General features: G+C 35.4%; 2 protein-coding genes across 6 annotated transcripts; both read right to left on the reverse strand.

The window, feature by feature from the left end:
• Nucleotides 1–47,480: 47,480 nt before the first annotated feature.
• On the reverse strand, nucleotides 47,481–70,165 carry LOC150100064 (solute carrier family 52, riboflavin transporter, member 3-B-like). Of its 4 annotated transcripts, none has more exons than XM_090402926.1 (6): nucleotides 70,031–70,165; nucleotides 64,300–64,584; nucleotides 63,679–64,164; nucleotides 49,605–49,811; nucleotides 48,432–48,662; nucleotides 47,481–48,064 (listed from the first exon to the last, which is right to left on the reverse strand). In XM_090402926.1, exons 2-6 carry the CDS (start codon nucleotides 64,543–64,545, stop codon nucleotides 47,861–47,863), a joined length of 1,374 nt encoding a protein of 457 aa, XP_090259052.1. In that variant the 5' UTR covers nucleotides 64,546–64,584; nucleotides 70,031–70,165; the 3' UTR covers nucleotides 47,481–47,860. The 4 variants fall into 4 exon arrangements, with proteins under 4 accessions (XP_090259052.1, XP_090259051.1, XP_090259055.1 ...); XM_090402925.1 differs by lacking the exon at nucleotides 70,031–70,165 and adding an exon at nucleotides 68,381–68,447; XM_090402929.1 differs by lacking the exon at nucleotides 70,031–70,165 and adding an exon at nucleotides 68,381–68,434 and having other exon boundaries at nucleotides 64,300–64,608.
• Nucleotides 70,166–78,927: 8,762 nt separating this feature from the next.
• Nucleotides 78,928–167,959, reverse strand: LOC150100065 (alkaline phosphatase, tissue-nonspecific isozyme-like). 2 transcript variants are annotated; one of them, XM_090402946.1, is made up of 9 exons: nucleotides 167,844–167,959; nucleotides 107,294–107,517; nucleotides 99,405–99,585; nucleotides 93,226–93,389; nucleotides 88,996–89,182; nucleotides 88,521–88,664; nucleotides 85,883–86,074; nucleotides 85,632–85,739; nucleotides 78,928–80,462 (listed from the first exon to the last, which is right to left on the reverse strand). In XM_090402946.1, exons 2-9 carry the CDS (start codon nucleotides 107,405–107,407, stop codon nucleotides 80,203–80,205), a joined length of 1,350 nt encoding a protein of 449 aa, XP_090259072.1. In that variant the 5' UTR covers nucleotides 107,408–107,517; nucleotides 167,844–167,959; the 3' UTR covers nucleotides 78,928–80,202. The 2 variants fall into 2 exon arrangements, with proteins under 2 accessions (XP_090259072.1, XP_090259071.1); XM_090402945.1 differs by lacking the exon at nucleotides 167,844–167,959 and adding an exon at nucleotides 133,947–134,466.
• Nucleotides 167,960–233,986: the final 66,027 nt, after the last annotated feature.

Here is a 233,986-nt window from a genome sequence, read left to right on the forward strand (position 1 = left end):
TATCATCATGTGTTTCAAGAGCATTACACAAAAAAAGCAATGTTCCTAATTATCACACTAGTATTTAGATATATGTACTTGTGTATGTGATCTTCGACTGTGCATGTGTGTGTGGTATTCGATTTTGCAGTGTTACTGTTTTTTTCTTCCTGTCGTGTTATTTTTTTTTTTTTTCAGGAGAAGAAAAAGCTAAAAATGTCCTTAGTGATTATAATTGTGATAATAAACTAATTTAAGTGAAGTAATTAGAAATTAACTTATAACTCTTTCTTCTGCACGCCTATCGGCATGAAAGTTGCCACGAGACCTAAGTACTACTTCCATGAAGCTACTACGTAATACTTAACAGGTTTTATTCCTGTCACCGTGTATTGGCTTGCTTTCTAGACATTTTTTTCCAGCTTGTTATACAACTGGCTTTGGAGCAGGTAGATAAGTTTATTTCTCTCTCTCTAGGAAAGAATCTAATTTTGAACCCTCTAACTCAGTAAAATCGACCGTGGCACACGCGCCACTGTGTACAAATAATACTAGTTAGGATTGTGAATAATGCCTTCCGTCTAGCACCGACTGCTGTGCGCAGACTTTAAAATAAGATCGAAGATAAGAATCTCTAGAAGCCATGGGATGAAGACAATTAAGTAGCTTCGCTTAAAAGAAGAGAGTGTGAGGAATCGTTTTAGGGAGAGAGTGTTAGAGAGGATTTCGGATGGACTGGAAAGGGTACAAGATTGGTGGAAACATAATTCAAAAGTAATCCTGAGCTGTGCAATCGAGGTGCTTGGTGAGACATCTGGAAAGATTAGAGAACAGAAGGGCGGTTGGTGGTGGAATAATAATGTACAAGTGGCAGTGACAGCTAAGAGGAAGGCAAAGCAGAAGTGGGATGAGTCAAGAGTGGAAGAGGACAGAGAGGTGTACAGAGAGAGAAAGCAAGAAGCCAAGAGAGTTGTGGCACAGGCGAAGGCCATGGCATATCAAGATCTGTATGATCAATTAGAAACAAAGGAAGGACAGAGAAAAATTTACCAACTAGCGAAATATAGAAATAAAGCAGCAAAGTACATCTCACATGTGAGGCAGATCAAAGACGCTGAAGGAAGAGTATTATAGAGGGGTGTGGACATAAAAAACAGATGGAGAATATACTTTGAGGGACTTTTGAATGAGAAAAATGCAAAGACTCACAGAGAAGATGGGCAGCTTTCTGAGGGGATGGTGCAGAACATTAGTAGAGTAGAAGTGACGGAGGCCATGAAGAGGATGAGGAATGGAAAATGAGCTCCCGACAGAATTCCACTGGAGGCATGGAAGGCACTGGGGAAAGAGGGAATTGACCTGCTGTGGGACCTGTTCATGAAAGTTTGCCAACAGGAAAATATACCCGAGGAATGGAGGGAGAGTACTCTTGTCCCCATCTACAAGGGTAAAGAGGATGCACAAGACTGTAAAAATTACAGAGGAATAAAGTTGATGTCCCACACAATGAAAATCCTAGAAAGGGTTCTTGATGGAAGATTGAGGAAGGAGGTGAAGATTGCAAAGGAACAATTTGGCTTCATGCCTGATAGATCAACAACAGATGCTATCTTTGGGTTACGGCAGATGATGGAAAAGTTTCGAAAGAAACAACGGGAGCTACATCTGGCATTTATTGATCTGGAGAAAGCATATGATAGAGTGCCAAGGCAAGAAGTCTGGAGGTGTCTGAGGGAGAAGGTTCCGAGAAATATGTCATGTTGGTGCGGGAGATGTAGAGAAATGTGAAGACAAGTGTTCGGACCTGTCTGGGATAGACAGAAAGTTTTCAAGTAACAGTTGGCTTGCATCAAGTGTCAGCATTAAGTCCGTTTCTGTTTAATATTGTGATGGAGGTGGTGACAGAGAAGGTGAGAGAAGATGCGCCTTGGACAATGTTGTATGCAGATGACATCTTGCTGTGTGCAGATTCAAGAGAAGAAGCGGGAACTAAACTAGAAAGATGGAGAAAAGTACTAGAAGAGAGAGGTATGAGACTGAGTAGAAGTAAGACAGAGTATATGTGTTGCACAGTGGGCGGCGGACAGGAGACAGATCTGGAGCTTGAAGGAAATGTCATCAGGAAGGTGAGGGACTTTAGATACTTAGGGTCAACAGTGGAAGAAGATGGAGGAGCTGAGAAGGAAGTGGGATGCAGGATACAAGCGGGTTGGAGGAACTGGAGGGAGATGACTGGAGTGTTATGCGATAAGAGGGTGCTGATCAATCTGAAAGGAAAAATCTATAGGACAGTAGTGAGGCCAGCTATAACGTATGCTATAGAAACTGTGGCCCTCAGGAAAAATAACATCAGCAGGATGGAAGTAGCAGAGATGAGAATGCCTAGGTGGATGTGCGGTGTGACCAGAAAGGATCGTCTGAGAAATGACTATGTCAGGGGAACAGTGAAAGTTACGAACTTAGGAGCGAAAATACAGCAGGCAAGGTTGAGATGGTTTGGTCATGTGATGCGGAGGGAGGACGAATATGTGGGAAGAAGGGTCATGCAGATGGATGTGCAAGGAAGGAGGAAGCGTAGGCGGCCAAAGAAGAGATGGAGGGAGCTGGTAGAAGAGGACTTGAGGATGAAGAACTTGGATGTGGTGACAGCCCAAGACAGGAGGGTGTGGAGGAGACTCATCATCAACAGTGACCCCACTTAAGTGGGAGAAGCTGCAGAAGAAGAAGAAGTCTAGCACACGCAAAAATGCACTAAACTGTACCTTTGAACAAAAGTGGTACACAGCTACCTACCGATTTTCGACAAGTTTGGAATGAAATAACGCCACCTATCCGTTTACGAAACGAAAAGGATTCGAATATTTATTTATCTATTTGTGTGTGTGCGTGCATGCATGCATGTGTGTACACCAGTTATAAACTAATGGCAACATGGTTTTGTCAAGAGAAACCATTCAGTACCATTCTCTGCTTTCTGTTCCATAACCATTTTTCTAACCACTTCAGTGCCTACATTATAGTGCAGTCTACTATGAAAGTTTCTAAAGAATCTAACAAGGCATACAGCACTTCAGAAACGGGATTCTTTCTTTAACTTGCAGGAACTTCGCTAGTAATCACAAAGATTACTAGCGAAGGTAGTAATCTTTGTGATTACTAGCTTTTATTTGTGGAATAATTATAATTATAATTATAATTATTCCTTATACAAAATAATAGGTGTCATTTAGAGTATTCATGTTTGGCGTCCCTAACTTAGAAAGGATGTAGAAGGTTGAAGAATGTATGTACAGAGGAACGGAACACACACACACACACACACACACACACACACACACACACACACACACACACACACACACACACACACACACACACACACACACACACACACACACACACACACACTCGCGCAAAGGTTGGTCGATTGGTAGTCTCTGCTACTAATGGCTCGCGCAAAAAGTTAAGCAAGTTTGAGGGCGGTTAATAGTTGGAAGGGTGTCAATCGTTCGATGCTGTTGGCACACTCTCCCTCGATGAGTCTTTGGACTCCCTGGAGGTATTAAATAATAAATAATATATACAGTATATGTTATTTATAGTATGTTTGTTTATTTATTTTCATTCATGATATTTCGTTGAACCCCTAGCGACATCTCTTGGAACCACGGTCGAGAAACCCTGTCCTAGAGAAAAGACGAATGAAAAAAATCTGTAAAGCTATTAAGAAGTTCAACAAGCTAAATTTTATTTAGCTTGTTGAACATTTTCATATTGTAGGATATTTTCATATTTTCTGGAGAATTGCTTACTAGAGGACATGATTTTAAACTAATAATGAGTTGTTATAGGTTAGATTTAAGAATTATTTCGGTGAAAGAGCACTCAACTACGAGAATAAACAACTTCTGGAAAGTGTTATGGTAGTAGATATGACAAATTTAAAGACGCTCTAGACAGGTATTTGGAAAGTATAATTTAGTGTTAATTGATATTCCTTCCAGTTTGTGCTTAGGTACAAAAGTTTTGTTGGAAATGGTTTTGTGTCACACACACACACACACACACACACACACACACACACACACACACACACACACACACACACACACACACACACACACACACACACACACACACACACACATTAAAATGTTCAGGATTTAAAAAGGCTGTAATACTTCTAAGAGAGCTATTTTCAGAATTCCTTAGTTTACATAAACATTAAATACTTAACAGATTCTTTGAGAATGAGAACTTATACGTCAGCGTGTTTAAGAGAACTGATCAGTTATAAATCGCTTCCCAAGCCGGAAACCATATATCATTGTATTATTATTATTATTAATTGTCTTTTTTGCAGCGACATCTTTTATGAAGTATTGATTACAACAACAACAAAGTGAATTAAAAACTATTATTATTATTATTATTACGCGACATTGCCTATGTATTCATGTAAAATATCAATAAAAGACAAAACTGAGAAGTTAATGAAAAATATTCTAGTATTACTAGATGAAATACATTATTTCTTTTGCAGACAATCTGATTAGCATATCTAATATGATAAAGTGAAAAAAAAAATGCAACTATGATAATCTAAAAACGAATCTGCTGCTATATAATTCGCTCAGAAATGCAACAGTTGCCAATTTATACTTGTTGTATGTTTAATATGTAGAATTTGTCCACTTTTTTTTTGTCTTGTCTGCATCATACTTTATTCTTTAACCCAAAATCAAAATATTATTTTCTCCCCTCTTTACTTCTACATTTCAAAAGAAATGAAACACAAAACAAGAATAGCAAAGAACGTTGTTGTTATTGTGTGTGTGTGTGTGTGTGTGTGTGTGTGTGTGTGTGTGTGTGTGTGTGTGTGTGTGTGTGTGTGTGTACGCGCTGATTTTTTTAAATTATGGAATTGTATAGCTGATTACAAAATAAATTTGAGAACAACAAATTGTAAGAAAATGAAGACAAAAAACACTGACCATTTCTATGAATATATTCAACTTAATTCAGAAATTAATCCCCCCCCCCCTACATACTAGAAATTCATATCTGCACCCTAGCATTGCACAGAACACGAAATTCACCAAGATTGATAGAAGTGTATATTTACTTATTGGCTTTTCTCCCTCTTGAGCCTCTATCACTCAGTCAGTTTTGACGAATACTTTTTTGTTGAAAGACTTATGTTCGAATCCTATTAGTATATCCTAATAATATATTAAAATATCCTATTTCTTAAAATTATTATATAAAGTCACTGCTTCTAGAATCTTTTCTGAAACCCTTGTCACATATTTTAACCCTAATCTTAAAAAAAATATAAATAAATAAATTAAAAAAAAGAACATCGTAGATGCTGGTTCAGTCAAATCTAGAGAACTCAGATTATTGAATTCATTAATTCTTTATAAAGTCTTCCATTCAACTCAGATTCATCTAATACTAACTTCCTACCAAACTGCGTATTCTGGTGTTTGTCCTCATTTAAATTTTAAACTCACTTCACTTTCCACTCTTCAAATGTTTTAAGATTATCCTGCAAAGAAGTGAAGTCACTAGAATAATTAATTACTCTTCATCAGAAAAGAAAGAAATTTTTCCTTGTAAGATTTAAATATAAAACCAACAACAAGAACCTAATACCGCCTCGTTTAACCTGTATTCTTGGGTTTAGAAAAGCACCTTTCTAAATGCTACCTCCTGTCGTAATATCTGTTCGCCAATTTCCTATCAGTCTTAACCTGCCGATCACCAGCATCCATTTGGCACATTTCAATCATCAAGTTCTTATGCTTATCGTTTGCAACGTCTTCCTGATATCTAAATAAATCACGTCATTACATCATCTACAATATGTGGGTGGGATAAGTGTTAAATAATCTGAGAACCTTGCTCTAGAAACCAACCATGGAACTTTTTTTCCAGTCACGATGTCCTTTGGTTAGAAAGACCTGAGTTGGAATCGATTCCAATTAGGATGCGAAAAACCTTTATCAGGGCTTTTCAACTGAAGGTGAGTTAGCCGGGTTGGAAGGGTTTTTCATCCCGTAAAACAGGCAAACCGGCCAAAAGAACGCACACAATTTACAGACATAATATACTGCTTCATAGCCTTAGTTGCTTCGACCGAAATTCATAAACAACAACCTGGCGATGAAATTCATCTATCACCGAACGACATTCACAAATACCCATATTCATAGTAGGACTGGAATCCAAAGCTTGTTGCTTGTTGGAAAGCGAATACGCTAACCCTTCGACCAACCAGGCTGGCTAATATTCACTATTATTCCGTGTATTATTCACAATTTGCTATTTTTAATTGCACTGGATGGAGTTTAATTCCTTATTACAACACACACACACACACACACACACACACACACACACACACACACACACACACACACACACACACACACACACACACACACACACACACACACACACACACACAAAGAGAGAGAGAATAAGTGACTACAATTGTTTAGTAGATATATAAAATATCTACTATCAATATCTAAAATAATAGGATTTTTAAAGCGTTAGTTCATCTAACAAACTTTTACTCTTGACTTATATGCTTGTATTATAAAACAACTCCTAATTGCGGAAAAGTTTTTATACTCACAGTGATAGTCTTGGGTGAGCTATCTCTGACTGGCTACCGGTGGAGATTGAACTGCCCACTCAGTCTCCAAATTTGGAGACTGAATGGGCAGTCTCCAAAGTATTTGGATACCTTACGTGTTATGCAGATTTCGGATCCTATCACATGCAAAAATTCAAGTATTTGCGTAAGTCTGGTAATAAAAGGTGGGATGTGCTGTATGTTTTGCACTATACTCGATGTCAAGAATTCAGTTGTACGTGGCTTCTTGACATCGAATATAGTGACAGATTTCCAATGTGGGATGGTAGTTGGTTGTCATATCAGTGGTCTTTCTGTCCTTGACATTGCTACCGGTCTCAGTATACCGAAATTCACCATTGCTTATGTCATTCATGGAAAGTTGATGGTGCTACCACAGAGAAAAATGCCCTGGGAGGTCATGGCACTCACTGACCGAGATCGACGAGTTCTGTCTCGAAATGTCGATCATTCTCGTCATCAGCGGTGGACCTCGCAGTCAACCTCGAAAATTCTGCAGGGACATCTATCAGCACAACAGCTATCCACAGAGAGTTGCATGCCTTAGGTTACCACGGCAGAGCTTCTGCGAACAAGCCACATCACTCCCCCCCCCCCTCAACGCAATGCCAAACGACCATTTGGACTGGTGTTTTTCGCACCATTCTTGGACCGACGTGGAGCGACGAATCAATCTTCCAGATGTTTCACTCTGATGGTCGTGTTTGGATCTGAAGATTACCCGAAGTAGCTTTACGCGAGGAATTGAAGAATATTCCTGTTGCGACATATCAGAAATTGGCTGAAAGCATGCCCCGACGGTAGTTGCTGTCATTCAGGCCAAAGGTGGTCCCACTCGATACTAAAAATGTAATTAAAATGCATTTTTTTAATCACAGCTTGGTGACCAAATACTTTTGTTAACATAGTGTATGTGTTTTACATAACCTCGTGGTAACGTTAGAACTGCAGAAGAAAGACCATTATATCTTCAACACAGATTTCAGTCACCAACTAGGAAGAACTTTTTCTAGGTCATACTCCCCCCTCCCCCAACTTATTTCAGAATTAGTCACTTTTTTCGGCACTCAAGCAGAATGTTTCTCCTGTATTTCTAATCAGACAACCCAGGAAAATTGTCCGTCGAACTCACAATAGTGAGTTGCACGGACGATTAGTTAGGAACCTGACATGGCTGCAGTTCTCTGCCATAATTTCTCATCATCGTTGGTAAAATGAACTGAACTACCGATGATGACGGTCGGTGGTGACCAGCTATGATTTCCAAAAGTTAGGCCTGAGTTCGGCCTATTTCTTTTTGGAGAATGGGAAAGCATCAGAGGATTTATTTTATTTTTAAGCCATCAGCTATTACGTCAGTAAAGATAATCAATATTACATCATTCGATAAATCTTGTCTTACCTAATGTCAAGACATTAGGTAAGACAAGTTTTTGTCTTACCTAAAATCAAGTGGGATTTCCAGTTATACACATTACTACACCTGTTGTTACTTAATCTGTGGATATGACAATGCGGTATTAATATCTATCCAGTGCATTAAAAATATAGCAAATTGTAATGTATAAATCCATACCAGACAACTTTTGAGAGTTTGATGTCTTTATTGAGGCTTCAAAATGCCGATAGAGAGATAAGTGCAGTAAGAGTCAATAATGAAACAACTGACTTAGTTCAACTAGGAAGTACGAAACTAGCTTCCGTATAATTTTATAAAACAGGATATAGGAATACTGTCTATTCCAACAAGTAATTAAAAAAATTGGAATAATAATTATGCTTCAATATCTTGACAAAAAGAACAAAACATACATCCTTGTCGTGTATAAACAATATCACATATCAATACCATGACATATACTGCAAAGTATTAAATCACGCAAAGTAATAAGCAGTCAGTCCTACATTAGTATGTACTTACCTATTTTGGATCTTATTACTTTGTGCGAAATTTCATTATTGCAGATATTTATATATTTTAACATAATAAATATAATAGAGGAAAATGTAACTTTTTTTTTTTTTTTGTCAACAAATTATAGCCAAAGTTAGATACTATGAAATTATGGATTTCTTATTAGTTATACATTTTAAATACTGTTTGTGTTGCAGGTTAAATGTATATCGTATACTCAGTTTTAACATTATTCCATTGGCGCTTATCGACAAAGTATTCTATCAGTAGTTGTCGGCGTTGTAATGAAAGAATTATCAAGAAAGCGGAAGTATGCCAACTTCCGTTTTCGTGATTCGCATTCGCAGCTATGTTATCTAAATTTTGGAATGTCCAGATAAATTATATATACTGTATATTGCTCAAGAATTGTACAAAAAACAAATCGAGAATGTTAGTTTTTTATTATGTAATGCTTTAAAAAGGTTTTATATTTGAAAATACAATTAGTGTAATATATATTTTAAAATATGTAAAGTAATACAGTATTAGAATTATGGCTGCATTCTTATGTGTTTAATTACTTCGTATCGTTCTTAAATTTTATTTTACTTAAATCAAAAAATAATATTAAAATAATAATAAATATTATTATAATCAACATCATATTCAGAAAAAAAATCATTCGGCAGTGTTTGTCAACAAGTATTTATCTTTTACATGAATGCGTTAGTTAAACTAACTTCTATTTTTACAAAAGTAAATGTAAACGTTCTTAATTATGATTTATTACATAAGTTTTGTCACACACACACACACACACACACACACACTGCTTTATGTTACACGAGTGTCACGTATGTGTACAGTATTCTCAAGAGAAATTGCGTGAATATTTTGCACTTTTCTAACTGTGCTCATGTTACAAGTTTAATGCGTTTTTCGATAATGAGGTCTGTAGAATTGTGCTATTCATTGTAAAGTTCACCTTCGGAAATACAGGACTGAAGTTGCATTCATTTATAGTGCTAGTTCCCTTCCTGCTGCAGTTACTACAATGTCGAGGTAAAACATTCCAATCTCCATATCCCAGAGGATGTTTACGTATAGTGGGCGTTCCAGATAAACTGTTAAGCGCTACCATGAATACTGTGGCGCACTTTAAGACGGATGCAAAACAGCGGATGCGTATTTTTCGTGTTAAATTTGTTAGGACTCTAGTACCATAACACATGGCGGTATAATCTGCAATTAGTAGTTCAAAGTCGGGCAATTTCCTGATTAAATAGCTATTCTTTCATTGACTTTCATTATGGAATTATGGCCCTATTAATAAAAAGATTTTTTTATTTTATTTTTAATATGTAAACTTTTAAGTCAAACTTTTTTAGATATTTATGGTTGGTAATTTTAATTAATTTTAGTTACTGTTTAATAATTTCATTATTATTATTATTTTAAGTATTTCATTTTCGGTATGCTATTTATGCTTTAACCTGGAGATTATATATATCGTTTATAAATCGATTATATATATAATTTTCCTTATTATAAATCGTTATTTATTTAAATGATTTTTTTTACAATTAATAACGAGTTTAATTTATTGTTTATCATATATAAAACCCTGTTTTATCATAAAACAATAGAACGTGATTAATCGATTGCTATCGACATGTTGTTTTAATCGCATCATCGTATAAAAAGTGTGTGTGTGTATATTATATATATATATATATATATATATATATATATATATTATAAAATTTTTATATACTATAAATTTTTATATACTATAAAAATTATATATATATATATATATATATATAAACTTGGTTATTTTACTCCTAATCCCAAGCAAGCAAACAGTTGTTTGCGCCTGAACGTAGTTCAAGTCTAAAGGTGGTGCAACACCAGGGAAACTCATTGTAAAGGTGGATAAAGCTCTGATCACTATTCTTAGTATTTCCCATAATGTAAAACACATCTCACTATAAGATGTATACTGTTATACATTATGGGTAGGAGGGGTCACTATCTAGACCGGTTTCAACCTTTTTTGAGGTCAACACAGTGAGTAGCTAGACCTTGAAATACCTTGGTCTAGCTACTCACTGAGGAGACTACTCAAAAAGGTTGAAACCGGTCTAGGTAGTGACCCCCCTACCCATAATGTATAACAGTATACATCTTATAGTGAGATATGTTTTACATTATGGGAAATACTAAGGTATTTCAGGGTCTAGCTACTCACTGAGGAGACCTCAAAAAAGGTTGAAACCGGTTCCGGTAGTGACCCCCCCCCTCCCACCCATAATGTATAACAGTATACATCTTCTAGTGAGATGTGTTTTACATTATGGGAAATACTAAGAATAGTGATCAGAGCTTTATCCACCGTTACAACGAGTTGCCCTGGTGTTGCACTATCTTTTAGACTTGAACTACGTTCAGGCGCAAACTTAACTGTTTTGCTTACTTGGGAGAAGGAGTAATAAAACCAAGTTTATAAAATTACTTGGTATCCTTAATATATTATCCCCAAGGTAAAAAATTTTTCACACACACACACACATATATATATATATATATATAAATTAATCCAATATCACTTGACCAGTCAAAAATAGTATGAGCATATTTCAGTCAGCAGTTTACAGTAAACTAGGAGCTTGCGTGGGTGTGAATCGTACACAAGTATTTTAAGGATAGAGTTGGTAGCTAAGCTATAAGTATTTTAAGTTAAAAAAAGCAAACACTTAAGTATATGAACATACTCTGCTTATTTATAATGCTATCCATTACAAGAGGAATTACAAACTGGAATTTTTCCGTGAGAATAAGGTTAAAGTCAAGAACACAAAGTGTTCTCTATGATTGAGAAGCTTGTATGTGGAGTACTCATATCAACTGTTGACGTCACTTAAAGCGTTTGCTTCTTGCGATAAACGCCCATAAAAAATACTTAATACGTTCTCTAGTATTAGGTGTAATGTTTCGGTCATTCAGCTTTTGCTTGAGCCTTGAATCTATGTAAGTCCGTCCAAATATTTATACGCCACTGTATTTACCTTTTTGTTTAGTTACTAATTATAAACTGTTTTTTTTTTTTTTAATACACACGAAGTCGAAGCGATTAAACCCTTTAAACACCAGCATCTAGTTACTATAACACGTTTAAATACGAAACTAACAAAACAATGTTCATGTTTGTTTTGTTTTGTGTTAAATAAAATGATCGCATGCATAGCCAATTCGAAAATAAGATGCGATTGTCTTTAGCTTCGATTTCGATCTAACATAAAATAAATGTGTGGATATCACTAATTCCGTATTTTGGCATTAAATGTTTATTCTTCAGTTTTGTTTTACGTAATTCGTTTAAATAATTTTTAATAAATATGCATGTTAAAATATCTGGTATAAATTATCATTTCTGACTAACGGCATTATTATCAGAAATTATAATCGTCTGCAGCTTAAAAGTTGAGCTATTAAGGTAGTATCGTACTGGTAGCATCGATGAGATGATTTTTTCCTGAATTAAAGGCCAAGCGGAAACTAGGAATTTATCACATGTTTGTTTAATCCATTGTTATTCACGTACTATCACTGTATATAGGATTACGTATTTTCAAATCTCAACCGGTGTAAAAAATATGCCACTCATCATCATCATCAAACTATGCCATTCATCATATTTGACGAAAGAATGTGCAAATATTAATTTAATTAAACTCGTATAAAATGTAAAATTTCTAATTTTTAGAGACTCGTCCTTAAATGATGTTACACACTATTGTGTGACTTCTGAGAAAGGGGAAGAAATATGCGGAACTCATTTGGGATCATTTTGGTGGGGATAACTTTATTTAAGTTAATTGGACATCTGGAATATATGCTGTTAAACCATATTAAAAATTAATGATATATTTATTCATTTATATTTTTTTACAAAAAAAAGAAGGAAAAATAAATTAATTATAAAGCAATTTTTCTTGCTTTTTGTTCAGCAAACGTTCTCAAATTTCATCACATTTTACATTTCTTGCTTCGAAGAGCGATTGTAGACAGTTAGTTAGTCGAATGGGTGTAAGACTGGTCTTGCAGGGGGGGGGGGATATCTAGAAGGCAGTCGAGTCACAAAATCGAAGCATTTCCTTAGTAAACTTCGAAATTTTCAGATTAATAACACTCCATTTTAGCATAGGTACAACACGTTCATGTCCAAAAATTCGAGTTTTTACATTAAAAAAAAAAACTTACTTTACCTTTATCTCAGTAATTTATTAGTGCACCTTTTGGCGACTCGTATAAAGAAATAAGCTTTGTATTACTGCAACCTCAGTATTTACATCTAGGTCTACCTACTCACTGACGAGACATCAAAAAAGGTCGAAACCGGTCTGGGTAGTGACTTCTCCCATAATGTATAACAGTATACATCTCCTAGGAGTTGTGTTTTACATTATGGGAAAATACTAAGGACAGTGATCAGAACTTACTCCACCTTTACTACGAGTTGCCCCAGCATATACCACTTGTTGGCTTACGTTTGGACTCGCCGAACTTTTATAGTTTTCTGTATTCGGCATGAAACTCTTAGATAGTTTTTCTAGCTTTGAGTTTCTTATTTGAGTTTCTTAAGAAATAACGTTGGATTCAATATCCACTTAATTTGAATAAAAAAACTTACTGTCCAGTAACCAGTCTTATTATAAACTTAATTTTGGTAATAATAGGATGGTGAGTCCTATCGTCAGTGCATGTGTTCTCTAGTCGTGTTGTCTGTTTTTTTTTTTTTTGGGGGGGGGGGAGATAAAGTGGAGAATAGTCAAAGTTTTTAGGAGGAATAATCCTGGCAGAGCTGCATGAGGCCAGCTAGTTTATTGCCCTTCATTTGAAAAGAATATGAAAGGTTCTCGTGGTTCTGAACCCGATCCGAATTTTCTAATTGAAGTTCCTGGTTTCTGACGACTGTAGTAGAGGTGTCTCCAATCAAAATATGTTGCATATTTTTATATGGCCATTAAAATTAGAGTAGGCTAAAATCGGAGTTCGAGAACGTCTTCCAATGATTACAGCTACCACACACAATGAGAAATACATAATGAGATGCTACATTGATTTGTAGTCCAGAAGTATAGTGTATGAATCCACAAGATTCCCATTTCTTATTTTTCTGGAATAGATAGACGCTTCTCAAAAGCGGATGCAAAATATGGATTTAAAATAGCAAGGGAAAATGGAGAAATATTTCTAGAAGGACGCCATTTCTGTTATTGTCTTTAACTAATCTATCCGCTGTCAGGGAAAAAAAAAAATGATATAAGTACATTTGATCAGCAACAATCGTAGGCAAAGAAGCATTATTTTTCTCAAGTGCTATGAGAAAAATTTAATGCAGTTTTTCTGCATTAAACATTTCTCGAACAAGCACACACTACCAAAAACACGGTACTCTTCACTGTATTTAGCCATGAGACTTTTACCTATTCTCATGAATAAAGTCACACTTGAAGGATCGATGATTTGCATCGGCGCAAACAGGCCACGGACAAATGCCATTTCGGAGCGAGCGAGCGCGCGCACACACACACACACCTGAGTTATTTTCAGACCTTCGTCGACTTGTTTTGGTAAAAATATGGAAGTACTGATATAAAGTCTTTTGAAAATGACCGTATCTCTGCGGTAAATATGCTGATAATTTTCTTTTTTCAAAATATAGTTTGCCAACACAGTGCACACACAACTTATCATCACAGCTTTAGTTGCCTCGTTTTGTACTGATCAGCGTTTCTACGCTCTTCGAGAATGTGATGTCACTACATGAACATGTAAGTGTTGCTCACTTTATCAAATATCATAATTCTCAACAATACCAAAAACACAAACATTCAGATAATTTATCGTCTTTTAAGAGATGTCAACAGAAGAGTGCATGTTTACTAATATCCTTTTCACCACATGTTCGGCTAAGTCGGTATCCTAGTTGGTATACATGGATGTGTACTTCAGCATTTTCATTGAAATAGCACTAATGATTTATTACAACAACTTAAGAGTACACAAAAGTTATTTTTATAATAAAAAAACATTAATAGCATACTCTTTTATTTTTATTTTGCTATTAAACTTTTCATTCTTCAAAACTTTGGGCCTAGTTAGCTAACAGTCGACCTGGAATTCGACATCAATCTTTAAGTTGACACCTCCCTTTCTCAGAAACCGCGACTAAAAACGCGGATTAATGTGACCCCTTTTTTTTTTTTTTTTTTTTCATCATTGGCAGAGGAGAGGCGTTTAATCAACGCTTACAACCATCCACTTCTCAGATATTTTAAAGGAAGTGGTAATAAATGAGGCATTCGTCATCATTTGACGAACTCTACTCTTTGTTTTTGTAGCGTGCGGGGTTTGTATTACTACTTTATTAATTCAATGCTGGTAGTGGCGCTTCGCTCAACATGAAGTGTTAGTTCATGCTGTTTGTTTAAATTGTCCTGCGATTGCAGCCAAGCGTCGGGTGTGTTCTCTTTGATGATTACGATGACACGAGTATATATTCGGGCTATTAAATCCGTTAATGACCTAATGAAACAATGAAATGCATTTGTTATGTCAGAAAGGATTACTTTTAAACTTATCCTCAATGGCAAAGCAAATGCTTGCGTGTAATAGTGTTTCAAAATTATGATGAAACGAATCAAAGAGAGAGAGAGAGAGAGATAAGATTCGAAGAATCGTTTATATTGTCTAGTAACTTAACCGCAGACGTTTTATGGACTTGGAGACGCAGAGCTTATCACAAGAACTAAATAAGACATCTGTCGACAGCTACAATGGGAAAACTATTGTATGAGATTATTGTGATTTGATAAAAGATCCAGCGAAAAGAAGGTCATATTATTATTATTTGACACCTCCAGGGAGTCCAAAGACTCATCGAGGGAGAATGTGGTAACAGCATCGAACGATTGGTTCCCTTCCAACTACTAACCGCGCTCAAATTTACTTAACTGAGCCATTAGTAGCAGAGGCTCTACCAATCGACCAATGTTTCACGGATATATCAACAAGACTATTCGCAAACATCGTGCCTGTTTAATTTAATTTTACCATGTTTAACTTTTATTTTAAATTGTAAGCCACTTCTTCGCATCTTCGACGAATGTCGTGAAATGGCTTGACAGCAGCAACAAAGTTCTCCGTCAATTAAGTATTGATGGAATATATCCAGATGAATGGGTAATACATCATCGTGACACACACACAGAGAGAGACAGAGAGAGAGAGAGAGAGAGAGAGAGAGAAGAAGAAGAAGAAGGGCAACATGGTAATATATATACAGAAAGAAAGTTGCATAATATTAATTAAGTTTTAGAACAGCATTTAAATTTTACATTTTATACACGAGCCTGGATCTTTGAACATAAATATACTAAAAACTATTACATAAAATCAATAATTTATACAATTATTTTGAACAGATATCCCTCCTTTCTGTATAAAAATAAATATTCTTTGATCAGCATTTTCTATTTGTTTGGGTTGTTTCACTTCTTATTGATAAAGGTAGTGTGTTGAATTGACTGAAAATAAGTGTTATTATGGCCGATTTGTTAACGTATCCGCTCTCCAGCTAAGAGGCTGCGGGTTCGAATCCCTCGTAGACATGAATGTTTGTGATTGTCTTCCACGTTCATACATTCATTCACCCAAGTATCGATACACTCTCCCAATATGGACTGGTCCCAAAACCTCCCTCAATGGGAAAGGCCTTCACCCTGCAGTGGGTAGAAAAATAGGCTGTTCATCATCATCATCAAGATTCTTAATCGCAAATCTAAATTAAAACTTTATAAAACAATTATGAGACCCGTAACAACATATGGATGTGAAACGTGGCCATTAACACAAAAAGATATAGATAGATTGAGAATTTTTGAAATGTTAAGGAAGATATATGGACCAATAAAAGAAGAAAATGGGATATGGAGAATTAGAAGAAATAATGAATTTGAACAACTAACTAATGGTGAAAATATAGTAAATATATAAAGTCACAAAGAATAGCGTGGTTTGAGCATACAGAAAGAATGGAAAAAGATAGAGGAGTTAAAAAAAAATTGAATGGAAATCATTAGGACAAAGAAAGAAAGAAAGGCAGACCCAAGAAAAAGATGGATTGATGACGTACAATAAGATCTTACAACTATAAAAGTTAAGAATTGAAAGAATATTGCACAAAAAAAGAAAAGTATGGCTAAAAATTGTTTTGCAAGCTAAAATTCATAAAGAATTGTAAAGCTAGAAGAAGAAAAGAAATGTGATGAATATTTTTGGCGCTAAATAAGTATAATGTTTGTGTATTGCTTCGTTCTCTATACAAACATAAAATCGACCTCGAGAACACTTGGTTGTAGTTATTATTATTATTATTATTAGTAGTAGTAGTAGTAGTTAATTTGGTTCATGCGTTGCTTGCCACCTTTGATGGACAGTTCTCCTTGGACTACTGATAATAATAATAATAATAATAATAATAATAATAATAATAATAATAATAATAATAACTTACTTTACTGATTACCAGTATATTTTAACAACTAATGTTTATTTAAACATTAACAAGCATGACAGTATGCAAAATTGTTTAAATTAAAATGGGAATTCTCGAGATACTAAAGTATACTGATGTTCCAGACACTGCCGTCCAAAAATTCCACTAAAAATCTACTAAACATTGAGGTTTTAAAAATGTGTTTTTATTTGCACTTTGTTATAGACTTTAGGATAAATTTAATTATCTACAAAGGCTGACTTAATATGTACTAGATGAGATTTTGAAGTTTGAAACTTTCTACATATTAGGGAAGACAGAGATAATACCAAAATATCTTTTTGATGTTAGCTTTATTCAATGTTATCTGCATTCCAAGACACGTATAGTTTTCTTGGATGTTCTACTGATATGGATCAAAGTGTGGAAATGGAACTTTGCACTTTGTGACCTTGTAGATTGCTAATGTGCATGTTTTGTCCCATAACTTTTAACTATTCTATCTTGATTCCATTTAGATAAACTAAAATTTATTTTATGTGTAGTCAGGTTTAGAATTTGTGGGTATTTTCAAATGATAATCAAGGAATGCGAAGAACCTTTTTATTCTGTTTTTTTTCTTTATTATTATTATTATTATTAATAAAAATTCGTAATTTTTTCTCCAACTATTTTTAAATGATCATATGACTTTGACTCCCAAATTAATAAGTACGCCACTAAGGAGTGAAAACCTACTAAAAAAAAAAATAAATAAAGTAATTAAGTTTAGCCTAGATTTTCATTGCAGTCTGAATGCAGCTTTATAGCCAGGCCTATCATGCAATATCTGATTCAACTCTTGCTGCAACTGCCAGGTGTTTTAATGCCAGACTGAGTAAGAACACATTTTTAAATTGATTAGTTGATTGATTCGTTTAAACTCAGCATGAATAATAAACGATGTATTTAAATTTAAATATATTATTATTCATTCCATTTTATGTATTCAGTAACAACAGAAAGAAAATGGAAAAGAAAGATAAAATAAAATAAAAATTATTTTAAAAAAAATGATGAAAGAAAAGTGTATTGTGGCGAAGTAGTTCGGTCATAATGGTTCCCTCCTGGCTGGCGACACCTCCATTTTCTTTTTGAAATGCGTGCGCATCTCTGAACAGCTGCTGTATTGTTATGTAGTGCGCATGAGTGGACACTTCATTTTCACTGATGTGGAAAAAAAAAAAATAATAAAATAAAATAAAAAAATAATAAAAAGACAGGTGTAAACGCAGGCAAACATTTTGCTTAAACGCAATCAAATGCATGTAATAAAAAATAATTCTAGAAAGTCAATGAAGACCAAAGAATATAAATAATACAATAAGATAAATATAAAACCGAAGAAAATGAATAAAACAACCTACTATAATAACGTCCTTCTAATGCGTATCATAGAAAACTATTAAAAAAAAAAAGATAATTACAAAATTGGGAAGTAAACAATGCTAATTTGGCAATAGTACTACCTATAGGTTTATACATTTTTAATTATGATTATTTTTAAAAGTTTTATATATATTTTTTATTTTACTTTTACATAATCAGGAAATCCGGTTCTAGAGATCCAACTGAATTTTTTTTTTCAAGCTGCTTCAAGCCTCAAGTAAGCTGGACGGTGGTCTCACACCACCCTACTTATTGATTGTAGTATTGATTCGAAATACGCCGCTATACTTGAAGTATTTTATTTTACTGTTGATTTAGAAGGTTGTAATTTAAAGGTTAAATTTATAATTTAAGAGTACGCATGATTTTTGATCCAAATATCGCGTATATGATCATGTTCTTTGTACTGTGTGAAATACTGGTTGTTTTCAAATACATTATAATCAAAATAAGAACGAAAGTACCTGCTGTCGATGATAGTTTTTCCCCTTTTTTCTTTATGAAATGCCAGACAACCACTGCGCAACAGGAAGGCATATATTTCAATTGCAATTCTTTCGTCTCGTGCTAATTAATCTAGACGAAATTTTTAATTCAATCGCGAACCTTTTTTTGAAATTGAAATTTAGTTCTCTTAAAGCAGTTAATGGTTGCATTATTGTAGAGTACATTGATTATAAAAATAACGAATTAGTTTGATACACTAATTTTTGTGTTGATCTGTTAGCTACATTGAGAGATTCCAAACATGTCGGCATTTTTATTTTTATTTTTTGTTTTACTTCTCTCATCCCACGAAGGGTTGGGAACCTACAGTACATCTCATCCCACCTGTTAGATTGTGAGCGGATAAGTTAACTGTGCCGCAAACCAGGCCAGCATTTGTGTTGTCGAAAGATGAAATAAATTTTACAAGAAACTGAAGAAAAAAAAAATAGTTGTACATAAGTATATATAGTAGGGTATGAATAAAATATATAACTTGGTGCCTGTGTATCCTTACGACATCGTTTCTGGTTCAAGTGCTAGAAAGACAGAAATAAAATGCTGTTTTTAGTTTAATTCAGTTAACTAGACTAGATTAACTTTTTTAGACTTTTTTTTTTTTTTTTTTAGCCGGCTTCGAGTTAGTCGATCTTTGGTGCAGTCACGTAGATTTCTTTACACCGAAATTGTAGAATTTTTAACTCTACAACTTAGAAAAATTGTAGAAATCACATTATTTCAGACAACAGTACGAGTTAAGGTATGCTTATGATCAAGAGATTACGTCAGTTGCCTCCCCCCCCCGTGTCTTGAAAATTATAGCTAGCTAGGCGCTCAGTTATCGGTGACTGCCGTGAGTGGATGCAGTCTGTCCACTGATTTCCAAAAGTTAGCGCTGAAGAAGAGTTCTTTTTTATTCCATAAAAGAACTTTCTTTTATTGATCAAATACTTTCGAGAATTTATTTATTTATTTACATTGCCAGTTATGTATTACTGCTTATGTGTATATTTATAGGTTGCTATTTATATATTCTGCACTTCTATTTTTTTTCTAGATATAAATTTTCTATCTTGCTCTTGTTACTACCCTTTATGGTAGTTCTGCGTATAGCAACGATAAAGTATATTGAAGTAGTGGAGAAACGTGAAAATTATGAAGGCAATGTCGTGTACTGCAGTCTTATATTGACCTCTATTTTATTTATTAATAAATAATATATAGTTTTAATTTTAATAACAAGAATACCAAACAAGATATTTAATTGCGAAATTACGACGATTGTATAATAATTATCGAGTCATATTTCTTTATAATAATACCAATTCTTTATTTGTTTAGATACAAAATAATAAATAAAAAATCACGTTTGTCCAGTTAGAAATTATTCTTGGGGATAAACTCCAATCAATAAACACCATGAAATACTCTTTTTTAAATTAACAGTTGCTAATGCATACACATTCCTTTAAACATTAGTCAAAATGACTTCACCAGCACTATTATTATTTTTTTTTAAATATTTAAATTTAAAATATAATTTTTTTAAAATTATTATTATTATTATTAAAATATTATTTTTTTTTTAAAGAAGCGACTTCAATCTCACGAAAAGAAATATGAGGTTGAAGCAAAATTAAAAAAAAAAGGTAAAGAAAAAAACACATAGGATATGACATCAAAAGGTTATCTGTGCCGTGTGGAAATATATTATGCAACAAGATTGAAAGAATGTAGCTATCAACCCGACCCAGAAAACGAAGATTGGATCAAGTGTGTTCAAAGAATTAGCTTAATAACACAGCGACTGACTGACGCCGGTGAGTTTGTTGAAGTCTTAGTGAGCTATTTAAAATGGAAAAATCTGTTATTGTAGACAGAGGATTTCAAAAATAGTGGTTTGTATTGAAAAAAAATCAATTTTTGTGTGTGTGCACACACACACACACACACACACACACACACACACACACACATACACACACACACACACACACACACATATATATATATACACACACACACACACACACACACACTGTATATATATATACAGTATATACAGGGTGTTCGGGATAAATTTGACATATTTATAATTAATTATATTTTTCCGTAAGTTACATGTATTAACACACACTTCTCTTCATTTAAAAGTTTGGACCCTTCTTCATTCATATACAAGATGTCAGAAAGGATGGATAGCTGGAACCCACCTGAATCATGGAAGAGAATAACTTGTATCATGATGATTCGTGCCCGCCATCAAAATAAGGATATTACGACTGCTGCCCAATGCTCCCTGAATACAGTAAAAACAATCAGACATGAACTAGAGACTTGCAATGGTGACTACGAGGATGTAGCAAGAAGAAAGATCCCTAGCAGACGATCTGATTGCGTTCGTACAGCAGAATTCCTCGCAAATCTGCAGGAACAGGTGTTGAAGAACCCTGGCATTGGAATTCGGGCTTTGTTCGTGGAGTTGCTAACTGTAGTCAAGCCCTGGATAACAAGGGTAGCCAATGGTAGGCCGTATGTATGGCAGCAGGATTCGGCCCCTTGCCACACCTCTGGGAAAAGTCAAAAATGGTTGTCTGAAAATTTCTACGACTTCACCAGTCCAAATGTTTGGCCTCCAAACTCCCCAGACCTTAACCCCATGGATTATTTTGTATGGGGCGCAGTTGAAAAAGACACCAATCGCACTTCCAGTAATACAAAAGCCCAGTTAATGGATAAAATTAAAACAGTTTTTGCGGCCCTTCCCAGGGAGACTGTAGCATCAGCTTGTTCGAGGTTCCGAAGCAGAATTGAAGCTGTGATCGATGCTAATGGTGGTTATTTTGAGTAAATCTTGTTGATAGTATTGTAATTAACTCTGCCTGTAATGTTTTTTTGTCAATTCATTAAATTTAATAGATACAAAGAAGATTTTCTTTTTCCTTACGAAACTGTCAAATTTATCCCGAACACCCTGTATATGGACAGATGTCAGTCAAAGAGATAATACTAAAAAAAAAAAATTGTTTAATGTAAAAATCATATGCAAATCAAATGAGCAGTTTTAAGTAATTAATCATACATTTGAACTTCATCGAAGATTCAACGACCCAAAACAATAATGATGTGAACTCACCTCACTTCATAGCTTATTCAGCCACCCGAAAATTACGATTGAAGGTAATTCCGGGGTGTTCACACAGACACGAGTAACCGGAAGAGAAGATCAAAGTACATTGGCAGCGAAAAGGGCAAACTTCATTTCTGTACACGTATGTAATAAGACAAAAAAAAAAAAAAAATGAAGTTGTTTCACTTATATTGTATTTTGCTGACTCAGCTTGTCCATAAGCGGAAAAAGTCAAGTGGGTGAAAAAAAATGTACACTCAGGTAACAGATATTCTTATTTCCTGAATATCTTCTTAACCTGTCAAAATCTCTTTCCTTTCTCCACACCCAATGCTCCCACCCTCCTTCCTCCTCTCTCTCTCTCTCTCTCTCTCTCTCTCTCTGGATAAGAACCTTTTCAGGTACATTTCAGAACAATGCATAAATATTAGAATTTATTTGTCCTTTCTAAAGGTATTTCAAATGTTTACTAAAATTCAAGGATTTCAGTTTTATTTAAAAGTGAGAAAAAAATTCATGGCTAAATGACAAGGGTTTCCCTGGATTTTTAAGTACTGTATTAGCTTAGGATTGCTTGAATTTTGATCTCTTTTAAATTGGTAAACGTACCTTGTCTTACTTTGGGATTGGCCAGAAAAACTTCAAAATTTTTTTACAGATTATAGGCCTGATAAATAGAACGTTCAATCCAAATATTATACAAAAAAAAGAAACAAGCTTGAAAATATACAATACTTTAGCAGTGCTCACATTATTATATGGCAGTGAAATTTGGGCAATAAACAAAGAATAAAAACAAGTGAAATGAATTCATGAGAAGAACTGCAAAATACACATTATTAGACCAAAAAATGAACGAAGATATTTTAAAAGAACTAAAAACAAAATCGATAGAAGAAAAACTAAACAGTTATGAACAAAATTGGATACAAGATGTAAACCGAATGGCCAACACCCGATATCCTAAACAAATAATAAAATAATTAGAAAGAGAAAGCCGGGTAGACTTCAAAAGAGGATATTAGATGGATAATGAGACTGTAACAAAACCAATATGGTCTACATCCGTAATTAGAGTTATGATGATGATCATGATGATCCTGATCATGATACATATCCATGAAGTTCGAGGACTCATACAGAGAACTCGGCCTCGACCATAGATGGCAACACTATCGGCAAGATTTTTTTTTTTCTAAGTTGGTACATCTGTCATAAGCATTCATGTGAAATTGCAAGTTATTCTATCACAAGTAGTTTGTTTTATACAGCTACGTGAAGCAAAAATGTTGTCTGTATCCCTTGAAATGGATAAAACTGAGTATCGTGCGGTCATAAAATTCTTTGTAAAAGAAGGTTTAACGCCAAAAGAAATTCATTCGAAGTTCATAAAAGTTTATGAACACTCTTCTCCTTCGTTTTCGACAATTAAGAAATGGCTGCTGAGCTTAAACGTGGCCGTACCAGCCTTGAAGATGATCCACGTGAAGGCCGTCCAAAAAAAAGTGTAACATCACCAGAAATCATTGATCAAGTGCACGATATGGTAGTGGATGACTGGCGAGTCAAAAAGTGCATGAAATTGCTGAGACTATAGGCATTTCAAAAGAACGTGTAGGATATATTTTGCATGAAGAATTGCAAATGAAAAAGCTTTGCGCAAGATGGGTGCCGCGCTTGCTCACAGCAGATCCAAAACGCACTCGCATGAAAATATCTGAACAGCGCTTGGAGTGTTTTAACAAGAATAAAACTGATTTTGTGCATCGATTTATTACTGCGAATGAGACTTGAATTCACCATTATACACCAGAATCCAAACAGCAGTCGAAACAGTGGACAGAAGCCGGTTGTTCAGCGCTAAAGAAGACAAAGCCGGTTCCATCAGAGGAAAGATCATGGCATCGATGTTTTGGGATGCTAAAGGCATTTTGTTTATTAATTATCTTGAAAAGGGTAAAACAATACTCGGGGAATATTATTCCGATATTTTAACCAGACTAGACGAAAAATTCATGAGAAAAGACCTGATTTACAGAAGAAAAAAATCATCTTTCATCAGGACAATGCACCTACCCACAAGGTGTTTTGGCAATGGTAAAATTAAGGGATCTGCACTATGAACTGTTGGAACATCCCCCTATTGCTCAGATTTGGCTTTTTCTGCTTCTGTCTCTTCCCAAAACTAAAACTTTTCCTCTCTGGTCAGCATTTTTCTTCGAATCAAGAGGTGATTGCAGCTGTAGAGGGATATTTCTTACTGAGAAACACTACAAGGACTGGAGTATCGCTGGAATAAATGTATTAGTCTTAAGGGAGATTATGTCGAAAAATAAAAATAATTTTGAAATTATAAATTGGTTTTTTTCATTGTTAGGCCGAGAACTTTTCAGACCATCCTCGTATACAACAACGTTTTTTCAGTTGGAGACAAACGTATTGGCTTTCCCTTAACTGGCATTTCAAGCACTCTTTATAATTTGGTCCTGAAGAGGACCAGATACGTCAATTAAGTCAAAGTCAATTTTTTTTTCTACTTGGAAGTTTTTATTTTATCTGTTCCAGTTTATGATTACACCTCTATATCTGATATTTGTTAATACACGCGTGTCAGTTATTATACCATGAAAAAAAAATATAATTAAAACTTTGACACGATGTCATACAACTTAAATCCACTTTCTAGATATATCAAAGCGGTTTTAGACTTTAAAATCTTCCTGTAGAACTTAACCAATCTGACCCTTGCGATTCCGTATAAGTTCGTTACTTTCATATACTGTACATGCAAAACAAACACGTTCGATAAAGGTCGGCGAAGTGTTTCTAGAATATCCTCTACCCCTTCATCGTGATGTCTCCTTTTGCGATTTATTTTCAGTTCTCCGAACGACTGCTTCTAAATGGTCTACACAGTGAGGTAATTTATCGACTTTCAGACAGGTTGATAAATGCGGTATTTTAATACTGAGTCACTGTTGTCATGAGAACAAAGCTTCTGGCCGTCATCGACAGTATCGAGTTGCGAAACACCGGTTTGGTGGCCCCAAGGTAGCATTTTATTGCTAATAGCAAAATTCTGCTTCTTTTCTTAATGATTAATGTTTTACGCCCTTCTGATAGATTGATGATAAAATACTTCCGAAACCTTAATGCCTGTTCATTACATTTAGACAACTGATGGCTTCGAAAACATAATACATACTGTTAAGGGGCATTTGAACCAGGCCCAACCTTTGATCAAGGATAGTTTTGATGTTTCTGGATTTTTTTTGGGGGGGGGGGGACAATTTATAAAATATATGTAGTTTAGTAACTACATGTTCCTAGAGCGAAAACTAGTCCTTTCCTAATTTATTATTATTGTTAACCTTCCATCGGGGGTCATAAATCACTCAAGAGAGGCTGAATTCTACATGAAAGCTGTTCATTTTTAATCTGCATTAAAAAAAAAAAAACAGTAATAGGAAATAGTAACAATAATTATCCGTGGTCCTTAAAGTACTTGCATGGCCAGGAATCCTTGGCTTATGAACATTACCTTATTAGGATAAAGTGGTTAGCCTTATGCCTATTCAAAGATATGTCTATAAAATCACGTACTTTCTGCTGGCCGGTTTTCATGTTGAAAAACCGAATTTCCGGAAAGAAAAACCTTTCTACCTTCGTATGAGACTGGCTAACTCACCTTCAGACGAAAATCCTAGATGGAATTCGAACTTAGTTCTTTTCCAGTAAAAGGCATTGTCAATACCAACTGTCACAGTTCATACAATAATAATTACAAATTGTAATTTACAATACCATTCAACAAGATAGAAATTACTTATGTTAAGCACACCTTTAATTTGTAACTACATTGCTACCAATTGTTATGAATGTGCTGATCTATTATTATCAACAGTATGCTACACCCTCTGTCCAAAAAGAAACAACTTTTCGAAAAAGAAGAAACTAGTGGCGCCACCTGTTGTATTTTGCTCTCGAAAGCGGCAATCCTCATTAGTGTTGTGTCAACTGTTTATGATATCTGTTTCATTAAAAGCTGAGTTACAGTGCCAAGAGTGACAGTATGTTTTGACGAACAGTCGGAAAATGATAAAATTAGTTTAATCCTTTATCCAAGTGTGAGCAAACAAAGTTTGCGCCTGAAAGTATCTTCAGGACTGGGGTAAGGTGGTACAACACCGGGTAACTCGTTGCAAAGGTGTAGCAAGATAACATCACTCCTATCTCAGTATCTCCCATAATGCAAAAGACTGTGGATATGTATAATGTTATGCATTAAGGGAAGGGCCACTACCCAGACTAGTTTCGACCTTTATTGAGGTCTCTTCAGTGGGAGCCAGGCCCAAGTGGAGATACCAGGCAGAAGTATTAGCAAGGTCATCTCTGCCTATAGGAGTTGCCAAACGGTGTGCCACCTTTTTATTAAATTACTCTGGATTTAGAAAAAGATGTTGAAAGCATTATGGGAGATACTAAGATAGGAGTGATGTTAGCTTGCTCCACCTTTGCAACGAGTTGCTCGGTGTTGAACCACCTTACCCCAGTTCTGAAGATACTTTCAGGCGCAAACTTTGTTTGCTCACACTTGGATAAAAGATTAAACTAAATTTATTATAGTCTAACCAAGCGAAAAATAAACTTTCAACAGGCGGAAAATGATTTTCAAACAGAGAGCTGCGATTGACTTTTGTGTTAAATTTGGTAAGAGTGTTACCGAAACGCATCAAATGCTTCAAAAAGCATGGTTGATGGAAGCTTATCCCGTACTCAAGTTTACGAGTGGTTTAAGCGATTTCAAAGTAGTCGTGAGATGCTTGTGAACGACGAAAAGCCGAGGCGTCCAAAAACTGGACTGAGCGAAGTTAACATCCAAAATGTGCGTGATTTCATCAAAGAAAACCCGAAATCGTCCGTGAGATTGATTGAAGATGAATTGGAGATTCCAAAATCAACTGTGCACAACATTTTGACCGAGAGTTTAGGCCTTCGTAAATTGAATTCGCGATTTGTTCCCCACAAGTTGACCGACGACCAAAAAATGTATCGAATTAAACACTGCAAGGAGCTCATTAAAACCGCTCGTAATGACTCAAACTTCCTTGAAACGATCGTGACTGGTAACGAAACGTATTGTTTTGAGTATGAGCCCGAAACAAAGCGCCAGAGTGCTGAGTGGAGACCACCAGAAGAGGGGCATCCGAAAAAAAGTCGCTTGAAGAAGTCAAAAGTAAAGACAATGCTGATTTGTTTCAACGATTCCAAGGGCATTATCCACAACGAATTCGTTCCATCTGGTCAAACGGTCAATGGTGAGTTTTATCTCAAAGTTTTGAAGCGATTGATAGCGAGAATTCGTCGCATACGGCATGAATATTGTGATGCAGGCAGTTGGTCACTTTTGCACGATAATGCACCATCTCATCGTTCGAACATTGTGAGACAGGTTTTGAGCAAAAACCAAGTTTGTGTGTTGGATCACTCGCCGAATTCACCTGATTCAGCACCCTGTGACTTCTTTCTCTTCCCCCGACTTCATTGCCGATGAAAGGAAAGCGATACGACACCATTGAAAACGTTCAAGCGGCAGTAACCACGACCCTCAACAGTATCTAAAAAACCAATATAAAAAACTCATTTAACGAATTAATTGACCGTGCTAAACGCTGTATCGAAGCTGAGGGAGAGTATATTGATTGAAATAAATGATTTGAATAATTATAATTGGCTTGTGTTTTATTTTCTATCAAAAGTTCGGTTTTGTTTGGACAGAGGGTGTATTTATTAATTATATATTCCACTTTCCGGTTATGCAGTTGATATTATTTAAGCTATTCTTCACCCATAACATTAATCTGCTCATAATTCGTTCGGAAAACTCATTCTCAATACCCACAACGTGTTGAAGGCTATTTCCACCATAATTGTAAAGGAAAATATTAAGGAAAAATTATTGTTTGTGTAGATTTTGACTTTCTGGCGTATTATTGAATTTTTTTGTTGTTTCTTCATGAAACACTCTCTCTCTCTCTGGCCTTATACCATGCACCACTGTCCTGCCATACAACTTCATGGATCTGGAGTCAGCATTGGAATTCACCAAAACAGCGCTCTAAAAGTAAAAGTAGAAATAATCGACACCTTTCCTGGGTGTGCAATATATGCACTCATTACAACTCAGACAGGAAAGAAAATATATATCATTAACATATACATCCCACAAAATGAACAGCTTGCAGTGCAGGTACTAAAGTTTGTGTGAAACCACTTCAGCAAGGTCAATGACCACATCATACTGGCAGGGGATTTCAACTGCCCTCTGGATCCTGCAATGGACAGACAGCAATGCCAAGAACATCGACACTCACTAGCTCAGCTTCTCCAGGATGTAATAAATGACTACGAGCTGACTGACACCTTCAGACACTTGCACCCACATGGGAAAGTGTTCTCCTGGAGAGCCAATGGTGGGCCTACCAGTGTCCTATACCAGGCACGGCTCTACAGATACTACACATCGATGCACACAGTACCCTACATCAGGAGAGTCACATACCATCCATCTCATGCATCAGACCATGATTCCATTCTTCTTAGCATTTGCATTGCTGGACATACCAGACACAAAGGAGGAGCATACTGGATATTTAACAACAGCCTACTAAAGGATACAGAATATCTCAGAACCTCCAAAATCTATATCGAAACTCTCATCAGAGATATATCTACTTCCCAATCAATTTTCGAGTGGTGGTCACTTTTTAAATCCAAAGTTAGAGTATTTACCCCAAAATATAGTCACCAAAGAAATTTGAATAAGCATTCAGTCCTTAAAAATCTGCAACAACAACAATTGCATCATCCAGAATCTGAGGAATACCAGTCCCTAGAAGTCACCATACGCTCGCACCTAGAGCACTCTGCAAGAGGAACACTAATAAGAGCACGACGCAAACACATTAACTTCGCAGATGCCCCCACAAAGTATTTCTTCTCACTAGAAAAACGCCAACAAGAGTGCACTACTATATCTGCTATTAAAACAGATAGTGGAAACATCATAGAAAATCATGACGAAATCCTCTTATATACCTTGCAGTACTACAAATATTTATACCAGGCCAACTCAACATTTATGGAGGCCACGAGTATAATTCTATCCGATGTGAAAAGACTCTCACCAACAACAAAGTGTAACACAGAACTCCCCATCACGTTACACGATCTGACAACTGCCTGCACCTCCTTACCTAAAGATAAATCTCCTGGCATAGACGGGCTCACCACTGAATTTTATCAGTCCTTCTGGGAACAGCTTGGACCTATCCTCTACAGAGTATTTGTCGAAGCGAATACCAATGGCTTCCCACTCAATATGACAACATCAGTTATTAAACTCATTCCAAAGAAAGGAGACTTGACGAAATTAGGAAACTGGAGACCCATCTCTATCACAAACACCGACTGTAAAATTATATCAAAAGCCATTGCCAACAAACTTAAACCCGCTCTGAGCGAAATAATAAATAGGCATCAGAGCTATTCCATCCCTGGAAGATCTATCCACGAAAACTTACACCTCATAAGGGATCTCATAAACATAGCGAACAACAGTGAAACAATGGGTCTTGTAACACTAGACCAAGAAAAAGCTTTCGATCGCGTTAATCACCTATACCGCTTCAGCTGCTTGAAAGCATTTGGCTTTGGCTCAGGCATCATTCATTCTATTAAGATGTTGTATGCCAAGGCACAGTTTTGCATGAAAATAAACAACAGGCTTACCATAACTGTACCATACAGCAGAGGTATTAAACAAGGCTGTCCACTCTCCGGTCCTCTTTACACAATTGCCATTGAACCCTTTTTGTGTAGACTCAGCATGCTGCTTAGGGCATCCCGCCCTAAACTTCCCTACTAAATCATAACCCTGACAGCATATGCTGATGATGTTACAATCATAGCCCGCAAAGAAGAGGACTTCCATAACATGCAAATTGCATACCAACAATATCAGGCAGCTTCAGGAACCAAACTAAACACACAAAAAACCACAGGACTGTGCTGTGGCAAATGGACAAACCGAACGGATTCCCCAACGTTTGGTACCTGGTCCGCAGAGGGAAACAAATACCTGGGGATTTACCTAGGAAACACGCCCTCTTATGTGGATAAGAACTGGGAAACACTAAACAAACGTTTCAAGCAAATACTAGGAAAGTGGGCAGCAATACGAGCCTCTGTCTCCACAAGAGGGAGAACAATAATCGTTAACCAAATAGCCACCAATGTCCTTTAGCATACACTAAAGATTCTCATGCCACCAGTGCAATTCATCAAACAAATAAAGTCAACCATATATCGATTCATATGGAACAAAACAAACTGGCTTTCATTTTGTCCCCCATCTCTCAAAGATGGGGGACAAAATTTGACCTTGACAATAGGATAACAAAGATCTGCACTCAATTTCTCATTAATACCCTACAACAGGAAATATCACACAAATGCACCACTGAATATATTTTCACTTCTGCCACTAGAGGATTCTCTCTCTCTCTCTCTCTCTCTCTCTCTCTCTCTCTCTCTCTCCACCACAACCTTAAGAATGACAACAGCTCAAGTGCCAGTAAATTTAACAAACTTTTACAAAGGTGCCTTTCGACGATGGAAGAAGCTAAACCACTAGCACACAGTGAAGACAGCATCCCTACCTGAAATCCTCATGGAACCAATCTTCAACAACACGATGGTAAGAAGCCCGATCACTCAGAAAGAGATTTTCTTTCCTCCATGGAGTTGGAGGAAAGAAAATCTGGAGCTGGAGGAAAGAATGTCACCCAAGATCCTCATGCTTCGCCTCACGGTGAAGCGTGAGGATCTTGGGTGACATTCTTTCTCCAAGCCTCACCTGGCGTTTTCCAAAATCGCTCGAAAACTTGGAATATGGGAATCAGTCTGAGCAGATACACACTGTAAAGGCCGCTATGCCTGATAGCATAACAGAAGTAGGACTTAGCCCTCCCAACTCAGAGGATCTGGCGCCTATCTTTCTGATAAAAACCAATAACTCATGGGAGAAACTTACACCCAGCAACACCAACAAAATCTACAGCACTCTAACACAACAGTCGAACCATAGCACTTTACTGGAAAATCCTGCATCATCTGATCAAGCACTATTTCAATGGGACCTACCATATCGCACAAGAGCCATCAAACCTGACGCAGATATTCAGTGGAGAATGTGGCACAATATATTACCCACTCCTACTATATTACGAAAATTTAACTCAAACGTCTCAGATAACTGCCTGTTCTGCTACCAATTAGGAACAGTCCGGCATATTTACGTAGAATGCCCAGTCAACACTAAATTAATCAGTTTGTCTCGGAGACGGCAGCTCTCACCTGTGGTAGTCTTCATACAGAAGAGGAGTATTTCAATCTCGTCCATGCGGAGTCAAATAACCATTCATTCTGGAATTACCTCTTCATCACCGCGAAAGCGGAAATATACAACTTCTACCTCAGACATACAAGACCAGACAGCACAGCAACTTCACAGACAGAGGCAACTGACCAACTCATCGCAGCCATCAAACAAAAGGTGAGAAGTCGGATCCTACACGAACATCACCACCATAGGCAAAACAACACCTTAGATCTTTTCCACCAAGACTGGAATCCACGGAATCAACTCCTGGCTGAGCATGGCGACTGCATCATAATCCACTTTCCAACATAGAAGTGACATCATCCCCCCCCAAGAAAGGGGGGGGAAGAAGGGTTGTTGTGCTAAACAGTGAGAAAATTAATCGGCTGGCACTCCCATGTAAATAGATAATATTGTGCTATAGTAACTCTTATGTTCTTCCACATTTATGTTCTTATACAGTATCATGTTAAAATAACTCTCAATGGCTTTAATCTTAAAAAAAAAAAATGTAATTGGCCTTATAAGTGCCTTCGATGTAACATACCTCAACAAGAGTATGAGCATGCATGTAACCTCTCTGCCTGACTGCAGAGAACCAAAACCCAATTAATCCTGTATATAAGATTGTTATGTTCACAATAAAATTAAAAAAAAAATATATATATATATATATATATATATCTTTTTATATATACAGTGCTTCTTCTGTTATGAAGATGGTCACATTAGAAAACAATGTCCCTATATTACTAACAGTTCATCAACAAACATCCCAGCCCAGAATAGCAAACCAGTTGAACAGAATAACATCGTACATGAAGAAAATCAAAGCATAGGAAAAAGTAAACCAAACATTCTCTCCCCATCACGAACTTCAGAGGAAAGAAAATCCCAAACTGGAAAAGACAGCGTTCATGTCGCTCTTGAACGCCTGCCAAGTAATGAGATCCAAGGCTTTGATAACGAAGTCTAACAGCACGAAAACACGGATCCTCCCAACAGAGATGACAAGGACAAACTAATTAAAAGCAAATCCCCAGACTCAGTAACCAGAATCACCAACCTAGCCTCCCACTAATTCAAAACCTCACCCTATAGAAGAAACTACTCAAAATGGCCTTTCATCACCTGCAGCCAGCCAAGGAGAAACAGAGTTCCCAGACGATGAGGAAACTGTATTTCCACATGACGACCTAGAAGAAGAGGAAACTGAGGGCGAACTTCCCCACACTGAGGGTTTCCTAACCATGAAGCAGCTGTCATCCTTCATACAGAAAGTGCGAGGCTTTCCTCACAAACTAACTATAGCCCTTAAATACACCCACAAGAATCCCGGAACTAATATCTCAACTTCAGGACCTACACTCGAAACTGAAATGTAAAAAAAGCAGAGCAGAGGTTAACAGGAGTAAGCGAATCTACAACCTAATTAATGGGCTACAAATACAGTACCAGGACCAATATTAGATTAAACTTACAATCAAACTTTCATAAATCATAATGTCTATAAGCCTTTTCTCTCTCAATGCAAGAGGATGTGCTTCTGCTCTACGCAACAGAATAGTCCTTGACCAGGTACAAAAATATCATATAAACCTAATACTTCTGCAAGAAACAAACATCAACTCCTCATCCAATTTATCCAGACGATGTGCAGAGTGGCCTTATGACTTACAACATTCTGCAACCCAACAACATCATGGAGCAGGAGTTAGCTTAGGTGTACATCATAGATCTCCCTACAAACTAAAAGTGATTGCTGATATACCAGGATATGCCTTGTATGCTCACATAATAGCACCCAACCATAATACTCTGCATGTGTTCAACATCTATATACCACAGCAGGATGCTCTGGCATCACAAATCCTGGATTTCGTTCAAAATCATCTTTCTAGTATAGACCAAGAACATTTCATAATAGCTGGAGACTTTAATTGCACTCTTGACCAAGGAAAAGACAGACGTCAGTGTGCTGAACATCGTAGCAAATTAATAAACAAACTTCAAACACTGGTAAACGATAATGAACTCATCGGCATCAACATCCTGATAAGAAATCCTACACATGGAGGTCAACAATCACAGCGACAAAGAGGCCACGATACCAAGCACGACTGGACAGATACTACATTTCCAAACACACCTTGCCTCTAGTTAGAAACATCTCACACATCCCTTCCTACATTTCAGATCATTGCTTCGTCAAGCTGCAACTTTCATTATCTTTGGAAGCATCCAATTCAGGAAGTGCCTATTGGATCTTCAACAATACTCTCCTGAAAGATCCAGCTTATATAATAAGCACTCAGGCTTTAATAACCAACCTCACTAACTCGAAAGTGGATACAGAATCAATGAAAACATGGTGGCCCCACTTAAAATCACGAATAAAATCCTTTACGCAGATCTACAGTCACCAGAAAAATCAACAGAGGAACATTAGAATCCGACAGCTTGAAGAATAGCTCAAGTATCTCTCAGAAGAAAGCTCTGAACATCATTCTGCCTTCCAGGCCATGCAAAGACAGGCGGAATTATCGGCAAAAGGTGCCCTACTTAGATCGCGGCATACACAAATAAATCTTTCAGACGCCCCCACAAAATATTTTTTCTCTTTGGAAAAAAAATGCCAGGCAGCAAACTCCATCTCTGCTATCAGACTTCAAGATGACAGCATCACAGAAGATCCAAGTTAAAATCACCTCTGAAATCCTACAATACTACAAGAATGCATACAGCACTGCAGGAACATCCCATCATGCCATTCACGAAATACTGAAAGAAACAAAAAAAAATCTCTGCAACAGATTGGAACCACTTAGAAAACAAAATCACGCTAGATGAACTGAAAACCGCATGCACATCTTTGCCAAAGAACAAATCTCCTGGCCTTGATGGTCTCACGTCAGAGTTTTTCCAAGTCTTCTGGAATCAACTCGGACCACGTTCTCCTCAAAACACTGCAAGAAGCCTACATCAATGGCCTCCAACAATCCGTCACGACCTCAGTAGCACGATTGATACTAAAGAAGGGAGACGACACGGATATCCTAGGCTGGCGTCCAATCTCCCTAATTAATACCGATTGGAAAATCATTTCCAAAGTTATAGCAAACCGAATAAAGCCAACACTGCCTGAAGTTATTGGCCAACATCAAACGTACTCTGTCCCAGGAAGATCAATACATGATAACCTCCATTTAATAAGAGATCTCATCCACATCGCAAACAGCCAACATGAAAACCTAGCACTCGTCAGCCTTGATCAGGAGAAGGCTTTCGACAGGGTAGAGCACGAGTACCTTTATGAAGTTCTAAAGGCATTTGGCTATGGTCCTCTCATTATTGAAACAGTGCAATTGCTTTACAGAGATGCACACTTCTGTTTAAAAATCAACAACAGGCTCACTCGCACTTTGTCATACTCTCGAGGGATCAAGCAAGGATGTCTTCTCTCCGGTCAATTATACACACTGGACATAGAACCCTTCTTAAAAAGAGTACACGACACCATCATCTCCAAACGAACCAGCATAATAGAGCCACATCAAAAAATTACCCTATCAGCCTATGCCGATGACGTCACTGTAATAGTCCGAAATGAAGAAGAAATGACTGTAACCGAGGAAGCACGCAGACTATATGCACAAGCCTCAGGGGCCAAATTAAATTCTGCAAAAACCATGGGCTTGTGGTCAGGCAGATGGAAGTCTAGAAATGATTCTCCGATCGAATGTACCTGGTTAAGCGAAGGACAAAGATACTTAGGTGTGCACCTTGGCAACACCAAAATATATAACACACTGAACTGGACACAGCTGCACAACCGTTTTAAACAGGTGCTAGGTAAATGGAACAGCGTTCGTTCCATGTCTTCACTTAGAGGAAGAGTACTAATAGTTAACCAGATGGCTGCGAGTGTCTTATGGCATACCCTCAAAGTACTCACACCTCCTGAAGAATTTCTCCACCACATTCAAAGGGAAATCAAACGTTTCCTTTGGAACAAAACTCACTGGACAACATACCCTTAACTCTGCAAGCCACTCAGCAAGAGAGGTCAAGGCCTGATTTCCCTTGAAAACAAGATTAGATCCTTCAGGATAATCCTCCTCCTAAAAACACTTCAGTGCAATCACACTTATGTAACCACCTTCGATTACATCACGAAATCATCCACCAGAGGACTTACACTTTCCACAATCCTTCGAATGGCCAGTCCTGCACCATCTCCTCCTAAACTATCTCATTTTTACAAAGATGCTCTACAGCGATGGAAAAAAAAAGGACTTCATCACACACAGGATCAACAGAGTCAGCTGTACTTACAGAACCACTATTTTCGAACAGAAACATAACAAGTCTCACAACTGGCCAGCCCTTTCTTTTCCCTATATGTAACTGGGCAGGAATAAGAGTCATAGGGGGACCTCCTAACCCAGACCCTAAAGTGGAAAGCATTCAAAAGCCTACCAATGAAGAACCCAAAAACTGAAAACCAATATCAACAGCTGCAAGCCTCCATTATAAAAGCCTATCCAGATATCGCTACACCTCAGGAAATCCGTATTCCTTGTAGAAACTACTCAGGGCCGATATTTCATCTTGTACAATCTGAAGCCTCACTTCCAATTCTTCCCTCCAACTACAAGAAAATATACCACTTCCTCATGTCAGTGTCTCCATCCTCGCCCTTCTTATATTCATCCTTAACCCTCTCATCTACAAGGCTGCATATGCCACTCAGTTTTCAGTGGGATCTGCCATATAAATCGAAGTGTGCCAAACCAAATTCTGACATACAGTGGAGACTATGGCATGACATCTTGCCAACTCCTAAGCTCTACAAATTTCAGATAAGAGAAACGGATCTGTGCCTGAAATGTGACGTTTCAGGTACCTTGGAACACACATATCTAACCTGTCCCGCAAACAAAGTGATAATCACCTATGACCTGAATACTGCCTCGAGCACCTGTAACTACGCACACAGTCAAGAAGACTACTGGAATTTAGTCCACACAGAAGAAAACAGACACAGAACATGCAATTTCCTCTTCATCTGCGCTAAGGACGTCATCTGCAGCTTCTACCTAAAACAGACAAGAAATAACCAGCACCCATCCATCACTGAAACTGCACAAACCCTCATGTACATCCTCCGTCGGAAACTAAAAAGCAGGCTTTTATTGGAACTTGAGTACTTCAAAGAAATACGAACTGTCGCGAAATTCATAGAGGAGTGGAATCCAACTGGTACCCTCTTCTGGATTGACGACGACAATACGCTTCATCTGAAAGATAACTCAGACTGAAACTGAACTGTAAATTTTGAATTCATTTATTGCATTCTCTGTTGTATACCCGAAAGGAAAATGTTTCTTTCTCTGTAATATATATACTTATAATATGTACTTATATACCTATTGTCTAATGTATATTTTAACAAGTTAAATAAAATAAAAAAAATAAAAAATAAAAAAATAAAAAAATTCTCTCTCTCTCTCTCTCTTTTTATTGCGAAAAGGAAATGTTAATCAGGAAAAACTCACCATATTTGTATATATACTGAAGCACGATCCTGTCTGACTTGTTCAGTTTTCCTGCAATTGAACTCCATTTCTGTTTGCTTCCTTCGTTTATGTAAATGCTTCTGAATTGCGTAGCTATTTTCATTCATTCACCATTTATGGAAATATTGACTATTTATAGAAATAATATCGGAGGTGATATCTTTTGAAGTGTATTCCTAGAATAGGTGCCCTCATAGATAATTCCCTGATTATAATTCCCTTTCGACTGTCCCTAAATAGCAAGCGTAGCTTCCTCTTCAAACATAGTTTACAAGAATTTGTTAACAATTCGTGCAGTTGCCTTTAATCTCCAATTACCAACTCATCATATCGCCCACAACATTTTTTAAATAATATCACGTTTATCCAGACAAGGCGATAGCGAATTTCTTTATATTCCGTGTTTCTTAAAACAATAGAGAAGTAACAAAAAAAAATCTTTATCGTGATAAATAATTCGGGTCAAAAACTAGCCAACAATCTGTCAAAGATAAATTGCGTAATTTAGTAATCATAAGGACTGTTGGATTATTCTGTTTCTGTGGGAATATCAATGTTATAGTAAAGTAAATTGGCGATAAGCTTGATGCAGTGATTATGATGACTGCAGAGTTCATGTATGGTAATCAGATAACACAAACGCAAGAATTATGACGCAAACAATGACATCACTGAAAAAAAAAAACGACTACTGCCAAATTGAATTAAGCAACTGCTATCACGTGGCTTTACCTGTACATTGCTTGTCACTCGAGTCTTTTGAAATAATGTTTAATAAAACCGTTGTTTTAAAATGTATGCCAACTGCGTCTATTAACACTCCTTTCGATGTAGTTGTTAGTTGTCATAATAAAGGCGAATGGCACTGGAGAGATTCCAGGGTGACAGTTATGCAACATTGCTGTTTGCACCACTTAGTACGAAAAGTTTAGAAAACATAAAATAAAGCTGTTTTGAACTAATTTAACACCCCGCAACTTTCACTAAAGTTAATGTTGCTGACATGTAAGTCCTAAGTGCAGTATAAGTAATATGTATCAAATTATACTTTTTGCATAAATACTGTGAAATAATTATTCCTACAGATCGAAGGGAAGCACAGTAAAAATAACTGCCTGCGCTGCAGAAAATCAGGATAAAAAAAATTTATGTACTTGAAAAAATTATGTAGTTTAATAAAAACAAAGTAGAAACCGATCTATCTATATTTTTTATATCAGTTAAAAAAAGTATATATATTATATATAAGTTAGCATCTTTGAGGGATTCAGAATTGAGTGTATTTTTATTATACAGTAATTTTTTTTCGTTATTTTTTTTTCCATAAGTCAAATTTCTCATTCATTTAATATTATTACGTTATGGACACATCCTAAATACATTTTTATGTAACGGAAGTTGAACTTTTCTCTTTAATTCAAAAGGAAAAATATATATATATATATATATATATATATTTTTTTTTTTTTAATCTACATTTTAATTTTCATATCCGTATTCATAATGTATAAATTAGTGTAACTGTAATTATCAATCGATACACGAAACTGCGTATTAATTTATCCTTTCATAACTTAAATCAAACTTAGCAAAATACATAAAGTACTCATATAATATTATTAATGATAAAGTATAGAATAACATGTTATTTTGTTTATTTTCTATTCACTATTTACTACAAAATCAACACTTCATAGCTGGACATTATATTTTATTATATTATATTCAAATAAAATCATTGCAGAGGTCACTCAAATCACAGTGAGATACAAAGTTACTATGTCGTTTGCTAATGTCATCTACAGTGTGAAGATTTAAAATTCATTTTATACTTTCGTATTCATATTTCGATTCACATACGGCCAGGAATATAGCATCGTTGCCATGACAATAAAGGCTTTGTAACGTTGCTGCTTGAAAATGGAAATTTTATTTATTTATGACAGTTTTTAATCTCGTTCCTATCTGTGCCTCAAACTTTGAAAGCGTTCTGTTGCAATCGATATTACAGTTTATACGGTAGGTCAAAGTAACATAATCCATAATTCTTTTTATTATTATTATATTATTCCATGTTGTATGCTTTTAATTACTAGTTAATATTTATTAACTAGTAATTAAAATTATATTTCGTTGATTATGATATAATCAGTAATTATTGAGTCGGAATATTATTATTTTATCTTAAATCGTTTTAATTTGTGATATTGGCTACATTTTCCTCCAGTTTCCCGGTATTCGAATGCCTATTACGTCTTTTGCATTAATTAATAGAAATGGCTATATGGATTATATTATATAATAAGTAAGGAAATTACTGCAGAGAATCATAAAAAATAAAAAAATCATAAAAGCATAAAAAAAATACATGTCGCAATGCTGTTTTAGAAATGCTGCCAAATCAACTCAGCCGTAAGCTAGTATTATGAACGTCAGTATTATGAACTGAATTGCCTGTCTTGCGAGATGAAAAACCAGAGTTTCGGCAAGGAAAAACCTTACCATCTCTTTATAAGACCCACTCAGAGAATTATCTTCTGTTGTAAATTATATCCTAGATGGGATTCGAACCACGTCTTTTCAACTAAAGGGCATCGCCAATACTACATTTATAATAATACCATACCTTATCACAATAATCGAATCTGAATATGTACGTGTATTATGAAAAAATAAAAAAATAAATAAATAAATTGTCATTATTTTACAAATGCATGATTGAAGCCAAAGTAGGAACGACTGGAAAAATTTTAATAACGATCTTAAGTGCCGAATTTCAGTTAATACCATTTCGAATTATTTTGCTAATAATTATATAATAAAATAATAAAACTAAATAATAAATAATAAAACTAAATGATCCGATTAAAACCAAAATTGAACTATACGCATCATACGCATGGATATTTGTTATGTATCCCAAATATATTTTATTAAATTTCATGCATCCATGAATTTTCGTATTGGGATGGCTTGACAAATTTTGGCGCCTAATCAAAATACCAAATTTTAGTAAAATCCGGCCAGCCAGAATTCCGGAATAACTTGCATACTAACGGACATCCAAAACGAATCTAACGAATAACCTAAGGAATTATTCCTTCTATTCATACGGTAAAACCTGTAGTGTTAAAAAAAAAAAAAAAAAAAAAAAACTTAAAGATCCTCTACAGTGCCCTAAACATTGATCTCCACCATCCTTCAATGGAATAATAACAACTAGTCACCTTGTGTGCTCCGACAACATATATTTGTTTTTGTTTTTTGGTTTTTTGCAATAAATACCTTAGTTCTTTTTCTTCTCTTTTCAAAACACTGAACACAACAGTCAATACCAGATTTCTGTTCTTGGATTTGCACTGACCCTAGTCATTTATGGCACAAACATCACTTCTGTAGCATCCTCAGCCTTCAGTTTGGTATACGTTTTCATTAAGATGTTACTTTTCACCTATTAACTATGTACAAATCTGAAATCCTTTCTCCCAACCTTAGAACACGACTCTCACATTTAGGGTGGTGCACCTAAAACCTCTGTAAATTTTTTGTTGCTGTTCAGAACAGAGCAGTTCGAGGATTGACAGCTCCTCGCAGTCTCAGCATCACCTATTTTTCTGCATTTTTCTTTTCGACAAATATTTCCAAAACGTGTCCCCCTTTGTGTCGATACATACTTAACAATCGTTTTTATTCGGATATTATTGGTGGTGCCTTTGTAATGATACTATTGCATTGCCAGATTAATTCGATTTATAATATCTTCGAAAACAAATGTAATTACTGTATATCGATGGAGACTTTTTATCGAAAAACTAATTCTCAAATGACTCCAGTGGTATTCCGAAATCATGGTATATTTAATCGGTCATGATATCATTAGATATAGAGGAACTAAAGATAATCAAGGATATGGACAACTCAGACAGCAATATCTAATCACAATAGATATTTGTTAACATCTTCATTGCCAAACACGCGATATCGCGCGATGCGAGCTCTCACCAAACAGTCGATCACGCGTTATCGCGTGGGCGTCATTAACTAAATAAAAAAAATAAAAAAAAAGTTGGCCACCACACGAAATTCCAATTTTCAGCTTGGCAATGAACGATATCGCGCGATCACGCGATGCGAGTTCTCACCAAACGGTCGATCACGCGTTATCGCGTGGGCGTCGTTAACTAAATAAAAAAAATTAAAAAAAAGTTGGCCACCACACGAAATTCCAATTTTCAGCTTGGCAATGAACGATATCGCGCGATCACGCGATGCGAGCTCTCACCAAACAGTCGATCACGCGTTATCGCGTGGGCGTCGTTAACTAAATAAAAAAAAATAAAAAAAAAAGTTGGCCACCACACGAAATTCCAATTTTCAGCTTGGCAATGAACGATATCGCGCGATCACGCGATGCGAGTTCTCACCAAACGGTCGATCACGCGTTATCGCGTGGACGTCGCTAACTGAATAAAAAAAAAGTTGGCCACCACACGAAATTCCAATTTTCAGCTTGACAATGATAACAAAAATAAAACAATCATAAGTAGAGTGATGCTAGGCCAATATTTTGTATTTTATGGAAATATTAAAAAAAAACCCTCCTCAAATTGATAACGTCTCTTTCCGTTTATCATGATGTTTTGATAACAGTTTGAAGTTATTAAAACCAAAAGAAGAATATTTAGCATCATTTTGTTCTGCTTTTAATTATTACTTAAGCGTCCGATCCGGTCCCCTAATAATAGCTCAAATGCCGCCCGAGGTAAGAAGTAGAATGTGATTCCCCAGGCGAAAAGCTTCTCTGAAGCTCTCTGCCTTCCCCAACACTTCTGTCTTTCTTTCGGTTGAGATTCTTTTTTTTTTTTTTTTTTGATTTCTCATCGGTGACCGAATTTTTTCAGGTCACTAATGATACACAAGTCATTTGGAAGTACTTTTAAACTGTGACGACTATTAAGGTACTGCGAACTTGACACCCTTAAGGCCAAGCGATTACTTTGGTTACGTGACCCTAAGACCTGTACTGATAAGAGTAATAAAGGAGAGTATTTACGAGAATTTTTATGCGTCAAAATTATCTTTATAAAATTACTTTATGGTATGCACAAATGTACACATACTGTAAGCTCAATATACCCGCAGCCATAACTGAACGCGATGATATGTTAGCCCCGTCGATGAGTCCTTGACTCTCTGATGATGATGATAATGATGATGATGATGATGATGATGATGATTGTGCCCTTTAGCCATTTGAGACATTCAAATGACTAAAGGGTTTTCTATAGGATTAATTCAGAGGATATTTTTGAGATCAGGACTGGTGGTGGGAGAACTAGGGGACACCTATGGAAGCTGGGCAAGAGTGTGGTTAGCAGGGGTGTTAGAGCTGGGTTCTTTACTTTTAGAGTGGTAAATGAGTGGAATAAGCTGCCAGAGTTTGTTGTGGGTGCTATGACGGTGAGTGAGTGAAAGGCAAGGTATGATAGATACTGTGAGAATGTCGTATAGTTGTGTGGACATGATGTTTAGAGTCTCCCTCACAGGGCCGACTCTACCGACGGTGCAAGACGTGCATTTGCACGGGGCAACAAGTTTTTTGAGGGCGGCAAAGTTGGCATAAACTATACGAAAAATATGGGAGAAGGGGCGGCAAAATATGCTACTGCACTGGGCGACAAAATTCCTAGTAGCGGCCCTGCTCCCTCGATGAGTCCAAGGACTCCCTGGAGTCACCCGTAATAATAATAATAATAATAATAACTATTGGGAAAACGAATCAACTTATGTACTCAATAGTCTACGTCGTAACATCTGAATTAGGATATAAGATTAGTGAACTCAAAAGCAGTAAGGCTCAGGAACCAAAATGGAAGCATCGACTGAAGAATAAATTTCTTAAACTCAGAGCAGACGTGAGCAAGTTGAAAAACCTTAAGGAAAAGAAGCTGAAAAACACAAAAATCCGAAATAACCTCATAAAGAGATATAATAGTGGAACACGACCTATTGATGAAGTATTAGAGGAAGTGAAGCAAAAAATAGTTGCAGTTGCAGCTAAAATAAGAAGATACAGTGCACGAATTGAACAGTACAAGCAAAATTCGATGTTTCGCGCAAATCAGCACCAGTTTTTCAAGAAAATTCATTGCTGCAGGAATGATAACCTTAAAGAAGATATAAATATAAATACTAGAGACAAAGAAAATACACTAAAGTTTTGGAAAAACCTATGGGACAACCCTAAGAGTCGCAATAACAAGGCAAAATGGATTGAACAAATTACGAACGACTCTCAAGAACGAAAAATGGACCAACTGAAAATAACAACTGAAATGATTCAAAAGCAAGCTAAAAAAATAAAAAAATTGGCCAATAACCGGGAAGGATGAATTACATGGCTACTGGTTGAAATATCTAACAGGCTTACATGAAAGACTTGCTAACCAATTTTATGATGTTTTAGAAGGAAAAATCAAAGAAGAGTGGCTCACAGCAGGGAAAACGTTTTTGATCATAAAGGATAAAGAAAAAGGTCCAAACCCAGAAAACTTCTGACCAATAACTTGCCTGCCAACAACTTTTAAGCCTACTCACAGGCATACTAGCTGATAAAATATACAGCTATTCAAATAAGCAAATTCTCTTCTCCCAATTGAACAAAAAGGTAACAGCAAAAATTCAAGAGGCACAAAAGACCAATTGCTGATTGATAAAATGATTCTTAAAAATTGCAAACGTAGAAAAACCAACCTTCATATGGCTTGGATAGATTATAAAAAAGCGTTTGATTCGGTGCCTCATAGGTGGATTTTAAAATGCACAGAACTATTTGGTATTAGCGAAAACGTGCAAATTTTTTTCCACCCAGCATGAAAAACTGGAAAACAACGTTGCTTATAAATAGAGAAGAAATTGGAGAGGTAAACATAAAAAGGGACATCTTTCAAGGAGACTCATTATCTCCTCTATTGTTTATATTGTCGTAGATCCCCTTAACTAGAATTTTAAATAAAACTGCTCATGGTTATCAAACTGCACAAAAGAGTGCAAAGATATCTCACCTTTTATACATGGACGATCTGAAGTTGTATGCAAAATCAAAGAATGAACTCGGATCGTTGCTTAACACTGTGCACATATTCAGTCAAGATATATCAATGGATTTTGGCTTAGACAAATGTGCAATTGCTGGAATAACAAGAGGAAAGTTTGAAGATATGAACGAAATCGAGCTGCTCAATGGTGAAATAATCAAGCCAATAAAATTCGAAGACTGCTACAAATATTTGGGAATTTTAGAAGCATCACAAATTCTGCACAATAAGATCAAAGAAAGAACTAGAGCAGAATACATAAGACGATTAAGAAAACTCCTTAAGTCAATGCTTAATGCTGGAAATTTGACAAAAGCAATTAATTCCTGGGCCATACCTGTTCTGAGATATTCAGCAAGCATTGTTGAATGGACCCAGCTAGAGATGGAAGATTTAGATCGAAGAACTCAAAAATTAATGACAATGCACCATGCCCTAAATCCTCGCAGTGACATTGATAGGCTATATCTATCACGCAAAAAAGGAGGTAGAGGATTATTACAAGTGAAGCAAGTTATTGAAGAAGAAAAACGAAATTTGAATGATTATCTGCAGCAACCAACAGAAAAATTTCTAATTGAGGTAAGGAAAGAGGATTTATTTAAACCCATGGAGACAAAATTTGAAAACAAAACCAACCAAGTAAGAGTGAAAACTGAAAGATGGAAAAATATTGCATGGAAAATACCTTCCCAGCATAGAGGACAGCACTGACAGCAACTTGACCTGGCAATGGTTGAGAAATGGAGCACTAACGAAAGAAACAGAATCGGTAATTTTTGCAGCACAAGAACATGCCATTAAAACCAACGTTATGAACGCAAAAATACAAAAAAATCAAGACAGCAAATGTAGATTGTGCAAAGAAAAGTAAGAAACAGTAGACCACATTATAAGTGGATGCAGCAAAATCGTGCAAATTGAGTACCGTAAAAGGTTATCATCCGTAAAAGGCATAATAACATAGCTAAGATACTCCACTGGCATTTATGTAAAAAGTATGGGTTTGAAGTATCTAAAGACTATTGGAAGCATAAAGTTCGCCAGAAAGTGGTTGAGAATGAAAAAGCTAAAATACTCTGGGATTTCAAAATCCAGACTGACAAAAGCTTGGAATGTAATACACCCAATATCACAGTGATTGAAAAAAAGTGAAAACAAGGGTGTTAAGTTTATCGAAATATCAGTACCAGGAGATAGTCGGATTGAAGACAAAGAAAATGAAAAAATTACAAAATATCGCGATTTGCAAATCGAAGTTGAAAGAATCAGGCAAAAGAAAACGAAAGTTGTTCCCATAATAATAGGTGCTTTAGGCGCCATCCCTAAAACATTGGGAAAACATCTAGAAGCACTCGCGTTAGATGGATTAAAAATTGGGCAGCTGCAAAAGACCGCTTTGTTCGGCACAGCTTTCATTTTCAGAAAGTATTTCCACAACTCATAGGCCCTTGGGTAGGGCTCGAATTAGTGGAATATAACCAGCCTTTTCTTAAGACTGAGGAAGCAAATCAAGCTTTGATGAATATTATATATATATATATATAGGGTGTTCGGGATAAATTTGACATATTTATAATTAATTATATTTTTCCGTAAGTTACATGTATTAACACACACTTCTCTTCATTTAAAAGTTTGGACCCTTCTTCATTCACATACAAGATGTCAGAAAGGATGGATAGCTGGAACCCACCTGAATCATGGAAGAAAATAACTTGTATCATGATGATTCGTGCCCGCCATCAAAATAAGGATATTACGACTCTGCCCAATGCTCCCTGAATACAGTAAAAACAATCAGGCATGAACTAGAGACTTGCAATGGTGACTACGAGGATGTAGCAAGAAGAAAGATCCCTAGCAGACGATCTGATTGCGTTCGTACAGCAGAATTCCTCGCAAATCTGCAGGAACAGGTGTTGAAGAACCCTGGCATTGGAATTCGGGCTTTGTTCGTGGAGTTGCTAACTGTAGTCAAGCCCTGGATAACAAGGGTAGCCAATGGTAGGCCGTATGTATGGCAGCAGGATTCGGCCCCTTGCCACACCTCTGGGAAAAGTCAAAAATGGTTGTCTGAAAATTTCTACGACTTCACCAGTCCAAATGTTTGGCCTCCAAACTCCCCAGACCTTACCCCCATGGATTATTTTGTATGGGGCGCAGTTGAAAAAGACACCAATCGCACTTCCAGTAATACAAAAGCCCAGTTAATGGATAAAATTAAAACAGTTTTTGCGGCCCTTCCCAGGGAGACTGTAGCATCAGCTTGTTCGAGGTTCCGAAGCAGAATTGAAGCTGTGATCGATGCTAATGGTGGTTATTTTGAGTAAATCTTGTTGATAGTATTGTAATTAACTCTGCCTGTAATGTTTTTTTGTCAATTCATTAAATTTAATAGATACAAAGAAGATTTTCTTTTTCCTTACGAAACTGTCAAATTTATCCCGAACACCCTGTATATATATATATATATATATATATAATATTCATCAAAACACACACACACACACACACACACACACTTATTTATTATTATTATTATTATTGTTATTTTACATAGTCTGGAAACCTTGATCAAGAAACTAAACATGGAATTTTTTTTTCAAGCCACCTCAGACCTCCAATAAGTGGCCGGTGGTCTCCACCGGACGATAAAATTCCTCTCCCATCTAAAGACAACCACAAACATCCATGCCCACGGCAGGATTCGAACCGCGACCTGTTGGTTGGAAAGCAGACACGCTAACTACTCGGCGAATCAGGCCGACACATTACTTGTCGTTAAATTTTGAAAATCAAAACTCGTTTAAAATCAATTACTATGATCATTACTGTTATTAGGATTAGAACGGTTTAACACAAATATTTTATTAGTAATTGTAGTTGTTGCTTTAACTGCATTACGAAAGATAAAACATCGAAAAAAATGTCCGCCATTATGATACGTGTAATGATGATTCAACAGCCGCTGAGACCCGTGGGACCATCTTATGATTCAGATATAATATCAAATACTAAATTAAGCAAGCTCTTTTGATTCTTTAAAAATAAGATTTATTTAGGGAGCAATAAAAAAAAAGGAACTAAATTCAATTGCCTGCGTTTTTTTTTTTAAAAAACTTATTCTATTTGCATATGTTATTATTATTATTATTATTATTATTATTATTATTATTATTATTATTATTATTATTTCACAAGGACACAGATTACAAGACTGTACATTTACGTTTTAATACACTTTTGATTACAAGAATCCCTGTTAACAAATCTCTTCACATTCAGGTCAGAAGATTTTAATTTGTATTTTTGTCCCAAATCCCAAAGTAACATTCACTTTTAGGAAAAGCCTTACGTCTTGACTCTGTAAAATCTTACTTTAATTAATTAATTCTTTGAGAGCATTCAGATGTTTTCCATTGTCTCGCGATGCCATCTTTGTTTTCTTTCTTTTTTTTTTTTTCACGGATAAACTGTTTATTCTTTATCATCCAGTAGTTCATTTCCTATCACAGCTCTTCGTGTGAGGCGACCACACATGTGTTCCTGATAATTATCTCATTCGTGTGAAACTGCACTAAGTCGATATTTATCCAGAGCAGGGATCGTAGGCATGAAATATATGGGCATAATTCACCGAAAAGAACATTGTCACAGCTCCAATGATGGATCCTATTTGAGTGACGACACCACACCAAAAGAGCGCTTTCTGGCCCCCTTCTCTCCTAAGTATCGTTGCAAGCGATGCTTTAGCATAAGTTATTAGTCCGACGAAAGCCACCCAGGCTATCACCTGTGAGGGAAAAATAAATAAATAAAAGGTCAATGCACGGTATATTTCAATAGTAGAAGCATAATAGAATATATATTTAAATTTTATGCGACTGATGTAAAATTACGTCTACTGCTGCCATCTTGTGACAACAAAATTATTCCTAACACGAGATACAAATTAATAATTAATGGCAAAGACATGTTTAGAAAATATTACTACACGTTTTTTTTAATTTTTTACTTTCTTGTTAAATATCAGATTTTAAAATAGTAATTTTATCGAGTGATGTTTATATATGACACAAAATGCAGCTGTATTCCTTCTCCCCTTTCCATCATCTCTTGTCAGCAACAGCATTAACAGATAACTTTCGATGTATACTCACCACGAGAACAGCTCCCCACGTGTCACGAGCAAGGGGTGGATCTGGGCTCATTATCGCAGTCGTTAAAATATAAGCTGCCCATCCGGCGCCGGCAAAGGTGAATCCCAAAATAGTAGACACTTTTTCGGCAGACACAAACATTGCAATAAAACACGCTATGGGGTTAGCCATCGTAGATAAGGTGGTGGCGAAATGATAGGCTGTGTTTCCGTAAGGCAGAGCAGAGTACGTCTGAGGAATAAAAACATGAGAACATTTGTAATCCAGAAAATAGAAATTCTAATATATATATATATATATATATATTTTTTTTTAATAAATAAAATATTCGAGTATTTAGTTAATACACCGGGTTTTTTTAATATTTTACGTTAATGTACGTTTTTTCCTTTAAGTAATGATATCGTTTTTGAGTACATTAATTAATTTAAAAAATTTCAAGTAGTTCTTATAATCCTACGATTAATTTTTTCATGACATTCCTATCAATCAAGTTATCGTAAATATGAGTAATTTAAGCGCAGACAGGAAAACCTTTTTTTTTTACATTAATCCCCCCCCCCCCCTCAAAAACAGGGTATCATCAGAACTTTTAGGAACAGAGTAACAGAGGAAAGCTTCGAAATATGAAGTTATATTTAAAAATATAGGTATCATTGCCTCTGGTTGTTATGGACTATGACTGCAGTATCATGGATGAAGAACATTGCACCTGATTATATAATTTTACAGATTATAGCTTCTTCAAGGAACAGAAAAAGCAATCACATATGTGTATCCTGTGCGCTGAACGTTAATAAATCTTGAATGATGGATAAAAAATAAGTTAAATTCTGAATTATTCATTGCAGGAGTAAAAACTCCTGTTTCTTACTTGAAGAAGTACTTAATTACCTGAGTGTGTGTGTGGGGGGGGGGGGGGGGGAATTAAGTACAGAATTCTGAACCAACGTGGTGGATAATCTGTTATCTTATGGGGAAATACTCTTCTCTAAGAATATAGGGATACTGCTGACGTCTCATCTTTCCTCAAGATTTATAAATTGCTCATCCCACCTCCATCCCTCACACACACACACACACACACACACACACACACACACACACACACACACACACACCACTGTGCGACGTAGGTGCGAATTCAAATTGCGTAGTAATAATAATACTCACCTGTATAGACGGCAATACACCATTGCTGAGAGTGCATGCGAAGGCTTGAACTATCAGCAGGACGACGATGGGACAAGAAAATTTGGCGTTCTGGTTCGCAAGGGAATACGAATAGCGCCACATTCCTGCGGGGTGTTTGTCAGGTGGGGGTGTTGTTGGATCAGCACGATGACTTTTGTCATTCAGTTTAGAAATTTCCGTAAGCTTCTGCAAGAGGGAAAAAAAGACGAAACGTTATATATATATATATATATATATATATATGTGTGTGTGTGTGTGTGTGTGTGCAACACACACACACACATAAAATGCAAACACAAATCATACAGGAGAATTCCTACTTGGTAACTGAAAACAAAGTGGATCTCCCCCCCCCCCCCCCATGAAAGAATAGTTTCTGAGCTATAGAAGGACTCGTGTCTGTCTGAAATAAAATAATATCATTCGATTGCTTAGAATGACTTGGAAATTTCCATATCTATATTCAGTAAAAAATCTGCCGGGGAAAAAAAAAAAAAAAGAGGACTGTACAACTAAAGATAATCCAAGCTGAATATCTACAAAAAAAAAAAAAAAAAAAAAATCCGAGTCATTGCCGCAGCATATTAGAATGCCGAACACTCGGGAGCTCGCAGCGGTAATTTTGCAGCGTAGATCGCAGTATATCTGAGAGATACATTCATTACTAGTATGTGCTAAAATGCAAGAAAACATAAAGAAAAACACTGCAAATATAATACATGATGGTACAAATTAAGTGAATATTGAATCCAACATTACTTCATATCCGAATATAGAAACTACAAGAGTTTCATGCCGAATATATAGAAACTAAAAGTTTCGGCGGATGCAAGCATAAGCAGCCTTCTGGGCAACTCGTAGTAAAGGTGGATCAAGTTCCAGATCACTTTTCTTAGTATTTTCCATAAATATAAAGCACATCTTCTAGAGGACACGTATGATAAAAATAAACCTTTGGCTCTCTATTTCAGTAATACATGATGGTTTATTTATTTTCAGTTACAATCTAGAAATTATTGATAGAAAGAAATATGAAGAATAAAAATTTTCGTTACAAAATAACGCAAACATCGATAATGAAAGAAAATAAAACTAAACAAATGCATTTAACAAAATGCATTTGTTTAACAAAATAAAATGTAATTAATCAGAATCTTCAATAGTTGGATTTACAAAACTGTCATAACAGTCATCGCAAACAATATTGCTAGGCTGAAAGCATAAATACTTTTTATAATGCTTGCAAAAATATTTTGATAAGAGACTCGTTTTGGATGCACAGCACATAAAACATCTTTTTCTTTTTCTGTTTGTCGAGGGAGCCGTATCTATGTCGTCATTAGAATTTTCTTCAAATTGTGTCTGAAATTGATGAAGTTTCAGGTGTAAAGGCCTATTCACACCTGTAGAGATTTCTGAACGCCTTTTTATTTGTTCTGACTAACCGCATTACGAGATTTCTGATAAATATTCTGCGCCGTATTTTTACATTGTTGTCCAGCATATGAATAATCTGAGCATTTATTCCTACAATATTCAAAATTGTGTAGAATATAACCATAGGCCATCTTCTGGTGTTCATGGCTACATTATATGCAGCAATCATTTTGTCCACAATGCCAACTCCTGTCTTAGTTTGATTGTAATATTCTATTATATCAGGCTTTTGGGAATCTAAAATCACGGTGTTATCAAAGTGCATACTTGAAACTAAAATTACGTTTTTCCCCTTTTTTTGGTATATGAAATACAAGTGTGTGCAATCTGCATTAAAAGCAAATATGTTGGATTTTTTGGACCTATTTTTAAGGAGACACCAATTCAGGTGGTAGTTGGGAGGTTTATTCTTACGAACGGTACCTACATATGAAAGTCGCTTCTTTTTCAAGTCAGGATAAGATTTATATCAGTGAACCAATTATCGGCTGTGATGTTACGTCCTGAAGAGTAAGTGGGTTCTGCAAGTCTCTTGATTACATCTACTGGTTTATTACTAATCAAGTAAGGCCCTTTGGGCTGCTTACCTGCATATATTTCAAGATTTCCTGTGTAAAATAATTTCGAATCGACTATAGCAAAATTTTTATTCGGTATTTACAGTTCTTTATTGGAATATATTGTCTAAACTCACTTTTGCCTCTAAACCTAGGTAACGTTTCGTCTATTGTTACATTCTGTCCCATAGAGTAGCATAATTTACAATTTTCTACAAATAGTGAGAAAATGTCTCTCACAGCTGCTAATTTGTCAATTTTCAGGCGTTCTAAGCGGGTAAGTTTATCATCAAACCTGATACAATTGTGAATAAATCTAAATCTCCATAAAGACATCGTAATGCAATCCCACTACAGATGGTAGTGGGATTGCACTTTTTAGTGCAATCCCACTACCATCTGTAGCCCATAAATCCTGCAAATTTAGCCGATCATTGCGATGTAAACCAGCTAGATATAAGAGGCCTAAAAATGTTTTGAATTCTGTTCTGTCTATTCGTTTAGCATCTCTTTCTCGTGAATACCGGTTCGAAATAGAATCGATGTATTTATTTGTATATAATAAGATTAGATCTAAAATATCACCTGTCATAAAGCAATTCCAAGTTTCAAGTTCTTGAAATATACTTCGCATTTTTTGCGTTTGGCCGAACTAATGGAAGCTGACGCAAAATATTCTGCGGCTGTCTTCTAATTTGTTTTCTTATTGGATTTTCCTCCATTTTGATGCTTTATCCTTTCCAAGAAAATACTCTTCATTCGTGTTTAATTCATCTTCACTTTCTTCACTAGAAATATCTTGTTCTGTATCCGAATCTTCTGAACGAACTTTCGCATAATCATCATCTTCTAAATCACTTTTACTTCCGCGTTCGAATCTGTCATTCTCATCATCGGACTCCAGTAACATTCGCCGAATCTCTTCAACGTCTGATGGATTATCCAATTGATATACACGTATTTTCCCAGCCATTTTCAGCGGTAAATAAAACAACTAAACCAATGCTATACTGACGTCGGAGCTCGCGGTATCTCTCAGATACAATTTACTGTCAAAACCTTTACAAAAAAACGTGTTCAGCCAAACTGATAGCAAATAAAAAAAAAATAATAATAAAAACAGTGTGGAATATCACTCGTAACATCACGCGCAGCTAGTCATGACCTTTAACCTATACAATAAAATATCTATGTCAATTAGCAAGTATCTGCCGGGACCTCCGCAGGTCAAATATCACAAATCTTTGCATAACACGTGTTAACATGTTCATTGCCAATCAAGCGATATCGCGTGACGCGAGTGCTCACCAAACGGCCGATCACGCGTTATCGCGTGGACGTCGCTAACTAAATGCAAAAATAAAAAAAATTTGGCCACCACACGAAATTCCAATTTTCAGCTTGGCAATGGAAGTGTTAAACCAAGCCGACAGCAACAAAAGTGCGAAATAGCACTCGTAATATACTCACGCGCAGCTACTCATGACCTTCAACCTATACAATAGATAGGTTGAAGGTCATGAGTAGAATATTCATGTTAACAATTAGCATGTATCTGTCAGATCAGATGCGAGCGCACATGAGCTATATAGTACGAAAATGAATTTTGAAAATATAATTATATATTTATATAATTTATAGGAATTATACATTTCTTATGCGTTCATCATAAGGAAATTCGTTGAACTCAAGTTTAAAAAAAATAAAAAGAAGTAAAGAACATTTACATCGTTCTTATTGGCTTATATTGGCCAAATTGGAATCTGCGTTCTCGAAATGTGTCAACGAGGTCTCAAACAACAGCATTTCTGCGATATTGTTCGGTTTGTGACGCGATCTGTTAACACTATGAGATCCTTCTCCATAGAATTTGTTTTCGTTTTATCCACATAAAAAAGTGCGAATAATTAAATAACAATTACGAAACATATGCATTTTTTTAAATTATTCAAATAAAAAAATATAATATTCATATAGCCGAAGCAATAATAGGCCTTAAAATATAAAAATCTTGAAGATCATCATCCCAGTTGGAGATTAAGAAAAATTCTCAGATGCTGGGAGAATGATGAGAATTATCTGGAACATAAAATATATATTAAAATTAGAAAAGTTTTAATGCTTTCAAAGGAACATGAAAACGAAATTTTAAACCGCATGTAATGGGACGCCGATAGAGCCTATACAAAATGAATGAATAAGTGGGGAATGGAAATGAGTGATTGAAATTATAGTGCTGGAAATAAAGAAAAAAAATTCGACTTGGGACAATTTTAAGGGTTCTAAATATTGGTAACATGTCTAAGGGTGTCGCCTTCCACAGTATGTGCACTACTCTTTTTGTCTTTACCTTTTTAGCGCCATTGTGACAAGATCAAAGAGATGCAGTGTCACTTGCGGTTAAAAACAAACCTCTCTCTCCAAAAATCCAAACTGCATTTAAAGAAAACTAAAAAAAATTAAAACTTTTCTTCTACATGCACTTCTTCAAATATTCGAGGCATAAATACCAGCCTAACTGATGCACATTATCGCCAGCAGATATCAAAATCCAGTGTCCTCTTTTTTTTTTTTGACTGAATATCAAATTAGTGCCAAAACCACCGTCCATCAACTGTCCAAACATCTACATTCTGTACGATTTCTTTTGCTACAAGGGTGATATCTGTGCTTCTGTGCTATCAGATATTCCTTGACAGAGAATGCCTAAACTTAAATTTCCTCTTTTTGACATTTCCTATCTTCAGATTTCGTCGCCTCGTTAAGTATCATTCGTTTGTTTTTTCTGTATTGCTCCCGCAATTCTGAAAATCATTCTGACGTTTTTGACTTCTTATCCTCGACGTGTGATTTCCCACAATCCAACTGTCCCAGTAGTAAAGTCATTTTCATTAGTAACTTTAACGTCCACAATTCCAACTGTATACCTTTTTATTCCATGTTGAGGTATTTGCTATAAAGATCTATTCTATAAGGATCTATTCATAACCAGTTATCTTTTAGGGGAGTGATCTCTGTTCTTGGTAATTCAAATCATATTGTTGAAGTACCAAAAGTTATGAATTTATGACAGAGCATCCGCTAGAGATGACACGGGGGGGGGGGAGATCTCACGGACTTTTCCTTCTCCTTTCCACTCTCCAGATCAGGATACTACTTGTGATCTTGCTACATAAATTATTCACTTTACATTGAGGGGGGGGGCTCATTCCCCACTCTGCTCAAAATTCCCGCCTGGTAGCAGCCATAGTTTTCCAAGAAGTAGCGAAAAAAAACATCATATCTTAAATGGCTCGAGTCAAAAACTCCAGTTTTATTCACAGTTTACATTGATGCCCACAATGGAAAACAGTCAATAACAGGACTAAGTCTGACTTTGAAACAGCTCACTCAGAAAACTAAATCTTCCTACATCAGTAGTAGTCGTGCTTTCTGGGACTGTCAGGCTGTTGTGCGCAATTTTTCTCTCTCTCTCTAACCCTCTCCCCCCCCACCTCAACCCACGATGGCAGTATTAACATCGTATAAGCTGACCCCTTGGCATCGTTATTCTCATCCACAGCTGATCTCCTCGCCTACATCACTCTTCTCAGAACACGTGCTGTGAAAAGGCTTGGAGAAGTTAAGCGGTTGCACTTGGCATTTCCAAGGCGGATTTGGCGAGGATCTCTTAGCAGATTGTCATCTTATGGCTTTCGATACTCCTTTGTAATTGCACTGTTAGTTTTCTTTCGAGTCGTTCACTGCATGTAACGTTGGCGAGTGTTCTCTCTTCAGATTTTCTGCAAATGCAAATATTCCTCAGGATTCTGGTATTTCACCCACCATCTTCCTCATATACCGTAAACGAACTCTTCTTACGGACCCGAAACCCTATCCACAGTTTTGTCGATAATAGCAGTGTCTATTCCTCTTACTCATACTACAACTCCTTTTAATGCTCAAATATCTCCAACTTGAAGGTCATCTACAATCAGTGCCTTAAATTCTGATCTGTATACCATCCTTCAGTGGGTGCTGACAATCTAGTCAAAACAGAACTCATCTCTTCTCCCCCTTATAATGCCTAATTGCAGTCAAGACCAGATCTCTTCTCAGACTGACTCTTCCTGTCCCTTCGTGGCATAATCACATCGCTTTTACAGCATCCTCACTTTTCAAGAGCCTTGGCATCCTTTTTCGCTCAAGACATTTCTTATCATCTGTCCAAATACTAACTATAAATCCCAAATCTGCCCAACAGCGGAATATTGTCCTCGCATTTAGGGTGATGTACCTGAGACTTCTCTAAAAATTCTTGATGTCGTCCAGAAGAAGGCAATTTGACTAATTTACGAATCCGATCCTCTCTCTCTCACACTCTCTTTAACCACTGTCTCGAAGATGGTCATTCTGCTTTGTGTCTATTCTGAAGATATTTCTATGTGCGCTATTCAACAGAACTGCCATCCATCATATCTTTCCATTTCTGTTGAAGTTATAACAACACAAGCACCAGCTACCCAACGTCTTTGCAGCTGAATTGTTGACTCACCAAGCCTACTACTCCATTCATCTTTCATTCCATCAATGCCCCAATATAAGGTCCCTAGTGCAACCAAGAAATACACAGGAAACTAACACTAAGACAACAGAGAATGCTCTGAAAGGTGAACAGACATTTTAACCATCTTATGTGAAAATAATCAACTGAGTGCACAATTGGAGGTTTTCAGGTTAGCCTTAGGATACTAGGCAAAAATACTGCACAGTGTATGGAAGGATAACCGCTCATAAGCCAAACACCAATCATGGCAAATACAATATAACCGTCTGTGATAGAATAGACGAATATGACTGTGGTGGATACCCGGATAATGTGTTATGCCTCATCCAAAGTGCGGTTTGGTGGGTTAGGTCTGAAGATGTCTCTCCTGACACGGACTTGCATCTTTCCTTCTTCTAATGCCTGCAAAGACGCTAATAGCTGTGCAACACTTGTGGATGATGCAGTGGCAGTTTAACGAAGCATACCTATGTCTCCTTGAGCACTACAGTGCGCAGTGTGAGTATCGCAGATGTCATTGCCACAATGGTCGTGCTGAAGAAAGAATGGTCCCAAATACTGACTCGTATTGCAAACCGGTGCAGAGTATAAGGTGGAAGGTGTTTTTAGGATCAAAGAAACGGCTTGTAAAATATTGAAGGCGTGTGCGACGTCGATTCCTCTGAACTATAGTGCTGTAACAATGCATGGTATATTTTATTCCTCCGAAACATTTCCATCAACACAATTGTCGTGAATGCTATTTGGTCATTGCAACTAGTTTAAAGGAAAAAACGTGAGAATCGAAGAACATGATCATTTAGTCACTAGATGGCAGCACGAAACAGTCTTCTCTGAATCCCCCCGAAACTTATATTGTACTTCAGTCTTGGAATAATTGTGTTTAGAATAATGACGAGGCTAATCGCACGCTTTTAGCGATAAGCCGTTTGAACTCTTTACTCGATAAAAGGGATAATCCTAATGTTCGAAGTGCAAGAGATAGCATGTTTTGTTTTAAATCATAGTTAATCTTATTTTATATAAAGGTTTAATTGTATCTGCAATAATTAAAGAAAGAGAGAGAGAGAGAGAATACAGCCTGGCATAATGCACGGAATTGGACCCCAAGTCTTTTTAACCAAATGTTGTGACCGAGCTGCGGAGGCTGCTCTCTCTCTCTCTCTCTCTCTCTCACACACACACACACACACACACACACACACACACACACACACACACACACACACACACACACACACACACACACACACACGGAGCAGAGGTTAACGACAAATCCAACGTGACGAAAAGAAAATGGTTCATGCTGAGTAATCGTTATAGTGGAGCTTAAACTGCAAAAACGAAAATGAGTACGAATCTTGCTTCAGTTTTTTTTTTTTTTTTTTAATCGGATTGGACAATCCTGGGTCTGGTGACATCCCAGTGAATGCTATGAACAGGGCTGCAACAACCTGCATTGGCGTGCAGTACCATCGACAGGGTGTAGCATAGAGGCAGCCTGCTGCTTAATAAGGGTGCTCGTTCAGCCATATTGTGGTAGGCGCCGTCGCTACGCTAACAATTCCTGTTAGCATAGCAAATGCAGAAAGAAGAAAACTGATTAAAAACTGATTTAAACTGATTAAAAATTATTTGCGAGCAGCAATAACCCAAGAAAGATTGGTTGGTCTAGCAACTATATCGATAGAGGCGGACATAGCTTATAATTTAAATTTAGCAGAGCTTATAATTTTATAGTGCGATTTCCCCGTAGAACAAACATTTAATTAATATTATTATGTAATTGTTTCGCGTTAATGTTTTTCTTGTAAGAAAAACAAAATAGCAATTGGAGATTTTCTTATATTTTCGTCTTATAATCCATCAGGAGTGATATTTAATTGTTTGTCTCAGGGCGACGGCCCTGTTGGCGTGTACCTCAGAACATAACCAACTTAGCTAATTAAAACTGTTAACAATAGTGAAGGCAACACGCGAGTTTGCCTTTGAAAATTCATTTCGAGTTTGCCTTTGAAAATTCATTTCGAGTTAGTCCTTGAATTATCGCTCATGACATACGTCCGAATCCTAAAAACGCTTTGTACTTGTATCGCACAGCACTTTTGTAAGTTTTCTAGCAGGTATTCAGTTTGATTTTCGGTACGTTTTATTTCATTTGTCCTATAAAGCACAAAGTGAACTTGTATTTCACAATAACTTGTATTTATATGCTGTTATAGCAGCATATAAGCTGCTGTAATGATTAGAATAGAATTCAGTATTTGTTTTTTAGAAAGATTTTAACGATTTTTAACTTTTAAAGTCTGTTGCGATGTGGCGTTTATAATCTGCAGAATTAATTCTTCTTCTTCTTCTTTTTCTGTTTTTTTTTTTTTTTAAAGAAAATGCTTTGACCTCTTTTTCATCCCCATCGTTCTCGATACACCTTCTAGTCACCGTAAATGTTTTTTCAGACTATATCCCCTCTTCCTGCATTGCCCTTCCTCGGTAAAATGTGACATCATGTAAGGTAGCCTCTCATTTCAAAGTATCGAGTGATTTAAAAGCAGGTTAATCGAATTCATTATGATATGTATAACCGAATCGTATGTAGTTATAGATCGTGATAAACAACAACAACAAAAAAAAAGCGCCTCTAAGAAAAAACCCCATCGCTGGAAGCTCCAGTGGATCCAATGAAGTTGGCAGGAGGCAAATTCTTTCTTGTAGCAACGTTCAACCCATGCTTGAAAACATCATATGATGTAAGAAAAAGAATCGAGTTTCAGAGAACACGAATGAGGTCTGCATGGCCATCCCACCATTTTCTTTATATCATACTTAGAACCGGTTCTTAATCGTCGTCTACTATTTATCTGTTCTGTTCACTTGACTAGTAGGTTGTTTTTGTAATCCTGTTCGTTACAAAGGAATTTTTGTAGCACAGTGTACACCAGGGATATGCGAACACAGATTAGATAAACTTAGAATCGGAGCTTCGTGGCGCAATCTGTAATGACGATGTCCTTTATTCGAAAAGAACCGGTTCGAATCCCGTTCAAGACATGATGAAGTATTGTAAGACTTTTCAAGAGAAGGGAAGTTAACGATTTCATACAGGAGTGGCGGTGTTTTTTTTTTTTTCATCGCAGAAGCTTAATTTTTATCCCGCAAAACAGAGAAATCAGTTCCAATAATACACGCAACTGACAAACAGCAAATTATGTAGCATTAATTAGGCTTCTATGAAGCCGATTTGGTTGGCTGTAACAGGTCATAGGCGTACAGCTGAGATTTTTAATCTGAGAACTTCCTCTAGACGCCAAGCCATTTCAGGCCTCCAGTAACGGTATGAGAATTTCATGTACATCTATGCTATAGTGGGATTTGAATCCCCCCACAGCCTGTTGATTTTTGTTATTGTTAGCGTACAGGAGTATCCAGGATATCAATATTGGCATTTGGATTCGATATAAGGTATTTGTCAAAAATCAGAAGCCTGTTAGTTGCAAATTGGAGGCCCATTGCATACGCATCTACTGAGTCCGCTAAGACATTAACTTGTGATATCATACTGTACACGAACATAATGAAGGTGAATGTGTTGATCGAATTATTATTATTATTACGATACAGAAAAATATAAATATTGTTCTGGCCAAAATATTTGGATCGTCGGAAGCCGTTTAAAGAAGTAATATGAATTTCTTTGAACCTGACAGTCTTATTATCATCCAATCTACTTTTAGCTATGTGTGGAAATTCAACTGAACCCCTCTTATAAATATTCAGATTAAAGTTTATTCTCCAGAAAGATCTACGGAAATGGCGATTTGTATTGAAGAGCATGGTTTAAATGTAAAATAAATAAAAAAATTCTCTTTGTACAAATAAATTTAGTCATGTGAAACACGTACAAGTTATATTCATGATGAGAATTTTTTTTTTTTTTGATATACTTGGTGAAAAATATTTTAAAGTAAATACGAGGGATAAGTTATCACCATTCGTGACTCGTGACCAAGGATTCAAAACATGGTTATTGTTAATATGTGCATGTTGATGAAGACAAATTCAGTCGGATTTGGCTAAAAAAATGAAGGATGTTTAAACAAGGGTCGAAGACATGTCTACAAGCGACAATTCAACCAGTTTGGACCTTAACCGTTTTTAACTCTGTTTAGGGTATTCCAAGATAATCAAACTAAAATGCTTAAAAAAAAGCAGTCCAAGTATTCAGGAAATGGGAGGTCAGCTTCGATTTAGAAGCAGCTACTTGGCTGAGGTTTAATTATTGTGAATTCAAATTATCCTCTGAAGGCAAGCAGCATAATAGCAGTAACAACAATACCACTAATTATTTAAAATGTCAATAAAATAGCTGCTTTCCATTTTCGTAAACCTTTTGCTTCCGATATTTAGCTATTTTTTACGGGCGATTTGTTTTATGAGATTTTTTTTTATTAAAAAGATTTAGTTCTTATTTCTTTATAAAAGTCGGATAAGTTCATTATTTTTAGTTACCCAAGGGCAGTTTATTTATTTATTTATATATTCTTTCCCTCTCTGTTCCTCGTCTGTTTGCAAGCTTGTGAAAAGTTTGGTATTTCGGAAGAAATTTGTAATGAGGACGAGATTACTCTTTGGTTATCAGTGACGTAACTCTGAAGGATGCATGCCATGCTTCACGTAAGTGGATGGACTAATTGGGTAAGGTCTAAGTAGAAATAAAGAACAAAAAAATGAGCTTTTGAGATTTCTTTGGTCATGTTGAGATTCTTGCGAGTTCCATTATAAAGACCACAGTGTTCTAAGAAAAGATTTTATGAGTTTACTGGTTTCGTGTACCTTTACGTACACTTTTTCTGGAGATTTTGTTAGATATCAGTTAAACGACAATGGACTTTTATTGTATCCAAGCTGGAATGGAATCAACTGAACTTCTCAAAAATGGACGCATGATGACATAAGTGCGAACAATGGCTAGACTTGATACAAACGATGTCTTGGTCTTTATTGCATCGAGGAAGTGTTGTCAGAAAAGTCAAGCTTCCTTGAATTTTCTGACAAAGCAGTTATAATCTACATACGGCTTTTCTGTTTTCTGCCATACTTTCCACATTGGCGTGTCCAAAGAAATTGGACACGCCAGTTTCTTTGGACCTTCTTGTTTATCCTACATAACATATGCCGCATGAACAGTGGATTTAATAGACATATGATATATTTTTTAAGAGGGTGCATCAAGTAGTTTAGCAGGAAGTAAAAATCTTAGATTTTGCATAGTGGGATGAAAGCTATTTTTATGTCATATCGTTGAAGTATTTCAGAAAGTTTATCCGTTACATGTTGGATATAAGGAAGGGTCTCATCTGTGTATTCGTAATTATTTGTTGTTGTGTGTGTGTGTGTGGGGGGGGGGGTTGATGATAGGATCTTGTTTATCGTCGTGTACCTATTCAATTTAAAAATAGGGTGCCGCTGAGATATTCAAGTTCTTGATTCTTCTCTGTGTGTTGCTAGAGATGTTTTTATGCTCTGTCTCTCTTAGCGTTTTAATTATTTCTGTTTTTTTTTTTTTTTTTTTTTTTTTTAACGGGGTGGCGGTGGTGAGACGAAGCATGGAGATATTTCCAGTGTAGGTAGGTTTTGGGATACTGAATTTGTGCTTTTCGGAGACCTCCAAGAGTATGCTAAAAATTGTAGAGTCCTGTCGTTTTGCAAGTTCGAGTGAAATGTATGCGTGAATGCAGGCCATTCAAGGGTGGGTGAATTCTTTCAGCTGTTCACTGAACTTGGCTAGATGAATATATCATCCGTATAACGTAACCTAATTTTACGTTTATGAAGTAGTTTTTATGACTTTTTTTTTTTTTTTTTTTCACATGATTTCGTAAATGAATTGTCCGGAAGTGAAGAGATAAATGAGCCCATCGCAAGATCTTGTTTTTGTTCATAGTAATTTTCTTTGAACTGGAAGAACGTGTTTATTGTGCAATGGTCGAACAGCTGGCGGTGTCCCGTAGAAAAGGATTTTGAAGCAGTTCTAAAGTTTCTTCTCTAGGGGCATTTATGCAAATCTGTACAAATCTGGAAAGATTCGCATATCCGTACGTGCCACTCCCGATTGTCTAAATTGTGAATGTGAAAACGAAGAGAAAACACTAATCCGGATTAGCATATCATATAACCAACCTGTAGTATGGCAGAAAACAGAAATGGTACTTAGACCACAACTGTTTTGTCAGAAAATTCAGCGAAGCTTGGGAAGTACTATGCGAAACACTTACTCAGTGTAATAAAAACCAGGATATTGTCTTACTCTGTAGACCTTACACCAAATCTGGCCATCGTTCATCGAGACTCTCACGCGCACTGGCCTGGATATGATGTTTTGAAATGCGATAGTTCCAGTAAAGGTCTCATCTGTAAAACTATCCTGAAGAAGTGTAAAAAATAAGAAAAGGTACACGAAACTAGTACAGAAGTGCGAAACTAATAAAGAGTTATTAAAAGTTATCTTAGAATTGTATGGTCTTTAACTGGAACTCGCAAGAGAAGGACAAAAATGCTGCCGCCTGTGGAGGGATGAATGTATCTAACTAATCGCGCATTACGCTAACTAATCCTGCAAGACCGGCTAACTTGGCTATAGCTGAGGAAGATCCTTAAGCTCCTCATGTCACCAACGGGAATCGAACCTAGAACACTCCTTCTCTAGGCATATGGTTGCAAAGCGCATAGTCACTAGGCTAACCGCGCGGCGCTACAAAATAAGCAAATTAAATTTATTGCCGAGGATACTACAACCCTGTTTGGCAGAGTGGACTTTAATTCATTGTCAATTTGCTTGCCATCGTGCAGTGTATTCTTATTGGTATGATGGGACGATCTACCGTATCTCGTCAAAGGAATTACTACAGAAGAGCAAATGTTAAAATTTTATTGATTGATTGATCTGGTTGCATGAAATAAATTCTACTTCAATTTTTTTTTTCTTTGACTGTCAACTTATCTCCTGCAGGTTACTTTATTGATAGTATAAGATAGTAGCTTATCTTATCGATAATTAATGCTTGCCAAGATCCCCTGCCAGTGAGTAGTCAGAAAAGTATTGATTAATGTATTTGTTAACAGTTGTTGTCCATAAACTCGTTTTCCTTATTTTAGTAACAGTAAATTATTTCATCATTAATCTTCGCTAAATGTTTAAGTCCAAGAGAATAACTAACTTAAAGTATGGCTAATTTGTTCTTGGGCTTGCACGAGAGATAATATCATAGTGAATTTTAGTTTTTCGTTAGAAATACACCTTCTGCGAAAAGAGTTGGATCTTGTAAGGTTTTTCGGCAAAAGTAATCGCAGATTAGTTAAAAGCTCAAATGAAAGCATACACGGAAGATTCACAATCTTACCCCCCCCCCCCCTCTCTCTGGATTAACAGCAGAACGTGCATATTGCACTGAGCATCAAGGGGAAAGCATGAATACATCCTTTCTTCTTATTAAATAAACGATAAATGCAAGCTTACCGTTCGTCCGTCCTCAACTTCAGACCTGACCTGTGGCAACACGTTTAACAGTACGAACGCTATCCAACTGAGCACCATCATAACACAAAGGAAACCGAAGAAACCTTCTATAGGAAATCTAGGATCCGGTGTAACTAACTGACTCGTAGAGTTCTGATCGTTTGTGCTGCGATTTGTGCTAATGTTCCTGCACTCGGGACTTCCTCCTACCCCTTGGATTATTGCCATGATGCTCGGAAGCAAGCCGCTCATACCTTCTCCTATCAGGTACGAGATAACATACTTTTCTTTGAAGTTCGCCATGAAAGGAAGATACAAAACCGAAGTAGTGCAGTCCACAAAAGCGAGACTGAAGGTAAGGCTCAACAGGGCTGTGCTGTGCTCGTGTCCCATTATCCAGGAGGTCTGATCCCAGAACAGAGTCAGCAGAAGCGTGGATACGGTGCCAACAGCAAGAGTCAAGTGGATCGTTGGTCGTTCCAGCACCTACCAAACAAATGGACAGAATACGTTATCACAAGGTGTATATTCATATGTAGCTTAGACCAATTAAGTAAACTGCATTGAAAGGATCGCATTATTGCCGATCTACAGCGAGAAGGGAATAAAAATACCACTTACCTTCTGAGACCACACCCATCTTAAAACACTGTATATCACTGGGCCGATGTTCGCTACCTGGCTGATGACCACGATGTACGATGCCAAATTCCACCCTTCTGGTAGTTCCTGCACGAGAATGGGCAGTTCTACCCACAGGCCATTTAATTCAATCCAAGAACTAATTCCTAAGAAGATTATCAAAACGTCAACAAGCACATTACGGTTCAAGGCCTTTATTTTGGAGTTTTGCTTCGTCGTTTCCATCGTAGATCACTGCACGTCTTGTGAAAGATGTAAACCAGCCTACGATTAAAGAGAAAAGAAAGCCTGAATCGTCACATAAAGAATCACACAGACACATTGGAAATGGTTCTCAGATAACCAAATGAATACGAGTATTATTCGATAAGCAGCAAATATCACAGATGCTATAAGATAAGATATAAAGCTTTACTGATAAGACTGCTCGGTTGGCATCGGCAACTGGTTAACTTTTATAAAAAAAAACATTTCACGTTATTTATTCCAAATTGAGCACTGAATATTGGGTTGTTTACTCCAGAAGAGTTCTTGAAATTCGTTTTTTTTTTTAAATTTTTTACTTTCGCCTTTTTTACTAATTTTCGCAAGACAATGAATATTCATCAGTAAATATATGCGCAATAATGCAAGAAATTCAAAAGTGGTCGTATGTGCTCCGATCTGTCAGCAGTTCACGATGCAATCTGCTTTATATAAATATGAGTAAGCACTTGATCGTAAACTGTACCTAAAGGAAATAACTCTGTTTATTATTTTATGGAACTAAAAACAACAACAACAACAACAACAACAACAACAAAAAACCCTTTCTATTGAAGTCTAAGACCGCCTTCGTTAAAGTTGAAAAAGACTTAGAAACAGCCTCTTGTTTTTAGTTTAATATTTCATAGACCGGATTCGAAGAGCTGATGAACATGTAAGAATGAGTTACACGTTCTCTACAGCTGGGTTTGGCCATGGGATGCATAAAAAAAATATTTTTTTATTGATTTTCTTTAGAAATTCTTGGGGATTGACAACAGCGATTCACAGTAGAAACTGTTATCTGATGGCCTTTTTTCGTATTCGAGAGAGAGCCATAATATGGCGTAAAGTATTCTTTCTGTTAGTTAGAATTTGTAGTAGCAGCAGCCAACAGCTCCTGAAATGACAAACCTGAGAATTTATGGGAAGTCGGAGTAAAGGGAGTTGATGGGTTTATTAGTTTTGGGAAGTTAAGTAATAAAAGTAATGTAAATAGTAGATAAGAAGGGGAGCTTACCTGTAGTCTCTTTACTGTCGACACTTTTTTTTTCTTTTTTTTTTTTTTCGTTTTGTTTTGAGACATCAGCAGGCAGTCTGTAGATAAGATACTTAGACGCGTATTGTATCAAAGACATAATAGGCACTTACTCGAGTAGGTCAGATAAAAATGAACGGAGTCAAGATTAAAAACTCACGAATGCTTTTGAAACATCAAATCGCTAAACGAAAACAACGAATGAAAATTTCAAACAAAGAATAAGTTCAAAGATTAAAACTAATGCAGCAGTAAGATATGCTTACTTAATATTAGAAATCAGTTGTAAAAAAAAAAAGCAACACGCAATTTTAAACAAAAAAAGAAGTTGAAAAACTTATCAGTAGTTTAGGTAGTAAAATGGATGGATACTTCGAGGAATCTTGGAAATAAAAGGGATAGGATCATCGTCTTTTTATCTTGAAAATCTTGTCTGTGCATTATTTTGTTTGAGTTTTCCGTCGAAAAATTCGCTAGGTTTGTATTAATTAAAAACGGTTTAGCATGACGACGGCACTTTAGCTCGTTGTTCGTTATCGTGAGTGCTGTTATCACATACTGAGATCACTCCTGATCGGACATTAATCGCGAAACTTGTGAACTCGAGCTGTATGATTCACCTACTTTTTTTTTTTTGGTTTGTTTTCCACTACTTTTTTTTTTCTTACGAAAAAAAAAAAAAGTTTGACCGAGGAAGAAAGTTTGAATAGGAGAGATTTTTAAGAATATGCATGTATCTATATGGTTTCTTTTATAGCTGTGAATTAACAGAAATGCGGGATCCTTTGCGATTTGAATGTTTTATGTATTTTTTTTTTTTTTTCAAATTAAAATACACTACATTGCAAAAATTATTCAGACATTCCCATTTTTCTTGCTTAAGAGTTATTAACATTTCTGTAATATTGATTCCTTGTAACTAGTTTGGCAAGGGATAAAGGCAAAGAAATGCAAACTGAATGAAAATCGTTAAAATCTTTTAAAATCTGTAATTATGTGCAGAGCTGCAAATGGAAGCGTAATAGAAAGTTAACTGACGTAGCAAATTTCTATTCTAGCAAATTTAGCACAATCAGGACATTTGAGATCAGAGATTAATGTCTCTAAAAGATAGAAACATGATGATAATGAAAAGGAAGTTACAAGACAGTCAGGAAGACTATATAAGCTGACTCAAAGGGGACAAGAGAGAGAGAGAGAGAGAGAGAGATGAGTATCAATAATGTGTAATGTCATACTACAAGGACTATGGCGACATGATTTGAGACAAGGGGGGAGGGGAGGAATGCAAGGGTTGTATTGAATAGCACAGAGTCCCAATCTGAATCTTCCAGAATATCTTTAGGAAGAGTTAGAAGTTCGTGAAGATGAGACCAATACGTCCAACTTCAGTACACGAACTGATTCAATTTTTTCCAGAAATGGGACAATTTGTCCAGAAATTGCGACTATAAATGGATAAAAGGTCTATGGTTGTGAAGTTTATCAAACAGTCACGCTGCCATATATGCTTTTCCAATATAATGTATATTAATAATTAAACCATGTTAAGTATTACGACTTCTTCATTTATATGAATAGTGATAAAGGTGCGATCATGGACAATTATTGATGACGTCAGCGATCATCGCCACGAAGGCATTCTCCTTGGCTTTGAAAATAGGCAGACTGATACAATATTTTAATCTCATTTCGCCCTTTAATGTGTCAGGCCTATCACTACCAAGTAACTTTGCTTCGTATTAATTATATTAATACGTTTAATTTATACAATACACTACAATTAAATACAGTTAATACAATTAATTAATCTAATTAATTGTATACGGACCAGCAGGAGAAAAAAAGAAAGAAAAACTTTCAAATATTCCTTCTCTACGATACTGTACAGCAATGTCCCAGGATTATAGGGATCAACATAGGAAGCTCATGAATGCAGAAAAGAGTACAATCCCAGCGGCTGCAATAACAGCCCCAAGCTTTAATGAATCATTAACGCGCTTCTAGAAATTGCTAAGCATACTTACCTAGAATTTCCTGCACACTTTACAGGAATATTATCATATATAATATGAGGTACAGTATATTTAAAAGATCGCCACCAATGTAAAAAAAAAAAAAATAATAATAATAATAAAAATAAATAAATAAAATGAAAAAAAAAAAAAACAACCCTAACCTGGTAGCTTTGAAAATGCAGTTTTTCTTATAAGCAAATATACATCATCCTATCTTAATTTTATATATACATATATAGCAAAAATTTTCCTAATGATTTTATGCGAAATTGTTGTAATATTTATTCCCTTTAAAAATTATGTCGGAAAAACACGGTGGCATATAACTGTAGTGATGTAGTGAAGCAGACAAATTCAGTTTTTGTAACGAAAATAAAGAAAGTTAAAAAAGAGTAATATTATATATGCATATCAATAGATGTCGCTACCATCACGCCATTGTCATCGTAATGTACGTACATATTTTGAAATATCTGCTATAGGAGAGATAACCTATAGCAGATTTACTATTTTTGTGCTGTTCGTAATAATTTTTAATATTTTTTTTTATTGAACCGACCGAATTGATTTATTATTACGAGTATTATTTTTAGTCTATTGGAACGTGACGCCAATTTGCGTATCCTAAATATGCCAACACTGTAGCATAATTATATATTTTTAAACACGTAAATTCGTAACTTGCTTTAGCGTTCTATGGCAGCATTAACACTTTTAAATTGTGAAACAGACGAATAATGCTACTAAACTAAACACTTACTAAAAGTTTTTATCTTGCAAGACGAATTCAGCATTCACAGTTTTTCCCGTAATCGAGTGAAAATTAGCAGTCTTGCTGTGTACAGGTTTGTGATTACCCAACTGTTATCCCGTAGCTGTATAAGGAACTTGATCGCTGCCGGTATTGTAATCACTTGTCGTTCCGGGTTCCGGGATGTTATTATTATTATTTTATTTTATTTTATTTTTTTGTTAAGTTATATGAAAACAGAATACTCAGTTCTCTTCGTTTTATTACGTATTTTGAAATTTAATCCTGGTCTTGAGTTTCGGCAAAACACAATTATTTTAAGATAAAATATTTTTATTAATTCATGCATTTTAAATGTCGAAATATTAACATCCTGAATAGATCTGTGTTTCCTGACCATAAGACTGACAAATGATAAGAAATTTCAGCTCATTGTTATTAATTTGGAACTAATAATTCATCGCGATAGAAGAATTTATGATAAAAACAATGGCATAGATTGAATAGCAGAATATGCTATCATATCGCGTAACAGGCTTTCATTTTCTCGTTATGGCAAGTATTTGTTCTGACTCATCTATTTCGCGATATTTCTGCCCAATACATTCTCAAGGAGACCAATGGATCCCTGCATTTGAAAATGTTTCTTAAGTTCACTGTAATAACAAAACAGCAATGTTGGCGATTTCTTTCTGCCTGGCAGTAGCTTTTTTTTCTTTCTTTTTTCTTTTTTACTGCTGGAAACGTAATATCTTTTGTGTGGGTGGGTGTGAGAATGCGCGAGCATTCTCACGTAGTTCAATATGATAATAGACAGTGCGTCAATGTGATTTTGAATAGGGTATGATAGTTGGCACGGAATGTGTTTATGTAATTATCGGGGAGGCATCCTTCCCTTCTTTCATGGGTTTTCACTTTTCACACACACACAAAGTGCATGTGGATAGTAACAACACTGGTTAAGCAACTATTAAATATTCAAAAAATGGTCTTACGGCCGGAGATAATTCGTTAATGTCAGAGGCTTTAAAGAAAGATTTTAAAGAGAATGGACCTCGACCATCCAAATTGCAGAGCAGTACAACAGTGGTCTGTCAAGTATCATATCAGCCAATCCGGGATCTTATGTCTAAACTTCAAGGTCAGGATATGCGATAGTAGCATGAGTCAGTTGGAAAAATAAAACAAATTAAGTTTAACGTTTACTGAGGAGGGAAAATTAGCCTGAAAATGAACTCCACTTACAGAGGAGGTCTTTCCAACTACTAACCTCATTTCGTATCGTGGGTTCTTACCAGAAATTATGGTTTTACCTCTGCAAAGCAAACAAACTAGCCGGTGAACACACACACACACACACACTAGTAGTTCGTGTCTCTAGTTTTCATATTACTGAAAAAATTGCAGCAGTTACTCCAGTTAAGTAGAGGATTCAATACAACGATAATCGTCAAAATTGTTGGAGGATTAGGACAAGAATAATATTGTCGTCCTAATCACTGAGATCATCCATTTCATTATCATGGAAGACCATATTCTTTCCTTAGAAGGTACGTCTCCTGATGTAGATTGGAGCTTTCCGGTGCGTAAAGAACCTCTCTGTTCACAAAATGGCACAAAAACCGAGAACAATCAACATAAATTACTATTATTACTTACCTTAAAAACTTCTTTTTAGTTTAAAACTGCAATGATTGTTTTCCTTTTAATAATAACAACCTGCGCACTTAAATGAGCACTGTGTATTGTTGATAATGCGCTTAGAGCAATCAGAATATGCTTAGCATGGATCCGTTCAAACAATGTTTTGACACCGTTATTCACAAAATCAATTTTATTGTTTGCCAAGTTGTATTAGCGATAGTTGTGCGTATTGTGTAGCCTGAACAAGCACTCCATTAGGAATTTGAAAAATATTTACAAGAATGAAACGGTCAAGGTACATCCACTCAATGAATACAAGGACGCTGTAGCACGCGAAATAATAGAGACATTTTCCACTAGATAACGAACTTTATCTTTATGGGATTCCACGATTTGTGTACCTGAACGTTAACACAAATAATGAAGAACGTGTGTGTCATAGGGTTATGACGCTGATTTTAGTTACGGATATAAGTATACAATACGAAAAAGTGACTATATGCGTACTTGAGTGAAAGATTATAAGAATACAGAAAGAAATTACGGCGAGAACATGCAACTTAAAGATTTACCGGGGAAAAAAAAAACGGATAAAATTGCATAATATTCACTTATAAAAATAATTTAAGGCTTAATATCGAGGGTTTCTTCTAGTTTAAGCAGAGCGACCTGTTTTATATGGGAGTTTATTAGTTGTGCTCGTGTGGCTTCTCTTGCTTCGGAGATATATTTGCGTGATGGACTTAAGATTACATCTGATACATGAAATCCTACAGTCCTTGTTTGCTCAGCAAGCTCTGCAAGACGCCGAAATCAAAACTCGAAGTGTTCCACAAAAGTTTTATTTTATTTTATTTCTTTCTTATTATTATAATGGGAAAGCTTTACAAAGATAGCTTTATAGTAAACCTTTTCCAGCTTTTTAATCGACTATGAAATTAAAAGAGCCTCCGTAGCTCAGTCGGTATAGACGAAGCCTTTCGGTCGGAAAGACCTGGGTTCGATTCCCGTCCATGACGTGAGGAACCTTTATCTGGTCTCTTTCAACTAAAGGTGAGTTAGCCAATCTCATACGGAAGGTAGAGAGTTTTTCCACCTGGAAACTCGGGTTTTTCGTCCCCCCCCCCCAGAGCAGGCAAACCTGTCTGGGGGGGGGGTTATTCTCGATACGGTAACGATTTCGAATCTTAATAGGCCATGCCTAATACGAACGTAACAGGCCACTAGGCCTAATATACGTAAGAGGAGAAAGGAGGATGAAATTAAAAAATCATAGTTGATTAAAAAAGATAGTTGTTTAAAAATAATGGTAGCTGATTTGTGAGACTCTGCTCCACAAGTAAACTATGAATTAAGAACGACTGTCTCAGGAATTATTGTTTGTTTAAAAAAAAAAAAATGTAAATGATGTTTTGAACTGCAATGGCATATTATTGATCCAACTCACTACCCGTACAGTCACGCAAATTATGTGATTATAATATGATTATATTAAGTGATCCGCGGAGAAGATAGACGTCCACACTTTGAAAATCTATTCTGTTAACTGAAACTGATAAACATCCACCATTACTGTTAATTTTTCTATCTCTTAATATACTGCTGAACCTCCAGTGATATTTCAGACTCTACTCACTACCCGTAATGTCACATGAAATCACATCATGGGGGGTTTGTTGTTATAATTGAATGTAAATTGCTGGCCTGGTTGGAGGGGTGGTTAGCATATCCGCCCTCGAACCAACAGGTCGCGGGTTCGAATCCTCCCTTAGGCATTGGTGTTTGTTATTCTCGTTAGGTGGGAGATGAATTTCATCGCCCGGTGTGACACCACCTCCCTGCTTATTGGAGGCCTGAAGTGGCTTGAAAAAGTTTCATGTTTAGTCTCTAAAACAGTTTTCGGACTACATAAATAAAAAATAATAATAAATTCATAAAAAATGGAAAAAAATCTTAGTCAGCCAACAGTGCAAATGTAATATAGGTTTACATTAATAGCCTTTGATGGATCGGATCCACATAAAAAATATTTTGTTCAACTCTCTTCGTTGTAGTTTAATGGAATAATCTTGCAGGAGGATAGCGTAGGCCAGGCATGGCGAACTCATGGTACGCATACACTTTTTTTTGGGCACGCGGAATTCACAACGTCCTCCCAAAAATTTCAAACTTCGAAACAACGTCATCCCAGGAATTTACTTTAGTCGCGACATGCGACCGTAATGACGTCACACCATTCAGTAAATTCATGCGGTGATTTGAAGTCGGAGTGGTGAGACGTACTGACGGAATTGTGATTAAATCTGTAATTACATTTTTTAAATAAAGGATTTTATTTTAATTCCTTTATTAAAGTATCTTCGAAATGTCTTTTACTTATTTTTATTTATTTTTAAATCTTTTGTCAAGTAAACAGTGTATGAGAAAAATAAGGATAAAATGTGCAAAATTCCGACGGGCACGTGAGAGTAGATTTTTAAAAGTTCAGCCAATTTTGGCACGCACCCTTAAAAAGATTCATTACCTCTGTCCTAAACCAAACACAGACAAGACCACAGATTCCAATTCCAATAAATATTAATTTAAAAAAAAAAATCTATCCGTCGCTGTTTTTGGTAAGAAATACAGCTACTTAAAAATAATTTGAAGGATTTCTATTACAACTACTACATGACGTACTGCAATAGCATATGCTGTGTATTTTTTATCTTCAGGCTGTTTCGCATTTTTTGTAACTTGATAAACTGTTTCAGGTTATTGTATCGTGATGGGAGCATTCAGTTATTCTTGGTTTATTTTGCATTAGAATTAGGGAAAATGCGTCTTGTTAGGTATTATTCTGATGTCTGACTGGTAAATGATCAACAGAGGCAGCAAAAGCTGTTTTCCTGTTGTCGTCGGAAATGATTTGCTTTGATTATCTCTATTACTATTTGAGGAGAAGGGACTGATCCAGAAGATCCGCTTTCTCTTTGATGAAGAAAACTTTCTGAAACGTGGGACCACAATAACATCATCCAAAGAGAAAGCTGACCTTTTGAATTCGTCCTGAAACATTCAGAGATAATCAAAGCAAATCACCGCCGGCGATAGCAGGAATAGCTCACTGGATGCCTCCTTTGCGTGGGCTGGTGTTTTCCCCCTGAGCCATTTAGATATAACTTTTACCTCGGATGTTTTGGCACGCTTCATGGAGATCCAGGGCATGGACAATAGCTAGGCATTTCGAGCACGACCATCAATATCCTTAATTTTTGCTAGAATAAGGATTTTAAGATGAACTCCGTGAATTCAACCATAAATTCATCAATTAGAATCCATGGAACAAAATTACAAAATTCATCCGATTTGTTACCAAAGGACAAGAGAGGGATAATGACTAATTGAGAAAGTTCTGTAAAAATATAAAAATAAAACGTGTACAAGGGTGTGATCTAAGTTACCAAGAAGAGAGCTACCAACTGCAGTATATTTAAAATGAAAGCCGATTAAAAAAAATCCAAGGTCTGTTGGATGATGGCGGGGAATATATGGACAATATGCTTTAACAAGTATCTCTGTGGAATAAGAGGTAGGATTCTTCTTCTTATTATTATTATTATTTTGTTGTTTTTTGTTTCTTTTAACATGCGCCTCGAAGATTCATTAAGTCTTAAAGTCACATGCAGTTTTATATATTAGAATATCTCTGCAAAAACCGGAGATAAACACGATGAAAAAAATTCACTGAATTTTTTTCATCGTGTTCATAGTGAATTTTTCAAGTGAACTGGAAAATGTTGGACCAGAGACTCCCAAACGAGATAAAAATGAAATGATTTCGTTAAGTTGTAATAAAAAATTAGGGGGAATTGAAGAAATAGTTAAGGGAAAATATTTTGACATTAATTTAAATCGGGGCACTATGAGGAGAAAAATTACGTGCAAAAACAAAATTAAGAAACTGCCAAAGGAAGTAGATTTTCTACGACTTCAAATTATGTTAAAGAAGTGTATTGAAAAAGCACAAAAAGTGATACCACAACTCATGAAATATTTTTGTAGAAAATTTCAGTAAATGCAATATACAGGCGAAATCTTCTTTCAGAAACAAAAGAAAAATAGAAAAGCGCTACAGATTAAAAAAAAAAGTAGACAAGATTTATGCATGAAGCAAGTGGTACAGTCTACTGGGTCAAAATAAGAAGAAATATATCAACTGACTTAATATGAAAAATAGCTTACAAAATTTCAACACAACACATTTTAAAATCACATCTTAAATACATTAATGTTGCCTCACATATCCTGCAGAAGAGCAGAGAAATGGTATCAAAATATGAAAACAGATAAAGTAGTGGAAGGCTGATCCTAAAAACCGAAGATTTTTGGAAAGAAGGGCTATCGACTTTTTGTGCATTAGTGGAAAGAATTGTACGGTATCTTAAAAAGTAGAGAACAATAATCAATTAATAAAAAACGTCCAAAATTCTTCTATTTTTTCACCGGAGACAGGAAGGAAATAAAAAAAAAATATGGCTTCGTATATGTTCCGTTCGATTTTTATAAAATAATGACCCAGAATAGTAATCTACAGAATCCAACTTACGAAGAAAATAATAGAAGAGAACAAGCCAGATAGAATAGGTTACTCCTCAATCAACCGTACTCATATCAGCGCAAAGAATATAGAGGTAATTGCTGTTGCGTTTCCTCTTTATAGACTTTAAAAAATTGATATAAAACCTAATGCATTCTAAAAGCACTAGGTCCAGCGAAATGTTGAACCAGAATTTATTTGCATTAATAAAATATATCAACCATGTAGGACTCAGATAAACCGACTTTTTGGTTGATTTTTTTTCTTTTTTTTGCCGGCCTCGTTGATCTAGTGGTTAATATACTCGCTCTCGAAACAATAGGCTGCAGTTCAACTTCTTCAGTGGGCATGGATGTTTGTAAATGTCTTTAGGTTGGAGATGAATTTCATAGTCCGATGAGATCACTGCTCCGCCTACTGGAGGCCTGAAGTGTCTTGAAAACTGTTATCTGTGTTCTCCTTGAGGCCATACATAAAACCCACAGCATGCTGGTGTGCTATAGGTTTGCAGCCTTTCGTGGATGGGAGAAGAATAAAATAAACATAGAAAGAGGAGTCCGTTCATTTGGGTGGAATATCACCGAGTTTCGATGGCGAAATGCTATAAATTCTATTTTTTAAAAAGTCGTATGAGAGGGCTTGAGATGTCTCAAGACATAACACGACATTGACTTAGTCAAGTAATCCGAGGAAGGGGAATCTGTTAGTGTTTCTTCAAGAGATAAAGTTTGAATGCGTTCGCAGAAAACGGCATGAGGAAAACTGTTCCGAAGGACATATATGGAGCTGAGCCACCAGCTACCCTTGTTCGTATACGATTAAAGGGAAATGGAGGAACAAGACAGCAATTCACTTAATCTCTCTCTCTCTCTCTCTCTCTGCCTGTCTCTCCCTCCAGAAGAGAGTGCTGTTAAGCGAACAGTTCTCTTCTAGATATAATTAGCATTTTGAGGCAGAATTTGGTGCGCCATCCCAGATGAGAGTACAATATTCTAATGTTTGGACGAATTTGTGATTTATAGTGTTAGGAGTTGAGCAGAAGAGAAGTAATGTTTAGAAGAATAAGAAAGGATATCCACAAAACACATCTTCACTAAATTATCTTCACCCCCACTTGAGTGGCTAGAAGATGTGTATTATGTATATATAAGGCACTGGCTATAGAGCTTGAAGATTGAGCATTTACAATAATGCTCAGATGACTTATGGTTTTGTAAATGAAGAAACGGTATGGAGTATACTGTTATCAGTATACTCCATTGTTATCCATGAATAGGACTAGACGTTAATGAGAGATTCATTGATGTATAGGAGAGGATCATTGCGAAGACTGAACGTCATTGAGACTTACTGGTGTATATAAGAAGCTCAGAGCTTTGGAACTTCGGCACTGGTGGAAAAACCAGACGAGAGAGAGAGAGAGAGAGAGAGAGAGAGAGAGAGAGAGAGAGAGAGAGAGAGAGAGAGAGAGAGAGAGAGAGAAATCTGCCCAAGCTGGCGAAAGCGAAAGGGTAGGAGGGAAATCATAAAGTGGAAGCTCGGTAAGGAGGTCTCGATGCAAGATTTGGTCCAGTGTGTTGGAAATATCAAGACCACGAATTTCTCCACATTTGGCCATAATCTGTGTGTGCTTGTGAAGTGGATTAAGGTTAGCGAGGATGTTTGCTGTAGAATGAGAATGGCTGCATTCATATGGTGATCTCTGATTAACTAAAGGATGTCTAGGTAGTGAAGAAGGTGGTTTTTGTGACCTTCCCCATAAATTTCAAAAGCACTGAGGTGAAATCAATTGGATGATCGTTTGATGGGTGACGTTTATCTCAATTTTTTAGAACAGGGTGGTAAAAGCTTGCCTCCATGCCGTTGGATAAGCGTAAGATGAATAAGACATCTTGTAAACACAAGACAGGACATGATACCATCTGGATCAGAGAATTGATGGGCATCAAAGCTATTGAGTGTTTTCCTTCTGAAGAAATCACAGGAGACATGGCATTGTTTGTGGAATAGAAGGGAGATTTGTCTTGGTCGTCTAAACAAGAGAAGATTGGTGTCAAGAGGTCCGGTTTATCTTTAGTTGCCATTATTCCATCAGAATGAATAAAGAGAGAGAGAGAGAGTGTGTGTCAGAAATATAGTAGGGTAGGTTTGTCTAACACATCTTGGAAAGGGACCAGGCTTCGACTTCTTTTTGAACAGGAAGTTGTATTGATGCATTTGTCTCCTAGATTGCTTTAGATTCGCTGATTTTTTTTTTTTTTTTTCTCAGTTGTTAAGAGATATGCCGTGCTTCGCTTCGATTGCTTTGTTGGAAAAGCGAGGCTTGGATAAGGCTCAGGGAATTTTATTTGAATAGGGAATAAAGACAATCATCCCATCAAGAATAATTTCGATTATGAGATAGAGTAAGTGGATGAAAAAGGGCATAACAATACCGAAGTTCATCAAATTGTAATTACCATAGGTTTCATATAATTTATATACGATCTCAGGAACTCCAAAACTTGCTTTATCAAATTATTAACAAAAATCGCTTACTCTACAGCCAGGCAAAAGGATGAAAGTAAATAAATGAAAAATAAAGTTTTGTCCAAACCCCCAAAACTGAAACACTAAACCCTATTACAAAACCGGAACTACACCACTTGGACAGACTCATAACTGAGAAGAAAAATAGGCTGTCGTATATAAAGTCAAACCATAATTATTGATCAAAATATACTGTAGATATCAACACAAGAACTAAATTATTTAATAACAGTATTCTTCATTTGTTAACGTATTGATCGGAGATATAGTGCAGACATACCACCACCAATTTCAGAAAACCCAGCACGCAGCAGAACGCCAGTTATTTAAAAAGTGAACAGATCAAAAAACGATTGGTTTGAGTGAAGGATGCAATTGAAAGAAATTGAAAGTAACAGATAGACAGGCTCGCACGTAGATGGACAGATTGGTTTTCATCATCATCATCTTCCTATCTTGTATTAGGCCTCGGGGCCTGTTACGGTCTCCCCACGGGTTTGTATTCAAGGATTTGTTTGGTGATTCTACTATTGTCATTCTTCCAATGTGCTGTTTCCATTTCCATCTATATTTGTGGATATATTCTATTATTGGTTGTTCATTCATTTCTTTCATGATTTCCTCTCTTTTTTTTTAATTTTTCCAAAAAAGGAAAAAATTTCACTTTTTCCTTTTTTAATCGTCCATGCTTCACTTCCATAAGTCAGCACTTGCTAATGTTTTATAAGCTCTAATCTGAGTATATCTTTGTACCTTCGAAGGTTTAAAAACTTTATTTATAATATTTAAGGCTCTATTGGAATTTGTAATTTTCATTTCTATGTCTTTTTCTTCTCTGTAGGTTAGGTGATATCCAAAGTATTTGAAAGAGTTGACTTGTTAAATAATTGTATTGTCTAAACAGATTGTACTCTTCTTATTGGTTCTCTTCCCTTAAAGGCAAGTTACGGTTTTCAAGTCCTTTGCCTTGGTTTTCAAGAGAGGTAAAAGATTAATAGGGGACTACCAACCCGATGGTGGATCCCCTCAACGGCCAACGATTATGGGGGAATGACTGAGAATCCAATGCAGCATTTGAAATTTGGTGACTGTTAGTGGGAAGAAATCTGCGAAATGAAATCACGTGTCAAAGTAATATTTATGATTTAGTTGATTTGGTTCAAAGTAATTTTAAAATAATTTAAAAAGGAAAACTCTTGTGACGTTATTGATATTCTTCGTGGCTGTTGTTTAATCTCTGAAGTCGACGAAGTTTTACTTTAGGAAAAGAGAACCTGCAATAGTTTTGTTTGTTTTGTTTTTAGCGATGTTTAGACTTTTTTTTTTTTTTTTTGACTTTATAATTCTTTTCTCCCATTACTTCTTTCAGTTGTTTTTATGTTTCTTAGTGTTAATAATTTATGGCCCATTCTCTTCTTCCCCAAATATTAGTAATGAAAGCCAATGTCTTCCAGGAGCAGCCAATAACAGTTAATAACGATAGGATCACATGGAATCTTTGCGTTTGAAGACGTCATTTATTTTTGGAGACAACATATGCTAAACTGTAATGATGAATTAAATTTCATAAACAGAATATTATCAAACGTTATGTTTACTAAATTAACTCATTAGTAGCTAGTAGTTCATTTAATGAATAAACAATGAATAAAAATACAATCTGAAGAAACTTTTGTCGGGAGATGGCGCTGTAGAACTACAGTAAGCGATGTGATATGACGTTCATTTATAAAATTCACTTTAAAAAAAGTTTGACGTGTTCAAAAGTGTAAATAATACTCATGGAAATACAACAGAGACAAACTTCAAAAAAAAAAAGTAATTTTTTTAATATAACAGTGATGTACAAAAAATAACTTTTTTTTTTTTATTATTGAATTAAGTACCTGGCCGTGTTTAAATGGGCAATAAGATTGTCTTACGCGAATGTTGTTTCTGCAGTGATAAAAACAGTTATGGTTTTAAAAAGAAAGTGAAAACCAAACAAGAGATCGTCCTGTTTGGGCAATCCCTCGTTTGGTTGCAATAGTTTTATCATTAAATAACGGACGATGGTTACTACAGGTTAAATAATCTTTTTGCAACAGATTTACAACATATAATGGACGTTGAGGCTGGTCAGGTTAGTGACACTAGGCCAGCGCTTCCCAAACTGTGGGCCGCGGCCCTCTTGGGGGCCGTAAGTTTTGTTGAGGGGGACCGTGAAATAATGAAAACAAATTTAAAATGTTTTAAGACGCAGTAGATTTTTTTTAATCTTAAAAGAAACGTATTTAATTTTTATTATTTATTTTTTGTTCTGTTTTATATTTTAATATGGAAAAAAAGCACACATTGGTGTTGGTTAACAAATTTTGCTTCTTGCGTATTTCGGCGATTAATCAATATTAGTAATATATGCTTATTCATATAAGTTTTGTTTCAAAGGTATTGATAAGCAACACAGAAAACATTATAAACCAAAATCTTGGATATAAATTATATTGAATATAAATACAATAAATATTATAATAATATGTCTGTATTACGATTTTTTTTCGATGGGGGCCGTGAAATATTTTAATTTTTCCAAAGGGGGCCTTGGCATCCATAAGTTTGGGAAGCACTGCACTAGGCGGCCAGAAGGCGCAGTGCAGTGAAATGTAATTGGCAAACTAGCAACAAGTGCGTATTAACTAAGAAGAAAGAAAAGGTAACAACTTAATATATATTTCTAACCACGCTAGATTTTAATTTACGTTTCAGCAACACTAACGTTAATTACGTTTAAAATTTCTGTATTCAAAATAGCTCATTTCGCTGGAAAACACTAGTAATTAAAAAATAACCTTTTGTATAAGATTGGTGGAAAGAACGATTGTGCATATCAGTCTTTTGGCATCAGTGCAAAAAGCTGCATGCTGACAGGAACTGTACAGCACTTCAATATTTCACTCTCCGTGCAAATGAAACGACATTGGTGGACATCATTTGTTTTAACACTCTGCATTTAACAAAGTTTACATTTTTTTTTTTTTTTACATGATCTGGACCGTTCAGATTTCTCTTTAGAATTATGTACACCTTATAGTTGATGAACTCACACTATCGCTGCTCTCCATGCCATTGCACCGAATAAAGTCAACGGAAAGAAACTCGCTAATGCAGAGGCGCCATTGCAATGCTGAGTATTCGGGCCTATGCAAGCAGCGTATCCCATAACGTAAGGAATGTAGGTCTGGTCGTGCACACCACTGTACAGATGTGCCATTGGTCCTACGGCAAATACAGCGACGTCTTCTCCGCCGTGTGTTTCGTCTTCAAGGGGTGCGGTTGTTTCTTGAGTGTAGTTGACGCCAGCTAAGGGGAAAAAAAGAAGAAAAAAAAAGAAATAAGACATAAGAAAAATAATAGTGTACTATATTTTACTTATAACCTATATTATACTGGAACATCGTATAAACACATGGTAATGTGCAGATTTTTGTTGAATTTCTCACAGCTAAGACACGGAGCGCTGTTTTGCTTGCCAATAACCCAAACCAAACGATTTGTTTGTGAGAGTTTTCTTTTGTTATTGTTCATATATTATCATAATTTATTTAAACCAATTATTATTTACTCAAAATTATTTATTAGTAAACATATTATTGTTATTTTTCTTTTGCGGGATACACGTATTAACCAGTGGTGAAAAAAAAAAAAAAAAAAAAAAAAAAGCCGTATTTCACACAAAAACTTTCATTAATACAGCTTGTGTACAAATTCCAATCATAACGTATGAGAGGAGAATCAACCTCTTAAAGGCTATCATTTTTAAACAAATATTTCATGATCTAAACATGAAATATTTGCACACAATCAACTGTTAATTTATCTTGCATAAGAAAAACATTTTTTAACTATCAAAGTATAATAAGAATGAAATCTTTTATAACCTTTTATAAAACATTTGATTGGCTACTGGTTTTACCATACGATTGGCTGCTACCAGAAAGGAGAAGGGTAAAGATGGCGCATGCGCTTATTTTATTTTCAAACTTGGGCCGATTTGTAATAGAGGAGTTGAAACAGTAATTCCATGCACTGCCGACTAGACTGATTTTTGTTGGGTCACCGTATGAGTTTGTCGCTTAATATGTTTCAAAAAAAAAATTTTTTTTTTTTTTTGAAAAAATAAAAAAGTAAACAAGAAGAACAAGGGGCTCGCAAATTTGAGGAAAATTTAACAAAGGGCTCGCGCGAGCCCCTTATAGCTCACCACTGCGTATAACCTTGTGGCAACGTTTCTCATTCTATAATGCTAGGCCGCTACAAAAGAAACACTGTTGTAGGTTCCATTCATCATCTTCAGCCGGTTTCTGAATTAGTCCGTCTGTAACACAAGCAAATAGGTTCTCTCCATCCCAGAAATGAGTGGTAATCTCGCATCCCAAAAAACTAGACTACAGAACGCACTGCATACAATAACGGCAGTTTGCTATACTCTTTCCGCAGTCTTGAAATCGTCGGGAGTCCTAAACTCAGCTACTGCTGCTGATGACTAAGGGTGGAAATTCGGTCAGCATTACTGCTGACCGAATTTCGAAAGGTGGTTTGCCTATTCCCTTTGAGGAATAAAAATTCTCGAGAGCATTTCTCCTCAAAATAAAGTGGAATAGAGAAATTTAGAAGACTTTTTTGAATGTATTAGGCTTACGAATGGCTGAAAAACCAGTAGTGCAGCTTTTGCGACTCTGGATAGAATTCCTGTTGCAGGGACCAAATATGACTTAATAGTTCGAAACTCCGATAAATACAGTGAAAGGAGATAAAAATCATCTCTAAAATTTAGCAAGAAAATCGAGAAGCTGTCAGATTGATATGTTTACCACACCTAGTTCCTTTCTGACTTCTCAGACAAAAACGCACATATTCATGTTCATATTTTTAGTGTGTAGTGGGAAAAGAATTTGGAAGTGGAAAACGACATGGAATTGCTCCATAAAACTACATCGTCATCAAAGTTCGATATGTACCCTCAAAAGGTGCACAAAATACTGCGGTACTACCATCATTACTTCCTCCAGTATTGTCAGACTTCAGTAGGATTCCAGTACTGTCATATCTAATATTTTGGTCTTCTAAGGCAGCATTTCCCAAACTGTGGGCTGCGGCTCCCTTGGGGGCCGTACGTTTTGTTGAAGGGGAGGGGCCGTGAAATAATAAAAACAAATTTAAAATGTTTTAAGACTAAGTAGATTTTTTTTAATCTTAAAAGAAACGTATTTAATTTTTATTATTATTTCTTTTTTGTTCTTTTTTATATTTTAATGGAAAAAAATCACACATTGGTGTTGTTTCACAAATTTGCTTCTTGCGTATTTCTGGGATTAATGAATATTAGTAAATATGCTTATTCATATAAGTTTCATTTCAAAGGTATTGATAAGAAACACAAAAAAGATTACAAACCAAAATCTTGAATATAAATACAATAAATATTATAATAATACATGTCTATATTACGATTTTTTTTTCGATGGGGCCGTGAAATATTTTAATTTTTCCAAAGGGGGCCTTGGCATCCATAAGTTTGGGAAGCACTTCTAAGGCACTTCCTACTGCATCAATCCACAGATCTTGGTCTTCCTCTGAATCTTTTTTTCGTGTCATTACACACCCACCTCTTATGCTAACCTTACCGTTTCCATTCTATTTAAGTGACCTAAGACATTCCCGAATGCTAAGAATATTAAGTTTCTTCATAATATGTTCTTTGTTAATATGGTTTTGTCTTTCATGCAGAATCATATTTATCATCTTATTTTCTCTCAGGAAGCTTGTATCATCAAATATTTCTTCCCAACTCTCAGCTCCATTAGTTAAAATTAAGTGGAGCACCCCATCCCTGTCTTGTATACTGCTAATTTAACATTGCGGCTAACTTTTCCTTATTCCATAAACATTTTTCAGTTAGCCCCACTATATCAGTGTTGGTTTATTGTCTGTTTTCTACATTTAATTTGCGATCTCATTAGAAACCATGTCCAAAATATTTCAATTTGGTGTATAGATTGTACGGAAAGCAGTTGATTTCCATGTTCGTACTTATTTTTCGTAGTTTTTTTTTTTTTTTTTTTGTGTGTGTGTGTGTGTGTGTGTGTGTGTGTGTGTGTGTGTGTGTGTGTGTGTCTTTTAACTACTAACTTTCATAACAAACTTGTCGCAGTAGTTTTTCAATTTAGTTAAAGAGTGCTGAAGACTTGTAGTGGATTTATTTAGGAGTATAACATCAACTGCATAAAGCGATGAGTCGAAATAATATCCCTGATTTTGATATATCAGAAACTTTCCTTCATAACGGGATCCACATAGAGGATGAATAACAGTGGAGACAGCGCACTCTTGTCTCGCACCTGATTCAACATCAAACCATCTTCCCATATCTCCTTCAATTCTAACTTCCGTTAACAACTCAAATATAATCGACTAGGTATTACTTGATACAGTATAATACCCCATTGTCACCATACAACTGTATCGTTTTGAAAAGCTTTTCTCTTCGTCTCATGTCATATGCATTTTCCAAATCTACAAAACTGATCAAATCCTTGTTATATTCCCACGATTTCTCAACTGTTGCCATAAATAGAAAAGCTGATCTTGACAACTTTATTGGTCTGGATCCAGCTTGTTCTTCCCGAATTTCTATTGTGCCATTTTCTTAGCCTCTTCTCAAGTGTGGTTACATAAATCTTATTTGGAAATCAGAAAATTCCTCTGCAATTCTCACATTATTTTCTCTCCTCCCCTTCTCATAGTTAGCTACTATGAGAGCTGTATTCCAACCAACTGAAGTTGACCAGGTCTTCTGAATTATGCAGGGCAGCCACTGGAAAAAACTCCACGAACAGTGGTCGAATAGCGCTCATCCCAGCTGCACTATAACGTTTCAGATTTCTGGTGATTTTTTCTAACTCAATTAAGATATGCTCCTCCTCTTGAATATTTTCTGTTACAGTTCTATCATTCGCAGTGAACAGTCTTTCAAATCAATTCCTCCAAACATCCAGAATCTTCCGTTTTTTTTTGTCACTTATCAGTTCCAATTCTGCAGTATACACTTCGCGTCGTTTCTAATCTTTTTACGGTTTTAATCTATATTATATTTAAACAGTGAGTGGACTACACTTCATATAACCCAGTAATTCTGCACCAGTGACCAAACATGGTACTTGTTAAATGAATAAACGTCGGTCTCATATGGAGATGGCGAAGTTTTCTCTCTAGGAAACATGGGTTTTTCCATCACGCAAAAAACTGGCCAAGAGAACAGACGCAATTAACAAACATAATACATTGGTCTCACAGACTTCGCTGCTTTAGGTGTAACTGAAAAACAACCCAATAGAAATCAAATAAGCAAGCAGATGGTCCCGTATTTGGCGATGAAATACATCCTCCACATAAACATCCACGCCACAGCGGGATTCGAAGCTACAGCCTACCGTCGGAGGCTGGTGTCGCTATCCACTCGGCAAGAAAAATTTTCATTTATATATATATTTAATAAGACACTTTGATTATTTCATTGTCGGACCTTCTATTCAATATCTTAGAAAGGAGCTTGATATAACCGGATCTGATGTTTTGAAAATTAATTTTTGAGTAATTCACGTAGGAATAATAATTCAATTTTTTCGTTACGTTACAGATGATGCACTTTGACCGATTGCACATGTCCGAAACAAGCTTACGAATCTTTTGGTAAGCGAAGCAAAATATCGACCCATAGAATATTTTGGAGTCACGGTAACGACTCTTAAGACAGCAATCAATGAGAAACTGATTCTATAAATTTGAAGACTTGCTGCTTTTTTTTTTTTTTGTTCTTTTGAGACAGTTTATCAGCCTCTTACAAAAATGAAGGTGAGAATTGGAAAGGGCATAGGGTCCTTCGCAGACACATAGAGATGACGTTCAGCTACTTTTGGCAGGAATAGTTTTTTTTTTCTCTTAAGTGGTTTATATTCCTCCAGACAAAATTTGTTTAAAATTTTAACACCCAATTTTAACTTGTGTTAAAATCGTGTGCAAATAGTGCTAAATTTGCATCGATCAACTGATTTAGGCAATTTATTCCTTACTGTTTCACACATTTCATCTAGAAAAACAAGTGATATATTTAAAATAACATCCGATATGTAAAAAGTGAGCCGAATACTGAGAAAGTACGAAGTTGGTCGCATTTACTGGCTAGCATTGTTTTAAATGTTTAGAACGTAAATGTCCCTCTGAAACACGAGCGGTACCATATCAATACAAACAACAGTACTGCTAATAAAAAATTAAAAAAAATAATGTTTGCAAAGTAGTCGCTAATAAAATTTGGCCACTTCTAGCTCTTAGCTCACTTTTTTTTTTCTCCCACATATGAGATGTTTTTTTATGAAATAAAATTTGACTCGAGCAAGATTGAACAACACTGAACAATAAAATTTATTGTCGTCAATTTGCTCACTGTCCAATCGGGACCTTAATACTTACTAATTTCCTGTTCTGTGTGATTGACCCTTTTGCCAGTGTATCCAGGGCCGTTTGCATATCCCAGAGTGGTGTAAGTGAGGTTGTCCTTGTCGGAGACACCTGCTATACCTGTGAAATACAAAAATCGCTATAAGACACCACTCAGAGACAAAGAATAACGAAATCTTGCCGTTAAAATAATGACCTTACAAAAAGACTATTTTTTCCTCTGAAAAATGTAAAATTTATGAGAAAAAATTCACAATATTTACCTAATATGTTATTTCCTCGCTTAGGATAACCAGACATTGTAAAAGCGTGGGAGTGGTCCGCCGTTACGACAATTAAAGTGTCCTTTTCGTCGGTTAGGGTCAGTGCTTCGTTCACAGCTTGATCCATCTCAACTGCTTCTTCCAGGGCTCGCAAAGCTTTCGTAGCATGGTGACCGTGATCAATGCGACCACCTTGAAAGGGAATACAAGGAATCCAATTTGAATGAGTTTCAAATATAAAATTTTGCTAATATCAAAAGTGAATAATACGATAAAAATAAACCAGAGGGAAATTTCAAAACATATTCATTTATTGGCAGCGGCCATTTAATGACTAGATTAAATTACCACATATTTCTAACGTTTCGGGGAAAAAAAAAAAAAAAAACAGCGCTTTTAAAAGCCCCTGTCTTCTCCCTTTCTTTCTCTCAATGGCGTTGTATATACAGAGGACAAGTTAAAGAAAGGGAAGTTTAACATCAATACAAAGTTACTATCTGACAGGCGATACCTTTTTTCTTAATACTTTCAGTCATTGTTTATGTCCTTTTTAATAAAATGCTTATAACAGTTGATATTATTTGCTGAAACTGTTCTCTTCGCTGTTGATATATTTTTAAAAACTTTTGCACAAACCTTCTTACCAAAATCTCCAGTCAGAATTAATCTAAGCAAGTGAATCCTATCGATCCAATACCGCTACGTGCTCTCTAATGCAAGCAGTCTCCTTACTTTATTATTAAACCCCATAGTGCAGTATTTCTAAACAAAAATATGAGAAGAAAATGAAAACTTTATTTTACGCTTCCACATTTTATTTTGATCTATTGAAGTAAATATTAATTGACGACAGCATTCTACTTCGAACAGAGAGCGGCTAACCCTAAAAGATTTCGTGGAACACGAAAACAAAATGAAGAAGAAGAAATTTAAAATGATTGAGGAAGTGTGGAAAAAAACACTATCTTCATCGTCTTGGCGGAAGCAACCAAGGCAATGAAGATAATGTATTAATGTATTGTGTCTTTTAATTGCGCGTGTGTTTCTAGGTCGGTTTGTCTGTTTTGTGGATAAAAAGCAAGCAAGCATTCCCGTGAGGAGAACCATCCGCCTCTTTATGAAACCGATTAATATATATATATATATATATAAGCGAAGTAAACGGATCTACTAAAACATCACTGCATTCACACTTGAAAAACGTTCCCAGATTTCAAAATATTCGAATACTGATATTCAAGTTAAGGATTAAAAAAAAAAAGAAGAAAAAAAAAGATAGTGTATCGAAAGATCAACAACGAACATTAAAAGACTAATTTTTCTTTTACATCGGCGTTTCCGGTGCGAAATAACATATACCTATCCAGTTTTCCCATTTCTTTCCATAATAGATCGTCCAGCACTTAAGTGACACCTGGCGGTAATTTTAATCCTTATTGTTTTAATGTTCATTCTACCAACTTTAAATACCGAAGTCAGAAGCCTTTTATTTTCACGTATAGCGTTATATGTTCTTAATTTTTAGTTCTTCTAGAATCTAGATGTTAATAATATAAGTCACCATCATGAGGAGAATTTTATTAGCCTTTTAAATTAGATATCACTTCTAATTATATTCAAAAATTCTTAATGCACTGGATTCTTATAGGATATGTGATTCTATTTTATTTAATAAAAGGCATTAGGGGATTATTTTCTTATTTAAAAAAAAAATGGTTTCTGGTTTATGTTAGCTTTTCAAAGATAGCAATAAACCATTATTATATCATCCTAGCGGTATTTTAAAACAACTTCTAGCAGTGCGGTCAGTACACATGGGAAATGCATGTCGATTTAAAACAATAAATAAAATAAAATAAAAACTGGATGAGCAGGAATACCACGTCGGACTCACACTATTAATAACTGCTAACTTTATCGCGATATTAATTCTTTTTTTTTTGTTGTTGTTGTTTTTTGTTTTTACAACCAAACGGAGGGAATGCCATTTCTCACTAATATTTATAATTCTCTAAAGTTCTTGACTTATCTTGTATTTCTTGAAAAATCTCTTAAGTACTGCCACTTTTCCTATCCTAATTTAAGATGCTATACTTAGCGTACTGATAAAAGTCCACGAATTAGTTCATTCGATTCCCCACTTCTCCCTTACTTCATTTCTAAAATACTGTTTTGGGATTCGCAAAAATCATTTGGTTTTTACGTATTCAGCTTCAAATAACTCGAAATCAGCGTATCACTAAGGTGGCGTGTTCCGTCAGTACCCTATTCAGATACTTTGTCAGAGTTCAGTGCACATTTGTAAACATTACGGCTCCAATCTTTCGTCGCACACCTTACGGCCGAACAAGACAACTTTATTCGGAGAAGTGTTCGGAGATAAAATAGAAATACTTTATTAGTGACAGATCGGTAAATAAACATTCACTTAAAATATCTGCGGAGCCGATAGCAAGGGGGGGAAGTATTCGGACCGCTTACTGTCAGAACCGTATGAAACGTGAACGCGATGAAAAGCACATCGCCAGACAGGCGACGGTCATACTTTTTTTTTTCTGTTCAATCTAAACACACAGTAATGAAATTTTTATTTATTTATTTTTTTAAAGTAAAGGTTTGATACTGAGGAAATAGTTACCTTCTACTAGGAGGAAAAACCCTTTTTCTTCTTTCTGCAGAATTTTGATAGCTGTGGTGACCATTTCGGGTAAGGAAGGAGGTCTCTCGTCGGTTTTATTGGTCCTGTCTACTACATACGGAATGTGGTCCATGTCAAACACTCCTGAAAATGAACGAAGAAATTCAAATTAACAATCGGGAATATACTTACTCGAAGGTAGGACTGCAAAACATGGCGAAAATAAAATAGGCGCCATCTATTGGTCATGTAGTGAACTATTATACATTTTTTATTTATATCTAAGTATCTACTTCTACGAGAGTCTCTACAATCGGAGATTGACTTGTCCTCTTTGGATCGAATCGCATTTATCTTGATCCTCTAGAATCGATCATTCGTTACGTAGAACAAAGTGTGTTAAACAATAAATTATGGTAAATGCAGTGTGCAAGCAGTATTAATCTGTTACTGGTCGACCCTGCAGGGTTCTTACCAAGCAAGTAGTCTACGCTAGCGACGTCGACGTCGGCCAGTTCTTTGGCTGTTGACACATTTCTGGCGTTGAAACCCGAAGCTGTGCGATTTGATACCCATTCGTCTATTAAGTTCCTGCCATCTTTTCGATATCCACCTTTCACCTGGTTTGATAAGAAGTTTCGCCTTCCTCCGCCCATAATCACCTGCAAAAAAAAAGAAAAATAAAGTTATCAAATGTCTTTTGACGTACACAATCATAAAGCAAATAATTTTGATTTTATAGTCAAATAACACTTCAATTTATTATTTTCAACAGAAAATCATACGGCAGAATTAAATAAATTAAAAATTAAATTTTGACATAAATATGAAACACAGAGGTAGCACCGTTTCCACGGAAATGGTGCTACTGTTGGGTTATTCGATGCTCAACCTCACCACATAGCATCAGAGCCTTGAAGATAGTCGAGCACTGGTTCCTTGTTCTATACCATCTGATCCATCTACTCCCAGTTACAGTCTGCGGGACTTAGCACAAGTTATCAAATCAGGTGCCGATTTCTTGATGAACCTCCCATATCATCTGTTGCTTGTTCTTCACATCAAATTATAATTTATATAAAATGCTCAGTCTCCAGTACTGGATCAGTAGACAAGCGCTCTCATCTTCAGGAGGAATGTGATCCTAGCCTTGGTGTACAGGCTTTGCCTTTTACTGAAAAAACAACAACTTGGGGAAGAGTTGCAGTCGTTAAGAAGACGGAAAAGCCTAAGGCCCAGGAAAAGATTTCTTTTTTTGCGACTCAAATAGTAATGTATAAAGGAAGAGGTGAAGACAAGACTTATAGACTTGGTCACAACAAGGATACTCCAGGATATTAATGAGGAAGTAGTGCCGATCACAAGAGAAGGAAGATCAAAGTTTTCTCCTCCTATCTCTCCATTAACCCAAGTATCCCGTTCCTAATTCATGTGTAAACCCTAGTGTGACTGAGAAATCATTTTCCAATGTTTAGTGTTCTGAAATGTTGGCAGGATCGCGATCCGGAGATGATACAGTAATTGGCAATGCGTTACCTCTATTATCACAGATGACAACAGATAATGTATCTTCAGATAGAATGCATTCAAATATTACGTTAAATCCACACAATAAGCAGCCCAGCCTTACCACTGTTGCATTAGTCAACATTTCACCTCATCTCAAAGTATCAAGGTTATGCGAAGATAGTCAAGCCTTAGTTCCTCGCTCTCTACGCCTTGAGTTGTTTACATCCACTCAGATTACTCTTGATACTTTTGGCGATCGTTTGCATCGTGATAATAATAATAATAGTTCCATGTTGTATGAAGATGCACCTGGGATATTATACCTGCTATTAGTGGATCAGAAATTCCTAAGGTTCTTCTAGGGATATTCCTTCTGTGGATCCGGACATGAAAGTGGAGATGGTGAAGATGAGGTAAGAGATGAAGGGTATGCGTGTTGAGATAAAGAGAACTGCAGATATGCATGGAAGAATGGAAGGAAAGATGGTCATCTAAAAGTTTTGGGAGAGAGAAATTAGTACTTGCCAACAGAAGTGCTTGAAGAAATCTGTAGTGATCAACGGATTAGTACTGCCGATACGGCAGTACTAATCCACAAAACTTTACTGTGGATCAGTGGCGAATTCTCCATGCTTGCTGCGCAAGCTCATTAATTGAGAAATAAGTAATATTTATTTGTTAATAAATGCATGCATTTATAAGCATTCCATTTAGGCTTTTATTTTTGTAGGCAGAAGACGTTTTAAGCTTGCGTGGCAATAATTGAGCTTTGCGTTGTGTATCGAAGGCCGACACTAGTCAAGCTACTTTGGCTTGCTGTGGGAGCATCCAGGTCCTCGCTTCAGCACCGTGATTTCATGTGCGCGCATAGCCATTTCCGCTCTCTCCACGTCATCTCACTCTGTTGCTTAAACATGGGCCATACGCAGTCAAAGTAGCTCTAGCCAGCCTTTACAAGTGTGCGTGTTGCTTGGAAAAATTAAGTTACAACCAACTTTTTACGACGATGTTATTGACTAGTTCATAAAGAAGAACCGTAGGGTAATATTTGTATTCAAGTAGCTAATTGAAAAAGATAGAATATCATTTGTAAAATAAATGTTGTATTTGTATGATTAAATGTACATAAATTTCTAAATACTGTACATAGTTTTAAATGGTCAGTAATTCATTATTCTGCTAATCAGACTTCAATCACACCTCTCATTCTCTGAATGATAACAAGAGCAGGCGTGAATTTCAAGACCAGCATTCGCCTCTGCTGTGGATTATAAGACCTGTGAGGATGTAAGATAAAATCACTTAGGTTTAGCTAACTTTACGGGTTTTGAAATCTTACTTTTATGCAAACTGGAACAAAAGGTGAAAAATGCATTTATGGAATTGATTAGAAATGGCGCATTTCATTATCTTGTTAATTATTAATTTTAGTTGAAAAAAAAAAAAAGAAGCACTTTTATTGCTATCGGAACAAAAATTAGAAACGGTATCTTGAAATTTTAAATATTTATTTTCATTTATTTAAGTTTATTTATTTATTTAAATTATATTTAAATTTATTTATAAATATGAGTTCTTAACGTTGTAGTTACAGAAGAAATATGAATCACATAAGCTATTCTTGTTTGGATTATTAGCAATTGTGGATATTTAGTATTTTCATAACAATTTGGAGAAATATTTTTGTCGTGCTGTGTCGAAAGTGAAAAATTCTACTGGGAGAGTACTCAAGCATCGTAAAATATATGACTTTGCAAAAATTACCTCTTTTATTTGGCAATGAAGTATCTGCGTGGATTTAAAGTATTTAACAATAGCTTTAAAGTCACGTGGTGTTGTTTGTACTAAGTTGATGCCACTTAATGTCGTCATGCAAATTCCAAAAAAGTGGAATAATGTATACAAATAGAATTTATAATTTTAAGATACTAGTTTTGATTTCGATAGTACTAGTTTTTTTTTCCTCCCCTTCAACTGAAAATCTCTTATGAAGGTTCTTTGCGTCCTAGACCGTATTCAAACCCATGGAAGGAGAATTTTGTTTGCTAAATATAGCTGAAAATCAAGTTCAGATTTTATACTATGATTATACTTATCATTTGCAATACTTCAACAAAATGATTTTTTTTTTTTAAATTCTCGAAATGGAGTGAAAATATATGCGTAAGCGATAGCATTACAAATGAATTTAAAAATAAACATATAAAGGGTAAAAAAAAAAACTGCTTAATTTGCAAAATAAATAGCATTCATTTGACTTGATCGGGAACTCATTAGCATTTACAACTTAAAAGACTACTGCTTACTCTTGTTTCATGTTATTAACTATTTATATACAGCAACTAAACACCACTTTATCATTAATGAATTAGATTAAAAGACTGGATTTCATTGTAATAAACATAGTTAAATAATAATGAGCTGCTCAATAGCCGGGTGGGATGAATCTTATTAAAAATAATTCACATTTGCGGAACTCAAAGTAATTCGGTCTCTTTCTAGCGATTCCTATGGAAGGCTGAAAGACAATAACTGGCTATTATTCATAAGATATCCCTAAAATATTGATTAATGCTAAGAGATTTAATTTCCTACATTTCCCTCATAAACATCGTATGACATTAGGACGACTCCTATGTTAACCAGCGTTATCTTTTTCTTGTTTAAACACCGCTTTGCCAATGTTGAGAAGGATCTATTTGTTTATTTTTCTCCCTTCCAGCAAACGGAGTTTTGGCCTTATCCAGGACCATATATGGTAAAGGGATCGAACAGCTTGCGGAGAGCTGAATAAAGACTACGAAACATGTTTTATATTTTGATGAATGATGTTTTTGAATTGTAATTTTATGAAATGTTAAAAAATCATCATAGCCCAAATGGATTATTTATTCTAGCATTTCGTGTTATTCTGAATAGCATATATTAAAATCATACACATTTTTTCGAATCCAAATTTGACATAACTCAAAATGCTTTAGACATCTGCGCTATTAATTAGTATATGACGCAGACAAAAACACGCGCAAATAATTAACATTACTTAGGGAACCATCAAAGCATCATTGAACATTGAACGTTTTTGTAGAAGAGAATCGTGAGTAGATCGTGACAGGTCCATATTCTCTACCAAATCTCCATATTTGTCACTTTATTCTTACCCACCAATAGCATATTTAAGCTCTCTTTCACTTACTTTTGTGTTATTTCCAGGAATTTGGTGAACTAACTGCATAGCGATATCTGGACAATCCCCTGATGGTGCAAAACCTTCCCAATCACGAGATGCCGTGTGGGCATACAGTCCTGCGGGTGTGGCGTGAGTGACTCTAGTGGTCGTAACAAATCCGGTTGCTTTGCCTAAAACGAGAAGGGAAAAATATATTAGAAACCTGCGTTAACAGGTTTAAGAAAGAAAATAAACTATCGGAAGTTACGATGAAGTTCGAGTTCATGCAGTTCTTTCTAATCAATGAGATACCAAAGCCAAGGGATTTGATCATACTTGACATAAAAGGGGGGGGGGGCTCACGAATAAATACCGTCCTATGGTCCTTCTTGTGCACTCTGCAGTTTTGGCGTCCTGTTTCACTGCTGTTCGCTGATGGTGCCTGAGAGTCAACGGCATTTATTTCCAAACTTCTCCATCGATGCTGGAGCATCTCATGTCTGTTCTTTCTCATGCAGTCTTCTTGTCATATATCAACAATGTTTTTGTGGATGAAACTAACAGACTGCAGAACTCTAAGCCCATCATTCCAGAAACCTTGAATTTTCTAAAATGCAACCACTTCTTTAAGAATAGGTTTTTTTTCTTTTCTTTTCTTTTTTTTTTTTTTTTAGCAATTTTCTAATGGGAGAAACATAACCAAGTGGGATTCCTCCTTTCCGAAAGAAATCTCTAATTAACTTCTGGGAAACTTTTTTCTTTTGATATGAAATGAACGAAAGTATGTAAGAGGGAATTCTTAGAATGTTGTGAAGATGTCGGTCAAGGATACCTACAATGGATTCTGTCGAACTGCTTGTAATGAAACACGTCAGCATTTTAGTCCAAAACAAATACTTCGCAAAAATGAAAAAAAATTGACATTGCTAAAGATAGAATGAATTACATCTGGGAAAAAACTTTTTTTTCTTCTTTAATTGTATGAAACAGAGAATTAGTAGAATCAGAAACATTGCAAAAATGTCGGTCAAGGATACCATCAAAGGATTCTGTCGAACTTCTTACAAAGAAACATCAGTATTTTAGACCAAAGCAAATACCCCCCCCCCAAAAAAAAATGTTAGGCTTTGCTAAAGTTAGAATGAATTAGAAAACTACCGTTTGGGAATTACAACAGAAGCGAAAGCTATGAGGGCAGATTCTGTGTATTCTCCTTTGAATTTAAGCAAATTTTCCTGAATTTGATTAAATTCAAATGTCGAAAACAATGGAGGACCTATCATTGGCAGGTCTAGATTATAACAAACTGCTCATGTTGTTTAGGAAAATAGGATTGGAGCTCGAGACCAGATGCCCAGGTAGGATAAAACTTATTTAGTCGCCAGCTAATGATGACGCAGCTTACAGTCCTACCGATATTGACTTTGAACAGACACAATCCTCCATACAGAATCATCAATCAGATTCAGAAGAGAAATGAGATGAATTTGAAGTACTATATAGGAAAAAAAAAAGAAGAAAATATGATCAAAATGGAATCACTACGAAGAAAGGCATCATCCGATCAATGATGCTGATGTCAAAAATACGGTCACGCGCGCAGAGCAGATGCAGGGCAGAGTTCTGCTGTCTAAAGTGTGGGGATAAACATCCTACGGTTTCTTGATCTACGGTCACTGACACCGCTGAACCTATTACACCGATGGACAGCGGTAGAACAGTAATACGCTTCAATTCGGCGACATAAACTTATTTAAGTTAAGGGATATTACATCCCATATTGTTTCATAGCCGAATACGAAACTCAAAGAGTTTCATGCCGAATATAGTAAATACATATATAAAGTTCGGCGAGTCCAAGCGTAAGCAAATACCTGGATAGTGTTACAACTGACCCTTTAGGGAGTGCAACACTGAGGCAACTCATGGTAAGGGTGGAGCAAGCTCCGATCACTATTCTTGATATTTCCCCATAATGTGAAACCCAGCTCCTAGGAGCTGTATTACTGTTCTACATTATGAGTGAGAGAAGGTCACTACCCAGACCGGTTTCAACCTTTATTGAGGTCTCATCAGTGAGTAGGTAGACCTAGAAATACCAAGTTTGTAGCAAACAGAACTTACATATACCCTACTATGAGAATTGCTAAGAAGGTGTCCTAATAAATTACTAATTATATGAAGAGCCAAAGGCTTCAATTCGGCGACGTGACCTTCTCTCACTCATAATGTAGAACAGTAATACAGCTCCTAGGAGTTGGGTTTCACATTATGGGGAAATACCAAGAATAGTGATCGGAGCTTGCTCCACCCTTACCATGAGTTGCCTCAGTGTTGCACTCCCTAAAGGGTCAGTTGTAACACTATCCAGGTATTTGCTTACGCTTGGACTCGCCGAACTTTATATATATATTTACTATATTCGGCATGAAACTCTTTGAGTTTCTTATTCGGCTATGAAACAATATGGGATGTAATATCCCTTAACTTAAATATCATATCGGATTCTCTACTGCAAGAAATACTGCAGAGGGAATACGTATCCAACCAGTCAGTAACTAAACTATTCGACGAATTAGTGATCCCGTGTCATACATTTGCTTTAAAAAGTGATACAAATTTAAAGGTAGTAATAAGGGGAGTGTTCGAATCAATAACTACCGAAGAAGTGACAACAGACTTAAAAAGACGGGGTTTTGAACTAATAAAAGTATCCAGGATGCATAGGGGGAGATAAGTGTCCGATGTTGCTAGTTCTGGTAGAAATTGATAAAGCATGAGATATACAACTTATAAATAGTGTGTGATCTTGTGATCAAAATGGAATCACTACGAAGAAATGCATCATCCGGTCAATGATATTGATGTCAAAAATACGGTCACGCGCAGAGAAGATGCAGGGCAGAGTTCTGCTGTCTAAAGTGTGGGGATAAACATCCTACGGTTTCTTGTATGAAGCCTCGTACAACACCAGCAAAATGTGCCAATTTGTGGCGGTCCACACCCAGCTAATTATAAAGGTTGTCCACAACACCCGATTAATCAGATAATAGCAAAGAAGGAACGAGAATCAAGTCCTTTAACTGAACCAAACAAACGCATACCATCTACATCCCAACCAGGAACTTCCGCGTCTGTCTCCAAGAATACTACTTATGCTGATGCAGTAAAAATGAAACCAAGTTCCTCACAAACAAAACGGGGGGGGAGGGTCAGGGTGGACGGGGAGACACTTTATGAAACATGCAGATGCTGAATTCAAAGGTGAATGTGTGAGCGGGCAAACATAAATTGAGATGGCCCGGGTTGTGTGGGGAGAGTTTAGGTGTGAGGTAAGTTGTAGAATTGGTGGTAATATAGAGGAAGTGACTGGGGAAGGTATTGAAGATTCACATCGTAGAAGTGACGTTCATAGGACCTGTAGAAACAGTAATGATTTCTTATGTTTATTCACTAATGCTAGAAGTATTCGAAATAAGGGGAACGAAACTGTTGCTTTGCTTGAGTTTATTCGCCCCAAAATTGTTGGATGACGATGAAATCCTGACAGGAATAGAGATGAACGGATATGATATTTTTCGTGAAGATAGACAGGGAAGAAAGTGAGGAGGAGTACTGTTAATGGTAGCAGATGAGTTGTGCCCATCTAAGGTGGATTTTCAAGGTGCAAATAGTGGTCACGGTTTTGAGGCAGTATGGTGTGAGGAAGAAGTAAACATGATGAAATATTTAGTTGGGTGTTGCTATAGAGCTGGTAATATGGAGGGTCATGGAAAGGAAAATGTATAGGCAAATTAGCCTAGCTAGTAAGAAACGAGTGATCATTATGGGCGACTTTAATTATGGTAATATAGGCTGGAAGCAAGAGGCTACATCTGGGAGTAAAGAAAATGAATTTTTGGAGTTTTTGAAAGGCAATTACCTTAGGCAGCACGTAACGGAGGGTACACAAGAATCAAGAGTATTGGATTTGATCATCTCATCAGATAATGTTATTATAAATGAGGTGTCAAATGTGCAATTATAAGACTAGTAATTATGAAGAGCTCAGGAAGCAGCTTGGATAATAAATTGGAAAGAGGAACTGGATGGAAAGGTTATCAATGCTGCTTGGGCCATACTCAAGAACTATTTGGTGGAGGCAATATCAGCGTGCATTCCAAAGGTTAAGAGGATAAATAGAGTAGGTGTAAAATGGATGAATCAAGAGATAAGGTATGCAATCTGGAAGAAGGTATTATGGAAGAAACACAAAATGAGTATTTATAACTAGTTGCATGAGAAGTACAAAGAACAGGCAAGGAAGGTGACCAGCTTGAGCTGGTCACCTTCCTTGCAATATGAGCAGTATGAGCGGTTAGTAGATTAGTTAGTTAGTAGATTAGTAAATATTAGCTAAAGCGGCCAAAAAATCCTAAGGAGTTTTTTCGATATGTTTCCAGTAGAAGAAAGAATGATTATGGTAGGATGGGATTGATTGGTGAAAACGGAGGAATGATAACCGCTGTGGAAGATATAGTTGAGATATTTAATAAGCAATTTATAAAAGGTATTTCATTCTTGTGAATGTGACATCATGCAGAACTTGAAAGCAGTGGGAAAGAAGGAGGAGGAGGAACTGTTAGTAAGTGAACAGGAGGTATATGAGGAATTGAATAGACTTGATGTAAATAAGGCTGTGGGACTTGATTCTATTTCACCACATATTTTGAGGGAATGTGCCAGAGAGTTAACAACAGCTTTTGCATATCTTTTCAACATGAGTCTCTCACTGGGCCAAGTTCGAAAAGAGTGGAAAGAGGATAGAATTGTTCCAATTCATAAGGGAGGTGATAAGAGAAAGGCTTTGAATTATAGACCAGTCTGTGAGTCTGGAGTTGTGGTTAAGGTATTAGAGAAGTTAGTTAGGAATAAGATTCAGAATTGGGTTGACAACAGAAAACAAAACACACGACTTGGAACAGTAGAATTATTAATAAAAATGGAAAAATCCTAAATGATGTTGCTACCAACAGACTAAGTATCAGCATAAGTAGTATTCTTGAACGGCCCTGCAATGATTTTGCAGGTCCGTTCGAATCGGCACACTATGGAGCGATCAGACGACCAGATGTTCTTGACATTGTCATCCTCAAAAATGTGTCCTACCACTACCAGATAATAACGATTTATGATCTTAGTTCGGACCCCAACCGAGTTCTACTGCAGTTGGGTATTGTGCCAGAAGAAACTACGAATAACTTAACCATCACAAACTGGACTCAACTCCCTACAAAAATTAAGGATCTTATTGGACCAGTACCATCGATTTCTTCGAAAGAAGAAATTGAAGCTGCTGTACTCAACCCAGAAAAGCAAATTACATTGAGCCTAGCAGCAGTAAGTACTATTACAACCGTACAAAACCAAACCAGCTCCCAGAGGAAATTCGAAATCTTATTCGCACCAAAAACAAAGTGCGCAGGAAATATCACAAAACTCTAGCTCCGCAAGACCGTCAAGAACTTAATAGGCCACTAGTTTAGTCCGCTATGCTATTAAAGACTTCCCCAATCAACACTGGGACAACACGCTCTGATCTCTACAGCCGGGTGATCAATCTCTATGGAAATTTTTTAAATCCCTCCACAACACATCAAAATATGTTCCACCAATACATGGTGAGTGTGGTATTGTATATCGCGACGATGAAAAAGCAGAAACGTTTGCGGACTGTCTTGAACTACAGTTCGGTCCCACCTACACGTCAGCAGACTTATCATTTATTTCCAAAGTACATCGGCAGGTACGGCGTGTTCTGAGTCAACGTAACCAACAATTGAATATCCGCCCAACCTCTCCAGCTGAAATCAGCGGAATAATCAAATAACTTAATAATAAAAAAAGTTCGAGTCCAGATGGACCCCGAATACATTGGTTGGCACCAATGCGTGTACATTGGTGCCAACATGACACCAATGTACAAGCAGGTATTATTCATAGTTCAGATTATTGTCATCAGATGACACCAAAAAAACCGTTAGTTAAGGCGAAATATTTCTTTCTTTCAGGTTTTCTAAACCAAGTTCCTTGGCTGCGATAGGCCATCAAGCCTAATGAAAGGAACGATGAAATGAGATAAATAACTGACGCACAAATAATAGTTGATATTAACTATTAACAACGTCAATAAACTGTATATAGTATTAAGAATCTGTATTCCTTACCTGCCTCTTGAGCCCACTGTAAGATAGAGGGCACATGAGTTGACGGGTCTTTGGACGATTCGCAATTTTCATGTTCAACTCTTCCGTCCACTCCAATAGTTGCATAGTTGGCTTTCACGCCACACAGGTAAGCAGTTGCTGTATTGGCCGAGTCCGAAGTTTGTTTGTCCAAAGCATATGTCTAGGGAGCAAAAATAGTTTGTTACCAGCATATCCTGTATACAGATAAAGTTTGTTTTTAACCTATGCAGTGATGCAACTCCTACTTCGCAATATGGTGGTTGGAGTAGTTATAAGAGATTCTTTTCTACTAAAATACAGACAATTCTGGAGTGCTCAAAATTCGGGCAATAATAATTTGTGCAATAATCGTGTTGTGTCAATGGAATATGAACAGATTTCGTGTGAATTATTATTGTAATGAATGTTTACAATTTTATAGTATAGAAGGATCACCAGAATAACGCTGACCTTATGGTATTATGGCTTATGTGATACTGAAAAGAAAAAGAGCGTGCATCAATTCTTGTTTTCAACTGTTTCAGAGATCTCGGAAATAATACAAACGGCATTAGGAGATGAGGCAATAATACGAAATGCACAAATAGTTGCATTTTCCAACTATTTGTGCATTTCGTATTTCCACCGATTTTTCTGGTTTCACGTATGGTCGAATGTCATTTGAAGAATGTGAAGTAGCTTTGTATTACGTATTCATTCCTGCAGGTCAAAATGTCAATAAAAGTATTACTTAGGCGACCTAAGACGTTTAAGAGAAGCAGTTCGCTTTCTTTATAAACGACCTAAGTTCTCTCTCTATCACACACACACACACACACACACACACACACACACACACACACACACACACACACACACACACACACACACACACACACACACACACACACACACACAAAAAAAGTTGGTTACTTGTATTGATTATTCCCATCAATGTCCCAGCGCAAGTCGATTTTGTACGAAAGCTTTTGGCCAAGGACACCTATAGGACACCAAGGACACCATAAGGGAGAGTGGTCTCCCGTTCTTCACACTTCCTACATCTGGTTGCCTGCTGTGATTTTTTTAGTTCTCGAGAGAGAACTGTTGTCAGGATGGGGATTTAAGGACGTTTCTGTGAAAAGACCGAATCGATGATGGTGCTGAGTGTGAATAAGGGAAGAATATTTACAATGGTAGAAATGCTTGACTCTGCATAGATTCGTAGAAGGAAATCTGTGAAGGGAAGAATAACGATATATACCTGAGTTAAGACTGCGTTTTGTAGCTTCAACCAGTATCTCGTATGACAGAAGTTATGACCAGTTTTTAATACGAAACATGCGGAAATATTACGCCTAACTAAAGTACTGATGAGCATGACCTGGCAACTTCTACTGGAAATATTGAACAGCAATAAAATTTTATGGATATTCTTGCCAAATTCAAACTTCGTCGTCGTCTCTGTTTCGAGAGGCGAAAGATTTTCCTATCCTCACGCAGTCGCGAGGAACTCCCAACTTTAATCCATTGGGTGAATAGACATGGGTTTGAATTCCGGAAGCCTATGGTATCTTTATATGGAATTAGAGATAAGTAGTCCGTCTCATACGGGTGAAATGTCCGTCTCATAGCATTAGTGCTTCGATTGCAATTACAACCATCCCAACCCATTTCCAATATGGTCTTAAGGGCTTTTCCGGCCATCGGTAAAATCAATAAACCATCTGCAGTAGAATGTCATAGCCACTCTTTATGCCTTTTTCATTATATGGTAACACGATAAATTCCCAAGTTTAAAAGAAAATTTATATTCGCACCAATTCAATAAATATCGTTGCAACAGCGATATATAAAAAAAAAAGAAGAAAAAAAAAAGTGACTGATTAAAAGCGAGACCTAGAGGCACGTAGCACCATCTCCTTAAAACAATATATTGAATTTTCATGTATTTTGTCCGTCAATTGTGTATATTGTTCTGGCCAGTTAGTTTTCTAGGATGAAAAAACCCAAATTTCTAAAATGGAAAAAAAAATTTCCACATCGTTATGAGAACGGCTTACTCACTTTCAACTGAAAAAGGTCTATTTCTTCACATCTTAGACGGGATTCGAACCTGGGTCTTTCTAACAACAAAAAGTATCGTCCTTACTGACAGCCCTACGGAAGCTCTACGAAATTTAATACATAATTTGCGAGACCTATCAAAGGTCCGCTGAAATTTTAAGCGTTTTTTCTTGTAGGACAAGTTTTAAAATTTGTCTTGGGAAACATTCATCCACGTAACAGTACCCTCTCTCTCTCTCTCTCTCTCTGAACTAGGAAAAAGGCTTATCTGGATAAATTCTCGGAATCAGAACTTATGTTAACTGAAAATGTACATGAAGGCTTATCATAAATCATTATAAAGGTCAAATGGTTAGCTCTTTATCACTGGAAGTCCGAGAGAGAGAGAGAGAATAATCGTAGTAACTTGTTTCGATGTAATCGCTCATGGGTAAAATAGTAAGGCATGATAACAACTAGTGACAGGTGGTTGCACTGCGTGGAAAATATGTCAAAGAAGTACTGGGTTACCCTTGAAAGAGGGGCAAAAATCCTGTTAAAGGAGAATACGAATAGAAATAGTTGAATAACAATTGAATAGGATAGCACGAACTGAACTACCGGATGTGTGAAATTAACTACAACGCGTTTATGATGCAGAATTAGGTTAATTGCTGCCGCATCATGCTACGATGAAAGTCTACTGCTTGTTGTTTATTTGGAATTAGAAAGAGGCAACTAAGGCTACGAGACAAGTATTATGGCTGTTAATTGTGTTCTTCCGGCTAGTTGAAAAGTCCATATAATGGTTTGTGTCTTAAGTTTCAAGTCTTTCCCAACTGAGCCATGGAGATTCTGGCCATGATCATTTTTCACTTACCCACGATACGCTGAATCACGTGTATAACTGGGGGTTTTAGCGGTTAATTTTCAGCTTTAGCTTATGAGAACTATTAATAAATGTTAATTTCATTAACCTTCGATATCGCCAACATATGTCAAAAGGAACTGCCGAATACCAACTTAGCTGAACTTCATTTGGCTGCAGTGTTCATACTATGCGTAAATAACGAATTCGATTCTGTAGCAATCAAGTCGTGTTTCAAGGACTAGGACCTTCAACTACTCGAGAAACGCCAGATCGTCCTTTTCCCCTGATCATTTGACACATGGCACTCTTGCGTTACAGGTTTTGCGACGACTCGTGTGTGGATTGATGATTAAACAACAACAAGAAAAGCACGATAAAGACACACACACACACACACACGCACACACACACACGCACACACACACACGCACACACACACACACACACACACACACACACACACACACACACACACACACACACACACACACACACACACACACACACACACAGCTGTGTACTACCTTTAAATAAGTACCATCGAGCTTTAAATGTCTATTTTTGAATGGCTACAAACAAATAGTAGGTTTTGATCATCTATCACCACATATCACGAAATGGTGAAAATCGTACTCATTCGGCTATTTTTAACTCTGGAATGTTGTCCCACTATGTTCTTGCAAGATGAGTTGTTTTGCTCTTAACGTTTACGGTGTGCGATTAATTTCAAAACTATCATAATAACTATCATAATTTCAAAACTTCCCTCACCATTCCTCGAGTTCCTTGAAATACAGGAGTATTTGGCGAGTGGATAACACCGTATGATTCACATAAAAATGCAGATATTACGAATGTATAAAAAGAATATCCATCCAGCATTTATTTACATTTGCAAGCTGTTAAAAACGACACTAATTTCGAAATGATGATATCGAAATAAAAACAAAACCTATAGAACCAAAACTGATAACATATGTCGGCGTTCTTTTCACACGTTTTTTTTTTTTTTTTTGATGTGTCAGTGATTATTCAACCTGCTGACACCGAATAATCGTATGGATGTTTGTCTTTAGATTGGAGATGAATTTCATCGCCCAGTGTGAGCCCACCGCCTCGTTTACTGGAAGCTTAAAGTTACTTGAAAAAGTTCTGTTTAATCTCTTGAGATTCTTAACGAAATTTGTATTGCTTTAATCCAGGGGTCGCCAAAGGGGTCGATATGACGTTGTTAGGGGTCGACAGAAAAATATAAGATATCATTGTATGGGTAATATTTAATTCGGTTAACTTGGATTACCTCCATGACAAGAGAGACATGGAGGTAATGACAACGCAATTAAGAGTGAATCGTGGGATCAGTACCTCCATCTTACAGGTCCATGAATAGAACATGTAAGATGGAGTAAGGTCTGAAAATAGTTACTGAGGCCAATCAAGTAGACCAAAATGACGTATTTACCAATAAACGGATGTTGGTGGTTCCTGCCGGCTAGCGCAGTGGGAGCGAGATTGCAACACGTAAGTGGTTCTTATTTACTGATACTTACAATTTTTTGTTTGTTTGTTCTTCGGATCATCCTCACTGCTATACTTTATCGTTAATTAAGCCCTTTCTCTCTCTCTCGCTCTCATTTGTGATTTTTTAAAAATTCTTGTATATTTAGCTGTGCATTCCATGCTTACTTTTCTGAATTACTAAGAAATATGAGCAGCAAGCCGAAATTAATTTCGATGAGCAGACAATAATGTTCTAAAATTCATCAACATACATATTATAATTCAATCGTTATTTATTCACGAACTAAACTTCTCTATGTTGAAGAGTTCAGCAGCGCTGGTAGTAATACCAGTGATATTACTAGTAATAGTAATAGTAGTAGTAATAGGAATATAATAATATATACTATATTATACATACAGTAAACACTGTAACTATAAAATAAAACAATCTAAAAACTCACATAAGCGTCTTTTTTTGCTTGTCCTATTATAATTACGTAATAGGAAAATATAGGGGGGTCGATAAAAGGTCAAGAAACGCTTGAAGGGCTCGACGGGCAAATGACTTTGGCGACCCCTGCTTTAATCAATCCATCAAAAATGTAGATTCTGAATGTACTAGGCTTTGCTTTGCTTTGGGCAATTACAAATAAGTGCTTAACTAAAGATCGTGTATGTCTTCTATTCATGTGTTGTGTTTTATGTTGAATTAACGGAGCAATTAATTAATTATTATTATTATTACATGACACCTCCATGAAGTCACGGAACCCATCACGAGAAGCCGGTTTACATTACACAACTCACCGTTTACACTACTACACACTATGTTTGTCTGTTAATTCTCTCTCTCTCTCTCTACACACACACACACACACACACACACACACACACACACACACACACACACACACACACACACACACACTCTGGCCGATTTGCCTGTTTTTCATGAGAAAAAACTCTGCTGTCGCAGTATGAGATCGGTTAAGTCATCTTCAGTTAAAAAAATCCGTATATAAAGACTTTGCCTGCCTGATTGGCCGAATGGTTAAAATATATGCGCTCTCCAACCACCAGGCGGCGAGTTCGAATCGCCGTGGGGATGGATGTTGGTGATTGTCTTTAGGTGGGCGATGAAGTTTATTACCTGGTGTATGAAATCACCTTCCTGCTTTTTGGAAGCCTAAAGTAGCTTAAAAAAAGTTCCGTGTTTAGTCTCTATAGGCAGGGCGAGTTTGTGAAATATTTAAAAAATAAATAACACATGTAAAAAAAATAATTAATTAGAAAATAGTGACCAAAAATCCTTAGCGAACCCAAAGTGCTAAATATTGGTTTTAAAAAAATCTAGTAGCAAGTAAAAAAGTAGCACCTGACATTATTTTAACTGCATCATATTACCAACATTATTTGAGAACGCATTACTTAAAATCTACTTCATTATGTCCAATCAACTAAGCTTAATAACTTTAAACAACCACCTACAACATATTGTATATAGGTCATGAAAAATCATTATCCACCCTCCCTTAGTTTGTTCTTCGGATCATCCTCACTACTATACTTTATCGTTAATTAAGCCCTTTCTCTCTCTCTCTCATTTGTGATTTTTTAAAAATTCTTGTATATTTAGCTGTGCATTCCATGCTTACTTTTCTGAATTACTAAGAAATATGAGCAGCAAGCCGAAATTAATTTCGATGAGCAGACAATAACACACACACACACACTCACACAAAATACATTAAATAAAATAGTATAGAAATAGTGGATATTAATGATCCAATATTATTTCAAAGCCAAATATATATTTCATTAAATAATTACAGAAATAGTGGCGACATTTACGAAGCTACCAATATTATTTAAAGCAATTCGGTTGTGATTAAAGATAAAGTCAAAAGGCAATGAAATACATTACCTAATAAATACCTCCTGTTAGATTTAAACTCCCGACTTAATCAAGTCACGCACTGTCGTTCTCATATTTCTGTAGCATAACCTTATTTACAACATACCACCATTACTTACCCCAGAGTTCACTGTATAAACAGGCCATAACAAAATAGTGCCACCTGGTTTGAAATATTTACGTGTCTGAAGTTTACGTTACTGTGAGAAAAACTACGCAATAGACTAGACATTAAAAAAAAAAAAAAAAAAAAAAAAAGAGAACACTGACTTCAGGATAGAAGACTAATTGAGGCACAAGACGTGACTTGGAATAGGAAAGCTGTATTTCTATAGCAGTTTAATACTAATCTGACTAATTTTCACTGCATCTGAGTCATATTCATAATACACACACACACACACACACACACACACATATATATATATATATATATATATATATATATGTGATGGTTGTTGTGATACATTTAAAACATAGATTTAATGACTTAAAAAACCGAGATAACTTATAAAGATTTTAATGAGAATAATACGCTAGTTTCGGCTTATAACAACCTTCCTCAGGTATTCATAAAGGAAAAGAATAGTAATAAACATTGAAGTATCTAAAAAAAAAAAACTGGAAATTACAGGTAAAAATTGCCACACATAATTGATACATAAAAAACATTGTATTTTTTCAAGTTGTTCTAACAGGCGTGCCATTGTTTATTGCAAGTGTGCGTGCAAGCTCACGTGAACGCCAATATTGAATAACTGCAGCATGGCTATCTGGGATGTTATAACTCAAATTGTTGTTTAAGTGGACAGGGTTTTTCAGCAGGATTTCCCTTGATTCTGCAATTTTTCTCTCAAACTCATTACCACAGCGAAAAATATTTTCTGATCTAGCCCAGCAAACGGAGTGGCTTTGTTGATCATCATTAGGATTATTTGAAAAAAGAACATGACTGGATAACGCAGTTGCATGAGATCTTTTGTAAGAGATGTCTCTCTTATGCTCTTCTATACGTTGTTCAATAGATTTGTTAGTTTGTCCAAAATAAGGGATATTGTAATCGCACCATAATTTATATACACCTGGATATTTTAGGTAGTGATGAGTAAGCTTTGGATGGCTGATTAGAGAACGGATTTTAGGAAGTGTGGTGAAGGACGTCCTGATATTATATTTTTTAACGACTTTAGCTATTTTTTAGAGGCTGTGCTAATGTATGGAATGGAGATGCTACCTTTAAAATTAATAGTTTCTGTTGTGCACTGCCTAGGAGGATCCAGAAGAAATTTCTTAATCGTTTTTTCAGAGTGTCCATTTTTTTTAAAGATAAGAGTGAGGTGATTTATTTCTTTTTGTAGTTCATCTGGTTCATTCAAGAGAGAGCGTGCTCTGTGTCCTAAGGTAGATTCTTATATATATATATATATATATATAAGAATTAAGGCTTTTGGAAGATCAATCTGAACTTAAAAATACCTAATATATTTTCGATTTATTCAAGGGTTAATTTAATATAATCAAGAAATAATTTAATACAAACTTGCATTTATTCACCTTTGAAAGTGAAACGTAAGGAAATTTTTCAAACTCCAGTTGTTCTTCCTCTCCTCTTTTTCCAAGCTTTTGGCCCTTGTAGATACGAGCCGCAGTGACAGTAGTTATCCCCATGCCATCTCCAAGAAAGAAGATCACATTTTTGGCAACATTTTTATTTGGTTTTCTATTTAAATTAGCATATAGGTTTCTTTGTGCGTATTTTTCCCAGTAACTAGAATTTGCTAGGGAGAAAGAGGAGAAAAACAATAATATGAATATTATATTATACAAGTTAATGACACTGAACTTTATCCCTAGTCTAGAACATTAAAAATATGCCAGGATAGATTGCTAGCAACAAAATATTTTCATTTTCATTTTTTTCAAAAACGAATAAACTATTTATATTTATAGATTATCTATATGTTTAAACCAAACATTAAGATTAGGAGGGCAGAATATGCAAGAATTTGTTACCGACTAAATCAGTCGAGTGTAAAGTTTGTAATTCAACTCTAGCTATTTTATAAATATCAAAATAAACAAGCAAAGAATATTATATTGTTTTCCTACTAATGGAGATGAATTAACTATGAATTTATTTCGAATATCTGCAACGATATAAATGAACCATCTGTAAATATGCGCGTTGTTGTTACCAGTGATGTAGCTAGAGCTTTTGCCCCCTGGGGCGGTCCCTGAGTTTGCTGCACCAAAAAGACTACGAAAAGTCAAAACGACGTAGAGTAAAATAAATTAAAACACTATGTCTATTTTTGAAGTAAAACTTTAATTTTAATATTCTAAAATGTTATTTTTTTTTGCTTTTCTGTTAGCAAAATCGTCGATGACATTGGCGAAGTCTATTTCATAGTAATGTATGTAATTCTTAATCAATTTTATTTAGAAAAACTTCTCTCACAACTAGCAATGACAGCAATTGTGAGGAAAATTCGCAGTAGTATTACTATTTGGAAATGAGTAATCGAGACTGTATTTTAGAATTAACCGCAAAAGTTCAAAAAGGTTCAAAGTGCCCCCCCCCCCCCCAGCTAAGCCTCTGGTTGTTACGTTTTCGATGATATATCATATTCTACTTATCTCCTGCAAAATTATGATCACGGCTACTGAATAAACTCAATGTCGAGCCTCCACCGTCTGCCTGATGAAATGAAGGATCGAAATGATCACTAAAATGAAAGACACTATACACACTTCCTAGGGATTTCAATATTTAGAAGCTCTACTGAGAGTCATGCAGTTAGATACATGGTAATATGAAAATCTAATTTTGAAATATATTAAAAATAACTAAATCCTGCAACACCTTTTGCTTTCCAAAGAAAGCCATAACTGACTTTTGCAAATCAGCAGGGACCAGCCTCCATCCGTAGTCATACCGATAGTTGAGTTTATGGCTACCAATGATTTTGAAGAGTCCTGGGCGAGGGTATGAGATACGCCTCGTATTCTAAATCCTAACTGGTATAATTGTGTGAATAGTGTGGATTCTTCAGAGTTGCAGGATTAAAATCTCAAGTTTAATCAAGTTTTCGGGGGAAAATTCGTACTTAGTACTAAAGAAAAGAAAAAAGCTAAGAAAATGTTTTCTAGGTCAGAAACTACAATGAATGACGTACAGCAGTCTTTCTCTTGACTGTTTAGCGTTACAGAATGAAACCATTTACCATAAGGATGCATAGGTCATCATTTAATTAGTCGTTCTAACAGCCCTTCGACCTTCCAAGTATCCTTGGATTTTGTAATCCTTATTCTAGGATAAGGTGGTTAGCCCTATTGCCTATCGATATACATGGAAATTACTCGTGATCTTGCCAAGTTGCTGCATGAAAAACCGTGTTTCCGAAAAACCCACCACTTCCATATTAGACAGGCTACTTACATTTAACTGAAAATCCTCAACAAAGGTTCACGTTCAAGACGGGATTAAAACGGGGTTCAAGACGAGATTTTCCAATCAAAGGGCATTGGCAAAACGGTTGAACTAAGGAGAAGCTCTGCACCAATACATACGTACCATGGAATATATTAAAATATTAAATTAAAAACAAATCCATTTCATTAACGCTAATAGGACATTTAGGCGAGACATTCTTGAAAAAATTTATCTATTCAAAATCCATTAAAACATCCATTAGGTTTTTCGTTTCTAGCTAAAATCTGTTGAGTAGTTATTAAAACATATGATTCTTTGAAGTGATTGTTTTTAGGAACAATTCCTTAACATCATCTTCTTCCTGATGGTGGAACTTCCTGTCAAAAGAAAGGAAGGTGGGAGGTAGGATAGGAAGCAATGTCCAAATAAAAACTTCGGCTGAATTATTCGCAGTTCAATTAGCGTTGGCTACAACGCCAACGCTAATTGACCAATTGCGACACACACACACACACACACACACACACACACACACACACACACACACACACACACACACACACACACACACACACACACACACACAAATATGGTATTTTAAATAATATAATTCTAATATATAATAATAATTAAATAGTATCATATATAAGTTATTAAGTAGTTATTTAAATTAAGGGGATATTTAATCCCACATTATTTCAAAGCCGAATAAGAAAACTCTAAGATACAAATCAAAGAGTTTCATGCCGAATATAGCAAACCATAAAAGTTCGGCGAGTCCAAGCGTGAGCAAACACCTGGATGGTACAATACCGGGCAACTCGTTGTAAAGGTGGGTAAAGCTAGGATCGCTATTCTTAGTATTTGCCCTAATATAAAACTCATCCCCTAGGAGATGTATGTTGTTTTACATTAAGGGAGATAGGTCACTACCCAGACCGGTTTCAACCTTTATTGAGGTCTCATCAGTGAGTAGGTAGACCAAATAATACCAAGATTATAGTGATCATAGCTTTAATACTTTACAGTACGAGTTGTCAAAACGGTGCACAGATAAATTAATGAAATAAAGAGGCTTCACTTACGCCGAAGTGAAGCCTTTGGTTTCTTTATTTCATTAATTTATTAAGGAGTTGTTATCAGATTAATTCTAAGTTTTATAAAAACAGTCCTAAATTGTGTTTGTTATGACATAACTAAACTACTTATCATATTAGTCATTTTGTAAATATTTAAGAAAAAAGAAGGGAATGCGACGAAATTTTTCTAAAATATGAGTCTCCGTTTTTCTGTAGACAAACTGCAACCGTCAGCCTGTTGCAAAGCAGAGACATGACCGTGTTTGGTCTCAAGAGAAGGATTTTTGGATTATCGTATTCGTATCTCACGTGATGCTGCTAATGTACTGGACGTTTACAATGTTTGTGGATGGATCTCCATAAAGAAGTACAAATATTCTCTTTTACTTGAGGTAATCAGAGATAGTGTTTAATGTTTTTTGTTATGGGATTTAGTTCATTTTCTCATAAAATTGTGTAAGGTACAGTACTAAAACGTTCAATATAATAAAAAAGCACATTTTAAAACATAAATAACACAAAAGTATTACATTTTAAGTAACTTTTTTGTTATTTGAAGAATAAAGATGGCCGCTTTAACATTTTAGAGATGCTTCCCTAGCTCAGTCGCTAAGACGATGCTGTTTCTTTTATGAAAGACCTGCGTTCTAATGTAGTTGGAGAGGCTTATAAATATTCTTATTTTCTTTTATATCCAACATAAAAATGAATTAGCTGGTCTCATAGTGAGCAGGTATTTTCCTCCTAGAAAGACGATTTTTTTAAATTTTTTGTTTATCTCTGTCAATTGGCGAAAAGAACACGTGCATTGTATAAAAATATTACTGTTGGCATAAGACTAAACTAATTAACCTATCCAATTAAACTTAATTACTGAAAGCAGTAATATATTGACAGACTATGGGTTGAAAGACTTGGGGGAAAAAGACTGAAAAAAGAAAGATCTTAGACATCATTCCAATGATTTTCAGAACTTTATGCTGTTTTATTCTGCCAGTAGAGTAAGCAGATTTCTAAACTAGGAATCTTTGAACCCTCAGTGTCGGAAATCAATAAGAAGCCAACCATCTTCGATATTTTACTTCATGTCTACTTACAGCTGGAAGACTTATGAATACTGCAAACACCTACCGTTACTTGGTGTCCTTAAGTGGTAAATATTAGAAACAAACCAGTAACAGTTTTGTTTCTGCCGATCTAGCGTCATAGATGTTATCACAGATTTACACGAGTCACCCCCCCCCACACACACACACAAACATTAAACTAAGGAATGATATTAAAGTTTAGAAAAAAATTAGAAAAATTCTATCCAAACATTTTTCTTTATGCCTTAATAAAGTTTTGAAGTACAATTTTCAGTGCTGTACTTAGGATTTTTAATTCAGTAAGTTTCAACAGTATCAAACGCACGCACACACACACACACACACACACACACACACACACACACACACACACATACAAAGTAGAGTAAAACTACCTTGTAAACGACGCATCTATTACAAAAGCGCTGCGTACGAAGTTTATTGTGATGACGTTGTTTACATCAGCGCTTCCCAAACGGTGGGTCGCGGCCTCCTTAGAGGCCGTACGTTTTGTTGAGGGGGGGGGCGTGAAATTATGTTTATAAATCAAATCTTATTTATATAAGTTTCATTTCAAAGGCAGAAATCTAAGAATTGCAGTTTCAAATATTTCACCTGATATTGACTTTTTGTGTGGCAGTATTGAAACACATCCATCACATTAAATTGTTATTAAACTTCTTTTATGTTTTTAATTCTTTCTTTATTACTAATCGTTTTAGGTTTCATGTGCTTGTACTGCAAATGTACAATAACAATATATTTATTTATATAAAAATATGAGAAAATGTGGCATATCAAATGTGTATGTAAGATGCTAAAAATGTAATATTTGCATTTGATTTTTGCAATATTCGCTGTGTATGTTTTGTATTGAATATAAATACAATAAATATTATAATAATATGTCTGCATTACGATATTTTTTCGAGGGGGACCGTGAAATATTTTAATTTTTCCAAAGGGGCCCTGACATCCAGAAGTTTGGGAAGCACTGGTTTACATGACCTCACAGAAGAAAATACTTCAAGTTATGGTCTTTTCTGCGAAAGGGACCTGTCCTCCTTAAAATCCCCTTATGAAGACGCTAAAATACTCCATTTCAGAAAGCGTAGAATGAGAAAACCACCAAAATTATAAGATGCTGATGATTTTACTTCAGTTTTCACAAAGTATAGAATATAAAAAAAACTTTAAAATAATTATTTTAAGATATTTTTAAAATATCCTTTAAAAGTATTTTAATGGAAATTTTTACACGATACATTAAAAATGTAGGACACATTTAAAGCTGCAATTGAAGTTCTGGGAATTAATGCGTAATGATGATTATAATAAAAATTCAGAGGAAACTCATGATTACAAACCCCTGTCAGGAAAGTGATATTTCTAAACACGCCATTTTCTAATTATAATTTATGATGAGCAATTTCCGGCAAAATTTTCCACATTCATCCTCTCCTCTGCTACGTTGTGCGAACTTCGTGGTCTACGAGTACAATGACAGATTTGGTCATCCCCTTAAGCGGCCATAGAGAAGTCAGTTCGACAGAAGGAAGGGGGAACTATGTCATTTCCATTACAAAGCCTCCTAGCGCTAAATGAACTCAAGTCAAATCCCCGTTGTATTACCGCACTCAAATCCTATTCCAATAATACATTGGAAAGTATTTTAACAAATCCATAACAATGTAGTTGTTGTTTTACCACAATTTTACTGATAGCTGATTTGACGCAATCGTGCATGTTATATGAATTTCTGCAGCATCACGACATATTGACATTTTTATGGGTTAAAGATGTAATTATATTGTCATGATAGGCAACACTCTTTTTATGTGGAGCTTGTTCTGCGCATGTACTGCATGAAGAAGATCAATAAGACAAAACTTGTTTTTAGAGTTGTGTGATGGGTTCAATTAGTATAAACATCCGTATGTAGAGTCGTGAATGTCCATTTCAGAGATCATGCTCTAGTTCAACTATCTCATGCTCCTCAAAGCTCGACTTCCATAGACACTTTAGCTTTATTTCGTAAATTCACATCTGCTCTAATTGCATACTGAAAATATAAGCAAATTAGTACATACATTCGCAGTAGTTATCAAAATTTATCCCAACTTAAGTTAATATGCTTGACAACATTCCATCAAAAGTAAATTCCAGAACTAAATGCAAATTCACCGGTAAACTTTAGCTAATTAATACATTTACTAGGCTGTGTAGTTTGGCTATCCCGTTTATGTCTAAACTAGAAACTATCTATGCCATTTTTAATAACTTACAAGAAATACATGTTTGCTAATATTCTCAGTTTCGTTTCGCTTTCTCCGAGTTCATTAATACATCATGAATTAAATTTTTATTATAGCAAGAATTGGCGGTGGTGGTTGGCAACATATGGTGTTGTATCTAAATGAAGAGACGGTAGTAGCGGTTCTGTGTATGTGGATTAAATGTGGAGACGAAGAGTTGAAGAGTAGCATACCCTCCGTCGATGAGTCCTTGGACATGTCACTAATGATAATGATAATAATAATAATAAATTTTGCAATGCCACTTTAGAAATCGTAAGAAGATATTTCCGATTAAAATAGTTTTGTTTGTATTATTATTATTATTATTATTATTATTATTATTATTATTATTATTGTTATTTAGGTGATAGACGAATTGCATTTGAGATACTACCACCTGCTTATGCGAGGTATAAAGTGTCATGGCAATAGCCTACTTACAGTACTACTATACTATAAGTTTACAAGCTTCAAAAAAATCAGCTAATGCCTTTTATTCCCTTATAGGGAGTAGGCGAGGCCTTTATACCCTATCTAGCTTTTGGAGACTGAGTGGGCAATTCAATCTCCACCAGTAGCCAATCAGAGATAGCTGGCCTATGTCTATCACTAATTATGGCAGCCACCGATGAAGAGGCTGGCAAACAAGTGCTGCCATCTCTTGATACCTAAACCTAACATGATATGTTACTGTCTGAAATAATGTGGCTACTCGAGTTTCCAGGAGGAAAAACCAGCTTGCCCGTGCCAGAGATCGACTAACTCGGGAATCTGTCGAAGAAAGGCAGGCTTAGAAAAAGTTCCTCCAGTCGTCGACTAGACTCGAACTTAAGTCTTGACTTCGAGCGACCAAGCGCAGAGGACGCAAGCGCCACTTCCACTGAGCTACACAGGCTTTAGTTTACAAACTTTAGAGGGTGGAATTTATATTAAAAACCTTTGAAGCTCTACAGAAGCTACGATTGATTACCGAAGGTACATCCATGCTGGTATCTATTACTGGGAGGAATGGAGTCCATGCTGGACTCCATTCTACTCAATAATGTACTGTATATTAATTATGTGTGTTCTCCAATTTTTCTCAGATTTTCCCCGTTTTTCTAGAGAAGTCTTGTTACTTCCTTATGAAGATGGCTCACTCACCTTTAGTCGAAAAATGCGCTAATTAAAAAAAATATCCTACAGTCCCTTATGTTGTGAGGATTTCAGTATGAGAATAGAGTACTCCTGTCGTTTCCAACAACAAGTTCAAGAAAACAACAACAACAACAAAAAATGCAGGTAACGTCATGATGTTGACATTCCGGCCATGTTAAGAAGACGATTTGTAATCCATTACTCATTCCAAGTGTTCCTGCATAGCAGTGAAAATGGCATTTGTTTTTACAGCACTGGATCACCCAAGGGATGACTGCCATAGATTCAATCCCAGTTCGTGCTTGAACTGGAATTTCGTAGAAAGACGTTCGTGAAAAGACACGAAATTTTTCTAGATCATTCTTTAATCCTTTCCCGTATTGGTTGATATTTGGCACAGGCAAGTGGGATTACCCCTCTAGGAAACTAAGGGCTTTAATTCAGCAGCTCAAAAAATCTCCCGCAGAACTCCCACGCTTTTAGATATAATACACGTATATACACATGAACACATGAACATACCTCTTAGAGTTTCGGCCACGAGATGGTGGCATTTGTCTGCTGTAATCTCTAAAGTCTGAATTCATGAAACCTGGATCAATCAATATCTTCAGCTCACTATCAGTGATGGCTTAATGGTGGAAATAGGCTACCAATGATCTTCAAAATGCTAGTTATGGAGCTAAAGGAGTTCTGTTCATTCTCTTTGGGTATAATAAAAGACGTCAGAAGATTTTTTACTCTTTCCAAATAAGTTTATAATTTTTTTTATTTCCTTTTTTATTTTAGTTAGTACAATGTACATAAAAATAATTTTTATTTAAGGAAACTATTATCCTTTCAAAGTAATTTTAAAAATGAAACACTTGAAATCGAGGTTCCTTTAACACGGTGTTATATAGTTTGTTGGTAAGTCGTATTTTACTGAAGATAACTAACAGAAATGTACTCATCTCGTCAAAAAAATTTTGCAGACGAGCGCATTTAGAATCAATGGAAGGGAAATTGAATACCCCATATACCCCATTAGCTAAATATTTCAGGAACATCCATTTGGCCTTGAATATGTCAACCAGTTGTTATTACTTTTTTTTATGGAATTGGGAAACAGTAAGTAGTTATTGCGACTTCTGTGAACTACTTTAATACCTATACTTGAGCAATCATTGGCTTCCTATATTCAGCGTTTATCAGCAGTGATTCAAAGAAAGTTGTAATAATTTGCTTTCAATCTATCTAAATGATTCTTGGTCCCCTAGAGATTGGTTATATATATATATATATATATATATATATATTTATCTTGTCTCAAAAAAATTTAGATTTTTTTATCGTTTTTTTAAAGATAGTTTTCCGAAGTAAAATTATGATAAAAAAAATTGTTTTCTTTCCCTAATTTTTCACTCATTTAAAGTTTTCTATAATTTAGAAGCTTTATTTGTGTGTTCACGTCAGGTTTTGTAATAATATTAATGAACAACAGGATATTTGGGCTACATTTTTGCTACTTGTTTTTTTCATCCCTCTTTTATTTATTTCTGTATCCTTAAATACGTTTATTTTTGTGTCACGTGAAAACGCCATAGCGACATTACAAATCGGTCTATCTTCTGCTTCGCTAGAAGCTTTGTTCTTGTCGTTTATTGACAGGATTGTAAACTTTTCTTATGGCTTAAAATTTTTCTTCAAATTTATTTGTTAGCAAAGACGGTATTTAACTTATTTTAGAAATTCGGCGCCACTCATCTCGAGGTCATACTAAGGATATTGGATCGTTAAATAAAAAGATGTTGTTATTCTCTGCGGATCATTCTCATCGACTAATGGTGTAAGTTCATGATTTCGTTTATAAACTTCTGTAATAGTTGGATATTATAATTTGATATAAACGTACAGTGTCTATTAGGTAACATTTTGTGAATTCATTTACTCTATTAAGATTGATTAATATGCAAGCAAGGAAGGAAGGAATGTTAACTCTTAGATGTAATATTTTCGAATTCGTATAGCCGAATTTCTCTGGAATTATTTCTGTAAACTTAGATGCATTGCATTTCACTTCTCCGTTAAATAGTCTGAATAGATTCAGCACAGGCGCTTGGTTAATGATATGCATAGTTTTGCGATGACAGTATTTATTGCTTGTCTCGTAAAAGGAAATAGTATTTTGAGGAACTTGCTATTTCTCTGTTTCTTAACAAGGTAAGTGGGGAAAAATAAACTTATTGTGCTATCCATAATTAAAAAAAGCAGGAAGCATGTTATTTTTAACAAGGGAATGGGGGGGGGATAATTTCCCCTTTCCCCAAGAAATCGTACCTGAACGATACGTACCCAATTCCTGATATTCAAGTTTTCATAAATGAAATAGGATAGACAACTACCTTTTCCCTATCAGGCGATGCACAAAACTTTCATGAGATTTTTAGTAAGGGGCTAAAAATAATTACCAAGTAACTACGAAAAGACATTTTCGTAGTTCCTTATTTTCTCCAGGCACTAAATTCTGTTCTGCGCCAGAACACAGTGCAGCAACCAAACATAAGTTAACCGTACGAACAACACTGTATATTGCGTTTGCGCACACAAGTGGCAAAATATTATCTCTCGAATAAGTCAAATGCATTTAGGTTTATGCTGTCATAAATAATTCAGACAAAAATTCTTCTGTTAATTCGAAAACATTTCAAGAGAGTTATGGAGATCTCAAATGGCTTTAACCATTACTTGTGTTTCTTAGTATCTTGGAATACAGCGTAATCTCTTCAAATTTCTTCAAAAACTTGCATCTTCGTAAATGTGAACGAGTTCCTTCTTGTCTGGAGTTCACTGTATTAACGTACTATAGGTTAGCCAACTTTTCACGTATGAGATTATCATAAAAAATATAAATAAATAAAAAACGTATCGATTTCAGAATAATTTTGTATCTGCTATTTTTGAATGCAAATGATCACTATAAAACAAATTCCGAACATTTTTAGAAATACGTTATGGGAATTCAGTTCCGACTATTATATATATATATATATATATATAAAATGTTAAAGATACCAAGCTATTTTAAACCTGGTTTTACTCCATTTCCCAAGTAAGCAAACAGACAAACAAGTCAAGTTTGCGCCTGCAAGTGTTGCAAGTCTAGCTGACCCTGCACGTAGTGCAAGACCAAGGCAACTCATGGTAAAAGTAGAATAAGCTCTGATCACTAATCTTAATATTTACCCTTAATGCAAAGCACATCTCCTGGAGGAGATGTATGATGCTTTGTATTAAAGGCAAGGGGCCACTACCCAGATCTCTCCAGGAGATGTGCTTTGCATTAAGGGTAAATATTAAGATTAGTGACCAGAGCTTATTCTACTTTTACCATGAGTTGCCTTGGTCTTGCACTACGTGCAGGATCAGATAGACTTGCAACACTTGCAAGCGCAAACTTGACTTGTTTGTCTGTTTGCTTACTTGGGAAATGGAGTAAAACCAGGTTTAAAATAGCTTGGTATCTTTTAACATTTATTATACCCAAGGTAAAATACTTTCTACATATATATATATATATATATATATATATATATGTATATATATACACACACACTCACCTAGAAATTTTGTGGACTGAAAAAAAAAAACTCGCATTTTCTTATCAGTGTGCATACGTTAATATCACATTTTGGATAGAAAAATAAAAATAATTTATAGATGAAAAAAAAAATTATTAAATCTTTTACAATAAACATTACAACTTGCAAACTTTTATTCCTATTCATTTTCTGCAAAGTCAGTTATTATTGTCCTTAAAATGAAAAATTTTAGCTATTTCATTTTCAATCGCAATATTATTAAGTGCTTTTAAAAATTCCTGGATTCGAAAACGGATAGCTGCCTTACTGCCTCTTTCTTTTTTTCTTCTTCATTTCTTTGGTTTGTTAAAAAAACACTAAATTAATATATATGAATTTTTCATATTTATGTGAAAAATTCATATATTGATCTGGCCTTTATATATATTCATATATTGGCCGAGTGGTTAGCGTATCCGCTCTCCAGCCAAAACGATGCGGGTTCGAATCCAGCCGTGAGCATAGATGTTTGTGATTGTCTGTGAAAATAATAGTGGTGATGGCGGACAGTAGATGGCGTTGGGTCTTAGGACTCCCTGGAAGTGTCGAATAATAATAATAAATATCTTGTACCAAGCCATAGGCTTTGTGCAACTCTACAGGTCGCACACCCATGAAGTTGTCCCCAGTCATATTGAACATTCAATTTCATATGGCTTTGTGTGAATTATAAGTGTTTGTGCACGGTGGTTGTATTACTTCAAAGTACATTTATACTTGAAAGTAGCCATTAAAAAAAAAGTTTCACATTAACGCTGCGTGAAGTTAATACTCGTACTAGCCTATGTATTCATAATACTGCATCATTAAATCTATCATTCATCCATCTGTCCCATCTATTTCTCTTCAATTATTGATTACTACTTTCAACTAGTATTTATTTCTCGTTAGTCGGAATAACGCCAGTGAAAATGTTTCAGAAGGAGAATATTATTTGAATTTTACAGTTTATTTTACATAAAATCTAAAAAAACTATTATGAAAAAATGTATAAGAATAATAATGGAAGAATGTGACTATGTAATTAATCTCATTGTCCGACTTTCATAATTACTGCCATTAGATTCAGTAATCATATCGACTGCCATCTCGACTTTCACAATTGTTGTCATTAGATTATTCAGCAATCAAGAGAAGAGAGAGACTTTTTTAGATATCCAGGGCCTCACTAAATTTAGGGAGCCCTCAAAATTTGGAAAGCAGAAATAAAATGAGGTCTAGGAAATACTTTATGATATATTAAATACGAGGAAAGATTTTTAAACAGTATCTCATTTTAGAGAAAGATTGAATTTCATGAATAGCAACCTTTGATTATGTGATTGATACCTTGTGTTGGAATTTTTAATTTCAGTAATTGCATTATTTCTTTATTCTCCAACATCTTTAGTCTCATAAATAGCGTGATGCTGTATTTTCTAAGAAATCAGGTTAACAGTTAATTAACCTAGAAACTGCTCTGACAAGGAATGTGTATGTAATACTGTTCGAAATGCTTCTATTAACAAGTTAGTCACTCGCTGCTATTTCGTATTGTTTTCTTTTTATGTGTGCATTAAAAAAGAACGAATTCTTCCATTACCTTTATTTTCGAACGTATATATTTTATTTAAAGTTTGCCCAAATCATGTTAGTGGATACCCAAAAATTCTGGGCATCCACTAACAAATCTGTTTTTCCACAGATGCTTAAAGAGTCAGTCTTGGGTGACATCGGTATGACCCAACGAAATGCTTGGAATAAGGGGCAAATATTACATGAGTACATAATATACTTTAAAAAAAAACATTGCAGTTAATAATACGAAATGAGATATCTGCAAGCATCATATTACAATAGATTTTTGTTTCCAGTTTATACTAAAACGCAAAAGGACACTGTTTGTGCACAAATAATAGGCAAAAGTTAGCGAGTTATTTTGAAAGGGTATTATTCTTAGTAAATGTTCCTATTTAGCCACCGCGTGACTTGAATTCATTCCCTGATGTATTTTCTTCTCGTGTGATTTGCATCTGTTTAAAATGCTCCATCGTGTATGACGATACTAGATCTATAGTTTCATCCGCCATAAGCTGTTGTAAGAGTCTTTCTCTAAGGCTGGAAATTTACTCCTTTTAGATTCCTCGAAGTGCAGTAGTCTTATATATACACTATGTTGACAAAAGTATTTGGACACCTTACGTGACATACAGATTTCGGATCCTACCACATGCAAATATTCAGGGAGTGTCTGCTTAAGTCTAATAAAAGGTGGGATGTGTTTTGACTGCACTGGATGTCAAGATGCTACGTTCAGCTGAATTGACAGACTTCCAACGTGGGATGGTAGTTGGGTGTCACATTAGTGGTCTTTCTGTCCGTGACATTGCTACCCTTCTCAGTATACCGAAAATCACCGTTGCTTATGTAATTCGTAAATGGTGCTACCACTGCAGGAAAACGACATTCACTGATCGAAATCGACAAGATGTTTCAAATGTTCGAGCATCCTGCACGTCATAAGCGGCGGATCTAGCAGTCAACCTGGAAAATTCTGCAGGGGACATCTGCAGAAAGTTACACGCCTTAGGTCCACTGCAAGACTTCTGCGAACAAGCCACATTATCACTCCCCTGAACGCCAAACGACGTTTGGACTGGTGTCTTTCACCGTTCTTGGACCGTAGATGATTGGAAAAGGCTTCTGTGGAGCGACGAATCAATCTTCCAAATGTTTCACTCTGATGGTCGCGTTTGGATTGGAGATTGCCTGAGGGACGGTTCCGACAGGGCTGCATCATTCCAACTGTCAAGTTTGGTAGAGGCTCGATAATAGTATGGAGATGGATGGTGCTTGGTCCATTGGTGAACATGCCCAAAACCATGACGTCTGGTGATGCCCTGGATCTTCTGGACAACTTCATGCTTCCGATGCTGTGGAAGGACTTCGGCAGTGACCCTTGCATGCTTCAGCACGACAGCGCTCCATGCCATACTGCACTGCATGTCCGAGACTGGTTTCCACAAAAAAAGTTGCAGTGTTGGACTGGCCAGCTCAGAGTCCAGACCTCAGTCCCATTGAACATTTTTGGGTTAGAACGCCGAATTCGCTGCAGACCACAGCGGCCGTTACCAGCATCAACAATTGGTAGGTTGATTTGCTTTGGAAGTTGCTGTGTTTCAGGATGAAGGTGGTCTCACTTGGTACTAGAAATGTAATTAAAACGTATATTTTTACCACAACTAGATGTTCAAATACTTTTGTCAAAATAGCGTATGTTGCCGAGAACCATCGTATTGGTTTTACGAGTAACATACGGTTACCCAGTGTAATATTTTTTCACTCAGCGTTTTTCCCGAGATATATCCGTTTTCTTCAGTATAAACTGACATATTTGAAACTTTATTTTTTATATTGTTTTATCATAGTCATGTGTCCACGTTTTCCTTTCACAAATTGCGCAAGAAATGCTACCTGCTTATTTTCTATCAGAATACGCTGATAATGATTGCGTAATAACTGTATGCGCATTTGGAATGCAGCTAAGCCACTCAAAAAAAAAAATCTTGGTTTTATTTACTGGCTTGCGAAACCACCTGTTCGGAGAACAAGATGTGGGAAAAAAAATATGCATTTTGTCCTATAATTTTTATAATGCATTTGATTCTGATCGTAGATGAAACTAAACAAAAAATCTTCAGTTTTTATTCGAAAGAGTAGATGACATTAAAAAAAGAGAAAGAAAAGATGATTTCAAATAAGGCTGACTCAGTAAGCAAGAGAGAGAGAGAGAGAGAGAGAGAGAGAGATAAAAAGAAACCAGAGAAAAGCCGAACTGTTCTCAGGTTTCTCTTTTTATCTCTCTCTCTCTCTCTCTCTCTTGCTTACTGAGTCAGCTTTATTTAAAATCATCTTTTCTTTCTCTTTTTTTAATGTCATCTACTCTTTCGAATAAAAACTGAAGATTTATTCTTTAGTTTCATCTACGATCAGAATCAAATGCATTATAAAAATTATAGGACAAAATGCATTTTTTTTCCCACATCTTGTTCTCCGAACAATGGTTTTTTTGCAAGCCAGTATTGTTTTTCAAGAATTGTGACAGTTTACAATCACATGGCATAACAGTAACTTGTGCACATGCGATCTTTCATTACAAATTGCGCAGGTTTAGTGGTGGGTGGGGATGAAATTACGTTAATAACACTGAATATCGAATATGCTAATAAGAAGGCATATTTTGTCTAGAGAATTCATAACTTTGAAAATTTAATTTTGATTTTTGTTTCTATATATATATATATATATAAAAATGCCAGTAGAATTATTATATTTAACTTGATTATATAAGTACATTCTACAGTGGTATATAAAAAGTGCAAATAGGTAGTATGTGCTGAAAATGATATTATCAATGACCAAGGTTAGTGATTTTTGGAATATAATTAAGTATTTTTCGTTTATAACACAAAGACGGCTCCAGATTTCTGAAGCAATCTCAAACAAGTTCGGTAGCACACACACGCACGCACGCACGCACGCACGCACGCACGCACGCACGCACACACACACACACACACACACACACACACACACACACACACACACACACACACACACACACACACACACACACACACACACACACAGGGTTGCGTTTGTTAATTAGGTCATTTTTTTTTTTACTTCACCTAAACTGCAAGTTTATCTCTAATAACTAAATGAACAAGCTATCAGCATATTTATTGCATAACATCATTCCGTATGTTTATGCATAGTGTCCTCACTCAAATGACTCATCTTAAGACGTTCATCTCGGGACCTGTTCGCGTCTCGAGTACTGATCATCTACTCAGTTAATGGAGGGCTTTGCAAATTTCAGAAAATCTGTGTACCTTAATATTTGACATGTGAGAGCCTGACAATTTGACATAATAGTTGTTTTTGACGTTTCGTGTAATTTAAATAGAATGCGTTGCGCATGAAAATATTCCTGAAGGGATATAAGTGTGTTGTATAGGAATTATTTTCGAATAATTCGTATACAACATTTCCTAAATTTGAATTCTCACTTCCTATTTCTGCCAAAACGAACTCAAAAAATACTTTAACGTCTGTCTGAAGCCGTTATGGCTATTACAGTTAATTAATGGAAAGGATAGTGGATATGGGTAATTTTGCATGAAAACACTTTTGTGAGTAATTAAAAGCAGCTTCTCTCTCTCTCTCTCTCTCCCTCCTTGTCTCTCATCTCTTCTACTTAAAATTTTTTTCTTCTTCTTTTAGTTCTATTTTTCAAACATTTTATTTTCTTTTATTAATGATTACTGAATAATTATAGTCAGTATTTAGATGTTCGACAAATTTCAGCATTTAATAATAAGAAAAAAAAATTACACTTCTTCTCGGCACTAATTCCTCTTACATGTGCTACCGGAACCTTTCTAAAGTTCAGGCAGCATGCTGAAGTCAATCAGATAGTTATTTCCTACTCTCTCACTTGTGAAACTTGAGTAATGTATGTTTTGAACGTGAGCAGTACTAAGAAATGAAGAAACACGGACTGAACTCTGTACATTGTGAATGTTGTTCGAAAATTAACCTAATAAACAAAACGAAAAAACGTTTTCAGAATCTGTTTCAAATATCAAGTATAAACTGAAAGATTTGGAGGAATTATTTCCCGGGAGTGCCATTTTTTCTCATTATTAAATGATTAATTTTCACTACAGTTTAAGCATTGTCTATAATTATCAGAAGGGAATTTGAAAAAATGCAAAACATAAAATAATTTCTGTTCTGAAGACTTTTTTTTTTTTTTTGAAATTTGCTCAAATCCCCCACTGCTTGTTACAAATCCGTTAGCAGTCTTGATGCCTCCGGATGCCTATCATAGTTCAACATTGGATGACCTGAACTAGACTACCAAATGCCTTGCAGTGATAGGTACGCAACTAAGGCTATGTGTTCTACAGCTAGTTTTTTTTTTTTTTTTTTTTTTTGTGCGGGAAAACTGTCACCTTCCTATAAGACACCTCCGGTTAAAAGCTCTTACAAATGTTCCTCATACTATATGGGATTCTAGACCACATCATTTCAGTCAAAGACGATGTCACCCGACAGCTATGGAAAGTCTTGAAATAGGAATCACTTAAAAATTAAGAAATAAAATATATAACGCTTTTCGTTCATTTTGTGTTGAAACGCATCGGTATTTCTATGAACCTTCATGTGGTTTAGTCAGTATAATATCTCATTCGAATCTTGTACCGGAACTTTGGTTGTTGACGTATATCGCTTCCGACTAGAAAATCCAGTTTTTTTAACATCGAAGTAGCAAAACAAGGCATCCCAAACACGCGGCTAAAAATCTGCGACCTGCAATGAGATTTGAATGTTCTACATAATACGACTCTTTAACTGCTATCTTTATTTAAGTTTTTTTTTTTATATTTATTTCTTGTTTGTTTATTCTGGTGCTTATCAGTTGCATAGTTAATTTGCAGCGCCAAAGTAAATATTTATTTCATGTGAAAGGTGCTTAATCGTAAACAAATAATAAATCTAGTAAACATACGTTTTTATATTTCTTTGTTTCATCTCATCTTATCTTCCTTTTACCCTCTTTTACCTTGCGGTGTCGAGGTTTTATTAATCATCGGACCTCAAACCATTCACAGGATAAGGTGGTCATCCCCCCCCCCCCCGGTCCGTAGTGTTGAGTTCTCAAGGCCAGTTTGCCTATTTTGCGGGATGAAAAACCCCCAGGATAAACTAGCGAAAAAACCCTACTGTCCCCCCCCAAGATCGGCTAACTTGGCTATGGCTGAGGAAGATCCTTGGGCTCCTCACATCATATAAATAAAAATTATGTTTTAAAAATAAATAAGCTTGATGTTATTTACTATTATTATTATTATATAATAATTTTTAAGTTATGCGTGCTATTTTTTAAAATTTTCTTTTATAGACATATTGTTTACTCAACTTATATAATATTCCTAAATTTCTCGAAAACCTATAGACTATCCAAAAGTCATATCTATTTCGACATTTGCCGTGTATAAAAATGCCGTGTATAAGCGCGCGCGCACGCACACACACACACACACACACACACACACACACACACACACACACACACACACACACACACACACACACACACACACACACCATGACCTAAAAATATGCAATAACTACTTAATGAACGAATTTTAAGAATTTCTCTATGAATTTTCGTTCAGCAAATGCTCCAAGTTAAAATACCGAACAGACAAACCTTTCGGTCTGCGCAGACCGAAAAAAAATGGAGGGAATATTGCCTCCTGCTTAGGAATGTCAAACTATCCGCCTTTTACTGAATACCAATTCCTCGCTATATAACTAGCCCATTGCGAAATTTTGCGGTTAAAACTAACGTGTCTCAAATGCTGGTTTGAGTTTGACATTCCCACACTGAATTAAATGAATAAAAACTTAATAAATGAAAAAAAAAATGTATGTTTGGAGGCTTCATTCAGACCTTCGTTCCCTCTAACTATTTATAGATAATTGAACAGAAAGATAATTTCATCATAATCCCACTCATGTTTAGAGAAAAAAATTCGTGGAGGGGGAGATATTCTCTATAATTTCTGCAAGAATATATTTTACGGAATATTCATGAATATATTTTATTTTTTTATGGTCCAGTGGTTTCGTTTATTCCGTTGGAAAGATCTGCATCGAATCTTATTTTTCGTCAAAGGTTGAGTTCAAAGTAGAAAGGAAGATCTTTCTTGCTTTCTGTCTTTCTTATAGAAGATCTCTCTCTTCTTGCAAGATAGACTTTTGGATTGATTGGAATTGCGGCCTAAGCACCCGAGGCCATAAGATCACTGTTGATCGTGTGTATTTGTGTATCGTGCATCCATTCCAGATTTCTTTTTTTTTTTTTTTTTTTTTTTTTCACAAAGCAGATAAAAAAAAAAAAAACTTCTACAGCCGCATGAGACTGCTATAAGATATGCAATCTGGCAACTATTTCCATAATTAGTTTATCTCCCTCTGTAACAAGGTTTCGCTAAGTGGGTCGTCCCTTGACAATTTAAGGGTCGCGTAATTCTGCTCTCACATTTGCCGAATTTCGCGGTATAATAGTTATTGCTACTGAGAAGATACACAAGTAGGTGTAGTAGATGTAATAGTGCTTGAATCGAAGTTTCTGTCATGAGCCTGTGACTCGGGGTGGGAAGAGAGGCTAGAATAATAGTAATAATTTCTCTGTTCATTCATGCGAAAATTCTTCCAGGAAGTAATCTCTGTCTTATTGTGAAATAAGACAGAGATCACTTGTCAAGTGATTTGTTAGTTTTGACAAAATTATTTTATTTACTGTGCGGCCTATTAAAATAAAATTTAACTTCACTGTATTTACTTTTTGCTCTCTTCGTTCGTTTCGTAATACTCTTTTAATTTATAGAGTTGTCTTGTTATTTATTTTGGCTTTGCTTTGGAGTTTATAAAATCTTTGAAGATGGCAGTGTTTTTTTTTTTTTTTTTAATGTAGTTCAGTTTTCCATTCTCAGTTCAATCCGTAACTTCCATATCGGAAAATGCTTTCAATACTGTTGATTAGTGACTGAACTTAAGCGGAATGAGGAAGAGCTAACTCGAGCACTGTCTGATAATGGGGTGCATCTAGCACAATTAATAAATGTCCTTGCATTGTCTATAAATGAGGGAAGTACAATTTGCATTGTCTATAAATGAGGGAAGTACAATTGGTGGACCACGCTTTGGGTTAATAATGTGCAGTTCTTCCTCTTCTAAGTGACTTTAGCATAAATTTCCATATGAATAGAGTTAACTACCTTCTTTTTTTTTTTTTTTTCGCGTTTAGCCGGATGGACTGCTTATTCGTGTGACAATGCTGTTATGTTTTGTCTTGCTTATCTCCTAAAGCATCTATAGTTTAGTCGGTATCGATGATGCCCTTTAGTTGGAAAGACCAGGGTTCGGATCCCTTCTAGGACTCGAAGAACCGATCTTTTCAAGTGAAGATGAGTTAGACGACCTCATAAGCAGGCAGCACCGTTTTCCTGCAAGAAACTCGTTTTTACTCCGCAAAACAGATAAATCGGACAGAAGAACATAAGCAATTAACTGATTAAATACAATGGTCTCATAGCCTCGGTTGCTTCTGCTACATTTCCCAAACAACAACAATAGCTTGTCTCCACCTCTTTCTTTAAATGCAAGTTGGTTTTGCTTTTGCTGATTACTTTCTAGGAACAAGTTTCTTTCCTTACTTATTTAACGGGATTTACAGTTTCTTCATTTAGATGAAAGAAGCTGTAAATCCAATAAAATATCTTATACAAGAAGCGAACTTAGTTTGACATTGAGTTGGATTTTTGACAGCAAAAATCCAACTCAGGCTTTTTCCAAATGAACATGAGTATTTCATGTTTTCATGAAATATAAAGGAATAATAGGACTAAGGATAATAGTTCTTAAGTCTTTTTTATGTGTTAAATTTTTTAAACAATGTAATAAGGCACATAGGACTACAAACAGGATTCTTTCTTACTTTAACTTGCAGGAACTTTGCTAGTAGACACAAAGAGAAGTAATTTCCGTATGCAAAAACAGTTGTTAGACCTCGTTTAGAATATTGCATTCAAGTTTGAAATCCACATCATAGAAGAATGGATATCAGAATGGAGAAGAATAACCAGATCTGGAATGAGTGGCCGATCGTCTGAAAAAAGCCTTCGATTTTGGGTTTTTACATTGGAAAATTAATTTTAAACCAATAAAGGGTGGATATAGATTAGATTTAAGAAAAATATTTTAATGAGAGAGCAGTCAACCGCTGGGAAACAAACTACTGGAAAATATTGTAGTGGTAGCAGATACTTTTGGAAAAATTTAAAGAGGTTGTAGACAAGTATTCCAATAGAATTAATTTAACTTAACTGGTATTCCTTATAGTTTGACTTAAATATAATAGTTATATTGAAAATAATAGTTTGTTTACTCAGACAGAATAGTTTTACTGTAAAAATTTATTGCGCTTGATGAGAAATTTTAAAAATATTTAAAAATATAAAAAAAAATTTTAAAAATATTAAAAACTGCGCTTGATGAGACCATCAAGCGCATTTTTTTCTGTGGAGGATTCTGTGTGTTCTGAGGACGATGCCATATAACCTCTGTTTTCTTGCCAGATCTTATACTAATATTGACGTTGTGGAATTAAGCTAGTAACTTCTATCGCTATTATTAGAAGTACGTTTTCGCCACCTTACATCAAGTATATCAAAAGATTGAATACAAGCTGCAGTCTTCTCTTGCAGATGTGTCCGGATTATACCAATCATTTTTCATTTATACCGTGGTTCATAAAATGATGCTACATACATCGGAGAGAGAGAGAGAGTTATGAGATTTTATGAGTCTGCCGATCATTTCTGGCATGAAATGCTCGGCAGAGCATTTCATGCCAGAAATGATCGGAAACCATTATATGGCTCTCGATTTTATGGATATTATTTAAAGTAATTGTTAACGAACACAATTACGTGGGTGGATTCACATTCTGTTTTCTATTAAAATGGAAGGTTTATCGTACAGTGTTTTTTTTTTTTTTTATTACAGAAGACAATTTCACTGAAATAAGTGGAGTAATGGTTTGCTTATCTTCGATATCCTTTCTAAATATATATGGGGTAGCACGCAACAGTGCGATACAAATCTAAATTAAGAGTCAACGAAGGAAGTATTGAAGCCAATGGCGTGTTTGGCTTGGCTTGTTTCTGTAGTAAAATGTTTTCGGTGACATCGCATTAGATACAATATCACATAATCCTTCACGTGTATATGACTATGTAGTTTTTATTTATATGTTTATTTGGGAATAAGAATAGGAATTGTAGGAAGAGTGTTTTATTAAATGACCCAGCTCTATGTACTGTTTACGTATTTGATTTTGATAGGAAAATAATGTGGAAATTGATTACTATTTATAACTCTATATGTCATGACAGTGCAAAAAGCACCTGTAACAGTAAAGGTACATGTATATCAGCCTTGTAGGAAGACTGTTTTATTAAATGATCCAGCTCTATGCACTGTTTACGTATTTGATTATTTTGACAGGAAAATCATGTTATTAAAAATTTCTTTGGTAAGATGTTAATGTGGAATTTGTGCTGTTGCTAAGTCCATATGTCATGACAGCGCAAAAAGCACCTGTAACAGTAAAGGTACATGTATATGAGCCTTGTTTCCGAGTTCTCCAATGATATTTTTGATGTGACATGAGTATCTTGATGTTTGTCAAAGATAAACAGTTCTCTCATCGTCTGCCTCATTTAAAACACACCTTTTCAAAACAAGCTTGAATAGTTTCTTTTAAATCGGATCTGAGGAACTCTCAGTGTTTCTTGGAGAAGAGTAGGAAACAGTTATTATGTCTATCTGGTTCCACCTACCATCTCCCTTATTTTGGACGGTTCCTTTGAGATAAATTTAAGGTGAGTTTTTAACCATACTTGTGCGTAGTGTCTTATTGTCTGTTCACCAGGTATCTTCCCGCCTTATAATACATCTTTTCACCTAGACTAGTATATTATCGATCCAGAAAGTGACTCTAGACTTCCTCCTTTTGGGCCTACAACTAATTCCTCCCACTTCCATGCGTTCTGTAACCTATTGTCAATAAATGATAGGACTGCAGGATATATGTAAGGAAATTAAAAAACAACAACTTTAAAATTCAATAGAAATAACGCCAATAAAGATATAAGAATTTTACATCAATACTCTCGCTCTCTTTTTCTTCAATAGAAATGTAAAAAACGATAGTATTGTGAGCGAAGTCTGCTGGTTGTTAATAACTTATATTTCAGTTTCTTTTATACTCGAGATTAACAATGAATATTGTTAGCCACAGCAAACCAGAGCATGCTGTATTATCCAGTAAAGCATTTTTTTGCACATTTTTATTGACTTTCCACATACAGTGGGTGGCTTTCATACCACTATTATAAACTACTTGAATACAAGTTGAAAATACATAAATATAGTTTCTTGGAACAGCAAGAAAACGCTGTCTTTCAGTAATTACTTCTTTTGATAAAGTTTTATCTTAGCTGCATTCACAGGAATAATAAAATAAGTTTCAGTATTAAGTTTTTCTCTTTTTTTAAATCAGAATTTCATTTAAGTGAGGACTAACCGTTTATTTAAGAGACCGGACGTTTTTGTTGACCGTCAAAGCAATGTATACCTTTTATTTAGAAAAAATTACATTCGAATTCCGTCATGGACGAGAGGACCTTTTCCCAGACCTATTATCAATTCGGAATATACTTGTTGGCTCTGGGACGTATGCTGGGATTTGTGTTCTTCTCGGAAACTCATTTTTCATCAGAAGTTCATCATATTCCTGCCATAATTGACAATTCAACTTCAAAACATTCACATTTTAATGAAAGATTACATTGACATCTCATATATAACCTTTGTTATTTTAGCGCTTCTAAACGATTCAACCTAGACTAAATATGAGATTTGGGAAATTTCACTTAATCTCTTTTCGGAAAATCTGAGACTATGTGTGGTATGTAGATAGTGGTAGCGGTGGTATGGTTTGTATCAAATGCTCAGTGATGTGTGTGTGTGTGTGTGTGTGTGTGTGTGTGTGTGTGTGTGTGTGTGTGTGTGTGTGTGTGTGTGTGTGTGTGTGTGTGTGTGTGTGTGTGTGTGTGTGTGTGTGTGTGTGTGTGTGTGTGTGTGTGTGACATTTGCAGTGTTTAATTAAAGTGGATATTCATAGACTTTGGCCTGAGTTCTTATGTCGCACAGCTTGCATTAGACGAAGCATTCATTTTCAGTTCTATTCTACTGTAATTTGTCCTAATTGCTTATTGGACGGTTGAAGGGATCTGATAAAACCATGTTCATTTCACAAAAACAGAGCTAGCTTATCTCACTCTTTGTTTAACATTTCACTGTAAGCTCCCATGTGTAACGTATGCAGGATTTTCTTAAAGCAGGGAGCTACATGGAGTATAATATTCCTTAACAAGTAGTGATGTGGCTTTTTTTTTTTTAAAGAGAATAGGGCCAGCTTTTTATATATTAGCTTTTCTACTTTTATGTATCAGTTTTCTATCAACTAATACCTAAACTCAGTGCAGCAAAAATTCGAAAATAGTACTGAATCGGCATTTGGGTATGAGCGTGTATGCATGAATATACTGAATTTTGAAAGAGAGTTACGTATTCTTACGGAAATTAAGGAAAGACCAGCTTCCGTAGCCTAAATGGTATCAGTGATGCCCTTTTTGAAGACCTTGTTCCGAATCCCATCTAGAACGTGAAGAACCATTATAAGGACTTTACGAACAAAGGCGAGTTAGCCGATCTCATATGGAGGCGGACACGATTTTTCTCATCAAAACTCAGATTCACATTTCTCTAAACAGGCCAAGTGTCCACAAGAATACACGTAATTTACAGACAGAATACACTGATCTTAGTTGTTTCTGTCGTTAATTGAAACAGCATCTAGAGAGAGAGAGAGAGAGAGAGCAGAAGAAGGTTCATCTCTTTGTAATCGCGGTACATACCATTTCCTAACTTTTTTTTTTTTTGCAAATTTCTGTTTCTTGCAGTGAGGGGCGTTTTTCCTCGGCATCTTTTCCGCATGATGCAACGCATAGCACTCGTAGTACTGTGGCTTTTACTTTCAGCACCATCTGTGATCTAAATTGTGTCACAGATGGAAACATTAATCTATGTTTGATTAATGTTTGAATGCATGAAGAGAAATCTATGTTTGAATGCATGAAGAGAATACACCAGCATCTTCTGAATTAGTAGAGCTGAGAAATAGTGGGAAATCATCCCCCATAAGAGTTCCTGCAGCTTTCACCTTTACTTTAGAGGAGATTTCAACACCACCGGAGTCTTTTACGCCATTAACACAGTTGTATTCGAAAAAGAAGGGGAAAAAAAAGCACAAGCTTTTTCTCTAAATACTACCTTACCGAGAATCCGTAGTATTCATACGGCTAGTATGAATACTACGGATAATATAAAATGTAAGAAAAATATAATAAAAAAAATCCACGTCGCTATTTTTTCTGTCTTTTTTTACAAATTAAATTTGTATTTTTTTTATTTAATTGAGTTTTCATTTTGTACTTGGATGTGTTGAAAGTATATTCATTTGTGTAAAGTTTGGTACTGTACTTATTCAATACAAGAAACACGTCAAAATCAATAAGCAGTCATTAATCAAAGTTAATGATTATTTATTGACTCTGACCGACTTCTGTACCACGGAGATAGCAATTCATTTTATTGTTCCGTCGATAGACGGAAATAGACAAAGCAAATTATAGGATGTGGCGTTGAGGTCATTGGGGTGTTCAAAGTAAAAAGAATGCGAAAATTGGGAGAAAGGTCATCTAGTGTAAATGGCACACAATTTAGCTTAGAAATTCGAGTCCAGTCAGCAGAAGAAATACTGCTGATTTCACAAAAATTAACCGATTATTTAAAATTTTTAAACTGGTAATAATTTTAACACGAAATGAACAGTTAATGAAACTGCAATAAAAGTAGCGATGCATGACTGGATATTTGAAATGAGCGATACAGAAATAATGTTGACTTTGCACTTTTGAAAATCTTGTTTCGTTATCTTGACAATTATCCGAGTTCTGAAAAATATCAGGTAAAGGAACATGAAGAATATGACAACTCCTATCGGTTTTTGCTAAAATGATAGAAATCATTGAAAGCACAATATGAAGATAAAAGTATCAGTCGTTGATTAAAATACATTTAACAGTACAGCAGTAAATCCAAATCTTTTTATAACATAGGTAACATCGGTTTCTTTTTAGGATTTTTTAAAAAAAGTATAAATATTTAAAGAAAATGAACAAATGTAAACTCATACGAGCTATTTTGGGTTTTATCTCGCTTCTAAAGAAAAAAAAAATAGTTTGAAAGAGTAATGTCAGTGCAACCTTCAATGTACTAAAAGGACAAAAATACGATTTTTTAGGAATGCGGTTGTAAAGCAACGAAACAAGACAAATAACTTATGCTACTTGCGTACATGTATCCTAAACGAATAAAAACGGGCGTACTTTGCTTCGTCTGCTATGATATTCACTTTCAATATTATTAGACATTCTTTTTATTTTTGTTAATATTAGTTCTGGAAATACTACTACATGTAGAATATTAAAGCATGAAGATTTACTTGTACTCAGTAAATTATTAATAAATTTATTACTAAAAAGTAATATATCGTTTATAAAATAATTTTAGTCAGTTTCTATACCGACACATTTCAGATTTACTTTATTTTGTACTAGAATAAAAGCGTGAATTAATTACATGTTCTATTTTATCATTAATATTTTGAATTCTTGTCATACCTCTAATATCTTAAATTATAAAACTAGAAATATTAATCATTTGTCGCCTGATTTCTCCACTTGAAATATTTGTAATCATGCATATTTAAACGGCTTATAAAAATGAAAAAAAAAAAGTCACTCACCTTCATCAACATAATTGGTTTCCGCAGCGGTCACAAAACTGTGTATAATAAAGATGACACAAGAGATTAAGATGTGATGACCCCTCATCTCAGTATCTTCCCTGAGAGACGACTAACTGATTTTATGGCGGGGGAGACGAAGGGAGTGCTGACTTTACGATCGTCCCGTATGTATGGTGTTAGACCTCCGCCGTCTTACACGGCGAAAATTAAGATATCCTCCCGGTGCTTCTATCCTACCAAGAGGCACTCTACAGTTATAGGGAGCTTACAGGAAGCTGACACTATTGATGACAGGTTTGTTGTGTTAGCAGGCTGTGACGTAAGGGCGGTATCCCGCTATGCCCGGAACCAGTGACGTCATCAAGCCGGCAGATTTTACAAATATGCCGAGAGCATTTAGCAATCAGAAAGAGAAAGTTAAATGAAAATATTCGTGATAAGGTTGCTTGCAGTTATAATAGCATTTTGCTTTCTTTGTTAGCGAGTTAGAAGAAAGCCGTTCCACACGCGGGGAATATGAGACTTAATATCACTGAGTGACACGAGATTGAGCGGTTTCATATTAACTGAGCACGTGTCAACTCACGGTTTGGAGAAGTTTTTATTTTCGATTTTTATATCTAAAAATATTCCCTGTTTCAGACACGTTTCATAGAATGAACGGGATAACAAATTCCAAATAATCAAGCATGATTTTTGAATATGAAACATTCAAAATATTTCTATCATAATAACATATAAGAATGTTTATTGTTATACTATTTCAGTTTCGTTGATTGAAATAGGATATAATTTATTAGAAAGCTATCGGGTTTGAATCCCACCGAGGGCTGGACGCGTGAATGTGTGGACGTCTGTTAATGTCTTTAGGTGGGAGGTGATTTTCATCGCTCAGTGTGAAACTGCCGCTCCTCTCATTTGGAGGTGTGAAGTGGTTTAGGATTAAAAAATCTGAAAAAAAAAAGTACGGAATCATATCAGCTACCTTATTTTTTCCTCAATTGATTTTGCGTGAAAGTTTTTAATAAAAACTAGTAATAAGTGTTCCTTGAAGTTGTTGGATTTAACAAATATCGACCACTGTGGAATTAGTTACGTTCGAATTTTATTGAATATTAGGATTAATTAGACAAAAATCATCATCATCATCATCATCATACGTATCAAGGATTTAAGCCTAGTAGGCCTGTTCCGGCCTTAGAAGTTATCGTTGATTCGTTTAAGAGGCCGTCCTGGTTTTCTTTTTCCTAATGGCTTGTACTTTAAGGCTTGTTTTGGTAATCTTTCTGTTTTCATTCTTTGAACGTGTTCCAACCATCTATGTTTATATTTTTTAATTTTTTCAATTACTGGTTCTTGGTTTAATTCTTTCATAATATCTTCGTTTCTTTTGTGATCAAATAGGGTATACTTTGCAGTTTTTCTCATAAACTTCATTTCTGCTGTTGTTAATCTTTGTTTGTCTTTTTGTTTTATTGTCCAGATTTCGCTTCCATACATTAAGACCGGTACGGCTAATGTATTGCATACTTTTAGCCTGGTTTGTTTTTGAACGAGGTTTGGTTTAAATATAGAGTTAATTACTCCTGTTATTTTTAAATATTTTCCAATTTTTATGTTTATATCTTTTTCATTTTCATAAGTGATCATACATCCTAGGTAGTTAAATGAATTCACCTGTTCTAAGATCTTGTTATCTAATACTATTTTAGTTCTTGCTGGATCTTGTCCTTTAAAGGCCATAGTTTTTGATTTTTCCGTTGATATTATCATACCATAATCATTGGATATCTCATTTAGATTTAAAATAGCTTTCTGTAAGTTATCTTCAGAATTTGTAATTATTATTTGGTCGTCTGCAAAGAGGAGAGTGTTTAAGCTAACTGTAGGTGACAGTTTAATTCCTTGATGTAAATTTTTACTCCATTTTATTATTATTTCATTTAAGTAGATATTAAAAAGAGTTGCTGAGAGGGGACATCCCTGTCGGACCCCATAGACAAAAATAATTTTTACTATAATTTTAAAATTAAATTGGTGTAATATGATGCAGAGTCTCCGTAGCTCAGTTGAAAAGTCCGGGTTCGAATCGCGTCTACGCAAGGAACCTTTGAAAGGTCTTTTCAGTCAAACTGTGAGTTAGCCGGTCTCATAACGGAGGTAGAAGATTTTTTCAAATTCCCTGAAACTCGGGTTTTTCGTCCTCAGAATACTCACACCATCCTCGTGAACACACACAAAATACTTACCCTTAGAGGGGATGCTGCAGAGGATTGGCGAGCCGGTTGCATCAAATTGCCTAAATCCCCTAATCAGGGGACTCAACCCATTTTGGACGGATGAGAAATGAATGGGTGGTAATATCATACAATAAAGCTTACCCTCACAATGGTTGAAAGTTGTAGGGCGTCTGTCAAGGTAAATCACGCCTATTTCACTGACTACAAAAAATACACTGACAACATGAAAACATTGTTGCGTTCGTGTTACTCAAATGAAACGTATGGATCCTTCTCACAAAATGCTGTAGAACGTGTAATGCATTATGTGGGCTATAGGCTAGTTGTTGATGCCAGAGGCGGAACCTATTCATTTCCTTCTCGAACATTCGCAGGTTGTAATCACTTGGGAACATTGGATGAGGAGAGTTATTCAGGGAAAAGATGTACAGGATGCCAGCTTAGTTTATCAACACCCGTGAAAGTAAAGGTAAAAAAAGTCTGTAGTATTATTGAATAGTCGTAGCTTCTTGACAGTCAAATGTGGAGAACTGCATCAGCTACTCTGAGCCCTTCCAGCACATGGCCAGAGCCGGGTGGCTTAAACACCAATCTCCTTGGTGGATCGAAACTGATCTAGATAATGAAGAGGACTGTCCTTTGCGATTATCATACAGAATCGAGGTGGTCCATAATTCGTTGGCAAACTTTTATCTCCTCCTGTTTTAGTATTTAAAAAAAAGATGGTTACATTTGTGCTTGCTTCCAAGCTACTGAGTTGATAGAATGTGCAGGTGTAAGGTGGGTATTGATTTTTGGCACATTTTTGAGGACATTTGGGAAGAGTATCTTATCCCTCAAAGCTCTTGAACGACGTATGAATAGAAAGTCTAGATGTCGCTAACAATCAACTCGGGCTCTGGATATACGTGTATAATAATGAGATCCAATTAGTTTGAAAATTCTGTCCTGTTGTGCCATCGTCATTTGTGGTTTAAGCCAGTAAGAATATAATTTGATCGGCTAAATCCCAAATTGGCACACCATCCTCGTTCATTCAGTATCCAGGTAGATACCTAACAGGATACACTACGAGAAGGTGAGGATTGGAGATTAGATATGTCAGAAGCCTTGGTCGGTTCTCAGCATTCCTTTAAAGGCTATGTGGGAGTCTCCTCTCAGTTATACAGCTCCGACAGATCTGATAATGCTGGAGTCTTGAAAGATAACAGATTGATTTGGAGCGAAAAATTGTTGATAGGAAGAGTCGTGATGTAAGTTTTTTATGTAGTACTATGATAATATTCTGTACATCCCTTGAGGGTACATGTCAGGAATTTGAATCGAAATCATACTTAGAATTCGATTCTCTTAGAATTTGTTTTGCGAAATATAACCTCCATGCCAAACATCTTGTGCAAATTTCGATATACGATTATAATTTTATATTATGTGTCACATTTTATAAAGCTTTTAATTGTTTTTTAATTTATAAACTCGAGTTTCAAAAAATCCTGTCTTTATACATTGCAATAATTTTCCATTTTCCATTACAATGGCATCTTCTATTGCCTTAGCCTAATACTATTCACAGAGAAAGAGTTCTTATTTTTCCGCGAATTGAACTATTCGCGAATATCAAGTTCATACAAACTCCAGTATCGCAGAAATATCGCATCTCTCTCTAGATTTTTCCAGTTTCTCAAGAGGGCTCTTTTCTCGAACACACACACACACACACACACACACACACACACACACACACACACACACACACACACACACACACACACACACACACACACACACACACACACACACACACACACACACACACACACACACACACACACACACACGCACGCACGCACACACACACAAAAAAAAAAAACTGGAAAATTACTGAAGAAATTATTCAAGATAGCCATGAAATTAGGGCTATATCTGTTCTTGTATTACAAATGCCTTAGGAATTTCTTCAGTAAACTGATAAACGATTTGAAGGCGATTAAGCATTCCAGCCAACCCATCATATTTAGTCATTGTTTGGCTAAGAGATTTAGATAATTTGGGTAACCCTAACTCTAGAGACTAAACATGGTATTTTATGAGTCGGTCCCTTCCCTTTTAGTTCCCATAAATCCGGCGAAGGCATGCACTCAATAAATTTAGGTGTCACGTAGCGTTATTCTAATCAACCCAGTCCAATCGATTTATTCCTTCTAATAATTTCAAACCGTAGAAAAACAAATTTACGTGCTAGTAAATAAAAAATATATGAGCAAGAAAGGTAGCTCATTCATTTTAATTATAAATTAAATTTACTCTTTGAAATTAGTTTCAAAGCGTTTTTTTTTTTCTCGTAGAATCTTGAATTGAAAATTTTACAGAATATCTTCTTGTCTACAGAATATATTATAATCACAGAATTGAACGTCAAGTTCGAAACAAGCCAAATGTTACTTCAAAAAGCTGCTCCTGAAACCAAACTGAATTGTTGGCAGTTTTATAATGCAAAATATTACGCATAATAAAAAAATTGTCATTATTTGAATAAGGATTACAATTTCATTATTTTCATAATCAAATCGTAATCCTTATTCAAAATTATATGGCTTGCTTCGGTAGCTCACTTCGTAAAAGTCGCTGCTTATTGACATCTTTCCTATTCCACCCATTTGTTTCCTTTTCTTTGTATCATTGTGTATGAATTTCATTCAGCATAGAAAAATGTTAAAAACGAAGACACACGTACTGAAAATACAATTAACTTTTCTTAAAAATTGAAACACGCTTTGGTAGAGCACTGTGCTCTACCAGAAAAACGTCACGTTCACCTTTCCTCGCTTTATATTCGTTATAATGCTTGTGTGTATTATACTCAAGTTCAATATTATCAAAAAATACGAACTTCCCAAACGGCTTCTCAAAATATAGAAACAGATTTAATTATGCTGTTATACTACAATATATATATATATATATATATATATATATATATATATATTTTTTTTTTTTTTTTTTTTTTTTTTTTTTTTCAAGACACCTAGTAATTTTATATAAACTTGGTTTTTAAACACGAGTTGCCTTGGACTTGCACTACGTGCAGGCGCAAACTTGACTTTCTTGTCTGTTTGCTTACTTGGGAAATAGGATTAAAAACCAAGTTTATATAAAATTACTTGGTGTCTTGAATACATAATATACCCAAGTTAAAAAAACTTTCTATATATATATATATATTAAAGATACCAAGCTATTTTAAGCCTGGTTTTACTCCATTTCCCAAGTAAGCAAACAGACAAACAAGTCAAGTTTGCGCCTGCAAGCAAGTGATGCAAGTCTAGCTGACCCTGCACGTAGTGCAAGACCAAGCTAGACTTGCAGGCGCAAACTTGACTTGTTTGTCTGTTTGCTTACTTGGGAAATGGAGTAAAACCAGGCTTAAAATAGCTTGGTATCTTTAACATTTATTATACCCAAGGTAAAATATTTTCTACACACACACACACACACACACACGTATATATATATATATATATATATATATATATATATATATATATATATATATATATATATATATATATATATATATATATATATATATATATATATATATATATAAAGCATTATATTCTGGTTAGATCAAATTATTCGCCATAAAAACTATTTTTATTCGCCATATGGTGTCCAGTTCCCTTAGTCAAAAAGTAAACAGTAAGTTTGTTAAGAATATAGCCAGTTCCTTATTAATTTTGTCAGATATTTGATATTAAGTTAAGCTCGAAATTTATTATTTGAGAAAGAAGAGTTTGTTAAAATCTTTGGTTGCGAAATTATTGGGTTTCTCGCAGCTCTTGAACTTGTTTTGCAGAACATAACAGTGATAACCTTCTGACTAATCTGAAGTATCTGTAGATTAATGAATATAATCCGTTCGTGTGGTCAAAGTTTGGCGGACGAACTACAAGGACGACTGTCTCATTTGAATTATAGTATGCAGTGGATAAACAGCAGCCGAACAACTAAATAGCTCTTGAACAGTGCCGCGCCTTGGCGCTGACAAAGGTTTGACACAAAGGGCGTAGAAGGCGCCCTTGTGCCAAACCTTTTTCAGCGCCCCCATAAAATAAGTTTCCATGAAAAATTTTGCGAAAAATTTTACTTTGTTAAAAGTACAAAACAGTTTATACGCATACATAAAAATAAATGTTATTTAACAGTAGTAGAACATTGTAATCACCGAAATTCATTAATAAGGAATTTTTAATAATAAAATTTTTTAAAATGTTTATTCCTTGATATATAAATACAACAGAATGTGTGTGTGTGTGTGTGTGTGTGTGTGTGTGTGTGTGTGTGTGTGTGTGTGTGTGTGTGTGTTTATTTATAAGATTAAAATTTAACTGAAAATTAAAATTTCTCACCTAGTGCCAGAAAGTGGTTTAAATATTTATACAAATAAATATAAATATATATAAACAAAAATTACTTTTATTTTAATATAAAAAGAAATATTACATAACGAAGATAATTTGGATTCATGCTTTTAACTATATAACAATTAGGATAAATGTAGATTTATTTTACATATTTATCCGTCTTGCTTTAGCCGCCACATAAATTTTAATAATATCTTTAATGTCTAATGAATCCATAATATTATTTTCAATTGATATAATTGATAAATCCGTTAGACGCTCTCCAGACATTGTTTACCGCAAATAATTTTTTATTAGTTTCAGTTTTGAAAAACTTCTTTCCCTGATGCTACGGATATTGGTAATGTTCAATAAATACAGATCGCAATCGCAGTATTCAGAAACGTGCCAGTTAATTTATTTTCCTATATATGATTTAAAACATCCTGAGGAGCCGACTCTTTTTTAATAAAACATTGCAAAGTTTTTAATTCCTCAAATAAAGTCATACCATCAATATCGCGATTGTCGGAATCTTGACTTGTCGCTCAGTTTTAAGTGCAAATCTTTACAATGTTTCATTAAATCTTCATCGCTCCAATCTTTTAATTTGCTAATGTCTCTTATAACTTTAAAGTCCTCGCTATGTTGTTTTAAGAGTATGAATCTTTCCGTGACTGAAGTTATTGTCGTGTCTAAAATCGCGAAGAAAAAATTTATTTTAAAATTTTGTTTACGATCATGCGTTGTCTCATCTGATGCTTCGTAACCAAACATTTTTGTTTTTGTTCTTTTGCGAATGTCTGGAAAAATAGGATCAATATTAAGATCTTTTGCTACTTCTTTTGCAGTTCTAATAATGTTTTCAAAATATTGGTCTGTTCGGCGAGTATTTAATTCTTGTATAACGTAATCAAGATTTTCTGTAATTTTTCCTATATCAAAAGTCGGATTCTGCATTATTTTGCTTGCAACATTTACGAGACTTAAGATTTCGTACCAAACATGAACAGAGCAAATAAATTTAAACGAATAAATCTTTGAAATTAAGTTGTCTGCCTGAACTCTAGAATCGATATCTTTAGTTTCATCTTCTGTAATATCAAAAAGAGCCTGGTAAATTTCCTTGATATCATTTTTAAGTGGCTTTATTGCTTCTACTCTACTTCCCCACCTAGCAGCAGAAAGTGGTTTAAAATTTAAAACACAAATATGTTTTTTTTTTTAATATAGCCAACGCTTCACAGATATTGAAAAATAATTATATAATTTCTGCATTAGCCCAAAAAAATTTACAGTTTCACAGGATATCTTAGCTGCATCATTAACTACCAAATTTAATGAATGAGCAGCACACGGAATAAAAAAAAAGCCCTTGAATTTATTTCAAGGATTTTTTTCTGCAGTCCATTATGTTTATCTCGCATATTTGAGCAGTTAACATAAGCTTGGCTGCGTAAATCCGAAATGTTAATATTCAATAATTTTAAATAATTTTTTATAAATTGAAATAGTCCTTGCCCAGTGGTATCTTCTACAGGTTGAAAACCCTCAAAAGTTCATGAATTTCTGCTATATTTGTATCTTTATTCTGATCAACAAATCTAATAACAATATATAATTGTTCTGTGTGGCTCATATCCGGAGTAGTGTCAAGAATTAATGAATAATATTTCGCCTCTTTAACCATTTCTAAAATTTTTTGTTTTATAGCTTCAGAAATTATACGGATGATTTCATTTTGTATTTTATCACCTAAATAATGAGCAATGTTCATTTTTTGTGATGTTTGAATGCGATGCAAGTGTTCTGCCATTATCGAATCAAATTTAGCGACAGTTTCTACTAACTTTAAAAAATTGCCGTTATCATTGTCAAAAGGTTTTTGTGAAGAACCTCTAAAAGCTATACACTGTCTTGATAAATGTTGTATTATGTAGATTAACCGTGCTATAACAAATTGCCAATATTTTTTCTCAGTTTTGTATAACCTTTGTTGTGTGCAATCCATAATGCATTTCTTAATCAACGACATTTTTAAGTTCGCTGTATTTTGAACAGTTTTTAATGTGCGCGGAACTTGTCTAGTGTATTTTTAGTATATGACTCAAATGTTGACAATCGTTACAACCGTATTCGTTAGTAAGTTGGGAATTTTGACTACCAAATATTTTGCAATAATAACAGAAAACCGAATTTCGCGATTCTGAATAAACTAAATAACTTCGTAAAAGTTTTTCTCTATTTGCATTTGCTGAAGTTCGATAATAGTATGAATCGGAAAACTTGCGGCCAGATTCATCTTTGGGAAATTCTGTATTAACTACTTGACGCGGGAAATGCTCAACTAAACAATCTTTAATTTGGTAGTTATATGATTCGGCCAAGTACCTGGATCACTAACATTAAAATTTAGAGTAAAATTTGAAGTTTCGTGTTTCGCTGAATCGGAATCCAATATTTCTTCTGCTGCAACTTCTGTAGACAGTCCTGTCAGGCCAGTTTCATTTTCGCATATAACATTTGTTTCCTCATAGTTATCTTGTGTCCTCTCTTTTTCTGTAGTAGAGCTACACGGAGTACTTGCGAAGCAAGTACTCCGTGCAGCTCTACTATAGAAAGAAAAAAAAAAAGAAAGTTCTGTTCTTCGTTTTTTATGTGGTCCTGAAGTTAAAAATTTATTCAGCGATCCAGCCAATTTATGTTCCAGTTGTACTCGTTGCAATTGTTTTTTTCTGTTTTGTCCACCAGAAAACTTTGACTTTTTTTTTTCCCGACATCTGTCGGTTAACATACTTCGTTAGACTTTAAAATAAGAAGAGCGTTAAAAATTGTCCACCAAAATAAATAATAATTGCTGAAAATTTTCCTTAAACTTATTTTTTAACCCCTATTATTTTTAAGGTGAATGGCCTAAAACTGACTATTTTTTTTTTACTACAGAATTTGATTTTTCAGATGTTTTGAATAATAAATATGCTTACATTTTAGGTAATTTTTTGAAAATTAGCAATTAGCAAATATTAGGCACGGATTGATTTCTCAGTGATATTTATTTAATATTTTTTACATTCTGGTAATTGTTTAATAAGTAAGAACTTTCTAGAATATTAAAATTATTTATTAAAGAAATTAGTAAAAGGCCCCCCAACCTCAATGTCTTCCAACCAGAAGAAGAACAAATATATAAATAAATCTCTTATTTTCTAGACGTCTACCCAACATAAGATAAAAAATTTTTGTTTTCAAAATAAGATAATTAACTAAAATGAAACAATGAAACTGATTTTCAAACTCAGCAAAAATATAATAGACGTGCTTACTCTACGTGAATAATAATCCAAATTCACAAAAACAAGTCAAAAATTGTCCAAAGTCACTTAAACACAGAATACACAATACATTCAATATGTTTCACATTCAAAATTGAAATGACGCTGAAAAAATGTAAGTGCATATTTGGATAGATGGTATGTTGTCTATCCAAATTCGAATTTAAGAAAACGTGTGGTTTGCTCCAGTCGATACAGCAGAGGAGATGTGATTATTAGTTAGTGTTTATATATTCCCAGTTGTCTCTAATTGCACTGCTTTTTTTTTTTTTTTTTTTTTTTGAGAAATATATTACACAGTCTGCAAATGTCTGTGAACCTTATTCAGTAACATGATAAAACGAATTGTTTTTCGTGTTTCTGCAGTACAGTTGCTGTTGTGGAGGGCGTATTGTTTACTGCAGGGAGTAAAATGTGAAAGTCGGAGCGACTGTGATTGGCAATTTGAGTGGGAGAATTCATGCATAATATAATTTAATATATATATATATATATATATATATAGACTATAAACGTTTATGAAATTCACATCGTATGATACTTTATGGGTTGTTTCCTTAAGTATCTAATAAGTGAGTTCTAAAATGTCTAGTTTTAGCATGTATGACTAATTTTTTTATTAATAAAATATAATAAGCATGTATTTAACTGTCAATGGGAAATGGTGCCTTTTTTATTTGCTAAACTAAACGCTGTATTTTTGTAAAATATCATGTTGCCGTTAGGCAGGCTGCCTCTATGCCCCGTCGACGTTATGAATTCACTGTCTGTCTTAAACTAACAATTTCCACTAAAAATACAATAAACAATCGAGAATATTTATACAATTTTCGCTGAGTCGATGCTTACTCTGTGAAATAAAATCTGTGGTAACGTTTTACTTCAAACAAATTATAATAAAACTGGTGATGTATTAAGTTAAAAATGTTGTTAGATTATTTAGAATTCATAATAATTTGACTGAATAAAATTTTTATTTTTATTGCATTAACTATAATTTGTAATTGTGATATTTATATAGTATGATATAATTCAAGAATAAGAAAATTTATATATATATATATATATATATATATATATATTATTATTATTATTATTATTATTATTATTATTTCCCGTCGTGAAATGGCGCCCCTATCTTCAAGCGCCCTTGTGCGGCGCACAATCTGCACAACCGCACGGCTCGGCCCTGCTCTTGAATCTCAACTATAGTATGCTGTATAATTATTCAAGGGTGTGTGCGTGTGCGTGTGTGTGTGTGTGTGTGTGTGTGTGTGTGTGTGTGTGTGTGTGTGTGTGTGTGTGTGTGTGTGTGTGTGTGTGTGTGTGTGTGTGTGTTAGCTGCAATTTGAACTCTAATAAAGTCATTTTCGTTGCAGAAAATGAGAAATAGTTTAAATGATAGAATGGCATAATGCATACAACAAAATTAAAACCGATAATCACATACGCACGAAGAGTTTGCTTGTTCTTGTTGCGTTGTTATTATTATATACCTTAAAAAGGCTAATTTAACAACAAAACAAAACAGTAAACTTTTATATAAATGCAAAAAAAAAAAAAATTCCACATAAACTTTAGCAACATCCTCGGAGTTCAATACCAACACCAATGGCATGCAGCACTTATACACATTTCCCAACCCGATCTGTTATTTATCACTGAACCTCAGGCTAGCATCCGGTACGACTACAGACTACCTTCAAAGAAAGTACTTAAGGCAAACATGCCTTATGGACTTGACAAAAACCAGAACATATGTTTTTGTCAGATCTAGTATCCCATTCCAAAGTTTATCAGATCCGAAATTTTTCTTTATGTTATCAAATTTGGCTCAAGATTTCATTGTCTCCATTTGCTGCCTTTACCGCTCTCCATATTCTGATGACTGTATCGACCTTTATGATTATCTATTTCTGAAAGATCATTATATTCAGTCTAATTATCCACACGTTAAGAAAATTATCCTTCGAGATTTCAACGTCCATAATTCCGACTGGTTCCCTCGCACTAACTTCAAAGACCAAGATGGAAGAAAATCTTATTTGCTATCATTCAATGATCTAACACAAATTGTTCACCCACATACAGAACACTAGATAATTCTCATCATTCTCTCAACACCTCGACCATTAACTAGTTCTCTTTCCAAATATACCATTGATGCTAACTCTCCTCTTGGCAACTCTTACCATAATTTGTCCATGTTTCTTTTTCTACAGATCATCCTTCTCCCAGCTAATTTCAGCCTCGAATTTTATGAAACTGCAATCGTGTCAATTTGGATAACTTTCGGAATTTTCTATGCCTCTTTTCCATGGTATGATTATTTCTCCAGCTCTGCTGATCCAAACACTACTATATGATATAAAAAATGTAGTTATATTTATTGAGATGAGTGCCTTTATTGCCCATCACTCTGTTGAAAACCTCGATCCTTATCCAAGCTAATGTGGCTCATGTTAGGAAGCTCAGCTTCTCACTTAGCCTATACTGCAACCCGTAACAACTAAAAAAATAAAAAAAAGCTAAAGCATACTTTATAAGGGGTAACGCACTAAGCTTGTCTGCTATTCACAAGTAATAGTTGAACCTTTTAGTCCTTTGGCAAGGCTTTTGGACACAACTTTTGCCCTTCTGTGTTGCAGAAGGGCAAAAGTTGAGATTTAATTGAGATTTAATCTCAATAAAATAATTGGTTAACAGTCTTCACGTGGAATTTATAATGAGATAAAATGTTTAAACTTTATGACACTAACTTCTGTACGCTACATTTATCACTTCGTATATGAAGGCTATTAATATTGACGAAGCTCTGGATATGCTGAATAATATCGACGACAGGTGGACACGATCATGTTGTCTATGATATGGATCAGATAAGAAGAGATGAGTACTTAATATTTTTTTTTATATACAGAGTATATATTAAATCGAAAATTTATTTATGAGCCACATCTACAAAATCTTGTAGACCTCTAGTACTTGTGAGCGGGCTAAGGATTTTCTTTTATAATTTTTTTTATACTTTTATTCATTTTTTAAAATTTTTTACATAATTCCGAAAACCCTGGTCTAGAGACCAAACGTTGGAAATTTTTCAATCTCTCACATCGGGTGATGAAATTATTCTACAACCTAATGACAGTCACAAATTATGTATATCATAATCTAATTTACTGATTTATATATGAATACTTGCGAACTAGTCGAGAAGTCATAAATGAGACAGTAAACTGACTCATTTATGACTTTTTTTATGTGACTCTCGCCCACAAAAGAGCGGGAGTCACATAATCTATAGCACCTTGAGTGGGGTAAGAGACTTTTTTTGTAATTTTATTTTATTCATTTATTTTTTATATTTTAAATTCAGTTTTTACATAATCATGAAACCCTGCTCTAGCGATCAAACATAAAACTCTTTCTAGCCACTTCTGTCTTTCAGTTTGTGTGTGTGTGTGGGGGGGGGGTTGTTTCACACTGGCTAGTGATATCATTTTCTCATCTAAAGACATTCACAAACATCCATGGCTACTGTGGGATTCGAACACGCAGTCGTGCTAACCACTCGGTCATCCAGGACGGCCTTGATGCACGTCCAACACAACTGGAAATGGAAAATTTGTTACTAACAAATTATGCAACATTAAACACACAGGATCTAATAAATGTTTGCAGATAATGGATAATGCAAAATAATTAGCTCTAGAATTCAGTAGGGAATTGACAGCTGGTGAAAAGCTTATAAAGATATCTTTGCTAGATTACACAATTCATCGCATACTTTTTTTATATCGAAAGAAACATTGAATTCCTCTAAGTAATTAGCACGGCTCTTTAAGCAAGGTGAAAGGTGATATAATTTTCCACTCAAGCCAAAAAAAATCAGGGATAATCAGCGACATTTTACATACCTGGTACTAAGTAACAATCTCTTTAAGTCTTGCAAATAAAAAGCAGTGTTTAGAGTCTTCTCATTGAAAAATCTGAAGCAGTCATTAAGAGAGAACTAAAACTATTTACTAAGATATTATCCCGAAACATTACTCACGTTAAAGAGTACAATAGTTAGCGTACGATAACCCAACGGCCCATAAGAGCAGATACAGCACCTTATTATAACCAATATAAACCTGTCAGGCACAATTGTATTCTTGTCTGTGAATTGAGTGTTTGCTTGGTTGCGACACGAAAAACCCTTGAGACCGGTTAACTCAACTCCAATCGCAAAGCTCTGATAAAGATTCGTCGCGTCCAAGACGAGATTCGAACCCAGGTTTTTTCCAAACAAAGGACGGTCGTAAACATCTGAGCTTCAGAGACTCTAAGAGAACAGTAATGTACTTGCATAACCTCGAATAAATTTTTGAATTTATATGTTTTGTATAAAAATGTCCGTTTCATAATTTTATGTACATCATTTTAATTAATACTGTTTTTCAGTTTTGTATGTATTAAATCTTTACCGAACTGGTCTCATGAAATCAGGATCAGGAATATAAGTTGCTAAGAATCTTGGAGGAATCATGTCGATCTCTGTGTATTTATTTATTTATTTTTTCATATATTCTTATATGTTCGCCTTCCCAGGGACACTGTCAGGTATTGCTGATTTAATGCATAAATTTTATTAAAACATGTTTTGAATATTATATAATACTGTAATTATAAGACGATTCAAAATTGGACCGTAATGCTTATTTTTCTTCTACACCGAGTTAGCTTTGCATTTGGAACACTCACCTAATAACGCGTTGGTCCACCTCTCTGTGCAATTACTGCTCGCAGACTCCTAGGAACAGATCCCACAAGGTGTCGAACATCCTCCATGCGTAACTCGACCCATGTTCGCTGTAGCAACTCTGCCAGTTCACACTCATTCCGTGGAGGAGCATCAGCAATGTTCACTCCCCGTTCTAGCACATCCCATACATGTTATAGTAAGGGAGTTGGGAGGCCAAGGTAATGTGGCGAATTCGTTGTTGTTCTCCTCCAACCACTCAGTAGTGGTACGAGCCCAGTAACAAGGTGCGTTTTCCTGTTGAAAGATGGCACTGTGGTCGGGGTGGACCTCCTGCAGATATGGATGGGATGTTCCTGTAGTGTTCGCCATTTAGTATTTGTGGGATGATAACCAACGGACTTTGAACGAGCCAGGAAAAAGCTCCCCAGACCATAACACCACTTCCACCGGCCTGTTGAACCCCAACCATGTAAACTAGGCGACATTTTACATATACAGAGAGCTTCATGCTGTTTATTTACACCAAATGCGAACCCGGCCATCAGCATGGTGCAACAGTAAACGGGATTCATCACTCCAGAGGTCCTTCTTCTATTTGACCTGGCCGTCATCATGGGTATCCTTTTTGGTCTTCGGCTGTGGAACCCCATGGGAGCAAGGTACGATGCATGGTGAATGTCGAAATGGTCGTACTTCCCTGCTGTTGTATTGGTAGGTAAGCTGTGTGACTGTTGCACGTCATTGCTTAGATACCAGTGATGATACCCGACGTTCACTTCTAAGATCAACCACGAGTGGCTGACCAATGTGAACACTTCTACTAGATGTCTGTTCATGGTTAATCCAGTCCTGGTACACCCTTGATACAGTAGACGGGAGACCAATAAGTGCGGCTGTTTCCGTAATACTGGCACCTACCCTCCGGGCCCCAAATCAGCCTGCGGTCAAAGTGACTTACGTCGCCACGTTTTCTCATTACTGGATTACAGAATTCCTGCTCTACAGACCAAGCGTGGAATCTTTTCAAGCCACTTCAGGCCTCCAATAAGCAGGGCGACGAAATTCATCTCTTACTTAAGTAACCCGATCTATTAAATACATCATCAAAAAAAGGCTTGCTGACAAGAATACGACCTGCCAGATGTTGGAGGAGAAGTGATAAGGCATAACGAATATTATACTGAAGACTTGTAAATATATATTTTTTTAATGTTGATTTCACAACAGGAGTACGGGTGCAAAATTTTGAAATTTGTTGATATTTGATACACTTTTTATATGCACAAAGGTTTCAATGGAAAATATGAAATTTATAAATTGTGGCCCTCAAAAAAAAAAAAAAAAAAAAAAAGCAGCGTCATTGGATACAGGTAGAATAGATTGCACATTTTACGAAAGCATTTGGCGTGAGACAGAATAAAACTTTGAGGTAAATCAGATAAGGTCTTCTGACTTTTGCCACGTTATGAAATCCTTGCATATTTTTTTTCTACCTGTGCAGTGCATATTTATATCTTCACGTATGGAGAGAGAATAGGAATCATTTGCACTAAAAGATATCCGTTTCACATTATGTTCGTTATCTCAGGCCGTATGTTTAGTGAAGTGGAAAGAAACCAATAAAAGGTCGATGTTACCATGTGATTAGAATGCTACTTGACGGAACTCATTTTGAACATGTGGAGGGGGAATGAAGTCTAACACAGGCCGGATAATAGAGGCTTTTCAAGAATGACAGGCCAGACAATGTGTATACAGATTTATATTAGAGTGAGATACTATATGGAATTACAACAGGACAAATAACTCACTACACAACAAAATAAACTGGCAATTCCGAAACATTTTGCAAGGCTAAACGTTGTTGCCCAAGGACCGCGAAGCATAGTGATTCCTTCTTTCGTCTGGTGTTATGGGAGGGTTTGGATCTGGCAACTACCCAAACACATTCTTCCTGTACGTGTTTGTTCTGCTGTGTAAAACTACGAACAGCCTTACGACATCATAAGGCACTATATTGTGAAAATGTTGACACTTCTCATATTAAATCGAATCCTTATGAGATCACACAGGAATAATCCCAAACTGGAAATGTGTGAGGATACATGATCAGAAACATCCAGAAGAGTGTGCAAGAAATGTATTATGCCTGTAAAATTTCTAAGCCTTATTTATCTGTTTTATAGGGATCAGTTTCATTTGAAAAACAGAAAATTTATCTGCTCTTTTAAGAAGATTTCAGTAATTGAATTATCCACTTTTGAACTTGAATCTAGTTTTTATTATTATTATTTTTTTTTTTTTATCCAGGCATATGCTTTACAGTTTCTTCACAGAGATCCAACTGACGTTGTACTATTTCTTAGTTGCAACATCCCAAGTTTGTGCAACTAAGAATAGTAATTTGAATGACTACAGTTTTCTTTCAAATTGTTTTGCTAAATTATAAGCAGTTATTAAATCAGAACCTGTAGAAAACACCTGTATTTCAATACAAACAAAAATAGCTTTCGCGATTCATGCAATACGCGAAATATAATCAGATATAGTCTGTAAAGGAAATGAATGTGTGTCAGGCAGATTTCCGTATATAAATAACGTTGCGATAGGGTAATTGTTGCAAGACAAATTGCAACGGGACAAATCATCGAATAAACCCATGGCAACAAGTGCGAAAATATATATGCAATAATCACGACACTTCTTTATACTAAGTGGGTCACTTCAGCGGTTCCATATTAAAATAAATATAGGAGAAAACCGAGAGATGTTGTCACAATTGACAATAATTCAGCACAGTTTTATTCTTTCTCTCTCCCTCCCTCCCTATGGCAAAAGCATTTGGAAACCAAGTTTCCGGATGATTAAAACATGATAATTTGAATGGGAAGGTGGTGCAAGACTTGTTAAAATTGCCAAACAGATTTGAAAATGCTAATTTATGTAACTGTCCTCTTCCAAAGAGATTGACAGGGGAATAAATAAAGTGCATAACTTTCATGTTCTTTCTGCGCTACCATACAAACATGTCTTATAAGAGTTAAATTTTTTGTTAAGACAGTGAATAGACATCTTCGCTCTCTTAATACTCGAGAATATAATATAATATATAATACATATACGATATCTATATATGTGTATTATATTATGTATTCAAAATAATCTTGACCACTTGCTATTCTACAAGTGTGGAGCCATGGTCTCTTCAAAGACTGAGTTGAGATCCTCTGAATTTACTGGCCATTTCAGACGAACGATACCCTCCTTGTATTCTTCGGACCACTTGTTTACTTCCAGAACAATAATGTATTATTGTTCTGGAAGACCATCTTCGTCTGCAAGTGGTCTGTTACAAGTGCTGGTGACTCATACCACCTGTTATTGTCATGGTGGTCAGTACACAGAGGATCTTAATTACGACCAGAAAAACGTACTCAATATCACGATACAACCCACCTGGATGGTAGAAATGCACATGGTCCATTGACTTGTGTTATTTGTTGTTTCGCTTAGCTGCCCATCTGCGTTGTGCAGCAAGAACTGTGAACTCGTCGGACCATTGCACCTTTTTCTATTTTTTTAGTAACCAACCAACAAACGTGGTGATGATACCATACCACAATTGCTTTCGAAAATGACCTTCGGTGATAAGATGTCCTAATGTGCCTTTGCTTATGCGACCCCTTACACGCAGAATCACGGCGAATCATCCTGTTTTTGTTCCGATATTGTTTCTACCCCCCCCCTCATTTTGTATTGCGACGTCAACATTGATTATCCACTATGAAGTGTAGCGCTATTTCACTGCTGTTCAGAAACTAGGAATTTTTATACCACAAAACAGGCACACTGGCAAGAAGAAGGACCACATTTACAGACATAACACTAGCCTCATAGCTTTGGTTGCTTCGGCACCAAATTTCTTCTTCTTCCCTTCACGTATTAGGCCTAGTGGACTGTTACGGAGCTATCCGTGGCTCTTCTAAGCCGTACCCGTCCCGAGGATAAGGTGGCTAGCCCTATGCCTCCCGGTGTGTCCTATGTCTGTAGATGCGTGTGTTTGCAGTTTGCCTGCTTGCGGGAGGAAAAACCTCAGATAAACTGGGGAGAAAAACCCTGCAGTCCACTCCCAAGACCGGCTAACTTGGCTATGTCTGAGAAAGATCCTTAAGCTGCTCACGTCGGCGACGGGAATCGAACCCAGGACACTCTTTTCCCAGACATATGGTTGTGAAGCGCATAGCCACTCGGCTAACCGCGCGGACGGCACCAAATTTGTAATTCTAAAACAATATCAAACAAAGTTTTAGCTAAACTTCATTAGTTTAGGCAGAGTTATATAACTCTTCCTAAACCTATAGTAGGAATATACTATAGGTTTATAAATAAAACTTTTGGGTGGGAGCCACATTAAAAAATGTTTGTTATTAGGTTTTTACTATTATGATAATAAGACATCCTTGTGAGGCGAAGATCAAAGGTATGTGTGGAAACTTGCCTTTTCTCTTATCTTTCACTGGATATTTTCCGTACTTATTTATTAATTTGTAAAAAATATTCCTATAAATTAGAAAGAATCTTATCCTATCTTATAGGATATGAATCTTTCCTATCTTATAGGATAGATTCTTATCTATCCTATAGATAAGAATAGCTGTATGCTACCATACTAGGGAGATGATTATGAGCAAGGTGATTTCCCGTTGCCTTCCTTGCAGTATTATATTTTTATGACTGTAGGCGTTTGTGCACACTAGACCGGTTTACTTGTTTTGAGGGATGAAAAAACCCGAGTTACCATGGGAGAAAATCCTTCCACCTCCAGATGAGACCGGTTATGAGACGTCACTGACGGGAATCGAATCCAGGTTTTTCCAGGAATAGGATAGGATAAGATTCTTTCCAATTTATAGGAATATTTTTTACAAATTAATAAATAAGTACGGAAAACGTCCAATTAAAGGGCTTCGTCTATACTGACTGAGCTACGGAGGCTCCAAATTGGAAAGGATTAATGAATGTAAATCTCTTCCTCGCGTTATATCCCGCTTGGTGGATGGTCTGCTATTTTACATGATGCGACTTGAAGCGATCCCAACCGGCTTGTCGAGGAGCTTGGCGTTGGGGGGAATGTATTTTATGTCTGTAGATGTGTGTGTGTGTGTGTGTGTGTGTTCACGGGACGGTTTGCCTGTTTTGAGGGATGAAAAACTCGAGTTTCTGGCAGAAAAAAGCCTCCACCTCATATGAATTTTAAGAGAAAATATAAAATGCACATCGTTTGTGTTACTATAATCCAGTCTTATTCTTTTACTTGGTTCAATCCAACAAAAAATTTCATAAAGGAACATGTGTTTAATCTTATTATTCTTATTTTTTTTCATTAAAAGCCTTGTTACGCAGCTGTCACTCTACCACGTACACCCCTCAATTGCATACAACGAGGTCATTGCGTCATTAAATCCACGTCTACTATCCCTAATGCAGTGTTTCTCAAAGTATGGTACGCGTACCCCCGGGGGTACGCGAAAGGTCGTTAGGGGGTACGTAGCAATTTTCGGCTATGAATAATTAAAGGAGTCATTATATTTTTCAACAAACAGTGCAATTAGAGACAACCGGGATAAAACGGCACTAACTAATGAATCACATCCCCTCTCCAACAGAAACTGCTGTATAGACCAAGCAAAACCATATGGTGCCTGTGGAACATATGGTTTTGATTGACACCACCCCCGTCGTTAACGTATTAAAACTAAGAAATATATAGTGAATGTGTTTCAGATATTATGGAATTCGGCTGAAGGGAATTAGCATTTCAACTCAACTGTTGAAATGCTAATTTGTGTTTGGTTCGCGCGATCTTTTGTTAATACCGCACCAATCATATGCAGTTCTTCGCTGCTCTATGTATCTCAAGTCTTGTAAATTACTGGTAATTTTTGCTTGAAATAATGGGAAAGACGATGAGGCTATTTGGGTAGATGACTTTGACTATTCCCGATGCCAAAAGTAGTGATAGCGAGTAGGAGCTTCTTGGTAAGTCGCGCCATTTTCAGTTTTTTTTCTGAAAACTTTAGTTTCCGAAAATTCCCGCATGTATCTCGCAACACGAGTTTTTAGCTTTAATTTGGGAAAAAAGTTAAGTTATATTCGAGTAAATACAGTATTTTTTGGGCTTTCAAATTCTTACGTATGGATCATTGATTAAAGATTGGATTCATAAAACCCCGAAAAGCGAGCAATATAGCAAATACAAGTAGCTGTAAGCAACAAGAAAACGTTGATATTGCATCTGGATCAAATGAAATTGATGAGTGTGTCGTCTGACATCTCTCGAGAACCAAAATTCAAAAATAGATCATATTTTTTGTTTACATGAACATATAAATTCAAATAAAATAGATATTTAATTTTAATTAATATTTTTAATTAATTAATGAATTTATTTTTAATTAATTAATTAGGGGGTTCTTGGTAATAATGAAAATTTAAGAAGAGGTACGCGGATATCTGAAGTTTAAGAAACACTGCCGTAATGCAACTATACGGAATTACACAAATGAAACGAACAAATGCATAACAAAAGATAGAATCTCCCGCCTCTATTAATAGACAGATCCATTTGCAATATATGCGGGTTCTAATTAAGTCGAGTAGGTTCGCGTTTACAAAAATTGTATCATTGAATATTGTATCAATATTCAATGATACAATACATATCTTGACAGTGCGATTCTTTGCAACATGCAATTTGTTTTCGCATTTTTTTCGATGTCATGCTTCTTAACTGAGCAAAAACGATATAAGGGTATAAAAATATCTCCCGAAAAACTTTATCGACTTTCCGCTCTGTATTTTTAAAACTACGTCATCTGAAAAATTAATTCTTACATATCATCAGTGTTGTCCGCGCGGTTAACCTAGTGGCTTTGCGCTTCGCAACCATATGCCTGAGGAAGGAGTGTCCTAGGTTCGATTCCCGTCAACGACGTGAGGAGCCCAAGGATCTTCCTCAGCCATAGCCAAGTTAGCCGGTCTTGGGCGTGGACAGCAGTGTTTTTCATCCCGCAAGCAGACAAACCGGTCCGAGGATACACACGGATTACAGTCAGGAATACTGACCCAGCCATAGGTCTGATTCGTCAGCCTATGCCGGTTCGAGCCCGGTTAAATTTTGGGAGCACTAGGTGCCGTGAACTCCCGTAAAAAGGGAGAACACTCTGTCATCACACGGAATTTATTTTATTTATCAGTGTTGAAATCCAGAATTTGAATGATGTGTGTGTATGTGTTGTTTGTTTCTTTGTTTCCCGAATTCATCTCACGCGATTTCTTTTCTTTGAGGAAAGAAATTGTGTGATACGATTTACTTTGCTGTCCCACAAGACAACATGGGACAGATTCATACCACGACCATCGAAATGATTATCAGATGTGTGGAAAATTTTTTAATGGATTGGACTTTCGCTTTGTTGTCTAATCCGTAATCAAATTTGAAAATGAATTATGAATAATTCTGTGTAATAACTGTAATACTAATCGTATTTTCATTTATATTATTTAAAAATATGTCGATATTCGGGATTGTTTATCAGTCCGGAGTGTCTCAGACTGGTGTTCTTAACTTACAAATTTACACATGGTATCGGATTAATTTGTATAAACTAGAATATTAGTCAAATTTTATGTTTTTAAATTAACAAACGCAACATATTCCACTATTGTCTGCACCTTTAAAATGTTGCTCATGTAGTTGCTTTCTGAAGTTTTAGGCAGTAATAAATTAAAGGTTTTTGAATTTCATTAAACAGTGGTTTGCACCAGTTTTGTTATATAAAAATAGCACACGAAGTAAAACACGCCAACTACTCGTGGCTTATGCACTTAATTTATACACGTATAGTTTGGAAATTAAGGTTTCGGATTCCGAATTGTACGTTCCTTACAAAACGAAAACTTTAATTTAAAACAGTTATCTAATTTAAATAGCGTTGATGAATAAATATCAGATACGTTACAAGTTATGTGCACCGTATTGCGTACACAGTATGCATGGAATTATACTGTAACCAATGTGAAATTGTTATTTTTGTATTTTGTCAGTTTTACCCAGGAAAGGTTGTATTATCTGTACATTTAGTCCCATGGGTAGATTATCATCATAACGCTAATTAGGGATGTAGACCATAATTGTCTGTTCCCTGACGACGGTACGTTGCGCCCTTCGATTGGAAAAGGCCTAAGTTAGATTCTCGTCGTGACGAGAGGAATCTTTATATACCTATATATATATATATATATATATATATTATTTATTTTTTTTTTTTTTTCCCAGTTGAAGGTGAGTTAGCCGATCTCATACGGAGGTAACGTTTTTTTTTTTTTTCTCCCGAAAACTCGGGTTTTTCACCCCGCATACAGACAAATCGGCCTTGAGAACACACGCTTACAGAAAAAAAATACTTGCTGTGGGTAGTAGAATGACGTTGTTGTTGTTGCAGATAATAATGATGCTGGTAGTGGTGGTTCGGTGTAGTTGGTAGATTAAGTGGTGGAGACAGACAGTTATTTGGTAGGTGCCCTTCCTCGATGAGTCTTTGGACTACATTGAGGTGTCATGAAATAATAATAAATAATTAATATCTCCTATTGAGGTCTACCCGGCCTTCTCTTTCAAGTTGGTTTATATTTTATTAATTTTTTAGGATATCGAGTGTTGTCCATTCGATTTATATGTTCTATCCAATTTCGTAGTTGTTTAGTTTTTCTTTTATTGATTTTATTTTTAGTTCTTTTAAAATACATATATCTTCATTTTTTTTTGTCTAATAATGTGTCTTTTGCAGTTCTTCTCATGAATCTCATTTCACTTGTTTTGTATTATTTGTTTATCTTGTTTGTTTATTGCACAAATTTCGCTGCCGTATAATAATGTGGACACTGCTAAAGTATTGTATATTTTCAAGCGTGTTTCTTTTTTTGTATAATATTGGGATTGAGCATTCTATTCAGAAGCTTATAATCTGTAAAAAATTTGAAGTTTTTAATTCTGTGTCATTTTCTCCTTCCAATGGTATTTCACATTCAAGATAATAATTGAAAGTACGATGGTGGTCTGAAAAGTTCTCGGCCTCGACCATAAACGGCAACACTATCGACAAGAGGTTTTTTTTTTTTCTTTCTAAGTTGGTACATCTGTCATAAGCATCCATGTAAAATTACAAGTCATTCTATCAAGTAGTTTGTTTTATACAGTTGTCTGAAGCAAAAGTATCGTCTGTATCTCTTGAAATGGATAAAATTGAGTATCGTGGGGTTATAAAATTCTTTGTAAAAGAAGGTTTAACGCCAAAAGAAATTCATTCGAAGTTCGTAAACGTTAATAGGCACTCTTCTCCTTCGTTTTCGACAATTAAGAAATGGGCTGCTGAGTTTAAAGGTGGCCGAACCAGCTTTGAAGATGATCCACGTGAAGGACGTCCAAAAAAGTGTAACAACACCAGAAATCATTGATCAAGTGCACGATATGGTATTGGATGACCGGCGAGTCAAAGTGCGTGAAATCGCTGAGACTATAGGTATTTCAAAAGAACGTGTAAGATATATTTTGGATGAAGAATTGCAAATGAAAAAGCTTTGCGCAAGATAGGTGCCGTTCTTTCTCACAGCAGATCAAAAATGCACTCCCATGAAAATCTTTGAAGTGCTTGGAGCGTTTTAAAATAAAACGGATTTTGTGCTTCTATTTATTACTATGGATGAGACTTGGATTCGCCATTACACACCAGAATCCAAACAGTGGATAGAAGCCGGTTGTTCAGCGCCAAAGAAGACAAAGTCGGTTCCATCAGCAGGAAAGGGCATGGCATCGGTGTTTTGGGATGCTAAAGATAATTTGTTTATTAATTATCTTGAAAATGGTAAAACAATAATCGGGAAATATTATTTCGATCTTTTAACCAGACTAGACGAAAAAATTTGTAAGAAAAGACTCGGTTTGCAGAAGAAAAAAAATCATCTTTCATCAGGACAATGCATCTGCCCACAAAGGTATTTTGGCAATGGGAAAATTAAGGGATCTGCACTATGAATTGTTGGAACATCCACCCTATTCCCCACATTTGGCTCCCTCTGACTTCTGTCTCTTCCCAAAACTAAAATTCTTCCTCGCTGGTCAGCGTTTTGCTTCGAATCAATAGAGAGGTATTTTGCAGATCTTACTGAGAACCACTACAGTGATGGGATAATGGCGCTAGAGCATCGCTGGAATAACTGTATTAGTCTTAAGGGAGATTCTGTTGAAAAATAAAAATAATTTTGAAATTATAAATTCGTTTTTTCATTGTTAAAAATAATGAGGCCGAGAACTCTTCAGACCACCCTCGTATTTATCTGTTCTGTTATTTTATTATTAATAAAATAATAGAACAGATAAAAGAAGAGAACTGAATTCTTTTGAATCCTTTTTGACATTGTAATAATATTTTTCACTGTATATTTTCGATCATTTTTTCATTAAGTATGTATCGATAAACTAATATCATTGTAATTTCTTTTTATCCACTTTTTAAATATAGGTATTATTATACTTGTGTTCAATTCGATTATTATTTGTCCTTTTGCATATATTTTATTTAAAATTTGTAATAATCTCTGATGAATTTTTTTTCCCAGTAGATTTATACATTTCAGAGTTTATCTCATATTCTCCTGCTGATTTATCATTTTTTTTTTTATTTTACTTAGGTTATACTTTAATTCTTTCATTGTATTATATCATTGAAAGCATTTTGTAAGTTTTTGATGTAATTTTTTATGTTCGTATTATCTGTCCAAAGAAATGTAAAGTTATCCAAGAATTCTTTTAAATCTATTTCGCAATTTATATTTGCAGTTTCTTTTATATCTGCATTCATGTACTTTAGTATTTTATATGCATACATACATAATTTCCTAAGTATGATACAAATTTTTACCAACTTGTGTCTCTTTCTGTTTTCTCTTTTGATTGTTGCTCGTCTTTTTTTTTTTTATATTCAATTTCATCTTGTTTTTTTTTGCTACTTAAACATCTTTTAAAGGAGCTCTTTTTATTTTCAGTTATTGTTTAGGTTATGGATTAAATAATCCTGAAACCTCATTCTATCTAGAGATCAAATACAGAACTTTTTCCAACCCTCATCAGGTCTCCAGTAAGCATGAGGAGATGAAAGAAATTTCGCCTACCATCTAAAAACATCCACAGACATCTGTATTATAGTGGGATTCGAAATTACAGCTTGTTGGTCAGAGAACAGAGCCTTTATTCACTTGGCCAATGCAACAGTCGATTTGAAGTTTCCCCCTCGTCCCACTTCACTCTTGACTCAGACTTGCGTTACACAAGTTGGAAAACACCGACATATCCAATCGCTTATAGTTTCTAAATGATTCCCATAGAGAGTAGTTGTATTCTCTTTCTGAAGACCATTGATTTGATTTTGTCCTCTGTAGAATCTACACAGATTAAATGATGCAGTATATCCTCTAATGGTATTATATTAATGTATACTACTATTTCATAGCGCATTAGAGACTTAATTTCCAATTGAGTTTATTTGGATACTTTTTCTGACCACACGGGCATACCCACACACTCACACAGCAAACAAAATTTTTATCAGGATCTATTAGAATGTTTTATCCTAGTTTTTTTTTTTTTTTTTGTACATATCAGCTGTTTTGTTCTCAATGCAATTTTCATGAGAAAGGACTTCAGAGCCACAGGCTGGATCAAAGCATTGCGTTAAATTCCTTTTCCAAATCTTTATCTGATAAAAATCGAATTTGCTTTTTTTCCCTGGGAAAAAAAAGCAAATTCTAAAAAAAAATAATAAAGCACTCCCCTGGGAGTGCTTTATCATCAGCTAATGTTATCTGTTGGTTGTTACCAGAGGCATTCAGACATCGAGGAGTCTTCTTCTTGATAAGAATCTATTATATTTCCAATCTCTGTTGGAATACATTGTTGAAATTGGCGACTGATATTTCAACTTTCGATTTTGGTCTTGTGGAACAAACTTTGTTTCCAAGAATTACAGCAGTTTGGTATTATAAGCGATTGGTGGTTTATTCTCTCTCAGCACTAGTAAATCATAGAATTGTGAGAAAATAATTGGCACTTTTCATTCTCGTTATAGAACTACAGAACAACAATAAAAAATAATCCGCAGGCAGTACAACCACGATTAAGAAGCACAGTTATTATTGTTGCATGGACACATCCATAGAGTCCTAACGCTGATATCGTGGGAGACCCAGGCTATCCGCACAATATCTATCATACCTCTCCCTGAAACCATTAACAGACAAACTAACAACTGACTCTGACTCTGGGTTGCCAGAGTCGCAACTGACTCTGGAAGTACGGGGAGAATATAATACAAACGAAAGTTTAAGTGATATTCCAAAAGTTCGAAAGCGGTTGTGATGATATCGAAAACGAAGACCATCCCTTTCCAACATTTGTATTTATGTTTAAGCAACATGCAAACAAGTACGTTATCAAATACATTAAATTTAAATAATGCGCGATTTAAATGTTTCAAAATGTAATATACTGTATTAATAAAAATAATAATTAAAGAATTTTAAATCATTATAAATACATTGTTTATATATATAGCGTCTGTATTCACAACGATTTAGAATTGTAAATAACATATAATTATTCTACTTGGAGATGATAAATAGAAAAAATAACACAAACATCGGGGTGGGTGGGTGTGCCATTCATAGATTGTTTATGACAGAAAATCTGAAAGGAGAGATGCTGTATGTCCATACAAGAAAGTAGCTTAAAATTATAAGATAGGGAGGAGGAAGGAATAAATACTATCACACGCAAGAGTTAGTAAGTAATTATTAGGTAATGATTAAGCGAACTATATCTCCCCGGAAAAATTATGGAAAAATTACTACATTCGACTCACAGTTAATTTATCCGAAACGATCATAAAATTGCACCAATTTTTCTGCTTACTAATTTTCATCATCAATTTTTCCTGCAAATTTCAAAATAAAACATTTATTGTGTGATGATGGGATTGCTATTACAGCGGCATGGCAATGTTTTTCACGTAGTTTTTATGAAATCACAACAGATGTAATATGGATGTGACTGTATGTAAATATATTAAAAAAAATTCTGTGGGCACAATAATCGTGCATTTTTAGTTTTGCTAACGGTTTCTTAGTTTTGAATAGTGTGATGTATGAAACTAAGATAAGTGTTTATTATTCTGAGGGAATGTTGCGTCATATTTTGAAACAGGTTTTTTTTTTTTTTTTTTTTTTTTAAAGAAAATCGATTTGAAATTTCAAACTGTTTTCTGTCTCTATGTCTAATGTCTTTTTATCATCATCTCCAAAGCAAACTAATAACAGCCAAAGGGTGATCCATATAACAATCAGTTTGATTTGAACGGACTCATTGTTTTGTAGCCGTACTTTATCCCATATTATGCACGGTTAAATGACAAGAAGCGTATCGAAATAACTTGCTTAGCAGGATTAAATTCTGTCAATCAAAACAAACTTATCAGTGGCGCTTAAACGTACGTGTCAGAGTGCAGTTTTGATAAGATTAATCGTTGCTGTGAAGATTTTCTGGTTAGCATATCGATTATCTGCCAAACTACTTGATCACAAGATCTCGCTTAGGAATTTGCTTTGAAAACAAAGCAAATTCCTAATTTTCAGGAACAACAACTTCCTGGTCCCATTTGAGAATCTGATAATATCAAAGAAATTTGGGAGGGAGGCGAAATATATGAATGAATAGACTGGTTACACTTCTAAAATTCTCGTGTTTAAATTGATAAAGAGCTTGTCGAAGTGGAATTTCTCTGCAAGCAACCCACATGAAAAGTAAAAGACCCAAAACTTCGATTTGAGATCGAACTTTCCCATTATTACCACTGTTATGAAGCAAAATGCTTCTAATATTTTTGCGTAGGGGGAGATCAAAAGATTGAGCTTACGCTGCTGGTTAAGCATGATAAAAAAATAAATAAAATAAAGATCTAAACTTTGTTTTTTAAATTGAGTTACGTATCCTGAGGGATTATTTTAAAGGCTCTCTAAAGATAGTATATAAAAAAATATATGGTTGAAATTATGACACTGGGCATGGACACCCCATCAGCGTTTTTCATTTTGATATTATTATAGAATATATTAGTTTATGCACACATCTAAACAATACAGCATGCGAGGTATAAGAAAAACATTTTCTGATCCTGTTGTTCTTTCGTTCTCTCTCTCTCTCTCTCTTTCTCTCTGTAAGCTAACGATATTTACCTGCTATTCCATGCTTGTCCACTTTGAAGTAATTCTATTATGACTTGATAAAGAAAGCCCATCGTTCCCTCCGGTGTTAACAAACAATTGCCGAAATCCTGTTGTGAATTCAGAAAGTATAACCACGATATTTTAAAAAAGATTTTGATGTCATCAAATCCTTTCCTCTCAGTTTCCGTCGTATACTAATTACCATAAGTGTCATTCGTCAGAAAAAATTTAATGACACCTCATATATATATATATTTTTTCTTCAAAAAAGTAGAAACAATTCATTTTTCATATATTGTTTTTTTTCTGAATTTTTTTAATATTGATCATTTAATGAATCTACATTAATCTTGATAAAATTTATATTTAATAGCAGACTGTTCACTTAATAACAAAACTGTTTCGAGTAATTAATCGTCAATCCAATTCTGCAGCCAGTCTTTTGACACGACATATTGTCGATCACATGCAAGGTAAAATAGTCAAAATAAATAAATGGCTGCACTTGGATTTTTTTTTTAAGTAGCCTGCCATTCAGCTCTTGTTTTATTCTGCCATCATACAAAATGAGGAGCTCCAGGGAAATATACATTATACTAGCATTTCCCGAAGTGTGGTCTGTTTCCCGGTGCTCCAGTTCTTGAAAAAAATTTCCATTATTCAGAAAATATAAACATTTAAATTCAAATATTGTATATCAACTGTCGATAGCGAAAATCAAGCTATAACTTATTAAAAAACATAAAATAAATGATAGAAATGGGCAATCAAAATATTATGCTGGGAAAAAAAAGTCTCCAGTTATGTTGAAGTTTGAGAAACCCCATAAACTATCGGGTTTACGTCACCACTACCTTGCATGTAACCTAGTTATGGCAAGTTTGTTTCCAAAGGAGTCCAAGGACTCATCGCAGGAGGGCACTCTGCTCAGCAATGCACAACTCGCCATCTCCCCTACTTACCTCTAACTACTACTACTACTACCACATCGACACTATTACCATCAATACACAACGCCAACTATTACCCACCACAACGAGAGTATTTTTTTTTTTTCTGTAAATTGAGTATGTTTTCATGGCCGATTTGCCTGTATGCAGGAGGAAAAACAAAGTTTCCGGAAAGGAAAAGATCCTGCTACCTTCGTGTGAGATCGGCTAACTCACCTTCAATTAAAAAAGCCCATATATAAAAATCCCTCTCGTCACGTCGCGAATCGAACTAGGGTCTTTTCCAGTGGAAGGGCGCAATGTCCCGTTGTTCTCTCAGTTGCGCTACGGAGGCTCTTTTGTTATTGACCATTACCACTGCGTCCATACGTCGCTAAGTCGTTATCGACTGTACTCTTTGGTTTGGAAAGATCTGAATTCAAAGCCCGTCTTGCTTTATATCGAATTATTTATACAGATGACTTGTCCTTATCCCACTTCACTCATTTTTCGATTTAATCACATCTACCTAAGAATAACCATATTCTGAAACCTATTTTTATATATTGAGAAATTAAGGAAACTGTATATAGCCGTGGGATTTCCTTATGTTGTTGTCGATGTGGCAAAATCGACGGCGACCAAGAAAACCAACCCACTGTTCACGTAAACAATGGCTGTTGTTCAGTACAGTACTGTACTCGCATACGCGTCGTTTTAAGAGGTTTCTGTTAGTATAGTGTTCCACTTTGTACATTCTTGATTTTTAGAAATGTAAAAATAACAGATAATCATGTCTTTCGTAATCGCATTGTTGTATAGTGATATTCCTTATCAGTGATAACCGCAATTCAGTTTAGAGCCGTTTTGTATAAGCACATTGTGTATTGTTACGACGATTGTCCTAAGTCTTTCACTTTCACGAACTGAAAGTTAAAAAAAAAAAAAAAAAAAACTTGAGCTCGAATATATACGATGCAAAGTAACCATTGCGTTCTATGCCGAAAATAAAATGCAATTAACAGACATTAAATACTGGCACCATAGATTTACTTGTTTTGAAACTAAAACAACAACAAACACATATGTACCACAGGTATAACTCTCTCTTAATATTCTTTTAACCCTCTCTTTTTAAGCGCCTCCACAATTGGAAGAACAACAGGACACTGTGCTCTTCGCTTGGAAAAGATTTGAGTTCATTTCTCCTCGTGACTGGAGGAATCTTTATATGGAGTTTTTCAGTTGAAAGTGAGTTAGCCGATCTCATATGGAGGTAGCAGGTTTTTTCCTTCCGAAAATCAGTTGTTTTATTCTGTATACAGGCAAGTCTTGCCAAGAGAACACACTCAGTTTACAGACCAAAAATAATGTTAGTGATAGTAGCAGGCAGTAGATGGTGTTGTGTGTTGATGGTGGTGTCGCTGTGATAGAAGTAGTAGTTGGAAGATTAAGTAGGGGAGATGATGAGATTTGTATAGTGGAGTAGAGTGCTCTCCTGCGATGAGTCCTTGGAAGTGTCACGTAATAATAAAAATAAAATCAGTATAATAGAGGTTGAAATAACTCGACATATTTTAATAATGATCCATAAAACTAAATTTCATTAAATTCTCTCCAACCACGGAGGAATTATTACTATCCGAATCGTTTGGGGAATAAAAACAAAATCCAGTTACTCTGGAGGAGGATAATCTTTCACGAAGAAGTCGTGAAAGTAAGAGCAGCAGCGGAGAGAAAGAATGTTCATCACGAGTCTTGAATCCTCGTAAAATTCCTGGACAACGTACACATTCTACCAAAAATATATTGATCAGGTTGTCAACCTTGGAAAATTATCTATTTATTTTTATGTGAATCCCACCTAGAACACAGTATTAGTGCTATGTAATGGACTAAGGATTTTTTTTGTTGTTGTTGTTGCTTTGCATTTTTTAAGTTTTAACATAATTTTAAGCCTTGCTTTACAAACCAAACATTGAACTTTTTCAAATCACTTCAGGCTTCCAGCAAGCAAGGTGGTGGTGTTTCACATCGAGATGAAATTTATTTTCCAACTACAACATCAACACAGTTTAACATTGTTCCGAGTTGATTTTTCGCTATTTTCGTTTCTATTGCGAGAACTATGTGACAAAATTACCTTCAGAGTATATTGGATACACCATGTATGCAATGGCAATACTTTTAATGGTAATATCAGGGTGTATATGATAATCCAATAATTTTACCTTGTATGGTATTCCAATTTTAATTGTAAAAAATAAATAAAAAATTGCGAGTTGCGTCCAAAGTTAGTTTATGCAACTTTGGCCGTTTTATATACATTTAAAGGCAAAGTATTCATTATATACTTTTTCCGGCCTGGTTGCCGAGTGGTCGGCGTATCCGCTCTCCAGTCAAAAGGCTGCGGGTTCGAATTCCGACGTGGGCATGGATCGTCTGTGAAAGTGGTGGGTGGGCAGTAGATGGCGTTGGTGTGTAGTTGCGGTTCGTTGAAGTTGGTGAATTGAGTGGCGGAGACAGAGAGCTGTAGAGTAAATGCCCCTCCCTCGATGAGTCAGGACTCCCTGGAGGTGTCATATAATAATAATACATTGATTAAGTCCGTATGCAAGTTATTTCTATACCTTGCTGAATGCATTTTACTGAACTTCATTGAAGTTCTTACAAGAATATGTTATCTCAATTTTCGTTTCAATTGGGCTATTAGCAGGGCTACAAAGGGACAAAACATGTGGAAATTATATTGCAATTACTCCGCTCTGGCTAGATAACATTTAATCTAATTTGGAGTTTAAGACGCGCACCAGTAGCCGTCTAGGTGGTTTAGTTTGAATTTCAATTTATCGTTTTTATTAACACACACTGGCAAAGTGATAGTAATTTCATCCAACCTGCAAAGATTGGATGAAAATTAATGAAATTTGTTTTTGATCTGAATCCCAACCATGAATCCCAACCTGTAAATGTATAATATATTAGCACTATGAGCAAGCTAAGAATTAGATCAGGAATCGGCAATCCGCGGCTCTTTAAAATTATTTCGATTTTTTAATAAATTGAAGAGCCGCGGATTCTTGCGCCCGAATCATGTGACACTTAAAACATTCGCAAACATCCATGCAATAAGGTGGGATTCAAACCCACAACCTGTTGGTTGCAGAACAAGTATGCCATCTACTGCCGAAAATTGCACACATTTAAGATAATCTACTAAAAATTTAATGAGTCATTTCAATTTTGGTTCCCAAGAAGAGTATTCAGAAGGTGACTTATCCGGTCTCATAAGATTTCCCTTTAGAAAATGTCTTTTTTTTTTCTTTTTTCTGCAAAACATAAAGCGGTCAGAAAACAAGCACAAATGGATACAGTAAGGCCGGTTGTGACAGGCACACCTTTATTAAACATTGACGTGTAGCATAATGGAAGCAGTATACATTTAGAACTTTATAATATTCAGTAATTTTGTATAGGTTGATCTAGTATGCAAATAAGCTTAATTATTTAATGATATTTACATTTTTCACTACGTTTATTCTTAAGATATTTGCTATATAAAACTTTTTTATATATGGTACATAAAATTTTTATTAAAAATTATCGTATATATTTTACTTATTGTTTATATATTTGTAAAATAAATTTATGCTTAATAAACTGTGTGGTGTATATTTAATTTGCTCTTATTCCGAAAACGTTATCACACTATTAATAAAAAATTTCAATAAATAATTTTTTATTTTCCTTTTCATATCCTGTTAATTTTTAATTTTTCCTGACAGGGAGGAATGAATAACGGCATCTACTATTTTATAATAATAATAAAAAAACACTGGACATACGCACACACAATCTGAAATCTCTCTCTCTCTCTCTCTCTCCATACATTAATTAAAATATACTCACTACGATTTAGATGAGACTTGTGTACTAATGAGGACCCACATCCTAAAATTTCCCTAGTTGCCTAACTCGCCAAAAGAATGCATGAGGAAGATACGATAAATTGCACAACATCAACCAGTTACTTCAACAGGTGTAACATATGGAAAACTCGTCCTGTTGCTGTATCACTAGAAACAATCTATTATGTATCTATTTGCGTACCGGATACATGCATAAACAGATGTTCAGCATGAAGAAGAAAATGTTTATCTGTTGTTTATTTCATAAGCTTGTGACATCGGACCGTGAGTCATCAAAATATTATGGAAATTTTCGTTATTTAAGTGACAGTTTGAATTATTTCGTTTCGTCATTTGTGGTGCGACAATAAAAATGTCAAACAGATGATCAACTGTTGTTTCTTCAATCGATTTTGGCGCAAATTTAATATATTGAAGACTATTTTGTGGGATTTCTAATGGCGAACAGAGAGAGAGAGAGATAGTGATTATCTACGTTATATACGGGGGGAGAGATTCATGCCCTCGCAGCAAACATGTATCTTTTAACGTTAAAGATACCAAGCTATTTTAAATATAAATAAACCCAGTTTTACTCCATATCACAAGTAAGCAAACAGACAAGTCAGTCAAGTTTGCGCCTGCAAGTAGGGGTGACTCCGTACGTAGTGCAAGTGTAGGCAACTCGTGGTAAAGGTGGAATAAGCTCTGATCACTATTGTTAATATTTACCCTTAATGCAAAGCACATCTCCTGGAGGAGATGTAAGATGCTATGGGATCACTACCCAGACCGGTTTCGACTTTTATTGAGGTCTCGTCAGTGGGAGCCAGGCTTAGAAATACTAAGATTGAAGTAATACAGAGCTTATAAGTATTTTACTAAAACAAGTTACCAAAAGGTGCTTTGACCTTATTAAATAAAAATCTCAGGATAAGAGATAGATGTAGAAAGTTTTTTACCTTGGGTGTATAATATACGTTAAAGATACCAAGCTATTTTAAATATAAATAAACCTAGTTTTACTCCATATTCCAAGTAAGCAAACAGACAAGTCAGTTAAGTTTGCGCCTGCAAGTAGTGGTGACCCCGTACGTATCTTAGTATTTCTAAGCCTGGCTCCCACTGACGAGACCTCAATAAAAGTCGAAACCGCCTTTAATACATAGCATCATACACCTCCTCCGGGAGATGCTTTGCATTAAGGGTAAATATTAAGAATAGTGATCAGAGCTTATTCCCCTTTACCACGAGTTGCCTACACTTGCACTACGTACGGGGTCACCCCTACTTGCAGGCGCAAACTTGACTGACTTATCTGTTTGCTTACTTGGGAAATGGAGTAAAACTAGGTTTATTTATATTTAAAATAGCTTGGTATACCCAAGGTAAAAAAAATTCAATATGTATCTTTTAATTTCATATTTACGAATTTAGGGACACAAAACACACGTGCTGAAATGATTATTTTACTTATTATTAATAAAATAACACTTGACGTTTCGACCCCTGTACCGAGGTCATCATCAGAAAGATATATGTGTATAGGAAACCAAGCTACACGCTCTCGCACTCTATAAAAGTAAATTAAATCTACGCTGTTAATTAATCTTTTTTAGCCTGACCTCTAGTGATAAAAAATAAATAAATAAAAATAATAAGTAAAATTAAAAAAAAAACTACAATAAACTCTGCTCAAGTCCTCCTTTACTAAGATTCTTCTGGATTTGTGCATTTCAGATTGTTATACTGCAATTTATTCTGGATTTGTACAGTTCAAGTTGCTATTGAATGTTAAGGGGAAAAAAAAAAACACTTCACCAAGTCTTCTTGTATTGAGATTTTTCTTTGGCTTGTTCTGGTTGCTATAAAAGTTGCAAATGGGTCCTCCACATTCTTGGAATGATTAGGCCATCATTTTTGTTCAAATTTGGATTATGTTTGAGCATTTCACATGCTTCTTTAAATTTCCTCTCGAACCAGGTTTTGTTGTGGTGTAGGGACTTGGTACCTTTCCAATCAATTCTGTGGTATGTTTGGAGTGCATGGTCAGAAAGGCCGGTTTTTCCAAAATGGAGGTATTTAATGTGTCGTTTGTGTTCGTTCGTCCTTCCTAATTGGGATGGTTCGCCCTGTTCCCCCCCCCCCCATGTATGGTAGGTTACATGTGCATTGTATTTTGTAAACCCCTGGGTGGGCTAGGTCTGGAAGCGGATCTTTGGAAGAACTGAGTAGGTGTCTTAATTTTGTTGGGACATTGGTGACAGGGGAAGTTATGTCAAAGCTGACTAATAAATCTTGGTCGTCGAGTGTAATGTTTTTAATTTTGTTTATGAAATGTTGTGTATTTTTTATGTAGGAAGGGGACTGATCTACCAATTCATTGAGTGTGGCCGCTAATTTTTTGGCTAAGTGGTAATTTGGACAGTCGATTCCTTCAACAATTGGACGTAGTGGTGTGTCTGTTTTGTGTATTTTTGGCAGGCCATAAATTCTGGGCGCTGGGCATAATGAGGTATTAGTTTTTTAGTTGTTTCTTCCCTTTTCACCAATGTCCCGATCAATGATGCTATCTTGCTCCTATAGAACATATTTCCACACGACATCACGGCCCTCTTTGCCCACGTACTCCGCTCCGGATATTTCATGTGGCAAAACAATTTTTACCTTCAAAAAGAGTACAGCCATGGGCTCACCACTTTTTCCCATAATTGCTAACTTTTATATGGAAGATTTTGAGCAACGAGCTCTAGAGTCAGCGTGCCTAAAGCCCAAAATTTGGCTCATATGCGTCGACGATATTTTCGCCATTTGGCCCCACGGCCGCGAAGCACTAAATACATTCCTTAGCCACCTGAACAAACAACACAAACGTATCCAATTCACCATGGAAATAGAAAAAACAACTCTCTTCCGTTCCTAGACACACTCGTCACACGTCTTTCCTCAGGCTGTCTCTCCTTCTCAGTCTACCGCAAACCTACACACACACACACACACACACACACACACACACACACACACACACACACACACAGGCCAGTACATACACAAAAATTATTACCACCACCCAACACAAAAACTAGGTGTCATAAACACCCTTAAACACAGAGCTCAAACTATTTGTTCAAATGAACAAGCTCTAAACCAGGAATACAAGATCATCAACCATACATTTATTATAAAAAATGGATACAGTAAAAAAACTATTCACAAGATCCTCCACAGAGATACTAGTAAAAACAAAAAAGCTTTCAGGAATGCTATTGCCGTACCTTATGTTAGAGGCATTTCCGAAAAAATAGACAGAACACTACACAAATACAACATCAAAATTACCTTTAAACCCCCGACAAAATTAAGACACCTACTCAGTTCTTCCAAAGATCCGCTTTATTAAACAAACCACACCTAGCCCACCCAGGGATTTACAAAATACAATGCACATGTAACCTGCCATACATAGGAGGAAACAGGGCGAACCATCCCCAATTAGGAAGGACGAACACAAACGATACATTTCACATGCTTTTTTAAATTTCCTGGCGTGAGAGGAAATTTAAAAAAGCATGTGAAATGCTCAAACATAACCTAAATCTGAACAAACATGATGGCCTAACCATTTCAAGAATGTGGAGAACCCTTTTGCAACCGTTATAGCAACCAGAACAAACCAAAGAAAAACCTCAATACAAGAAGACTTGGTGAAGTTTTTTTTTTTTTTTCTCCCTTGAACTGTACAAGTCCAGAAGAAAATCGTAGTATAATAATCTGAAATGTACAAATCCAGAAGAATCTTAGTACAAGAGGACTTTAGCAGAGTTTATTGTAGTTTTTTATTTTTTTTATTAATTTTTTTTCATTTTTATTTATTTATTTATTTTTATCACTAGAGGTCAGGCTAAGAAAAAGATTAATTAACAGCGTAGATTTAATTTACCTTTATAGAGTGCAAAAGCATGTAGCTTGGTTTCCTATATACATGTATCTTTCTGATGTACCTCATTACAGGGGTAGAAATGTCAACTGTTATTTTATTAATAATAAATAAAATAATCATTTCAACGTGTGTGTTTTGTGTCCCTAAATTCGTAAATATGAATGCTGATCACCGTGTAACCTTAAAAGAAAGATGTATCTTTTGAAACTTTTTTTTTTTCAAAGTCGACTACCGGCAACGCCAAATGACGAAAGACATCGAAATTATGTTTTAGTAAATCACTTTTGAATGATATAAATCATCTCGTTTATTAATAATACGTTATGTGATGTAGAAAGTTTTTTACCTTGGGTATAATATATGTTAAAGATACCAAGCTATTTTAAACCTGGTTTTTACTCCATTTCCCAAGTAAGCAAACAGATAAGTCAAGTTTGCGCCTGCACGTAATGCAAGTCTAAGTGACCCGTAAAGTAGTACAAGTCTAGGCAACTGGTGTTAGAAATGGAATAAGCTCTGATCACTATTCTTAATATTTACCCTTAATGCAAAACTCATCTCCTCGAGGAGATGTATGCATTAAAGGCAAGGGGCCACTGCCCAGACCGGTTTCGACCTTTATTGAGGTCTCATCAGTGGGAGCTAGGCTTAGAAATACCAAGGTTAAGTAATACAAAGCTTATAAGTATTTTACCAAAACAAGTTACCATAAGGTGCTTTTACCTTATTAAATAAAAATCTCAGGATGAGCGATTAACCTTGGTATTTCTAAGGCCCCCCCCCTCCCCCGATGAGACCTCAATAAAGGTCGAAACCGGTCTGGGTAGTGGCCCCTTGCCTTTAATGCATAGCATCATACATCTCCTCAAGGAGATGAGCGTTGCATTAAGGGTAAATATTAAGAATAGTGATCAGAGCTTATTCCATCTTTACCACGAGTTGCCTAGACTTGTACTATTTTACGGGTCACTTAGAGTTGCATTATGTGCAAGCGCAAACTTGACTTATTTTTCTGTTTGCTTACTTGGGAAATGGAGTAAAAACCAGGTTTAAAATAGCTTTTTATCTTTAACATGGTATCTTTAACGTTATGTGATGCCATATCATATGATCGCTGTTAATATGCTTATTCCATTCTGATCTTCTTTCTTTAATACATCGTTTATGGTCGTAACTGACATTCTCCATAAATCTTTTCATTTTTAACTCTATCAAATTTTGTTTTATTAATATTTTTTCTTAATGTTTTCATTTCACATGTATTTCTCTGTTGTATTTTTATGTTCTCTATTCTTGTTTCACATGCATAAATCAGTACTGGTCGGACTACTGATTAATATTTATTTAATATTTGTCGTCGGACTACTATATAATATTTGTTTTATTTTTCTTTAGTTATTTTTCCATCTAGTTCAATTTAGACATCCTGATATTTCCTTAGCGATTTTTTATTTCTAACTACAGGATGATCAAAATTAAAGTATCCCTGTTTAGGGCCTTGTGGAGTGCACTCCGTGATTCAAATGCCTGCGAAACTTTGGAGAAATTGCATTGAAATTACAAAAGAACTTGAATATGATTTCTGTGGTATACAGAAACTAATGTGGAGATTTATTAATACATAAAAGAACGAAGAAGCAGAGTATATTCCAATATTAAAAGTAGAAATAGAGGAATTAGAAAATCATTTTAAAAACCTTTATAACCAAACAGTTGAAACAAAAGTAGAACTAGGTAAACAAACAAATCAAGAAGAAGAAGAAATAAATACAACAGAAACGAAAATTGAAATAACAGAAATTGAAAATGCGATTGAAAATTAGAAAATCCCCAGGTCTAGATAATATCAATAATAATTATTAAAAATGGTAAAGAAATTATAGTTCGGAGTTTAAAAATATTAACAACCAAATAATTAATACAAAAAAGATAACGGTAGAATGGAAGAAAAGTATAACAATACCAATATTTAAAAAAGGAGATGAAAAAAAAAAAACCCAGAAAATTATAGAGGAATAAATTTATTAAATACCTCATCTTGTTAGTACTCATTCAAGTACTAACAAGAATCCTAAATAATAAAATAACAAAGGAAATTAATCTATTAGATGAACAACATGGTTTCAGAGAAGATAGATCATGTACAGATGCAATATTCATAATCAGACAGTTGATAGAGAAAATAATAGAATGCAATAAGAAACTATTTATATGCTTTATAGATCTGGAAAAAGCATTTGACAGAATTTTAATTCAAGATGTAATAGAAATATTGCAGATAAGAAAAGTAGCAGAAAACATAATACAAATAATTAAAGAAATATATGATAATAATAGCTGTGTAATAAAAACACAAGAAGTAAAGAGAAGCAAATTGGTAACGGCATTAGTCAAGGAGACTGTTTAAGTCCAATAATATTCAATATATAATGGATGAAATAATACAAAAAGTTAATAAAATACGAAATACAGGAGTGAAAATAAGCAATAGAATAATAAGAACTATATGTTATGCAGATGATGTAATATTAATTGCAGAAAATGAAACTCAGTTACAAATATTACTACATACATTTGATAAAGCAGCAAAATTGTATAATATGAAGATATCAGAAACTAAAACAAAATATATGACAATATCACAAGAACCACAAAGATGCAAATTAGAATTGGAAGGTACTATTATTGAACAAATAATGAATTACAGCTATTTAGGTATACAACTGAACTGGGAAGAAGGCCACATCTAGAAGTCAGAGAACAAGTTGCAAAAGCTGCAAGAATATCAGGATACTTGAACGAAACAATATGGAAAAATAAACATCTTAGAGGAGAGAGAAAAACCAGAATTTATAAAGCAATAATCAGGCCTATTATGACATATAATGCAGAAACAAGACCAGACACTAGGAAAACAAGACAAATGTTAAACACGGGTGAAATGAATATATTAAGAAAAATAGTAAATAAAATTAGATTAGATAAAATAAAAAATACAGATATAAGAAAAAGTGTGAAATACAAGCAATGAACAATTGGGTAGCAGCAACCCGAAGAATAAAATGGATTGAACACGTGGAAAGAAGAGAGAGAATAATAAAACAAGCTATAGTTGGAAACCAAAGAATAAGAGAAGAACAGGAAGCCCTAGAAAAAGATTAAAAGATACTATTAAAGAAGAAGATGAAGTCTTGGTCGCAACAGATACTACATCTAATGCGTGAAGAAGAAGACGTTCTGCTTCATGTGGAAGCGATATCCGAGGGAAAAGTTCCAAAATTCACCACCAGGGCGCTGTATGACGTACCGAATGTATATGTAGTATAAAATAATTTTTCTATGTGGATATGTGTGTAATAAGAAAAGTGACACAAGCATAAATAACACATTTTTATTCACTTCCGTTATGCATGCATTGGCTATACTGTTCAATGTGCTGTCTTTCCCGGGTATGCCACAAACTTCATCCTTTCCAAAGTGGGTTCAACGGCAGAACGCAGCTGGTCGGGACTGATGTTGCACACATGCTGCGTTATGCTGTCTTTCAGCGCTGGCAAGTTATCAGAATGATCCCTATAAACTGTGTCTTTGAGAAATCCCCAGAGAAAGTCACAGAGATTCAGATCAGGTGAACGAGGCGGCTATGCAGTGGAAAACGCATGGCTCATCACTCTGACTTCCGTTGAATGTTCTCGAAGAACCTCCTGTACGGATCGACCGATGTGTAAAGGGACCCAATCTTCCATGAAAATGACTAAATCCATGCGCAAGTGCTGTTCTATCTGTGCCACACATTTGTTTGTCATATCGCGTTACGTCTCGACAGTAACTGAGCAGGTCAAAGTACCCATCTGGCGAATGTCCTCAAAGAGGAATGGCCTAACGATAAACGAAGCTGTAAATCCGTACTAGACAGTAATAACTTCAGGTGAACGCAAAGGAATTTTCTAGCGGGTTTTGCGTAGCCTATAGCCGGCAATTGTGGGTATTCACGGCAATTGCACGGGTATGAGCTACAAGTTAAAACGAGCCTCATCTCACCACAAAATCATCCAGCCACGCAGCGTCCAACTCCACTCGAGCAAGGAGCTAATGTCAGTCGCCTTTCAAAGTTCTGCGGTCGAAACTCCTGTGTCAGAGTTATCTTGAATGGGTAGAAATGCTGAATCTTCTGTTGAATTTTTCAGACAGTTGTGTAAGGCACATCCATGTGTCTTGATACAGCACGTGCAATGGAGGAATCAACGCTGTTATTCATGGCCTGCTCCGCAACGGCAGTAGCAACTTCGTTCACTTGTCGTGAACTGCTTGGTTTACGACTTCTGCCAGGTCTAACTCCCAACGATCCAGTTTCTTCAAAATGACTAATCATTTGTCTCAGAGCACATGAAGGTAGTGGACCTCATTGACATTTCTTCAGGCGATGAAATTCGTTGAGTGTAACAGCATTATAATTGGTTAGGTAGCACAGCAAAGCACGTTGAGGCAAGGTTAGCGGACGGTATTTACAACCAGAATGAGGAGAAAAATCCCGTGTCCATCTTTTTAAACCCTCCTGGCACCTGCTGAGTTGTGTGATATGATATGCAAATTCCATGCATTTGATGTTTAGAACACTTCCTGGAGGTGAATTTTGGAACTACTTTTTTTTTCCTCTCAGATATCGCTTCCGCATGACACAATGTATTCCTGCAAAGTTTCGCAGCATTTGGATCACTGGATGACGCTCCACAAGCCCTTAAACATGGATACTTTAATTTTGTATCACCATGTATATGTTCTGTCGATTTTCTCAGTTGCTGGGTAAAAAATTCCAAATGCCAATTTTCAGTAAAATCGATCCAGTCGGAGTATGGAATACGGATAGAGAAAACAAATCTAATTGATGTTCGTGCATTTTTCGAAATTCACCCGAAATGCGTAAAGAGAAATTGGTCTAATGTTGGGGCTAATAATGCACTCTGCATTGCCAGTCTTCAGCCAATACCGCAGCTTCACAGAGTAACATGCCTGTTTTGCTTGATTTAGTGACAATATCACTTGTCATATAATTGAAACGTATGGTATGTGTCAGTTATTGTTTGGATTTATATCATTAGTCTTTTTCAGAACTGAGAACCATAAACATTACGGAGGAGGGGAGAAGGTAAGAGCCATCTGCAACAGATATTAAATCGTAGCACCGTTTTATTTAACCATTCTGCAATACTTCGGTTTATGAATATTATAATCTTAGATGACAGCCCAACCTAGATATTGCGTCAGTGTATCGCTATCAAAGTTACTGGAGTTTTTGTTTCAAGATATCTGCAATATTCAGAATTGTTTTCTTGAACTGCTTTTGCTTTGGCACACCTGTTTGAAAACCAAGGCTTGTATAGCGGTCCACGCGTGAGGGTGGAATGCAGAATGAAGGCTTCATTCCAGCAAGAATTATTTCATTTATTCAATTGAAGCAGGTGTTTGGATCCAAAGAACGAAAACAGTGGTCAGCCTGAAGAATTAAGGACATGAAGCTGAGAGTGACTGGACGAATGGAAGTCGATATGAAAACAGACTTGAATAAGGTTATGGTCTGAATTACCAAGAGGAGAGCAGGTAAAAAAAATAATAAAAAATAAAAAGAAAGAGAGAGATATCAGGAGTGTTTGCGTTATTTTCAAGATTTTACTGAACAGTTCGTAATTTGTGAAAAATTGGTACTGACAACAAATATTTCGCCAGCTTATCGGTGGTATGAGAAGGAAAACCACTCTGAGTTATGAACGTTGAAGTTCCTAAGAAAGACAACCTCGCTGTCGATAATTTGGACTGTAGTTGATCAGACTTCAGAGAAAGAGTACAAATGTCAGAGTGATTACATAATTTAGAGAGCAACAAATACAAAATGAATGGAGCATGGATATTTTCAGCCCTAGTAGATCATAAAGAGGGAGATTCAAGGTCGAGCATTCTCTGCCATGGAATGTCAGACTTCACAAATGTTGCGAAAGGAATCATCGTGTAGATTATACTTGGGAAAGCTGGGTGAAATTTCTCAAGAAACCAGTTAGAAAACTGGTTTCTCGGGAAATAGCAAATCAGGTTTTGATGTCTGTAAGTGGCGGAGCACGTAACTTAAATTTCTGTTAAGACCACAAACGGCGACGGATATGAATCTGTTGTTAATAGATTTTAGTGCTTTTGGGATTATTTTTGGATTACCAACCCAGTTGGTTGTTTTTTTGAGGAAGATTTAGTTCAAAACATTGTAAACCAAACAAAATGCCAACTTTGGAAGTTGTTTAATGTTAAGAAGGAGATGTGTCGGTGAGAAGAACTCACTGATACATCTCCCACACAAACTGAGCACCCAGTTTTCTGTTCATTGCATATCCTAAATAGTTTCTCCTTCCATACCACTATACTCGGGAATTCTCCCAGGCAGAACCTGGCAGAGTAAGTAGCAGCAGAATTGTTCGCCTTATGAGGAAGCCTCGTGATGCATTATCATGGGTTCGGTCCTGCCTGTTATCTATGGGCAGAACCATTTTACTACTATACTCTCGAATGGGGAAAGGCTAGGGGTCTCTGCAGTTGCTTGACCTGTTCATGAAGCCATCTCCTAACATTGCACGTACGAGAGGGCAGAAAAATAGCTCCAGCTGCAAAATTTACTTGGAAAAAGTGCCAGGTAACTTTGGGTTGAAATGATTGCAAACTCTGTGTAATACAATACAGAGGTTTGCAATACCAAGTTTGGTTACAGCTCGAAACTTCTAGTGTTAAGTTTGGAAGTCATTGCCTGTTTGGTGATTGGAATGCATTGCCTGTTTGAGATAATTAATGCACAGATATCGAACCAGTTTAAGGTGAAGTATTGGCAGATATATTATGGGAGACAATGCTTTACTATATGTTAAACTGCGTCTTAACGTTACCTCCCTCGATTAGTCTACATTTCAGGAGGTGTTTGTTAAATAATAATAACTATAATAATAGACGAACAAGTTTATGAAAATTGATAGCTACCTCAAATTAGTTGATTCTTTATGAAGTTCTTTATTTATTGTATATGAATCTTTATTTATTCTTCAGAGGATGAAAAAAATGAAATACAGATAAAAAGACAACTGCTGTACTATAAATAAATATACCTTTTTTTTTTATTTTAAATACAGTAACTCTGGAAAGCTGACAGCTTGCATTTATGGCATAGCTTTGTCCTTAATATTTTATAAATGGACTTTATTATTTTATTGTTTTATTTATGCCCATAAATTTGTTTCAAATCCCTGAGGTCATTTTTGATTGCGGTTTTCTAATCTCTGCATAATATTAATTTACTGACATATATATATATATATATATATATATATATATATATATATATATATATATATTTCTTTTCTAAACACAATAAATCAGTTTTCTGCTTCATATTGGAATAAAGGCACACCATTTTATTTTTATTTTGTTTTTTTTTTAAATGAGACAGACACTAAAAATTTCTCATAATGTGTAGATTTACAAGCAATTCATATATTTACTTTTACTCTGCTCATATTGCTTCTCCGTATGAGAAAAAAGTATTTGAAAACTATTTAAGTATTTAAAGAAAGTATTTTCAAAAAGTATAAAAAAACTTTTTTTTTTTCGCTAAAAGTAAGCTTGCCATATATCCAGGATTAATTGGTCGAGAATGTCTAGAATTTAAAATTTCTTCACCACTTTTTACATTCTATTCGTTTATTAGTGCCAACTGCATCCCACTCGCGGAATTAATTACGACGAAAGTCATGCGCATAAAGCAAATATAACATAGTTTGTTTTTCAATCTTTGTTTTAATATTTTGCTGATGTCCAGTTTAGTGATGTAATAATAGATCTTTTCGTCTGTAATTGTAACATATTCTTAACTCAAATAAAAATATGCTAAATATTTTAATGACACATAGTAATTTTCTAACATTACGTTTGTCACTTTATTATCTTCCTTTTTCAAGCTTTTATTTATTTATTTTCTTAGCGCAATTGGGAAAACGAGTAGATTGCGCCCTTAGATTGAAAAAGACCTGAGTTCGATTCTCGTCGTTACGAGAGGAATTCTTTATATGATTTCTTTTTTATCGATTGAAGGTGAGTTATCCACCTCCGTAGCGCAATACAATACAGAGAACGACGACGGTACATTGCGCCCTTCGATTAGAATAAGCCAAAGTTCGATTCTCGTCGCGACGGGAGGAATCTTTATCTGGACGAATTTCAATCGAAGGTGTGTTTGCTGATCTCATACGGAGGTAGAAGATTTTTTTCTCCCGGAAATTCGGGTTTTTCATCCTGCATACAGACAAATCGGCCCTTCACAATTTACAGACATAGAATACCAGTTGTGGTGAGGTGGGCGATAAATAGTGTTGATGGAAACGATTCGTAGTAGAGGTTCGGTGTAGTGGTTGAGACAGTTGTAGGTGTCCTCCCGCGATGAGTCTTCGGACTCCTTGGAGGTGTCAGGAATAATAATAATAATAATATCCTATCTCATAGGGGGGATAGCAGGGTTATTCCCTCCCCGAAACTCAAAACTCAAGTTTTTCATTCCACGTACAAGTAAATTGAGCAAGAGAATAGGAGCAATTCACATACAAAAAAACAGTTGTTGGCGTTGCGTGTGGTTGGTGGATTAATCAGTGGAGATAGCAAGTGGGATGCTTCCCCCTCGATGAGTCTTTGAGTCCTTAGACTCCTTGAAGGTTTGCATAATAATAATTTTATTTAATTATACACTTGTGCGAATAGAGCATGATTTTGTTTATACCTTTAGGTGCATTGCAATCTGCTGTTCTCACTATATGGCATTCCAAAAATCTTGGCAAATTCCCATGCTCTAAAAGCATCTGTGATTAGATCATGATAATTACGGGTAAACTTACTAAAAGTGATTATTAGATATACATCTAAATAAATTATATGTAAAACACATATCTATGCTCTTTAGAAATGCAACATATAGTGGAGAAATCATAGCGTTTTGAAATTTTGAATAGGGACTTTAATTTTGATAATTAGGTAACACAAATTATCATATAGTACTTGTGTAACTCAGTGAAAGTGACGTTTACATCCTGTGCGCTAGGCCGCCCGAAGAAAGACTTGAGTTCTAGTCTAATCGCCGACTAGAGGAGCTTTTTCTGAACCTTTTTTCGACCGGTTTCCGAGTTAATCGATCTCTTGCACAGGCAAGCGGGTTTTTTCTTCTGGAAACTTTTTATCCCATGAACACAAGAAAATAGATCGTAGAACACACGCTGTTTCAGACAATAACATATTATGTTAGGGTTTACTGACCAAGAGATAGTGACACATGTCAGTCGCCTCTTCATCGAATGCCACTTATAATTAGTGATAGTCTTGGGTCAGCTATCTCTGGCTACTGTGAAGATTGAACTGCCCACCAAGTCTCCAAAAGTTAGGACTAAAACGGTCTCGCCTACTCCCTACAGGGGAACAAAAGGTGTTAGCTGATTTAAAAAAAAAATAAATTATCGTACTTTTTAAAGGATTCTATATTTTTTAAAACTTCATATTAATATTTTTAAATTTCATTTTAAATTTCACATTTTATGGTATAAATTTTAACATCCAAGATCATACAATAAACTCTAGGGTCATATTTTAAATATTAATCCATTAAATGATTGATAACTTCATAATGAAAAACCCTGAGCAGAAAAATTTATAATCGAGAGTTATATGACCTAACAGTAAATGTCATGCAATGAGTTTTATACTTTGTTCAGATATGGAACTATTTTGAGAAGACTTCTGCAGTGAAAAAATTTAGATGCTGATACATTATATTTTTATTTTTTGTAGTTTGTTACTCCTTGCTGTAGATGAGCATTTTATAAAAAAACTACTAGGCTACAGCTGGTGAGATCTTTTATTTCGTGACCTCCATGAACACCACCTACTAAACCTTTCTTTATTTGAACAGTTATGTTCAAAATGAAGAAAGATAAGGAAAGATTTGAGTAGTCTTTCTTTCTAGATCTTTCTTCATTTCGAACAATAATTATCATATAAAGAATTAGTTTACTAATTAATATTATGTTTTTGAAGGTTAGCAGTGGCTCAAAGCACCAAGTACTAAATTATACTTATTTAAAGGCAGATGGACATTATGGTGGTTGGTTGTGGTTATTTGGACTTACGGCCAAACACCTATGTCAGTAAATTGCGTCAATTTTTGGGATTGGCTAGCCTGTTTTGTGAGATGATTTTCCAGGAAGAAAAGCCCTGCCACCGTATGTGATATAGAAATAGGGGGATGTTCTTATCATGGGATTAATGTTTCGTAATGTTGACTGATAAAAGGAAGTAAATAACATGTGGCTGCACATAAGCAAGAAAGAAATTATGAGAGTTTAGAGGACTGTGAAGGAACAGACAAGACAGAAAGGCGAAAGAAAGGAAGGATGCACAAGAAATTAGGCTAGAATGGGAGACGGGAGGTGGAGGTATTTCCTTTTACCCTGTAGTATTATCAGATTTGGATAAATAGTAGAGTTGAGTCATATGTTCCCGGTATTTTTATAACTGGGGAAGATAGGATATTCGGTTAAAATTATTTGAAGAATTGGGTGAGACGAGTTACTGTTGTGCCGTTTTAAAGATAAGCTGAAAACCGATGGTGTTACAAGCAGGGTAAAGCCTATTGTTTATGTATTCTGGTTCTTTACTTGGTGCCAGAAATTCCATGGGAATCTTTAGCCAGGATGTATCCATAAGCCTAATTATGTATAGTGTTTTTTTTTTAAAATGTTTCATACGTATTTAGTTTCCAATATGAGTATTTAGCTGTATGGTGTGTGGGGGCTGGATAATTTATTTTCTTCATTATGATAGGGTGAAGTAATAGCTCAGATATGGTTCCTGAAGGATTTTATGGCTCAGGAAATGGATGTTTCTTGCGAATCGAAAAAGCATTTGCTGCAACTTATTTTATAAATGGTATTGTAATGTGCGTTTCCATAAGAACGAGTTTGATTTGACTACTGTGGTATCTAGTGGCGAAGAAAATGGAGTATTCTGAGTTATGGAAAAAGACGATGATATTAAGTTGTGACCGTTGTTTCCTAGGAGGAAATTAGTAAATTTTTTGGGGAAAGTGAGTTGTGTGCTTTGATATGAGCATTTTGGATTTCATATATGATTTTTGAGGGGTCTCCAACAAAATTGCTTCAGACACTTCAGTACAGCATGTGGACCTCTTCCTACCATATCTCAACCCATGACCCACCAAGCATTTCCTATGATAGCAATGGCGACAGTGTCTCTATCATGGAATAGATCGCCATCAACTACCTTCTCACCCATATGCAACAGCTTCTATGACAGACTGCAGTCGTCCCTTGAAACTAAAACTTCAAGGGACAACTATTTAAACAAATTAATTTCAAACACTAATACTCCATTGATTTCCTCAGTCTCACCGTCACTGCCAGAATCAGACCTTCATCATCATCCAAAATCAATTTTACAATGAATACGCAACTAGTACAGGTACAGAAGACCTCTAATATGGAACAGCACTGCTAATCTATTATTACCCTCTCAGAAATATTCCCGTGAATGTTAGGTGGTCAGCCAACAATAACATATGGACTGATATTAAGGCTGAAGAATGAGAGGTCCAAAATGGCAAATGACCGACTCATATATCAGTAGTGAAAGGTATGAAATTGTGATATAAGTTTTATTGAAATATTATGCTGTTCCAGTACTTGGGGTGAGTGATTCACCAGGAATATGCATGACTGGATATTTATAGTAGAGCTTTTGAGTAGAAAAATCTTCATATGAGTAAGAATCTGATATTGAATGTTAGAGAATGCCCATGGAATTTTCAGTGGTAAAAATACGAATAAGCAGACATATACCAGTGTTTTTATTCATGAGTTTACAATTGCTGCTTACAACAGATTCACAAAAATACCACACTCAACCTCAATACAATAGCAGTACATCCAGTATGTGTATGACAAGTGTAGTTCGGATTAGCTCATTAGGACTGTCCTTTATATGAGCTTCAGCATCCAAATTCCTGCTGATCGATGCATATTGTGTTTCTACTTCTGTTTGGTACGCCATCTTTTTGGATCTACCTCAAAGACAAAAAACCCAAATGGTAAAGGTTGGGTGACCAATTTTGTGGACCGCCCATGACCGGTCCATTAGTCAGAGAAACAGCCACATATTTTCACTGCATGAGAAAAATGTGAAGGGACTCAGTCATGCTGGAGGTACATAACAATGACATATAGCCAGACATGTCAGCAATTTATTTTGCATGAAGTATAGATAACAGATTAAAAACTTTAGTTGTATGCAATTATTTGTGTATTAGAAAAATAAGTGCTGACCTGTTTGGCCGAGTTAACCCCTTAACGTACCAATTAAAAATCAGAAAGCGGTCATTTTTCTGCCAATTTTTTGGGCGAGGGTGATTTGCTGGATCAAATTCATCATTATTTGAAAAATAACGATGAATTTGCGCAAACGAAATAGCCGATACACGCCGTTGGCAACTTTTCTAGGCTGAAAGGAAATAGGCACAAGATTGTCTAGCGTCTATATTCGGTTATATTTATATGTGAAACCAAAATTCAAAATCAATTTTGGTGCAATAAACAAAAGACGTGTCACAGACGTCTTTGTATGTTAAGGGGTTAAGAGTGTACCTGCTTTCCAAATAACAGGCTGTGGATTCGAATTCCACTTTTAGCAATGGTTGTGGGATGTCTTTAGGTGAATTTCATTGCTCAGTGCACATTGCTTATTTGAGGCCTGAAGTGCTTTAAAAAAGTACCATGTTTAGTCTCTAGAGTAGGATTTCTAGATTATCTAACCCCTTTGTTGTCCATTAATGAAAACTAGTGTATCGTAGACTTACAGCCTTTCGTGGGTGGGATTCACATAAAAATGAAAGTGTAAGGCAGAGAAACTAAATTTGCCAAGGTGGAAGGTAGCAGGAATGGGCACCTGAGGATGGTAACCTCGATAAAAAAAAAAGGGGGGGGGGGGAAACTGACCTTTTCAAGCTACTTCGGGCTCTCATAAGCAGGGTAGTGGCGCTGCACGGGGGATAAAATTTAGCACCTACCTAAAGACATTCACAAACTATATTATACTTGACAAGAAACTATATTCTTGTCTTTAAATAATATAGCTTGTGAATGTCTTTAGACGGAAAATAAATTTCATTGCCTGATGCAGTACCACTGTCCTAATTATGAGAGATCGAAGTAGCTTGAAAAAGTTATTTGTTTAGTCTGTAAAGCAGATTTTCTGGATTATATAAAAAATAAACAAAATAAGGTAAATCCAGAACATCCCTTAGCACACTCACAGTAATAATGTACTATGGGTTTATAGCGTTTCATGGGTGTAATCACATTAAAAAAAAAAGAAGGAATTTCGCTTCTCATTATAATTGGAACCGTTATCGTTTAATTTGTATGTAAATTGCGTTGGGAATGGCTGAAATGGTGACATACAGTTGTTTTCAGATAATGCGAAACTGTGGAAAGGTGTGAGTCTAACCAGTTTATTCAAGTTCTCATGCAAGAGGAGGACTTGAATAGACTAGATAAATGGACAAGTGAGTGGGACTACCAGTTCAGTGTAGCAAAGTGTAATTAAAATTTAAGAAGCAAAGATCAGATGCAGAGTGCAAGATTAGTATGGATATCTTAGAGGATATGAAAGATCTGGGAGTGACAGTGGACAGATCTGAAATTTCAGGGATATTTTGCTGAAATTGTGAGGGAAGCACACCTGATTATGGCAATGACGCAGAAAACAAAGACATTTAGAACTGAGGATGTTATGATTCCATTGTACAAGGCTTTGATCCAACTGCATATAGATCACTGTATGCAGATTTGGTCACCTGGTTTTCAAAAGAATGAAGAGATTTTGAAGAGGGTCAGAAACGATTCACTAAAGTGGTTTCGGGTTACTGGATTGAATATGAGGACAGGTTGAGGAAATGCAAATTGTGGAGCCTAATAAATAGAAGGGGGGGGGAACATGATTGAGAATAAAGTGATAAGGAATGTCATATTGCCAATAAAAATAACTAAGAATATTTAGAAGAACGCTGCAATAAGCTGAGAAAGAGGGTGATGAGTTAGAAATGCTGAAGCATAATTAACTTAGCATGCGCAAAGCCAGGTGATGATTATGAGAGATATTAACTATGGCAATATAATATGACTAATCAAAGAAAATAACATGCGGTAATAAGGAAATTCATTTTCTGAATTCTCGAGGAACAAATATCTTAGACAACACAAAGTGAAGAGAATCTGAAGATCAAGAGTTTGGATGGGAAAACAACTTTAGAAGTAAGGATGATATCTCAGTTATAATAATTGTGATTTGGATATTATCCTTGACCCTTACAGGTTAGTAAGAGTGATTACACATTATTAACTTGCAGAATAAGGAGAAAGGAATTTATGTGGATTTACAAGACATGTTGTAATAGACTTGAGACAAGCTGGTTTGAGGGAAGAGAGGTCAATAGCGTATGGAAGTTGTAAGAAATAGCAAAAGAAATTGGTAACTGCAATGGCAAATTGTACGATTGTGAAAGATAGGTTTGAGGTGAAGTGGATGAGTAGTAAAATCAAACAAGCACTGAAATAAAAAGAGGTTATAAAAGATCAGCGCTGCAGTCCAAAGAAATCTCCTAAGAATTTTGTTCGTTATGTGGCTAGTAGGAGAAAGAAATGATTGTGGACAAATGTTCTCTCCTGTAGAACAGCCTTTCCAATGAAGTATTTCCAAATGAACAGCATACACAATTTTTCTTTAGCACTAAAGATCTGGGATGATACAATCAAAGAAATAATCAAAAAGAAAAAAGAAGCCTATCACAAATGGTTAAGCAGTAAAAGATTAGAAGATGAAATAGAATATAAAAGAATAAGAAGAGAAGTCAGAAAAAGACATAGAGAATCATGGAATAAATTTGTTTCTAATTTAAAACATGATTTATATAAAATAAGACCCAATGTATATAAGATTTTGAAACACCTAAATGCAAATACCAAAGAAAACATAAAATTAAACACTGAATTGAAATGAGAAGAATTTCTAAATTACTACACAGAACTGTAGACAGACAAATATTTTAAAAAAGACAACTAGCAAACAATTAACGAAAATGAAAAGGAAATAACTGAAGAAGAATTAGAAATCAGCCTGAAAGAAACAAGAAACGGAAAATCACCTGGAGAAGATAAGCTAGGTTCAGAACTATATAAATACGCAGGAACAAGATTCAAAGGAAGACTCTTATTATTTTTAAATAAAATTTACTCAACTGGTATCCCCCCCCAATAGAATGGAAAAAAGCAATTGTGATTCCTATCTTTAAGAAATGTAATAGAGATGACCCTAAAAACTATAGAGGTATCACTATACTAAATTCATGTTACAAAATATATAGCAGAATCTTAAATAACAAACTAATGAAATATTCCGAAAACTTTATTCTAGAGGTACAAAATGGATTTAGAAAAGGACGGTCATGTATAGACCCAGCCTTCTGCCTAAAATTAATAATAGAGAAAAGAAGAGAATATAATTTAGAAACACATATTGCATTTATTGACTTTGAAAAAGCATTTGACAAAGTTAAAAAGAAACATATTATTTAACATATTAAAAGAAAGACAAATACCAAATAATATCCTAAAAGCTGTCACAAGTATATATGAAAATAATCAAATACAAATAAGATTAAATCACGAGATACCATATACAAGAGAGATAAATCAAGGGATCCGACAGGGATGTCCCCCTCTCAGGAACTCTTTTTAATATCTACTTAAATGAAATAATAATAAAATGGAGTAAAAATTTACATCAAGGAATTAAACTTTCACCTACAGTAAACTTAAACACTCTCCTCTTTGCAGACGACCAAATAATAATTACAAATTCTGAAGATAACTTACAGAAAGCTATTTTAAATCTAAATGAGATATCCAAAGATTATGGTATGATAATATCAACGGAAAAATCAAAAACTATGGCCTTTAAAGGACAAGATCCAGCAAGAACTAAAATAGTATTAGATAACAAGATCTTAGAACAGGTGAATTCATTTAACTACCTAGGATGTATAATCACATATCAAAATGAAAAAGATATAAACATAAAAATTGCAAAATATTTAAAAATAACAGGAGTAATTAACTCTATATTTAAACCAAACCTAGTTCAAAAACAAACCAGGCTAAAAGTATACAATACATTAGCCCTACCGGTCTTAATGTATGGAAGCGAAATCTGGACAATAAAACAAAAAGACAAACAAAGATTAACAACAGCAGAAATGAAGTTTATGAGAAAAACTGCAAAGTATACCCTATTTGATCACAAAAGAAACGAAGATATTATGAAAGAATTAAACCAAGAACCAGTAATTGAAAAAATTAAAAAATATAAACATAAATGGATGGAACACGTTCAAAGAATGAAAACAGAAAGATTTCCAAAACAAGCCTTAAAGTACAAGCCATTAGGAAAAAGAAAACCAGGACGTCCTCTTAAACGATTCAACGATGACTTCTAAGGCCGGAACAGGCCATACTAGGCCTAAATCCTTGATACGTATGATGATGATGATGACATTTTAAAGCTATGTTATTGTAAAAACACAATAAGGCAGGAGAAATCTAGATTTAAAATATGATAAAGAAAATTTAAATGGTCTGTGTTGTTGATGAAATATGAAGTTTTCAAATGTGTTATACATAATTTTGAAATATCCTGTATAATAGACCACACTCTCTCTCTCTCTTGATGAGTCTTTGACTCCAGGAGAGTTGATGTAATAATAATAACATTCTAAGAGGAATAGGGATTTTTTTTTTCTTCAGTTAATTTTCGGTATTGAGAACACATGTTTCTAAACATAACAGGTACCAAAACTTGGATATGATAAGCTTTGTGAAGTTCTGATATGAACTTCACAAAATTCTTAGACTCCAGAGCAGTTGCGGCCGGTGAAAATTTTAAGTGGGGGTGCGCATATACAAAATAAAATTTTAAAAAAAAATTCTTTTTTTCCTAATCAGTAACCAATTTATTATTAAATAAATTTACATAAAAATAAAAAAATAAAAATCAGCTAACGCCTTTCTATTCCCGCACGGGAGTAGGCGAGGCCATTTAGCCCTATCTAACTTTTGGAGACTGAGTGGGCAGTTCAATCTCCACTGGTACCAATCAGAGATAGGTGGCCCAAGGCTATCACCAATTAAGCGGTACACAGTGAAGAGAGACGGCTCAAATGTGCCGCCATCTCGTGGTCCTTAACCCTAACACAATATATTTAATGTCTGAAATAATGTGGGTTCTACGGTCGATTTTCTTGAGTTTACGGGACGAAAAACCCGAGTTTCCGGGAGGAAAAACCCGCTTGCCCGTGCCAGAGATCGACTAACTACATGTTAAAAATTTGCTTTCTTAAAAATATTTCACCCTCACCACTACAAACACCAATAATAAAAGTTTCATATCTCACAGAAATAACGCGCATCGATACACTGCCCAAACGAGCAGTGTCAAGCGTAAACGAATATCGGCAAGTCTAGCTGCAATTGGCGCGATCATTCTCACACTGCGTTAGATCGCAGTGTATTTGTTTCGTGTAACGATAATTGAAAGAAATATAATTCTTCTCATCTTTTTAACAGTGACACTCGTCATAATTCAGCATTGTATCTATAATAAATAAACAATTATATGTTATTTTAAGAATAAAATGAGATTTGTAAAAAATAGTTCACCCTCACCACGAACTCGCGCCAATAAAGAATAAGGTGGGCAAGCATACACTGCCCAAAGAGCAGTGTCAGATTCACTAGTTACGTGCAATGAGAAGCGCAAACGAATATCGGCGAGTCTGGCTGCGATTGGTTGAACGGATCTTCTTTCACTATGCCTTATCCCATGTTAAACAGGGTCAGCGCACCGCTCTTTAACCTTCCTCTTCCAAGTTTCCGGTCAAGGGCGTCCTTCGGACTCTATCCTTTCTCCCTAAGATCCTCTGTCATCTTATCCCTCCACCTGAGCTTGGGCCTGCCTCTTTTCCTCCTTCCCTCCAACTCCATATACTCCACTCGTTTACCAACATATTCCTCACCCTTCCTCTCTACATGTCTGAACCACCTCAGCCTACTTTCTTGTATCTTCTTGCCAGTTGGTCCCACCTTAACCGTCCCTCTGATGTAGTCATTCCTTATCCCTGTCCTTCTTTGTCATACCACTCATCCATCTCAACATCCGCATCTCCGCTACCTCCATCTTCCTCTCCTGTGCCTTTGTTATAGGCCACGTCTCCGCGCCATGAAGCATCGCCGGCCTCACCACCATCTTATACAGCGTTCCTTTCCTCTTACAACTCACTCTCTTGTCGTACAGGACCCCGCTCATCTTCCTCCAGTTCATCCAGCCGCATGTTATTCGGTGCTGTATTTCCTCATCCAGGTCACCATTCCTCTCGACGACCGATCCAAGGTACTTGATTTTCTTCCCTGAAATTAGCCTTTCACCCTGAAGTCGTATGATCATATCCTCGTCATTGGTTGAACGGATATAACGTGATAATTCTGATACTGCGTTAGATCTCGGTGTATCTATTTCGTAATCTAAAGCGTTAATCGAACAATTCCAATTATTAACTATTCAATCACTGTCGAAACATAAGCCGTAACCTTTAACAGGTTGTATTGTATTTATATAATGTTGTAAGCATTGTTATTATTTATAAACACAGACAAAATTTAATTTTTTTCATTTTTTCCTTGGGAGTGCTGCAGTGTCACAGTGTTTATGTAGGGCCGCCACTGCTCTAGAGACTAAACATGGTACTATTATTTAAATTAAGGGGGATATTAAATCCCACATTGTTTTAAAACCGAATAAGAAACTCAAAGATTGGAATCAGAGAATTTCATGCCGAATATAGTATAATAAACTATAAAAATATCGGCGACTACTAGCGTGAGCAAATGCACGCAGTCCTAGTACGTAGTACGAACTCGAGCAGCTCGTAGCAAAGGTAGCAAAGTTCTGATCGCTATTCTTGGTATTATTAATATTTATAATGGTATTATAATGTTTATATCGCCGAAATGAAGCCGATTGGCTTTTTATATTTAAGTAACTTAATGGGTGCACCCTTTTGACAACTCGTATAGCAGAGTATATAAGTTCTTTTCGCTATACCCTTTGGTATTAATTTGGCCTAGCTACTCACTGATGAAGCCTCAATAAAGGCTGAAGCCGGTCTGGGTAGTGACCTCCCACCATAATGTAATGATAGCATACATTTCCTATGAAATGTTTTTACATTATGGAAAATACCAAGAATAACGATCAGAACTTTGCCACCTTTGCTACGAGCTGCCCGAGTTTGTACTACGTACTAGGACTACGTGCATTTGCTCACGCTAGTAGTCGCCGATACTTTTATACTTTATTATACTATATTCGGCATGAAACTCTCTGATTCCAATCTTTGAGTTTCTTATTCGGTTTTAAAACAATGGGGGATTTAATATCCCCTTAATTTAAATAATGTTTATATCGCCGAAATGAAGCCGATTGGCTCTTTATATTTAAGTAACTAAACATGGTACTTTTTTTCAAAGCACTTCAGGCCTCAATTATCTCCTGTGTAATTGATTTTTTCTAGTCTTTTTAATAAGTTTTGGTGCCCCTAATGATATAAGTCAGACGACTTACGATATTAGGTTTATAATATAAACCTATTATGCAGTATATTTAGAAACACGTGGTCTCAATATCGAAAATTAACTGAAGAACTGGTAAACCACAAACTTTCGTATTCAGGAATGGGGGATTGAAGGTTCGGAAGTGAATGTAACCGACTTATTTAGAATACTAAATATTCTGGATATCAACATATTGGCGGGGGATGAATGAGATTCGACACATATATTAAGAGATGTGGTAAGGAACTCAATCAGTTGAATTAGCCTGGTTGGTTAGTTAATGAAGGTCTTTCAATTGAAAGAGCCTCTAAGATGTTTCCCCCCATTCCTCTGTCCTTACATTGTCATTTGCAACACCACACCACTAACATAAGTGGATACCCTCTGCCCTTCGGTATAGTTAGGTTTTCCAGTGGTGTATTCTCTGGAAAACATACCTTGACCCTTTTCAATTTGGATATTATATTGAGTGATAGTAGCAACACTGTTTCCATCACAAAATCCACATAAATATACAATTTCGGCATATTTAACATTAGCAAGGATAAAGGGCTGGTTACAGTGAATAAGCAACCTTTAGTTTTATTTAAGATATCGAGCCACACACACACACACACACACAGCATCGTGTATTCGAGTCGAGGATGATATTTTTGAAAACAATTTTGAATAAATACTTGAAGAAACAATTTACCAGATACTTGTGTGCTTTATTCTTTTTTTTTTAATTGAAAATTTCACAGCTATTTCTTTTATTCAAACAGCCACACCTATGTAACCATTCGGTATTGGAGTCATATTCGTATGAAGCTTGTTACGCAATAAATAAATAAATCTGTCCTATTAAGTGTTATTTTATACTGAAAAAAAAATGAAAATTCATAATGCTGCTAAAAATGTTTAATGTTGGATTAAAAAAAAAAGCAAAGCTATTTTGGCAATGGGGTAGCCTCTTTTATAACAACTAGGCTAAAAATTATTAAAAAATAATTAAAAAGTTAAATGAGGTTTTAATTCAAGGATATTAATTTCACTTACCTGTGTTAATTTTTTTTCCCCAAGGTAATGGTAAAAACTTGAAGACTTGATCAGAGCAGTGACGGTATATTATTAAATGTAGTTAGAATAAGATACTAATAACTGAGTGTAGACTAGACGAAGAACGTGAAAACCAATGCAAAAAAATCAATACAGAAGAAATGAATTATACAAATTATGAATTTAAAAGAACTGAATAAAAAAAAAAGAGAAAAAAGAAAAATCTGTTATATACAAGGTAAGTCAGCAACATATATGACAGGCGCTCTCTTACGATGTATTTAACAGATTTTTATTCATTTATTTTTCCTTCCAGTTTTTTAAATTCATAATTTGTGGTTTTGAATTTCTCATCATTGGTTTCGTTCACGTTTTTCATCTATATGGATGTATTTATTCCTACACTCAGTTATCATTATCTTATTCTCACCACCTTTAATATATCGCCTCCGCTCTGATCAAGTATTAGGTACTATGTACATAATACTTGATCAGATTGGCCATGTACATAATACTTGATCAGATTTTCAATCTGGTCACATTGAAAGTGACCAGATTGTCCCCTCCCCCATTGAGCATGTTCGAACATGATATTGAAGCTTAGGATGTCTGAGCACCACATCATTTTTCAAATTAATTAGAACGAATGGAGAGTGTGCTGTCATCGGCAAAGCTGCGAAATGGCGATTAAAAGCATTTATAGTATTTACAGGAGAAAGAGGATTATTATGTGACACCTCCAGTGAGTCCAAAGACTCATCAGAGGAGAGTCTGCCAACAGCATCGAACAATTGAACCCTTTCCAACTAACCACGCTCAAACTTGCTTAACTTTTTGCTTGAGCTATTAGTTGCGGAGACTCTACCAATCGACCAAGCTTTGCTGGCTGATAGGTGATAGATCAGATCCCTGAGGCATGCCTGCATTGGTGGTGAAGCTTGAAAAGAGAGAGAAAGATCCACCACGACACGCAGCGACCATTATCAACCGTCTGATAGACTAATGGTTGACAATTTGCTTAGCTGGCAGATGCAATCAAAATCTCTGAAATTGTCAAGAGTGATAGCAAATGTTTCCCCGAACCTTTCCATGGCACGCGTCCAGTGTTGAGTAATGTAGGCTCAAGTCATCTGTGCTAGTCGAGAAGTTGACTATTGATCTGTTATTATGGCGAGGATCAAAGCAAGTGATTGGTTGGTATTTCGATAGTACACTTTTATCTCCCTTTTTTGGGACAGACTGGATGTATGATTGATTCCATGCATCGGGAATACATTGTCAATACAGAATAAGTGTTAGCTCTGGAGCACAATGAGCACAGTTGGAGAAATGCCATTGTGACTGGAAGACTTTTAGCGTCCAAGCGGTTTAGAATTCTCCTAACACCACAAGAGGCATGCAGTGCCCAGTGAGTGACAGGAGGTTTAATTTATTTCTGGGTACTGTAAGAGTGGTGCCATTTGGATGAAAGAAGTGGAAACACAGGTGTGCAGAAGTTGCGTCTAATGGCCTTGGCAAGGGACTAGAAGGCATGGTTTCCATTTGGATGGGAGGCAAGTTTTCTGCTGTTGGCCTTTATGAAATCGGATTTAGATTCGATGATGACTGTTTTGCATTTATTGTGTGCTTCAGCATAAGCTGAGTATGAAGTTGGTGTTCTTGATGCAAGCTACCTGTGGTACAGTTTTTTTCTTCAACTACTTTTGATACATTCTATTGAACCAGAGCTTGGAAAATTCAGGAGAATTTTGGTTAGAATCGTTGAAGACTTTATCGTTAACAAAGATAATAATTTGTTACTCACACTAAGCGAGTGTTTGGATCAAAAAAAAAAAAAGCAGTAGTCAGACCATGGAGAAGAAGAGTAAAAATTTCAGAATCATCCCTTTTACATGACAAAGAAAATGAGGTTGAGTTGAGAGTGGTTGTAGGAAATGCATTCCATAGGAGAGGAGACTTGCAAGATTGCGATCTGAATTGCCATCTTGAAGGAGAATTGGTTAGGAAGATAATCCCACAAAGACACAGGTGCCACCCTTGTGGCAAAAGGAATCAGAAGCCTGTAATTTGGACATTGAAGGTAGACATTAGGTGACGTTTGCTCCAATTTGGGTTTCTGTCTAAAGTAGACCATCTGGTCTGGAAGATGATTGTAAATGACGATGAATGTCGTTTATGTTGGTCTTCTGCTATGGTAAAGTGGATGTAAAAGTCAATATTTTGTATGTTGTATGTTTTTTTTTTTTTTTTTTTTTTTTTGTGGTTGTTAGGATTAGATTTTGAATGAAATACCTGCATTATCACTGTCATGTTTGTATGTTTCATTATTGTTAGATGGAAGGATAGAATGGGGACATGAAATGAGAATACTTTTTGACATGGCACTTACAGAGAGTAATCTTTGGAATATCTCCTTCAATCTTTTCCCAATATCATTACTGAATAAATTGAACAGCATTGCTTCTCTTATCCCTCTTTCAGGCTCAGTACTACCATATACTACTTTGTAATACCTGTAAATCAGGATTCATAAAGTAGTGTATCTAAGAAGGCCAATAGTTTATGTCCCCAAATATTCCAGCTTGTACAATAATTTTAGATGTATTACATGGATATCCTGTTAAATGCCTCAGAAAAGGGCCGGTCACATCATGGTATATTCATATCCCTTATTCAGTTTCATCAAAACCTTGAGTTGTTTACAAAGAAAGCTGGGTTCATTGCTTCATGGTACTCCCACGAAACTGTCAGCCTACCATAGATATAAGTGTACATTGACTTGTCAGACCACATGATTTTTTTCCAGTTTCCAATGTCCATTTGTGGTATTCCTGGCACCACTGTTGAACTTTCCAGTTCTTAGCAGAAATCACTGGTTTTCGTATAGGCATGTGACTACCATTGCCAATCCTCTTCAATTCCCTGCGCATAGTTCGGTGAGATATGCTTCAGTCAACTGTTGTACACAGGAAGTTCTGTTTGACCATACAAACAAATGACTGCCATTTCTTGTTCCTGCTAGGAGACTTAGGGAAGTTTTGGGACCACAGCTACCCATTAGACAAGCATTGTGGACTATTTTCCGCTGATTAAACACCTGGAATTATCTCACCTTTGGAGAAACCAGTCAGCTCTGTTTTTATAATTCTGGTTCCAGCCAAACAGGCACCCAAGATAAGACCTTTATCTAACTCCAAAAGACTGTTCTTCCCATTGTGATAAACACTATTGACAATTAGCGTTAAGGCTTAAATGATAGGAGATACTCATGTTAGAGGCTTAATGGAGTGAAATAGCAATAAGAAAAGATTTACAATGTTATTTAATTCTTCCAACATTTCATCTGTTACTGAGACATCTTCAGATATTACAATATGAGACTTGTAACACACACACAGTCCGTGCAGTTAGCCTAGTGGCTATGAACTTCGCATCCTGGTGAAGAAATGTCCTAGGTTCGATTCCCGTCGACGATGTGAGGAGGTTAAGGACCTTTCTCAGCCATTGCCAAGTTAGCCAGTCTTGGGCGTGGACAAGCAAGGGTTTTTTCATCCTACTAGCAGGCAAATCGGCCCTGTGTACACACAGGCTACAGTCATAGGATATAGTACTTAATCCCTCATTAGGAGGACTCAACCAGTCCTAAGGGGCAGTCGAGGAACCCCCACACGAATAAAATAAATATAAACCATACACAAAGACAACACAGTGAAACACACTGACCAAAATACTAGTCCTAACTAGGTGAGGCACTCTCTATGGGCCCCTGTTGGTGGCTTAGGATGTAAGCTGGGATCTCGAAGTATTAATGTTACCCGGATTTTAGGAAGTTTGGGTTTGTGTATCTTTGGTAATCTGTATATTGGGGGGAGGGACAAGAACTGAATAGTTTGAGTTATTTTGTAACTTCAGGAGGCCAGAAAGTAATGTTTTTGAGCAGGCCAATTTTTTTTAACTGAGATTTGGTGCAATCATAATCTAAAGATGTTTAGGTGGAGCGGTCTCTGAGAATGATGTACATTTTTCTATTGTATTCACTGATATTAAGAATAACGGTAGCATTCCCCTTATCAGTTCTAGTAATGACTATACTGCTATTTTTTTTTTCATAATTTCTTGAGGGTGCTGAATTGTCAAGAAGATAGATTTCCTTTATGAGGTGAAGATTGAGAAACATTAGGGTTGACATTGTCAGCATTCTTTCTATATACAAATCTGAGATCATTCTCATTGGTGCAGCAGTGCTTGCATATGTTTTTCCTGAATCATCACATCCTTTCTCTCGTTGACCAGTAGTGTCTCCAATATACAGTCCCTGATGTTAGTAGCCTCACTTCACTGTTCAAGAATAGCTTACGTTTTTTTTTTTTTTTACATAGTTTTCACCACAGTATCTTCTAAGTATGGCATTCAAATTTATGTAGTTAGGATCTTAATGTATTTCTGCCCATGCCACTTTTTGTCATTATTATTATTATTAACATCTGATCTCAATGGAGTTCAAAGACTCATTGTGGAAGGTCCGTGCTCTTTCATGCAAAAAGATCGAACCATGCCTTAAACTCCTCACTGTTTCTGCATTTACCACACTCTCAGGCCAGCCATTCTACTCACCAATCACTCTTTATGCAAAGAATCTGCTTCTCACTCCCCTTCTTACACTCTCACCTTATGTACATGTAAGTCACATTTTCACTGTTGAGTCTTCCAGTTATCTATTTTACTTGTTTAGTTTGAAAATAATACAAAATACTCTAGATTCTAGAGAGAAAATTTTATGCTCAATATAAAATTTTTCATATAAGTTATTCTGTAATCTTTAGTTCACTGTTCACCAGATTGCATCATTGTTTTATACCTACCCTCACATGATCGCGGTTAGTAGTTGGAAGGGAAACAATTGTTCGATGCTATTGGCACACTCTCCCTCGATGAGTCTTTGCACTCCCTGGAGGTGTAATATAATAATAATACATCCAAATCGAAGGTGACCCCAAGATATCTTGGGGTCACCTGACGCCCTCCTCTCACACAATGACAGCTTAGTCTTAATATTTCTTGAATAACGGGAAATGATCTAAGCCTTAGATAATTCCCATTTGCACAGCGGTGCTTGCAAACTTTTTCATTTTTCCTACATCTCCACATCCATTTTCTCACTACCAGTCCCAAAACCAGTGAAATGCAAATCTCTTCCTTATATATATTCTTAATCAGCAACCATTCTTCCTACACAACCAACTCATATGTTGGTTGTACATGTTAATAAAGAACTTTAGTGGTTTATTAACAACACAACAGTAAAAAATCAAATGTATTAATCAATATTTGGCCTAACAGTAACAGAGGCATTTTTAAGGAGACACACACACATGTATCATCATCATCAGCAGCCGCCGCCGCCATTGTCGATCCACTACTGGATGAAGGCCTTTCCAAGATTACTCCAAAACTATCTGTCCATGACTCTCCTTTTCCACGTCACTCCTACAAATCTGATGATATCAATCCACCGTGATTTAGGTCAGCATCGTGGTCGTTTTTCCTCTCGTGGAATCCAATCCAGTACTTCTTTTGTCCATCACTGATTTTGTCTTCGAGTAATATGCCCAGCCCATTGCCATTTCAGATGTTTCACTCTTCCTATGATGTTAGAGACTTTGGTTTGATTTCTTATCCGTGTATTCCTTTTGTGATCCAATCTTGTGATACCAAGCATACTTCTTTCCATACTAAATTATGTTGTTCTTAATTTTTGAATTTCCTTTGCATTCAGTGTCCATGTTTCACAGCCATATGTCAGTATAGGAAGAATACACTGGTTAAAAACTTTTCTCTTCAAGCATAATGGTAGTTGGCTTTTGAATATTGAATGTAATTTTCCAAATGCTTTCCACCCAAGCATCGTGCACCTTTTACTTTCATCCATGATATTTTGTTCCATTGATATCTGTTGTTGTTTAATTTCCTCATTATTGATTTTTATTATTTCTGGTTGGACATAGCTATTGAACATAACTTGGGTCTTCTTTAGGCCTGCTGTTCTGCTAGCAATTTGGAGCTCATGGAAATAAGTCTGTAATTCATGTGCAGTTGAAGTAAAGATAACTACGTCATCCTGCAAAGCATAAATGGCTTAAATATCTTCCATTTATCTTCAGACCTTCCCTTCTCAATCAAGAAGTTTGAATATTTCTTCTAGGCACGCTGTGAATAATTTTGGAGACATTGTGTCACCGTCTTTTACCTCTCTGTATTCCCATAGTAGAGATGTTTCTATTGAAATGAATTGCTGCTGTGGCATTCGTGTATGCTGATTTGATGGTTCTGTGTAGGGCTCCTCCACCTGTTGGTTTCGTAATGCTTTTAAGTATTGCACAAGTTTTTATATATATATATATATATATATGTAGAAAGTTTTTTTACCTTGGGTATATGCTATGTTAAAGATACCAAGCAATTTTATAAGCTAGGTTTTGATCCTTTTTCCCCAAATAAGCAAACAGCCAATTTTTACAGTGGTTGCCTACAAGGCAGACAGCCTGTGTGGTGCATGCATGCACCTTTACTATTGAACACAGATGTGTTGTGTATTTGTATTCATGCATTTTCATAATTTTTAGTGTTTGTGTGCACTGGAGTAAAGTATAATCATGACTGGAAAAGTGAACCCATGCAGAAAAGCAACAATATTGGTCTACAGGCGAAAATTATTTACTTTTTTCTTTATAATTTTATCTGGTACTTATCTGATAATTATCTTTTAAAAAATTCTGAACCAGTTATATGTGTCTTGCCACATATTTAGATATTTTAGTTGATTTTTGTGTTGCTGCAAGCATTAAAAAGATTGTTCGCATAACTTTTCCTTGCAAGCACGTAACACCTCTGAATGTAATGCTGGTCAAGTTGTTTTAATCAATAACGAGGTGTACAAAGCAAATGGAGGATGTGTCCTAGTGCATCATGGTCTTAAAAGTCCAGAAACATCTTTAGCCTGTAATTGAGAGCTTTATGAAGAGAAGAAAGAGACTGTTTAGTGTTCTCTTGATTTTGTTCAGAAGGTTGAACAGTCATATTAAATATTTTTTTCTACTTTCTCATAGTATTTATACTCTGTGATTATTAATGCAAAGTAATATAATATGCTGAAGTCTAATTTGTCTGTGCATGTTACAAATGAAAATAACAGAAATAACTTTTAAAACATGTAAGGAGTAGGGGGTGATTAACAGGTGAAGGGGTTTAATCCTACTTTCATAAAATTCGAGTTATGTAAAGTTTGTGGAACATAAGTCAGAGACTGTCTGTAATTTCTTGTCAAGTATAATTTATTAACATCTGTTGATTTTCCAAGTTCAGAATGGAGTGATGTCTGTTGATGATGTGGAGAGGTATGTGTATTTTGCAGCAGATAAGAAATATATGATGTGTATAGGTACAGGGAGGGGGAGGAAAAGTGAAATTCAGCATAAATGGTTTTGACAATTTTCAATCATTGAATCAATGCTAATAAATTACAAAATGGATCACAGAAATTAAACTTTGGATGCAGGATTCCTAGAGATTTCTGCTGAAACCAAACAGGTTGAGTTAGATTTTGTTTTGTGTTGTGGATACTGAATCTATGCTGACTTCACTTTATTGGTTATGAACAAAACCAAACTGCTACAATTGGTTGTTACTGAGGTTTACCACGAGTTGCCTCAGTCTTGCACTACATGCAGGTGCAAACTTTACTTACTGGCTGTAAGTAAAGTTAAGTGTACAAGTAACATATGCATGATAAGATTTTTTTTATAACTCAAATTGTTTTCATAGTTCTTTCAGAATAATTTGCAGAATCCAAATTTACATAAGTCAGGGACTGCCAGTATGCTTATTTTACCCAAGCATGAGCAAACAAACGTTTGTACTTGAAATAGCTTTCCTGACTATGCTACCTACATAGACTTCACATAAAGTTCCCTTTATATTCCATAATGTAAGCACTCTTTATTTCTCGCCATGTGATTCTCTTTTAGTGATTCTCGCCATGCATTATGGCGAGAATCACTAAAATGGTTCCAACTTTTTTTTATTATGTGTCACCTCCTAGTACTTGCAGAGGGCACTCCACTCTATACTATTTAAACATTCATCCAAGACCACCACACATACACACACACACACACACACAATGCCATCTTTCACCAGGGATTTTTGTCTGTAAATTGCATGCATACTAGGGCTGATTTGCCTGTATGCAGGATGAAGCTTTTGCTTAATGAATGAGATCAGCTAACTCGCCATCAACTGTTCCTCTGGTCACACACAATGAGAACTGAATTCGGGTATTTTCCAATAAAGGATACAACGATCCATCATTCTTCCAACTGTGCTATGGAGATGCTTATAAACATATGACAGGTAATTTTGCAACAGTGATAAATATTAACAAGAACTCAGTCATGCCTCAAATCTTTAGTAATCACTAACACTGAATAGTCACAGGACATATAACACAAAAGTGCCATGGGTGGGCAATTCTTGTCATTTGCCTATTAAAGTGGAAAAATATTAAAAAAAAAAAAAAAATTCCACCAGGATTCCAAAAACTTATTAAAGTTCATTATAAATGGACTGATCTGAAAAGATCGCTCACTTATATGAATTATTCCTGAATACTGGGTCTCTTTGGTTCTGCTGCTAAACAGCACTTTGTTGAACCTTATTCTCCTCTGTGGTAAGCAGGAACCTACTCCTTTTCTGGATGACCTTTATTATGGTCTCATTTAAGTCTGAGCAAAAATAAGGATGAAAACTATAATTTTTTGAAAGGTATTTAAACTTTCCTTTCTAGGGCAAATAAACTGCTTCAACAAATATTTAAATTCCATGCAGTGAGTAGCTAGTTTGGAAATCTTGAAAGTTTCTGTTGCAGGCTTTCTCAATCTAAAGTAGAGTTTAATATACATGCACTGTTCTTTGAAGTGTGCCATTTTTTGATTGTGCAGAAATTGTGGAGGGCAGTATACAGTCATGCCTGATTAGGCATGATTTCATTATTCCTGTTAAGGAATAATGTGTTAAGGAACTAAGGGTATTTTTCAAAAAAACTTCTACATTGTTTTGGGGGAGTCTTGCAACTGGAAGAGTTTTATGGAAGAAGGGAAAGATAGTATTCACTGAATAAATGTAGTGCCAAAATGGAAACATACTGGTAGTTAAGATTTCTGAAAAGTTGATCAGAACCAGCTTGTGGAACCCCACTTGTGATCGTCCTTCTCCTTGATACTGTTCTTCCTCCATTCACAACTCTTTGCTGTCTATCAGACAGCAAAGTTCCCAATTCAGTCCACTAACTTGATATCTAAATCCAGATGTAGCAACTCAGATATCAACTTATGTGGCATTCTGTCAAATACCTTGGTTTATAAAATAAAATTAAAAAAATCAACAATGTATGCCTTTTCCTCATCAACTGCTCCTGTTAATTTTTTATAAAAGGAAATCAGATTAATGAAACATGAGCATCCCTTTATAATGATCTTCCTCCTTATGGTCTGGCATTACACTACCAGAGATAAAATACTGCAACAAGGCTAAACAGGAAATTATTCTCTTATGGTCTTGATCAATCTTTCTACGATACCTAATCTATACTTCTTTATAACACTGGCAAAGCACCATCCACACCAGAAGTAAACCATCAGTTGGACTGAGTGATAATGAGATGACACCAGGTTTGGACCTTATATGCTGCACTAGTAGTAGACAGAATCTCACAGACTGTTATTTTATTTACTGCAACATAACCAAAACAGAAATATGTAACTTTAATCATGTTACTCATATTTATATGTTTTGTATCTGCTTATCTAAACAATCATAAATATCTTTTTAGAATATGAAGTGGTTTTCAAGGTCAGACTGTTTAAATTGATTTATGTATGCAAAATTCCTCGGGCAGACTATATATTAGCTGATATACCATGGGGATTCAGTGAATCTAGTTTCTAGTATTGTATTATTCGCAGTTACAACACTTGTTATTATCCAAATAAAATATAGTTTTACCAAGCTAAAAAGGTTTATGATCAAATAAATTATTTGAATAAGATCTTTATGATTTCCACACCAGTTGCTAAATAAGATATTATCTTAGCATTATTAAGATAATGTAATCAAGTTTTGCAATCAAGATGAATTTAAAAATTGCATGTACCTTTCAAGAAGGAAGAGTTTATATAATAAGTAAATGTTTAAAACACTAATTATTATACAGAAATAGTAGCAATATATATTTAGTATGCATCTTTATTTACTTTACATCGAATGGCCAAACATATTTTGAAATGAGATGATTAACAAGGCATCACTCAACAGTGAAGCTGTGTTTTCTTGTGTATAACCACCTGGATAATTTAGAAAATAAAATACATTCCTGCCAGCAGGATGTAACAAACAGTATGGGGAGCCCAATAAGACTTTCCATTTTTATCACAGTACTCATTTTAAGGAGATAATGCAATAGTTTAAATACTGCAAGCATAACAAGCTTACTTACATCATGTAAAGTTATGCTGTAGCATAACCAAGACCAACAGTTCATTTTTTATTTTTTTTTTCGTTTCTAAATACCACACTATTTTCCTTTTTTAAAAAAAAAAAAAAGCTGAGAGCTACTTCCTGGAAATCATATTTTCTATATTAATTTAAAGGTCTGTTTTTTATAATATATTAATTTACATTTTATACCAATGATATATTGCAGTCACAGAAATGATATGGTTCTTGACAACACTTCTGAACCTCTACATCAAGATATAATACACTTTTATAACTAATTCATTTCCCATATTCTAAATGACAGTGCTGCTAAAGACTACCATATATCGACATGATGTGATGCCAAAATGTTTGCCAAACTCTGAAACAGCAGAAATACACACACAGAAAGCTCTACCAATATATGGTACATAACAGTAATGTGTATATAATATTGAAAAATTGGAATACATTCATTTCACTATGGCTAAGCTCCACAGTAATTATTTAAATTTGTAAAATGCAGAAGGAACAGATTTAATACTAATCTATAAACAAAAAAATTAAGAATCTCATTCAGTGGTTTGAATATTAATGCAGCTTTTATGCCTTTGCCTTTTGTGCATATGAAATTTCACAATGAAAATGTTATGTAAGAAAAAAGTATGGTAAATCACTAAATTATTATGAACTAGCAAAAACTATTCTGTATTCCTTGCAAAAGCTATTCAGAGCAATGTGATGCTGCTAAAGTTAATTCTAATTAAAAGTTGAATTAATCAAGTCATTCTTCCTAGTTTTTCTACATAAATTTAACTTAGTTATTAACTTTCCACAGGATAAAAAATAAACTGCATATATAAATTCAGCACACAAATAAAGTAAATGTCTTGTATAAGCCTTTACATAATATACTTAACCAAATTATTATTATTATTTTGTGTGTGTGTGTATATATAGCATTTCTAATACAAGCAAGGTTAAGTTGTAAATAATAATCACTGTCCAGCAATTGTTTCACACTACCACTACTGAGAAACCACATATATGACTAAGTTGTACTTATAACTTTGGAGAAGTGGCAATGAGCAATATACAAAAATAAATACTTGTTTCTTTGTTCAGATAAACACGGTAGTAGATAAAAATAATTGTAATCTGTTACTATTATATGCTTTTATTTAAATTTCATTAAATCAATTTTAAATGTGTATATGGAATGCATTAAGTGAACATAAAAATAAAATGTTTCAAATTTCAGGCTCAAACTAATCTGCCACCATTCTTAACAAAACATATTTAAGAATGTTTCATTAAGAATGATATAAATAGCTGTAATATAGTCTCACATTAAATGCTAAACATTGAATAATAATACAGTGCCAATTTTGATAATGTAATTCAGTTTGCAGAATTTAGGTCAAAAGAAAACAAATACAGCAAGTTCTGCATTAGTACCACAAAAGGGAGTATGGGCATCAGTAAGGTAAGGCCAAAACTTTTAATCCGGACATAGCTCAATCCTTTTTCTTGATAGCATTGTGCAAAGTTTGATTGTAGTAGTTTCTGTGAAGTTTGAAAGCATAAACAGATTTTCTTACACAACTTTCCTATAGAAAGACAAACAGAAAACAGCCAACTATAGGTTATTTTGTGCAGAAGGCACACCAAGACTATTCAGTTAATAAGAGAAATCTGAAATTAAAATCACCAGAGACACACCAGTTTTGACATAATGTTGCAATTCCTGGCACAGACATAGTAAGAGTGGATATATAAAGTTTGGTATGAAAGGTGGCAAACTGTATATGCACACACAATGAGGGTAATTATGAGTCTTAAGAACAGAAGAAACTGAGGGGAAAAAATGTACAGTATTTAAATCATTAGCATGCATCCTACATATTAATTATATATTTTTTTTACTGTATCCCAATGCTTTACCTCTTGCAAGGATATACTAATCTGATAGTTGGTATACATGACACCACATTAGTAGATTCTAGTACTGTATTTCTAGAAATATGTATATCCTATTACTCTACTGGAATATGTAATGTATTCAGTGGCAAACAGTCAGGCCCATTATTTTTTTTTATTTCCTTTTTTTTTTTTTCATGGAAAAATATGATTCCAGTACTTTTCGTCAACAGTATTATCTTTTTAAATTAGTAAGAAACTTCCACTGCAACTTCTGGGAATATAGCATGAGTGTCTAATTCCCAACAGAGAAATATGGTGTGCTTATTCTTTTAAATCCTTTTATACCAGGGAATGAAATCATATATTTTGGTGATATATATTTTTCAGTACAGATTTCATAATCTTATATATTCAATATAAATGGTATAATCTGAAAATATTTTTATTTATATGGAATAGGCTTTGTAAATGTACATGGTTCTTTGAGGCACCTGACTTCTTTTAATATCTTCAGAAATTTTTTTACAAGAGTTTAGAACAATAAGTGTACAAAATGAGAGGTATTTCACCAATATTGTGTCTAGTAAATAAATAAATTAAATTTAAAACAAAAAACATTATTTTTCACAGTTTGATAATAAAATTAATAACTATGAAAAAAAAAACTAATAAATTTCAGAAATACCTATTTGAGTATTTTATAACATATATACACATATAAGAATGTTTCTACAACTTGATGATTGCATTTATGGATCGAGAACTGCAAGTTTTGTAAATTCTCTGTAAAATGCAATACAGATCCATATTCCTTTTCCACCTCAAACACAATTCAGTACTACATGCAGATTATAATCCACTTTAGATATAAATAATTGTATACTATAATTATCCTTATCAAGGTACTGGATCATAATGTCTAGATGGCAAAGCTTTAAATATGGATTTTTACTACAGAAGCTTTGTTTGTCAACAATGGAAAGGCATAGAACCAGTAAATATGGAAAACTATATCTTTAAGTCAGTAATCAAAATAGGATTTCTCGGCCATCAACTAGATCTCTCTTTTGAAAACTTGGCCATCTGCAAGTTACTATGTCACTGAAAAAGCTCTTATGTTGATCAGAAGGGTCAAATATATTAAATCTTTATAAACACAATGATATCAAATTATACTTAGGGTGTCCCTCCAAAGGCTTGATCATATTAAGAAGAGAACAATTTGCTTAATTGATGTTGATTGACTCCCTCCAATCACTTTTCCATACATGACCTGTTGTTGCATTTGTCTTTTCTATAGATATTTTCATGGGTGCTGTTCACTGAATAGGCCACTACTATTACTACACTTTTCTCTAGTCACAAACACAAGCAGTTGCTGGTTAATATCCATATGCAATTCAGCTCTAAACTTATCAAACTTTTTCATCCTCCTCCTCCTCCTCCTCCACTACCTCTGCTCTTTAAAACAGTCTTCCCCAAACTGTTTTTTTCCAATGATTACAACAATCTTCAGGTCTTCAAGAAACACATCAACAAATTTCTTTCTTCTTTTAATCACATGCCCACAATGCACTGTCGAGAGGTCTTGGGATCATTCGAGTGTAGGGCTGATATATAAAGATAAATCAAGATATTAGACCATACCATACAATCAAAATAGTCTACTGAATTAATTGGAAATCTAGTTGTTTATAGAAATGAATAAAAATTACAAACTTTAAGGAATATGCCAAAGCAATGATGAATTCACAAATTTAAATAAAAATAACTGCCTGCCTGTTTCACATACATGTGAGGTTCATGTGTTGATCATCTTCAAGTATTTTTAAACACTAGCATACAGATATGCAAAGTGGAAGTTTTACAATTATTTTTTTACATCATCAAATTCCTGATATGTATCCTCAAGAGATGTGCAGAATATTATGATAGTACTACATGAAAAATTTATTAGAATAAAAGATTATTAATATTAACTGCTTCATCTTTATTTATATTTATTTAACCAAATTTGTGTGTCATAATGGTTAAAAATATTGAATTCTTATCACATAAATCTTTGAATAGCACATTTTCTAGTTACATCACACATGACAAGAATATTATCATATGCATCAAAATATTACCTATCTTTCTAAAACCTATACAACATTCACTATGCTAAATTGCAGGGTACAGTCATTACTTTATTAGAAGTAGGTTCGTGAATTAATTTTTTATAAAACTAGAATACCTATTTGTATAATTACTATGGGATTAATAAATATCAGCAGTACACTGCCTGAACAGTTTTATTCAGAATTTTAAAAAAACCAATTAGGTTCTGTCACTCTCCATCTCAGCCTAATGTGAATAAGTTAATTTGATGAATAAATTAAAACTGGTATAATAAAAAAAAAAACTTGAGTCTTTCTTCAAGATAGATTTTTTCCCACACAGGTTGACAGCTAAACACTTTTCACAAAGCTGTAACTTCTGTTTGAAAATTATATTATATGTAGCAATCCTGCTTACATTTATGTGCATACTCAGACATAGCTATTGACATGTTATTTGTTGGCCTAGTTGGCAACTAGGCCAACATATCTGCTCTCTAACAAACAGGTTGTGAGTCTGAATCTGCCATAGATGGAGATACTTGTGATTATCTTCAGGTGGGAGATGAATTTCATTGCCCAGTGTGAGACCACTGCCCCATTTATTTGGAGGCCTTGAAATGGCTTGAAAAAGTTCCACGTTTGGTCTCTAGAACAGGGTTTCTGGACTATTTAAAAAAATGAATGCAAAAATATATAAAATTAATAAAAACAGAAAAAATCTGGAGTCCACCTTCATTACAAGCACACCATAGGTTTATTACAAGAAACCGTTCATAGGTAGGAGCCACATAAAAAAAAATCTTTCTGAGAGAAATTTGCTGTGGACTTGTGGCATATGTCAGCTGCATATTTTGCAAAACCCATGGGTCTCAGGTTATAAGCATCTGATATATCTTTATGTTTATCTCATCATATGTGTGCTAACTATATTTGTCCTGTGTGACCATATTATGCAGAGCTACAGTAACAAAGGGGTGGTGTCAACTCCTGGAACATAATATTTTTGCATTCATTTTTATATAGTCCAGAAACTGTTCTAGAGACCAAACATGGAACTTTTTCAAGCCATTTCAAGGCCTCCAAATAAATGGGGCAGTGGTCTCACGCTGGGCAATGAAATTCATCTCCTACTTGAAGACAATCACAAGTATCCCCCATCTATGGCAGATTCAGACCCACAGCCTGTTGGTAGCTTAACTTTGTCTTTGGATGATGTCTTCACAATATTTATCATACCTCTTCTTGAAACCATTAATAGACAAAAGCAGCCCCATTCTATTCATTCAACTCTTCAAGTAAAAAACTAGTCTTAACACCTTTGCTAACCACACTCTTCCACAACATCAGATGACCTCATGTTCTGCCCCCTTTAGCCAAGGGTGTGATGGATGACAATTTGAGAAGAGATTTGAAAGCATAGTGGATATTTTGCTTTGGGTAGGTATCCTATCCATGCATTCCAGTGGTCTCCTGATGTACAGTATGCCAATCCAGTGGATCTGTTTTGATCATGAAATACAGAGTCAGCTCGATATCCATTGCAGATAAATGTTGTTTTTATAAATTTTAATAATTATAATTATTTCATAACAGCTCCATGAAGTGCCATGACTGATTGTAGGAGGCCAGTTTACACTGCAGTACATGATATGCCACCTACATTACATACTACACAGCATTTTTGCCTAGTAATTGAGTATGTGTGAGTGCAATTGAGCCAACTGTAGCTTTTATGTGAAGTTCAAAATCTGTAAGCACTATGTTAATGTACAAAATCCTGAAGCAGTTATTTCAATAACACTTTCATTGCTATCTCTTAATACTTATTGCTGAGCTGTGTTGTTGAGTTGCTATTCACTAACATCCTACAGTCAGTTCTCACTACAAAGAAAGAACTCATGAGGAGGGGGGGGGGCACAGGAATATTGAATAATTTGCTATAGCGATTTTCTTTAAAATAGTGTTATGCCTAGATGGCTTCATTTGGGACTTTTTAGTATGTTATAGTGAGTGAATTTGTTTTAATAGTGTTTGTTAGAGTAAGAATCAACTGTGCTAGATTTTGTATTTTCATATTACAAAGGAGAAAAACAGCCTTCAAAATTATAAAATTAAGCTAAAATATAGTAATAGTGAAGGCAGATATAGGAAATGCCATAGTAATCCCAAATACAGATGATGATAATAATAAATTAAAAGAATTATCTGATATTATATTATATGACACCTCCAGGGAGTCCAAAGACTCTTCAAGGGAGAGTGTGCTAACAGCATCGAATGATTGTCCTGTCCAACTACTAACCATGCTGAAACTTGCTTAACTTTTTGCGTGAGCCATTAGTAGCAGAGGCTCTACCAATTGATCAACATTTGCTGGCTTTGCCAATAATGAAGAATTCTACAAAATAAAACCTTAATTCTGTTCAATAATATTACAAGTTTTTTATTATTATTATTATTTTTTTATTTTTATTTGTTTGACACCTCCAGGAAGTCCAAGACTCATCGAGGGAGGGGCACCTGCTCTACAACTCTTTGTATTCACCATTCAATCCACCAACCCTGCAACTACCTTTGTCATCTACACCAACGCTTCCTAAACTGCGGGCCGTGGCCCCCTTAGGAACCGTAGGTTTTGTTGAGGGTGGCCGTGAAATAATGAAAACAAATTGAAAATGTTTTATACTAAGTACACAGTCTGGAGAAGATGATGATGCTTGCTAAAGTTGATGGAAGCAGGAGAAGAGGAAGACCAAGAATTAGAAATATATACACGTTTACACAACAATAATGTTTAATTTGCCAAATATTTCTTGTGTAAACTTGTATATATTTCTAATCATTATGTCACAAGTATCGTTAAAAAATCAGACCAAGAATTAGATGGGTGGATGGAGTTAAGAAGCAACTGGAATGCACTTGGAGGTTCTGAAAGATGTGGTCAGGGACAGATCGGAATGGAGAGTATGTTCGTGGAGTCGCCAGTAGTCGGAAGCAACTCGATAGATCATAACACACACAGATTTTTTTTTTATCTTAAAAGAAACTTATTTAATTTTTATTATTTATTATTTTTTTTGTTATTTTTTATATTTTAACGGAAAAAAATCACACATTGGTTCACAAATTTTGCTTCCTGCATCGGCACTTAATGAATAGTAGTAAATATATGCTTATTTATCTAAATTTCATTTCAAAGCAGAAATCTAAATCCATGAATTGCAGTTTCAAATATTTCACCTTATTCAAATTGTTATTAAACTTCTTTTATGTTTTTAATTCTTTATTACTAATCGTTTTACATTTCATGTGCTTGTACTGCAAATGTACAACAACAATATATCTGTCTATATAAAAATATGAGATAATGTGCCATGGCAAATGTTTATGTAAGATGCTAAAAATGTAATATTTGAATTTAATTTTTGCAATATTCGCTTTGTATGTTTTGTATTGACACAATAAATATAATAATATATGTCTATATTACGATTTTTTTTCGAGGAGGGGACGTGAAATATTTAAATTTTTCCAAAGGGGGCCCTGACATCTAGAAGTTTGGGAAGCAGTGATCTATACCAACACCATCTACCGCCAACCACCACCACCACCACCACCACTAGTATTCTCACAGACATCCATGCTACTGTGGGATTCGAACCCGCAACCTTTTGGCTGGAGAGCAGATATGCTAACCACTTGGCCAACCAGGCTAGCAGTTGTACAAATTAATTTTTATTAGTGTAATACACACACACACACTATGAAAATTGGAACATAGAAAACTTCAGCTGGAGTGCTTTTAGAACAAGTAAAATATTTCAGCTTAAATAGCTGAAATTCAAGCACAGTTTTTAGAGAAGATGGCAAGTTAAATCTGGAAATAGACAACAGAATAAGCAAAACTGGTATGGTGGAGAGATTGTTGAATAAATGCATATGGAATAAGAGAGAAATTAGCCAAAATACTAAACTAGCAGTATACAAGATACCATTCAAACCAGTTTTAAGTTATGGATCTGAGAATTAGGGTAGAAATAAAGCACTTGATCAAAGATTAGAGACCACAGATATGAGAGTTCTTAGAAAAATTAGAGGTCTGAGTAGATGACATCAGTGGCAGAATCATATTAAAAAGGAAGAATTAAGGAGGCGCTTGACATTGTTTTTCAAGAATGTGTGAGCAGAACTAATCTAAGGTGGCATGTTTACTTAAATAGAATGGGAGAGGAAAGGTTAACAAAACAGGTATTTGATGTCAAGATGGCAGGAAAAAGATCCAGAGGAAGTCCAAGGTCTAGGTAGATTGATTCAGTCAGAAGTGGCTTAGAAGAACAGAATGTTAGATATGACAATATTGGAATGCCGACAAGTAATACTAATTTGGAGGAAAACTGTTGATAGGAGATTATTAATAACAATCTTAATCACACAATGCTGTCATAGTAACCTGAATACCTCTTGAAGGTACATATCAGGAAATTAATGATAGCAAACAATTTGACTTTTCTGCCAGCCACATCCCATGATATGGGTAATTAGACCACATGAAATTAGAAATAAGTAGTCAGAGGGCATCAGGGTTGTCTGAAGATGAGATAAGGAAATCTTAAGCCAGAGCAGATCAAAAAGCAGAGGCTTCATGTCTGATAATCATTGCAAAAATGTCTCTGATCTGACAAAAGTGCAAGGCATTGCAAGATGCAATTTGGGACTGCTGAGGTAGGTTATAGGAAATATAGGTTATGAGGAAACCAACTGGGATTTGGCAGATTGAGTTTTGATGTCTTCAAGTGATGATATATATATCATTAATGTTTGTATTGATGCCCCAAGATGTTGGTGAAATGGATGTGGAAGTGTCTTTCTAGTAGATAAAATTTTGGTATTTTAGATTTTTTGTTGTTGTTGTTCTGTTTTCATATTTTTTAAAATATTTTTAGCTATTGTTTGTGGAAATCTTTTTTTTTACATCAGCAGTGATACAAAAAAAAGCATTTGCTATCTTTCATGAAAAAGTTGGTGCAGGAAACTTAAACAGTAGTGGCAAGTACCTAAGTTGAGGGACTTGTACACAACTCCCAAGGGGAGTGCTCCAATCCAAATGTGACTTCAACAGTGACCCCCTTGCATGCTACTATACTCTGATTCCTTCCAAACACAATCTGGCAGAGTAAGCAGCAGCAGGATTGTTCACCATCCAAGAAAACCAGCAAATACACATTACCTTATTAAATGACCATTAGGTTTGGTCCCATGCACTATCCAGCAGCCATCTTGTAGAAACTTCTCTACCTCCATTGAAGGTGATATTCAACTCTGTAATTCATTAATAAGCGTTCCCAACAAGGCCATCACCTGTACTGCATATAAAAAAAGGGGGCAGGGGAACAGAATGCTAAAATATTTGATGGAATGCAATTCAATGACATGCACACGTAACACTGTATTGATTACAGCAAGCAAAGGATTAGAAGCATGTACACTTTGCTGGGAAATTTTTCCTATGCTATTAATATTTTATAGTGAAGAACAGGCTTCTCAAACATGCAGCCTTGTCACTGAAAATACTCAGCAATGAAATTCTAAATGTTCATTGTAATACTTACAGCTTTCGACTTATCCTGCTGTATTCTGGTAGATTTTTTTGTTGCTTTGTGTCAGCAAAGCAAATATTTGTTCTACTGTATGGAGCCTTATGATATAATTCAGCAGCGAGATACAATTTCCAGTTGACACCAGAAAATTAACCAAGAAATCAATAAGTTCTTGCACTCCTTAATAAATGCAAATCATATTAATATTTATTTTCATTATATAAAATCACATCAATAAAATTTATATATAAAAACAAGTAATTTTGAAGCCTTGCAGCTTTTGTGTTGACAAATATGGTTTGTAAAACTTTATTATGACTCATCATTCCATGGTGTTCACTAAGTGCTTAGCAATCTTTTTTTAATGCCAAAGTAACTGCAAACTTCTCAGCCACCAACATTTTCCAAGTTGAAAATTACTATTTATAGAGGTTGAAATGGTGGCAAAAAGATGTTAAAAGTATTTTTTGCTGCCATTTCAACCTCTGTAGCTGCTGAAAACCTGTCTAAACACTTAAAATTCAGTTGCCAGTGGGTTTTGGTGCTCTGCCATTCTCTATTTTCTTTCTTATGTGGTGCCCACCCACATTTGTAATGCACCATAGTACATTCCTTAGCCCACCCATGGTACATTTTTTTTTCTAATTATATAATAAATTTGTATTTTATATATTGTTTATTGTGTAATTAATATAACTGAAGCCTTTGTTTAATAGTGAATAGTGAATTCAACATTCAATTTTCAAACATTTTTGTGACATACACTGAAAAATTATGTCTAACATGATATTATATCACTGTATTACTGCACTAAGATATACACTGATCATTCTTTTTGCTAGATGAAGCCGCACACGCGCACGCGCACACACACACACACAGGAATGGATCCACTTTTATGAGCCAGCTATCCTGTGTAATTTGAAGTGTGTACTTTCATGAATCAGTTTTTATTATTATTATTATTATATTGATCCCGTACAGAGAGAGACCTATAAGCACATCAGTATCACTGTGTGGCATGCAGACGACTGAGACAGAAAAATTTATTTTTGTTTTTAAGAGCTGAAGGTTGTATTTGTTTGGGAATACTTCATGAGGAAGGCTGTTCCAGAAGAAAAGGTGGACAGAATAAGGAAGGAAGAGCAGAAGTAACAAAGAATGGAGGAATGATAGTTGCCAATTCACCAGAGCAGTGACCACAGAAATACCTGTAGAATAGCGTGGTTAGTAGTTGGAAGGGGACCAATCATTCGATGCTGTTGGCACACTCTCCCTCGATGAGTCTTTGGACTCCCTGGAGGTTTCAAATAATAATAAATACAGTGCTGAAACACTGCATCTAAAATAGAGGCTGAAGTGAATCTGTACTAGAGGGATCATCGATGAGCCTAATTGCTCCTCTGGACAGCTTCGAGGGAAGTTTAAAGTGCAACGCTCCAAACACGTAAGCAGTATTCTTAAGCATGGATGGATTTGGGATTGGTATATAGTTAGGAGTTGGTTGGGTGTAAAAATAGCCTCTTGAATAAAAGAGAAGAGAATGCCTGGTTTTTTGGATACTGAGAAGGCTATTGATATGTTTATGCAAGGTGAAATTGGAGGTAAATGTGTTAGTCCAAACACAGAGAGAAAGAGAGATCTGATCTTGTCTGGTAATGTTGTATTACTGAGGCTAAGGGTAGGTGAGCTGAGATCTCTTTTGCAAGAGAAAAGACAAGACTGTGTTTTGGTGGCATTGAATATGACAATGTTGTCTTTATGCATAAGGATAGTATGTACAATGTTTAAGGCACTGATTGTAGATGATCTTATAGCTTGGGATGTCAGAATACTGCATAGTTTGTCAATTGAGTAGGATGAGTGGAGAGCACAATCATCTGCAAAGCTGTGGTTAGGATTAGTGGTGATTGTGAGTAGATCACTTATGAACAAGAGAAAGAGAGTAGGTAATAGGGCAGAGCCTTGAGGCACTCCAGCACTGATGGTTAAGCTTGAAGAGAGGGAGCCATCAACCATAACTGGCAGAGAACAACCAGAGAAAAAGCTGGCTACCCAACTACAGAGACTGGCAGGGAGAACAAACAATGGCAATTTGTTGAGCAGGCCACAATGCCACACACGGTGGAAAGTTTTGGAAACATTAAGGATAAAAGCACAAGTTTCTCCAAACCTTTCCATAGCACGCATCCAGTGGTGGGTGATGTAAGCTACGAGGCCACTGTGAATCTTGAATGGTGGAATCCAGAATAGTAGTCACTGATTAATTGGTTGGCCTCTGCATAGTGGAGGAGTTGGCTATTGATGATTTTCTCCATTATTTTGGAGATAAAAGAAAATGGGTGATGGCAGTTAGTCAGCAGTTTGATGGTAGACTTCTCTCATCCCTTTTTTGAAATAGGATGGATATGAGATTGTTTTCATGTATTGGGATAAGTATACCAAAGACTAGAGAAAATGAAGGACGGATGTCAACTCTGAAGTTGACATCCATCCTTCAGAAGTTGCATTCAATGTCTGAGAACAATTGGAGAGATGCCATCAGGACCAGAAAACATTTTAGTATCCAAGTTATTTAGTAATTTTTTGATTTCTTTTTGTAGAAAAACTAAAAGAAGGTATACAGTGCTTCAATTCCAGTCAGACAAGAGGTGATTTTCCTTGGTCATCTGTGAAGGAGGTTTGAGGAAAAGAGTGATGACAGGAGATCAGTTTTTGTCTTTGGGTGAAGTGGTGCCATCACGATGAGAGGGAGGTGGAAGTGCAGGTGAGCAGAAGTTGCATCCAACGGCCTTAGCAAGGGACTAAAAGGCATGGCTTCCATTTGGACAGGAGGCAAGTGGTTTTGCTGTTAGCCTTTATGAAATCAGATTTGAATCTGCTGATGACTGATTTGCCTATGTTGCATGTTTTGTGGAAGAAGAGACTTGTACAATATTGTTGTATGAGTTGCTGAGAGGGGGGAGATGACTTCTGAGGTGTATCTGGAAGGAATACTGGTCAAAAAAAAAAAAGATCTTGAGTATTTGGAGAATGAAATGGGTTATCAGGAATTCAAGTAAGTAGATGTATAATTTGTATTAGGTTATTTATAGGCTTCTGCTTCTTATCCAGCTTGGGTGACCTCAATATCCACAATTCCAACTGCTCCTCCTATTCCAACACCACAAATTTGGAGACTGGTAAATGCAACAAATGAATGTTATTAAATGGGGCAACAAAAGCTTGAACCATAGGTCAGAAATGGGATTTTAAATTAGCCATTCTCTGGCAGGCTATGTCAGATTTCACAAAGGCACTAGGTTATATAGGTATGCAGGTCGTTGTGGCAAAAAGAATCGTGAAGTGTGTAGTTTGGGCACTGGACCTGGACAGTAGTAGATGTAGCTGCAATATGGGTTTCTGTCAAGAATAAGATGTCTGATCTGGAAGTCTGATCTTGTTTGTGTTAATGCCATGGATGTTAAAGTTTTTAGTGAAAAGATTCTGGATTGGTTTGTATGTGACATCTGTTTGTAATGTGACTTTTTGATGGGAATGGTTTACGAGTTTTTTTTTTTTAGTGTTATTGTCATTGTTTGTAGGAGCCTTCACAAGTTTAATCACGGCCTTGGTAAATTAAAGAATCATGAAGAGATAATACACAAAACAAATCCTCATCTGGATAATTTACTAAGTATTTACCACTGTATTTTGTATGCTATCAGAAATTAATATGACTAAGTGAAAAAGAAGAAAATCTAATGTCATGTAGAACTATGTATGGAGAAGAGTTGAGAAGAGTTGTCAGTAATTATTTCATGAGAAATTATGTTGCATTTGGATGCATTCAGACTTTCTCCACTTTCTGAAAAATTAAAATTAAGAATTGTGCTGCCACCACCACCATCTGAAACTAACTACTAATATAGTAGCCTCTGCTGACTAGGTGGTATGTTGAAAGACAATATCTTTCTTCAGCAGTATACATGCTTTTCTTACAGTGAAGATGATGCATCAGTCCACTGCTTGAACTAGGGCTAAATCAGTAAAACAACTATAGGAAGGACATGATCAATCAAGACCAGTATTAATAAGCAACAGTGAAGTGATTCAAATGGAGGAATGTGGAGATTACCAAATTACAGTATTGCTGAAACAAAGGTAACTTAGTAATATTTTAAGAAAATATTCATGGAATATTTTCTTAAAATATTACTAAGATGCTAGAAGATACTAAGAAGATTCTTAAAACATTACTAAGATAAAACTAAGAAGATGTTATATCATGCAATTGCAGAGTATAATGACTTATAGATGTGTTGTGTTGGACACTCACTAACAGCTAGAGAACATAAGTTGTGGAAATGAATTACTTCAGATAAAGTATGAGAGCTACCTGTATGAATCTTCTGAGAAATGCATACATTTGAACAGCCTATTACAGAAGATAGAGGATGTGGCTTGAAATGGTATAGAACACATCCAGAGAATAACAGAAGAATAACAGGTATTGAGAATTATGAACTGGTTACCCCCTGGAAGGAGAAAAAGAGGAAGACCAAAGGCTACATCCACCATGACACACAATGAATGACCAGAGAGGAAGTGGCAATCCAATCACAGAGTGCAGAAGGGAGGCCAAAAGATGGCAGTTTATTCAGGAGGCCTCAGTGTTAGACATGATCAAATGCTTTAGAAATATCAAGAACAACATGCATATGTTTCTCGATCTCAATATGCAGGCATCCAAAAGGCAGGTGAAATTAGCTAGGAGGTCGGCTGTAGAACAAGAATGGCAGAATCCATATCAGTGATCGCTAATTAACTGATGAGTCTCCACATAATGAAGAAGCTGGTTGTAGATGATAATAACCTTCTCCATCACTTTTGAAAGTACCGAGGTGAGAACACTGGGATGATAGTTAGATAGCGACTTTTGTCTCCCTTTTTGGGTATAGGCTGGATGTGGACTTGCTTCGATGCTGTTGTGCCAGCAGAATATGAAAGTTTATATAGATGATACAGGATGGGTATCAATACTGTACACAACTGGAGGAATACCACCTGAACTAGGAGCTTTATTAGTATCAAGAGTAATGAAGGTTTTTCTGATGTCCTTTTGGCAAAAGTTCAGAAGAGGCATGCAGGGCAGTTTGTAGAAGTACAGGAGGTGATTTGCCTTGGTTGTCCAGGCAGGAGTCGGAGGGAAAACACTGATGTCAAGAGGTCCACCTTTTTCCTTGGGTGAGGTTACCATAATGTCATCAGGATGCAAGAGAAGTGACAACATGGAAGGGCAGAAGTTATGCCCAACAATCGTAGCAAGGGACCAGAAGGCTGACTGCCAGTTGAGCAGGAGGCAAGTTTATTGCATTTCATTCTTACGAAGTCTGCTTTGGAATTGTTGATAACTTTTTTTACATATTTCTAATCGCACATGTTAATTTAAGCCACTGAACATACGTTGCATTTTTTATCATGGATGGCAGAGGCATTTTTATTATTTTTTTTTTTTTTGAGAACCAGGGCTTGGATACAGGTTTGCAGTGGAGTGAGGAATGAAGACTCTCATTCCAGTGAGGATTATTTTGGTTACTAGTTCAGTGTGCAGATCTTTGGAAATGGTAATCTGACCATGGTAAAGTAGCATAAAAATTCCGGAAGTCATCCCTTGCATAATTATGGTGCCATACGATACGAGACCGAGATTGGCAAAGCAAAGGACGAACTGTAGAGAAGGAGACTTGAATAAAATTGTGGTCATAGTTGCCAAGTGGGAGAACAGAGATCCACAGTATATTTAGAAGAATTGGTTAAGAAAAGGTCAGGAACATTGGTAGAATGACAAGGCTTATCTGATATTCTGGTTGGCAGATTGATTATTTGTGTTAGGTCATGACTGATGGCAAATGATTCAGCTTCCCTACCAGCTTGATCTGTGAAGCTCCTCTATTCCAGCTTCACAGTGAGGCAAAAGTTTATGCTATGGGTGATTTTTTTTGTCTACAGTTGTTCACTTTTGCTGCTTTGTTGGTATGAAACATTCAATCAAAGAGCAACTTTGAATTAATAAATAAACTTACAATTTATGTGCTGTATTGAAATGGTTTATCACTTAAAACATTTAGAGTTCTGTTAAGTACTATTTAGAGTTCATGAAGTATGCTTGAGTGATTTTTTTTTTAATATTAATCCCACATGAGAGGTTGTAAAATTTAGAACACATCAGTGTAGTATCGGAACAAGAATATTGCATTTACAGTATGATATGTAGCTCAGTGGAAGTGGCATATGCATCCACAACATTAGGCTGCTCAAAGAAAGAAAGTTCAATTCTAGTAGCTGACTAAAGGAACTTTTTCTAAAACTTTCTTTGACTGGTTCCCAAGTTAGTCAATTTCTGGCATGGGAAAGCAGATTTTATTTCCCTGAAGCTCAGGTTTTTCATCCCATACACTGAACTACATGATGGCAACATGTCAATATTCTAATGATCAGATGCTGTTTATAATTAGTGATAGTCTTTGGCCAGCTATCTCTGATTAGCTACAGGTTGAGAATGAGTCCACTCAGTCTCCAACATTTAGGGCTAAAATGGCCTAGTCTACTCTCTATATGGGAATAAAAGATGTTAGTGGATCTATACAAATAAGACAACTTCCTACAAGTTCTTACCCCCCCCCCTCATGTGAATCCTATTCATGCAGAATATAAACCTACTGCATATTAGCATGTAATAATTAAATGTAATTATTGTTGTTACTTATTATGATCATTTTTACAATATATTAGGATGTTGATCAGTAACAAACTGATCAACATCCTAAACTTTAAATCAATAGATTACGAATTGTTGACCTTCATTTCAAACTTTTACAAAGACATAAATGCACTCATCAAATTTAATAATATAAGCACAGAAGAATTTAAGATAGAAAAAGGAGTCATGTAAGGGTGGCTACTCTCACCACACTTATTCAACATATACCTAGAGGAAATATACAAAGAAATCTTCAATGAACCAGGGATAAATATAAATGGAAGAAACATCCACAACATCATATATGCAGATGATATAATAATCCTGGCAGTATCCAAGCTACAATTAGAAAAAACAGTCTTGCTTCTAAATGAAGCATGTAAAACTTTGGAATGAGGATCAACAGCATTAGGACCAAAATAATGAAATTCGGAAGAGAAGTTGTAAATATCTCAATAACCTTGGAGAACCAAACCCTAGAACAAGTAAAATCCTTTGTCTATAAACAGCTGTTAACACTATACAAGTCACAAATCTGCCCAGCTCTCGAATATCTGACATCTGGAGTGGGGTTCCAAAAAACTCCCTCAAAATGCTTGACTCAATACAGAGGAGAGCAATCTGTATATTCTATAAATATTTCCATGGGAATGTTCATCTGAAACAGCATCAATAGTTCTCCCACCCTGTACTAAGCCATTACGGTAATAATGTACTATAGGTTGACCAGCCAACCTCCTGTATATAGCCCCCCCCCCCCCTCCAAAAAAAAAAAAACAATTAGACAGCACTAAAACAGTAAAACACAGAATTAACATTGGATGGCTGAACATGAATAAATTAAATAAAATATGGAACAATAACAAACTCTCGAAACATCTTAAAATCAAACTATTCAAAGCCATGATCAGCAAAATATAGTAGTGAGTCATGGTTACTCACTAAGAAGGAACTATTCAAAATAAGGCCAGACTTCCAAACATTGTGCTAATTGGAAGAACAGGAAAACAGTGCCCACCCAGAAGACCAAAGAAAAGGTGGCTCAAATCCTTAAAAGAAAGAGGTGAATTCCCCAACTTCATTACTATGTTCAAGAAGACCAGAAATAGAACCATTTGGAGACAGATTGTACAAAGGGGACCTAACCCATCACCAGACGGATGAGATGATGAAGAAAAAGAAATAAGGAATTTCACTTTCTGGAAATGTAAGAATGTTTAAATCTAAACATGAAGAGCATATATGCTGATTTTTTGTTGACAAACTTGAACATGCCGAGATAGAGACTCTACAGTGGATACCCCCCCCCCCTCCTAGACTCCACAGTAGGGCTCCTCCTGCTTGAGAATTCTTCATATACTTTAATGACATAAAAATGCCATAAGAGAGAAAGAGAGTATTAAATGCTATTTAAAGTAGCCAAGATAACAAACTGAATGAACTTGAGATTAAGTTTTATCTCTGTAACTTTGTGGACAAGAATAAATTGCCATACCATAAAGCTCTATGTTTTTGATAATGCACAAAGGTTTGTTGAATTTGCTCTAGAAAAGCTGAAAGGCCAAAAACTAATCTGTGTGGAGAGCAGTGACATGAAGAATATAAGACTCAGGCAGAGAATGACTAGTATGGTAAGGAAGAAAAAACTGAAATATGAGAAGAGACTGGCCCTAAGATCCAAAGAAAATCCTAAAGAATTCTTTTGTTATGTTGCAAGTAGGAGAGGAATGATTGTGGAAAAATAACATTGTTGGATAAAAATGGAAGTAGCGTGTGATGCAAAAGACAGTGGAGTTGTTTAATGAGCATTTTATTGGGGTATTCATCCTGGAAAAGTAGGTTTTAATACTAACAGAATGGGGCATGTTTAAGTTTAGAAGTGCAAGAAGAGAGAGTTTCAAATATTAGGTATTCTGGTTGTCAATAAAGAGCAATGGGACTAGATAAGATTTCACCACGGGTTTTGAAAAAAAGGCACTAAAGAACTAACAGTTCCATTGACCTGGTTTTCAATGAGAATCAGTCTGTCCATGGGAAAGGTGCTCAAGGAGTGAAAAGAGATAAGATAGCACCATGGCATAAGGGTGGTAGTAGAATGGAAGTGTCATACTATAGACCAGTTTGTATTTCATGTAGTTGTTAAGATTTTGGAGAAATTAGTAAGGGATCATTTACAGCATTAAGCAGATGAGGATAATGTTATCTGTGAGAGTTAAAATGGATTTGTTAAGGAGCACTCTAGTTTTAGTAATCTGATTGCTTCTTTATAATAAAGTAATTTTCAGTATATGGCCAACAAGCAGAGAACTAGGGGTCATCCATGGAAGTTGTGTAAGAGTGTGGTTAGTAGGGGTGTGCAGACCAGATCTTTCTGTGGAGAGTGGTGAATGAGTGGAATGGATTGTCAGAATTTTTTTCAAGTTCCCTGACAGTGAATGAGTTTAAGGAGAGGTCTGATAGGTTTTGCATGTAAAATAGTTTGGGTCTCCCATGATGAGTCTCCAGATTCCAAGGAGATATAGTATAATAATAATAATTCTCTTCATTGTTAAGATGGTGATCAGCTTTCATTATGGCAAAATTATGTTGCCCACTGCATTGTAATAACATTCAAGATAATAAATGAATTACTTGATGCTTATGACTTATTAAAGTATGTACAAGCTGCATTACAACTCACCACAGTACAATATAGAATTAGTAATTTGGCGTGATCTCTAGTTAAAATAAATACATATAAAATAGCACATCAATAGCTATTGAATGGAATTCATTAGATTTAATTACCTAGTTTTTATTTTTAGGTGACCGAAGATAATGTTCAGTAAAAATTTTCTTCAGATACCTAAAAATAGCTGGACTCTAGGTAATTAAACTTAATGAACACCAGCTGATAGCTACTGATGTAATTTTACATAATTGTTTCTCCAGAGGTTAGTCTAGAGTCAACAATTTAATGCTGTAGTATATCGTGGGGGGTGGGAGGGGGGTTGTACTGTAGCTTGTGTACTTTCAATATATCTGTCCTCCAGATGACCTTAATATGAAGGCTGCAATGTCAAGTAATCAGGTTATCTTGGAAGTTATTACTCCAAAAAAGGTAGTAGTCTCCACACAATTCTGTTGTGATGAAGGAATAAGAGCTATCACAAAAAAAATCTTACTTTTTTTGTAGCTAACATGGAGATTCTGATTATCTGTATACATAATTTGAAAAACAGTGTATAATTTGAAAGTATCAAAAGTTTCTGTTAAATAAATTAGCATGAGCTAATTTATTTAACAGAAAGAAAATAAACATCAGGAAGGTGACAGAATTTTTCTTTCGGATTAGGGTCAATGGTGGCCAGAGAATTTATGCTGTAGCTCACTAAAGTGTACTGTTGTGTAGCTTGCATCCAAGTTCTTGATCATGAAAAATCAGAATATTGAATGTTATTTTATCTTAGTTTTAAGTAAAGTAATTGCTCTAACATGGAAGTTTGTCTGCATAATTCTATACAATGAAAAAATGTTCTGAAGGCTCAATAATTTGCACTTTTTCTTCAATTCTAAACTTTTTTTTTCAGTAAAAAAATAAAAATAAACTACTTAGAAATGGAGAAAAGAGTAAATGGCTTTTTCTACCTGAGTTAAAAAAACATCAAAAATCTGAAATGTGGAAAAGCAGCTGAAGTATATGATATTTGACCAGAAATGCTCAAATGTGGAGGTATGAAGTTTTACAGTGTCTGCACTGCATAATTCAGAAGGTGACATTAATAGCAAAATCATACTAAAAATGAAAGGGAATGAGGAATACAACAGAAAATTCCAACAAGACATAAAACCAAAAGAGACATATAAATAATTTGGAGCAAAAAAAAACAATATGAATTGGATGTTGGAATGTGAGGACTATGTATGAAATATCAAAAGCAGCCAATATAGCCAAAGAAATGAAAGACTACAAAATTGAAATATTGGGAGTAAGCAAGACAAGATGGAATGGACAGGGATTGATCCAGTTGAGTTCAGGAAAAACAATAATATATGCTGGAAACAAAGATGAGGATAGTGCACATGCAAAAGAAGTGGCATAATGATGTCCAGTAAAGCAAGAGCTGCAATGACAGAAATGGGAACCAATTACAGAAAGATGCATAAGAGTAAGATTAACTCAAGATTCTTTAAAGTGACAATTATAAATGTATATGCACCAACTAATAATGCACATGAAAAAGAAAAATATAAATTTTATGATATTACAAGAAATAATAATGACACAAATCCTAAAGTATAGTAATGGGGAATCTAAATGCTAAAATAGGAACTGGTTATACAGGTAGAGAAATGATAATGGAAAAGAAGGTATAGGAAATATGAATGAAAATGGAGAGATGTTACTAGATTTCTGAATGGCAAATGAATTAGTAATAGGAGAATCCATCTTTAAGCATAAAAATATACATAAAGTAACATGGAGAGAACTAAATGGAAAAACGTATAATGAAATTGACCATATAATGAGACAAAAAAAAAAAAAAATGGAGAGGATCTCTTTTGAACACGAGTTCAATGAAAGGAGCAGATGTTTGTACAGACCATTTTTTAGTAATAGAATTTACAATAAGATTAATGAACATAAATAGGCAAAAAGAGAGTATAAATGAACTAAAAATATGGAAACTAAAAGAAAAAATGCAGTAATGGTTAAAAATAGATATGAAGTTTTTACTCAGACCAGACAGAACAAACATGAAAAATTCAGAAGTGGAGAAAAAATATGGATAGGTAAACATATACCATGTACCATGAACTGCAAGGAAAAAACTAGGAGTGTATAGAAGAAAAGACAAAAGAAGGGATATCTTCACACACAAAACTCAAAATTGAAGAAAGAAAAGAAATTAAGAAAAAAAGAATACAAGATAATAATAACATCAGCTTACAAGAGAATATAAAGAAACAGATAAAGAGATAAAGAAAAATGCAAGAAAAGATAAGAGAGTTCATTGAAAATCTACTAAATAAGGCAGAAATTGCAGCTAATAGTGGTGGTACTAAAACATTATATAATATTACATTATATAGATTAGAACAATGACAAGCAAGAAAAGAAAAGATATTATTAAAGACAAACAAGGAAATACAATAAATAATAATAAATAGAAAGATGGGCAGAATAGTTCAAAGAGATAATGAATAGAGAAAAATCTGAAAAAGAAATTCAAATATCAGAAAGAAAAGAAAAAAAATACTAAAAATGCATGCCAAAGAAATAAAAAAAAAAAAAAAAAGTGAAATACAAAAAAGTACTATAATAATGTAAAAATGGAAAAGCAGCTGATATAGATGGTATACCAAATGAACTATTAAAAGCAGATATAGATGTAATGGTGAATATACTCCAACCATTTCTTAATCAAATATGGACGCAGGAAGAATGGGCAAATAAATGGAATATTGGATTACTGATCAAAATACCAAAAAAAAAAAAAAAAAAAAGATTTAACAGATTGCAATAATTGGAGAGGAATATCACTATTAAACACACAAGTAAAAAATACTAACAAGAATAATATTAGAAAGAATAAAAAAAAATGGATCAAAAGTTGAGAGAAACAAGCAGAATTTAGAGCCAACAGATCATGCACAGATCAAATAGCAACACTAATAATAATAATAATAATTATTATTATTATTAGACACCTCCAGGGAGTCCAAAGACTCATTGAGGGAGAATGTGCCAACAGCATCGAATGATTGGCCCCTTCCAACTATTAACTGCGCTCAAACTTACTTAACTGAGCCATTAGTAGCAGAGGCTCTACCAATCGACCAACCTTTGTCAGCAATAATAAAACAGTCAATAGAATGGCAGTCAAATATCAACTTTATATCAACTCTGTTGATTTTGAAAAAGCTTTTGACAGAATTGACAGAGAAGCAATATAAAAATTAATGTTATATTATGGCTTAAAATTATCAGCATAGTTAAAAAAATTTATGAAAAATATACAATACAAATCACACACAATGAACTTTCAGAAAAATTTGAAATTAAAACAGGAGTTAGACAGAGCTGCATTCTCTCCCCAACAATATTTCTTATTGTTATAGATTGGGTTATGAGAAAAATAATAAACAAAAAGACATAGTACTGGATGGTCAAATTTTAAAACCAGCGGAGAACTTTAATTATCTAGGATCAATAATAAATAAATACGGAGGAGCAAAGGAAGATATAAAATCTAAGATACAGAGGGCAAGATAATTTTTAACATGTTAAGGAAAATATGGAGATCAAAGCAAATAGGCTTAAAAACCAAAATCAAGTAATTTCATACAAATATCAAATCAATATCCATCAGAAACATGAACAACAAAAAAGCAATTAGAAAAAAGATTGCAAAGCTTTGTAAATAAATGTTTAAGAAGAATTCTACAAATAAATTGCTCAGAAAAGATATCTAATAAAGAGTTATAGCAAAAACTCGATAAAAACCAATAATGTATGACATCAGAGAAAATGGAGATAAGAGCATATTATTATTATTACCCAAGACCCCTTGGAGTCAAAGACTCATCTAGGAGGTCCTTTTATCAAACACACAGCTCATCATACCATGCTTTAAACACACTCATTCTCTGCAGATACCACACTCTCAGGCAAGGCATTCCAATCATTCACAACTCTGCACTGAAAAAAACCTGCTTCTCACTCCCCTACTCACACCTTCTTTATACAGTTTTCAGGGATAACCTCTGGTTCTCCCACTATTTTCTGTAGAACCTCTCCAGCATTGATCTTATAACAATCCCTTAATAATTTGTAGGTCTCTACCATATCTCCCCTCTTTCTCCTGTTCACCAGACTCTGCAAGTTGCATCTTCTCAATCTTTCCTCATATTCGACATTCCAGAGGTTAGAAACTACCTTAGTCAGTCACCTCTGGACCTTTTCCAACATCTCTTCATCCTTCTGAAAATCCAGGTGACCAAATCTGGGCACAATAGTCCATGTGTGGCCTAATCAAAGCCTTATACAATGGAACAAGAATCTCCCTACTTCTACATGTCAGTGTCCTCTGCTTCATTCCCAGAAGCCTTTGTATTGTCTTCACAATTTTGGCTATGTGTCTCCTAAATTTTAGATCCTTATCCACTATCACCCCCAGATCTCTTATTTCCTCCGCCTCTGACAATATATTCTCACCCAGCATAAATTCTGCATCCCATTTTTGTTTTCCAAATTTTAAAACCTTACATTTTGCAACATTGAACTCGCATCCCCATTCCCGTGCCCAATAACTCAATATATTCAAGTCTTCTTGTAAGGCCACAACATCTTCTCTACTCTTCATGGTTTGTTCCAACTTTGCATCATCTGCAAACAACTGAATATCTCCATCCAAATCTTTACCAATATCATTAATATACAAGTCATACATATATACTAAGAAAACCTGAAAAGGACAAAGTCAAACATTAGAGTGGAAACTGCAAGAAAAGAGGAAGAGAGGTAAACCAAAGATGAGTGTGGAGAGGAATAGAAGAAGACCTCAGAAAGATTGGATGAACACAGACAGAGAGAGAAGCACAAAATTGAGTCAGTGGAGATCCGTAATCGAGGTATTATGCTCCCAATGGAGTAAAGAGGAATGAGTAAGTAATCAAAAATTTCTTTAACTAATTTCTGGAAGAGGAATCTATGTTTTTTCCATCCCCTCTGGATTTCCTATTCTATGACATGAATATTGACATCCTACAGTGATTGCATATGATTTCAGATGTTCAGATCTAGAAATGTCTAGGTCTGAATGTGTGTGTGTGTGTGTCTCTGAGAGAGAGATGACTGCAAATAATATTCTTTCAGATCTAAGTTTCAGGGAGGAAAAAAAATCATGTATCTCCATGTATGACAGATAATGTATTTGCTACTTTCAAATGTTGCTTAACAGAATACCAAGATTAGGCAGATGAACATAATAGCAATAAAAACAGACAAATAATAAAAATAAGCAATGCACTGTAGCAAGATGTTACGGAAGGAATGTAAAGTAAGAGGTGATGTGGCAACATCACCTCTTACTTTATGCAGAGTATAATGTGCACATAAAATGACAAGGATAGTATGGAAAAAGAAACGGAGCCTAGCCAACCCTTTATTATTAAGATATTTTCCTGATTTTTTTCAAAGCAGAATGGATTTTTTTTAATATATCTGATCCACACACAAAAGGACACAAGACCTATAGAGCATTAGTGCTGTGTGTGGTTAAGAGAAATAGAAGAAAGGAGGAGTCTGTTCACATTTTGCTTGAACAGCTGAGAGTTGTAATGTTTGGGGAAGGCAGAGTGGGGGAGACTGTTCCAAAGGACAGAAGTAGATGGAATGAAAGAGGAGGTAGTGAAGTTGGTTCAGTGAATTTCAAGATAGACTGTAAAAGGGGTGTTGGTTAGCAGTGGCTCCTGTTTGAATGATTTTGGAAGAGAGTGGAGAAATAATGGTGGCCAATTCAGCAGAACACTGTCCATGAAAGTATCTGTGGAAGAGGCACAAGGCAGAAACTAAATGTCTATGTGTGAGAGAGAGAGATCATTAATTAGCCAGATTGCCTTCTTCTGGATAGAACTGAGCAATCTTAGAGAGGATTTTGATGCACCACCACCAAATACAGGAGCAATATTCCATGGCTGGGTGGATTTGGGCTTTGTATAGGTAGCAGCTGTGAAGTAGTGTCTTATGTGAAAAAGTACACCAAGTTTTTTGGTGGCTACAGAAGCTATAGTTGAAATATGTGTGGCAGAGCCAGGAAACATCAGAGGCACAGGTCAGTTCAAGAAGAGAAATCTGACTGTGTTTGGATATCTCAGTATTACTGAAGGTAAGGGGAAGGGTGACTGGAAGCAAATAAACAAAGTATACGCTAAGTAACTTGACATTAATAAGAGACATTAACTTGACATTAATAAGAGACATTAACTTGACATTAACCACAGACTGAGTAAGATATCCCACATATTTTAAGGGTATGCCTGAATTAGTAAAAGTGCCCTTTGCTTGGTTGTGTAATGAGTAATGAACACTGCAAGTTCAGAAAGAAGTGTACAGCCGAAGGAAAACTATAACTGCAGGGTAGAAAAAATGAATATAAAAGAATCTTTAAATCAGAGATTGGATTAATGTTTTGAAAATGCTAATTAAGGTTACAGAGGAATAAGATGCAAAATTGGGCTAGTTGATGAGAACAGGGATTTGCTGTTGGGATCACAGCTTAGTTAAACAGATTCTTTTTAGCAATTTACTTACATTTTACAGCATGGTGACAACTGTGCTACACTAGGAAAATGTACATATAGTGATATTTCTAGGTATGGTAGGAAGTCAATTGAATAAACTCATATGAAATAAGAGAGAAATTAGTCAGAACACTAAATTAGTGTATACAAGACAGTGTTCAAACTAGTTTTAACTTATGGATCTGAGAGCTGGGTCAGAAGTAAAGCACTTAACCAAAGACTAGAGACTGCAGATATGAGTCCTGAGAAAGATTAGAGGTGTAAACAGTTGACATCAATGGCAATATCATATTAAAAACGAGGATATTAGGAAAGAACTTGACATTGTCAGCATCCAGGAATGCGTTAGCAGAGCTAATCTCAGGTGGTATGGTCACTTAAACAGAATGGGCGAGGAAAGATTAGCAAAACAAGTGTTCTCTGCCAAGTTGGCAGGAAAACGACCCAGAGGAAGACCAAGATATAGATGGATTGATACGGTAAAAAGTGCCTTAGATGATAGAAATATAAAATCTGATAATGTTGGAGTCTTGACAAGTAACAGACTGATTTGGAGGAAACTTGTAGATAGGAAGTTAGTAATTATGTAAGTTTTTCATGTAGTACTATCATATCTTGTATACCATATTCCTGCCATACACCCCTTGAGGGTATATGGCAGGAATATGATGATGATTTTTCTAGTTTTTGCAAAATCATTTCACAGCCCAACACATGAACTGAGAGAGAGAGATCAGTGAATGAATAATGGACTAGTGGGTTGGAAAGAAATTAACTAAAGAATAGCAGGTACATATACAACTTGTTAATATTTTACCTTCAAATAGTCTTTGCCCAACCTATTAGTCCTACATATGAAACTGAGAGTAGTGTGAACGAGAAAGAGAGAGAAAGAATACCAAGTTGTTTGCAGATGTAAATTTTTGGAGAGTTACAAGGAATGAGGTGTATGTCATTCTCCCCCAAGAGAATCTGAATATTCCAGCAGTAAGAAGTTAAATGGAGAATACTAACTTAACACAAGCTTAGTGCAGAGTTTGACACTTTGCTACTTTATTCATTGTCATCTCATGATTTTAAGATGATAATAAACAGAGCGTTAAAATTTCATGTTATGAAAAAAAGGTAGTAGTAGCAAACTACTGCAACAACAAGGATACTAACAAATAGAGATAAGGAACTCATTGTTCCATTGCATCTGGAGTACTGTTGGGGGGGGGGGGGGGAACAAGGAGATACTTCGAAGAATTCAGAAACTTACTTAAGCTAAAATAGGATTTTTGTTGGCTATAAGGACAGAATGAGGAAAGTAATTTGCAGAATCCAGTAGATTGAAACAAAAGAAATGACATGACCATCATAAGTTAGGAAGAGGATTCTACAAGATTATTGCAGAGGAAATTATTTTTTCAAGTATGCATGTCTAGAGCAAAGAGAAGAAAATTACTAATTTATTATGCTTTACATCACTATAAATAATACATAATCTTAATATAAATGACAGCATCAAAGTATTCTAATGCAGAAACTAGTTAAAATTAGAATAGTTAATCCTGTTTTTAGAAGATTCTATATACATATCTCGTGTCACAACTGCATATACATCTCTGCAAGAATAAAGCTAGTCAAGATGTTAAGATAGCTAAGAAAAACTAAAATCTCTGTATATGCTAAAAATTTTCCTTTCAGTGTAATATAACATCTGTGTAACAGTTCTGCCCTATTCTACAGAATAGTACACACAAGGTGGACGCCTCCTTTGGATCTTCTGACATAAGAACAATCATGATAGAGTTGTGGCAATGACACATGTGTAAGTGATATCTTCTACACAAAGCTTAATGAAACGCTTTTTCTGTCCAAAATAGAGAAGGTTGCACACACCATGTTCTAGTTCAAGTGATCAAAACATTGATGATGAATGAGATCGACACTAATACTGAATTTTTACAATGTTTTCACCTGTTTAGTAGATATTAATCCAACATATGACTGAGCAGCAGCATGCCCTTCATATTTTGTTTTGGTAGAGAGGTCTTTCATGAAATTGGGCTCTTTATCAAGCTTCTATATCACTATCAATTAACTGTTAGGTTCTCAAGCATATATAATTCCAAAGTTCTGATCTATAATAGAAGAATCCAGTATACAAGTAATGACTAGTATATGCTGGTTTTGGAGAGTAACAAATAATTAACAAGAAATTACTGAGGGTCTAGGAAGAGAGGAGTTCCATTTTCTTCAAGCTATGTAGCAAATTTAGTGTCATTATATTGGATATTCATTTAGTTCAGGAATTGTAGTAATCTTTCATGATATGTTATCCAACCAAGAAAATATATCATTACCATGGTCTCCAAATATGCAGTATTAAAATGCTCTGATCAGGGCTTTGTATTCAGATTTTCTCCTTGTACAGATACAAGAGCTGGAGATAATAACAAATCCTCTGCTGAAACCCGAGGTGTTTTTTTTTTTTTTTTTTTTTGTATTATTTTCATAGAAATAGTGTATATAATGCTGAGGTAGGTTCATTCGGATCTTTTCTTGATTATTTGTCAGGATGTTATATAATTCATCAGTGGTCACATTAGTAAAAAAAAAAAAAAGTAACAACATTCAGGCTGATTTTTTTTTTTTTAAATGAGAATCCCATCCATGAAAGGCTATAAATCTAACATGCATTATCGCAACAAATGGGTTAAGGAATAGATACTCCAAGATATCTTGCCCTAGAGACCAAACAAAACTTTTTCAAACCATTTCAGGTACAGTAAGCACCCTGTGATCTCACACAGCATCATGTCCTAAGGAGCTGTGCAATTTGGAGTCATGAAATATTTTTTTAAAATTAGGAATACCAATTCTGACCTACTCCCAAGGCAGTGATTTATCACTCTATGACCTAGTGTGTGAGAAAGTTGTTTGAGAACTTTCTGCAGTCACTACATAAAGTCCTAAAACAAGTCTGGTTTAAATTAATCCTAAGTAAATCCAAGTTTATTTAGGATTAGTTTAACTTCTGATAGAGAATCATCCATCTACTTTGTCTATAAGGCAGATGATCATTTGGCTTATACTTAGGTTACTGTTCTAGTTGTAATCTGTAAACTGAATCAACTTCTTTTCATAAAAATGGAAGACGTGTCTGTAATTTTTTTTATGGAATTACATAATTTTCTTGATAATGCTTGCTACACTAGCAATTAGAACTAATCTTTCATGTATTAAATTTAAGCATGTTTTGCATGATTAATAGCTCATCTGTGTGCAAAGCTTGTCTTATCATAAATCCTGTGAATAGGAGATGTACTGAATCAATAAACTTAGGGATTAGATTTATTTTTCCTACATTGTTAAAACAACTTCAATTCTCCAGTGCTCTGCAGCCAAATTAGTAGTCATAATGCCATTCAGCTAGAAAGCTCATTTTGAATTCTAGACGATATATATGAGGAATCTCTATAAGAGCTTTTTAAGTGATGATGAGTTAGATGGTCTCATACAAAGATGACAGGGTTATTCTCCTCCTTCACAGAATAGGTAGATTGGCCTGATACATTAAATAGATATTATTTCATTATCATAATATGTATTTCCTCAAATAAGCCTAAATTCTGAATACATTTTCTTAGTAATCTAATTTCTTGTAAACAGCCTTGTCATACTGACTGATTACATTATTGATTTAAAACTGAAACCAGGTCACTGTAAAGTATAATAAATTTGTAAATGGTAACTTGCAACAACTATAAGGAAGAAACGGGAAATAGTTTTTAGTCACTTTTCTATTGGGTATTAGGAATTAATGTAGACCAATTTTAGATACAATATAAATTATAAGAATTTATGGACAGCAAATGTCCATTATCTCTTAAAGCATATGAAATTATATCATATATTGGGAGTCACTGATTTAAAGAACCTGGTTAAAAAGAATGCTGTTATGTTATCTATAGTATACATTAAAAAAATTTCCTTTTATGATAATCCCATCCACACAAGGTTGTAAACCTACAGCATTTTTACTACTGTGGGCCTCAGATAATCTAAGGGTCTCAGATAATCCATTACTGTAGTGAACAAACATGGTGCTTTTTCTGGTCTCAAATAAATTGAGTGTTGACAACTCCAGGCAATGTAAATCTACTACATATACATTTGAATGCGGATTAAAAAACATCCTCTATAAAGTCCTTAAAATTAATCTGAAAATCTTCATTATACTAAAGAATAATTTGCCTGTGGTTTTACAACTACAGCACTTATTACTTTAATCAAAATAATTCAAATATTCAATGGATAAACTACAGTGAAATCAACTCATATATACTAAACTGTTTTGATAAAAAAATAATTTATAAGCAAGGTATCTTCTGTTTTACAGTAATAACAGATGGGAGGGATATCAAAAAAAAAAAAGTTGACAGAAAACTTATTTATTGTGTATCAAAGAAATTGCAAAATGTAACTAAAAATTTATTCTAAAATTATATTTTCATAGTATCCTGAGGGAACAAAAATTTGAGTACAAGCATTGCCTGTTTGCAAAAAACACAATCTGCAACATGTACCTAAATTTTAAGTACAAAACAAAATGCAAAATATTCCTAGAAACTGGCTGATACATATAATACACTACCCATCATTATTTGAACAGAAATTGCACACAACATAAAATTTTACAAAATAAATGTGGGTATTTCTTGAATCTTTTTGTCTTTCATCCACATTGGCATCATAATTTAAAAATTCTTTCAGTCTTCATAACAACTAGTCAATTATGAAAGCACCAATTTTTTTGAACATATATTCTCGTGACAAATTGTGTATTAGAAGGAAACTTTTGGAATAAATTTTATCACAAGTAAGAGTTTAATTCTAAATGAATTATATATTTGATAACAAAAATATTCAAAGATAATTATTTCCAAATTTAATTTTATCACTGTGTTACAAAGGAATTACTGTATTTGCTGGCATATAAGATGCACTTTTTTTTTTCCCTAAAAATTTGTCTCAAAACAGGGGTGCATTTTATATGCCATAGGTTGAAATTTCAGTTAGAATTTTGATTGAACAAAATTTGTTATTTTTTCTTCTGCTCTCACCTGTTTGTCATACATGATTTTGAGTTAAATATGTAAGAAAATTAAAATATAGATAAATATAACTAATTAAAGAAGAC

The sequence above is a fragment of the Typopeltis vanoorti genome, chromosome 13 (assembly GCF_054136105.1).
Source record: "Typopeltis vanoorti isolate ZY-2024b chromosome 13, IOZ_Tvanoo_1.0, whole genome shotgun sequence".
NCBI lineage: Eukaryota > Metazoa > Arthropoda > Arachnida > Uropygi > Thelyphonidae > Typopeltis > Typopeltis vanoorti.

Excerpts from the sequence above, each read along its gene's own strand:
- LOC150100065 (XM_090402945.1), bottom strand. The coding sequence starts at position 134,034 with ATGAGGGGTCATCACATCTTAATCTCTTGTGTCATCTTTATTATACAC. Across the intron at positions 93,390-99,404 it reads ACAGTGGGCTCAAGAGGCAG|GCAAAGCAACCGGATTTGTT; the intron begins GTAAGGAATACA and ends TTCTCGTTTTAG. Across the intron at positions 85,740-85,882 it reads GCGAGGAAATAACATATTAG|GTATAGCAGGTGTCTCCGAC; the intron begins GTAAATATTGTG and ends TGTATTTCACAG.
- LOC150100064 (XM_090402926.1), bottom strand. The coding sequence starts at position 64,545 with ATGGAAACGACGAAGCAAAACTCCAAAATAAAGGCCTTGAACCGTAAT. Across the intron at positions 64,165-64,299 it reads GATGGGTGTGGTCTCAGAAG|GTGCTGGAACGACCAACGAT; the intron begins GTAAGTGGTATT and ends TTTGTTTGGTAG. Across the intron at positions 48,663-49,604 it reads GTGTATTGCCGTCTATACAG|ACGTACTCTGCTCTGCCTTA; the intron begins GTGAGTATTATT and ends TTTATTCCTCAG.